General features: G+C 41.7%; 3 protein-coding genes and 1 long non-coding RNA gene across 6 annotated transcripts in view; 1 reads left to right on the forward strand and 3 right to left on the reverse strand.

Annotated features, from left to right (window-relative positions):
* FYB2 (FYN binding protein 2) overlaps positions 1–41,620 on the reverse strand; it is a gene marked incomplete at its 5' end in the record, with an annotated part of 73,427 nt that extends 31,807 nt beyond the window's left edge. Inside the window, 8 exon segments of the mRNA XM_025402278.1 lie at positions 1,443–1,602; positions 4,235–4,331; positions 6,261–6,292; positions 9,224–9,258; positions 16,462–16,571; positions 35,982–36,017; positions 37,785–37,944; positions 40,870–41,620. Coding sequence (XP_025258063.1) covers positions 1,443–1,602; positions 4,235–4,331; positions 6,261–6,292; positions 9,224–9,258; positions 16,462–16,571; positions 35,982–36,017; positions 37,785–37,944; positions 40,870–41,620 — 1,381 coding nt within the window.
* A 29,084-nt stretch (positions 41,621–70,704) lies between these two features.
* On the reverse strand, positions 70,705–73,941 carry LOC112613759. Its single transcript, XR_003117008.1, has 2 exons — positions 73,586–73,941; positions 70,705–72,168 (listed from the first exon to the last, which is right to left on the reverse strand). It is a non-coding gene; the product is annotated as an uncharacterized LOC112613759 (long non-coding RNA).
* Positions 73,942–101,235: 27,294 nt separating this feature from the next.
* C8A (complement C8 alpha chain) lies at positions 101,236–164,281 on the forward strand. Its single transcript, XM_025401433.1, has 11 exons — positions 101,236–101,444; positions 113,971–114,064; positions 121,298–121,442; positions 122,415–122,562; positions 127,820–128,009; positions 129,849–130,049; positions 132,078–132,318; positions 152,812–152,937; positions 154,095–154,252; positions 158,583–158,805; positions 163,746–164,281. The coding sequence occupies exons 1-11, from the start codon at positions 101,368–101,370 to the stop codon at positions 163,895–163,897; spliced, it is 1,755 nt and encodes a 584-aa protein (XP_025257218.1). The 5' UTR covers positions 101,236–101,367; the 3' UTR covers positions 163,898–164,281.
* Positions 164,282–175,327: 11,046 nt separating this feature from the next.
* On the reverse strand, positions 175,328–212,410 carry C8B (complement C8 beta chain). 3 transcript variants are annotated; one of them, XM_025396705.1, is made up of 13 exons: positions 212,126–212,410; positions 206,059–206,215; positions 205,568–205,696; positions 202,801–202,942; positions 200,724–200,865; positions 198,077–198,209; positions 195,574–195,771; positions 191,859–192,099; positions 189,729–189,857; positions 186,948–187,111; positions 179,458–179,611; positions 177,933–178,001; positions 175,328–175,676 (listed from the first exon to the last, which is right to left on the reverse strand). In XM_025396705.1, exons 3-13 carry the CDS (start codon positions 205,616–205,618, stop codon positions 175,522–175,524), a joined length of 1,578 nt encoding a protein of 525 aa, XP_025252490.1. In that variant the 5' UTR covers positions 205,619–205,696; positions 206,059–206,215; positions 212,126–212,410; the 3' UTR covers positions 175,328–175,521. The 3 variants fall into 3 exon arrangements, with proteins under 3 accessions (XP_025252490.1, XP_025252479.1, XP_025252468.1); XM_025396694.1 differs by lacking the exon at positions 205,568–205,696 and adding an exon at positions 210,054–210,280; XM_025396683.1 differs by lacking the exon at positions 205,568–205,696 and having other exon boundaries at positions 212,126–212,404.
* Positions 212,411–230,382: the final 17,972 nt, after the last annotated feature.

The following is a 230,382-nucleotide window of genomic DNA, read 5'->3' on the forward strand; positions in this document are numbered from 1 at the left end:
TATACCTGATGTAAATGACGAGTTGATGGGTGCAGCAGACCAACATGGCACAAGTATACATATGTAACAAACCTGCACGTTATGCACATGTACCCTACAACTTAAAGTATAATAATAATAAATAAATTTAAAAAAAAAAAGAATATTTTGAGGGAATTATTTGAAATCTGGGATAAAACTAAATAGGGATTTGGATCTCAGTAAAAATCATCAAGGCAAAAGTTAGCTTTGGCACGCACCTCCCAGGTTTCCTGGTTACTGCAGGCCTGTGGGTGATTTTCTTCATAAATCATTTCTGTGATACTTTTATGAATGTTTTAAAAAATTGATTCTTCACTTTGTTTTAGTCAAGAGAGTCATTCATATTGCCTAGTCCACCATATTTTTAGACACTGAAGTTTGATTTATCCTTTCATTCTACAAAATTAATTTGGGTTTCTCCTGTGTGCCCGATACTGTGTCAGGTTACAGAGATACAGAAAAAAATAGCAAATGGTCTGTGATTTCAAGGTGCCCACAGTGTGCCATGGGAGATAACACATAAATCATGAATTGTAATGTAAGGCATGGTATGATATTTTTCAAAATACAAATAAATGAAAAAGACTAATAGTTACTTAACATATGATCCAGAAACTTCATATGCATTGACAAATAGCCCTAGGAAATTAGTAGTAGTATCACCACTTGCACATGAAAGTAAGTAAATTTCCCAAAATCACAGGGTTAGTATAGAAATGCTTTATTCCAGGTCCTATTACTGTGGTCGTTCTGTTGTTATTAAAGTGTCAACTGAAAGGGTAGTAAAACCAGGAGTGCAAAAAGTGATATTGTTTGTGTCCCTGGATCCAACCATGACTAGACTTTGTGCTAGGTGAATCTCCTTTTCTTTTTGGTTTAACATAGTATGGTTTGATTACTGTTGCTTGCAATCAAAAGTCCTGACTAACATTCAGGTAAAATACAACCTGAATAAAGTCCACAAATGACTCCATAGTGTTATCATCAGTACATGTCAATGATGATGTGAGCCTAGACAACAGGAGCTAGTATATATAAAAAGAAAAGAATAAACATTTGCTGAGTACCTATCATATGACATACTGTCAGATTTGGTCCTCATAAAAGCCCTGTGAGGTCCATATTATGATGATCTCTTTTTGTAAATGAAGAAATTGAGTTGCAGGAATATATAATCCTTGCCACACAGCTTACTAAGTATTAGAGCTTAGGTTTGAACTCAAGACTTCTGCTTTTGAATTCATTGTTTTTGTTTTTGTTTTTTTTTTCCCCAGTACTGCACAGCTTCCTCACTAGGGCAAGTTGCTTGGCACATAATAGATGTTCAATAAATATTGGTAAAATAAATTAAAATTTTGGCCATGCTCAGCTATAAAACAAATTGGTAATGATGAAGAGGATCAGGAAGAAATGCAACTTACAGTGGCCTTGGGAGTGCCTGGCCAGCTTCGGGCCCTCAGGGCAGGAATTTGTCTGGATGACGTCAATCATGGCCTCTTGCTTTCCAGCCAACATGTTCCTTCTACCTGTGTGGACGTTGGTCATCTGAATTTTTTCAGGTGTCCCTTCATAGGCATCTACCTAAACATACGCAAAAGGGAGAGTACCATAGGTCTCTGACTTACCTAATCAGTTCTTTGCTTACTTGTACAATTTTTCATTCATTCCTCTTAGATAACAATTGTTTATCATTTATTTAACATTGAATAATATCTTACCAGATTCTAAGTTTCCTGAAGGTGCATACTATATCCTTCATGACCTCTGAATGTTCAGTGAATGCCTGGCACAGAGGCAGCTCACAGGAAGCAGTCAGGATATAGAGTGTACTGACTATAGGGTAGGCTTTTTATATTCCATATAACTTAATCATCATGATACCTCATGAGAAAAGTATCATCAATTCTCTTAATAAAGAGTTTAGAGAGGTTAAGTAACTGGTCACTGGTTCCACAGTTAGTAATCTACCTAGGCACGACTTGACCCTTGTTCTAAGGGATGCTATGTATTCCTTTTCACTTCCTTCTTTTTGCCTACATTTTGTCTTCCCACGCACCATTCTTCTGTTCCTTCTCACTTCTTTCTTTACTCCCTTTCTCTAACATTTGTCAAGCACTTACTGAAGGCAAGACAACATGCTAAGCTCTAGAAGTAGAGACAGAGTTTCCTAAGACATTGGTCTTGAAGATAATGCATGCAAATGATTAATTAGGGCATAATGTGATGAACGTTATTTACAGCAGTATTGCTCACTATCATGGAAACAGAGAGGATGAGGAGGCTGGTTCTCTTGGCTGGGAGAGGGGTTAGAGAAGACCTCGAAAAGCAGATTTTATTAAACTGTATTTTCCAAACGTCAGTAGGAGATTGATAGAGCAGATAAAGGAGTATCTGGCAGATAAAGCACCAAAAAAAGGCACAGGGGATTTGGGGAAGTATTCATGTCCTTATAAGGGTAGGAAGGAGGCTGCTGCTAAGGTAAGAGTTTAAGGAAAAAGATAAGGAAAAACAGCCTAGAGATGCAGTTGAAAAGGTAAATGAGCATGGGACTGACTTACAAAGGGTCCTGCGTGCAAAGCAGAGTTTGGGCTTTATTTCTTAGCCATTAGGATTCAGGCAGGGGAAAACCCTGATCACATTTACATTTCAGAACGTTCTGCATAGACTGACAGGAAGAGATCATGGAGAGAGAGAAAATTAGAGTATTTTTGGCCATCTAAGCGTTTTATAATTGTCCAATGAAAATGAGAGAAAGGTTATTGTCCTTCTGACTACAACAGAATAGACATGAGGATTGACTATAATACATTTGAAAGTACTTGGGAAAGGCTAATGTAATTAGTAGATATAAGGAGCGGATTATCCTGAGTTTTGGGTGGGATCTCGGGGAAACTCACAGAAGAATAAGAGGAGGGGCATTCTTTTAAGTCATGGTACCAAGAGTTAAATGTATAAATGGAGAAAAGTGACAAGAAAGTAATGAAGTCAATATTTTGCACAAATATAGTGACCACCGTCCTTCAGTGTACTGTCATAATGAAGGCAGTCCCCTCATTCACCTAACATATTCTAAATAACATTTAACAATTTCTGAAACCCAAACACACTCTATGAAAGAAGGAAGTGACCCTTTGTTAGTAGTTTGAGCCCATATCTGGCTTACGCCACATAGCCAGCATTGAAAAAGAGCAGAGCCTAAGATTTTTCATGGTTAATATCCTTAGTCATGTATCTCTCCTGCCCTCTCATATGCTCCTGATCAAACAATTCTTGATCTCTAACTTGACAGCCATTGATGGCTTGGCCTTTACACCCAGTGCTGCTCCCCTGGCTCTGGACCTTGTCGTTCCCAATTAGCAACTTACACCATCCTTTGAATTATGCTGCTTTCTGATGCTCTGTGAACACCCAACATGGTCCAGCCCAGCCTCTGGACCTACACGCCAGTTCAGGCTCATACAGCCAACATGCTGTTTGATTTACCCTAGCTCTGCAGATGGCACTGGGACAACTGCGTATTAAAAGATAGGCACATCTCAAACAGGTATCTAATGTGAGCACTGGCAATTGCCCTGGTGGTATCTATTGTTTAAGCCTCCTGCCACCCAACTGCTTTGAAGGGGATGGGGTCAATTAGATATGGATATACACACATTCATCATATTTAGTATTAATGAAAGCAACAAGAATACATTTCATTTTTATGGTAGCTTATGGTGTATGGAACACTTTCTTGCACATTATTTTATCACCACAAACAAGGTAGAATTGGCATGGGAATGGGGATGGTAGTTGGGTAGAAATCATTTATTTTCATTTTACAGATGAGGTAACCAAGCTCAGAGACAAGTCACTCTTCTAAGCAGAGTCTTAGGGCACAGCATTTAAGGAAACTCTCACTCCAGGGTAGTACAAGGGCAGGGACGGCACCGGAGAGTGGATACTGCCTTGTAGTTTGCACCCTGGGTTTCTTGTTGGACTTATCTAGTCCCAGCCCCTGCCTCTGAGGCCTGCTTCATGGCTAAAAAGTAGAAAATTAAGGGCTAGAGCTTAGTGTCATTGTTACATTTATTTCCTTGATACAATATCAAATGCCCATTGCATTTTCTAACTCTGTCTTTCTGAAGAGCTCTGTCTCTCAGGCCCTATAAAGTCACCCCCATGAACTGATCTGTTATATGTCTACATTGCAGGAACCGTAGAACATAGGTACCTTGAAAACATGGTTTGAATGTGGTTCCTTTTCTGTGTTCTTAGGTTCCAATTCACATGGCTCTTTTTCCTTCATTTTTTTATCTTCATGTTTAGCACTGAAATGTGAAGAGACACCAGGAAAAAAAAATGAAGCTTAGAGCGTTTAAATGATAGTGTACTGTCCAATCCTAAATGAAATGAATGGGAAAAATTGATTTAAGCAAATATGAATCATTTCTCTTAGATGAGGAGTCTAGGATCAGATCAATTATATACGTAGTTTCCTTGAGTTTCTGCCTGTTCCAATTAATGCCAGAGTGTTAATTCCTGCTTAAAATCTTCTAACTCCCTATTGCCTATAAGATAAAACTTAAGTTTCATCGTGATCTGGCTCCTACCTTTCTTTCCAAACTCATCTCGTGCTGCCTTTTACCTCCACTTTTGCTTGAGTCTAGACTCTCATAATTCCTCAAACCCACCACCCTATTTGAGCAACTCTTCCTTTTTATTATTTTTCTTTAGACATGCCTTCCACATCTTATACTGGTAAATACAATGCCCTTCATGATATAGCTAAATCATCTTATCTCTGAGAATGCTTCCCTGATTCTCCCAAGCAGTCATACCTTCTCTACTCTTCTAACACTTTGTTCTTCTATATTGTCTTACAGTACATCTATCTATAGATCTATCTCCAGTCCCTCCACTTTGCCTTGTCAACCACTAAAAATCAAGGCAGAACTATCTTATTCACATGTGTAACTCCAGTGTTAATGCTGTGTAGGAATAGCTGGTTTTCGTGCCTCACTTCTGTGTTGTTAAACTTCCAAAGGAGTGAGAATATTTTATTGTGATTTCCTATTTATTTGGTCATTTTACCCTCCAAGTAACCCCTCACTCCCAACTACTCTGGCTTCCCCTCCCACCTTGGATCAAGGGTAGAAAATATATTCTATTCAGTTTTGTACCTCAGAATCTAGCAGTGTCTGAAGAGTAAAAGCTCAATAAATATTGAACTAAATAATTAATCATTTGACCTGTGCCTACCATGTGCCCAGCACTGTGTTAGTGTCGTAAGTTTAGGGACAGGTAGGAACTCAGGGAGAGAGAGGAAGGTAGCCCATCCAGCTAAAGCAGGTTTTCTCCATGATTCAGCAAACGTTTTTAGACTCAACCAGGAAATTTTGATATTTGCTTCTCCAGAGCTCATCAACCATGCTTTTTAAAATATATTAGAATAACTCCAGGGAGAAGGGCTAGAAACAGACTCTGAAGAGGCAGGTAAGAGCGCTACTATGTGCCAGGGCATTCCTGTGGACCCAAGGAGTGTGAGAGGTATCAGGAACACCAAGAACATGAAGACATTGGCCCTGAATACAAGGAGCTCCCAAACAAGAAGGGGAGTAGGGAGGGGAGGATGAATTGGCATGTTAGCAAACTACATACAGTGCCATTTGTGCAAACATACTGTGCAAACAGAACTTACAGTGGTACCACAGGCAAGGGACTGGTTACTTCTCTCTGAGGGAGTGGAATGAAGAAAGGGTTCATACACAAGGGGTGCTTGATGGATTAGTAGAAGCTTGCCAGATTGTTAAATTGGGGTGAATCGATGGCTTAAAAGAGCAAAGGCAAAGAGACTTCAAACAGCGTGGTGCACTTCAGAAACTGTCAGTTCTTTGGAATTCATGTTATTGTTATTTGCCTGTTTGATTGTGTGACTCTCCCACTAATTCAGGAGATCCTGAAAGCAATAGCGAGGTCTCCATCACTGCTACAGCCCCAGTGGTGAGCACATATCTGGCACAGGCTGGATACTCAGTAAATGTTTGCTGAGTACAGCATGGGCTAGAACAAGATGAGAGCGGGAGGCGAGGCAGGATCACTGATCACTTCCTCTGTACTAGGTACCTTGCAAGGTGCTGGGGAAACTGAACCAGGCTAGTTCAGTTTAGAAACATAGCTGGCCCATAGAGGAAAACTAGTTCAGTCATCAGAAAGTCAGTAGTTGGACAGATGCTTTTCTGTTTGAAGATAAAACTCACCTAGGTTCTGGATAGGGAAAATTCTTCCAAGACTGAAAGTAAAGAGGAAAGTGGTTATTTTCATAAATCAACCCGAATCAGGCTCTGTTATTTGGTTACAGATCATTAGAGACTACACCAAAAGGTGAGGGGGATGAAGCCTCAGTAGAGAGCAAAGGCAGACACTGACCACAGAAAGTCCCAGGAACTGTTGCAGTGGGGCTGAAGATCAATCAGAAATGAAAACAAGCATTTCTGACGTTACAGGGCATGCCCAAAGGAATGTATGATGTGACTCAGAAAAATTGTTGTCTGCACGCCTTTCCAGAAATGCATCTGAAACATAAATAACTTCTAAATCCCATGATAAAATATGAATTTGTGGGATTTAAGCAATATTTTGGTGGGTAGATTGGCATTCACAAGTGCACAAGTAATGCTGGAATTTCTCCCTTACTCACTGATCACGTGCCCTGTGATCACCGCTCAAATCTTGCAGGATCTATGTTTGGCTCCATTAAAATTATGCCCCAATGATCACAATGTAGCCCCTCATTTATTCAGTGGTTATAGATCTGGTCCCATTCATTATTTGGAATCTGTCTAAGAACGCTGAAAAGAATAGAAAATATCTAAGCGTCTAAAATGCCATCACAAAATCCAGGTATCCTAGCTCATTATGCTCTCCTTTGAGGGCAGCCCTGCAGACCATTATTCAGAGACTATTGGTCCTTATTTTACACATAATTCCAACAAATTAGATGCAGCACTGGCAGAATGACAAGTCAGACAGGCCTTGTTTTTATATCTTTGTTACATGATTTACAGCTTACTAAACTTCTCTGAGCCTTAATGTTGTCATCTGTAATATGGGAGCAGTGATATCAGCTCACAGGGTAACTATGAGGGTTAAGCGCTACTGTCTATGCACAAGTGCTATCACACTAGAGGGACTTGGTACATGTTTGACCAGATGAAAAACTCATTGCTAGACACAAAAATATTGACAGTAGAAAAAAAAGGGAAAAGAATTCAGAAAACTGACTTGTGGTAGTTTGGTGTGAAGGGAACTAGTTCTGCAAAGGCTCAAGAGCATCTCAAAAGAAGAGCATAAACTATGTCGACTCAGTCCCTTATAGTCAAGAATACTCCAAGTCATTAAGAAAGGAAGAGATCAGATTCCACTCACTGAGCTTAAAAATACAGATATAAACACAAAACATATATGAGAGTTAAAAGATTGAAAAATTAAACATAATTTTATATTTTATTTAAAACATAAAATTGTGATAAAATGGGATAAAATTAATTTACTTGGCGAGTTCACTTGTGTAGAATAGTTTATTATTTGTTGGTGTTGCCAGGCACATGAAGCATTTTAATAGGCTATTTCTACTCCCATTGATAGAAATAATAATCATTCATATTTTTCTAGTGACGAAGTGTATCCACAAATTAATAATCCTTACCAGCAAGCACAAGAAAACTGAAACAGAGAGATGAAGGATCTAGACTAAATGTACCCAGTAAGAAAAGATTAGAAACTTAACTGATCCTATTAAAACACTAGGTAAGGGCCTTCTATGGGCTTACACAGTGCTTACATACTGTGTTTGCCTTACTTCTCCCAGACATTCAGTGAAACAAGTACTGGTCCCTTTATTTACTGAGCATCTACTACTGCAGATACAGTAACCACAAGACATACGCTTCCTGTCCTCACGGAAAATACACCTTTTCTTTCCTTCTTCCCTTTCCTTCCTTTCCTTCCTTTCCTCCCTTCCCTCCCTTCCCTTCCTTTCCTTCCTTCCTTTCTTCCTTCCTTCCTTCCTTCCTTCCTTCCTTCCTTTTCTTTCTTTCTTTCTTTCTTTCTTTCTCTTTCTTTCTTTCTCTCTCTCTCTCTCTCTCTCTCTCTCTCTCTCTCCCCTTCCTTCCTTCCTTCTTTCCTTCCTTCCTTCCTTCCTTTCTCTCTCTCTCTCTCTCCCCCTTCCTTCCTTTCTCTTTCTTTCTTTCTTTCTCTCTCTGTCTCTCTTCCTTTCTTTCTTTCTTTTTCTTATTTTTGATACAAGGTCTCAGTCTGTCTACTGCCCAGGTTAAAGTATAGTGGTACAGTATCGGCTCGCTGCAACCTCCACCTCCTGGGCTCAAACGGTCCTCCTGCCTCAGTCTCCCGAGTAGCTGGGACTACAGGCATATACCACCACGCCTGGCTAATTTTTGTATTTTTTTTTGTAGGGACAGTGTTTCACCATGTTGCCCAGGCTGGTCTTGAACTCCTGGGCTCAAGTGATCTGTCTGTCTTGGCCTCCCAAAGTGCTAGGCTTATAGGCATGAGCCACTATGCCTGGCCAAGAATTCACCATTTTATAGAGGACACATCTGAGTCTCAGAGAGGTGAAATGCTCTGTTTCAAGCACTTACTCATAAGCTGTTTACCTTCATTTATCTTATTTTCATTCTCACAAGGACCTCAGATGTGAGTGCTTTATTATTCCCATTTTGCAGGTGAGGAAATGGACATTCAACATCACATAGCCAGGAGCTGGGATTGCGGCCAGCAGTGATTCTGCTTGGGCCCTACTCAGGTTGCTATGCTGCCTCCAGGTGGCACCTGGCACCAAGTGTAGCAGGAGCCCAGAAAGCATATCTGAAAGCCAGGATATACAAACCTGGATTGTGCCATAGAACTCAGAACTCTTCTCGCTGGAAGTCACAGTTATTAAAAGCTAGTTGTCACTGCCCACCACAGAAAAGGGCTATGGATGAATTGGGACCATGTCCTCCCATCCTATCACACATTTTTGTCTCTGACAGTAACAGGGCTCAAAGTGCAGACTCTTAGAGGCTGAAGTCTGGAAAAACCTCAGAAATAGGAGTAAAAGTGAAAACAAAGACATTCCTTCCCTCTAAAAGATACTACTTTAGAATCAACGTTGCATGCTTATTTTACTTTTAGTTATAATGTTGGTAAGGAGAAACAATACCTTTTGGAGTTCTTCAATTCCAACTTCGTATGTTGCTAAAATAAACATAAAAAAATTATTTCAAGGCAGTTCATCCACCCATTTCTGATAGTATCCAGGATTAAAGTAGTTACGAAAGATTCCAGAGTTCAGTTTTCTCGCCTTTAAGAACATCAGACTGTGTAAAGCTCTATCTACAAAGTTTGGGAAATTATGGGATCAGTGATCATGGTTTTAATTTCTGTGGGGATTTCCAGAATGGAATTTACAGTCAATGAAGCATGTGAAACCATTTCAGTTTCCTGTTTTGGCAAACAGACACATACTCCATGCTTAGAAGAAAGCACTAAAATCTAGTGGCAGCTCAGAAGGCAAACGTGAAAGGAAAGGGAAAGGAAAAAGCCTAAATCCCACTTCAACAAAATTAATTCTCTATCTTGCCCCAAAGTGCTCTGTTCCACAGCCTTTTTCATTTCCTTAAATACAGTTTGAAAACACATCAACTAAGGCTGACCCACCTTTTGATTTTTCCAATAGTTATGTGGATTTTATTTAATGACATGATGCCAATCTTAATTACAGTCATGCATCACTTAACAGTGGGGATCTGTTCTGAGAAATGCATCCTTAGGTGATTTCATCATCATGTGAATATCATAGAACATACTTACACAAACCTAGATGATATAGCCTGCTATCTTCCTAAGATATAGGGTATGGCCTATTGCTCCCAGGCAACAAACCTGCATAGCATGTTACTGTACTGAATACTGTAGGCAATTGTAACACAATTATAAATAGTTGTGTATCTAAATATAGAAAAGGTACAGTAAAAATACAGTATTATCATCTTATGGGACCACTTCTGGATACGCAATTCATTGTTAACTGAAACGTTGTATAGCACATGACTGTATTAATATATATAAGTAGTGATAAGAATTTCAGTTCAAACACAGTTCTGCCACTCCTACATAGGGTATTTCAAACAAATTACTTCATTTCTTTGAGCCTCAGCTTGCTCATCTATAAAAATGGACCAATTGGTACCTGCCTTACAGAGTTAATGGGGAGATTCAAGGAAATAATGTAAGAAATTTGGCCAGGTGCGGTGGCTCATGCCTGTAATCCCAGCACTTTCGGAGGCTGAGGCAGGTGGATTACAAGGTCAGGAGTTCAACACCAGCCTGGTCAAGATAGTGAAACACCATCTCTACTGAAAATACAAAAATTAGTCAGGCACAGTGGCAGGCCTGTAATCCCAGCTACTCGGGAGGCTGAGGCAGGAGAATCGCTTTAACCCGGGAGGCAGAGGTTGCAGTGAACCGAGATCATGCCACTGTATTCCAGCCTGGGCAACAGAGTGAGACTCCATCACAAAAAAAAAAAAAAAAGAAAGAAAGAAAAAGAAAAGAAATTTAATATACCTAGCGGAACACTGGATATTGTATAGAAAATGGCAAATTTTTTGATAAAATTGCTTGTTTGGTTTTTCTTTGCTTAAAAGTTATTTATAAAAGTTTTCTCCCTACTGTTAGTAAACATATGTGCATAAAAGTAGGACTTCTCCCTCTGCTTTTCTCTTTCTTGCTGCTAAAGTCTTGAAGCTTTAGAAAACTGACCAAACAACATGTTGCATTTCCAAGCTTTTATTATTCTAAACATATAATCTACTGATAAAATCAATGAAATGCTAGGTTTTCTTTAGGGACTATCAGCATACAATTGTTGACACAGACCTAAAATTCTACATGATTAATTAATAATATGTATTTCAACTTGAGTAATTGTACACATAATACTTGTACACATAATTGTACACATAAAATTAGGTAATTTTACACTTAATACTTTAAAAATACCTGTTTGTGATACAGTTTGCCCAATATCCATTCCTGATATGAATTTGCTTTCCAATTTTAAGAATAATAATCTCCTTCTTTCTACTCCAATTTATTTACTTGTCTATGCTTTTCAAAAACAAATCGTGAGCTCTTTGCTTCTCCTAACCACCTTGGGATGGATATTATTACTTCTTCTGTCTTAGAAATGATGAAACCAAAGCCTGGAGAAGCCTTATTTGCCATGGCTAGTAAACAAAGATAATACACATTCAATTAATAATGTGTTCAAAATGTCGTTACTGCTGTTTAACAAAGTGGAGGTTCTTTCATGGTAAGCTAAGCTATCCAAACTTAGGTAGGAATTCCAACATATATTCCAAGTTAGGAGTATAGAGGATAAAGGACTACATCCCAAAGAGTCAGGAACGGACTAAGAATTATGACAAGAGCATGTGATCTACAGCATGGGAGTCCTCGCTTACTTTCGGCACAGAAATACATAACCCTCTCTCCACTGACTAGTTTTATTGTGGGGGCAGAGAAAGGACTAATATCTGAAGATGGTTCTCAGCAGCCCTCCAACTGCTAGTGTCATAATACATGGTCATGTCTTGGAGGCCTTTTGTTCCTTCTCCTCATCCTATCTGTATGACCTTGGAAAAGTCCCAATAGCAATGGTAACAGCAGACATTCTTGCCTTGTTACTGGTAGTAGGGGTAAAGCAATCAGTGTTTCACCATTAAGAATCATGATTAGCTATAGGCTTCCTGTAAATGTTCTTTATCAAGTTGAGTAAGACAATAGAGTCCCCATCTATTCCTATTTTTATGACAGTTTTTAAAAATCATAAATGGGGGTTGAATTTTGTTAAATTATTTTCTGCACAGATTGTCTGATTTTTCTTCTTTATCCTGCCAACATGGTGATTTTGTTGATTTTTGAATATTGAACCAGCTTTGCATCTCTGCACTCTTATATACCATTAACAAATGAAGAATAAACCACATTGATCATGAAGAATAATTAATTTTCTATGTTGCTGAATTCTATTTGCTAATATTTTGTCGAGGATTTTCATGACCATACTAATTAAGGATATTGATCTGAAGTTTTCTTCTTTTGTACTGACTTTGTCTGGTTTTGAGATCATGGTAATACTAACTTTAAAAAAACAAAATGTATTTTCTCCTCCATTTTTGGGAAAGATTGTATAAAATTGGTATTAATTCATCTTTAAATGCCTAATAGAATTTTTCAGTGAAATCACCTGACTTAGAGTTCATTTTGCGGGAGTTTTTAAACTATGCATTCAGTTTTCTTAAGAGTTACAGGGATATTCAAATTATTTTGGGTGAGTTGTGATAATTTGTGCTTTTTGAGGAATTGTTCCTTTTTTTTTAAATCTAAGTTGTTAAGTTTATATGTGGAGAGTTGTTCATAATATTACCTTATTATTGCTTTGATATCTACAGGGTCTATAATGATATCCCTGTTTCAGTCTTAATATTATATCTTCTTTCTGTTTCTTTTTCAGCCTTGCTAGAAGTTTATCAATTTTTTCAACCTTGCTAGAAGTTTGTCAATTTTACTGATTGTTTTTTCAAAGAACACATTTTTGGTTCCATTGATTTTCTCTATTGTTTTTTGTTTTCATTTCATTTCATTTACTTCTAATCTTATCCTTATTGTTTCCTTCCTGCTACTTGCTTTCAAGAATTTTTCTGTCTTTAAGAAGTTTGATTATGATTCTTCGTGAGATTGCATTTGTTTTAGATTTGCTCGGCTTCTTGAATCTGTTGTCATATTATTATTATTATTATTATGGTTTTTTTTTTTTAGATGGAGTTTTGCTCTTATTGCCCAGGATGGAGTGCAATGGCACGATCTCGGCTCACTGCCACCTCCACCTCCTGGGTTCAAGAGGTTCTCCTGCCTCAGCCTCCCGAATAGCTGAAATTACAGATGTCCACTGCCACACCCAGCTAATTTTTTGTATTTTTAGTAGAGATGAGGTTTCACCATGTTGGCCAGGTTGGTCTTGAACTCCTGACCTTAGGTGATCCACTTGCCTCAGCCTTCCAGAGTGTTGGGATGACAGGTGTGAGCCACCGCTCCTGACCCACATTATGTCTTTTGCCAAATTGGGGGAGTTTTCAGTCACTATTTCTCCAAGTACTTCTTCAGTCATGCACTCCTTCTCTTCTCTTTCCAGAAGTCTAATGACATGAATGTTAAATCTTTTGTTATAGTCTCACAAGTTTTTTGAAGCTCTTTTCATTTTTTTTTCAGTCTATTTTCTCCTTGTTCAGATTCGGTAGTTACTATTGTTTATTTTTAAGTCATTGACTCTTTTGTCCCTCCATTCTGCTGTTGAGCACATCCACTGACCTTTTTATTTTTCAGTTCTAACATTGTCATTTTTTTTACATTTCTATTTCTCTATAAAAACATTTTATTTCTTTGATAAGACTTTGCTTCATTTATTTCAAGCATGTCCATAACTATGCATTGGAAAATTTTATAAAAGCTGTTTTAAAGTCTTAGTCAGAAAATTCTAGTATTTCAGCCATCTCAATTTTGGCAGGCATTTTTTTTTTTTTTTTTTCAGATTCAGCTGCCATAACAAAATACCATAAATTGCATGGCTAATAAATAACAGAAATTTATTCCTCATAGTTCTGGAGTGGGAAGTTCTGAGATCAAAGTGACAACAGATTCAATTCTGGTGAAGGCCTGCTGCCTGGTTCATAGAGAGCCGTCTTCTTGCTGTGCCCTCATAAGGAGAAGAAAAAAGCAATTTCTTTTGGAATGCTTGTAAAGACACTAATCCCATTCGTGAGGGCTCCACCCTCATGACCTCATGTAATACTAACTACCTCCGAAAGAGCTCACCTCCTAAATACCATTGCATTAGGGGGTAGGTTTCCAACATTTTAGAGAGTAACAAGCAATCAGTTTGTAATAATACCCAAGTGAGAAAAGAGCACCTCATCACTGCTGGGCAGGAGTAGGAAGGAGTTTGGCTCTCCAGCAGGCTTCTGCTGATAACATCTTAGCTGGAAAGAGTAGAGTGCCCTGTTATTGCTTCCCATATGACCTTCGTCGACAGTAATAAGGAGAGGGTGGCCTTTTTACTGCTGGGTGGTTATGAAGATCCTTTCTACTAGCTCTCCCCTGACACCATCCTTTGAGGTAGAGAGAAGGACATCTTGTTACTTCTGGAAGGAGAGTGAAAGTCAAAGTTCCCCACATAATCTTTATGGACACTAAGTGGAATTTTATTACCACCTGGCAGGGGTGGAAATCCCAGCTCCCTACCTGGCCTTCTCTGACATCACTCCAGTGGAGGAGTTGGGTGCATCATTGCAGCCTGCTGAGGGTAGATGTCCAGGCCCCACATTCAGCATTGCTGTTGGTGGTGGGCCCCATTTTTTTCTATGATGTTTGGCTGGAGTAGACCAGCTATTGTCTAGAGGTTTTCTGTCTTTCTAAGTTGCCCTTTTCCTGGTCATTTGGCTAGAAAGAGAAGGCTTCAGCTGAAGCTGTTGTGCCCACTGGTGTTTCTGGGTTGCTAACTTTTTTACCTCCAAAACTGACACATACGAGGCAAGAAGAAAATCAGGGAACTCACCACCTTATCCTTCCTTGCGGCCTGATGTCCCTAACTGGTCTACCTTCTTCTCTCTACCTTTCAGAGTCATCTAGTCTTCTTATGTTTGTTTTACATACATAACGCCTGGGGCTTTTAGCTGTACTTTGCAGGAGCATTAGCAAAAAAGTACATCTCTTCCATCTTCCCAGAAACAGAGGTCCACTTCACTTGAAATGAGCTACTTGCAGGGGGGTGGATTCTAGGGGTGTCACATGGTCCAGAGAGAGAAGGAGCAGGTTCTGATTGGAGCATCCCGTTGGCTCTGTGAATTCTTAGCCTTGTAGAAGGGCATATAGTTGGAATGTGGCCCAAATGGTGCCCACAGATTTTGTTTTCAAAGTGTGGTCTATAGACCAGCAGCATTGGTATCACCAAGGAACTTGTTAGAAATACAGAATCTCAGATCCCACACTGGAGGAGCTGCTGAACCAGAATCTACATTTTAACAAGATCCCTGTGCGACTTGTATGAACGCTAGAATCTGAGAAGCCCTGCTCTAAAGAAGGGGCCCATATACTCTGAGTATGGGGCAGCACTGCCTTTTGGGAGTGCTGGGCGGGGTCAAGACTTGCTCTTCCTATGGCTAGTATTTTACAAGCCATTTAGGAGAACCTAGACTGCCCAGTCTAAAAGAGAGGCAGTTTTTCTAATAGTTCTCCAACCCCTTATTTCTTGAGGGAGAAGAGGAGAATTTCAATAGGTCCTGATCCTTACCACATGAACTTCCTAAGTATGTATTCCCAGGAAAATGACTTCCTTTCCCAGAACCTTGGGGTTCTGGTCCATACAATGAAGAAGTTGTACCGGATGATCTCTTTTTAACCCTGCTTCCAGGGAAGCCAAACTTCCTTGAATAAGAAGTAGCATAAACTTGTGGAAAAGCATAGACTTTAGAGGTAGCCTGAGCCTGTTTCACATTATAACCCTATTCCATGGTATATTTATGACCTCGTGCAACTCAATCTTTCCGATGTTCAGTTTCCTGTATCAAACATTAGGGTTGATCAAACCACTCTATCAGCAGGGCTGTACACAGGGAGCCTAACATGGAACTACAGTATCCTATAGTACAAGCTCACTAAATACTAGTGTTTATTCCAGCGCTAAAATGTATGCTTCTATAGAGAACTGGCTGATACTATAGGCAAACAAAGATGTTGCAACTTGTAGAAATGCTATGAATCTCTGCTCCCTCATCTTTTTACCTGAGAAGGTCTCTTAACGCACAAGAAAAGTCCCGAGCATTGTCAGCAATGCCAAAGGCAGTAAGACTTAGCTCTGAGCCAGTGGTCAGATCCATTAAATAAATCCCCTGATCCTATTCAGACTGAACACAGGGGCCTAACTCTTATGGTCTGTTATCTCGTTCTCCACACACCAAGTAACCAGGGAACTTCAAGAAAGACACCAGCAGAAAAGAGATGAAGTTTCTATAGGAAGAGAAAGAAGAAAAATGAATCGTCATATCTTGATTTTCCCTCCCTCATATCTACAAAAGGCAAAGCAGCTGAGTCGATTGGTAAAGGGGAGAAAAGAAGAGGCTGGGAAGGCAGCAATAGCTTTCGTGAAATAGCATTGATGCCCAGCTGAATTTATTTATATTTTTAAGAGACCAGACACAGAAAAAAAAGAAAAAGAAATAAGATGGTAGTGCAGGATGGCTGTGCATTTTTAAACTTACAGTTAGCTAAAGGGAAAATATCATTTTTGACACATTTTCATTCCACACGGGGTTACACTATTAATTGGCTTAGCAGACTTACGATCAGCAATTTCTTTTGCAGTGCACAGGTTAATGGAGTTGCCAGAGTGTCTCAGATATGAAATTGTTGCCTCATAATTATGTGGTTCTTCAAATTCTGCATTGAAAAGCCTGGAGAAAAAAAGGTTACTTAAAATGTAACATTTTTTAAAACACATTTTGAAAGTTTTTTGTATTTTTTCCTCATTACAGAAATAATATAAGTATGTCTGGCCAATATAGTGACCTAAGCATATATGGGAGGCACACCACCCCTACTCCAAATGCATAAGAATTCTAGATGAAATATAGCAATGTAAAGACTTGTATAAAGATTATACAGTCCACATAGAAATCAATAAAGCAAAATCCCCAGGTGCCATACATACAGAGGAAACTCACAATTAAAGATGCAAGTGAGAACTGCAGTCAAGGGACACAAAGGGAAATTGAGACCAGATAAAGAGAAATCTTAATGACTGGGCAGCTGGGGATTTAATGTCTGAGTCAGAAGGTAAGTCTGAACCATAAGCCTCATCTGAATGGGAAGCTGAAATGGAGCTATCAGCATCAAGTCCAGAGTTACAATATGCTGTTCTGTCTGTAAAACAAGTACTAAACATATCTGTCCAGTCTCCCAGAGAATGAGCTTGGAAGTTTGCTATCTGACTATGGCCACAGGAACTGAAAGAGTCACCAGTGAGAAATCAGAAACTTGAAAACCCAGCACCAAATACAGAGGTGCAGTTTAATAAACCATCTGTCCATTTCAGAGACGCAAAGCCAAAACTGATGCTTGAAATTCAAATCCCTCTTGTAAAGGCAAATCTGAAATTATTCTGTAAAGATGCTTCCACAATCCATGGCACCTGTAGTTTCCAAAGAAAACAAATTCCCACTCAGAACAAGCTGATAGTGAAAACTGAAAATCATACAAGGAGATGAGCTACAGTAAGATAGTCAGAAGGTATAACTAATGAGGGACCTAAATAATAGAATAACATGAACGTTAATTTAAAAGACATGTGTTTTTAGTATTCAAAGAAATAAAGTGAAGAATAAAAGCCATTAGGTAAAAACAAGAGACTGAGGGAAATGAATGTCCTATAGATTTGGAGAAAGGAGTTATAGAGATCATAAAATATAGTTCTTAAGATAAAAAATTTAGTGTAGAAGCTGAAAAGTAGACTAGATGCCACAGCAGGAGGAATTGGTGAACTATTATTATTACTATTATTATTATACGTTTGTTGAGACAGGGTCTCACCCTGTCACCCAGGGTGGAGTGCAGTGGCGCAATATCAGCTCACTCTGGCCTCAATCTCCCAGGCTCAAGCAATCTGCACCCTCAGCCTCCTGAGTAGCTGGGACTACAGGTGTGTGCCACCACACCCAGATAATTTTTTTGTGTTTTTGTAGAAAGGAAGCCTAACCATATTGCCCAGGCTGGTTTCGAACTCCTGGGCTCAAGTGATCCACCTGCCTTGGCCTCCCAAAAGTACTAGGATTACAGTCATGAGCACTGGCCTAGAATTGGTGAATTATTTAGATATGACGACATTATCCAGAATGTAGCATAGAGAGATAAAGAGACAGAAAAGATTTAATAAGAAGAGATAGGGAGGATAGAATGAGAAAGTACAACATACATATATTAAGGATTATAAGAAGAAAGAAGAAAGAGAATGATGAAAAGGAGTCAATATTCAAATTATAATAGCTAAGACTATTATTTTCCATAATAATATGGAAAGCAGTGGAAGAGGGCTATGAAAATTATTCTCAAGTCTTTGCATTATTTACGAGGATAGACATGTTGATTAACATTAGACTTTGTAAATTATAGATGTCAAAATTTAATTGTAACTACTAAAAATAATAGAAATAGAATATTTAACTTCTAAACTGGTAGAAGGGAAATATGCAATGAGAAAGCTTAAATTTTTAAAAAAGAGAAGGAAAGAAAAAATGCAATTATAGAAATTGCATAGTAAATCTTAATTGGGAAAAGTCCAAATAGGTCAAGGATTGCAATAAATGCACGTGAATTAAGCTATCCCACTAAAATAAAGAGTATCTGAATTGATATATATCTGAGTACACGTATCTGAATTGATATATATCTGAGTACATGTATCTGAATTGATATATTGGCCTGGTGTGGTGGCTCACGCCTGTAATCCCAACACTTTGGGAGGCCGAGGCGGGCGGATCATGAGATCAGGAGATGGAGACCATCCTGCCTAACACCATGAAACCCCGTCTCTACTAAAAAATACAAAGAAAAAATTAGTCGGGCGTGGTGGTGGGTGCCTGTAGTCCCAGCCACTCAAGAGGCTGAGGGAGGAGAATGGCGTCAACCCGGGAGGCAGAGCTTGCAGTGAGCCAAGCTCGCGCCACTGCACTCCAGCCTGGGGGACAGAGCGAGACTTTGTCTCAAAAAAAAAAAAAAAAAAGCAGCAGACAAGTCAAAAATCAAAAAGACATACAAACCAAATAGTACCAAAGAAAACTGAAGCAGGTATATTAATATTAGACCAACTTTAGTGTGACTGATGAAGAAAACGAGAAAGGATTCACACGAGTGAATGTATACACTGACACAAATTAGAGATAAGAAAAGAAACAAAACTAGAGATAGTTTTAGGCTTTCAGAAATCTAAGACAGTGTTATGATCAGTTCTCTACCAGTAACTTTAAAAATTTAGAGAAAATTAGCAAATTTATAGGGAAGTAGAAAATTGCCATACCAACTGAGAAAGAAACACAAAAACGAATAGGCCAATAAATCATTAAAGAACTTTTATCAGTAGTACACCGATAAAAGGTACACTCTTCCCTGTACCTACCTCCACCCTAACTCACCTCTCTTCTTGTTCTCTACCAAAGTTTTATAGACAAGTTTTAATGAACTGTTTTAGAGGATAGAAAAAGAGGAAAAGCTACGCTACTCATTTTAAGAAGATAATACAATTTTGGTATGAAGACCACAAAATGATCAAAGAATAAGAGAAAATATAGCCCAATCTCACTTCAGAGATTTTAACCCAAATTCACTAAATACTGAAAAATGAATTAATCAGTATTAAAAATAACTCAAGAATAACTAAAATTTATTCCAAGACTTCAAAGATTGCTTAATATCAGAAAATATATCATTGTAATTAATCACATTGTTTCAATAAAAGTGAAAAAAGTTATTTTAATACCCCAAAAAGCATTCCAGGGAGATAAATTTTCTTTACTAGGTTACCCTCCACAAATAACATACTTAATAGTAAAGTGTAACAAACAATATTTAGACTCTATCAGGAACTTCGGCAATAAGAAAAAGACAAACCCATAGAAAACTGGACAAAAGTATATGCCAGTCATCACAGAAGAGTTAAACTGAATAGCTTATAAACGTAAACTCCTAACCTCATAGTGAACAGGGAAATGGAAATCGAGATAATGAAAATTTGGTTCACATTCATCAGATTAGCTAGAATCCCAGTTTGAAAATAATACCTTATTTGGTAAGAACGTGGAGAAACAGGAACTCTTTAAACTGCTTTGAATTGTCACAACCCATTTTGGAGAATAATTTTTCAATATCTAGTAACAATGAAGTTGATTATTTAGTATTGTTTAGCAATTCTACTTCTAAGTAAATAGCTTTGAGAAACTTGCTTATATTTATCTACAAATATAGGAGAATGATTACTGACACATTATTTGAAATGGTAAAAATTTACAACAATCTGCATGTCCCTTAGTGACAAAATGCATAAACAAATTGGGATGTGTTCATATGATGAAATACAATACAGTAATTATGATGAACAAATGACGTATACATCAACATAGATAGAATATGAAAACACAGCTTTGTAAAAAAAAGTTGCAGAAGGATAACATAAGGTGTCATTTATACAAAAATTTAAAAACTATATCCTTAACAGATATATGAGTTTATAGCTCAAACCTAAGAATATACTAAATGGATACACTCACAAATTCATGATTGGAGTTGCCTCTGCAAAGAGAGAAAGGGAAATGGAATTATGGAGTGAATTCATAATTCTTTCTCCTCTGTACTGTCCACATTTGGTATGAGGTAGTTCCATTTGCTATAGATGCAGTTGAAGGGGACTAGAGTTAGGGTTAGGTTAGAGTTGAAGGGACTTCAGCTGCATCTAGAGCAAATGGAAAATAACAACTACATCGCAGCAAAAGTGGATAGTATCAAAGAGAAAAAATTACACATAATCTCTGCACCTTAATACAAATGAAGTCTTAGCCTTTGATAGTCTTCCTGATTTTTCATTTATATGTGTATTCACTTCGTTATCATAGACAGTGAAAAAGTTGGAGTTCTCTCTTTTTTCCCCTCATTTATTATAATCAAAAGCACATTCCACCCAATTGTCTTCTCTCCTTTGTTTGACTATTTTGCATATTTTCTAGTTTTCTTTTGTGCATATTATCTGTAATAATTCTAAAAATGTAATAGTTCATTTTGCTGAAAAAGAAAAATTATAAACTCCAATGCATAAGTGACTTCTCCTCTCATATTTTTCCCCTCCCTCTTCATAAAGTAATAAAGAGAAACTTTCTTAAATTATCGGCTATGCCATATACCTCATGCTTCAATAGCCTAACAATCTAATTTGGTCTATGGTAAATTAATTTTATTAATAAGAAACAATTTGGGGAAAAATTGAAAGATGTCCAATCAATTTCTTAGACTACTTTGGTCAAAAATGCATAAATATTGCATTTCAGATAATTATAAAGAAAATTTTACCAAAGTTTCCAAAAAGGCATCTTTAGGATCAATTGTCTTTAGAGAGAATCAGTGCTGGGATTATTGTTAAGAGGAAAAAAGAAGGCTGCAGATGTATTTTAACCTCCTTTTTTTGCTACCTGAGAATGTCTTTTACCTTTATCCATGGTCCGTTAAAACTAGATCTGAGATCCACCTTGACTTTATACAATGTGGATCAATATAAAGAACTTGGATTGGAGAGAAGAAATAACTCTATGATTCAAATCTATGCTTCAACTTTATTTCCACATTTATGAAAAATGTGTCTACAGGACTGTAGAAACTACTGGGAGGCAGCACAGAATATGAGACAGATCTGGAACGTGGGGTTAAACAGATCTGAATTGGAATCCTAGCTCTCCCCTACATTCTAGTTATAAAGTACTGGGTAAATACCTTAAGCCTCCATTTCCTGCTTTATAAAACAGTTATAATAAAATCTACTTCAAAGGTGTATTATAGATATTGAATGAAATATTTGCCCTCTGCACATAAGCATTCCACAAAAGTGTGCTAGTAATATTAGTGTACTAGAGGACAGAAATATTGTATTTTTAAAATGGTAAGTTTTGAGGTTTACATCTTGTAAAATTTTTTATTAGTGGCATAGCATCAGGTTTCTAACTTTTCTTACTTTCTTACAGAAAACCTCCAGTTATTTGTATACTACATTATAAAACATTAATATTTCTTAGTGATATCTTCAACATTATCTGTGTCAAGAAGCAAAAACAGCTCCTTAAATGCAATACAAGTGTTAAAGATGATTACAAAACCAGAAAATTTCTAGTTTTGTTTGAACTCTTGGAAATCCTGTCTTCAAAATAAATTGTTTAAACAAATGAGATCTCTCTAGCTAAAGCATGGACAAGTGACCTCTCACAGTTGTTTCCACTTGCCATATCTGCCTCTGGTCCACAGCCCTGAAAGGCCCCCGCAGAATGCCTCATTGTCCTTTGGAGAATAATTAGTTAACCTCTGTATTAGGCTGTATGCTCTAGAGAAGCGGCTCATGCACCTCATTCAAACATCTGTCCACTTGGTCAAACAGTGAGATTATTAATCACACTAATAGCTACTATTTCTTGAGGGTTTACCATGTGTTAGACACTGTACATAGATTCATTATATGCACGTCTCATTGTGTGGTCTTGAGCAGTCATTTGGGTTCTCAGAGCCTTCATTTCCTCATAGAGTCACTGTGAGGGTTTAGTGTGGGAATAACTGAATCACAATGTGGAAAATGCCTGACAGGCGAATTTCCTTTCTTGTCTTCTCCTGTGCCACACTGCATGATGATGACTCAAAAAGTTTCATTGCAAGAAAGTTCTAGAATATCTAAAGAAGAGCTTATATTAAGTAGAAAGATTGAGACTTGAACAGCAAAACCTGTTAGCCATACTTCTATAATTATTTTGTTAGGTTGAAAACACAGTTTCTTCCACTTATTATTTAAATGGGACATGCATTTTGGAGACAGGATGAACAGGAGTAGCTTAGTCAGCATTTGCTCTGTGTAACATTCTACAGGTTTCTGGTGACAAGGGAGTGTGACACAATCTGATTTCTCAATTGTCCAAAGTCCCAAACTGGTCAATTTCTATTTCCAATAAATACGTTAAGTAAGAATACTCTACTCATAGCCCTTCACCCTAAGAAATCCTTCCCTTGAATGAAATGATTGGTGATTAAACTTTTAAAAGTGACATCCATGCTAAATAAAATGGATCTCAAAATTCATTTGTGCCAGGTTCACAAAAATATATGATGAATTTGAAGGGATTTTCTTCATAAGCTACTAAAACTTGTTTCGTATACATATTAGATAATGTTTAGAGATGAACAATCAATGAATCAGTAGAGCAGAATGATTCAGAGAAACATAGGTTTAAAAAAGACAGAGGTGGCAGTGAACCCCAGCTCTACCAGGCTATGACCTTGGGTGGGTGGTTTGACCTAAGTCTCTTCACCCTTTAATCCTCTTTATATGAGAATGAAATTATACAATTTATGCCATGCTTAGTGTAGTGCTTGGCATAAAGTGTTTGCTACTTCTGCTTCCGCTACTACTACTTCCACTTTCACTTTTATACTATTTTCCCTTTTACTTTTCCACTACTTGTGCTTCAAATTCTACCACCACCTCCACCACTAGTTCTCCTGCTTCTACCATTTTACAGCACACATATGTGTGCATACATATACATCTTTTTATGTAATATATATTTTCATTTACATGTGTATGTGTTGACATATATATACATACATGTATACATACATACACACAATCCTACCACCACATTTACCATAACCTTACTGTGATGGTTAATATCGAGTGTCGACTTGATTGGATTGAAGGATGCAAAGTATTGTTCCAGGGTGTATCTGTGAGGGTATTGCCAAAGGGGATTAACATTTGAATCAATGCACTGGGAGAGGCAGACCCACCCTCAATCTGGGTGGGCACAATCTAATCTAGTTGCTAGTGCAACTAGAATAAAAGCAGGCAGAAAAACATGGAAAGACTAGACTGCCTGAGTCTTCTGGCCTCTGTCTTTCTCCTGTGCTGGATGCTTCCTGTCCTCAAACATTGGACTCCAAGTTCTTCAGCTTTTGGACTCTGGACTTAAACCAGTGGTTTGCCAGGGCTCTCAGACCTTCAACCACAGACTGAAGGCTGCACTGTCAGCCTTCAAAGAGTAGGGATTCTTTCGAGGTTTTAGAATTCGGACTGATTTCCTAGCTCCTTAGCTTGCGATGGCCCACTGTGGGACTTCACCTTGTGATCATGTGAGTCAATACTCCTTAATAAACTCTCCTTTATATATACATCTATCCTATTAGTCCTGTCCTTCTAGAGAACCCTAACTAATCCACTGATCAATTCTACTATGACTTCTACTACAACAACATAAAACAAATAGAGCTTCTCTCAGCCCTGGGCACTAGGTATTTCTTTTTCCTATTCATGTATATATAACCCAGTTATTTCTACAAAGGACCACAAAACCATGATCACCAAGTAACTGTTACTAAAGTGCTGATTACCTTACAAAATATGCCATCCCCTCTGGCCTTAACTCTGAAGCTACATTGTCAAACCATTGATCTCATTCATAAGGCAGGCATGGGAAGGCATGTAAATAATAATAACAGCTGATAATTATTACCTGCCAAGCACTGCTTCAATTACATGTATCAATCTTTTACTTTATGAAATACATACTATTATTCTTTCCACAATCAGATGAAGAAACAGAAGTATGATCCGAGCTCACAGAGTAGTTAGCAGCAGAGATAAGAAGCCAGATATTTGAATCCAGAATCTGAAGTCTTAACCATTACGCTGTATACCATCCTACACAGGGAATGTACTGGTTAAAGTCATGGCATGAATAGATCGCACTGTAATGGAAGTCATCAAAGAAAGAGGTCATCAGAGTATACAGCAAGGAGGACTCCAAAGGACTGACCAGGTTATTAGCTAGAGACATAATGGGAGAAAAGTATGTCTGCTAGTGATATAAACGAGAAGCTCTCAGATTTCTCATTCATTAAGTTACATGCTATTATTCACTCTTTGGACAAACTATATTCATGTTAATTTTATATTTGTTATCTCATATAATCCTCTCAGTAGCAGTATGAGGCATTTTACAGATAAGGAAACTGAGGCTTGGAGATATTCAGTAACCTGTCCAAGATAGCACTGCTAAGAAGCAGAGGTGGGTCTGGAAACCAGACCTTCTGATTCCTAGTCCGTTGGTTCTCTCCTCTGTACTGCAAGTCACTCTAGAACCAAGGGAAAACTGACAATGAAAATAATGAAGCACCAGACGATGGTGAAGGTCAAGGAGCTTGTGAGTGGGTTTTGGACAATATTTTTCCAACCTTTGTTAGGCTGACCCAAGAGTTCACAGATCAATTCTTTTATGGATTAGTTATTTATATGGGGAAAATGTTATGGTGAAGTACTTTTTCTTATCTGTGCCTGACATTATCACCTATAAAATGAAAAATATTACCATTTAACCTGTAATTTGAGGTTAAGGTGGAACGAGTGGATCAGGGTGAATTTGGGAATGACTTTCTAAAAGCACTTTGTCTTCTAAGAGTTTTTAGGAAGTCACACAACTACTAAAGCAGACTTTTTTTTTCCCATTCATCTAGGAACAAGATCTGATAAAGCAGATTCTTAATAAACCAGTGGCAACTTCAGCAGCATGAAACAAAATGACCACAAGCCCTCATTTTGATCACTAAAGTCAAATTTTTACAATATCTTTGTTTCAAATTTCAGAGTGCCTTCTTTGAGGTGCACTATAATATCTAACCCCATTTGTTTTACAGAGAGGGAAGTGAGGTCACCCTCTGAACTAGTGGCAGGTTTTTAACTAGGAGTCTGGTCTCCCGACTGCCTGTTCTGCCACCTACAGTATTCGACTTTGATACAGACAAACCCTGCTATTACAAACAAACAACAAATCTCTGCCATTTATTAAGAGCTTACAACATTGAAATTCCACTTTGCTAAATTAGAGATATTTATCTCAATCCTCATAACATCCCTAGGGGGAAGGATTTGATGTCACCACTTCCCATATTAGAAAATAGAAGGCCCAGAGATATCAAATAACTTTCCCAGGATCACACAGCTAGTGTGTGGAGCTCAAAATGTGAATCCAAGGTTATCTGACTCCCAAATCAATGCCCTTAACTTCATGTAACATACTCCATGAATCTTCTAATTTTTAATTCATTCAATTTAAACACACTTTAATTATGCAGCTGGTAAGAAAGAAATATTAGACCATCTCTCTGCTTTTGAATAATTTATAATTTAGACAGGGAAATGAGATATGCCCAGGCAAACAGAAAATCAAAAAAATAGACTGGATATGATTGAGTCTTAAGCCGAGTGCCGTCTAAGTCCATTCTGTTCTTCAGCCAACATTTATTGAACAACTATTAAATGCTGTATGCCCTCTTCCCCATATACACCTTAACACTACACACTCTAATCATGTCAAATTACCCATAGTTCTTGAACACATGAGGCTGTTTCCTGCCTCTTCGCTTTTGTCCACATGATTCGTCTGCTTATAATGACCTTATCACCAACATCCTCTGTGCAAATTCATATTTTTTCTCCTAAAATTCTGATTGTCATTATCCATGGCCCTTCTATAGTCTATTCTCCACACAGCAGCCAAGATGATCTTCTCAAAATATAATTCAGACCTTGTCACAATCCTGCTTAAGACTTTCCAGAGGTGTCCTATGGTTTTTAATAATTTTTTAAAAAAGAACCACTACGCTCCCCACCTTTATGATCTCATCCCTCTGCATGTCTCCAAGGTCCTGTACTACCATTCTCTTCCTCACTCATCACTCTCCAACCACACTGGTCTCCTGTCTATTTTACAAGGATGCAATGCTCTCTACTACCTCGAAGACTTGGCAAAGGCTGCTCCTGCTACATGGAATGCTTTCTGTATGACCAACTTTTTCTCAACCACCAGGTCTAACCTCTGTACCCTTTGGCAAGGCCCTCCTTCAGCCAGCTTTCCCAAACAGCCCTCCTCCCCACCTATTTCTGTACACCACAATACTTGTTGTATACCCTTCTCAGTCACTGTCATAGTCTTGAAATTACTTTATTACTCTTTGAAACTAGTTTAATTTTTTCTCTCTTGCTCTGGGATATTGAATATCACTTGCTGCTCAGTACCCATTGCCTCATCTAGTATCTGGTACATTGTAGGCTTCCAGTTAGCAACTGGTTTTTTGTTTATATCCTTCTCTGATGCTCATACAGAAACACTGGGAACTCAGACAGGTAGATGATGTCACATCATTAATTTTTCTCATTGAGCTCCCCCTCTCTGTCAGGTACTGTTCTAGAATATAAAAATAAATAACAATCAAGGTCCTTAAACTCAGGGTTCTCATGGTCTAAAAAAAAACATAAAAAATAAATAAGTCAAATGAATATTATCATCCAAAGCATTCATAAAAAATAATAGGAAAATAAAGCAGAATCATATATGAAATAGGTAGCATCTTGGGTGAGGGAACATGTGCTATAGCCAGGAAAGCTGACATTTCAGCATACATCATTGCCTTATATCATATTTGTTATTTGTTTTTCTTCCCAACTAAAATACATACTTAATGAGGACAGACACTTTGTGTTCATTTCCTGCTGCGTTTCCAGCATCTAGAAAAATGACTGGCACATAGTTGCAACTCAATAATTATTGAATGAATAAATAAATAATGAATTCTGCATAAGAAAGAGCCATCAGGTGATGATCTGGGAGATGATGACACACACAGGAAAATATAAGTACTTCTGATTGGTCAGGGAAGCTTGTTGTGTTTGAGGATTAGCCAAAGGTCAGTCCATGGGTGGAAGAGAGGAAACAAAGGTGAGAGGGCTTAGGAGAGGAGTTTGGAGAATAATCAGTGACCAAAACCTATAAGGAACCTGTAAGAATATATATAGGTATAAAGAAGTATAAGGAAGGATATTCTTGGCCCTGGGAAAAGTACATTTTTGAATTTTATTCCAAATATAAAGTGGATGCTAAGACTCAATGCTAAGAGCTCAATGATTAGTTTAATTAAACAAATATTTAATTCAAAAACTAATGGGTCCAAAGAATAGGAGAGAAGAAAAGAGAGTGCCTCTCATGTGGGCTAAAATAATTAGGACAAGTTTCTTGTTAGGGTGTCACTTGGAGTTGAACACTAGACCAAGAAGGAGCTGAGAAAACAGGATCTCACATGAGTCCCCACTCTCACATGGCAGTAGCCCTTACCTAATATGCAAGGGCAAAGGAAGTGCTCAGATTGTCCTAATTATTTAGCTTCAGTATTAGATGGATATAATATTGGACACGCAAACCAAGGTGAAATGTATAGAGAACAGAATCTTGAAATGTTTTCTTCATTTACATAAAAGTTAATGGAAGATGATATCATTCTGTCCATTCCTCCTTCTCCCCAGCATTTTGTTTATCTGTTATTCTACTGGCCCATCACTCAGTTAGTCATTCAATAATTACTGCTTTCATGCCCACTATTTGCTGGGATCCTGTACATATAAAGTTGAAAAATATGTATGATCCTTCTCTCATGGAATTTGCAGTCTAATAGGTATCTCCAAAAACACTTCATGGTGGAAAAATTCTGACTGAGTCAGGATAACGTAGCTGAAAATCTTTAATTTGGTCCTGAGTTCACATTCCAGATAAACTCTGAAACAGGGCAAGCCACGGTTTCTCACCTATAAAATGACAATACTAATATTGTGTATATTCGATGTCTTAATACTAATATTCAATGTTCAATATAAAAATACTACTAATAATATTGCCATTTTATAGGTGGCAACTAGTATTGTCTCCTAAGATAGTCATTGGTCTAGAATGAGTCTAACAGATATAAAAGGGCTAAGCAGTGCTCATTATGTGGTTATACTCAAACAGTAGTTTCTATTCAACCTTACTAAATATACCTATGTACAAAACTAGGCCGCAAGTCTGCAACTTGTGATTGTCTGGTTTCTTTCTCAATCATGACTTTTCTGGCTTATCATCTGAATGCCACTGAAGAGAAAAAGCAAGGCTTGGTTCCAAAACCTTTCATATTTTAGCTCCACCCTAGGCTAGCCTCCCTCACACAGATCCCTCTGCATAGAAAATGAAATCCTAAGGCAGGCGTTCAAGAACTCCTGCCCAAAGCATATCCAGGCTCAATGTGTAGAGCAGGCCATGAGTCTATTAAGCCTTGCCCTCTTTCGTTGTAGGTAAAGTGTTCTTTGAATCCTCAGTAAGGCAGCCTGGGGTGGTAATTGAAAGACGGTGTTCTGGAGCCAGGCTGACTAGGTAAGCCCTGGTGCTGCTGATCCAGTTGCATCACCCTAAGACTTCATCTGACTCTCTGTGGTCAGCGAGTGCACAAAGCACTTACTGTACCTCATGGGTGGTTGTAGCTGGGAGTTTTAAAATGAGAGCGTGGACATAAGGTGCAAGTCTTTATCTATGGAAAGTGCTCAATAAATAGAAGTTATAGGTGAGTTTTTTTTTTTTAAGGGGGAATATTTGAAAACAAGAAAGAAGAGAAAAACTCAGTAAATTCACTGCTCCTCATGAAAAGCAGGCAATCAGTGGCCCTATTGTGTCCCCTGAAGTCCAATTAAAAAGAGATAATAAGAAATTATTGAAGTGGCTTAAATTGAAACTACCTGAATGTTCTGGGTCTGAAACTCCACAGGCAGGACACAGGCTTCAAAAAAATTCCTTCTCTTCATTCTTTCCTGTAGCGATTCAATTTATCCCAGCATGCTGGAATTTCCTGGCCTGCTTTCACCTCTTGAATATCACTACAAGGAGGCTGTTTTGTTGTTGGTCAATCAGGTCAGGTCTGCACCAGTCTTAATTACCTGAAGTGCAGACATTCAGGAAAGAGCACTGTAGTTGCAAACAATTTTACGGCTAGCCTTAAGTGATTCTGTCGTACATGTACAAAGGCACAATGATATGCTTTTTGTGGTTGCTGTTATTAAGTAGAAAACAAGCTCAAAGACCTTTCAGGAAGGATCCTTCTTGTCTTGCACTGATTGTGTGCCAAGCACTTCACCTATTTTAATATCAACAATGATGGGAACAGCAAATAACCTCCATGTTGTCCTAGATTCTTCTCTTTCCCTCACATCTCACTCCCCACAGCTGATCCAGTGATTGCTGTTTTCCTCTGAAACAAGTCTTGAATCCATCAACTTCTTTTATTTCATTTTGACTACCCTGTCCATGTCAAGTTACTTAACTTCTCTGTGACTCAGTGTCCTTATCTATAAAATGGGACAGTACTATCTGCTTCTTAAAATTGTCATAAATGAAATCATGTGTAAAGTACTTAGAATAAACACTGAGTGTGGGTTGCTAGTTTTACTGTGGTTGTTGCAATGGCTTTCTAGGCCACTTTCTGTTTCCACCTATTTTCTCATGAAATTTATTATTTATACAGCAGCTAGAATTATCTTTACAAAAGAAGTGTCAGCTCATGTCACTTCCTGGCTTAAAACTCTCCAATGTCTTCCCAATGCATTTAGAGCAAAATCCAAATTACTTCCACTGCTCACAAGATACTCCACCCCCATTTCCTGAGCTCACTGTGCTTTAGCTGAGATTCCAACCCCTTTCTCCTTCTTTAAAACGTGCTAAGGGTGGTTCTCCCTTTAGTCTCTGTGCCAGCTATTTTCTTTCCTGGGATGTTCATCTCCTAAATCTTCCTTTAACTGGCCTGGGTCCTTATTCAGTTCTCAATCCAGTGCTACTACCTCAGAGAGGTCTTTCTTTGATGGATTCATAGTAGATGTACATATTTTCAGGGTAATGTGATATTTTAATACATTCATATGATGTGTAAAGTTCAAATCAGGGTGATTGGGATATCTATCATAATTTTCTTTATGTTAAGAACATTTGAATTACTCTATTCTAGCTATTTTGAAATGTACAATAGATTATTGTTAATTATTGTCACCCCACTGATCTATCAAACACTAGTTCTTATTTCTTCTATTTAACTGTATAATTGTACCCATTAATCAATCAGAGAGGCCTTTCTTGACCATCCTAAGCTTTATTTCACTCTCAGTCCCTCATGATTACCCTAATACTCTTAAAAGTTTTGTTTATAGTACTTATTACTATGCAAATCAGTACTGTAAATGCATTTTTTTTTGGTTACAGTGTTGTTGTAATTATCATTATTTTACTTGAAGGCCTTTGGTAAGGCATCTATTCCTCACTTCCACAGGATCAGCCACTCCCCACTGCATAACACAGGTCCTAGAGACAGTGACATGATCTGCCAGCCCTAGAAGACCCCATGTTTCCCACTCTGCTTGGGGTAGAAACTGCAAAAACACAAATACACATATGTATTTCCAAGTACTGGGCATAAAAGAAGTCATCGGGAAGATTCAAAATAAGCTTATCAACTTTTAATAAAAGCTGATAGATTTATTTTAAAAGCTTATGAACATTTAAAGACTATCTCGAAGTAAAAACACAAAATTAAAAACTTCAAGAGAGAAAATGGTAAACTCTTGAGAATTCACCCACAGACCCTCCCCTGAGAAACACTGCTGTCATCTTCCTACTCCCAAAATAAACAGTACCTCCTTTATGTGTCTGAGTCAGATTCCCTGAGTCAGGACTATCTCTGACACTTCTTAATAGGAGAAAAGCCATATTTATAGCTAATGAATAAAATATTAGCCAACTCCGCTAAGTACTGACAGAGACCAGTGCTGATTGCTGCCCTGGGACTAACCTGCTTTGCTCACACAAATAGGGGCTGCTTATTCAAAAGAGATGCCAGCCAGCTTGGTTTGCATAAAAGAGTGATGACAAAGAATAATCTCCAAAGAGCCATCTCACTGTTGGGAACTAATGAGACATAAATATTTCAGAGGTAACAAGGGATGGAGAGGCCAAGGTTTAGAGAAACTGAGACTCATTGAGTTTCTTTTGTGTGTTCCATGCTTGATATAATTTATCTCACTTGGCCTTGATGGCAATAAAGTAAATAATAATATTGTGCCCACTTTACAGATATGTATATCAAAGATCTGAGCTGTTAAATGGCTTGTCTAAGGTATGGAAGAGGGGTTTAAATCTGTGCCAATATGACTTCAGAACCTGCACTTGTTCCTTTATACAACGTCACCTCTCATATTTTAGACACAAAGAGGTCCAGAAATGAAAGATGGCTGTTGTAAGTGTGTTGGGTTAAGATGATAAAAATATGTATACATAGAAATACAGCTAGAACACAAAGACTCCTATTTTATACATTATGGTTGAAAATAATGAGAGTTTTAATTTAGAGAAGAAAGTAGTCCTTAGATGTTTAAAGAATTGTCACATAAAGAGGGGGTAAATATGATGCCTGTTGTACCAAAGAGTATATATTAGACATATGGTTGAGAGTTTGGGTAGGGAGGTCAATTCTTTTTCCAGATCAGCTTGAAGGACTTTGAAATAAATAAATAAATAAAGCAGTGTGTGTGTGTGCGTGCACACGTGTTATTTTATTTTGTACACTGCTATATTTTCAATGTATGTAAGTATTTGGGCCATAGAGGATGCTCAATAAATACATGTTGAATGAATAGAATTGGCTCTGATGAAGAAAAATATAAGACTCTCCAGGTGTTGAGCTCCTCGTGAATGAATTTCTCAGCATAGAAATTCTCAGCATATGCTAAAGTTCTCAGCATAGATTCTTGCCCTGCTGGGAGGTTATATAATAGCTAAGCAAGGTTTATTGAACACTCTCTAGATGCTAGGCACTGCCCTAAACACTTTAAGATCATTATTTTATTTACCCTCACCACACTAGTATGAGTTAGGTAATAACAACATCATCATTTCACAAAAGTAGAAACTGAGCAGATCTTAAGATATAGACCTTTAAGATGATCAAAATACATATCCAAAGAAATACAGCTAGAACACAAAGACTCCTGTTTTATACATTATGGTTGAAAATAATGAGAGTTTTAATTTGGAGACGAATGTAGTCCTTAGAGGTTTTGAGAATTTTGCAGAAGCTTTTTTTTTGTTGTTTTAAGGTTTGCAGAAGTTACGGCATTTTCCCAAAGTTACACAGGTGTTAAGTTCTAGGGATTGGAGCAAAACCCAGGCTTTCATTAACTTTGTGCTATGTGGCCTGGCTACATCAGATAGTCAGCACATCCCCTTCCAGTAATGAGAGCCTACACATACTATTTCTAATCTAATCTCTGAATTGAAGATTAATACCAAAAACATGGATGATGCTCTTCCTAAACAAGCACCAGTTTCCATGGAAGTTACAGCTAAAGCTATCACACAATATGGCATTTACTTGTTCAGACTAACTTATCATTGGAGAGATAAAGTCCAAACCATGGCACTTAATGTATTTTAGGATCCATCCTCATCTCTTATTTTTGTACATTAGAGTATTTTTTGTCTGTGTATTTCTTTCTCTTTAGAGTCTCCTTTCGTCTGCTTACTTCCTTCCCAAACTCCTTGCTTTCAAACATGTTGTATCTCTATATTATAAATCGATTGGTCTGTCTATCTGTTTGTCCATCTGCCCATTCATCCATCCACCCATCAACTACATCTCAAATCAACTACATGTCAGAACAGTGTTTATATCAGGGAACAATACCATGCCTCACCACTTTATGGTCTCACAAAAGAGAACACATAAGTAAACCTATCTAATTCCTACTTATTATGCAGGATACAGCTCCAGTTCTTTCATCTTCCATGAAGTTGCCCTAAGTTTTCTGGCCCCTCTTTATCTCTTTTGTCTTTCACTCTTTCAGCGCTATGGCCCACATCATAATCACTGTTTAGTGAAACCTCATTTCAGAGGGAGGTTAGGTTCCAAAATCAGCATGAAAGGACAGAACAGTCAAAATGGTGCCTGTAAATCCCTCAGGAAGATGGTACCATGTGGAGATTGACCAATGGGCCATCACAGCAAGTTTATCCTCCATGTTGAAACAGATTACTGTTTCTTTGATTTAAATGCCAGAGAAGAGGTCAGCTTAGATTAGAACCAATCTGTAGGAAAAACGTGTATCTAGTTAAACACAACAGTCACCTTACACTCAATCCTACTGAGATGTTCACAATATGAAAGAACCAAGAGCAACTGAGGGCACAGCAGAGGTACACTGTCCCTTCAAACTGTCATTTAACTTTTTCAAAGGGACGACAAACCCAGGAGTTCACAGAGCACATGGTGTCTAACACCACACTACCAGTTCCTTGTTGAATAAGATTGTCTTATCAATTCCCTGTTGTACGAGATCCTCTGTGATGTGGTTCCTGTTTACCTCTACAATCCATTTCTATACTTTCTACACTCTAACTGTACTTATTTCTAGTTTCCACAAATTAAACATGTTGCTTCACACCTCCTGCCTCTACCTACAGCGTCCTTTCCCATGCTATGCTGCAAATATGCGTCTTCAATACTCATTTCAAATGTTTCCTCTTCAGGGATAGGTTGACTGGTTCAATACCCCATTCTTCACTCCTTCCTGCATCCCTGCTTTTTGCCATGAAACTTTCAGCACCCTCCCACTCTGATTCTGGGCTTGGCCACATTACTTGCTTGGACCAATAAGATGTTAGCAATCGCAACACAGCAAGGGCTTGAAAAGTGCTGGTGTGATTGGGCTTGTCTTGCTTGTTAGCAGTGACTGTAGAAGGGTGTCCCTGGGCTACCTTGCTGGATGAGGAGAGACAGATGGTGCCAAGTCAAGGTGCCCAGCCACCCCAGCTAACACAATCCTAGATCAGCCAACTGTAAGCTTCCCCCCAACATGTGAGCCACCACAGCCAATATCACAGTTGCCTAGACAGCCTGCAGTCTACTGCAAACATATGAGCAAACCCAGCTGACCCCAGTCCAAATCAACTGTACCCCACAGACTCATGTATGCTATGAAAGTTTTATTGTTATTATGTAGCATTACTCTAGCAATGGAGAACTGATACTTCTTTAAAGACTTCTCTGACCCTCCCAAGGAGATGTAACAACTTCCTCCTTAGTGCAGCCTCTGAATCTTGTCCTTTCCTCTATTACAAAACTTAACACACTTTACCATTGTAAACATTTGATAAAGGAATAAGTAATATGATTATTTGTTGTTAAGTTTGGATCTTCTTCTAAGACTAACCTTTTTGAGAACAGGGAACACATTTGTGAGGGAGGTGAGGTATATAAACAATGTGGTTATGGCACATTTGGGTTGGAATCATGGCTCAGCAAGTGGCAAACTTTCTGAGCACAAGTGTCTTGAGCTATAAAATGTGAGCGGCGGCTGGGTGCAGTGGCTCACGCCTGTAATCCCAGCACTTTGGGAGGTCGAGGCGGGCGGATCACAAGGTCAGGAGATCGAGACCATCCTGGCGAACACGGTAAAACCTCGTTTCTACTAAAAATACAAAAAATTAGCTGGGCGTGGTGGCGGGCGCCTGTAGTCCCAGCTACTCGAGAGGCTGAGGCAGGAGAATGGTGTGAACCTGGGAGGCGGAGGTTGCCGTGAGCCGAGATCACACCACTGCACTCCAGCCTGGGTGACAGAGCCAGACTTTGTCTCAAAAAAAAAAAAGTGAGCGGCAGCAGAAATTATGCAGCCCTCTTGAGACAACAGAATGAAAAATGTGTATAAAGTAGCCAGCTGAGTGCCTGACACATCAAAGGTCTCAATAGATATTATTTGGTTAAGTGAGTTAATGAACTGACACTTCTATGGCAAAATTCTTAGAAGGAGTGCACCAAAAATAGAACATCCTTTATCCCATTACTGATTCCTGATATCACACCAGCTGCCCAGAGCATTCTTTAGCCTCTAATTCAATTTATGACTATGAAGGGTGATGTTTCAATTTACTGAACCCAACTATATAATTTAAAAAGTACCTGTGAGGACTATCTTTGCAACTTAACGTCAGCACATGTTAAGTATAATTTATTTAATCTTTTGTTTACAACAAAAGTTGCAGTTTGCTGCTTATAAATCACTCCTTCTGAAACCCTTCTGAGAAATACAGATTCTTGGTTTGTGCTAATTGCCTGCTCTGGAGCAGGCTAAGTAGCCCCTGTGATGGGCTACGTTCCTACACAACTAAGGAGCATGTACTTACCTCTCTGGAGGCAGGGAGCCCTCTTCCACAGTCACTGCAAGAGAAAGAGGCAGAGTGAAAAAGAGGTGTTTGCAGCAGCCTGGTTAAAGTGAATGATGCTTGTGCTATGACGTGACCCCACAGGTAATGTGGAGAATGGAAGCTTGCCTATGCCTGAAACATCCCTTACCTCCACCCCAGCACCCAGGGGATACCTGTTCCTGCATTGCAGTACTCACCCACACTTTACAGTACAATTTCTTATTTATGGATACAATCTCTTGCGTTAGACTTTGACCTCCTTAAAGACCAGAACCCCTGTGGAGTTTATCTCTTAATCTCTCATTTCCATCACAGGAGATGGTACAGGGATTATTGCTGCTCAATGTTCCTTTGAAATAACCTTGCACATTTACAGAGCACTCCCTGGTGTTCCAAGCACTATTTAAGCTCTTTCCTGGCATCATGTCTCATTATCCTCACACTAATCCTAAGAGATCAGTGGTACCCCACTTTACAGATAAGGAAAATTATCCCCATTTTATAGACAAGGAAAATGAGGCTCAGTGATTAGCAAACCCAAACTTAAATAGCTAGTGAGTACAGAAGCCCATTTTATTACAAAAGACTTAGTACTTTTTTCTATGTTGTCTGATAAACCTTCTTCTCATTCAGAGAGATTATTTGAGGCCTGAATGATTTAATGTTTGTAAAAATCACATTTATCCTTCTTTGATTTGGAGCTGGCCGTATCAGTAAAATATACTTATAAGAGCCTATCTCCCCATATAGAATTTCCTTTTAGGATAAGACTTAAGATGACTTGTAGCAGTGGTTCGCAAAGTGTGGTCCCTGGACCAGCAGCATTAGCACCCTCTGGGAACTTGTTAAAAGGCTAATTGTCAGGCTCCAACTCAGACCAACTGAACCAGAAACTGAGAACGGGGCCCAGCAATCTGTGTTTTAACAAGTCCTCTAGGTGATTCTGATGTACACTCAAGTTTGAGAATCATGAAGTTAGAGGCATTTAACCATGAAGTTGCCCAAAGCAGTTAAAACGAACAAAGACTGTGCTAGCTCTCTCAGTGATTCTGCCATCTGCTGGTGCTGACGGTCACAGTAAAATAAATGTAAACACAGCAGTACATTTTGTCCCAAAGTGTATGTTCATCTTGTGTTTCATTAGAGCAAACATAAGCTAAGGCATTTAAAATGTCAGCAGGATCAGATTGTGGTGGGAGTGATGAGGGATGAGAGGTGTTCCTTTAAATAGTAAAAGAAGACACAAAATAGCACAGAAAAAATGGCTTCCAAAGATGTTTCGGTTTCTGGAAGGGATCAGAGGGTTGGGGGTTGTAGGCTTTCAATTAATTACCAAAAGCAGATCACAGAGGCCTGAGGCCACCCCCACCCCCAACCCCAGCTAAGGATTTCAGGTCAAGTTCACACTGACTTTCTCCGTTTTCACTCCCTCCCCACTTCTCCCGCACCAATGGATTGTGTTGACAACACAGGTTTGCAGGAAACACAAAGGTTCCGTGACTCCCTGCTCAGCAACTTTTTGTTTTCTTCCTCTTGGACAGATTCCCAGTGATCAAATGCAGTGCTCTCAGGGGAAGTGGGCTGGTCTAGGAGCGATAAGGGGCCAATTCCCACAGAGACGTCATTTCATGGGCAAGCTGCTACAGCCCCTAGATGAGAATAACCAGTGATGGATGTCCAGCCTCATGGAAAACAGCAGCTGCATGGTCACCTGGGAGAAGATGTAGAGATGGAGGTGACTCCTGGTTGGCCATGTGTAGGGTCCTGTGCATTTCCTTATCTTCCCCTTGAGTCTTGGGAACAGCAGCTCGCTGCCTCTGAAAGGCCTGGAGGTTCACGATGGTAGGTCTTGAAGGCTTTTGGGGAGGAGGACCCAGGGAGTTGATGGAGGGCAGTGGCTTCATTTTGGGAAGGTGGCGATGTCTGACATCTGACTGCTTCTCTGAACACAGACAGTAAAAAAAGTAGGTTATGATTATTTTCATGTCATAGCTTGTTGGGTAAAACTGGTTCTTTGCCTCCATCTCAGTCCTGTCCAATCTATTCTCCACCCAACAGCTAGAGTGCCACGATCAATATATAAACCTGATCAGTTGCCATGCTGCTGCTTTAAGGATTTCCTCAGCATGAAATCGGTCACTCCATCTCTGCCATTTCTACACCACAAGGCACCCATCTGTGTTTCTAGATTCTTTGTTTGGCATATTATATGTCTTGCTTCCCACCACTTAAAGCCCAAATATTTTTCACACGTATCACTGGCTTCTCCATTCTCCAGATTTGATTTAGATAGCCTTAAAAAGCTCTCATATATCCAAAATTCTGTTCATGTTTTTCTTGGTTCTGGAACACTATTCCCTTTTTTGACAAACTTCAATTCATTCTTTTTAGGCTCTGCTCCAATGACACCTCCTCTAGAAAGCTTTTCTTGATTTCTCACAGGAATGAAGGCCGGAATCAACCTCTGATTTGTATCCCCGTAGCACATTGTTAATACCACTGCATCAATATCATGGCACATTGGAGGTACTGATCTATGTTCCCATTAAATGTGGGCTTCTGTGGGTGGAGATGGTGTTGTATTGATCCCCCAGCACCAAGCACAGGGCCTACCTCATAGGAGAGAGGCTGTGACTACTGAAAGGATTCTTCAAGCACTTATGACATGCAAATAATACTGGCTCTACAAAGAGGAATAAGAGTTGATCTGGGATTTCCAGGGCTCACAGCCTAGGACTGGCTTCAAAACTGACTTTATGATATCTGGGCACCTGTGTCTTGGAATTTTCCAGGAAAGTTCCAATTTTATATATATTTGTCCTCTGCAGTCTTAATCCAACTCCAACAGAAAGTCCAATATTATATATGAAAATCGTATCTGCCCTTTACACTGAAAATAGCACAAAATCTTATGTAATCCAACTGCCTTGATTTTTGACTTATGTAAGACAGTAGTTGACTACATGGGCCATCCATGCGAAAACTTAAGAAGTGGCCTAGCATTTTGCATATACCCCTGGGAGACTTGCTATGCTCTCCTCCACAAGCTGGAAGGGAGGGAAATCTTCCTTATTGCTTCACCCACAGCGGGTTACATCCCCAGAAACTCAGGCCCAAAGTTCCTTTCTTCCTAGGCTTTAATTACAAGTAGCGTTGTCAAAAACTTCAGTCATTATCAAATCAGGAAGAAGACATAGTGAATATTAATTATCACTTACTAATTGGGCTTGGAGTTTTTACCAGGCACTGTGCTAAGTAGTTTACATCCGTTATCTCATTTAACTATCTCAATAGCTCCATCTGGTAGATAATACATTCTTCTTTCCTTTCTCTTGTCCGTCCTTCTTCCCATACATCTTTCTTCCCATCTGTCTTTTCTTCTTCCTCATCCCTTCATCAATAACTATTTATTTACTATATTCCAGGTAGTGTTCTAGGAAGTAGGGATAGAGTTGAGAAAAAGAACTTGTATAATCCTACCTTCAAGAATTTTTATTCTAATAACAAGAGACTGATGATAAACAAGTAAACAAATAAACAAGATCACTACAGAGATCCATTAGTTCTATGAAGGAAATAAGGTAGGATGACAAGTGTGAACTGTTGATCATGAGGCAGTGTACTTTACATAGAGAGGTTAGAGAAAGCTAACCTTGGAAAGTTTTTTTTTGGAACTTAGGCCTAAATGCAGCTACAAAATCTTAAAGAAAAGAGTTTTTGAGGAAGAGGGAACGGCAAGTGCAAAGGGCCTGAGGCTTGACAAAGCCTATTTAAGGAACAGCAAGAAATCTAGTGTGTTGACTATGGGCAGAGAGCTAGGGGAGGAGAGGTAGGAGATAAGTCAGACACAAAACAGGGACCAGCATGCAGAGCCATGAAGACCACAAAGCAAGTAGTTTAGATTCTATTCCAAGTACAAACAGAAACCATACAAGGTTGTAAGGAGATTCATCCATCCACCCTTCCATCCACTTAATCATTCAACACATTTTTTTTTTAGGACTCATTCAATCTGGCCTTTTTCTTCTAGGTGCTAGGGATTTGGTAGTAAAAAAAGACAGTCCTTATCTTTTTTTTTTTGACAGAATCTTGCTCTGTTACCCAGGCTGAAGTGAAGTGGTACAATTTTGGCTCACTACAACCTCTGCCTCCCAGGTTCAAGCAATTCTGGTGTCTCAGCTTCCCGAGTAGCTGGGATTACAGGCACAGGCCACTATGCCCAGCTAATTTTTGTATTTTTAATAGAGACGGAATTTTGCCATGTTAGCCAGGCTAATCTTGAACTCCTGACCTCAAATAATCTGCCCACCTTGGCCTCCCAAAATGTTCAGATTACAGGCGTAAACCACTGTGCCCAGCCAGTCTTTATCCTTTTATAACTTACATAATACTGAGGTGAACCAAGTGCTTGGTGGCAAAACCAAGAGTTTGCTGATAGATTCAGTGTGTAGAATGAGGGAGGAGAAGGGAAATAGAGTATGGGTCTTAAGTTTTGGCCTGAGAAATTAGGAGGATAGTTGTGTTGTTTACCAAGACAGACGACTGGTGACAGATTTGAGTTATAAGAGAGCACTCAGGCTCTAAGAATCAATATAGATTGCCTAAATTCATGCAACTTGTAAGAAGTCGAGCTAGGATTCAAATCCAAGTTTTTCCAAAAGCTATCTCACAAAGCAATTCCAGGAGATTAAGCACTTTACTCAAACCCAAGATTACAGTTTAGCAAATGGGCCTAGAATATCATGCTGAAAGTCTGGAGCAACATTGCCCAGGTCATATACATAACCACTCTGAGTCAACAGGTTTTAAAATAGAAAAACATGATGACCCCTCCTAGCCCCTGTCCCATGGGGATCACATTTGTTACCTGGGGCCTGGCTGGCAAGCTCACACTCATAGATGGGCTGGTAGGTGCTGCTTGCTGGGCTCTTCTCAGGACGTGGGTTTTCCCAGCTCTTCCTGATATGATGAGAAATTACAAAAGAGGGATCTTCAGAGACATTAAGTAATATTTTGGGGGCCACCAAGTGCTTCTGGGAAGGAAGAGTCTGGGCTCCTTTTGTTTCCAGCTTTTTCCTGGGTTCCTCTGGAGTAAGCCCCATGCCTTTTTGCCCTTCCAGATGGAAGGCCTTACTTCCACAGTTGGCAAGGAGAAGGACTGATGACATTTCACTTTTCTGAGATGAAACCTTCTCCCAGTTCCAGAGTTTGTTTCTGAAGCTATTGGCCACCATTACTTTCTCCTTAGTGATTATCTCAACATTTGACTGAGTCACCTCTAACAGCAGAGAAGTGTTCTGTGAACTTGCTGCAGAACATACAGTGGACTTTCCCAGAGGCCCTGGGGAGCTAGAACATTTTGGAATTTCAGTCTTTTGAGCCAACTTTATTTTCTGAGGTTGAAGAGGCCGGGACTCACTACTGGAACAGTGTGGTGGGTGCTGCTTGTGGTTGGATGAGAGGGGTTTCCCATTGGCCAAAATTTGAGTTGACTGTTTGCCTCCAATGTCACTGTTTGGAGAAACTCCTGCTGGGAGTTTAATAGGTCCTGGAAGAGGTGGAGCATCAAGATTTTGAAATTTGGCTCGAAGTTCCTTGAAGCTTCTTACCCCTTCCTAAAGCAAAGAATAATCAAACAAACAACAAAAATAAACAACAACAACAAAAACAAGTGTCTCATTATTCCAAGAAAAAAAGCCAGTGTGATTAGATCTCACTGATCTCACCATGTTAAGGGACTCTAACTGCTGATACAATGCAACTGCTGATACAATGCAACTGCTTCTGGGCAATGTTAGCCAGCAGTGCTATTGTCTATATGAGATAGAATGAAAACACTATCTCTTTTTTAAACACTCAAGGGATGTTCAATTTTATCACAGCATATAAAGAACACCTATAGATATTACTAAAAACAGTGGAGAAACCCCTTGATACAAACTTTTGATGGCTCCCCACTGCCTATAAAAATAAATTCCAAACTGCTTTATACAGAATTGAAGGTTCTTCACAATGCAGTCCCAACTAGCTCAAAAGATGGTGGAATTATGATCTCCAACCACAGCCAAACACAACTACCCTTAAACCAAACAGAACTGTTTACAATTTTCTTAGACCCTCCTACTCTCTATCACCTGGAGTTTACTTTGTGTTCTTGCTTCACAAAATGTATCCCCATCAGCTTGTCAACACCTTTCTTGCACTTCACTGCCTACTAATCCATCAATATTTCACCTGGGGAACTTAGTTCAATATGCAAAAAAACTCCATTAAAAAATGGACAAAGGACATGAACAGAAGGTCAACTACTGCATGTTCTCACTTACAAGTAGGAGCTAAACACTGAGTACACATGGACATAAAGATGAAACAAAAGGCCCTGGAGATTATGAGAGGGGTGAAGGGACGAAGGCGGAGAAAGGTTGAAAACTTACTTATTGGGTACTGTGATCACTACCTAGGTGATGGAATCATTCATACACTAAACCTCAGTGACACACAATTTACCCATGTAGCAAACATGTGCCTTTACTTCCTGAACCTAAAATGAAAGTTGAAAAAAAAATAAAATAAAATAAAGCTTTCACCTGTGGATGACAGACACAGCTAACTTCTTTCCTGTCTCCTTGGTACTTCCTTAGCTTTTTATATCTTGGCTGTTGAACTTAACACTATGGTATGGAGAAAAGAACAAACTTTGGAAATAGACCTATGTTCATATGAAGACTCCACTCTTTATCCTCTATGGAAATACTCTGGGGAACTTGATCTTCTTCCCTCTAAGTGCCTCATAAAAATAAGTTATCAAACAGTAGCAGGATTAGGGCCATTATAAGTGAAATGTCCATTACAGTGCCTGACACATAGTAGGCCCATGATAAATAAAAGTTCTTTATAAGAGGCTAGATGACCCTCTTGCATTTTTAACTCCCCTTGGAAAATGATCATGCTCTTCCCTCTAAATTCAGCTCCAATGTGGTATATGAAAATAACGGTAGTAATGGGAGCCCAACCTTTGTGGCAGAGGAAGGAGCATGACTGGGTTTATACAGTGAATTGATTGGCTGTCTGGCCAGGTAGGTGTAGGCTTAACTCCTGCTCCATGCTCTTCCTGCTGGTTCTTCTTCCTCCCACTAGACCGCATTAGATTTTGTAAATGTGTTCTGTCATCTTTTGCTTTCATAGGAAGTAGGATAATGTCTAATGGAGCCATTGCAAAAAGTAAGAGCCACTGTCCTCTCCTGATCTTCTTAAAGGTTTTTAATTTCATGTACACAGACCATGTCCATGGCAGGGACTTCTGATTTTGCTAGCTTAGGAAATGTTGGGCAACCTTTTCTCTCTATATTTACAGTTGACTCACACCTGCCTTCTGAAGATTTTGGAAGGGAGGGAAATTGAACAAGAAGCATGAAGCAAGTGTCTCGGAGCTTAAGTACATGCACTCTCCCTCCTTTTTCATATCTCTGTTCTCTATCTCTGTAACACACACATACATGCACATGCATACACACACACACAGCCAGCAGGCAAGTTAATTCAACCATACTTTCTCTCCCCTGACGTGGCAAAAGCCAGCACTGGGCGTGAAATCAGGAGATCTGAGTGTGAAACTCTGCTTATCCATTTTCCACTTATGTGCCTTGGGCAATTCACTTCACTTTGTTGAGCCTTATTTTCCTCACTATAAAATGAAACTTATATTTCTGACAGCAGTTCGGGGTTAATGTAAGACTCAAATGAGATAACAGACATACACACCTCAGTGATAAATATTTTTATATTGTGGTAAAATACACACAAAACGTGTCATCTTAACCATCTCTAAGTGTACAGTTTGGCAGTGTTATGTAGATTCACACTGTTGTGCAACCAATCTCCAGAACTCTTTTCATCTTGCAAAAATAAAACTCCATATCCATTAAACAAGTCCATATTCTGTCCTCTCATTCTACACTCTGTCTCTGAATTTGACTATTCTAGGTACTGTTTAAGAGGAATCATAGAGTATTTGTCTTTTTATAACTGTCTTATTTCACTTATTACAATGGCCTCAAGGTTTAGCCATGTTGAAGCATGTGTTAGAATTTCCTTCCTTTTTAAGGCTAAATAATGTATCATAGTGTATATATAACACATCCTGTTTATCCATTCATCCATCAATGGAGAGTTGGGTGGCTTCCATATCGTAGCTATTATGAATGATGCTTCTATAAACATAGGTGTACAGATACCTCATTGAGACCCTATGTTCAGTCCTTTTGGGTATGTTCCCAGAAGTGAAATTGCTGGATTATATGATAATTCTATTTTTAATTTTTGAGGAACCTCCCTTCTGTTTTCCATAGCAACTGCACCATTTTACATTCTCACCAACAGTGTACAGGGGTTCCAATGTCTCCACATCTTCACCAACACTTTTTTCTTTTACAATAGCCATCCTAATGGTTATGAGTTTGTCAGTGGTTAATATTTTTTAAGTAATATAATGATTATTTTCAGTTCTTCACTATTTGAAGCCACACGGAGAACTACTGTACAATGTTATTGCTTAGATTTTAGTCTCTGTAGGATTAATTAAGCAAAGCCCTAGTATGGAATAGAATTACGGATTTGATAACCTCCAAACCAAGGTCCTGTGCAAAGATCACTGGTTCAGCGGGGAGCAAACCTGATTATACCTGGCTCTCTACTCTTTCAACACATGTTCATTAAGTATCTACATGCAGACCAAACATTGTTTTAGACAGTCAAGGGCTCTGTTCTAATGTCAAGGAGAGACAGAAAATAAGCAATTACACAAGAAAATATGAGAGACAGAGTGCTATGTGGAGAATTAAGCAGATGATGCAATGGTGACTCAGTGCCTACCACTGATTTTCAGAGCTACAGTAGAAAAGTAATTTCTTTTCTCTAGCTCAGCCATACATCAAATTAGAGGTTGGACTGGGTGATCTCCCAAGCCTCTTCCGGCACTAATATTTAGATTTTATTTTCCTTACAATCGATGGGAAATAGATGTGATGCATTTTGTTTTGTATTATCCATCACCAATAGGTGGAAGTTCAGTTTTGAGGACATGAGGAAAACTGCATGAAGATGGTTTGGGAAGTGGCCATAGGGTCCTTCTGGTTAAAACCATGCTCCATTTTTCAGCTGCCACAGCTAGTCAGTCCCCAAATCCCACTGATCTGAACTCTTAAGCAGCCCATGAGCGCCTCCCTTCAATTCTTTCTCACTTACTGTTGGAATGACTTCTTCATGGTCTCTCTGCTTCAATTCTGAGCCCCTCTAATCCACCATTTACTCAGTTGTTAGACAAACCTCTTTAAAAACAAATCTGGTCATGTAAGTCCCTTACATGTTTTAAAACCTTCAATTTAGCATCCCCAAAGCTTTCAAATAAGCTCAAATTCTTTTGCTTAGCACATAAGAGCCATCCTAATCCTGACCCTCTTAATGCTCCAGCATCACATTGGGCCTCCCCCCAACATGTTTTCTTCCTTCTAGCCTCACCAAATTGCTGACATTCTCCCAAACCTGTTTTGCCCTTTCCCGTAGCTGTAACTTTGAATGTGCTGCCTGCAATGCTCATCTTTCTCTCTAATTTCTTGAACTAGCAAATTCCTGCTCCTTCAAAATTTAACTCGTGTCATCTCAAAATATTTATTGGTTGCCTACTATGCACTAGGCACTAGGGTTACAAAGATGAATGAGGCAACCCTGACCTTTCAGAACTCAGAAAGTGAAGGAGACAGACACAAATTGGTTGTTTTAACATAATACAGAGAATTGTGAGATGTATGGCAGAAAGTCTGTGGAGGGAACATAGAAAAGGGGCTTGTGATGCAAACCCGGTTGCCAAGCAGATTTCCTAGAGGGGATTCCCCAGCTTAAACAGCCAAGCAAAGAATAGAGGAAGGCAGTCCGGAGAATGAACACAGAAGGCACAACCTTGGAAACAGCATGATGTACATGGGAAGCAGCAGCAATTTCACATAAATGAAGCACCAGTGCGCAGTATATGAGACTGGAGAAGAAAGGAGAGGCCAAGTCGTAATGTCATCGGGCTTAATCTTCATAGTGGGCGAGGAACTACTGATAGGTTTCCTGGTGAGCAGCTAAAGGCAATTTTTAACTGATTCCTCTTTCATGACCACTCTAGGTAAGGCAGCATCTCTCCTTCACTCTTTACCTACCTTACCCTGGGTATACACTGGCCCATCCAACCCTTTCTAGTGAGCCTTCCCCTAGCACAGAGCCTGGGAAGCTTGGAACTACCACGCCCAGGCACTGTTTCATCTGGAAATTTGCCCAACAGAGGTGTCCATAGCTTGGTAAATGAGCCCCTGAGGGTGTGGCCGCTCAGGGGATAGCATGTGCTTTGGGGAGCAGCTGTGGCAGAGGTTCCTGTGCTATGCGGTGGGTAGCAGCACTGATGGGTTCACATAGGAACTGCCCCATTCCCTTAGCTCTAGCATATAAGCTTCTTGCCAGTTCTGGAAATTCCTAAAATAACTTATTGTAAATCCTTTTCCATTCACATTCACAATAACAAGTTTGGTTATCTGCAAGAACAACAACAAAACACACTGGCTAACGCAGCCTGGTTTGTTTTCTTTATAGCACCCATCAAAACCCAGCACATGGTCTGTCTCCCTCCATCAGAATGTAAACTCCTTACAGGTAGATACTTTGTTTGTATTTCAGTATTTGCCCACTGCTGTAGTGCCAGTGCCTCGATAAAAATGTGGTGAAGGAATGAATCCTTAATTCACAAGTCTTTCAGAACCCCTTTAAGACAGGGCCAGTATCCTATTTATCTTGGTATCCCCAGCAGTGGCAGAAGTGACCCAGAAAATCCTTGGTGAATGAATGAATCAGTGCATAGATATTTAGAAAAGTTCGCTGGTTCACATAATACATGAACCGTAACTCAGCAGATTCTTAATTTTTTTCCTGTGTCATCTTTGTGAAAGCAGATTAGAATGCCCTCAGAAACAAATGACCTAATTGCTATCATGTCAACAGACAGCCCTAAAAATAGCCCGGAACATAGCCTGGTGCTTCTGGTTTATACTGGGCAAGCCTCAAATACTTCATCTGGGAAATACAGGCCAAAACAATGCCAGAGATATTGTGGGAACAACCTGAGATAAAAGACAGTGATGTCCTCTAAACAGAAGGGGTATATCTTTTTGATATGGAAATTAACCAAGGAGGTAGCAGCCAAGAAAAACAAAGACATTGCTATTTCAGAAGAATGAAGAGACCAGAGTAAAACAGTTAGAAGTCTGAATCTCAGCTCTTTAAGTGTGGCATTGTTATATTTAGATGAATGTATTTAGTCACTAGGAAAAAAGACTCCATCAAACAGTTGCCTTTTGTTCAATGTTTATGTTACAGGAATCTAAGGAATAATGATGATAATAATAACAACAAAAATGGGCAAACACATGATATTACCATATACCAGGCACTGTTCTAAGCACTTCATATACATTAACTAACTTAAACCCATGTATTCTCAGAATACAGACAAGGATAGTGAGGCAGGGCCTATGTGGCTTGTCCAAGGTCATGCAGCAAGTGTCAAAGCTGGGAATCAAACTCATACAAACTGGCTTTGGGGCCCATATGATCTATTCTGGACTCCTCTAACCCAAGAATTTGCTTGGTGGGTCTAGAAACTATTTTGGCTAATAATTTTCTAGAAACAAGCTAATACCTAATCACATGAGTATAAATGCTGTAACCTCCTCTTCTTGGGAAGATATTTTCCGCTTTGCTAGTTTCAGAGAATTGATAACTATATTTTTTTTCTATCCTCATCATCCTTTTTAACAACCCTTATACGTGATGCCTTAATTAATTTCCACAATAACCCCACCAATTAGGCAATTGTTACTGACCCTGTTTTATAGATAGACTAACAGAGAGGTTAAGTAATTTTCCCCAGTTTATATAGAGAGTGATACAGGAATTTAAATCCAAGTCTGTATAACTCCATGACTGCTTTTATTTATTCCGCAATAAATATACAAATATATTGACAAATATGCCTTTCTTATAAATTTAGTTCTAATTTAAAATTCTTCTGTTAATTCATAAAAATATCATAATCAATTTTGTATATGTCACATTTACTTTAGAGATTATGTTAAAAATGTAGCTCTAATCACACCATTGAAACAAACAAAAATCCCAGGAAGCCAATTTACATTGGCTTTTAAGACACTTTCTCAGACTTTTTATTATTTACACTGACATGAGCAAAACATTTTACTTAATATAATTGGCATAGTTTAAAACATTTTAATAAATTACATGGCCATTGTGACCATGTATCTTGGATTTTTCAAGGTACTTTTGATTTAATGTAATTTAAGAGATGATGGGAAAATGCAGAACCAAATAACAAAACTCAGTATTATATCCTTTCAAAGTAAATTTGCAAATGATAATAAATTCTGTGTCAAATCACATGTTTTGATCTCTGCTTTATAAAGCATGGCACAGACAGCTGTTCCGTCCTCTCCTGAGTTTACCCTGCTGCCATGGGCTGCTAGGTAACCCTCTCTATGTCACCACTCTCTGCCTTTTATGTACAATGGCATTCATTGCACCGCACAGCAAGCTGCCTTGGACAAGGACTGCAGGTGCTTGATAAGTTAACAGTGACTTGGTAAGTGAATGTAGTCATAAAAATATACATAAAATAAGTTCCAAAAGGAGAAGATACTATTTCTATGCACATTTCTTAATTGGAAAATAAAGGTTATCTCATTTCTGAATGTCTGCACATTGCTAACTGTTGCCTTCCACAGGGAGAAACAATGGCAATGTCAACGGCAACGGTTTATCACAAGTCTGAACATTCTTCTGTGGTAAGCAAATCCAAGAGCCTTAAGGAATATGTAAACTCAAAATCCAAGGCAAAGAGAAGGCTGCAGAAGCCAAGAAATTATGAGCCCAGGAAGAGAGGCAGTAGTAGCTGTCAAATCCTATCTAAGATGGAAAGAAGTAGAAGTCGATTAAATATAGCATCTGAGTCACTCTTCATGAATAAAAGGGCTTCAATTCAACCTTCCCTACTATAAGAACTATAATAATGGTGAAACCATCTGTATTTTTGGTACCAATGATTAATTCCTATGAAGGGGTAGGAACAACAGAACTGAACTGACACCGCAGTTGTCAGTTAAGGTTAAAGCTTAAGGTTAGAAAGATTAAAATCTTCCTAAGTAAAGGAAAAAAAAAAAAATCATTGCACCTCCATTATCTGTCAGGTCAAATGAGTACTTTTCATCTCCAGGTTGGGTGTGAGCAAGAATACCAGCTTTATTAAATGTGTGACCTTGAACAAGCTACTAAATCTCTCTGCATCTGTAAAATGGGGCCAGTAATACCACATGGGGCGTAAGGTTTCAGTTAAGTGTTACAAAGTCCCGAAGTGCCCAGCCCCTGTCCTGTGCTCTTGGTGAGACTGTGACTCCTCTAGTTGCAACCACATATGCCACCTGCTGTCCCTTAGCCATGATGCTGCCCACTGCAGACTGCAAAGGCAGCCCAGAGTCTTAATGGTCCTCATACACCACATGCTTTCCTCACCTCAATACTCCATGCATTACCACTAATGCTGCCTAAGCCTCCATCCCAAGTGGTAGGCAATAGTTAGCCAATGACTCGTCTTCCCCTAAAACATCAGGACAGTGAGACTTACATCCCCATTTACCTTGGTCACCATGAGAAAATGAAACTGGTCTGTAACAAAGGGCCTTATTCCCCACAGACCTCTATAGTATCACTAATTGAATCCCATTTCTCACCCTTCCCTGACCATCCTAACCCTCAGTCTGCAAAATTCCTCATGTCCTCAATCTCTTCTATGAACTTGCCCTCTACCTTTTTGCTCTAACTCAAACTCATCTCTCTCCTGAAGACATGGCTCTTCTCGTGCTCTCGCAAGCATAGCTTTCTCCTTCCACACTCCTCTCTATTCCTGGGTCAGAAAGTGGAGTAAAGTGTTTTCTTAGCTCATCACTACTGATTTCAAATTATTTTTTCTTCATCAATAACGCCAACTCCTGCAAATGGCATATTAAACTAAACCTACTGCTTTCCATTGATGCCTTCCACAATATTCCTGATCACTCCCTTTTATTTATTAAAGATTTTAGCACCCAGCTCACTCCTCTCTCTCTATTACTACTCTCATGACAATAAGCAAATTCCAAATCCATGCAGATAATCTTTCCAACACTTTGGCCTCATTTCTAATGGTCTCATCTTTCACCCTACTTTAGCCACTAATTTCCATAGATACACCTTAGACCTTGCTATGAGTAATAAATGAACCATCTCCAACACATCAATTTCAAGTACCCTACACCTGGACACCCCTTTTCATCTTACCCACTTGCCTTTTCTGGTGCCCCAACTCCAGCAATGCTTTAGCCTCATGGGTCTTAACACTGTTTCTCTACTATTCCCTCCCATCTTCATTTCCCTGTGTACCCAGATTGCATTCCATAGACTGTCATGAGAATCACTCTCTGGAATACATCTTAATTCTTGCCTCTCTCCCACTCACAGTGACTTGGGTATGGATAGAAGGCATGAAATGTGCCTAGAACTCTAACCTTGGTTAAACATTCTTCTTACTCTTTATTTGTATCTGAGGCAGAATTAAACCCAGGGTACCTCCTATCTACTTTGCAGTTTTTAGGGGCTGGAATTGTCTATTAGAGTGGGAGCATGCAGAAATTAGGAGCCCAAGTGAAGGAGTTAGGACTTCATTCCACAGGCAATGGAGAGCCTCTAAAAGTTGTGAGCAGGAGAACAACACAGTGGACAACTCCTACTCATTCAAGTCTCATGCAAAGCACTGCTTTCCCAATCCTCCTGGCTTCTTCCCCATCTGGAACAAGGACCTCTCTCTGCTTACTTTTGTCTTGGTGCTTATCACATTCTATCTTATCATAACTATTTACTGGTCTGCCTCTCCCACTAAACTTCACCTTTTTCAATACAAGGACTATGTCTTTCCATCATTGTATCTTCAGCTGATAGCTGGACTGGAGCAATTCAAAACATTTAATCCCCATTTAGTGAAGGTAGTTATGCAAGCAATTACCTAAATATAAGTACTATGCATGGAATCAATGAAAATATAGTGAAGAATTAGTTTAACTTGGCCCATTCAGGAAATCCTTCCCAAAGGAAGTAAGATTGAAGGATGAGTGAGTTTCCATTGGGGAGAAAAGGGCTATGAAGACATTTTAGGCTAAAGGAACAGCATAGACAAAGGCATGGAGGTGTGCAGGTCCATCGTATTTTCAGATTGGAGCAGCTAGAGTATAAAATGAGTGGAGCAGGAGGAAGAAAGCCATTATTCTTCCCAGGAGCCTTCAAAAGTTTAGGGCCTTCAAAGCCTTCATTCAACTAAGTAGTGAAGAATCTCAGTTGCCTTTTCAAGGCAATAAGAAAGGAGGAAATATTTTGGTTCAGGGAACCCTTCAGTGGATTTGAGATCATATCACTTTGCCACTTTCTTGTCTGCAACTGCCTACACTCCTTGTCATAAGGGCCTTTCTGTCCATCCATCACCAATTACAGGGCCATTAGAACTTTCATACAAGAATTCCAATAGTACGTTGACATCAACACAATCATCTTCCTAGCATCAACATGAAAATGTGTGTGTTTGTACCCTCTCTATAAAACCCCTTCTATCCGTTTCTTTCCCTGCACAAGAGCTCAGTCTTCATGTCTTCCTCTTTCTTTGAAACATTGCTTGGATTCTTTCAGATTTAGTTTTCATCACTAATTTAAGTCTATAATCTTTATACAAAATCCTCTGACCAGATATACTTTGGAATTCGAATTTTTTCCAATTTTAGAAAGGTAATATATTCCAAATTCTGTATATGTAACCCCTAGTGTGGTCTGAGAGAGCATGCTGTGATCAAACATGTTACCATTTCTGTAGTAAAACATATTAATGTTCATATAATGCAAGATAAATAAAGATCATAAATTGTCTCATGTTGGTTCAGGCAGGCTTTTGAAACCAAAAAAGTTATGAAAAATTAGTGGGTTTCAGAGCTTATTGGATTTTGGAATTGTGGGTAATGAGATCATGAACTTTTCCCTATCCTCTTCCTCACTTTTTTTTTAAGAAAGAAAAAGCAAAAGCAAAATAATTATTCAGCTCCAGGCATAATAAATGGAAGCTGGACTGATAGTTATTCCCTGGTTCAGCTGGCTATCTTCTGCTACTAAAGATTTTTGCAATCATTTTCTAACTGGTAACCCAGCCTCACACAAAAATGTTGCAGGGATCTGATGGCTCTAAAATATAATTCCATTCTAAAATGTCACTCCATTAAAAACAAAAATAATAGTGTTTCACAAGTACCTATCAGTTAAAGTGCTAATTCCTTCACCTCCTTGATCTGCTGCCAAACCGCCACTACACGGCTTCACGTTGCAGTCACGTAGAACTCCTGGGCTCCCTCTAGTGTAGGTCTTGTTTTCCTGCATCCCATCACAGCCCATGCTTCACCTGCCGTCTGGCATGTCCAGAATGTCTTTGCACGAAATCTACTGTCCAAATTTTACTCATTCTTCTAGGCACAGCTTTTATGCTTCTGCCATCAATGGCCCCTTCAAAACTTAACCTCTCTCTCCTCAGACCTCTTCTGGCAATGGTTCTTAATCCTGGCTGTGCATGGGAATATCCTGGGGACTCCTGAGCCTGCCCCACTGAAACAGAAGTTCCGGGGTGTCCATATTTTATGAAGCACCTTGAGTGCTTACTGTGTGGCCAGCTCAGCACCTGGTTCAAGGAATAGGTTTGAAAACATGTCGTCTAGCACTTCATCTGCAAATCTCTTTTAGTCTTATGCCCCTTGCCACTTTCCATATCCTACTACAATTATTCAAGTAGATGCTTCATCTGCCCTATATTCCATGAACTCCTTGAGGTCAGGTAGAAACACATACTCACCTTTGTAGAGCCCACAGGTTCAAGCATGAAAATTTACTCCTAGTAACACTCAGTAAGTATTGACCAAACTAACAGCGAATGAAATGAATGAATATGTTTCTGAAGCAATAACCTCCAGAGGGGATGATCTTTTTTTTGTTTTTTTTTTTTGTTTCTTTTTTTTTGTTGTTGTTGTTTTTTTTTCATACGGAGTCTCGCTCTGTCGCCCAGGCTGGAGTGCAGTGGTGCGATGTCCACTCACTGCAAGCTCCGTCTTCTCCCGGGTTCACGCCATTTTCCTGCCTCAGCCTCTGGAGAAGCTGGGACTACAGGCGCCCGCCACCATGCCCGGCTAATTTTTTTTTTTTTTTGTATTTTCAGTAGAGACGGGGTTTTACCGTGTTCGCCAGGATGGTCTCGATCTCCTGTCCTCGTGATCCGCCCGCCTCGGCCTTCCAAAGTGCTGGGATTACAGGCGTGAGCCACTGCGCCCGGCCGGGATGATGTTTTAAAAGGCTTTCTTTGAGAACTACAAATTAATTTCATGCCAATGATGCATCTCAAGGCAGGTTCAGGCCGGGTGCGGTGGCTCATGCCTGTAATTCCAGCACATTGGGAAACCAAGGTGGGCAGATCACTGGAGGTCAGGAGTTCAAGACCAGCCTGGCCAACATGGTAAAACCCCGTCTCTACTAAAAATACCAAAAAAAAAAAGAAAAGAAAAGAAAAAAAAGAAAAAAAGCCAGGCATTGTGGTGCATGCATGTAGTCCCAGCTACATGGGAGGCTGAGGTGGGAGGATGGCTTTCACCTGGGAGGCAGAGGTTGCAGTGGGCCGACATGTCACCACTACACTCCAACCTGGGTGACAGAGTGAGACTCCATCTCAATCAATCAATCAATCAATCAATAAAGTGCAGGTTCAATCATGCCACTCCTCTGTTTAAAACCTTTCAATGGCTCCCTGTTACCTTGTTGGTAAATTATACATTCCTTAGTCAAACACATAGGGTCTTCTCTGATCTTTTCCTGTCTACATCTCAGCTTCATTTCCCACCACTTCTGCCTCTAACTCACCCCTCCAGTAAAACTGAACTTGCCTCTGTGCATCTGTTGTTCCCCTGCCCCGAATGCCCTTCCTACCTTTATTTGCCTGGCTAAACATATTCATCTTTTGAGATTTAGGAGTTGCCAATCCCTCCCAGCAGCCTTTTCCAGTTCTTAGGTTGGGCCAAGTGTGTGTACTTGCTCCATTTTAGTACCTTCTGCTTCCCTCTGTCTTTCCACTTATCTAATTTTATTGATTAAAGTGATCTACATGTGTCCGCTTTACCACACCCCACTCGCACATGTGGATCAGACTGTGTTTTTTCACTTGTGCTTCTGTCTCTGTGCCTAGGCACACAGAGAGTAGATGGACAATATGTGTTCTTTTGAATTAAACTGAGCAGATTAGAAAGCATTTGTTTTATATTTGTGGGTGAGGTAACTGGGGAAAAATCAGGAATAATTCTAGGTAAAGGAAACTGAAAGGTGCGTTGGCTTATTATGTCAATGCATTTCCAGGCACTGCCTATAGCAGCATGTGTATGTTACCTCAATTACCATAATCCTTACAATTGGCTTCTGAGCTGTGCCCCCGCCCCGTGAAGATGATGACAAAAGTCAGGATCAGAGCTTTCTGAAGCTTGCCAGGACACATAGTAAATGAGTGCTGAGCCAAGATCTGAACCCAGCCCTGACACCAAAGCCTGTTGATACGGTTTGGCTGTGTCCTCACCAAAATCTCACCTTGAATTCCCACATGTTGTGGGAGGGATGTGGTGGGAGGTAATTGAATCATGGGGGCAAGTCTTTCCTGTGCTGCTCTCATGATAGTGAGTAAGTCTCACGAGATCTGATGGTTTTATAAAGAGGCGCTCCCCTGCATAAGTTCTCTCTTTGCCTGCTGCCATCCATGTAAGATGTGACTTGCTCCTCCTTGCCTTCTGCCATGATTGTGAGGCCTCCCCAGACATGTGGAACTGTAAGTCCATTAAACACCTTTTCCTGTATAAATTGCCCAGTCTTGGGTATGCCTTCATCAGCAGCATTAAAAAGGACTAATACACCTGTGATGTTTTAAAATCAACTCTTTGCTATACAACACGCCTTTTCCTTAATAACAGTGTTTTCCCTCATCTTTTCCAGACTCATCCAACAATTATTTGTTGTATGCTTACTACAGGTAACATAAATGCATGAGGCAGACACAGGCCTTGCCGTCCTGGGGTTCACAGTCTCATGGAAAGGATGGACACATAAACAGACGATGACAACACCTTGAGGTCCCTGATGTGATGGAGCAGCACCAGAGGCAGGACAGGGAACACCTAACCAGACTGAGGACAGAGGGACTTCCCAGAGAAAGTGAGACAGACATAAAGAACAAACAGGAACTTGGCTGTCAAAAGGGGGAATGAGATTATATTAGGTTGGTGCAAAGTAATTGTGTTTTTTGCCATTGAAAGTAATGGTAGAAATGGCATTTCAAAGACCCGAACCTGAGAGAGTCTGGCATGTGTGGGTTTCTGGGGAGTGTGGCTGAAATGTGAGATGAGAAGGAGAAATAGGGCTGGGGTGGCCCCTTGAAAGATCTCACAGGCCACTAGAAATAAACTTAACAACACAAATTTACATATTTATGGTTCCAAATTCCTTCCCAGAATATACTGGGAGATCATGAATATCAAAATGACATTTTGCAACCTTCAAATTCTGTCACTCAAGGCACAGGCCTATAGAAAACTCCCAAAGTGAAGTGAAAAACAAAGGGAGATAACTATTCATTGCAAACAAATGGGGTTTATGATGTCTTTTAGGAAATCAGCCAAAAAAAAAAAAAATGCTATGGGCTTGATACTGCTTCAAGAACTAAAACTTAAGCAACATTTAACTGCATTTTGTGGTGAGGGTAAGGGTTTCAGAAGAAAACATGGGCCATATATACCCTCAGGTGCCAAGTTCAAAATGTAGCTTTCAGCAAAAGGCTCAAGTTTAACTTGGTTGGCAGTCTGGGGATCAGGGCCTGAAGTCAGAATTTATGATCTCTGCAAACATGCCAAGTCCTCCAATAACCCAATTACAGCCCATCCCTGATTACATGCCCCACACTCACTCAGCATTGCAACTTAGGGCAAGAACAGGAGGCTTCACTAGAAACTGCCTGCCAGGGAGCTGGAAAAACCAACCACAGAGCGTCCTTATTTGAAAGGGGTTCCTGCTCTCCCTGCTGCCCTCTCCTGCTGCAGACAGAACAGTCACTCAGTGTCTTTTAGGTTTATGACAGTTTTATTTAAAGTGCAATTTAATGAACACTGAAAAAAGAAGGGTTGAATAACCTCTTTGAGCCACTTTATTGCTTTTACTCCACAGCTATGATGTAAACTCCTCAGTCGATGTGGCCATTTTAATTTCTTAGATTTGTTTTCTATATTACAGTCCCAGCTGCATGAAGAAACAGTAAAAGAAATCAGAGACACCATTCTAAATGCACTTGGGGCAGGTTTTACAGGTGTTAGATGTTTTTGCTTTTTAAAGAAGATAAAGGAGCCCCTGTCTGGTTTTCTGTCTATTCAGGAACCTATTTCTCCAAATAATAGCAATGGAAGTCATTTTTAAGATCTGGAGTGCCAATCATTATCATCATGCTCATCATTCTCGCCTCTGCTACTTCCATGTCACCCATTACCACACCTCACTAATTACTGAGCTTGCGCCACTGAAGTAGATGCAGTGGCATCTACAATTCTGAGACAGAACCTTGGATTCTTCTAACAACCCACCAAGATTGGTAAGCATTGGTATTACCATTTGATAGATAAAGAAACTGAGGCTTGGAGAGAAAGTAAGTTTAGCTTAGGGATTGAAAACCATGCTCTGGACTTTGGAATCAGATCTTCTGTGTTGGGATCCCTGCCCTTTCACTTTCAGCTAGATGATTTTAACTTTTATTCCCATCAATAAAATGGCAACAATAATAGTATTCACTGTATTGCCAATTAATTCAGACAATCCAAGCTAAGTGTGAATCACAGTACTTGGTACATAGTATATTTTCCAGAAATGTTAGCTACTTATGATTATTATTGTCATCATTATTATTACTGGTGTTGTCAAAGTTTGCATTGTTGTCGAGAGGTAAGTTTGGATTTAACAACGAGGTCGGATTCCAATACTCAAGATTGTTTTACTATACCACACTGGGTTAGGCCCTTTTCATACATTATTTTGTTTACTCTGCCACTATACAACATTAAAGAAGTGATGAACTCCATTTTACAGATGAAGAAATTAAAACTGGAGGGGTCAAGTCAACTTACTTGCCTAAGATCAAAGAGCTAGTAAATAGCAGAACTAGACCTACTGACCTCGATCCCCTAGCTCTTTCTAGCATACTCCTACAGCCTCAATTCTTGGCTGTAAGCAGTCAAGAAATGCAACTAAAGGGTGTTTGAAAGACCCTTTATCTGGGACAAAATGTTTTCTGCCAAAATTGATGCTTGACAGTCTTTCTGCTTTCCAAATATGTATTCTTCTAATCCACTCAGTAAACCTCAGGATCTTCTTTACTCCAAGAACTTGCAAAGCCAGACCTTCTTGTGAGAAACGTTTACAGCAGCAATTAGTTACACACCAATACCTGACAAAGACTCCTGGCACCAGCTCCCAATTTCCTTCACCTTGGGAGGTTGCCAGCTGTGAGGGGCCAGCAACACATTCTGCAGCCCAGCTGGTTTCTTAGGAAAGAAGCATCCTTGGCCCTTTGGAGAAAACCATGCACTGATGGCTTTAAAGAGGAACTGTGTACTGTATGCTGCAATAGAAAAGCATTAACTAGGAGAGCCCTGAGTAGATCTGTATTCTAAGGCAGTCACATTATATCTCATCTCCATCTGTGAAATGGATATGCTGGTTTACAGCAGAGATTTCACTAACGATCCTTGCATGGAGAAGAAGCTGAATGATGGCAATCTCTGTCTAGACTTCCTGCTTTCCTTCTCATTAATTAGCTTAATCAATAAATATTAATCCTCTATATAAGATATGAACCCAAGCTACCAAGTTGTACATCGATTATGTTGTTACACACACACATACTCATATATAGATATAAATATAGCATATAATAGTTCTACATCACTATTCACATTGTGATCACAGAGACCATTCTCATTGGCCACCATGTAAACAGCACCTATTGGAGTTGTGCAACTCAGTGGCCCCACTGCAGATTTCAGTGGTGATAGTGGTGAACAAATGTTCTCTGTTCTCACAGAACTTCTAGGCAAATGGGTAACTTTAAAGGTCTACAGAGATCATTCATTCGATTACTAGTTCAGTGCCAACTATGTACAAGGTAGTGTTCTAGACATGTGAAAATGCACTGTAAATTGCAAAACATAATAGAAGTATACTATTAACAGCTATTTTCCTCTTATCTCTCCCTCTGAATATTTTTTTTTCTCTACCTCCAGTCTTACCTTTTCTAGTTCATCCACTTCACCAGATTCGCTCTTCTTTTATTCCCCCTTGGGTTTCCTAACATAGTGACCAGAGCAGAGAAGACACTGTGAATATTTGCTGGAGGAACGAATGCCTCCATGCTTTTGCACACATGTCACTCTCTTTCCAGAATGCTCTTACCCATGTTTATTGTCTGAAAAATGTTTGTTTTACTTGACTCAACCCAACTGCAAGTCCCCGAGGAAACTTTCTATCAGGGACGCAATGAGGGGTGGCCACTCCTCTGTGCTCCTAGAGCTCCTATACCTCCTCTACTGCGGTGTTTATTACACTCTAATTGTTTTTTACATTCTTCCCCTTCCTCCCTAGACTAGAAGCAACTTCAAGTACAGCAATAGGGTTAAGAACATGGGTTTTGGATTTAAAAGCCTTAAGGTGAAATCCTACCTCTACGAATTCTGTCTCTGTCACCTTTACAAAGCTATTTCAGTTCTCTATTTTCCTACTTCCTGATGAGTGAAATGGGGATACAGCTTTTCACATCCTAGGACTGCCATAGACATTAACCTTGGCCTGGTGCCTGACACAAAGCAAACCCACAATAATGATATTCTGATGAAGCTAGTTGTGATGTGGATAAAGAGAGAAGAGAGAAAGGAGGAGGAGGAAGGGGAGAAGAAAGAGAAAGAGGAGGGGGAAGAGGGAAAGAAGGAGGAAGAGGAAGACAATGATTATCATGATGATCATGGTGATTTTTAGTGATGAAATGACTGTGACAGAGTACATGTTCAGTAAATATGTTCAGAATTAATCAACCTGATGGTTTCAGATGGAAAAATTGAATCAGTTCTGTTAGGTGGCATTTCAGTTTCCAGTAATAGAAATGCTCCAATTTTGCCTCCTTCTGCACTCACGGACATGAACTCATTCCATGAAGTTTTCTTGGAGTTTTCACTCCAGTCTGCACCCCTTGACTCTAGTCATTCTGTGAAACTACCCTACGAAGTTACCCTCTTCTCACTCCCCTCTGTTTCCGAACCCAGGCTAGCTAACAAGGGGCACAGGACCCACTCTGTAAACATTTAGTTCTGCTCTGTTTAGACTTAGACTCAATTCACACACCCAGTTTCCACTCCCTCCCAGAGGCTACATTTTTCTCTCAGCAAAATCTGAAAAATATCAAAGAGGGCTGTAGCAAGACTTTTCTTTAAATAAAGGGCTAAGAAAACCAAATGGAGATGGCCTTGAGTTGGTCATACGGGCACTGGGTCAGATTTTGTTACTTAGCTCAGAGATGCCAGTTTCACGTAAAGAGCCAGAATAATTGAAGGGCAAAATGCATCAGGCAGTGCTGCCTGGAACGCACAGCTTAATGGAACATTAACAGAGATTTTTCTTTGGGTTAATTAACAAGAGGAAATAGTAAGACTCTGATGTCAGGTGATGCTGTACTTTTCCAATTTTTTGGAAGGGAGTTGTATTTTGAATATATTCCCCCTTTCCATGATCCTTCATATCCTGTGTGTTTCTCTATCACTGTATTTACTATCTTTTATTATCAATATCTATTTACTTTTCTGTTTCTCAGTAGATGGTGAATCCTTCAGTGGATATCATCATCATCAACAGCAGCAGCAGCAGTAACAGCTAACACTCACTGAGCACACGTATGCACTGGGCATGATTCTAAGTGTTCTCTATATATTAAATCATAGAAGCTCTACGGGAGGGAGTGTCATCAGGCAGGTAGGCACTTCCATGGAGAATCAGAGAGGTCAAATAACTTGCCAAAGTTCACACAGCCAAAAAGTGGTAGCACTGGGATTCAAACCCAGAAGCTGAAGCTTTAAAGCACACATTCTATAAGAGTTCCTCTCTCTCAGAAACTCTAGAATAGTGGTAGTGTAACCAAGAAGTTTAGCTTCAAAATGCATTTTAAAAACTTTTTCCTTTCTTGCTTTCAGCCTTGAAACACACTTTAAAACTTTCTTTCCCTCCCTTCCCACCTGACACTCCCTTGCACTGCCAGCTTATCTAATTATGTACTTAGAAATTCCAGGGGCTAATCTTGAAACAAACCAGCCCATGGCGACCCAGCTGTGAAATTCCAGAGATTACCTCCACGCAGTTAGTCAACAACCCAGCCATTGTTGAGATGATGCCAGCCCTCGCTCCAGGTGGGCCATGACTCAAGACAGTCACTGGGACAAGACAGATGAGCCTCTCACCAGCACCACCCTCACATGCCTCCCGTTCCGAGTTCCCCTTTTCAAACCTCATTCCATAGCCTAAAGTTTCCAATGGTCTCTTTTTGGTTTTTTTTGAGATGGAAACTGAGACCCACCAAGGTGAAATAATTTGCCTAAGGGCACACAGGCATGAGTGGCAAAGACCAAAGTCACCCAGAGGTCTTGAGACTCCCGATCCAATGTTATTTCATTCATACCACAACTTGGAGAAAAGGTTGTTGTAATGGACAAAAAACAAACAAACAAACAAACAAAACCAGCAGCAACACACACTTTTGTATGATATTTTTTAAAGGGTGTGGAAAGTGGTTCTTCCCTGTTAATCTTTTAAAAGTTTAAGTGATAATGCTGCTTTGTTTTTCTGTATCGACTTTTCAGTTGTTAAAAACCTTTCTCAACCTTTTTTTTTTCTTCTTCTTCTTTTTCTCTTTCCTGTCTAAGATCACACTCTGGGCTTTGAGGTGAGCCATTGGTTAATTCATCAAAAGTGGAGGGTAGAGGGCTCAGAAAGTGGTTTGAATTCTAATGTCAGCTCTGCTACAATTTTGGATTGGAGAGTTTTGATTATATCAACAACTACAAATATTAGTCTAGGATTTTATTCTTTTCATAGTACTTTCAAATACATTATTCTATATAATTTTATAGATAAATAGTTATTATTAGTCACACTTAGAGATGGGAAATCTGAAACTCAAAGAAGATAAGTTATTTGCTCAAGGTCACATTCCAAGTAGATGGCAGACCTAGACTCAATTTCAGGTTTCCAGTTCAAAGATTTTTTTTTAAAACCTCTGTCCTATATGCCATTCACCATCACTATGGTAAAAAGAACCAAACTAATGGTTAGGGATGGGGACTCTGGAGTTAGACACATTTGAATTTGAATACTGATTCTTCTCTATCTGTAAAATGGGAAAGATGGTTAACAGTAATAATACAGTGAAAAGTAATAAATAAAACTTCCACTTTTTCCAGTATTGTGATACAAAATTGCTTAATTATTATTCTGAAGCACATTATTTGTCACTTCTCTGTATTTAATAGGTCCTAACAAAATGTTTCATTATTTTGATTAATCTTTAAAAATCTCCCAGGGGCTTGTTATTTCAGATTTTACAGATGTGAAAAGTTAAAACCCAGAAGTCAGTGATCAGGGAGGAATACTGACGATGGTCGCAGGATCATTTCTGTCCATTTTCCACGCAGAGGGGAATAAACACTTCTCAGATTTCTTCGCTGAAGAGATAAGCACAGCTGTCGTTTTGGGAAAGGTCAAAATAGCAACACGATATAAAACACCTCCCAGGTTGATGGGGGAAGAGAGTGCACACAGTTATTTACATAAATTCTTTTATTTTATTTGCTGATATGGTTCATTTATTAGTTGCTAGGGTTATCACAGCAAGCACAACAGACTATGTGGCTTAAACAAGAGAAATGTATTGCCTTACAGTTCTAGAGGCAAAAGTCCAAGATGAAGATGTTAGCAGGGTTGGTTATTTTCTGAGGGTTGTGGGGGAACGATCTGTACCAGACCTCTCTCCTTGGCTTATAGATGGCTGCCTTCATGTTCACATGGTGTCTTCCCTGTATCTTCACATTGTCTCATTCCTGTGCATCTCTCCAGGTTCAAATTCCCCCATTTTATAAGGACACCAGTCATACTGGATTAGTGCCTACTCACGAACTCACTTTAACTAGATGTATTAGTCCGTTCTTACACTGCTAATAAAGACATACCTGAGACTGGGTAATTTATAAAGAAAAAGAAGCTTAATGGACTCCCAGTTCCACATGGCTGGGGAAGCCTCACAATCATGGTAGAAGGCAAAGGAGGAAGGGCAAAGGTATGTCTTACATGGCAGCAGGCAAGAGAGTGTGTGCAGGGGAACTGCCTTTTATAAAACCATCAGCTCTCATGAGACTTGTTCACTATCATGAGAACAGCACAGGAAAAACCCACTCCCATGATTCAATTACCTCCTGCCTGCTCCCTCCCATGACACATGAGGATTATGGGAGCTACAATTCAAGATGAGATTTGGGTGGGAACATAGCCAAAACATATCACTTGATCACCTCTATAAAGAACCTATCTTCAAATAAGGTCACATTCTGAGGTGCTGGGGGTTACGACTTCAACATGAGTTTGGGAGGGATGGGTGTCACTATTTGACCCATAACAGCCCACCTGTTATTACCATAAGTTATTGTTTGTAGAATTAACTGCCTTTGAGTTCATTGAGCTGTGCTAAGCTCTTTAAATGTATTAATTTATTCAAACCTCGGTTGAATGTTAAATCTTATGTTTATGGGCAGAGAATGACTTTTTAAATAACTACACAGAACAAAGGATATATCTAATTGTCCTGATATCTGTTAATGAAAACAAATCACCCCAAAACTGAGTGGCCTAAAACAAAAAACATTTTTCTGTATTTCACAATTTTGTGGGATAGGAATTTGGATGAAGCTCAGCTGAGTTCTCCTGTTCCACAGGGTGTTGATAAAAGTCATTTGGCTGCATCTCACCAGTGGCTGGTCTAGTCTGGAGGGTACTGATTTTAGTCTTGCAGGAATGGCTAGAAGGTTAGGCTTAGCTGGAACTGTCAACCAGAGTGTCTATATCACGTGTCTCCAGCCAGAAAATACTGGAGTATAGACTACTCACATGGCGGCTCAGGGCTGCAAGAGTAAGTGTTCTCATAAATGAGGTGGATGGGGTATGACCTTTTATGACACAGTCTCTGAAAGCACAGAGTGTTACATGTACCACACTGTATTGGTCAAAGTAGTCATGATTTCAACCAAGGGATGGGAACATGGGCACCATCTCTTCATGGGAAGATATCAGAGAACGTGAGGCCAAGTTTTAAAATCCCCCGTATAACACATACTAAACATCTACTACACACCCAGTGCTATTCTAGATAATGTAGATGTATCGTCAAGATGATACCTCCTGCCTGGGCCTCTTCCTTGAACTCTAAACCTGGCTGTGTAGCCCCCCTAAACATATTGCGTCTAAAACCAACACCTAATCTCCTTTGAAACCTGCTCTGTGTTAAGTCATCTCGGTAAACCTTGATTCCACTCTTCCAGATGTTCTAGCTTTACAACTTGGAGTCATCAACAATTTTCTTTTTTTTTTTTTTGGTCCAATACATTAGTAAATCTTACTGACCCTACCTTTAATCTATTTCCAGCATCTGACCACTTCTAGCCACTTCATTGCTAAGACTGGTCTGAGCCACCATCCTCTCTTGCTTGGATTACTGCAATAATCTCCTACCTGGTCAGCTGGCTTCTGCTCTTCCTGTCCCTAGCATCTATTTTCAAAACAGTAGTCAGATGATCCTTTTAAAATGTCAGTTGGATTGCATCATTGCCCTGTCCATAATGCCCAGGGGGCTGTCCATTTTGCTTAGAGGAAATGCTCACGTTTCAACAATGGCGTCCAGGGCCCTATATCATCTGACCCCACTCTCTCTGACCACTCTCTCCCTCACTTCCTCCAGCTCCAGTCATTCCTTGAGCACACCAACGAGCTTCTGCCTCAGGGCCTTTACATCTGCTATTACTTCTCCGTAGAATGTTCTTCCCTAAGATATCCACACAGTCCATTAATTCCCATACCTTTTTCAAGTTTCTGCTCAAATGCCACCTTCCATTGACACCTTTCTTGAAACGATCTCATTGAAAATAGCAGTCCGTCTTCCTGCCTGACCATCCTTATTCCCTTCCCTGCTTTGTGTATCTACATTGCACTTACTGCCATTTGACCCATACATAGATTTGTTTGTCTTCTCTCACTAGAATATGAGGTTTAGGAAGGCAGGTATCGTCAACCGTTTGGTTCACTGCTGCATCTGCAGCACCAAAGCAGGACCAGACCGCACAAAACATGTCCTCAACAAATATATGTTGAATAAGTGAGTATTTTGTTAACTTTAGAAAACAAAAAAAATCTTTCTTTCAAGATGAGAAACCACTCTTATTTCTCTTTTGATTTTTTTCTGTCTCTGAGCAGTGAAAGTTATGTAATCATATTAGCTTATCCCATAAAAATGTGATTAGCTAACAAACATACTCTTGTACATTTTTATCTAATTTGCCTAACATTCTTCCTGCTGTCCTATTGTAATCCTTGCTAGCAATGCTTGGCTTGTAGTTGGCACTCAACAGTTGTTATTGACACAGGTAAGCTCATGTCCCAGCTCTGCTACCAGCTGTGTGATACTGAGTAAGTGATAACATTGTCAGTTACCTCATCTATAATAAATGGGGCAATGGCATAGATCTCACTGTGTTGTCATCAGATAAACTGAAATGATGGATGCCAGTGCAGATCCTGGCCCATCAGAGATGGCAAAAATGTAAGTCAGTTTCCTTTTCTTACAGGCACGCTAAATATATTCAGCCTGGCACATTCCCATCAAGGAGGAGTTTCTCAAAACTTACTAAGTGGTACAGGAGAGGTGGGGGTGGCGGGGAGAACTCAGAGGAGGGAGATGAGGTCATGCCAACATGCCCCTGCTCACCCCTTTCCAAAACTCAGCTATTTGGACTGGAGTGATCTGTCACCGAGATAAAGATGCCCTGTGCCCTGAGACAAAGGAAAGCTTTTCCTGACCAGTAAAAGCTGAAACGTATCCTGTGTCCTGATTTAAAACCAAACATGTGGGTGAGAAGCCACATGATTCATGGGAGAAAATTACTTCACTCCAAATGTATAATAAAAATGTATGGAAGCAACACACACACATGCACATCAAAAGAAACTGACTTATTGAAGACGGAAATAGAGGAGAGTAGAGAATTGCAGAAGGAAAAAGGAAGATGTGGTCAGTCAGGCGAGACGTCTCCAACTATGCCAACAGCACTCAGCCATCCAAGGGGCAGGGAATGCTGGCGTGGGGCAGGGTACTTTTCCATACATCTCTATACAGGCACCTCTGATAATCTCACAAACTAGTTATTGTACTAGTAATTCACTTTCATGAGCAAAGGACCCAGGGCTCAGGATAACAGGCACACTTGCCCCAGGCCACACAGTTAACAAGAAGCAGAGCGCAATCTAGAGCCACAAGCCACAAAAGAGCACTGCACAGCCGGTTGCCCAGCACCAAGCACTGCCCTCTGACCAGGAGGCCCGCTAATCACTGTAGAGGCCGGATACAGTCCACAAGGGCAAGTAAACACAGTGAGAAGCCAGCGGGTGCTTCAGCAGAGGATCTGGGAATAGGTCAGGAGTCCAGCTGGCTGGGTAGAGCTGGGTCACATGCTGTCATTCCTCAGCACCTCCTGTCCCCTCATACTCCAAGTGGCACAGGACATGGCACACTCCTCTTCCCTCCCACCTGCCCTGAGCAAAGCCAGTGTGAGCAGAAACGCGCTGGCTGACACCCGACATGTTTATTCCTGCCCAGGAGGCAGGACGCACAGGCAGTTTTTCCACAGGGCTCTCAAATGGGAAGAACTTGACCTTCAAGAAAAGACAGGCAGAAAGCCAGCAGCAAAACTGAGATAGGCTTACCCCTTCCATTGCTTTCCTCCAAGTCAGAGTCGGGGAGATAAGCCCAGCCTCCCAGAGCTGGGTCCTGGGGCCAACAATCCGCTTTCCTCTGTCTCTGCCAGCCAGGGAGCAATCACTTCGCACAGGACACACCTGAGCCCAGGCTCCCCACCTGCCCCATCTGAGCCGAGGCTCCTCCCTTGCCTGGGGCTGGGCCAGGGCCGGCCGCCATCCTCCCAGCTTGGTTTAGACCGGCACCTGCCGGGGGCTAGGGAGAGTCCTCTGTCTGCAGTCCTGCCAAGACCACCTTTTCTCAGCAAGCAGCTCTTCCCATTGCTCCCCTCTGGCTGCTCTAACAGTCACTCACTCTCCAGGGCATTTCCCTTTGTGCCCAGGCAGCGGGAGCTGCGGAGGAATGGGGAAGGCAGGCTCCTGTTAGTACAGACCGTGCAGGCTGGATAGTGTGATCCCGGTTAGTAACAGCCTCCGCCAGCTCCGCCCTTGCAGAGGACTACTTAATTTCACAAACCCTTTCTCACGGTCAGGGAAAGCAAAGCCCAACAGGACAGCGTGCCTAAGCCCACAGGGGGATTTAGTGGAGGCCAGAAAAGGAGCTAATATAAAGGAACACCCTGTTTTTGGCCTGATATTTACCGAGGCATTTGGATTCCCATTTTAAAAGGTGAAGAAGAATGGCTGGGTGTGGTGGCTCACACCTGTAATCCCAGCACTTTGGGAGACCGAGGTGTGTGGATCACTTGAGATCAGGAGTTTGAGACCAGCCTGGCCAACATGGTGAAACCCCATCTCTACCAAAAATATTAAAAAAAAAAAAAAAAAATTAGCCAGGTGTGGTGGTGGGTGCCTGTAATCCCAGCTATTTGGGAGGCTGAGGCAGGAGAATTGCTTGTACCCAGGAGGCAGAGGTTGCAGTAAGCCGAGATCATACCACTGCACTCCAGCCTGGGGGAAAGAGTGAGACACCATCTCACAAAAAAAAAAAAAAAAGCGAGGAAACTGAGGCTCAGAGAGGTGGTAACACCTGCCCATGGTCACATAGGTAGTGAGTAGAAGAGCCAGAGTTGGAACCCAGATCTGGCCGACTCTAAAGTGATTTTATTTTGCTGGGGTTATTTTTGTTTGTTTGTCTGACAGAGTTGGAGATGGAAACCCAAGCCTCAGTTGCCAGTTTGGGGGCTTGTAGCTCTCCCGGGGTTGGGGAGGGGCAGAGTGGGTGGCCTGTGCCCTGCTTTATGTGTAACCGGTGTGACTTTTCTTGCTTTGTCAAGTTCTTAGAAATCTTCTCCTGTCCTGACCAGGGAGAGGAGGGGTGGAGCACAGGTGAGGAGACCCCACCTGAGGGCCATTTCGTATAACAGGTGATTCCCAAACCTGGCTGATCACCAGAGCGGCCTGGGAATCTATCAAAAAACACAGCATTTAAGGCCCAGACAAGACACTGCATCAGCGCTTCTGGCCCAGGGACTGGCAGTTTGGATTTTATAAAAGCCTTTGAGGTCTGTGTATTTTAAACTTTATTAATGAATGACTCAGTAAGATGTGCCTTTTACATCCTTCCTCAACACACATACACATCGGCTAAAAGAAAAACTCCCCAAAGCAGTACTCACTCTTACTGTGTGTAATCATGCCGATATTTTCCATTCTGCTCTGAGCCATGACATGCCATTGAATTAAATAACTGGTAGCACTTTCTTGACTTCATGACTCTCAGTTTGGCCAATGCTGCTGTGTAGACTCTGCTGCCAGTCAGTTAGAGGGCCCATTTCTGAAGCTAAAGGGGACCCAGGCCAAAAGTCATCTGTAGCTTTCCCTTAGCACTCTGGTTCACGCTCCTATGTGTATAAGTTTGTAAATAAAACCATGGAGGAAGCTCCCTGGAGAACTTGGAGCCCTCCCCACAGTCCCCGCTGACAATTGGGCTGTCAAATTCCCTTTGCTCCTAGTGCAAGAGCTCCCCCTAGTGGCTTCAGGCCAGCCTACACTGGCAGAGGGGGTGGAGCAGAGCAGCAGGACTCTCATCTCCCCCTTCCTGGGAGGGCTGGGAGGTCTCTGCATTTTGCTTTGGTTCAGGGCTAGTTACAGTGCTAGGTCCTAGGCACTAATCATTGGTAGCTGTTAGGGGTGGGTACTGTTTTGTCAGTCAGCTTAAGAGCTATGACTCTTGGAATGGCAGAGAATCCCTGGCTGTATGTCTTATGATCCTCTAGGTGTTAAACTCAGTTTCCCCACTAGCTGTTGGTCTTGGGAAAGTCAACTCTGAGATGCATGTTTCTCATCTGTAAAAGTAAATAAGAGTCTGGCAGTGTTGGCTTAAGGACTAATGGCCATGGGAAAATCTCCTGATAGGGTGGCTTAGCAATAAGTAAACACCAATAATGTCAGTTCCTCTCTTTCCCCTCTCCTCCTCAGTGGTTGGTGGCTGTGTCATTGTCAAAGTGCCCATGTAGCACTTGCATATACAAATGAAGTAGCATCATTTTATTTCCCTGTAATCATCCCAGTTTTCTCACGGGCCTCTATCCCATAAGTGGCAGATCCTTGTATTCAGTTGCTATAAGGAGAACTCATACATGACTACATGGGAGGGTAAAGGCAGAAGAGGTAGGTACAAAGTGCAGACATTGTGGGGAGAATTTCGGATGAGAAATTTGAGGGTTGACCTAAGTGGCAATAGATATCACTACACCTTATGAATAAATATTTCAATTCAGTAAAGATGTATGAAATCCTGCTATATCCAAGGTGCTTTGGTGACCTCCTGCTAGCTTTAGGCCAGGGTGAATCTTACTGGCCTAGAGCCAGGAAGGTTCACTTAATCATGGATAAAGAAATGACTAACTGAGCACCTGCTGCCTGCTGGGATCAGTGCCCCAGACCTTGCAAGCATCACTTTATTTACTCCTCATTATGATCCTAATTTTCCAGCAGAGGAAACTGAGGCCCATACAAGTTATGTTGCCTCTTCAGGTAACACAACCAGTGGAAGATCAGAGACTTCAGTCCAGGAAGGCTGACTTCAGAACCCATGCCCACAGGTGCTCTGTTTGCTTCTATTTAAATCTTAGAGAAATACAGAATCGTAAACTCACAGAATCAGAGAGCTTGAGGGGTTCTTTGAAGCAGTTTTTTCCAAACTCAGTTTTGAAAGTAGCCTATGAGAAAGCTTAGCAGATACTTAGGCTGAAGTTTGGCTCAACAGCTTCTAGATATTTCTAGTCATTCAAGGCTCTAGCTCCAGTTTGCTCCTCTGCGTAACAGGGATGACGTGCCATACTCTCCAAAAAGGGCCCATCCATTCTTCAGGGAACTGAGCAGCAGGAATCAGTATTTCCAGCACATTCTTAATGTTTCCAAACCTTGCTTTCAGTCTCAGATTCTGCTTGGAGCTCTGCAGTGTCTCCTATTATGTCTCAGTCTTTCATTTCTTAGCAAACATATTACTTACACTTTGTATCATAAGCAATGATGTGAAATAGAATACCCCGATGTAAAAAAAGGAGCATTTAAAACAGATCTGAAAATGGGAAATCATGTACCCTCACCTCCTTCTAGGGTAAACTTTGAGCACTGTATGTTATATGATGACAAAGCCAGACTGTGTCGATTGATTGTCAGAGTTAGGCTGGTGCTGCTAGAGTAACCTATTATTAATATTAAAATTCTTATTGGTTAGATTAATCATTTCTGAGGATTTCCAGCACAATATGTAATTTATTTATGTATAATTTATATCCTGACTGCTTTCAAAAGGGAGAGAAGGAAAGATGAAAGAAGTTAAATTTATTGAGAGTCTATTGTGTAGCAGGCTACACAGTTGCATATATTTTCTTCTATTCCTCATGACAATGTTGTGAGATAAAAGATGCTACCTCTGGTTGATGAATGAAGAAAGTGAGGCTGAGAAAGGTTAGGCAGATGTCCTGGCCATGCGGAGAGTACAGGTCTGTTTCTCTATCTGAACTCTGCCCTGCCCTAATCCATTGCTCTTTCCTCCATTCCATGGTGGCTGCAAAAGGGGTTGAGGGAGCATACCATTTAAAAAACAGGTAAAAAGGATGATTTGAAATGAAGATAATAGCCATGTAGAAGACAGGGCAGGTGGGAAGCTAGGAAGGGATGGATAATCAGGACATAAACATGGGACAATTCATATAAGGTATACAAGTATTTAAAGATAAAATATTTAAGGATAAAATGCCTAGAATTATCTTGGAGGTGCGTGGGTTCAAGAAAGGTCTTGCTTCCATTTTACCAGTTTTTGAAAAACATTTAGTCCAGCTGGTTTCTCCTTTGCCTTGAAGGAAGCTCGCATCTCAATTTTGTGCTCATCTAAGTAAACATCTTAATAAGTGCGTAATAATTTAGTAAGAGCTTTTTTGAAGAATGCTAAGCAAACATGACCGAGACAAGTTGCTTCTCTTTTAATAGTCTTTTAATAAGAATCTCACCACCTGCTTTGAGCCAGGTGCTGTGCTTGGAGCTAGGGATGTAGTAACCCTTTTGGTTCTTGTAAAGAAACGGTCTTCCCCCACTAATGCCAGTTACATTATATATGCATCACTCAGATGAATTATTAAGATGTTTTCTAATATGCTTGTCTTGTTGAGATCAAAGGAACACCATTCCTCTGTGGGAACAAGATGAAGCTTGCCTGGAAATAAGAAATATTTTCCAATGTCAATCACTCCCATGTTCCATCACGCAGAAAAGTGAGTCTTTAGACAGAAAACTCCAGCAGGGAACCCCCATCTCTCTTTGGGTTTGTTTTTCTTGGGTCTGGACTTCAAGGCATAGTCATACTACATGAATGCAATGTTCAGAGACTCAGAGTACTAGGATATAGGAGTGGTAGGTCTCTCCACAAAATCCACATGTCAATTGGTATCTTAGTCTGTTTGTGCTGCTGCAGCAAAATACCTTAACTGGGTAATTTGTAAACAGCATAAATTTATTGCTCACAGCCGAGGAGACTGGATCAAGATGACTGCAGTTTTTGTGTCTAGTGAGGGCCCCATGTCTGGTGAGGGCCCGGTCTCTGCTTCTAAGATGGCGCCTTGAACACTGCATCCTCCAGAGAACAGAAGGGCTAAAAAGGGCCCAGCTAGTTCTCTCTGGCTCTTTTATAAGGCATGAATCTCTGAAGCTTCAACATAAATTTTGGAGGAGACACAAACATTCAAACCATAGAAATTGGTATGTGACTTGAGACTCATAATTTAGGTAGCTGATTTCATATATGTTGAAAAGCTCTATCAAAGTCTAAGAGTTTGAATAGTTTCTCCTTATGAGGACTTGGGGAGGCAAAGCTTCTCTCTCACACTCTTGCACTCTCCCATGCATGGACTTAAGGCATGTGTGTGCACATCCCAGGGTCTGCAAAGGCATGGTTCCTGCTCTCAGGAGTTGCTGTTTCTGACCCTTTGTCATCCTGAAAGCAGCCCTAAGGACTGCACCTCCTTTTCTGCTTTAATGTCTATTTTTCTTCCTCATGTAGCTACATTACAGAGTTGCCAGCAGCCCAGGCTCACACTGCCAAGAGCTGGTACAACAGCTTATAGGGAGGTGGGATGTGGCAGGCCACACTACCATGGCCCCACGTGTTGGATCTCAGTCAGCTAGTTCTGAATGAGGATGCTGGATGAGACAGGCCATTTGGCCCTTGTTCATATTGCAAGGTAAGAGTCCTTTGTCATCAAAATGAAGGGCTCCTGGGAAAGGAGGTGGCCTGTGTCAATGAGATCCTGTTTCCCACTGTCTCCCAGAGCAGAAGATGCTACTCAAGCCACAGGAGAACAATCTGCGTACACATCAGCCAGGCGGAACTGAGCATGGAGGTCAGTGTATTCATTCAAAGGCATCTATCGCTGTGGCAGTTAATCACCTATATAAACATTTGTAGAATTGAATGACCTCATTTGATGCTCACAGCCAGCTAATAAAGAAGGCAGAGCACATAATGAGTCCCCATTTTACAGATGACAGAACAGCAGCTCAGAGAAAGGATTTGATCAGGGCAGGATTTGGGGAGTGTGGCATGTGGAAGAGGAGGAGGGAGTTGGGAGGTCTAGAGAAGAGTGCTACAAACAAGCAACAGAACCTGGAAGCTCCACGCTTGATCTGGTCACCCTGCTCACCTGTTCCCTTCCTTTCTCTTGGCTCCCACATGCCTCCTGCCCATGCCCACATCCGTGTCTCTTCATCCATTCAGGAAATGCTTACCTAATTTCCACTATGGTCTAGGTTAGACCAAGACACACAGTGGGGAACAAAATTCACACTATTCTCACCCTACGGAACCTGTAGTCTAGTTAGGATGTAAGGCACTAAACAAACAGCTGAATCATACGAGTACTCATACCCTCAAGTGCTGTGAAAAACATAGGGAATAAAATAACAAGGGCCCCCACTATGTCAAAGACCGTCATGAAGTCCAGTCATTCCTGAACATACTTACTCATTCATCCAACACATATTTATTGAACACCTACTCAGTGTGTTGAGCTAGGCTCTGTTCTATGGATTGAGGACTCACAGTGACCCACAAAACCAACTACTTGCTGCATTTCTCCCTTGGATGTTTCATAGATACCTCAAACTAAACAAGACCATGATTTAACCAATGATCTGACCCCTAAGCCTGCTCCGAGCAGCATCAAGCTCATCCTCTTTCCTGAGCAGAAAACCTGGACTTTCCTGACTCCCACTGATCCTTCACTTCTCAAGTGCAGTGGACTATGCCTCACTCAACAACATTCAGTGAGTATGCCTGCTTGACACACATTCCCACAGTGGGTGCCCGATGGTCACTGGCACAAAGTAGGCATAATCTTTGCATTAAGGGAACGAGAGTCTAGCTTCACCTCATGAAATGACTAGATCTCAGAAACATCTCTTCAATCAATGTGGTTCTCTCATTCCCCTCTATGGGAGGTTGTAAGTTTAGTCTTGGGAGAGGTACCCCTGCCTTCAATCCCCCACCTCACACCAAATGAGTCTTCTTAGTGTTATCTGATTGATCTTCCCAAGACAAATCTGACCATGACACTCCACCATGGGAAACATCCTCTAACTCTCTAATGCCTACAAGGGCAAGTCCAAATCCTTCCCAGGACATACAAGACTCTTTAGAATCAGCCCCTTGGTGCTTCTCCAGCCTTGGCTCCCATCATTGGGCTCCCTACACCTGCTAGACTGAATTTCTTCCCTTTTGAGCTCTCCATGCTGCATCTGGCCTCTCGATGTTGGCCTATCCCATTTTATCTACCTGGAATGCTGTCCCTTGCATAGCTGTTACCCACCTGTGCCATGTCCCTTAACCTTCCAGAGCTAGTGCCAGTGATGCCCCTGCATTGAGCCTTCTCTGATGACAGCAGAAGGTGATTTACTCAGTTCTGTATTTCCACAGTTCCTTCATCATTCATCCCATAATTGATCTTGCAACAACAAAACTGGTTTTATTCCTATCCATATGATAGCCTCTGTGAGTCCTTCATAAACTCCCCATCCTCCCGAGTATTTCTGAGGATCTTCAAAGGCAGCTTCCCAAAGGCCCCCAAGACCGACTGTCAGCTAGACCCATCATGAGTGGCATTCACCACAGTCTTTCTTTCCAGCTCCAATCCAGGGCCCACAAAGCTGTTGGTGGAATTTCACTACTGTCACCAGAGGCCATCCATCATGACACCACCAGTGTTCTTGCGTGGGCTTGCATCAGACTAGGCATGAAGAACTTCTGGTGCATAAACTCATTTTATTTTCACAGTAACTGTGAGTAGGCACTTACCCTCTGTTTTACAGATGAGAAAGCTGAGACCCAGGGAAATGAGGGTCACATAGATCAGGCTACAAGGCTGGTCAGTGGGAGGGCTGGGATTTGCTTTTGATTGGCCCTATCCAGAACATGTATTCTTACCTGCTGTGCATGGGCCATATACAAAGCCTCTGGACTGCAGCTCAGCTCACCACCCTGCCTTTGTCCCTCCACCCCTACACCTGTCTCTGCCAAGTAGGCAGTGGGGCCTTCAAGAGCAGAAATTGGTTCTTACTCATTCTCTACCCAGCTCAGTGCTAAACCTACAATAAATGTTTTTTAGTAAACATGTTACCTTTCTGGTGAGAGTTCATTCGGTGGGATTATTTTCCTTTTCTCATTTTAGGTCTAAGCTTCTTCTCAATAGCTGCTCAGCCTCATTTGACAGCCAAGCCTCCTTTAGAAGGACCAAAGTGATTTGAGAGATGTATGGGTCAGGAAAGGGTAGAACCATCCTCCACTGTAGCAGGAGTGTTAACTTCTGGCTGTTCCCAGATGCCTTTTAAATGCCTTGTTTCTATTCATTTGGCCTCCAGACCAATATGGAAATATAATAATGCTCTGGGCAGCATTGAGGAGACCATGCGGCCGTGTGCTGGTCTCACACACAGGGAAGCATTTCCATAGCCAGCCTGATATTCAGATCTTCCATTTTGGCCATGAATGTGCATCTTCTCGTCATGGGCAAATTGTACTGGGCTCTAGGAATAACTGTAAATTGGCCTCACTCTGGCTAAAGTCACATATTAGACCTGAAGAGCAGAAGGATAATGGATCCTTTGCCATTGTCCTAAGGGCCCCTGCCAACACTCTCAGATGTTCTGGATTCTCTAACTGTTCTGATTGTGATGATCTCACTCCACACCCAGTATCTCAACATCTGTCAGTGACACAGATGCTATGTAGGACTTGAGTGTGTGTTAACTTGAACAAGAGGATTGGGGTTGGAGAACCCAGTTAGAAAAAGTGGATAAGCTTTCCCAGAGCCATGAAAGTGTCTTGGAAAGTTTAAATATAAACATGATTTATGATAAGTAAACATATTTCTCCATTCACCCATTCACTGGTTTTATTATTAAACTGACCATTCTCAGGAACTGCTGGATGGGGAGATGAGCTGATGTACCTGCCAGGGTCCAGTTAGGAAAACAGAAATTGTTCTACCTATTGGAAGCAGGAAATTTAATATGGACAATTTGTTACACCAGGAGAGCTGTGAGGATACCCAGAGATTAGCAACAGCTGGGAGCCATTAAGCTACAGGGACAAATTGGAGGTGGTGTCATCAGGGTCTAGGAGCTAGAATCACTCAGAGGAAGTGTGAGAATCAGTATGGGAAAGTAATGGTCACTTCTACATTCTGAAGCTTCAAGAGAAGAAGTACCGTGGCTTCTTCCTTCCTCCCATCCTTCAGTAGTCTCCTGTGAGTGCCTTCCATTGACCAAGCCCAGGCAGAAGCCAGCTGATGCGGGAGCCTGAGACCTACAGCCTGTAGGGGTCAGAGGTCCTGCCATTTGGAGCAGAACAGGACAGGGCTGAAGAATGCATCTGTGGGCAACCTCTCTCATGGCAGGCACAAGGGACACAAATAATACAAGAGAAAACAATAAGTACCGTAATTGACTTTTTAAAAGCCACTAGATCAAAATAGAAAGAGCAATGACGTCCTTTTTTTGTGGAAGGAAAGGGTTCAGAAAACTTTTTGGAGGAGAAAGCATAAGCTGGGTCTTGATGAAGCATGAGATTTTGACATGAAAGCAGGGAGAGGCTGTTCCAGAAGGGTCAGCAGTATGATGGGGGCACAGTTTCTGGAATGGGTCTGGCATCCTCAGGGAGCAGAGAGAACTCTGGCAGAAGTACAGGGTGTGTCAGGAAAGCCATCCCAGGGGGGAAAGACCAGGTTGTGTAGCAGCAGTGTGGGCTTTGAATTGTGTACTGAGGACTTCAGATTTAGCCTGTAGGCTGGGAGAATTCTGATGCAGGGTGGCTGAAAGAGGGTGGTCCAGATCATCTTGGATGTAGAGGAAGAGTGCGACACCCTGCCACCTTCCTGTGTCTCCTTCTCCTCCCCGCTCTTCCTTCTCCTCTTCTATTAAGCAAATGGAAAACTCATGCACCCTCCTGAGTGTTTGCTCTTCAACATTTATTCTAATGCCGGGATCCAAAATATTTTTGTAATTCTCCATGGACAGTTGCCTTCAGATCCTAAGATATGTTATTTAAGAAGACAAATCTTTGCTTTGGATTTGCAAACATAGATTCAGTTTTGGTTTTCTTTTCTTCTTTTTAATTTTTTTGAAACATTACAGGGGATTGGGAATTAAATCAGATGCATAATGCAGTTGATCAAGCCATTATGCTTTTTGTTAAAATTGAGGTATAATTAATATAGCTGTGGCTCAAATATTCATTGGAATATGAAGTTCACCTCTCCAGGTGACTGCTCAGAAGAGATTCATTCGAATATCTAAGTAGTCTGTTTAAAAATCAGTCTCATGATTTTATGATTAAGTATCGTATGATTTACCTTAGGCATGAAGAGCAGAGGAGAAGAACAATCCCTCCCATTTGTACAGCACCTTATGCTTTCTAAAACACTTGCACAAAATCAAAGGAAAGTACAAAGAAATAAAGAGGGGGGAAAAGCATAAGGGCAAGGAAGTAAATTATTCTTACAAGACTTTTTTTTAAAAAAAAAAAAAACACTGCACTGTCAAGAGAGACAGGAAGTCAATATGTGAGCATATTTCAAGAAGTCAATATCTGAGGATATTTTAGGAAACTCATGGTCAGAGGTTAAGAAGTTGAAACCCACAATGTCCAGTTCACTTACAGATTTCTGAAAGGTTAAATGATCATTTTGAGTGATCACAAAATAATATTCACCATCTACCCGTACAACTTCTTTCTTACATCAAGGGAAAAAACATACCAATTGTAGCACACATTTTTGGTAGAATCGTTAGCATACACTTATCCCTGCTCCCCTTTCCCTCAGCTTTAAAACATTATTTAAAAAAAAAAAAAAAAAGTGTGCTCTCATACTTCTCCTACTCACACTTAAATCCCTCTGTGAGTTAAGGAAAAGCTGGTTCCTCCCTCTTCACCCCACCCCTCGCCTCCACCAATCAGATCCCACCAGCTCCAGATGTGGGACCCGATTGTCAGTTCATCAGCACATGTTCTCCATCTCAACGAAGGGATGGATTCAGTTGTAAGCATGTGATCTAAGCCAGCCCAATCAAGGGATTTTTTTTTTTCTCGAAATATTGGGATAGGGTTTCCTCTTGCCCTTAAAGCTCACTAGGAACATGTAGTAGCAGGAGCTGCTGACAGCCATCTTTGACCATCAGGGGAGTCAGGTTAAGAATGAAGTTTTACCAAGCAGAATAAAGAGTGGTCCTTGAGTTGCTAGATGGATTAAACCAGCTCTAAGACTTAATCTAGGCTTGAAGTTTCCAGCTCTGGAAGCCAATAAAATCCTATTTCAGTTAGCCCATTGGAGTTGGATCTTCTTTTTCTTACAAGTAAAAACCTGGGTGATAACCACAAAAATACTCATCCAGTATAAAAATATTGCTTATGTGAAGCACAATAGCTTTTAAACCAGGATTTATTCAGTCCTGATAGATGCCAAATGTTTTCACATACATTGTTTTGTTGATTCTTTATATATTTACCCTATCTTTAAATGAGGAAATGGTAGCCCAGGGGGACTAAATGACTTCCTTTAATAGTCAGGGTTGTTGATCCTGGCTGCTGTAACAAACAGTCTTCATATCTCAGCACTTTACTATATATATGAGTATTTCCTGCTCACATCACAATCTAATGAGAATTAGGTGGCTTTCCTGGGTGGGTGTCCTTTAGGCGATGACTCATGGATTTGGTTCACCTCCCTTGTGTGATCCTGACATTTTGGAATATTTTGTTTCCGTTGGTGTGGATTTAGAGACAGAGTGTGTGAAAAATCTCCAGGGAAGCTTCAGAGGTAAGGCCTGGAAGTGTGGCATCCCTTTTGCCCACGTCCTACTGTCCAGAATCTAGTTGCATGGCCAACAGCAAGGAAGGCTGGGAAATAGTCTTCCTCGTGCCTAGAGGAAGAGGGCGAGCATCTCTCTGTCACCCCTGTGGAGGGCCATCCCAGGATCCCGCCTGGCGCAGCTCGTAAATAGGGCCAGGATTCCAAGCTAAGCTTCTCATTCTACGGACTCCTTCCCCGTCTGTTTCTCTTGCTCCTGCTTCTTTTTCTCCTCCGCCTCCATCCCCCATACAGTCGTATTTAGCTAATCCCCTCCATACGTAGTTACACTGCTTATGCAAAGGCCAGCTGATATTTCTTCCCTCAGTATCTTCTTAAGGGAAGAAGAAACCCCCAGCCCCCCTGACATTTGATAGAACCACAGAAGCTGTTGTTACTTGAGAAAAATGTTCACCACATAATAATGTATACGAGGAATTGATCATTTACTTACCCTCAAAGCAGATGGACTTTATAAGCAGAAGTGCTCTGTAATGCAGGCATGACTGGGAAGAATAAATCAAATTTCTCTGTGTACTTAGGGGAGAAAGAATTAATTCAAATGCAGGGTCTGCCGCTTCAGGTCCGTTTACGGAAGCCACAATCCTGCACTATGACCACCAGGGGGAGCGCTAGGCCCATCCCTGCACAGGTAGCTATTTTTAGAGGCTGCTTCTAGCCTGGAGGAAGAAACCAAAGAAATAAAGGACTACGATACTTTTTTTTTTTTTTTAACCGGACCAACTTATAAATTATTTGTAAGTCCAATAAAAGGCAATTATCAACATTTCCTACTATTTCAAGAGTAATATATTCTATGTTAGAAAAAGATTCAATTTATTCCATGGCTACGATTCAGACAATGGGAAATTGGAGACAACCACAATCAAACAAAAAACAAAAAACAAAAAACAAAAAAAAAAAAAACAAGATTGTTACCCTGTGTAAATCTTTGTCTTTAAAACCCAAATCAGAGGATGTGAATTCTTGCCCTAGTGGGCATGAGATATTTGCCCTGAAGGCAGTGGAATTTGATGGGCTGGGGAAGGCGACTGGAAGGTATGTGTGTCCAGTGACACTGTGTAAAACTGTCATTCTTCCCACAGCACAAGGGAAGTGAGTCAGAGTACTCTTGTCCAAACAACTGGATAGTGTTTTATTATTTCTAACTCTGTAGGCATGCAATATAATAATGAAGCTCAGAAGATATTCTCATATATGTGTGTGTATATATACATACACACACAGACATATATATATACACAGAGAGAGAGAGCGTGTGTGTGTGTGTGTGTGTGTGTGTGTGTGTGTGTGTGTTGCCCAGGCTGGCCTCAAACTCCTGGGCTCAAGCAAATGTATCCTCTTGCCTCAACCTCCCGAAGTGCTGGGATTACAGGCGTGAACCACTACTTCTGGCCAAAAGAGATCTTCTTTTAATAAACAAAATTGTTGTTTTCAAAGAGCCCTCCTGTTCTCTCCAATCAGTTGTATAAGCATCACTTTCTTGCCAAGCAGCAGTGTCATGTAATGGGACAAGCCTGGTTCCTTGACTCCAGAAAAACAGAGCCCGAATCTTGCCTCTATGAATCAGTAAAACTGAGACTTTGGGCAAATAATTGAACCTCTTCCATCTTCAGTTTCTCTAATACAGTATCTATCTCCCAGAATGAACATATAGCTGGAATGAGGCAGTATACAGGAGTACCTAGCTCAACAAATATTAGCTTTCTACTTTGATAAGGTCTCTTGTTTCCCTACAGATGGCAACAAATACATTTGAACGGAGTGGCTGGATCCTACGTTGTCACATATTCTGAGTCTGTGGGTCTGGATGAATGAGGTTTTGTGTTGAAGCCATGGCAGGGATGAGGAGTAGGTGAGGGTGGACCCACTCGGGTGTGGAGGCGGGCTTACTGAATCCCTGAGCTCTAAAGAGGAAGCATGTTTCTAGGGCTATGTGTTCTCCAGAGAACTGAGGCCCTTCACTGAGCTGAGAAGGCCTTTTTCTCAAGCACAGGGAACAAAGCAGCAGGCAGTGGGAATGTGAACATGTAAACCAAGGCTCTCATCAGCTGCTGTGACTACTTGGAGACCTTTTCCTGACTGTGTGACAAGCAGAACAATAGGAGTTGATAAAGCTCAGAGCCTCTGCTGGGGCAAATGAGTGAATGTTTGTGTGCCCCCGAAATTCATAAGTTGAATCCTAACCCCCGATGTGATAATTGGAGGCGGGGCCTTTGGGTGGTGCTAAGGTTATGAGAGTGGAGGCCTTACAAATAGGATTAGTGCTCTTATAAAAGGGGCCGTGGAGAGCTACCTCACGGCTTCTGCCATGGGAGGTTACGATGAGAAGCTGGTGTCTATGAACAAGGAAGTGGGTTTTCACTAGACACTGAATCTGCTGGGGCCTTGATCTTGGACTTCCCAGCCTCTAGCAATGTGAGAAATAAAATGCTTGTTGTTTAAGTCACCAAATCTATGAGTATTCTGGGGTTATCATAGCCCGAATGGACTAAGATAGCTACTCTCTGGGGAACTTGGAGGTGTCTGGGGAATGTGTAGATCTTGGAAGAAAGTGAGTTGCAAGCATTCTGAAGATTACCAGGACTCTGGGGTTCAGCTCAGTCCTCCAGAAACAAGAGAAAGCTGACACCCCTAGAGAAAAAGGCCACGTGCCACAAGGTTTGCCATCAGGCGGCACAGTGAGCCCACCGCCTGCTCCCCATTCACAGAACTGGTCTTAAACCACTCAGTTCTACCTCCAGGCCTGATCCCTGTTTGTGAGCATTAGCCTAAGACTTCATGCTTATCTCTGCTGTTTATTCTTAATACCCCTCCACCCCTGTCCTCCACCTTTCTCAGCCGTTGTCTGTGCCCTGGGAGATTGCACCACCTGGACTTCTTTGCTGCCTGTTCAGGTTAGAAAACTCCAGCAGGAGGTGCCGAAGTGAGATAAGAAGGAAGTTGAGGTATTTCTTCCCTGCCCGTCTTCCTACTTGGGCGTGAAACTCTGCCACTCCTGGTACGCTGCCAGCAACTGCAGCTCCCACCAAGCCTCCTCATGGCCCCCATCCCTGTGGGGCTCTAGTGATCATCTTTCCGCCCACCTTGTTCCTTCTACCATCTGTGTGGTAATGGCTTCCTGCTCTTGCTCCGTGCTGGGTGCTCCACTCTTCCTTGTCAGTTCCCTCCACCCTATTCACAACTCCCTGAGATGTCTTGTCATTAAAATCTCTGCTTTTTAACCACCTGGGGTAAATTCTGTTTTCCACAAGGGCCCTGATTCAGACATATCGCCTCTTTGTAATATTTATTTACATATTATCTTGTTTTAGAAAGGAGCCAAAAACAATATACAAAATGTAAAATCACAAAAGTTAAAGTAAAATTTAAAAACATGGGGACAAAGACATAAATTGGAACCAAAGACAAAACTAAGAAAACTGCACAGCACCATCACTCCCCCATTTGCTTATTGGCAGGCCACAGATGTAGCCCCTTGTTTTCTAGATGCCCAGAGATAAAGTACAGCCTCTATTGAGTGCACAGTCTATAAAACACTAATAAACCATGTACGTCACACAAATACATGGTGTGGGACTATAGTTTTAGCAGCATTCTCTTAGTTGTAATGAAAAGACTTTTATACGGAACAGCACCAGAAAGGGGAGGACTAGGTGAAGGTGTTGCCATAAAGATGCCCTTGGCCATGAAGGAAAAGGGCATGTCCCAGGCATCTGAGAACAGGTACCACAGTGTGGCCAGACCTTCCAGTCATGGCACGTGGTCGAGGGCACCTGCAGAAATCTCAGCAGCGGGGCCTGCTGGCTCTGCGACCCAGTGGTCTGCCATTAGCACCGCTGAGCTTTTTCTAACCATTGGCTTCACTCTGCTTCTCTTTCTGCCAACAATTTGCTCCTTCAAATGTCCTTGGTCTATTATCAGACTTCTGGTTACTCAGATTTCCACACTGCCATCATTTTGTTTGCACATAACATCAGTTTATTCAGGGTCTCTATTCTACCTCATGGCCTCTCTCTGGGCATTCAACCAGTCTCACTTTCTGCTACTGATTCTCCTTATATCTTTCAATTCAGATTTTCCAGAGTGAAAATACGATTGGCCATATTTCTCCTTGGGCAGAACTTTCCATATTCGGTCACATCATAACTGGCATTTGGTCAGGTGTCCAGCCTAGTACATTCCAGGGGCTGACAGGGTAGGTAGAGTCACATGCTAAACATGACAGCTCAGGGTTGTGGTGTGGGCAGGGCAGTTTCCTTTGGAAGAGGAAGATCAACCCATATAGACTGCATCATCTGGGCTCCACCAGTTGACAAGGAAAACCCTGTCAGTCATTTTTCACTCTTCATGAAGAGACTATAGATGGTTTGTGAACATCTGCTGATTCTGGTCTCCTGGACTTCCCTAGGAATCTCCATCATGGCTCAGTCCTCTGTAAAAAAAAAAAAAAAAAAAAAAAATTCTACTGATCTACTCCATCACTGAAAGCAGAACCCAGACAGCAGGGGGAATATGACCTGGGCAAAAACAGTAGATATTTGATTTTGGTGAGGTCATTGGTTCCTGAGCACACCAGTGTGAGTTAGGGGCTAAAAGACAAATGCTAACCACTGTCTGTTGGTGAGAACAGAGAAGGACTCTAGCTTGCAATGAACTGACTTGGGACATGAAAAAGATGAGCTATGGATGATGTCTCTGAAGGCCTCCAGCTGAGCGTGGCCGGGAAAGGCAAGCAGTGTCACATAGCCAGTCTGGAGAGTGTATCCTTCTGTAGTGTGGACAGCCACCAGAGGAGAACTTTCCCCAAGGAATTTAGCATTGGTGAGTGAGTGCTGGTGGAGCTGGAGTTCTAACCTTGCCACATATCGGCTGTGTGACCTTGGGCAAATTACTTGATTCTTGAACCTGTGTCTGCATATATAAAATGCAGGCAGTAATATCTACTTTGAGGAGCTGAAGCAAGAAATACATGATAGAGTGGTTATGAAGCACTTGGAGACTACATATTCAAAAACTGATAGTAATTTTTATGATTATGATTCTTGCTGAAGCTGCTGACCTGTTTTCTAATATATTTGTAATAGGACTTGGGTTCCCAATAACTTGAGAATAAAGGAACCTTTCTAACCAAATGAGGAATTGTGCCACTTATGATGAGGCAGTCATAGCATTTTGGATAGACAGGGCGGTGGTTTTAAGCAGAGGCTGGGGCTACGTACTTCATGCAGCTCAGTCGGCTGTGGGTTGAATAGTCTATTGCAAGATCCAGATTTTGAGCTGAATTTTTAAAAAAGGCAGCAGTACAAGAAAAGATAACAGGTCTCCCAAGAGGCATATCAGGCTAGAAAGCATTTTCTTGCATGGAGACACAAGGATGGCTCAGTCCATTATAACATAGCCCTGCCCCCGAAATCCTGGAGGTGGTGAGGGAAAGCGCAGGCAAGTTGACCTCATATTGGAGTTGCCATCTCTCATAACAGCCCTCTCCACCAATATCTGAAATCCTTAGTTCCAGTAAGGGTGTGAACTCTGAATCACTGAACTCTACCTACCTACACCCTCTGGGGAGGGCTGCAGGAGGCCAGTGGCTGAGGACTTCTTTTTTTCTGCCTCCTGGGGGAAAAACTGTTCCCCTTCAGCCAAAGGGGCCATTTCTGCAGTCAGAAGGGAAGGAGCCCTGCTCAGTCTTGCTGCCAGGTGCAGGCTGAATTATTTTGCAAGAGGGACTGGAGCTTACCTTGGCTGAAGTCAGTGAGGTTGTAAAATCACTTCCCTGAGGCACTCCAGCACCCAATTTGGAGATGAGTGGGGATTTACATGATTCAACGGAATGTTTCTTTCCAGTGTCAGGGCTCAGTCAGTCGTGAAGGAGGAATTTGTGAGCAACGCTTACTGGCTGTGTTTGAGATTCATTCTTGTCCTTGTCCGGAGGGGCTGGAGGAGCAGTGGCAAAAAAGGGCTAAAATTTTTGGGACAAGTAAAAATAAATGATGCTCAGGGATGGGATGTATCTGCTCCATTGGGACCTTGTGAGACTCTCTTTGTTGGGGTTGGGGGATGAAACAAGAAAACTTTTCTAAGTCTAAATCCACAATAAAAGGGACACTCAATTGCTGAATATTTATTATGGGTTAGGTGCTATGTTAAGTCATTTACATAACATTTTCTCATTAGATTCTTACAAAAGCTCTGTGAAGTAGCTATTTTTGTCCTCACTGAGGCTGATAGAAATTAAGTAATGAGCCCATCGTGATGCAGCCAGAAAGTTGCTCGGCTGACTCAGTACTGCCCTACCCCAGGGGGACACTCCCTGGAGTTGTGGCTGAAATTCACACCTGAACGTGTTTATTTCCAAATACATATCACGCAATCTAAGAACAAAATGAGCCGGTATGCTTGCTTTGCACTTGGAGGCTCTGTGCGATCCCCGTAAAAACAGGTTAACAGGTAGCTGGAAGTTGGGGAGAAGTAGTGTCTGTATCATTGCCCTGTGGTTTAGTGGATAAAGCTGGAGATTGAACTCCTTCACTAGGCAGAATTCAGATCCATGCTGATCCACTTACCGGGTATCGGATTTCAAGAGAGTCACTTATCCTTTCTGAGCCTCAGTTTCTGCATCTGTTTACATGGATTGCTAAAGGAAGTCAGAGTGGTTGTCAATGTAATGGCCTTGCTGTATGGTATAGGCTCCACAAATGTTAGGTTTTCCTCTCTTGTGGTTATCTATTGTGGTATAACTAACCATTTCAAAACATAGTGGCTTAAAATAAAACAATCCCTCATTTTGCTCATTTAAGGTTAAGGCTCGGTGGGGACATCTTGTCCCTTCTCTATGCAACATTGTCTGGGGTGGCTCATCTGGGAACCCTCTTTCAAGATGGCTCATTTGCATGGCTAGCAAAGTTGCTTGTCAGTTCCTTTTGAGATGGGATATTTCCCTTGACCCCTTTGTAAGACTTGTGAAGGGGTGACTCATTTACTCAGCCCGCAGCTCTGAACCCCTCACAGAGTGGGGCACACAGGTGAGTGGGTGCAGGAGCCCAAGCAAATGAATACTGGAACAGGCCAGTTGCTCCTCTCTGGTGGGAGCAGACTCTGTGCAGCCCTGCAGCAGGGTTCAAGCACATTACAATGTTCTTTTAGCTCTGCTATCTAGGAAGGGGTGTCTGCATCCCCTGGAGCCTCAGAGGGCGTGTGTTACAATCAATGCTCTTTTAACATTTGCTGTCCATGGATAGCTAAGTGTTTACCAGCTCAGTGGAGAGTCAAGGTGCCAGCCTTTTACACCCTGCCCCCTTGGTACCTGAGTTCTTATCTGGCGTTCAGGAAGATCAGGTCACACGAACAAATTGAAGCGTGGTGAATGCGGAGGATTTTATTGAGTGGTGGAAGTGGCTCTCAGCGGGAAAGGGAGCTGGAAGTGGGACAGAGTGGGAATATAATCTTCTCCTGGAGTTCAGTTGTCCCCAGCCGAACTCTTTTCTGAAGTCCCCCTGTCAAGCTGTCCCTCTGAAATCAAGCTGCTTTTCTTCTACATCTGGCTGCTGCTTCTCTTCTCTCCTTCTCTGCCGCTCCACTCTGCTCTTCTGCCAGCGGAGCTTGGGATTTTTATGGGTACAGGGTGGGAGGCTGGGGGGACCAGTGTGGTTTTGGAAAAGGCAACATTCAGGCAGGAAAACAAGCATGTGAAGTTCACATTTGGGGCCATGGGTCCAGGCTTGAGGGTGGAACCCCAGCCAGGGACCCACCCTCTTCTACCCAGTATTTCTCTGCCTCCTGTTCATATCACTTTCCACACTGGTCTGTTCACAGAGCAACTCGTGCTTCCTCACAGTATGGTTGCTGGGTTAGAAGAGTAAGTGTCACAAGAGGTAGGAAGTAGAAGCTGTCCATTTATTAAAGCCTGAAACTGGAAACTGGCACAGCACTACTTCTGCCACATTTTTTTGGCCAAGAAGTCCCAGAACCCAGATTCAAGGGCAGGGGACATTAATGGGAGGAATATCAATTAGTTTTGGGATCATGTTTTAAAACAACCATGCCACAGTCTGCCCTCTGGCCTCAAATTAATTACAATTATTCTACACGCCAACTATATCCACTGCTTCCCAATACCTCCAAAAAAGCCTCATCCCATTATGGTGTTAGATTCAGGATCAAGGTCCAGAATCCTGTCATTTCCTCAAGTTGAGATGCCAAAGAGGCTCCTGGGGTGCAGTTCCTCGGATAAAGCTCGTTTTGATCAGAAAGCCCTGTGCACTAAAGAGACAAGTCTTCTGCTTCCACTTACAATGGTGGGACAGACAAACTCAAACCATCAGAGCAGTGGTGTTTAGCAGCTGAGCTGCTGAGTCAGTCTGGTGGGCTGGGGCGTGTCTGGTAGCAGCCTTGTGCCATGGACTGAGCACAGGCTTTGCCACTAGATGTTCTGGCTTCCAATGTAGACTCTGCCACTGATTTTGTGGGTGGCAATGAGTATGTCTTTCCACTACTCAGAACCTTAATTCCCTTTTCCTTAAAATGGGAATAATAATCTCCGCTTCACAGGTCTTTGTGGGATTTAAATAATGTGTTGTACTTGAAATTGCCTGGCAGAATGCATGGTCTCTACTAGGTCATCAATATGAGAATAAATTGGGCATAATGATATTTATTTCACAGCATGAATGCAAGACTCAAAGTAAATGAAAGAGATTTGTAAACTGTACAAGTTTTATGAAAGAATAATGTGTGTTTGTTTCTTTTGTTAACATCCGTTGGCTGCTTCCCAGTTGAGGCCCCAGCATCAGCAGTGAGGGCTACCCTCTGCCCTGGGCCCAGTGACAGCTTGGACTCTGAGGCAAAAGTTGGGAAAGGGAGCTGCTAGCTGCACATAAACCAAAAGTCATGAGACTTTCCCTTTCCTTTTGTGCTTGCTTTTGCTCTGAAGCCACCAGATTTCACCCACATGGGATTACACCAAAATGTATCAATCCAGCCTTTGGTGCTAGAGAAAATTTCTGGAGGGGATAATTAGATGAATCTACATTGTAGCCAAAAGGTCTGGGCAGCAGTGAGTGCCTGGGTGGCCATATGGTTTCTGTTTCTAAGAGTCAAAGATGAAGTAGAAGTAATATGGGCTTAGAAGTAGGCAAGCCAGGCCAGGCGTGGTGGCTCTCGCCTGTAATCCCAGAACTTTGGGAGGCTGAGGCGGGTGGATCATAAGTCCAAGAGATCGAGACCATCCGGGCCAACATAGTGAAACCCTGTCTCTACTAAAAATACAAAAATTAGCTGAGTGTGGGGGCGCGCACCTGTAGTCCCAGCTACTCAGGAGGCTGAGGCAGGAGAATTGCTGCAACCTGGGAGGCAGAGGTTGTAGTGAATTGAGATCATGCCACTGCACTTCAGCCTGGTGACAGACTGATACTCTGTCAAAAAAAAAGTAGGCAGATCAGGGTTCAGATCCAGATACTGCCTCTTCTTGACTATGTGTTGTGGGAAAGTCCTCTCACCCACAGGATCCTCAGCTTTCTCACCTGATACACAGGAAACTAATCATCCCAGCTGACGCAGTTGTTGTAGAAAGCACCGAGGCAATGCATGTGAAGAACTCGCTTCATTGCCTGATGTAGAGGCAGTGCCAAGCAGATACTACTTTATTATTATTAGGAGAGCATGGGATAATAGTATTCACCTCATGGGCTGGTATAAGGATTGGATAAATTGCATTCAGAGCATTTCCCCAGAACTAGACATGTAGAAAGTGCTCAGGAAATAGTAGCTGCTGCCATTAATAATTTTAATTTTAGCAACCACAGTGTTAATCACACTCAACTAACAGTCTTTCGGAGTTTCTATAAGCTTGGAGACAAGTAGGTTTGAATTATGTATACAAATGCCATGTGAAAGATTTCTTCTGCAAGAGACTGGTGTATAAACAATTTACTTGCACAAAACAAGGAAATAAAAAATATTAACAGAAAAGGAGCCATACTGAGACCAGCACCCACAATTTTGTTGATGTTTCACATGAGAAAGTGCATAATAAAATCTCCATTTTGAAGACGTTGCTCAATTTTTTAGACAGAGAGAAATACTAAGTGGAACGGGCTTACTGAACAGTTCAAACTGGGGCCACAAACCAGATACGGTTTTATTTCTTTTCCAGTCACTGCCTTCAGCTAAGCTCTGTCTAAATCCACTTTCCCATATCTTATTGGTAAATCCATAGCTTTTTGGTCACTTTCAGCAACATGGATAAAATCACTCTAGTATTTTAGCCTCCTTGTCCTAACCATGGTACTCCGTGGTCCCTACCTGACCCCCCTTGTGTGGGCTACTCCAGCAAGTCTCCTGCCTTCAGAAACCAGAAAAGTAGGCACCGGTTTCTATGTTTCTATAAGTTCCCAAACTCCAAGAGACCACTTTTAAGAACTTTCTTACAATCTTCCCCTCCATGTCAAGGTGGTCCTGGACTGAAACCGCACATTCTGCAGCTCAGTGGACAGCAGACTGGGGAATATAATGATGCATGGGTGAGCTATTGATACAATAAGGCTGTCTAACACTTAATCCAACACCTAGCACTTTAGACCACACTCTTTCTCAGATCTGTGGCTGGCTGAGCAGCCTGACTTCAGGCTATGGCAGGTGGAAGTCAGCTGATTGAGTCTGGATTTGAATGAGCAACTCTAATTCAAGCTGAAGGTATGCAGGTTTGCTGGGCCCTTCTGTTCCATGTACCTCTTTTCCTCCAGGAGAGAGGGATACCTGAGGCATGTTCTTTTTATGATGATAACTGAGACGTAAAAGGTCTCCTCCAAGTATCATGACCTCACATTACTATATTCAAAAACATGAAGGGAAATGAGGATTCTCCCTGCACTTCTCTTAGTTTCCATCAGGCTGGTAGCTTTCCTTAGAAGTTATCCAACAGATTTTCCTCTGTATCTCATCCACTAGGACAGAGTCTCATGTCTATCTTCAAATGAGTCTCCGGAAAAGGGAAAGTGCTCACCATGGTGGGCTCAGAAAAATGCTTGTTGAGTGAATTGATTTTTATGGAAATAAGCAGTCTTCGTTTAGGTTGCTAAACCAAGTGTCATTTCTGAGAACAAGCAAAACACATGACCAGGTTAGGGTAATTAAGTAAAAGGAAATGAGGAGGGAAGAGTAGGAAGAAGGACCCAACTTTATGTTTGTTGCCAACTCATCTACTGAAACACAATTGTAGTTTCAGTAACACAGAGTGATAATATGCTCAGAGTTCGAGGGCTATGCCAGAGCTTCCCAAGCCTGGGGGTCCTTATTTCATATTCAATAAAATAAAAGCAGTGGCGGTAAAGAAGTTAATAATAACTAATAACAATGTGTTATAATTAGCTATTAATAATAATTAGCTGTTTTTAATACTTAGGTAGTATCAATTAAGTGCAGGCACTTTCTTAAGAGCTTCATAAATATGAGTTCATTATTATGTACTGCTCATGAAGACTACAGTGGCCAATTGGCCTCAATGAACCACGCTTTCTGATATTCACACCCTTGGATGGTCCCCTCCCACACTGATCCTAGGGTTGACCTCAATTTGCTTTCACCAGTGGGACACTGACAAGTGTAATATAAGCATAATAATTCTCTTTTGGGAGTCAGCTGCTATGCTGTAATGAAGCTTAAGCTAGACTCCTGAATGATGAGAGGCCATGTGCAGAGAAACCCTATGCAATGATAGACTGTCTTTCATGTCCCAGCCCCAGTTGAGCTCTCAGCTGAACAACCTTCCACAGAATCCTGAGAAATAATAAGCCAATGTTGTTTCCAGCCACTGAGTTTTTAGGTGGTTTGTTATACCACAGTAGAAATTTAAATAATTGGTACAACGAATGTGTGCAAATTCCTTGGACAATTTATGTGAACGACTTTCTTTTCCTTTCTTACTATTTGTGATCAGCCAGAAAAAGCTAAAGGGATGATTATGAGCCTCACAGGGCTCATTTATTCATTTATTCAACACATATTGATTGCGTGCCTGCTCTGTGCCAGGCAGTGTGCTTGGTGCTGGGGTACCGCTGTGAGTAAACAGCCCCTGCCTTCGTGACGCATATAATTTATGACACAAATCCTTCCTCCCTGATGCCACTCTGAAAAGATGAGTAGCGGCCTCCTCAAATAAATCATTTGTTTTCTTAATAACCGATTATGCATCTGTCACTCATCTAAATCTGGCATTAATCTGCTTGTTATGTCAAAGACAGGGGCGTAGTCAGACTCTGAGGTCAGGTTAACTTCGCCTCAAATCCTCTCTCCCTCCTGCCTCCTTTTGGCCTCAGTTTCCTCCTTTTTGGATCGAGTATAAGAATTCCCACTTAAAGCTACTGTAAGGAAGGCAGGAAAAGCACAAGTGCTCAATAAATGTTCACTGTTTTCTCTCTTCTTTCATGGAGTGAATAACTATATTCAATTTCAGGGCAGTTTTCATCAGAGGACAGTTCATGGGCATCTGGTCTGGACCTCTCCTGTTTTCTAGGATGCTGATGCTGACAAGAATTTTGCACCAAGCTCTCCTAATGCTCTCTACCTGCCCTGACTCCCTGATCCTCTGCAGTGGGCGGCTGAGTCTGTGATCCTGGATGCAGGGCCCCTCGTCGACAGAGCATTACCAAAGACTCTCATGTACATTATCTCAATTACTCTTTCCAGCAGGCCCGCGAGGCAGGTGTGCTTAGCCTCATTTTATAGTTGAGATGCCCAAGGCTCAGAGAGCTAAAGTGACTTTTGCAAGGTTACAAAGACAATTAGTGGCTGAGCTTGTCTTGAAACCCAGGTGCCCTACCTCCTGCCTTAAGGTCTTTCTAGTCTCTTTGCACTGCTTCCCTGCCATGCCATCCCCCACTGCCTAGTGCTATATCACAAAGACCTTTGAAAAGTGAAACCCAGAGCGTTCTCAAGAAATGGAGGCACAAATGCACAGTTATTGTTTTTCTTGCAACTGTGTACGTGGGGGGCATTAACATTCACCCAGGAGCTGCTGAAATCCACTCAACCAGAACGAGGCTGGTGAGGAGAGAACTGACCAAATTTGTTTACAGGGGCTAATCCGGCTCTGTCTCTCACTCCACACTGTCTGGGAGAAAGTCTAATTACAGCCTGACAGCCCAGAGTGTCTCATGGGAAGACAAATCTTGAATAAAAGTATGAAAACAGACTTGAATGGGGTGTGTGTGTGTGTGTGTGTGTGTGTGTGTGTGTGTGTGTGTGTTTCCTGGTCCTGCAGTTCTAAGAGGGATTTCTGAGATAAGGATTATATAAGCCTAAGGTTGCATACTGGAGGAGGCAGTGGAGATAAGCTAGCCCTCGAGTGTGGACACTGAAGTCCAGAGAAGTCAAATGACTGTCCCAAGTTCATGCAATGTGGTCTTGATACAGGTTAGCGTAAGAATCCAGGTGCCTGACTCTGGAGATTCTGAATTCCCTCTGGGGAGCCCCCAAGGGCTTCCCTTTGTGTGGCAGGTGCATGGTGTTCCAGATCCTGGAAGTTGGTCTCTAACCTGATTTCTCTGCTTCCAATCCTAACTCCCTGATCCCCGCCCCTCACTGCATCCTCCAAGAGTATCCCAGAGTGCAAAGTACAAATCTGATCAGGAGGCTCCACAGCTTCAATTCATTCAATTGTACCTCCCTGTCCTTAGGGATGAAATACATACCTGAGTCTTACCAAAACCCAACAACAAAAACCAAAACCACAAAACCCAAAGTTGTTGGATGTGGCTTTGCCTGTCCTGCCAATCCTTCTCAAGGTATACTTGGTTCTAGCCCTCCAGATAGCTGGTTGAGCCCCAAGATGGCCATGCTCTTTGGTGCCTTCCTGATTTGCTTATTCTGTTCTCAGTGTCTGGGATGCTTGCTCTTTCTTCCTCTCTCTGTTTAAAGTAAACTTCTGCATCAACCAAGCTCCTATCCTCTTCTTCCTGCTTCCTTCAAAGCCTAAGTCTCACATCAGCAGCTGTTGGTGGCTGCTCCCAGCTTAGCCCTCTGCAGCTCTCCATGACACACTCACCCGTATGCATAGCATGGTGATGGACAGAGGCTGTGTTCTCTTCATCTCTGAGTGTTCAATGCCCACCACAGTGTCTAACCCTAAGCCTCAATGGAACCAATGCAATAACAGATTGCCATGTGCATTATATCACTGGCTATAACATAATAGTGAAAAGCTTGTCATCACTCCCACAGCTCAGGTTCTGACTGATCAGTCCATTGGGTCACTATTGCTCTGAGACTTAAAGGCTACAATTTCTTTAAGGGTCTCATTTAAAATGTAAATACTCATGGGCTAACAATATAAAGATGCCTAAAATACATAGAAAAATGGTGCACACACACAGTGGTCTCTATCAGTTTCTCAGTGATCCTTGTGGCATTACTGATTCTTCAGATGGCATCATGGGCATCGCTGAGAGTAAGTCCAACCTGAATAGCCACAGGTTGGTATTTCTGGAACAGAGAATCATGACAGAAGGGATGATGTATTAGTTCATTTCATGCTGTTGACAAACATACGCAAGACTGGGAAGAAAAAGAGGTTTAATTGGACTTACAGTTCCACATGGCTGAGGAGGCCTCAGAATCATGGCAGGAGGCAAAAGGAACTTCTTACATGGCAGTGGCAAGAGAAAATGAGGAAGATGCAAAAGCAGAAACCCCTGACAAAACCATTAGATCTTGTGAGACCTATTCATTGCCACAAGAACAGTATGGGAGAAAGTGCTCTCATGATTCAAATTATTTCCCACCATGTCCTTCCCACAACACATGGGAATTATGGGAGTACAATTCAAGATGAGATTTGAGTGGGGACATGGAGCCAAACCAAATCATTCCACCCCTGGCCCCTCAAAATCTCATGTTCTCACATTTCAATATCAATCATGCCTTCCCAACAGTCCCCCAAAGTCTTAACTCATTTCAGCATTAACCCAAAAGTCCACAGTCCAAAGTCTCATCTGAGACAAGTCAAGTCCCTTCCACCTATGAGCCTGTAAAATCAAAAGCAAGCTAGTTACTTCCTAGATATAGTGGGGGTACAGGTATTGGGTAAATACAGCCATTCCAAATGGGAGAAATTGGCCAAAACTAAGTGGTTGTAGGGCCCATGCAAGTCCAAAATCCAGCAGGTCAGTCAAATCTTAAAGCTCTAAAAGATCTCCTTTGACTCCAGGTCTCACATCCAGGTCATGCTGATGCAAGAGGTCGGTTCCCATGGTCTTGGGCAGCTCTGCCCCTGTGACTTTGCAGGGTACAGCCTCCCTCCCAGCTGCTTTCACAGGCTAGCATTGAGTGTCTGTGGCTTTCCCAGTCAATGGTGCAAGCTGTCAGTGTATCTACCATTCTAGGGTCTGGAGGATGGTGGCCCTCTTCTCACAGCTTCACTAGGTGGTGCCCCAGTAGGAACTCTGTGTTGGGGCTCTGACCACACATTTCCCTTCTGCACTGCCCTAGCAGAGGTTTCCCATGAGCACCCCACCCCTGTAGCAAACTTCTGCCTGGGCATCCAGGTGTTTCCATACATCTTCTGAAATCTAGATGGAGGTTCCCAAACCCCAGTTCTTGACTTCTGTGAACTCTGAGCCTTAATACCATGTGGAAGCTGCCAAGGTTTGGGGCTTACACTCTCTGAAGCCATGGACCGAGCTGTACATTGGCCCCTTTCAGCCACGGCTGGAGAGGCTGGCATGCAGGGCACCAAGTTCCTAGGCTGTACCCAGCATGGAGACCCTGGGCCCAGCTCACAAAACCATTTTCTCCTAGGCCTTCAGGCCTGTGGTGGGAGGGGCTGCCATGAAGACCTCCGACATGCCCCAGAGACATTTTCCCAGTTGTCTTAGGGATTAACATTCAGGTCCTCGTTACTTATGCAAATTTCTGCAGCCATCTTGAATTTCTCCCTAGAAAATGGGTTTTTCTTTTCTATCACATCATCAGGCGGCAAATTTTCTGAACTTTTATGCTCTGCTTCCTTTATAAAGGTGAATATCTTTAACTGCTCCCAAGTCACATCTTCAATGCTTTGCTGCTTAGACATTTCTTCCACCAGATACCCTAAATCATCTTTCTCAAGTTCAAAGTTCCACAAATCCCTAGGGCAGGGGCCAATGCTGACAGTCTCTTTGCTAAAATATGACAAAAGTCACCTTTACTCCAGTTCTCAACAAGTTCTTCATCTTCACCTTACTGTCCACATCACTGTCAGGCTTTTTGTCAAAGCCATTCAACAAATATCTAGGAAGTTCCAAACTTTCTCACATTTTCCTGTCTTCTTCTGAGTCCTCCAAACTGTTCCAGCCTCTGCCTGTTGCCCAGTTCCAAAGTCATTTCCACATTTTTGGGTATCTTTTCAGCAACACCCCACTCTGCTGGTACCAATTTACTGCATTAGTCTGTTTTCACATTACTGATAAAGACATACCTGAGACTGGGAAGAAAAAGAGGTTTAATTGGACTTACAGTTCCACATGGCTGGGGAGGCCTCCAAATCATGGTGGGAGGTGAAAGGCATTTCTTACATGGAGGCAGCAAGAGAAAATGAGGAAGATGCAAAAGCAAAAACTCCTGATGAAACCATCAGATCTCGTGAGACTTGTTCACTACCACAAGAACAGTATGGGAGAGACCGCCTCTATGATTCAAATTATCTTCCACCACGTCCCTCCCACCACATGTGGGAATTATGGGAGTACAATTCAAGATGAGATTTGGGTGGGGACACGGAGTCAAACCGTATCAGGAGAGAAGTGAAAAGATTACAAAGAAAAACAGCATTCATTATGATTTTGCCTGGAAATGCTTGCTCATTCAGGTCAATTCAGTAAACATTAATTAGGTACTGTGTGTATATATGATATATATCTGTATGCATATACACACTTACATATATTTATAAACCCAATAATCATCAGACCCACTATATAGGAGGGGTGATGAAGGCACAGTGGTGAAACAATTTGCCCAAAGTTGCAAGACTGGTTCATGGCTGTGCTGGGATTTCAATCCAGTTATGTTTGGACCTAAAAGCTGAAATCTTCTGTAATTACATAAAACATGTACCTACTATCTGTCAGCAGTGGAAATACAAAGATGATTTAAATCATAGTCTTCACTCTCAAAAAGCTCACAGGGTATCTGGAGAACAGAAAGTAACAGGCATCTCAGTGTGGTCCTGGGAGGGAATGGAAGGTTGAAAACTGTGGGAGAAGGCAATGTGACCAGGGACATTGTTTAGAATAGCCTGCTCATGGTGACCACACAAAGCTAACTGACTTCTAGAGGGCTTTAGGATTGTTTTTAACATCTCTGCATGCCGCGTGCTCCCTTATTGCTTGCACCAGGGGCAGATGAAGCCAGCCTGGCTATGGAGAGCTAGTTTCACTCACTGACTCTCACGTATCTGATTCACAAAGACTCTGGGCCAAGCATAGTCTTGCCTTCCAGAAGTTCACAGAAATCACAAGCAGGATGAAGGACGATCCATCAAGTTAGTGGTCTTTTAAAACGAATGGTATGAACTGGCACTGTGGGAACAGAGAGGGCTATGCTGCACCAAGCTGTGAGTGAAGGCACTGCAGAGAAGGAGACAACTGACCAGTGGATGAGGCCTGGAGAATTTGCTCAGGTCAAAATTTGCTCAGGTTCAAAATTAACTCTGTTTTTATTGCAGCCAAATTCCAACACAGATTTTTCGAAGGAACACCCAGATTTGGCCAGAGCTGCTTACAATGCTGAATGCCTCTTTGAGAAAAGGTCGTTAATTTCTACTTTAATGAGCCAGACAGTGACTCCCTCTCATCTACCCCCGAAATGCAAATACAAAGCTTCAGTATGAAGTAGGGAGCAGCAGGCATGCATTAGCCCATTCGTTGTTAAGCCTCTGATTGAGACCAATTACTAAACCAGCCCTACTTCATTTCCAGTCAAAAACCCACTGCTAATGTCTGTTGGCTGCTACCAGGGACTGATGAGGTAATCAGGAGGAAAAACAGATATAAAAGACATGTAATCTTACAAAGGGTGAAGAACGGAGGATGGGGAAGGCAGTGGACAGGAGATGCTCATTTGCTAATTGCAGATTTTGTACCAGATACTGTGCTGAATATTTTGCAGGCTTCTCCAGTGAGGGTGCAGGATATCATCCCCCAGTATACCCACACACCCACCCACACATATACACATACATATACAGCCCCCACAAAGATACCTTAGGCAAACCCACAAAACTGTATGTTCAGCCATTCATGTTGACCAATCAGTTAGCTGCACAGCGAAACTTTATGTCTTCTATGACCATGGTGAGATTGGCCACGTCCATGTTGAAGTTGCTACTCTGAGTTGCTCTCAAAGTTTTCGATGCTTTAGATGCCATAATGATACTGGAACTTGGGTAGAAGGGGCCTTTCTACCATGTTGCCACCTGGATCTACAGTTGGAGTCATTCTGTCAGCTTCTGCTGGTTGCATTGTCCTGCCAGAGGGACTCACAATCAGTCCAAGGAACCAGCACACAGATTTCTCACATCCTCCCTCCAATAGTCTCTTAGCCAGATCCCTCCTTTCTTCCACTTTCTCCTTTCTTGGTACTTAAATGAAAGCTCTCATGCATATGAATGGGGAAAAATAGATTGTGAGAAGGGGGAGCATTGTTTGAATAAAGCAGCAACAGCTGCTCAAAATGCCCAGTTGTGAGTAGATTTCTTCATTTAGTGTTTAAATACCTTCATTTTAGATATTTAAATATCTTTAGATTAAATATCCTAATTTGGTGCTTGATCCTATCCTGTTAGATAGGTATTGTTTTATCCATTTTACAGATGAAGAAACTAAGGCTAGGAGGCAATAACTGGTTAGTGGCACTTTCTGATCTAAGGCTGTGTTTTTTTCCACTCCAGCACATTGCCTCCATTTGCACTAGCTTTGCAGAATTTAGATCTCCTATTTGGATTGGGCAAACGCAGGGCCAGCACGGGGGAATGTGGCACAGAGCTTCTAAAAGCTTTGCAGAGAGCACAGATCTGGATGTCACCCTGTGGGAGCCGTCTGAGCCAACACAGGACATGTTCCTTTCTGAGGTCATAACTCACAGGCTGACTTAGATGGTGAAAAGACAGGCAATGTGTTTTCAAAATGAATTGCCATCTCCATGTCTGTTCTGCTTGGTATTTTATAACTATCTATCTTTGATAACAAAATGCTACAATTAAGGTGGAATCCACATATGCAAACCTAACAATTTTTTGGCATTTCCCATTCATCTTAGAACATTTGGGCTGAAAGCAGATAGATGCCCCTCCCCCGTCCCAGTGCATGCGTGCACACATGCGCGCGCGCACACACACACACTCACTCACAGAGACACTGAATACTCCCATTTCTTATTAGCTTTTCTCCTTTGATTTCATCCTGTGATGATTTTGCTTTCTTTGTCCTCTAGAAATTATATTCATTCTCTGCTAAAGCATACTAGATCATTAGACTTGGAGCTAGAAGATCCAGGCCTTAGTCCTGATATACCACTTAGTTGTTGCACCAGACCAAAAAGAGCTGAAGTTTTGCAGTTGGACAGATTATAAATCCATGACTCTAAGACTCACCTGCTGTGTGATTGCAGGCAAATTGCTTAACCACCCTGAATTTCAATATACTCATTTTCAAAACTGCATTAGTATTACTGGCCTTGCATGATTGCTGTGAAGATTAAATAGACGTATAAGGTGGTAGGCACTGGGCCTGGGATTTCAAACACCTTAGTTTCATTTTCCCCCTCAATCACTATCTCTCTGACTCTCAAGATTCTCTTCAGGATAATGATATCTATATATTTATATATTTATTTATTTTTGAGATATGGTCTGGCTCTGTCACACAGGCAGGAGTGCAGTGGCGTGATCTTGGCTCACAAGATCTGATGATCCTGCCACTTCTGCCTCCCAAGTATCTGGAACTACAAATGCACTTCACCATGCCTGGTTAACTTTTGTAATTTTTGTGGAGATGGGGTTTCACCATGTTGCCCAGGATAGGATAATGATTTTTATCTCACAAGATTATTTTGAGAATTAAATGAGAAAATATACCTGAAAATATTCTGAAATAGTAATCTATTTTTAATTGCTTATTTGCTTATTCACTCAACAACTATTTCCGATTAAAGATTTTATTGTTAAGTGATATGGATGATTATAAAGAAGAATCAGACACAAAACGGACACTAAAGAAATGTACGTTCTCCGGTTACGCCCTGCTCCCCTAGAAGAATATGAAACAAAAATTAGAAGTGCTGCTAGCACATTTATGAGGTTGAGCTTCCAAGGAGATACCTTTTAAATGGAGCCACCAGCAAAAGATCCATGATGGATCTGACATTTGAGAAGATGCTTGGCAGAAAGGGAGGAGATGATGGACGAAGGTAGTTCAGGTGGAAGGCCCAGTGTGAGCAAAGCCACAGCAGCAGCAAAGCATGAGGAAGGTGAGGGGAACCTAGACTATGCTGTAGGGGACCATTGCAGAGTTGTGGTTGATAAGGCTGCAAAAATGGGCTGGGACTCATTTATGAAGGAATTTGGACTTTTACTCTTATACACAATGGGGGAGCCACTGCAGCTTTCTGAGCAGGACAGCGATGTTGTCAGGGACTGTTTTCTTGTTGATGAATCTAGCAGTGCTAGAGAGGGAGGGTTGAAGTGAGAGAGAACTGGAGGCCCACTAGGAGAGGGTTATGAGAATTACAGAGGGATGAGGCCCTGATATGGATCAAAGACAGTGAGGATGAAGGAGAGAAGGTTGGCGGGAAAATATTACAGAGGAATATGGTGGGATGTAAGGGACCGTGTTGGGGATGGGGTGGGAGAGGTGATAAAGGTTAAGAAGGAGTCCCAAAGCCATTGAGGGCTTAGGTAGGGAGAAAAGGCATCAGAGACATTTCAAGAAGGAGCCGCTTTAGGAAGGAAGACCCGATGGCTTGTATTTCAGGAATCAGAGGAAGGCAGAGAAGCTTTTCCATGGGGCAGTGTTTCCCAGCCTAGGTACTATTGATATATTGGGCCAGACAATTTTTTGTTGTGGGGGCCTGTCCTGGGCATTGTAGGACGTGTGGCAGCATCCCTGGCCTTTATCCACTAGGTGCCAGTAGCACAACCCCCCAGGTTGTGATAACATAAATATCTTTGAACATTGTCAAATATCCCCTAATGGAGAACATTGTTGTAGGGGAAGTCTTCTCCTCATGAGAAAAGCTGTAGGAGGAGTCGGGGAACCTGAGCTACACTTCCCAGGGGACTCTGTGGATCTGCGTCAGGAATTTTGACTATGGATGAGAAAGGACAGGAACTTGGTAGAAAGAGGTGGCTGCCAGATGTGTCATCATGAGCTGGCCCCAGGGTGCCCAGATAGAACACCCCCCATTGTCTTTCATATCTTCAGTGAAAGCATAATGAAATGCTAGTCACGCTGGAATATTGTGGAGCAAAAAGAAAGTGTGATTTTCAAAGTAGGGTAGAACTGAGGCCAAGAGGACCCAGGAGTCCAAATGAAAAGAGGTAGGAGAAAGAGAGACACAGAAATCATAGGCTCCAGGGACTTGCCAGTACCCAGAATCCACATTTACTTCTGTCAAGTTTACCAAAATCTCTGAGAAAAGGGAGATGATAACAATTTGGTGCCTTTAAAAAAATCTCCGCGTTTAAATCAGAAACACATTTTCTTAAGCATACTAGTCATTCATTAAAATTTCTCCTAACTTTGAGATTAGTAATGATACTACTGGACAGTACTGCTAATGAGAGAATCTAAATATTCCCAAGGATATTGAGATAGCTGTACAACTTTCGGCAAGTTAGTTACTTTCTCTGGGCCTCCATTTCTTCGTCTTCATTAATTCCATCTAAATGGAATTAATAATTTCTATCTCATATCCCTGCTATGAAAATTAAATAAGACATATGAAATGCCTGCCACATAGTAGGCCTTCAATTATTGTCTGTGTATCTATCCATCATCTATTTACCTACCTATCTATCCATCCATCTTTATTAATTTTTTTATTGTTTGTTTGTTTTTTGTTTTCAAAATGTCAGACTTGGCGGTTTTATTTTTTTATTTTTTTATTATTATTATATTTTAAGTTCTAGGGTACATGTGCACAACGTGCAGGTTTGTTACATATGTATACATGTGCCATGTTGCTGTGCTGCACCAATTAACTCGTCATTTACATTAAGTATATCTCCTAATGCTATCCCTCTCCACCCTCCCCACAATAGGACCCGGTGTGTGATATTCCCCTTCCTGTGTCCAGGTGATCTCATTGTTCAATTCCCACCTATGAGTGAGAACATGTGGTGTTTGATTTTCTGTTCTTGCGATAGTTTGCTGAGAATGATGGTTTCCAGCTGCATCCATGTCCCTACAAAGGACACCCCAACTCTTAATTTAATTTAATTTATGTCTTGGAGAGTAAGAAATTATATGCAGGTATGGTACCATTAGCCCAGTTGTGTGGTTCTATTGACATTTGACATTATAATTCTAGAGAGTGCTTCTGGAGATGTCTATTTAAGACATCTGGCCCCCTCAAGAAACAGATATGCTGGATCTTGATGATAGCCAGTGTCTGTATGAAAAGTGGAAAGTCCATTGAATTACACATATATTTCAGGATTTAGATGTTTGGCAATATATAGTAGAACTTTCATGTAACTGTTGGCATTTCCTACATTTTTCTGAGTGCTTTATGTCTGAGTTGATATGACAATATTAGCCTTGTTTCAGTCTTGTGAAATAGATTGATCTGCCCTCAGAAGTTCCAAGAGATACCGGAAAAGACCAGGAATTCTAGAACTGCATCGTGGTTTGGTTTTTGTCTCTGTTTGAAAATAAGACCTCTTTGCTAAGCTGTTGTTGGTTAAATATCTTCTTTTCCTTAACCACATGGATATTGTTTTTCAAAAGGTCTAAAGGGCAGTGACCTTTGGTGTCTGGAACATTTTTAGAGTATTTAGGTAATCAATACTCTGGTTACTATTTAACCACATTTGAAAGAGAATCAATTGAGTTCCGTGCGAATTTGTGTGTATTGGGTGAGTTTCTAACATCAGATAGATCTTACAGGTCCCAGCCTGTAGACATCTTTTACTCCAATTTCCTGAATAGATAGTTTTATTCCTTCAAGGTAATATAGCGCGGTGGCTTCTGGCTGAGATGTTTGCTGTTGTTTTCTTCATCTTGTCTTTGATGACTTGTCAGCCTGGGGTAACTGCACAGGAGAAGGTGAACCAGTAAGTGGGCCATATGTCTCTGCAAAACTTGCACATAGGAATCGCCTGCTGGGGAACTAAGACACTTTTATGTTTGCAGCAGAGGCTGTGTTGGAATGGAAAATAACCTCTTTTCATGTTATTGCTACTCCCGTGGAGGAGGATGGGACAGTGAAAAGACCGTGCTAAATTGGCCTACGTGTAAATCACAGCTCTAATGCTTAGAAGCTGAGTAATTCAGGGTAAATCATTTAATCTGTTTGATCCTTAGTTTCCCTAGCTGTAAAATGAGAATAATAATACCTCTTCTATAAGAGTTAATGTAGATAAAATAAGATCCTGAATATAAAATGTACTCAGCTTATAGTAGACACTTAATAAATGATAGTTCTCCTGAGTGGTGCTGAACAGTTAACTTAACCCCTACTTTCTTATCTGTAAAAGAGCATCATAAGAGTACCTGTCTCATAGTTTTGGGGGAGGATAAAATTAGATAATGTGTTCAAAATCACTTTGGGGGAGGCAAAGGACTATAGAGATGCTGGGTCATTTGATTCTAAAACTGACTTTATCTTTTGCTATGGGATAATAGAGGGAGGTGATATAGTTTCATATGTACATTGCATTTTACCCATTCTATTTTCTTGAGATTTCCAACCTAGCTTCATGAGTTTTTTTTTTTTTTTTTTTTTTTGTATCTTAATATTAAGTATTTTGTGGAGCCTAAGCAGTCCTTTATTTCACCTTTGGGATAGCTTTAAAGCAATCCCTTTCTCCCAAACATTAAAGATGTTAAATGGAATTATTTAATTATAATTCTTGATAGATGATGCAATTTTAAATCATTAGTGCTTTTAAATGCTAGAGCAAGTGAGAGTTCCTTTAAGTAACAGTTCAGAAGGGAGGAAAGCATTTTTAAAAGCAGTTAATCTGTAACTTGTATTTAAAGGAAATACAATTTTGAAATCAGAAAATTCATCTCTAATAATTAGAAGATAAAGCAAGAGAACTGTGGTAAAGGAAATCTCCACCGAGATATTCTTAATTATAAAAGCTTATCATTGTAATCCTTTTTGAAAATGAACAAAGAGTCTTGATGTTTGATGAACTTATCAAACAAGACAGACCAGTGAAGAGGCAAATTTCAAGTCAAGGCAAAATAGAACCAATTAAATACTTTACAAAGTGCTGAAGAAGGAAATCATGAGGTCTTTGTATCTAATACCAGTGTGTCTGACACTGACTTTGAAAGTGAAAAGCTACATGGTGAAAAGATTTTATTAGGTTCAAATTCTGGCACTGACATTTACTAGCTGTCTGATCTCAGGCAAGTTATTTAATTTTTCCAAGCTTCATTTTCCTTACCTGTAAAATGGGAGGAAAGAAAGAACAAAAATTAAATGCATGAAAGTACTTAGATCAATACCTATTACCTATTACCTAGCAAGTGTTCAGTGAAAGCTGTCACCAGTGCTTTGTGTGATTGTTATTGTTATTTTTTGGTATTTTCATTCCCTTGATGGTTGACAATAATCAGACAGAACAAATTTATAATATACCAGTTGGCATGGATCTTTCTGATTAGTCAGAGATTTTAAACTTTATTTTTAAGTAATAGCACTCTTTTCCCCTGCAAAATAAAATTTCACATGAACTCTAACATTGAAAACAGATAATATATAGATTTACATTTTAATGGCACACATTTATTTTATAAGTCCATGTTTAACGTTTGCTCATTATAAAATCTTAATTAAAAGTATGTTATTTGAAAAAAAAATTTTAAAACAATGGTGATGGAAGGAAGTTATAATCTTCAGCCTCAAAATCAGTGGATCTCTATTACATGTTTTATACAAATAACACCTTTCAGTATGTATGTTGCTTAGAAGTTTTCAAGTTTTTTATTTGCCTAGAAGTTTTAATTGCAATTCTTTTAATGTATTGGGATTTGGTTTTTACTAAGAGTGTGGCCAACCTTAGTGAATATTCCATACGCTCAAAAAAGTGCATTATTCTGTTGTTCAGTGTAGTTCCAAGTCAATTAAGTCAAGCTGGTTGTTAATGTCACCCAAGTTTTCATCTTGTTCTATTGATTACTGAGAAAAGAATGTTGCAATCTCCAACTGTATTTGTGGATTTGCCTACTTACAGTTCTATCAGTTTTAGCTCCATGTATTTTAAAGCTATGTTATTAAATACACACACACACACATCTAGAATTATTCTGACTGCTTGATAATTTACCCCCTTATTATCATGAAAGGCTTCCATTATCCCAAGGACAATGGTCCTTGTTCTACAACCTATTTCATTTATCATTAATACATATAGTTATCCTTGCTTTCTTATGATCTGTATGTGCATGGCAAATCTTTTTCTATTATTTTATTTTAACTTATATGACTATATTTAAAAATATAATTCATGTGAACATACATAGATGAGGCTTGCTTTAGCTAGTCTCACAACCTCTGTCTTTTAATTATAGTAATTAGACCATTTACCTCAAATATAATTATTGATAAACTTGGGCTTGAGTTCGCCATTTTACTATTTGTTTTCTATTTGTCCCATGTCTTCTTTGTTCCTATTTTCTTCTTTTTTGGGGGCCATCTTTTAGATTTCTATTTTTCTAATTCCAAGGTGATATGGTTTTGTGGGTTTATAGTTTTCATCAAATTTGAAAATTTTTGCAATGATTCATTCATATATGTTTTCTGCCCCATACATTCTCATCTCTCTTTCTGATAGTCCAATTACAGAGATGCTAGCCTGCTGGATAAAGTCCCTCAGGTCACTGATAGTCTTTCTTTTTTTTGTTGTTGGCGGTTTATTTTCTGTTTCATTTTGGTTTCTATAACTACATATTTATTAATTTTTTGTTCTGCAATGTTTAATCTGCTGTTAAGCCTATCCAGTGAATTTTAAATTTGAGTTAATATAATTTTCAGTTTTAAATGTCTCATTTGGTATCTTTTAATATCTTCTACTACCCTTCTCATTAGCTTCTTAATTCTCCTCAAATAATAGAGCATATTTACAATAACTCTTTCAAAGTTCTTGTATGCTAGTTCCATTATTTCTATTTTGTTGGTCTTTAGAATTAGGAAGGATTTAGTATCTAACTTAATCCACTCATGTTACAGAGCAAGAAACTGAACCCTAGAGAAAGAAGAGGAGTATTCAATAACAAGATAACTCTGGTAGGCATTTACGAATACTGGCCAATTTAACCCTTATTACATTCTTCTAAGAGTGTTGTTTTTATTATCCATCAGTGGAAGGCCAACATTTTCAACCCAACTTTTCCATTGATGAAAAGCAGAATTCCTTAGGGGAATTTTAAAAACGTGACTGAGGATCCCAAACACAAAGGACAACTATCTAAGCATCTAAAGCTGTTTCTTTTTGTTAAGTGGGCCTATAGGCAGTTGACCCTAAAGAAGTTTCAATCATGATGTCCCTTTTTATTTTATTGCTTTTGTGGACATCAGAGTATATTTACCAAAGCATCTTTGGCCAAGGCCATGTGAATATTTTTAATAGTAGTCCAGACGACTGAAAATTGATGTGTATTCAGGAAACATGAATTTTTAATTAATAAAAACAACTGGAGTAGTGGATGTGACTCAAAAGTGAATCATGTAATATGGAGACTTTTATTTAGGGTAACTAATCTTTAGCAATACTTCAGGTGGCATTGGGTCTGGTCTATAAAGTATAATCAATCTGGGATTAAGTCCTGGCATCACCACGTAGTGGCTATTGGAACTTGGGCCAGTTGCTTAAACTTCCTAGGCTTCATTTTTTTTTTTTTTTTCATCTATGAAATGGAGCTAATACATATTTCATAGAGTTTTTGTCAGGACTTGAGTAAGTTTATGTAAAGTACCTATAACAGAACCTGGTACATGGTAAGCCTTTAGAAAATTATTTTTATTACCCTGTTTCTCTTTTGTCAGAAATCCTTCAGAATACATCTTGGAATGCTTAAAAAATACATAGGCTTTGGAGTCTTTGTTGGTTTGAATTCTGGCCTTGCCACTTTCTACCTACAGAACCTTAAGCCAGTTATTTCAACTTCTTATGAATCGTTTTACTCATCTATAAAACGGAAATAGTACTTCCTACCCCCACAGGGTTCTTGTGAAATGTTAATGAATAACTTAAGATTATATGAGATAATATATTCGAGATACTGTGCTCAGCACTAGGGTACAATGGTGAGCAATACAGTCATGATCTCAGTCTTCTAGAGCTTGCAGTCTAGGAGTAGGAATAAAGTGTTAGAAGCTCTACGTATATGGCACTATGTTAGCATAGGACAGGCAGGCTAAGGAAAGCTATCTGGAGAGAATGAACTGAAGTGGAAAGGTTCGGCCAGATGAATGAGATATGATTAGCATTCTGTGGAGGAAATAGCGTTCTGCAAATACTGCAGGAGAGCCCAGTACATGCTTGGAACTTAAAGTTCTGTATGGAATTCTATGTGCATCTAGCACACAGTGAATACTTTTTTGGATTTATTTATTCATTCATTCAATAAATAAATATTACAGATATGCTAGGTGTTAGGTAATAAACTGAACAGATAATGTTTCAACACTCATGGAATTTATAGCGTAGCGATGGACTCAATAAATATGTAACCAAAAATATTATCTTAAAAATTGTGGGCGTGGTGGCTCACACCTGTAATCCTAGCACTTTGGGAGGACAAGGCAGGCGGATCACTTGAGCTCAGGGGTTCGAGACCATCCTGACCAATACGGTGAAACCCGGTCTCTACTAAAAATACATAAAATTAGCTGGGCATGGTGGTACATGCCTGTAGTCTCAGCTACTTGAGACACTGAGGCATGAGAATCGCTTGAAACTGGGAGCCGGAGGCTGCAGTGAGCCAAGATTGTGCCACTGCACTCTGATGTAAGCAACAGAGCAAGACTCTGTCTCAAAAGAAAAAAAAAAATTTTCTTTTACATTGTGATAAATACTGCGAAGGAAATAAATGGGCCCTTTGTTAGAGGATATCAGAGCAATCTAAAGACAGGCTGATTGAGGAAATTTTCTGTGGAGGTGGCATTTAAACTGAGATGTGAAGGGCGGTAGGGAGAAGCTAGGTAAAGAGCAGGGTAAAGCGGTGGGATCACCTGTGCTAAGACTCTGTGATTGGAAGTGGCTTGTCATGTTTGAGGACTGAAGAATGAGAGTAGCATGAAAGCAGAGAAATGCCTTAAGAAGAAGTCAAAAAACTGGACAGAGGCCAGATCCCAGAGGACCTTAGGCACCACAATGAGAAATTTGGATTTGAGTCTATGTGTAGTAAAACACACACACAAAACAAAAATCACTGAGAGTCTTATAAAGGAAGGATATTATCTTATTTCTCATTTGAAAAAATTATCTTCATTGCTGTGCAGAGAATGGATTGGAGAAAGGTAAAGTAGAAGAAGGTCTTGGCCCACAGGAGGGCATAACAAGGAACTGCTTAAAAGAGAAAATGAATAGTTTAGATGTGGAACCATTAAGTTTGCCGTGTCTAAGAGGCATTTGATAGACATATCAAATGGAGAAGTTGGATAAACAAAACAGGATTACAGAGGACTAGTCTAAGTTGAAGGCCTAAATGTAGAAACATTTGCACAGATCGTGTATGAAGCCAAGGACATGGATCTTACCTTCTTAAGGGTGAGAAAAGCAGAAAGAGAAAAAGAAGAAAGACCAGACTGCACCTTGAAGAATTCCAGTTTTTGGAGGAGAACTGGCCAGAGGTAGGAAGAGAGTGAGGAGGAATTATGCTGAAGATGTCCAAGAGATGAAAGTTCTCATGAAGAAAAAAGTGGTTAACAGACTGTGTGTTAGTCAGTTTTGTGTTGTTATAAAGGAATACCTGAAGCTGTGTAGTTTATAAAGGAAAGAGATCTATTTGGCTCATGGTTGTGCAAGCTGTACAAGAAGCATGGTGCCAGCATCTGCTTGGCTTCTGGTGAGAGCTTTTCCTTTTTTAATTGACATATACATGCTTATTTTGTTTTATTGAGCACCCAATATATGCCAGGCACTGTTCTGGGCCCTGGGGATATAAATGAGAAAGACAAAGTCCTTGCTTTCAGCTCTCATGAAGCTTCTGTTCTAGAAAAGTGTATGCAAATATTTTATATACTTTAAGTTCTATAAAGAAAATAGGAACATCCTGGTGAGGACTTTTGTGCTGCGTCAAAACATGGCAGAGAAGGTAAAAAAGGAAGTGGGCACATTTGAAGGGGACCAAACAGGAGGAGGAACCTTGCTTTATAACAACTAATATCCATGGGAACCAGCGAGAATGAGTCTGTCTAGCCAGGAGAACCCACTCACTACTGCAAAAGCAGCACTAAGCCTTTCCTGAGGGATCTGTCTCAGGACCCAAACACCTCCCACCAGGCCCAACACTGCCACATCGGGAATCAAGTTTCAATATGAGTTTTGTTTTTTCCCCCCTACTTATTACACTCATGCAATCAACATGAGTGGGGACAAATAAACCATAGCAGAGGGCAAGTAAAACAAAACCAGACAACTTTCTACTGGACTTAGCAACATGGAGGTTGCTGAAGACTGAGCGCTTTCAAAGTTAAATCTAAAATACCTCTATTGTATGATGGAACCTCCATGTAACTGGATGGGACTGGCTCAAGATTATATGATTAGTGATAATCAGATTTTAATACAAGCTGAGCCAATTTATTAGGACAACCCCCTGGTAATCATCAGGGTTGGGCTTTCTGACCTTCTAGCCTAGGATTGGTAGCTAATTAATTATTTTCTTTTCTAAGTTGCTGAAGTGGCCACATTCTGGGTCAAGTATTTAACTTGCACGTTGCTTATTCAACTCTAGGTTTTAGACCCTTTGCGCAATAAGCTGCTCTATTTTAAAAGGCAGATGGGAAGCATGTCACTTGTCCACAGCCCTATCCGAGTACATTCAATACATTTTTGATGAAGACGGAGAGGTTTGATGAGCATGTGTGAGGTTGACAAGGTTACGGTGACGCTAACATGTATGCCAGGCTTGTGCTTGAGATTTTACATACATGATCTCATCCCATATTCAAAATAGTCTTGCAAACAATCTTTCCTGTTTCATAGCTATAAGAAAATTGAAATTCAGTAAGTAGCAGAAATCAGATTCAAATGCCTATTTGCTGAACTCTAAACCTCTTTCTTTTACATCAGTGTTTCAACTGTGTTACATAGTCTTACAGATGATGCATAAAAAAAGAAATGGCCTGTGTTTCTTCACAAAATTTGGGAAATGCCAGGGTAAGCAAATTAAATTGCAGAAACTCTCTGAGCCTTTAATATGTTATTGGGCATTTTAAATCTCCAAGAATGATATGGTGTATGCAGTTAATCCAAATGTATTTGACCATGGAACTTTTCTCCTCTTCCTCCCCGACCCCTGTGCATATCTCAGGAACTGTACTCTGCAGGGTACTCTTTGAGAAACGCTGCAATAGCACCATATAGAATTGTGCTCATTCCACAGATTAAAAAACTTAAAGTCAATTAAAGCAGCTTGCTCATGGTAGCCCAGCAGGTGAGAGGCAAACTGAAGATGAGAAGCAAAGACTCCTAAGTCCCTGTGCTCCATATTAAATGTCTTACTGATTGAATAGACTTTTGCCAGCTGAGAGATGCCTTTAAAATATTTTCCAAGATTTATTAGGCCACAGAATTATGAATGGCTCCTTAAGTAATTAAACAATTTATACAGTTCTTTTGGAAAGCCATTTGGCAATATGTGCCATAAGTTCTAAAATCCCTTCCATGCAGTCATCCCACTCTACAGGATATATCTTCAACAAATAACTTGAATACTGAAAAACTGGGGACTCAATAATCCAATTGTTTAATGTAAGGGGAGTGGAACAATGTGTATTACCATAAATAGTTTAGGTTTCTGCTCTATTATTAAGTGGAAGAATCAGGATATAAAATGTAATACTCAGTATGACCTCAATGTGTTATGAAAATAAACAGAAGAAAATATAACTAAATATTCATGATAGTAAAATTTGGGACAATTCTTTTCATTTATAATCTTTCCCATGTTCTCTGTAATGAGAATGTATTACTTTTATAATGATCAAAAAAGGAACTACATTGAAAAAATTATTGGAATAATAAAATGTTGGTCACATTGGTATTGGCTAAAAGGTTGGAGCCCTGTAACAACTTTAATGAATGGTCCTGGTGTGCTTTCTGTACTCTGGCCTCCGTGATAGCATTAGCATGCATGCCTCTGTCTAGACATCATGTCACAAGGCTTTTGAAACTACAGCAATACACCACTGCTCTGTCTAGGCTTTTGCTTCCATCCATTAGTACTGTTTCCCTCCGGTTTGACACATAATGCAGTCTCTATGGGCTTACAGTGACATTATCTTGACAATTCTGTAGTGAGATGCAGAAATAATGCTGGAGTCCTTTCCTGTTCCCAAACCTTCTCCCTATACCTTCTCTCTCTCCTTCCGATTATCCATGTTCCCACACTTCAAACTTTTATTATTAGAACAGTCTATTAGAAAAATGACGTGTGTAACAAACCCTGAGCCATTTGAATGTCGAGATACCAGGATCTAATTTAATTTAGATTATAAGAATCAGGTTCAAATAAATATCTCAACAATGTCACTGTCTATATCCCAGAAATTGGTTTTATTCTTTCTCTTCCCTCCCTATCTCAGTCCCTTCTCTCCCTCCTTCCCTTCCTTCCTTCTTTCCTTCCTTCCTTCCTTCCTTCCTTCCTTCCTTCCTTCCTTCCTTCCTTCCTTCCTTCCTTCCTTCCTTCCTTCCTTTTTTCCCTCCCTCTTTCCCTTCCTTCTTTTTTTCCTTTTGTAAATATTTACTGAGCACTTTCCGTGGCCCTGGCCCATGACAGGTGCTGGGAACTCTGTAGCAAATATAGACAGTTTCTGCATTCATAGAGCCTAGAATCTGGTAGAGAAAAAATAAATTTTACAAATATTACAAGTTTGATAATTAAATATTGAGAAAATGTGCAGAGATTGACCAAATCATATGAAGGAGGTTTTCAACCAGTCTGGATATCAGGAAATATTTCCCTAAGGAATTGATGTTTATGATGAGAATGAAAGATACATAGGAATTAACCAAAGTAAAGAGGTAGATAATCGGATTCATTCAGGGTTGGGATTTACAGTTAGGTGTGATCGAGGGAACAGTGGGGTCTAGGTGTTTAGAATATAGGTAAGATTTTAAAGTGATGAATCATGGAATCAAAACTGGTTATAAAGGTAAATAAAGATAAGAGGAGTTCTTATTGAAAGGGAGGAAGCTTAGATGTCGAGATAATGGAGATCCCAATGAGGTTCAAGAAGAAGCGCAGTGGGAATCCCCTTAAGCCTGTAAGATAGAAAGACAAGAGGCTGTGGAGCCCCCAAGTAGCTATTCACAGGTGATTCATGAATGAATGACTTGGAGGAGAAGTTGTTTTAGAGAGTGAGAAGGTTCAGAAGAGAAGATTATTACAGATGAGGAAGAGGAGCAACCGAGCAACCAGAGAGTTGGATGACTCATTTGTAGGGATGATGAGTCTCCCAGCATGAGGACAGGAATTGATGTAGGGGGAAGATTGTGAGCTGGGCAATGACGTTTTCTTTGAAGGGATGGGAGGGCTTCTGCCTGCTAGCACCGTGTTACAGATTAGAGCTTCTCAAAGTGTGTTCTGCAGACCCCAGGAAGTCCCCAATATCTTCTCAGGGGACCTGTAAGTTCAAAACAGTTCTCATAATAATGGTAAGACATTATTTTACCCTTTTACTGTGTTTACAGTTGCACCGATGGTACAGAGGCACCAATGGATAAAACTGCTAGGGCCTTGGTCAAAATCAAGGCAGTGGCACTAAACTCACAGGAAAGAACACACACACAAACAAACAAAACTCCTAAGTTTTAAGTTTTACTTAAGAAAGTCCTTCTAGAAGCAGTAAGAATTGTTAATTTAATTAAACCTCAATCCTTGAATAGATGTGACTTAAGTATTCTATGTAACAAAATGGGAAGAATGCATAGAGAAATCACTGAGTATGCACTGAGTATGATGATTGTCTTGAGGAAAAGCAATTATTTGAGCTGTAAGTGAAGGTAACCACTTGTCTTACTACTTGGACTACTGTAACAAATTACCATAGACTGGATGTTTAAGCAGCAAGCATTTATTCTTCACAGTTCTAGAGACTGGGAAGTCCAAGATCAAGGCGCTGGCAGATTCAGTGTCTGGTGAGGGCCTACTTTTTTGGTTAACGGGTAGTCATCTTCTAGCTGTGTCCTCACGTGGTGGAAGGGATGTCCCTGTGATCTCTTTAATGAGGGCACTAATTCCATTCATGAGGGCTTCACCCTCATGACCTAGTCACCTCCCAAAAGTCCCACCTCCTAATACCATCGGATTGGGGATTAGGTTTCAACATATAAATTTTTGGGGGACATAAACATCAGTCAATAAGACCACTTTTTTTCCTGGAACACCATTTTTTCTTGATGAAAAAACTGCCAAACTATGGTTATTTGGGCTTAGATATTTGCCATGCATTGTATAAAAAATGCAGAGACCCTATCATTTCAAGGAAAACAAATAACATTACCTGTTACTAATAACAAGATTGGAGTTTCTATGAGAAAATTAAAATTTTGGAAACATATCCACTACCATGAACTTGATGAGATCACTGGTGATATTAACAAGTTTGATGTTTAGATATTATACAGTGAAATGTATTAATATTTGTAAGGCACATACTCAGTGAACCATGATTTTCCAAATTTCGAATGCCTGATGTTATAAAAATTGTATGTGGGCACAAGATCCATTCAAAGTGTAGAGACCAATGGATTTTAATGTGACAGAGAACAAAAAATTCACTGATATGCTTTCAGGTTCCACATGCCACTAACATGTAAGAAATTGCCTCTTGTCAAGTTTTCATTTAATACCAAAAGAGAGCATCCACAGTTATTGGAAAAGGCTGTTAAAACACTCCTCCCCTTTTCAACTACATAACCATGTGAGGCTGAGTTTTCTTCATAGATTTCAACCAAATCAATATATAGCAACAGATTGGATGAAGAAGCAGAAATAAGATTCTAGCTACTTTCTTCTAAACCAGACATTAAAGGGATTTGAAAAAATGTACATTTATGGTAACATGTGATAGGTTTGTTATTGTAATTTTAAATAAGTTAATAAACAAGTATTTTTTAAATTTCTCAGTTTTAATTTTGAATTCTGTGAATATTGGTAGATCTAGCCCACTTACCAGCTCTTTGAGGTCTTTAGTAATTTACAGAAATGTAAAGGTATCCTGAGACCAAAAGTTGGAGAACCAGAGTTAAAGATAGACAAAATTTTCTGAACTATTCCATGGCTCCTTGTGCAGAGTTTCAACTTAGGTGTCATTATTCATCAAATTCATTACATAATTAGCATGAGATTTGAAACACTTTCTGTTCCTACACGAGGGTTATAATCATGCCATTCTTCACAGCGGTGGCTGCCTGGCTCTCAGAGGCTGTGGTAATTCTAGTGTTAACAGAAGATGTTCCCACTTTCCCCGTGGGCCAACCTGGCCTTGAAGTTGTAGCAGTGATGCTATGGGAAGAGGCTAATGTGGAAGCCAGGCAAGCTTGTGGCTTGTCCCCCTTTCCCTGAGTAGGCTTTTTAATTGGTGAGGGGGAAGCATGGGGTAAGAGAAGGATCGTGGGCTTGGAGATACACTCTCTCACGTCTGTTGGCTGATTCATAAAATGAGGCAGTAGCATGATGAGGAGCAGGTAACGGGCTTTGCCATCAAACCAACCAGTTCCATTTTTGCCTCTGTCGTTCCTGGGCTATGACTTCAGGGCTATTTAGCTTTTAGGAATCCCAGCTTTCTTACACTGTACATAAAATAGATCTAATAATATTTATCTCCAAGGATTGTTATAGGGATTAAATGAGATAATCCACATAATGTCCCAGCATGTAATAATGAAAGTCATCTTGTAGTAAACCTTTCATAAGCATTTCAATACACTTTCAATAACCCTTTTAGGTAATGTTATTTTTAGCGTAGTTTTACAGAAGGGAAAGCTGTAGTTCAGAGATATTAAGTAATTTACTCAAGTTTTCAAAGTCAGCAAGTGGTGGTTAAGATTCAAACCCAATCCTCTTACCCCAGACTCCACATTCTTAACCACTGAGCTTTCTGCTACTTTGGCTCTTCAAAAATTATTAGCCCTCTTTAATATTCTTCTCTCTAAAATTATAATAATTTGATGCATGGGGGACTGATATGGTATTAAAGGGATAATTTATATAAACCCTCTGGCACCATACACTCTCTCATTTCTGTTGGCATTTCTACATAAAGTAGGAGTACAATAAATGTTCGTTCCTCATTTCTTTCAAACCGTGTTTTACTGGAAGGAAAATGTGCACAGCTTTCTCATTTGCTTAAATTTTGCATCTCAAAATTGATGCAGGGATCTTTCCTTTCTTTAGGAGAGTAAGACGGGCAGCCACACCCGCAGCAGTTACCTGCCAGCTGAGCAACTGGTCAGAGTGGACGGATTGCTTTCCATGCCAGGACAAAAGGGTAAGACACTTATAACCGGTTTTGGGGCATTTCATATTTGATGTGTGTATTAGGCATTCAAATGGAGATTAAGCAGATCACTATGTCTAGGGGCCTGGGGAGAAACTGGGTCTAGAAATTGTTGTTTGAAAGCCATTGTACATGGACGGTGACATTTGTTTCTGCGTCTCCCGATTTTGTTTGTAGGGTAGTGTTGAGTGAGGCTGCAAAATATGTGTGTTATGGCTCATAGGTAAAAAAGTCGCTATCTGTACATAGGCACGTTTATTTCTGTCTGAGTCGTGGCAAATCTCTTGCCCACTAATGAGAGTCTTCTGGAGAAACTAATCGCTTAGAAACAAAATACCAAACTGCCCATGAGGAGATGAGATAACCCAGGGGATGTCCCAGGTGTGTTCTTGAGAATTCCATTTTCATCTAGGGAAAAGACCAACACACCCAATGAACAGAGGTGTGTCCACTTTGCCCATCTAAATGGTTTTGAATAGTTCAAAATGATCCCTAGTACCATTGACATATGAAGGGAAGAGGGATGTTGGGAGCCCTCCACTCAGGCAGAGGGGAGCATTAAAATTCTGACTTTGTTAAGAATCCCTGGCTCACAGTGATAATAAAACATAGTCAGCTGGGTGTGGTGGCTCACATCTATAATCCCAGCACTTTGGGAGGCTGAGGCAGGAGGATTACTTGAACCCAGGAGTTCAAGACCAGCCTCGGCAACATAGCAAGACTTGCTCTCTACAAAAAATACACACGCACACACACAAAATTAGCTGGGCATAGCGGTGCACACCCAGACTCCCAGCTACTCAGGAGGCTGAGACAGGAGGATCACTTGAGTCCAGGCGTTCGAGGCTGCCGTGAGCTTGGATTGTGCCACTGCACTCCAGTTTAGGTGACAGAGCCAGACCCTGTCTTGTAAATAAATAAATACATAATAAAACACAGTGTAACTTCTAGTCTGTTTTATTATTGTTTTAAAATTCCCTTCAGACACACATGCCTGTATTAGATGCTCCCTTCCCCACTCGGCATACCACTCACTGCCTGAACCTTGTCTATTAGCACACTACTGCCAAGTTTCAGTGTTAAGATTCAGTTCCGCAGTTTAGATCCGGCTTTGCCTCTTATCTGCATTGTCACTTTGGGAATATTTTTAATCATCTCTGTGTTCAGTTTCCTTATGTATAAATTGGAGTAGTAGGAGTACCTACTTTCTAGAATTGTTATGAGCAATACATGAGTAATGCACACAGAACCCTTCTCATGCATCTGGCTCAGAATGCATGTTTAAGGAATTCCAGATGGTTTCCTTCTTTCATTTTTTCATTTTTATTTCAGTAGCTTTTGGGGAACGTGGGTTTTGGTTACATGGTTAAGTTCTTTCATGGTGATTTCTGAGATTTTAGTGCACCAGTCACCCGAGCAGTATACACTGTACCCAGTGTGTGGTCTTTTATCCCTCACCCTCCCCACATTTTCCCCCAAGTCCCCAAAGCCCATTATATTATTCCTGTGCCTTTGCATCCTCGTAGCTTAGCTCCCACTTATAAGTGAGAAGATATCATATTTGATTTTCAATTCCTGAGTTACTTCACTTACAATAATGGCCTCCAAGTCCATCCAAGTTGCTACAAATGCCATTCATTTCATTCCATTTTATGGTTGACTAGTATTCCATGGTGTATATGTACCACATTTTCTTTATCCACTCGTTGGTTGATGGGCATTTAGGTTGTTTCCATATTTTCCAATTGTGAATTGTGCTACTATAAACATGCATCGCAGTCTCTTTTGTATATAATGACTTTTTTTTTTCCCCTTTAGGTAGATACCCAGTAGTGAGACTGCTAGATTGAATGGTAGTTCTACTTTTAGTTCTTTAGGAAATCTCCACAATGTCTTCCATAATGGTTGTACTAGTTGACATTGCCACCAGCAGTGTAAAAGAGTTCACTTTTCACCACATCCATGTCAACATCTATTATTTTTTGATTTTTTAATTATGGCCATTCTTTCAGGAGTAGGGTAGTATCTCATTAGAGTTTTAATTTGTGCAGTGCCAGCTGTTTTTCTAATAATGATCTCTGCCTTCCTCTTCATCCCCAGTCCCACTGCCCTGAATTAATCCCTGCTTTTTCCTCACCTGAGATCTTGCAAAGTTTGCAAATGGTCATCCTGCCTCCAGACCCACCATTCAGAGAGAGAGGTGCTCTGTGAATGTTTCTGATGAGTTATTCAAAATTGCATAGCAGTAAGTGGTGGAACACACACAATTTTGACCTAGTTCATTCAACATCAAAGTCTGAAATTTGTTATTCTACCTCACTCATCTCTGAGAAGTGCTGAAGAATTTTAGACTGTTCCTGTTTAAATGTGTTTGATCCCTACATGCTCATTTTGCTCTGACATCCTGTATTAGTTTATTGAGTCCACTGGAACAAATTCCCACAAACTCGGTGGCTTAAAACAACAGAAATGTATTCTCTTACAGTTCTGAAAGCCAGAAGTCTGAAATCAAGGTATCAGTAGAGCCATGCTCCCTCTTAAAGGCGCTAGAAGGGACTCTGTTATTAGGTTGGTGCAAAAGTAATTGCAGTTTTGGCAGTAAGTAATAGCAAAAACCACAATTACTTTTGTAGCAACCTAATATTTGCCTCTTCCAGCTTCTGGTGGCATTGACAGTCCTTACCTTGTGTCTGAATCCCTGTGATCTCTGCCTCCCTGGTCACATTGTTGCCTCATCTGTGAGTCTTCTCCTCTGTGTATCTGCCTGTAATCTCTCTCTGCCTTCTTACAAAGATACTGTGATGACACTTAATGCTATCCAGACAATCCAGGGTAATATCTTCATCTCAAAAACTTTAACGATGTCTGCAATGGCCAGCTTTCCGAATAAGGTAAAATTTACAGGTTCCATAAATTAGGACTCGATATCTTTGTGTGGCCATTATTCAACCTGTTATACATCCTAAATTAAATTTTTCTTATTTGTTTCAGTTTAGACAGCAAGTAGCACAAGACAATGATTTGCAGTTTAAATCAGAATAGAATTATTTACTTAGCGACTCAAAAACACATGTGTTTTTAAAGTAATCCTTAAAATAATTAATTCTGTTAATTAAGTGAAAGACCACCCTAGTTTTTTTATTAGTGCGTTCCTTCTTCTCAAAATCATCCAAACAAAGATGTACATTTCTGGAAGGAAATATTATCTACCAGTTAGAAAAGAAAATTGTGTCTTAATGATCCCAACCACAGGCAATAGCGTGGAGAAATCCCTAAGGGAATATTGGCACCAACCTTCCTGCCACATAAATATCTTCATTATTTGATAGCAACCTAGAAAATAGGGAATCAATGGGAATGAACCTTATGGCTTACACCATCATTCCCAGTATAGATACTATAGGAAGGATAACAGTGGCAATAGTCACCATTTATTAAATAATTTCTATGTACCAGACAATTGTGCAAATGCCTTAAATAAATTATCTTGTTTGACTTTCACAGCCAACTGTAAATGACAGACATCATCATCCACTTTGTTTAGGTCACCCATTAAGAACATGACAGAGCCTTGATTTAAAACTTGGTCAGTCTGACTCCAAAAAGCTTCTGCAGCTGACCCCTCCACACTACTGCCTCCCGCTGAACCATCCTGGAGCGTAATGAGTGACATAGTGGTCACTTCAATTCCTTTTGAAGTAGCCCAACAGCTGGATACAAGAATGATGATGACATTGATAACTACTTTTACTGAGTGTATATCAGAAACCAGGCGAAGTGATGATTTCTTTGCATGTATTATTATGAATCTTTGCAATGTTCTCAGATATATTTCATTTAAAAATGAGAAAACAGGATCAGAGATGTTAAGTAGTTGACCCAGTGATGCATATACAGTAGGTGGCAGAGCTGGAATTCTAACTCAGCTCAAAATGGGATTCCCATAGTATACTTAACTTCATAAACTTGTGAAGATTAAATAACATAAGGAATGTAAAGTGTTTGGCCAATAGTAGGGGCTCAATACATGGTAGCCACCATCACCATTATCAAATTGGTAGCTACAGGTTTTAAAAATCTAATATAATTTTTAGAGTAATAGAGAAAATTGGCTGCTAATTCAAAGAAGGAGTACTCAAAGGCAAGTACCTACTGTGTCTGATTTCAAATAACATTGTGTGTTATTTGTTTGGAGAAGCTCAAGCCCTTACTAAAGCATATTAAATCTGTTCCTATAAGTCACCATGAAAGCACTGCAGAACAGTGACATGTACCAGATCCCTGTTGCTCATTTAACTGTGAACTCCTCACCCTATAACATGTACAACAGATATGCTAAGGTATCCTTGCACCAGTTTTCAGGCTCAAATTTGCTCTTTTGTCAAAGAAGCAAAAATGGAGTTTAGAATGACCTAACTGCAATATTCCAAGCAGCAATGTTTTCTTTCTTTGGACCTTGGATAAATACCTTTACAATTCACTCCCAACCTCATTCTCAATGAAGTGGAATTATAAGCACAACATATTCATAATAAAAAGCTGTAATCAAAATAGATGTCACGTAATGGCAAATAGTCATCTGAGTTGGACAGCAGTATTCCATGCATAATGTCCTTGTTAGATATTCCATTCTCCTTATGACATTGACTGGATATCTACTCAGTGCTGGCCATGTTAAAAAGTCTGAGACGCTTTCCTTCAAATAACGTGTAACATTAGTTGATGATAAAAGAAAAATACAGAAAATATATTTAAGATAATATATCTTAAGTTTCAAGCAGAAAATGGAGACAATAAGATCTATATGAGTTCACAAGAAAGTCAAACCTTTGGGGTTTGAATTGTGGGAAAGAGGCTGAACAGTTCTAAAAGACCTCATGGTGGAAAACAGGCTTTAAGCTGTATTTTAAAGGAAGGAAAGATTTGAAAGTGAGATGAGAAGTCATCCTAAGAAGAAAAACCATGAACAAGAGTCTGTAGCCAGAAATAAACACAGTAAGTTTAGGAACAATGAACAAGATATATTTGGCTGAAGTCATAGTGTCATGTAAGGAAATTATAGAAATGTATTTAACGTGGATAGCAGTTACACTTCAAAGAATGTGAATGACTAAACACTTCGGAACAGAGGAAGTAACAGATAAACCCGTGTTCTTGGAAGGCACGTCTAGAAATAAACTGACATAAAGAGAGGAAAAGAAAGAAAGAAAGAAAGAAAATTAGCTCTACGTTTCCATGCTGATCACTCCTTTATTTGCTGTGCTGAGGGGCAAGAGTATGGGTGGAAAATTAAAATATACTGATATTCTCCAACTGGTCATTAATTACAGTCTCTTCCCACAGAGTTTACAAATCTGTTACTGCTGTTATTAACTGAAAGGCCTATGGACAGGTTTGATCTTCACCTCTCCTTGCTAACTTTGCCACTTTGCTAATGAGCAGCTAAGGAGACAGAGGTGGGCAAGAAGAGAGGCGAGCTGCACTGCTCCACAAATCACCCGTGGAATCACCTGGAAAGACTACATGGATTACAATAACAATGTGAAAACCACCTCTGCTTATTGAGCACCGATAATATATCAGAAACAGGGCTAGGGGCTTCTTCACACATTCTCTTACTCAGAGATCACACAGTCCTTTCCAGGGAAAGTGCCATTACACCCATTTCACACAGTGGAAGACAGAAGCTCAGAAAAGGGAAGTGGCTTGCCCATGGGCAGTTGGTCAGAAAATCTGGGACCTGAACCCAAGTCCATCTAATCCCCATGTCCATGCTCTGTCAACTTCAGGACACAGGTGAAAGGATATTAGTCATTATAATTAGGTGAGTCATTTAGCTCACCCACCTCATTGCACAGATTTAGAAACTGAGCAACAAAGTACCAGACACTGATACCTCACACAGCAAGTAAGAAATTGATTGAGGTAGGAAACCCACTTCTTTTGCTGCTCAAATCATTGCTTTCTTACCTACACGCTAACATTCTTAAAGGAAGGGGCCTGTGGGCTGAGCCAGGGAGAGAGACAGCAGGAAATACAGGGCTGCACATTTCCTTTTCAGCCACTGTGTGGTTGCTATCCTTGCTGCATGTTTTGTATTATTACACATTTTATGTCCTTAACTAGACTCTAAGCTTCTTGAAGGCAGGAATAGAACTTCATGTTTCTCTGAATATCCTAGTGTTCAGCTTCCTCCTTCTACACTAGTGCCTGACACTACGCTATACAGAAAACATGATTATGAAACTCTAAAGTCCCAAGATTGGCGTGCATTTTAATTCTTCCTTCTGTCAAGTATCTATTTATCTGCAGTCAAAGGTGGACCCAGGGACTCAGATGATGTCTTCAGAGCTCTCTTTGTCTCTCTTTGTCTCTCTATCTCTTGGATGGGTGCTTTCTGCATAATAGGCAAGGCATCTACAATTGTTTTCAACAATTCCAGGAAAAAGAAGCTGTCTCTTTGTAAAAGAAAATCCCCAGAGAGAACTTGATTGGATGGGATTGAGTTATGTGCCAATCCCTGAAGCAATGATTACAACTAGGCAGATGTGATGATTTGATGGACCAGGCCTGGTTCATACCCACACACCCCTGTGACTGAGGAGGCGAGGTCATTCCCACCTGAACCATACGAGATATATTCCAAAGAAAGAGGGGAATTCCAGGACCAGAAGAAATGTTGCAAATAAAAAGCAACAGATGTCTTCTAAACGTGCCTCTTGAGTACCTGACCCTAGATCAAGTGCCAAGCGTACGAAGACATGGTCCTCTCTTCCCCACCCCCAATATGCAAATTGCTCATAGTCTGGTGGGAGAGATGGAGAACTACATGGATACTCAATTGCAACTTCATATGCCAAGTGCTAGTAGAGAGGGAGTGAGCAACCTGCAGAATGTTACTGAAAGATGAATAGGAATTTAACTTCTTCAAGAAGAGGGAACAAAGGTTCTCCCTAGTAAGTAGGAAGACCCTAGAAATATCTTGTCCAAGCCTTTCATTTGATGCTTGGAGGCCCTATTCAACATTCCAGTAGGTGATTGTGCCACTTCTGGTGACACACCCCTGTTTATGCACACTCATCCCTCAAAAGACAGCTTTGCAGGAGGCTCTCAATCATTAGGTAATTATTTCTTATGTTGAGCTGAGACCTGGCTGCACAAATCTTGGTTAATTGATTGATTGATTAATTGACAAGAATGTTTCTGGTTCAAAATCTGTTTTAGTACCGATACCGGAGCCTCTTGCAGCCAAACAAGTTTGGGGGAACCATCTGCAGTGGTGATGTCTGGGATCAAGCCAGCTGCTCCAGTTCTACACCTTGTATAAGGCAAGCACGGTGTGGACAGGATTTCCAGTGTAAGGAGACAGGTGAGTAGCATTCCAGCAGGATAACAGCTGTACCTGTCAAAAGTGACATGTGAAACACTTCCCCAGGGAGCTTATTAAAATGCGTACTCCTGAGCCCTTCCTCTCGAGGTTGCCATTCTGTAGGTTTGGGATGGGTCCCAGGAATCTGCATTTTAAGCCAAGCCAGCAGCCCAAGTAATTTTGATTCAACTTTGTAGGAACATCTGTTGATTCATTTAGAAAAAGATACAATTCATTCATTCATCCACTCATTGAACAAATATTATTGGCCACATATTATGTGCCAGGGAGTAAGCTACCTGCTGTTAATATAGACATGAAAAAAATAATGCACCTTACCGTGATGTACTCCTAGTCTGGAGACGTAGAAAGAGCTAATTAAGATACTGTGTGATAGCCATGGGCACATACATGTGCATGGTCTAGTGGGACTTTCTAGCAGAAGGTTCCCAAATCTGCTTTGGGCAGTCTGGGTGGGCTTCAAAATGGTAGTTGAGTAGAGACTTGTGAAACAAAATGGAACTTTCTAGGAGAAAGAACGTACAAAAGCATGGGAATCAGAGACTCCCAATCAGCCCAGAATGTTTGCAGCCTCAGGGCTTTGGGAAGAGACGTAGGTGATGGGCAGGTAGGTGATGGGCAAGTAGGGTCTAGACTGTGGCATTTGGAAGAAGCGGAATGGAGAGCCACTGGAGGATACTGAGCAAGGGATTACATGGACTGGCATTTTAGAAAGATTACTAGGGCTGCAATGTGGAGAATTAGAGAGAGACAGAAACTTAGGCAATGCCCAAGCTGGGGGGCTGCAGGCGGGAGCTCATGAGGCTGGAAGGAAGGCAGAGGCGGTGAGAACAGAAAGAGGATGGGACAGATGGGAGGTTTATTTCTGAGGCAGAAAGGACTTACTGATTGTGTGTGTGGGTCTGGAGGGATACGGGAACCCCGGGAGCAGCCACAGTCTCTCCTCTCCAGGTCGCTGCCTGAAACGCCACCTCGTGTGCAATGGAGACCAGGACTGCCTTGATGGCTCTGATGAGGATGACTGTGAAGATGTCAGGGCCATTGACGAAGACTGCAGCCAGTACGAACCAATTCCAGGATCACAGAAGGCAGCCTTGGGGTGAGGGCCTGCCTACTAGCTATTTAGGAGCAGGGAATGATTTGTCTTTAATTGTGAGCATTAGTTTTGAGGACAGCAGGGGGCCATTTTGTAGGGTTCCTCTGGAGTGCATGCTGTGAGCTACTCTCATTGTCCCCAGAGATGACTTGCCCAGTCCTGCCTATGTGACACTGCCCATGCTATCTCCCCATGTATCTGCCTGACAGTCCTCCTCTCTTTTAGTACACCTACCCTACTGCTCATCTCCCTTCACCCCAGTGCTGTTTCTAAGGCCCATTTAGGAAGCCACAGCCTCCATGAAGCCTTCCTGATGTTTCAGAAAGATAGCTCTTCTCTGGTCTCAGCCCTTTCCTTTCCAATAGCCCTGTTCACAATCTGCTTTGCACTGTAGAGGCTTGCAATAACCAGGACTAATGGTGTGACACAGTATAAAGACAATGGGCTCAGGATGAGACAGGGAGGGGCTTTAATCCCCACTTTCCCATTGCTTACTTAAACCTCTCAGGGCACAGTGTCTTTATCTGTTGAGATGAAATCAGCCTCGATTCTAACTTCTCTTCATTCACCTTATGTTCAGGTTCAGTTCCTTGAATGCATCACACTCTTTCCTTCTGAGCCTTAAGCAATTTGGTTCCTTCTTCCTGGAATATTCTTTCCCAAATTCCTACCTGGGTAACTCCTTATCTAATGTTCTGCACTGAATTGTGTCTCCCCTTACCCCCACATTTATATATTGAAGCTCTAACTCCTAATGTGACTGAATTAGGAAATAGGGATTTTAGAGAGGTAATTAAGATTAAATGAGGTCATAGGGTAGGACCCTGATTCAAGAGGACTGGTGGCTTTATAAGAAGAGAAAGATATACCAGCGATCTCTCTCTTTCCACACATGCATAGCGAATGAGACATGTAAGGACACAGCAAAAAGGCGGCTGTCTTTGAGACAGGAAGAGAACCTCCAGCAGAAAGCAACCCTGACAGCACCTTGATCTTGGACTCTTAGCCTCCAGAACCATGAGAAAATAAATTTCTGTTGTGTAGGGCACCTAGTCCATGGTATTTTGTTGTGGCAGCCCCTGCAGACTAGTACACTGAGGTACCATCTCCCCTAGGTAGTCTTTGTAACAGCCCCCTCCCCTGCTCTTGACTTTGCCTGGGTTGGCTTAGTCCCCTCCCATTGCTCCCAGAGCCTCCTGCAAGTCTTATTCTCACAGCTCTTACCCAACAGGGCTGGGGACGTCTGTTGGGGTGTCTATGTACCCAGGCTAGGGGCTCCTTGTCATCTCTGCTTCTCCAGTACCAGAACAGGGCTTAGCTCAGAGTGACATTCTAGTACTGCCACTCTGTTTTTGCCTAGGATCTTGTCTCCTAACTTGAAAATAAACTCTTTGAGGGCAGAGGTTGCTTCTGACTCAGCTTTTTCATCTCCTTAGCCCCCGTGTCAGAGCTTGTCCTATAGCCTCTCACTGAATATTGGTTGAATTGAAACAAATCAATATGATCAGCTGGATCTTTACAGATAAGGAAATGAGGAGATGTAGTAACTGTCACAGAGTGACTCAGCCCTGTTGCAGCCCACTCAAGGACAAGTGGGGGTTCCATGGAATGCAGCCCTCATTCATTATGGTTAATTGCTCTGAGATCACAGCCCACCTACTTGATGGAATTGACCTCTGTAAGTGCATGTAGATATACACACATAAAAAGATGAGAAAATTCTGTGTTCTTTCATACCAGCAGTATTAGTTTGCTGGGATTGCCATAACAAAACACCACATCTTGAGTGGCTTAAACAGCAGAAATTTACTTTCTCACAATTCTGGAGACGAGAAGTCTGAAGTCAGGGTGTCAGCAGAGTGGTTTCTTCTGAGGCCTCTCTCCTTGGCTTGCCGATGGCTGCCCTATTCCTGTGTCTGCACGTGTTCTTCCCTCTGTACATATCTGTGTCCTAATTTCCCCTTCCTATAAGAGCACCACTCACATTGGATAACAGCCCACCATAATGACCTCACTGTAACTTAATTACCCCTTTAAGGACTCTGCCTCCAAATATACTCACACTCTGAGGCTTTGGGAGTTAGAACTTCAACACATGAATGTTGGGGAGACGTAATCCAACCCATAACATCAATAAAAGGGGATTCTTGTTGATTTCAAAAGTGACTGTAGAATAAACAATAGAAGTGTGAAATATTGACATGTTGAAATGAAAAATAATACCTTCCTTATTGGCAGACCATGGATCTTCTCCCATGTGATTTAACTAGAAACATTTCAAATACACTTTCTGAACAGTGTGCTTCACCCACGCTGAATACTGAAACTAGTAAAATGGTCCTGCTCTACTTCAACCACTGATGTTTGATGGTTCTTCTATTTATCTCAGATCTCAGAGGCCCTTCATACTCTTATTTTTTTCTAATTCATTTCCCAGATTAAAATGTTTACTTATTGTTAGAGAAGTAATACCTGTTTGAAATAAAAACTGAGAGTTTTCTTCCATCCTCTCTTGCCTGCACTCCATCCAACAGCCCTCTCTCCGCTCCCTCCCTAGAGCTGACCCATGTTAATGGCTTGGTGAAGATACTTCCAGATTACATAAAAAATGCATTGACAATGTGCATTACATAGAAAATATACCTATGTGTACTGGGCATTCTAGACACAGGTGTATTTTACATAAGTATGATCGTGCTATACATATTGCCTGTAACTTGCATGTTTTTACTTAATAGTATGGTTTTAAGATTTCCCCCAAAATTTCTATCTCTTTTTAATAAGCATCATATTCTTCTATAACATAGTCAGCAAACTATGGCCTGAAAGCCAAATTCAGCCTACTGTTCTTACAAATAAAATTTTATTGGAACACAGATTTCACCCTTCGATGACAGAGTTGAGTAGTTGCAACACAGCCCTGTGACCTGCAAAGCTTAAAACATTTACTATCTGGTCCTTTATTAAAAAAAGAATTTCCAACTCCTCATCTATAGTATAATTATATAATAATTTATTTGACTACTTCCTATTAAAAGATAATTAGATTATTTCCCATATTTTTCTAGTACAAACAATGCGCTGTGGACATTCTTGTACACGTAGTTTTGTACACATGTGTGATTATTTCTGCATAGTAGATTTCCAAAAGGTAGAACTTCTTTGACTACACCTTTCCCTTTTAACTGGGGCTTTCACAACCAGCTTTTCCAAATATATATATATATATATATATATATATATAGGCTTCCTGCTTAGAGGTTATAGTATACTCTTAGGGAATACTGTTTCTTTGAGTTTTTTCCGGTCTGTTAAGAGGCTATATTTATAAGCTACAGGCAGAAACATGTTCAATGGTCAGGAAGATAGAAACTTCAGGGGAAATAGAAGGAAAGGAACCCAGATTTTACTATCAATAAAATCTAGGAAAAAAATCCAGCTATGACTAGAGGCAAGTTATTTAATTTTTCTGATCTTCAATTTCTGCATTTGCAAAGTTGTCATGAGGTTGAAAGCTAATATATGCTAAATGTCTACTAGAGTATGTATTCAATTTATTGTAGCTATTATTACATCACTTACACTAATATGAAGAAAGAGAAGGAGAAAAACGAGAAAAAGGAAGTTAACATACATTGAATTTCTACAATCTGCCAGGTGCTCTATAATTATCCACTTATTCCTTTGAGGTGGATTTTATTCGCAATTTATCCCCTGCTCCTTTCCTGCCTTGTGCCTTTTCACAGAGGCCGTAAACAATCATGATGATCGCTATGCTACAGGTAGTCACTGCATGCCTTGGGAACACAGAGGAGGAAGCAGCAGACTGTCCAGAGCATTCAAAGAAGGCTGTTGACAGAAGGCAACATTTGAGTTAGCTCCTTAAGGTTAAATAGGAATTTGAGAGACAAAAAACAAACAATAACTATATTGTCTGTAACATAAGAGGCTTTGATTGTCAGGTCTTAGAACTCTTAGCCAACTCTACTGTTTTTGTTCTGTTAACTTTCCCTTTTTAGAAAATTAAAGTTGTATTTCATCTGCTTGACATTATTTTACCTGAATATGGTAAAACCATCCATATCATAAAACATGGAACCTGGGCTGATGATTTTTAAATACTCTAGAAAGGGAAGTATGGAGAAATATTTCTGGAAGAGTATTGGGCTAGGGAAAAGTAAGTATAACTTGTTGAATGCCTAATATGTACTTTACTGCTGTTTTAGTTTCATACTTTCAGCTTCACAAAAACCATGAGAGGTAGATATTATTATGTCTATTCTTTAAATGAGGAAAATGAAATGCAGAGAGCTTCTAGACTGTGTTCAAAGTCACACAGCTAGTAAGTGGCAAAGCTGGAAATTAAACAGGAGTCTCCCTGACTTTTAAACTGTGCACCTTCCAACATCCCATGCTGCCTCAAAGATAATGGCCTTTCTGAGGATTAGATTCTCGCCCTTAGCACTATGAATTGCATCCCGTATTTCAAAGTTATTTTTTTTTATCAGCAGAGCTCTTATACTAACAATTATACTTAATACTAACAATTACCACAACAGCAACCTTTATTCAGTCCTTGATGTATATGCTAAGCACAATTATGATTTCTCTACATGTTTCAACTCATTTAACTCTAATGAGGGCAGTAGTATTTAAGAACTGCTTTTTACAAATGACTAAACTGAGGCACAGAGAGGCTAAATGATATGCCTGAGGTCACACAGCTAGATGTGGCAGAGATGGGAAATGAGCCCAGACTGTCTGGCTGCTGCCCTTGGATTCATGATAATTGCACATATTCTTCTCTAACTTATTCAGCAAATATTTAGGGCTGCTTATGTGGCAATATGATTCTAGATGCTACATAGGACTGTCTAGATGATCTAGATAAAGGAAAACTGAAGGCTCAGGCCAGCCCATTTAGTCTCCAAGTGTTACCTGAAGTGGCCCATAAGCTACTTGGAGGAACCCCAGGACTCCACAGAACATAGATTGAGAAACTATTACTTGAACCAGCTACAACATCTTTCAGAAGATGACATTATATGCCGCCTTGCCTTTCTAATTCTCTCTCCTAAAAGCTGCTTTTGCTTTTTAATTTCCAACTTTTATTTTAAGTTCAGGGGTACATATGCGGGATGTGCAGGTTTGTTACATAGGAAAACGTGTGCCATGGTGGTTTAATACACAGATCATCCCATCACCCAGGTATAAAACCCAGCATCTGCTAGCTATTTAGAAGTTGCTTTGTTCAATGTAGGTACAATATCCTGACCCAGGAAGATGCTCAGAGTGTGTACGATGCCACTTACTATGGGGGCCAGTGTGAGACGGTATACAATGGGGAATGGAGGGAGCTTCGATATGACCCCACATGTGAACGTCTTTACTATGGAGATGATGAGAAATACTTTCGGAAACCCTACAACTTCCTGAAGTACCACTTTGAAGTAAGTCTGAACACGGAGGCTCTCAGGCCACTGTGGTGTAGGAGGCAGAGAGGCAGAGGCTTATTGGTGGAGATGGCTTGCTCTGGAAGCTTTTGTTTTCTATAGTTTGCTGGTGGCTGGAGTCTCCTTCATAACCATCCCCACACATACTTAGTGTTGAAGGGTGCTGAGAGGCAGATCATAAATGTGGCTACCCACCTGTTAAATCTTGGCTCCATTCCCAAATCAGTAAAATAGATCTGAGGCCCTATTCTCTGGGCTGCCAATCAGAAGACCTATTTCCAAGTTGTGGTTCTGTTAGACTATATACAAGACTGTTAGCAGCTAACCCACTGCCCTCCTTGGGCCCAGTTTTCTAATCTGTAGAGTGTAGGGCAGGACAAGGCGTAGATGAGCAGGATTCTGAGACCTATACTTTCGTTTCACCAAAGGCATCTCACGCTGATCATTTTCATGTCTTGGCTCTTTGTATGTGATTTTGTGTGAAACAAAGGTTCTTCTGTATAAAAACGCTTGCAAATTGCTGACAATCACTAAGACCCTCTCCATCTCTACGATTTGGTGGTCTCTTGGTCACTTGGAGCTCATGATCAGTCAAGAGCCTACTCGTGGCCATTAATTTTCTTACCCCTCATCCTTTGGGTGAAACATCCACACGGCAAACATCATTGAATGCTTAACATATGTCAGATCTTCTACTTTCACACAAATTGTCCCATTTAACCCTCACAACACAATGGGATAGATATTATCATTGCCTCATTTTAGATATTAAGAAAAAGAAACACAAAGGGAGAAAGTGTCAGGATCAAACTCCACTGCAGTTGGTGGCAGAGACAAGACCCAAACCTAGATCTGTCTGAACTACGTCCAGGCTGCACAACATTTAGAGGAGGAGATAGATTATTCCCTTCTAGAGGGAGATAGTAGGATCCTAGGATTCTGAACAAAATACTGACAGAAAATAAGGCCAAGCTTATAGGGTCTGTTTTTAAGAAGTTTTCTCCCCCAACCCTACTCCAACCTCTACTCTCTATCAGACCAATGGTAAACCAATGTGGAAGACATAAACAACGCCATGTTCCTAATCTCGAGGAAGGTCTTGGGCCTATGTATCAGCAAGATGAACTAAGTGCTTTGGGAACAAAGAATTCTCAAATCTCAGCAGCTGAAGCAACAACGCCTTGCTTATGCTACTTGTCCACCCTAAGGTAGAAAGGAAACTGACCATCACAGTCACTCAGGGACTCAAGATAATGGAGGCTCCATTTCAACACATGCTCTCATGATTGCAGAACAAACTACTCACAGGCTCCTAGGGCTTACTTCATTGACTGAAACAAGGCCAAGCCCAGGCCTCAGTTCAAGTCAGCAGAGAAATGAAATCCTGTATACCACTGCCTAAGACAATCATAATCTGCAGGTTTCCTTTGCTTCTTTCCTCCCAGGCTCCTGCCCATATGTGGCTTTCTGTATCTCACTATTGCAAAGACAAGCAGCCAGCCTTCTCTCCTGAAAGGATAAGCCAGCCAGAAGGAAATCCATGCTCAGAGCAATATAGCATTTGATCAGAATCATCTGTGTGTGTGCATGTGCGTGTGTGTGTGTGCAAGCACATGTGGTGTATAAATGTTTTATCAGTACCACTAAACACTAACAATGCTATGATTTCTATATTTTAATAAGTATCGGTCTAATGACTGGATTGCCTTATAAAAGAATTGCCTACCATAATCTAAAATTTTAGATATTTTACCAAGCAAAGATTTAAGTATTAAATATGAATTGAGAAATGGCTCTATGTGCACAAAGCTAACATCTATTCATTTTTTTTTTCAGGCCCTGGCAGATACTGGAATCTCCTCAGAGTTGTATGATAATGCAAATGACCTTCTTTCTAAAGTTAGAAAAGACAAGTCTGACTCATTTGGAGTGACCATCGGCATAGGCCCAGCTGACAGCCCTTTAATGGTGGGTGTAGGTGTATCCAAGTCAGAAGATGCTTCATTCTTGAAAGAATTAAACAAGTATAATGAGAAGGTATTCAAACATAATGTCTGTGTCTCACAGTATTCCATAACATACACTGAACACATATTACCTTAATTGCATTAAAAAGTACAGTAGTAATTGAACCTTAATTTGCTTGTGTAATTGGAAATGTCTGATCAGTGGTAATCAGGTTTGTTTTTCTTATTACGCTTTTGCACACAGAATCATCACAAAGGGAATAAAATTGAATGATAAGACTAGGATTCTTATCACTTTGCCCCCCCACTTCCTGTTTCATGGTTACCTGGAGCATATAGGGAAATGTGTAGAATGGTAATGTTTTAAGAGAAACAGCTGGACCCTCTAAATTTCGCTTGGAAGAATTGTAAAGCAAGCCTTGCTTTTCCAAAAAGATAGAAGGGCTGGTATGCCAGAAAAAAAAATTTCATTTTTCCAGCAACCCTTCACCATTAAGTGCCTATCATCCTGAGGGGTCAAGAAACGCTTCCTTGAGGAAAGAACATTCATCTAAGCTTAGATCTAAAGATTAGTACAAATTGTCCAGACAAAGGGAGACAGAAGTTGGCAGAAGGATGCTGTAGACATGGAAATCAGCATGTGCAAGGTACTGGAGATGAGGAAGCCACACAAAAACTTGGGATTGAAAGTACTTCAGCCAGCTGAAACACAGGGTGGGAAAGGAAAACAGGGAGTGGTGAGGTTGGAGAGGTAATCAGGTGGCCAGGGGAATATTTATTGAATTAATTAGAAGCTTACTAAAAATTCTCAATAGCATTAATACCAAGACTATGGATCCAGTTGGGGTTCAAAAATTATCTTGAACGATGAAAATATAGTTATAAAAATTAACTTACTCAACACACATAAATTGAGTCCTAGAGCTTTGCCAAAGAATTAACTATTGAACTGAAGGTAAAGTCCTATATTGTTCTAAGGGTTATCTGTAGCATGTTAATATGGACTTTTCTAAAAGCATGTGGACTCCTCAAACTTCCATCATCACTTTGAATCAAGGTTTCTATTGCCTGAAAGTAAAGCCCATAGGTGGCCATCTTTCTGTAAAACCAATCCAAAATTCTTCCAGTGCTATCTCTTTTTTTTTAATATAAGGACCCCGCTTTTCTTTATTACTTAGTTCAAGATTACTATTGGAATATGAACTCCAGGGGGGCAGGAGCCTATCTCATGCAAGATTATGTCCTCTGCACCTAGTGTAATGCATGCTGCTATAGGCATTGTAGATTTTTGCTCAATAACTCCAATTGAATGACGTTTCAGCATGTCATTAAAGATATCTTAAACACAATTTTTAATGGATACTTAATATTAGCATAGAAAGTTTCCCAATGCAATGCTTTGATTAGCACTGGGAAAAGTGTGGGGGTGGGAATGGATTGGGCAAAGAACAGAAGGGTGAAGCACAATGAAGAAACCATTGTAGTAGCTCACTCAGGTGAGAGTTGATGAGAACTTGACCTAGGCAGGGGCAGTGGGAACAGAGATGGAGGTGTGGGGCAAGTCTGGCATACATTGGTACCTAATGTGAAATATGGTAGTACTCTGTTACATGTATTTGTGTTCATATGTGTGTTTATATATATGTATTTCTTACAGCTACTAAAAGCTGACTTTTTGCATTATTTCGATTTATTTATTTATTAATTTATTTTATTTTGTTTTATTTTATTTTATTTTATTTTTTTTTTTTTGAGATGGAGTTTTGCTCTGTCGCCGGGCTGGAGCGATCTCGGCTCACCACAACCTCTGACTCCCTGATTCAAGCGATTCTCCTGCCTCAGCCTCCCGAGTAGCTGGGATTACAGGCATGCACCACCACGCCCAGCTAATTTTTGTGTTTTTAGTGGAGACGGGGTTTCACCATGTTGGCCAGGATGGTCTCAATCTCCTGACCTCGTGATCCGCCAGCTTCAGCCTCCCGAAGTGCTGGGATTACAGGCATGAGCCATCACGCCCAGCAACCTTTTGCATTATTTCTAATGGTAACATATATGCTCTCTTTTTTCCTTTGCTTTATTCAATGGCGGTTGTTGGCAGAAATTCATTTTCATGAGAATCTTCACAAAGGTGCAGACTGCCCATTTTAAGATGAGGAGGGACAACATTATGCTGGATGAAGGAATGCTGCAGTCATTAATGGAGCTTCCAGATCAGTACAATTATGGCATGTATGCCAAGTTCATCAATGACTATGGCACCCATTACATCACATCTGGATCCATGGGTGGCACTTATGAATATATCCTGGTGATTGACAAAGCAAAAATGGAATCTCTTGGTAAGTAAAGCAGCTCTATGTACACGGTAGTCAACACAGACACCAAGTCATGGTTTGAAGTTTTCTAAGCACTGACTATGAGCCATGGGTGATCTCATTTAGTTTTAGGACAACTCTATAGGATAGAATAAGTATTATTATTCCCAGGGAACTGAGATCCAGAAGAGTGAGACTTGCTAATAAGCACCACAAACAGGATTTGAGCTCAGACTTGTCTAGCCCCCTAAAACTATATGCTTCCTATTGTATCATAGTTACTTTTATTTAAAAAAAATTGGGGGCATTTTTGTTAACTAAAATGTGAAAACTTGTTTTAAATGTAGTATTATTGGTTAATGGAACTACCACACAGTCAGTCAGTGAAGCTAGAAACTTAGATTCATCTCAGACTCCTCCTTCTCCTTCACTCCGGTAGATCTCTAAGGCGCTTCAGTTCTCTCTGATTCTTCTACTGTCCTCCATCTCCACTCCTGCTGAGGTAAGCTGGGGTCTCATCTTTCACTTGTTACTGCATCAGCTCCCAAATGGTCTCTGGCGGCGGGCTCACCCCTTCCAACCTATTCTTGATAATTGCCACCAGATGAATCTTTCTACTTCTCAGATCTGATTATATCACTTCCTTGCTTAACATCTTGAATGGCTAAGAATAAAGACTATTAGCATCGACCACATTAATGATATTACTCCAACCTAGGAGAACAGTGGTTCTCAAAGTGTGGGCCCCAACTGTCAGAGTAGCATCACCTGGGAACTTGTTAGAAATGTAAATTCTCAGGTCGCCATCCCAAATCTAACTAAATAAAAAACTGGGAATGAACCCAGCTGTCGGTGTTTTAACAAGTTCACCAGGTGATTCTGATGCTACTACAGTTTGAGAACCACTGACCTCTTCAATGAGTGACAGGAAGGATGAGAGATCTATCCATATTGCAAAGCCAAGTTCAAATTCCCAGCTTTAAGAAGTTTCCTAGACTGCACCCACCCAGGCTGGCTACTCCTCTTCTTCAACACTTACATAAAATTCCACACTGGGTAGTCTTTAAAAAATAATTTTCCAGTAATGGGATTGCTGGGTCAAATGGTATTTCTGGTTCTAGATCCTTGAGGAATTGCCACACTATTTTCCACAATGGTTGAACTAATTTACACTCCCACCAACAGTATAAAAGCATTCTTGTTTCTCCACATCCTCTCCAGCATTGGTTGTTTCTTGAGTTTTTAATGATTACCATCCTAACTGGCATGAGATGGTATCTCATTGTGGTTTTGATTTGCATTTCTCTAATGACCAGTGATGATGAGTTTTTTTTCATATGATTGTTGGCCACATAAATGTCTTCTTTTGAGAAGTGTCTGCTCATTTCCTTTGCTCACTTTCTAATGGGATTGTCTTTTTCTTGCAAATTTGTTTAAGTTCCTTGCAGATTCTGGATATTAGCCCTTTGTCAGATGGATAGATTGCAAAATTTTTCTCCCATCCAAAGGATTATAAATCATTGTACTATAAAGACAGATGCACAAGTATGTTTACTGCAACATTATTCACAATAACAAAGACTTGTAACCAAACCAAATGCCCATCAATAATAGACTGGATAAAGAAAATGTGGCACATATACCCCATGGAATACTATGCCGCAATAAAAAAGGATGAGTTCATGTCCTTTGCAGGGACATGGATGAAACTGGAAACCATCATTCTCAGCAAACTAACACAGGAACAGAAAACCAAACACCACATGTTCTCACTCATAAGTGGGAGTTGAACAATGAGAACACATGAATACAGGGAGGGGAACATCACACACCAGGGCCTGTCGGGGGTGGGAGGCTAGGGGAGGAATAGCATTAGGAGAAATACCTAATGTAGATGACAGGTTGATAGGTGCAGCAAACCACCATGGCACGTGTATGCCTGTGTAACAAACCTGCACATTCTGCCCATGTATTCCAGAACTTAAAGTATAAAAAAAAATTTCCAAATGTTACTATTATCTTCCTTATCCAGATAGCAAGATATTTGAAACCAAGTATCATGCCTGCCACTTTTCTATCTCTTTAACACTCAACATAGGGTTTAATACATAGTGTTCAAAACAAGACAGGAAGTTTGAGATGAAGCATTAATTTAGATTCCTGGCTAGAATCATTCATTAATTCATCCATCTACATGTTCATTTAAAAAAATAATGCAACTGCTCTGTTGAGTATCCATTCTGTGTTTGTGCTAGGGATATGATGATGAACAAATCTAAATACGGTTCCTACCCTGTTGCATTACAGTATTTTTCGAACTACATGTTGCAAGCCAATTGTAGTTCTCAAAATCAATGTATATGGATCACAAGAAAAGTTGTGAACTACAACAAAGGACAGAATAGAAAATATCATAGTGGATTATAGGCACTAAAGATAAATTATTACTTCAAGAAATCTTTTCCAGTTAAATAAAAACATGCATATTTGTATTGTATCATGATGCAAAATAAGTAGCCTACAATGGATGTAAAATATGTAAAATGTAAAATAAGCATTTAAAAACTTTACTCAAGTGGGTCTTTTAAGAATCATTCAAAAACATGAGGAAGGAAAAAAGAGTTAACATTTGTTGAGCACCTACTAGGCTTCAGGAGCTATTTTACATATTCTCATTTAATTTTCTTGACACCACTTAGAGATTGGTGTTATCCAAGTTTTAGCTACATAAATGCTGTGGCTCATCAGAGAGGCTAATTACTTAGTCCAGGCCTGCCAGAATCTAGGGTCAGAGCCCTGGGCCTCTGGTCTTCCACCATGTGGTTGTGGTATAGCCTTTCATTTGGGCTCCTGTCTTTGGGGCTGGATTGCTAATTAATTGCCTGGGGTATCTGGTGGCCCCTCCTCTTTAAAATCTGTGAGGCTGAAATGGGCTTCCAATGTGGTTAATATTCAAAAGGAGCCCACCGACAAATTGTCCCAGGGATAATTACCTCAGCTCTGTTTATAGAAAACCATATGTCGATAATAGCACAATTTGCTATTTGTGAAGAGCTGATTTTCTATAAATCCGGAAAGTTAGTGTTGCTTTTCTATAAATATGGAAATGTGCTAATCATCACCTCATCTGCTGGAGACCGCTAATAAATCAGAATGTCATTTACATATTAACCTACAAAGAACAAAAATATCTACCTTCTTTCCCTTTGACAAACAGAATCACACACACCCTTTCTCCACTTTGATGTTTGCTATATTGGGTTGGTGCAAAAGTAATTGAGGTTTTTGCCATTAGAAACTACAACTTTTGCCTCAATCTAATAGCTTTCTCTCTGTCTTATTCTCTTTCCCTCCGTCTCATTCCCTTTCTTTCTAGGTACTTTTCTCTCTCCCTTTTCTCTTTCCTCTTTGTCACTGTCTTTTTCTCTCTCTATGTATCTTTGATCTACATGCTGTTAATATATATTCTATTAAGTGGTTGTTTCTAAGAGACATCCTGTGTGGTGAACATTCATGTCTGCAAAGGGCTGAGCTTGGCATGGAATGATTTAAGTGAACATCCTCACTGGTTTGCTCTGGGGGAATCTTTTGTCCTTGGGTTTGCTCAGATCCTCTCTGGGTTCATCCCAGAGGATGCACGAGGCTGTTTTCTTCTAATGTGCCCTTTAGATCAAATGCTTCTCCCCCAAAGACAGCATGAAACCATGCATCAAAAATCAAGGGAAGTCTTGGATGTTAGGGAGGTGACGTTAGACTTCAATGAGATCCTAACATTTCCTCAAGGGCTGTGACTGACAGCTTTCTACCTTCTGCAGGTATCAGTACAGTTTGGGGCTTAAATTTCTGGATTTAGATTTTGTTTCCCTCCTTCATTCCTTCTTTGGAGCTCTCATTATTTGTCTTTGTATCAAGGTATACAGAAGAGAAATAGTGTATTCCGCATTCTGACTTCTCTGGTTACAGAGCTGCCAATATATGTTGGACAGGTCAAGTACTTCAATGCCATTGTTCTGTTCAGTTGGATGTTCCCGGCCTCCTTTGCACATGCTGTTCTCTCATCCCCCAATGCTCTCTTCCCTGTCTTGCCAACCTGACAAACTTCAACTCATCCTTCTGAACCTTGTAGGGGCATCCCCACCTCTGTGAAACCTGCTCTGATATTACTCCACCCCTTCTCCCATAGTTTCATTTGTTTATACATTCATTCACTCAGCCATGTCCATTGAGTTTGTATCATGTGTGAAAAGAACAAAATCAGTATGGTCCCTGTTCTTGCAAAGCTTACGATCCAGTGGAGGAAACAAAATAAACAGCCAAAGTCCAAATATCATCGTTGGTCCTCTTTTACTTCCTCGCCCCATCAGCAACATATGTTGACTTTACTTCTAAAGCATATGCATCACCTGTTGTCCCTCTATTACTGTCTCACTTGTCCAAGCCACTGTTGTCTCTCACCTGGATACTGCAAGAGTATGGTGGTCTCTTATTCTCTTTCTTTGTTGTTGTTGTTGTTGCAGGTGTTGTCGTCATTGTTGTTCCTGTAACTCTCTGGCACTCCAAGCTTACTTCAGTCTAGAGTCTTTGTATTAGCTGTCTTCTTTGCCGGAACCACCCTTTCCTCTGATGTTTGTATAGCAGTATTCTTATCATTTGGATCTCCTTAAGTGTCACCTTTTCAGAGAGACCTTTCCTGACCATGTAGTTAAGTTTCTCTTTGTTATATCACCCTATTTTAATTATCATCAAATCAGTAGCCCCCATACTCATGGACTTATTTGTTTATTGTCAATCTCCTCTTTCTAGAATGTTCATTCCAAACATTTTTGTTTATTGCTGCATATGCATTTCCTAGACTATAGTAGGGACTTAATAACTTGTGAATTAATTGATCAATATGTAATTGCAAATTGTGATAAAAACCATGTAGAAAATGAACAGGTTGTAAAAATAGAGACTAACTTCAGGGGGTGAGGGAGGATATTCACTTAGTTTGGGATGATCTGGGAAAGTCTCTTTGAAGAAGTGAAATCCAAACTGAGATGAGATCCAAAGGATAAGGAAATGCGAAAGGCAAGGGTGGAGGCGTCCTGGGTGAGTGGACAGCTTGTACAAAGGCCCTGCCTGAGGAAAGAGCATAGTGTGTTTGTGAAGGGAAAGACGACATGTGTGACAGAAGCCTTGGAATAGGGGAATAATAGCAGAAACGGAGGTTGGAAGAAGCCAAGAGATGTCAGAGAGTCTTTCTGGCCATAGTAAGAAGTATGGACTATATTTGCAGTGGCAGAGAAACTACTGCAGGGTCATCAACAGGGCAGTGCTTGGTCTAATCAATGGGTAGCAGATCATTCTACTGCCATGTAGAACACAGATTAGAGGAGCAGGAGTGGACTCAGGAAGAACAGTTAGGGGCATTGCTGATGTCCAGGCAAGGAATAAAGAATGGATGTGAAAGAATATGATAGATTTGGGATGTATTTTTAAAGTAGAATTTAAGGAATTTAGAGATAGACTGGGGTGGGTTGTGAGGTATCAATTACTCCTTTCTCTAAATTGAATTTTTATCATAGACACACGAGTGTGTGTGTGTGCACACATACACACATTAAGGTGAGAAGGACAGGATGTGCTTACCTGAAGGTGCCATCTTCGTGGTAAAGACAGCCCACAGGCATTTGGAAATATGGTAGGGATTCTGGGGGCAAAGAAAGGACTCTAAATATACATACATACTTAAATGCATATTATAATAATTGCAATTATATATTTGTCTCTTCTACAGACTATGAACTTTGACGTACAAGTCCTAGGCCTGTTGTCCTTGGGGTATTTTTTGAATCTAGCACAAGCCTGAGACCACAGTAGTGCACCATGAATACTCATTGAGCTGCATTCCCCTTGCTTCTTCTACTCCTCCAACTCTTACCATCATGTGAATGACCTCCACATTTCCATCTAGAGTCCTCTTTATTCTCCAGAATCCCTACCCATATTTTCATAAGCCTGTGAGTATCTCCACCAGTAAGCTGGCACCTCCAGGCAATAACATTCATTTCCTTCTCACCCCAAACCCTTCAAGCATTTCTTCCTGAATTATTTCTCTATAGAGACACCACCATCCTCCCAGTTTACTTGACATAGAGAGGTGGAAAAATAATTGACTATTTATTATGTGCTAAGCTCCATACCAAGCCTCCTCACCTAAGATTGACAATGATCCTGTGAGGATGGCATGGTTTTCTCATTTTTACAGATGGAGGAAACAAGGCAAAAAAGTCATATCACTAATAAGTGAAAAACATACAAAGTGAGTTAAAATCCAGGGTTCTTTCTTTTTCATCTCAGTTGCCTTTATTAGGACTCACAACCTGGGAAAAATTCTGTCTCTTCCCTCTCTCCCCCTACATATCTCATTAGTCACCTCCTCCGTATCCACAATCCATCCCTTTCTCTCCATTCCCAATACCACTGATGACCATGCTATGCCATTTTTTCTGTAGTTTCCCTCCAGCTAAGCAGACATGCAGAATGAGAAATGTATCAGAGGTTAGATGGGTATTTCATAAATGCCTTGGAACAAAGTTGGTGGTGGTCTGCTCCAGACCCCTTCGGTGGCTCAAGTAGATAGGACCTGACACATTTGTCTCAGCTTTTGTGCCCTGGGTCCCTCAAAATGCAACATGAAGTAGAATGCTTCCTACCAGTTAAAGAATCTCAGGGAGTCTGATCGGACACCTCTATCAGGGATGCTGTAATAGAAATCCTGCATAGAATAGAAAGTTAAACTGCTATGATTCTTGGCCTTATTGAAAGGACTTTGCAAAGACCTCACAGAAAATGACTTATGTTGATGATTTGCTCACAAAAACAACAGTAGCCATTCTGCCACCCTATCAAAGACAGCAGTCCCCATCAAAGATGGCAGGCAGTGTCGTAGTGGAAAAAATTATTTTCCCTGAGATATCTTTTTTTTTTAATCTAGGCTCTACCATTCAGAAGCTGTTACATCACATTTCTGAGTCTCAGTTTTTCCATCACTAAGGTAGAGATTGTCATAACTACTTTAAAAGTCTATTGTGAGAATTAACCAAGATAGTCATGAAAAGCACTGTGATACCTTAAATACTGTCCAAGCAACACTTACTATTATGGATTATAATTTCAGGTGGAGTCAGTAAGTACTAAAGCCATTTTGATCAAGCTCTGTGAAATTAAGAAACATGCCAGTGACATGGTAGCAAGGAGTCCACTCTTTGAAGTCAGATACATCTGGGTAGGGATCTTGGTTCTATCATTTAGTAGCTGTATGATTTTGATTGAGGAACAACACTTAATTTCTCTGAGCCTCAGCTTCTTCAAGATCCAAATAAGAATGATAACAAGGGTTTGTTTGGTTGAGAATAATTCTATGTACATGTTGCATGATAAGTGTTTAATAGATATTTATTCCCTTTAATGAACGATATGAATATAGCACAGTGGTTGGAAACATGGACTCTGCCACTTACTATGTAGTCATGGGCAGATCATTTAATCATCTTAAGTTTCAATTTCCTTGCCTGCAAGCTGGAAATACTGTCATCTACCTCATAGAGTGGTTGGTTGTGAGGAATAAGTGAACTTATTTTGTACCCACATTCCAATAAGCACTCAATAAATTTCAACTGCTGAAGTAGGTTCTGAGTCAGATTGCCTGATTCAAGTCCTATCTCCGCCCTTTATTAGTCGTGTGACCCACAGACAAAGTAGTTAACCTCGCTGTGCCTCAGTTTCCTCTTCTAAATGAGTCAATGACAGTACATACTTCATAGGATTGTTGTAAACTTGAGGTGAAACAATCTATGTGAGCATGTGGCTTACTGCCTGACACAGAGTAAGAGTTCAAAAATGTTACCTATTATTGCTGTACGATGTTGGTGTTATTATTACCACATTTTTATTATTCCCAAATTTATAGTTATCAACTCTGGAATGTTAACGGTTCTCTCATCTGTAAAGTGGGGATAAGAGGAAGATCTGTCTTCCAGGGTTCTGCAATCACTCAGCTCTGAAGCATTGCTCAACCGGGAGGAAAATCATTATCATGATGTCCAGCCTGCAGTGGCTGGTACATTTGCTGTGGACTTGGAGCCTCAGCAATCATGCCTCCTCCTCCACCTGCCCATTTCTTTGATCAAGGTCATTCATTTCTGTCTCCAGAGCTTCATCCAGTGTTGGAGGGACCACTCTTCCCATTTATCAAGGTCACTTTGAATTCTCATCACTATCTTTCAAAGTGTTAACAACTCTGCTCAAATCAGTGCCTGCTTTCCATCATCCCTGACCCTGATTGATGCCAGATAACAATGACCCTGGGAAAGACCCTTCCAGCAAGAGTGCAGTACATCCAACCCACTATTGATCATCTTCTTCCAGTCAGGGCTTGTGGACCAGCCAGTCTACCACCTAACACACAATGTCTAAATAGCTACAGGGACAGAATTTAAAACCTCACTAAAGTTAATGCCAATTATAGCTCTACATCCTCTTCCTCCTCCCTCCCTGCCTTCCTGTATTTCATTTATTCCTTTAGCCTTTCCCGCGGCAAACATTTATAAAGTACACATAACATGAGAAACACTGTCTAGATAGCAAGATGCTTAATACATGGTCTCTCTCATCAGGGATCTCATAGAAAATAAAGGGGTTTCTCTTCGTCATAATCATCTGATTATGATCCGGGATAATTTACTCTGTGGACAGCCAAATTGGTTACCACCCAAAGTGAACAAGCAATTTATTTTCTTATTCACTATTTCGTTTTAATAAAATGTATTTACATAAAATAACATCTACTACTTGTAGAGCATAACACATTTACATCTGGCATTCAAATTCATCCTCATAATAACTTTATGAGGAATTATATTATTATTTTCCCCAGTTTTGTAGAAAGAAAGTTGAAATCCAAAGAGCTTAAGTAAATGGTTCAGTGTGACTCACTTAGTATTGAACCTGGGTCTTCTGATTTAGATTCTGTATGTCTTCCAAGTACTCATCCCCTTTTCCATACATTCTGTCATTCATTCTGATACTATATGCGAGAGGCTTAGGCTCTAGCAGTGGTGGTAAGACAGCCAAGATTTACTGAGTATTTACTGTGTGGTAGACACTGGGGTAAACACTTTAAATGCACCATCTCATTTAATTATCAGGAGAGACCTCTGAAGAGGACACTATTGTATAATCTCCAATCCACAAAAGAAGAACTGAGACTCAGTTATTCTCTGTTAAATAGCTTGATCAAGGCCACATAGCTATTAACTGGTGAAGTCAAACTCAAGAAACTGTAATGTTAAGCAACGTGCGATAATGTCTCAAGGAGGTCTTAACCTAGGATATTTCAAACTGCAGACCATGACCCATTATTAGTAGATTGTAAAAGAAATTTAGTGGGTCATGATCAGCATTTAAAAAATAAAATATAATAGAATGCAAAATATCAGAGTATATCATATGAAGAGTAGTTAAGCATTGAAACTTCTTTTAAGCCAAGCACAGTGGCTACTTCTTGTAATCCTAGCATTTTTGGAGACCAAGGCTGGAGGATAATTTGAGCCCAAGAGTTTGAGACCAGCCTGGGCAATAGAGGGAGACTACATCTCTATAAAAATTAAACAAACAAACAAAAAACTAGTCAGGCATGGTACATGCACCTGTAGTCCTGGCTACTTAGAAGGCTGTGGGAGGATCACTTGAGCCTGGGAGGTCAAGGTTGCAGTGAGCCAAGATCACACCACTGCACTCCAGCCTGGATGACAGAGAGAGGCCGTGTCTCCAAAAGAAAAGAAAAGATACTTCTTTTAAATGACTGTGTAGACTGGATCATGATGTGAAATGTATTTCTTACTTTGAGAGTGGTCAAGAAAGTGTTAAAAACACAGTCTTAACTCAGTGTGCTCCACTAACTATAAAAGCATATTTAATTACTTTAAATAAAGGAAAAATCATCAATAGCCCTAAGGGAGGCATTGGAACGTGTATTAACCAGGTTCTCCAGACAAACAGAACTACTAGAATACCTGTATCTCTATTATTAATCTTTATGTAACATGTATATATAATATAAAGAGATTGATTACAATAAATTGGTTCATGTGATATAGAGTCCGACAAGTCCCAATATCTGTAGTCGGCAAGCTGGACACCCAGGAGGGCTGCTGGTTTCATTTCAGTCCAAGTCTAAAGGCCCAAGAACCTGGACAGCCAGTGATGTATTTCCAGCCTGAAGGCCAGCAGGCTTGAGACCTTGGAAGAGCTGACATTTCCATTCAAGTCCAAGGGCAGGAAATAAAAGCCAATGTTCCAGGTTAAAGAAAGGAATAATCTTCTCTTATTCAGAGGAGGGTCAGTCTTTTTGTTCTAGTCAGGCCTTCAATTGATTGCATGAGGCCCATGCGCATTAGAAAGGGCAGTTTACTTTATTAAGTCTAGCACTTTAAATGTTAATCTCATCCAGAAACACCCAGAATAATGTTTGATCGAATACCTGGGCATTCCATGGCCCAGTCAACTTGACACAGGAAATTAACCATCACAGGAAGATAGACAGGTGAGAAAGCTGGAAGCAGATGTCAATAACAACTGTGGAGCTAGGTCTGGAAAGTCTCATGGAATCAAATGGTTCCAAGAGTGTATCTCAGTGGAAATAGAGGAATAAGCATCATTGGGTTCTAACTCTGTGGCAGGCGGCACGCTGAGCCCTCTGATGCACATCATCTCATCCAAGCCTTGTGGCAACCCTTTGAGCTCTATTTTATGGCTGTCCGCATTTTACAGATGAGGACCACCAGGCATTGAAAGGCAAGATGACCTGTCCAAGGTGACACAGCTGGTCAGAGGCAGGGTGAGGTTTGAAACCAGGTTTCTAATTCCAAGTGCAATGTTTCTTGCAGTAAACCTAGGTATTTTCTTTCATTTATTTTCCTTTCTAAGAGCATCAAACTGTTGTGATAGCTTTGAAAGCGACTAAATTGGGTTTTAAAAATAATTAAGGGAATACTATTTTCTATATCCATTTCTAAATGTAATGTTGGGTCAGTTTGACCCATTGATGGGGAATTGTAACTGGGAGAATTGTTAATGTTTAAACTGACAAGCACGTGATTGTTCTGAAACTTAAGTACAGACTCAGAGCCAGGAACAAGCAGTGCGCTGGCTGGTGACACTCAAAGAGGTGAACCTCAGAGACTTGCAGGTCAGAAGAAGTGTCTAAGCCAGGGATGTCAAGTGGTCTTAATAGCAAATGCTACCTAGACTGCTGAGTTGAAGATTGAAACACAAGATATGGGCTCAGCCAGAAAGTGCTATGATCAATTAGTGATGTCTGCCAGAGGCTGGGAACTGAGGGCAACAGGGCTCTTGGGCTGTGTATTTACTATACAGTTATTAAAATAAGACAAAGGCAGCCCAGATGTTTAAGCCACATGTGGGAGTGATTGGGGTGGGATAGACATTTAATCAAACTCCCTTAAATTACTATCACATTTATATATCACGGCTGATTATTTGATTGTAACTCCCTTTCAGGACGATTCTGAGTAGAGCATTTACCCTTGTTGCACAAAGTTGGAAACAGGAAACAATCTCAGTGGAAAACCATACTCATAATCTAACCTCCATTCATCCATTCATCCACTCATTCAGTAAATGCTTACTGAGCACCCATGATTTCTGGGAACACAGGGGTGAAACGCACAGATCCCTTCCCTGGAGAAATGTGCAGTCATTGGGGGCCAAGAAGAACATAATATGATAAATGTTTAAATAGAAACAAATACAGCAGAAGTACAAAGGAGGGAACAACAACCTTTTCTGCCCCTCCCACTTGCTAGACCCTAAAGACATTCAAACCTCGTCTTCCAAAATTACTAGGAGTAGAAGTTTGCCTGGAAGAGAAGGGAGTTGCATGGGAATGGCTGGGGCAGCAAGTAGGTAAGGATGAGTAAAAGGAGATGAATGTCCAGATTCACCCAAAGGCTGGACTCGGTTTTGGAAGGGCTTGCTACTGAGGCCAGGGCATAAATGAGAACAATCTTGGCTGGATTATGCCAGGAATAGTGATGAACACAGTGGCCAGAGTCAGCGTTGGCCTCTCGGAAACCACAGAGGATGGCAAGCTGCAGGAATCATGCAAGGTGAACACTGAAAGCAAGAGGATCTCTGCATTTGGAAAAGAAGGCCAGCATTTCAGTGAGCAGGTGCAGACCTCCAGCTCATTGTTCACCATTGGGGTGCACTATACTGAGCAATGTACTGGTCCCTGGACTTACCATACTGTTTCTCCTTGATTTGCATATGCTGTTTCTTCTACCTGGAATTTTGCACCTCTCCCTCTGCCCTTCCTTATTCACTTAGTTTATGCTTATTCGTCCTCAGTTCTCTGCTTAGCTCAAATAGGACTCTTCCAGGTAGTCTTTCTGTCTCCCCAGCACCTGTTTTAGGTGCTTCAGTGTACTCAGCACTTAACTCTGAGTGTCACACTATTGCTGCCGCTTGTGTCCAGCGTGCATCCTGTTAATGTTGCATCCCAGAGTCTTGCCCATTGACTGAGCATGGCCCACAGCAGAGACTCAGCATCTTTCTAGCTGGGGTGGTTCCAAATCCAAGCCCATGTATGCTGGGCAGTCTCCAGAGCTTTCCTAACACTCTGCAGAGTTGGGGGTGGTGTCCTAAAAGTTCTGAGCTGAATTGAACAGTGAGGAGGGTGAGGTGGGCAGGAACCTTATTGTGAAAGGTCTTATGTTTGTGGCTAAGGACTCTGGGACAGCCCAGCAGGTCTTTTAATTAATTTATTTATTTATTTTTGTGCCTGCTAACTAACCAGTCACCCGAACAGACAGTCACTGGATTCTAACAAGCTCCAGGCTTTATCCCCAGTTACCATGACAACCAGGCTTCATGGTGATGGATGGTATTGATTGACTGACAGACTCCTAGTTTCTTGGCTCTGTCCCTACCCCCCTTAAGTCATCTGCACACACATAGAACTGAGACTCTCAGCACCATCTTTCTGATTTTTTCTTGATTTTGAATTTCCACCTCTAATATCACTGAAAACAGCTTATTACTTAAAGGAGAAAAGCTGAGATGGTGTCAACCTTCTTCCCAGAGCCATCCTTAGCTCTCTTTCCCATAGGCAGTGTAATATGGCATATAGAACAGGGCTTTAGACACAGGCCTTGGTTCAATCCCAATTCTGTTATTTACTTAGTGTATAACCTGGGCAAGTGACAAACTAAATTAAGTTTAAACTATTTCAACTTACTCCTTTCTAAAATGGGACTGATTATCCTATTGTGGCATGATGTGTGAACACTGAGTGAGCTAACCCATGAAATATCTCCACCCAGCACATAATAGTGCTTATGAAGTCACCGGGTGCCCTTGTCCTCCCCACTTGCTCCTGGCCTAACCACTTATACTGCAGAAATGCCCATTAAGAAAACCTCATTTTACAAACTCCTCAGCCTCCCTCTTTTTCTAACTTTGCAGATTCCAAATCAGGAGCCAAAAGCCTCAGTGTAGGCTGCAGCATTTCTGGCAACAGTAGTAATAGCAACACTTAACTGCGATTGCTAGCTCTGAACCAGGCACTGTCCTGAGCACATTACATGGCATGGATTAACTCATTCGACACTCACAACAACCCTAGGAGGTAGACAGTATTAAAATCCCCATCGTACAGATGGGAAAACTGAGGCAAGAGAGGTTAAACAATTTGCCCACATGGTCACTGGGCAGGGATGGAATTCCAGCTCAGGCAGTCTCTGTTTCAGAATCTGGCCTTCAGCTATGCTGTCTCTTGTGATGGCTGAAATCATGTAGAAGAATCACAGCCTCTGAAGAGCCCTTATCAAGTAGGACGAAGACGTGGGACTGCAGTCTCAACACTGCCTCCTTCTTCTGCCTAGCTTCCTTTCTCTGAGCTTCTTTGCAGAATGAGGTAGTCAGGGAATGAGGGGTTTAGAAGGCTCCTTTCAGGACTACCATGGGCTACTCACCACGCATGATGAATGTTCCTCTGCAGAATAACAGTAGCATGATGAAATGGAGCATCCATTGTGTTTGAGTCTGGCATATCTTGCTTCAAGACCTGATTCTTGGGCCTGTTAGTCTTGAGTGACTTTGGCAAGTTACCTAACACTAAAAGCTAGTATTTATTGAACACCTAATTGTGCCAGACACTTTTTAGGAATTCACTTATAGAAACTATTATCATTCCGGTTTTAAAGATTGGGAGTATGAGGCAGAAAGTCATTAAATGAGTTACTCAAGTCACTAACAGAGAAGGTGAATGGTAGAACTCTGACCCCAGAGGTTACACTCTTAATCACCACAACTCCTGCTTTTTCCAATCCTAGTGAGCCTGTAAGATGGGTAAATCCCCCTTGTCCCAGAATACTGTTGAGAGTTTCCAGTGAGATAATGCAGCTGAGTGTGCTTTATAAAATATAGCATGAGATATTAATCTAGCATGAGATATTACAAAACTGTGATTTGCATCTTCAATTAAAGAAAGATCTGTGGCTCCTAAAACGTTTTAGAGGCATTGTCTATGTAGGCTAAAGTCAGCAAATCCCCAAGCACTCCTGGGGGGGTTGGCACATGCCAGGCTCTGTGCAGAGATTTGCAAACCTAAGAGATGACTTAGAAGTTATAGTCTTATAGGAAGAACAGACCAAGAAATTGACAATCACTAGAGTGAGCTAAATACTATGCTGGAGAGAAGCACAGGGATACACTGAGGGCTTAGATATAGGGCCCTTGGGGATTAAGAAAAGGCTGTCTAGAGCTGAGTGGGAGAAGCTCAGTGAAAGAGATAAAGGGATTTTCTAGCACCTGCAAAGGCACCGAGGTACTCATTTTATTCCAGGTGTTTGGGAAGAAGTGTGACTTTTAATGAATAAACAGAAACACAAAGGGGACAGGTGAGTTAGCTGACACCTCCCAACTAGCCCAGCCACAGACTCCAATCATCTTTCCAATGTGATGATAGAAAATAGACTATTAGATTCTCTTTCCCCTTCTGAGGCTGTCTTTGGGGGCAACTGATATAGCAAAGCAATGTAGCAGATAAATCATAGCAACATGAATGGTATTTGTTTTTTGCAAAGAGATAAATAATGCACTACACCTGCTGTTTTCCACCTAATGCTTTTAATCTGAGGAATGACAGACTTGCGGTGTTCTGGCACCTTGGAAATCAAGCTGCCTGGTTCTGCCTGAGAGCTGTAGACATGCAGCAGCTCCATGGAGGTGTAAGCTCTCCCACCTGCACCACAGCCAAGACCATGTGGGAAACAAGTAGAAGACATGGTGGAAAGACACATATCCTTTGGGCTCCTAGCCTGTCAAGTAGCCACAGAAACAGCTCACCTTGAGACCAGACTAGACTGAGAAGCAACCCAGCCTCCCGCTACCTCTGTACTTCCTTAGGGATCTCACCTGATTGGCATCTCTCTCTTTTCCACTCTGGAGTTCAAGTCACTTTGGCTTTTCTGAGTAGAATCTTGCTACTGAGGAAACAAGTCCTCTGCAGGGTCTCCCTCATCTCCCATTATACTCCTAGCTTTGTCTGGCTAATCCCTACTTGTTCTACTGGTCTCTGGCTCCTTCTTCTGACCCCCACAGACACCTTCCCTGACCCTGCTGCCCTGTATCAGAGTCCTCCCCCCACACTACAATAATTGTGTGTTTCCTTGTCCATTTCCCCACACCTGACTCTCAACTCACAGAGGTCAAGCACTCTCCTGAGTCCTCCTTATTTCTCAGCTAGCTCTAACACAGTAAAACGTCATTAGGTACTTATCAAAGTTTTCTCAAATGTTCTTAAAGTGTTCCGCTGTGTTCTTAAAGTCTCAGGATCATGACATTAGAGGTCACCTTAAAAGATCACTGGTCTTTTCTACCCTTCAAACCCTACTGTACCCTCACAGGCAAACAGCCAGCCTCAGCTTTGTCCCCTACAATGGTGAGAGCTCACTGCCTGCTGAAACACCTCATCTCTGCTTGACTTCTGACTGTGATAATGATCGACCTTATGCTAAGCCTAAACTTGCCTTCCTGTAGCTTCTGGCCTTTGGGTCCTAGTTCTTGTCCTTGCAACCACACAAATAAACCTAATTCTTCTTCCTCAAGACAACTCTCTGGAGAGTTTAATCCAGTTCTACTGGTCTCTCTTAAAGAGAAATCTTTTTTCCTTTCTTCAGGTAAACATCCTTAGTCACCTCTAATATTTTCAAAAGGATGTGGCTCTGAACATCTTCACCCTCATGCTTGTTCTTCTCTGATAATTCCCTATTTTTAAATTTTATTATGGTAAAAATACTTATCATGAAATCTGCCCTCTTATTCAATTTTAACAGTACAATACAGTGTTGTTAACTATAGGGACATGTTGCTCTTATATCTTATCTTGTATAATTGAGATTATACAAGATAGTTGTATTAGTAATTCTACCTTTCCTCTTGCCCTCAGCCCCTGGAAACCACCATGATACCCTTTGATTCTATATATCTGACTATTGGTATATCTAATATAAGTGGAATCAGGCAGTCTTTATCCTTCTGTGACTGGCTTATTTCACATAGCAATATGTCCTCAAGGTTCAGTTGTATTGTCACATATGGCAGGGTTTCCTTCTTTTTAAAGGCTGGATAATGTTCAATGAAAAAAATCATATTTTCTTATTTCATTTTTTAAAGTGTTTTTGCACACAGCTCTGAGTTTCTCTAACCTATGGAGAGGAGAGTGAGATTATTTTCTCCTTCGTTTTACTAATTATAATTTGTACCCTGGTTTCATTACCCTACTGAGCAGGGAGTAATCTAAAACTCTAAGTCCTTTTCTTTTGTTCTCCTGCTAAGCTGTGTCTATTTGCTACTGTGCTTATTCATTTGGTGTTTTGTCTGTAGGGTAGAATGTTAAAGTTTTCCCAATTCAGTCTCATTTTGCTATGCTTGGTGATATAGTTTGACTGTGTCTCCATCCAAATCTCATCTTGCATTGCAGTTCCCATAATCCCCACGTGTCATGGGAGGAACCTGGCGGGAGATAATTTAATCATGGGGGTGGTTACCCTCTTGTGGTTCTCATGATAATGGATGGGTTCTCATGAGTTCTGATGTTTTTATGAGGGGGTTTCCCCCTTTTCTTGGCACTCTTCTTGGTGCCATGTGAAGAAGGACGTGTTTGCTTCCCCTTCTGCCATGATTGTGAGTTTCCTGAGGCTTCCCCAGTCATGCTGCACTGTGAGTCAATTAAACTTCTTTCTTTTATAAAATCACCCAGTCTTGGGTATGTCTTTATTAGCAGCACGAGAACGGACTAATACACTTGGTCATTGTATCCACCCAGCCTTTTGAGGGCTTTTTGGATCCTGTTTCTTTACCTGAATTATCCTTGGCTTCTTGTAGTTCTTATTCTGAGTAGATATGATGAAACTGGCTACTAAGTCCATATCCAAGGCATTGACAAAGGCATCAATTGAGACAGGATGCCAGAGTCCTGTGGCAAGCCACCAGAGATACTCTGTAGGACCACTGTACTCAACATCTAATCCAAGATCCAATGAAGAGGAAACATCTGGGATACTTGTCCAAAAAACACATTCCTGATTTCATAGAAATATACAATTAGAATTGATAGAGGTTGGGCCTAGTTACCTATATTTTTCAAAAGCACTCCAGATGATCTCATGTATAGCCTGGGTTGGGACTGATCAACTCCAGAGCTCACTGAGTTCAAAAGCCCCAAACAAACTGCAGTTTGATCTGGTCCAAAATTAAGCCTAAGGAGTGCAGCCTGATGGGATGGGATGGAGCAATGGCAGAGGATTGCCTGGTTCCATGAATATAGTCGGTCTATCCACACTACACACCTATCTGGGCAAGTTCTCTACAATGGCTTCAGACCTTTCTCTGTTCCTTTCACCTCAGACCCCCACCTCCAACTCTTTCTGTTTGTCTCTCTGGTTCTGAGTCCTGGCTTCCAATGCCAGTTTCAACTCCTGGATTTTGGTACCAGGTTTGACTTCCTCTGCCCTGACCCCAACTTGTTAGTGTCATTTTCCCACAGGCTCTCTGTAGACAGCTCTGATTTTGGCATCTCTTACAGCCTCTGAGAGACTCCTTTCTAGCCCTGGCATATTGAAACAAAAAACTCTTGGGATATAGATTGGTCTTCATTTAAGACATGGCCCCTAGCCTGCTGACTTCTCAAGGGCAGGACCTTAGCTTTGCAGATTTACATCATATTCACATTAGTTATATTCTGAAGGTGTCTACATTGCCCAATATGCAATATGCTGGAGATGGTACACAGTAGGTGCTTAATACATTTTCCTCTCAGATGGCAGAATTCTTTTGTCTGAGGGAATAACTGAGATTAGTGAAAATACCGCAGGCTTCTAAACATGACAGACTTGAGCATGAATCTCAGCTTCACCATTTCTTAACTGTATGGCCTTAGGCAATATAATTAACCTTCATGAACCTCAGGCATCTCAACTATAAATGAAAAGTATGAGCTAAGTGTCTCAGAGTGCTTGGGCTCTCAGGTTCTACGATTCTTTGTAAGTCACAGACTCCCCTTGCTGGCTGGGACCCACTTTGGGGTCCTTAGATGGCAAATCTCTGCAGTCAAGTCGTGCTTTTCAAGTCAGACTGGAATTTTCTTCTCCCAGCAGCACGTGGCAGGCTGTCGCCACATCTTTTATGAGCATAATCACACCACAGGCATCCTCCAGCCACCATTAATCAGCCCGTCCTGTTGCTTTAATTCAGCAGCACTCCACCATCCACCTAAATAATCACTCTGGCTTCTACCTGTGAATTCTTTTCATCCACTTTTGTTTATCACCATTGAAGCATTTTTTAATCAAAACAATTAAATATGCTAAATCTTCCACCAATTAGTAATGCATTAAAAATTAAAAGTGTTTGAATGGAAATGGCAGAAGAATCCCTTTGCTCAGTGTTGAGTGCCGGTGCTCAGAGCATCACTTTCAACAAGCACTTTCAGCTCAGGAGTGACTCAGAAACTGATATCCAAAGAGTCACAAAGGGCTGCAGCTGAAAGGGGTCTTGGAGATGACAACCTCTTCTTTCCATAAATGGGAAACAGAGGCCCACTGGGATCATGGGCCTTTCCTAGGATCATACAGGGTGTTAGTGACTGGAATTTGAATTTAGGACTTATGACTTCTAAGTTTCCTTCCATCAGAAACCCTTACCAAAGGACTCAGGACATTCATTTATTTACTCATTTTTTAAAAATTCATCAATCATTTATTCTGAAAGTACTTACTGAACACGGCACACACCACATTGCTATGCTAGCAAGACAATGGTGAATTAGATGCAAGTTCTTGACCTCATAGAGTTTGCTGTTTAATGGGGACACAGGCACATAAACTTTGATGCTCAATACTCCCTTGAAAATAGTGAATCTAATCTTTAGCTCAATTGAATGACAGGTCTAAATTATTTTTCCTTTATGGTTGATAGAATAACAGTATGACTGGAAATAATTACTTTGTATAGTTGTAGTTTAAAGGAATGATGTCTCAAAATACAAACTCCTTTAGCTACCGAAAAGGTTGGACTATTTAGCATGGTCAATATCCCTCCAGTCTATTTATCTAGTTTTATCTTGCCAGCAGACCTAGGATTGGAAACCCAGCTCTATTTATTTACATAGCAATGTGGCTTTACTGCTTTAAGAATTATTTTCCTCATCTGCAAAAGTCAGGTTCCTCAGTGGGTCCTCAGATGTAGACAAATACAGATATGGCTAATGTGGGCCTGATAGTCTTTATGGGGTCTGAAGGGCAGGTAAACTTTCCATGGTGATCCATTCATCTTCTAGCAAGACTTTGGCCTCTCTGGGGTGCAAAGAGGACCTGGACTAAAAGAATTGTGAGGAAGACGATCACTCAGGCACAGAGAACATTGGTAGCTCTGAAAAAAGAGGGAATTACTCAGATCCAAAAATGGTTCATGGAGTAAATGACATTTGAATGGAAGCTTTTGGAATGATGATGGGTGGAAGAGTAGTCTTTGGAAAGATGATGGAAAGGGAGGAGGAGAGGCATTTATAGTAGGGGCAAATATGTTCCAAAGTTCAGAGTAATGGTGCCCATCATGGGCCGGGCGCTGAGGTAGGCATGGGGGCAAATGCAGATGGATGAGATAGAATTATTGCCTCAAGGTGGCTCAATAAAGAATGGTCAAAAGAAAGAGTGCTAGCATTTTTTACCAACTAGTATGTGCAACACATATCTCTTCTCATTTCAAGAATTATTTTGGTTGGAACCATGCAGAAGAGAAAACTGAAACTGGATTAAAGAACCAGGCTTTCAACCCAGGCCTTTTGGACTCCAAACATGAAGCTAGCTTTTACTACTGTGACATAGTTGTACCGTGTCAAGTGTCTTTTAATAACTCAGCATTTTGTGTTTCTCTGTGTCCCTGTTGCAGGTATTACCAGCAGAGATATCATGACATGTTTTGGAGGCTCCTTGGGCATTCAGTATGAAGGTGGAATAAATGTTGATGGAGGTTTATCAGGAGACCATTGTAAAAAATTTGGAGATGGCAAAACTGGCAAGTGTTTAGCAATAGATCTCCCAAAAAGAGAAGCCAGGCTTTCCTTTGGACACACACTGGGACTTGGAAGCTATGTTTTTTCCCAGTTGATTTCATTTTATTCAATGATCAGACTGCATAGGTGCTAAATACCCCAAACCAATGACCCGCAGTGGCTCTATTTTGAATCTACCATGGGTTTAAAATCACCTTTGAAGTACTTACCTTTATATGGGGCACCCTCCTAGATTTCAAGTGTTAGACAAAGATCCAAGTAAGAACTAGAATGAAAGGCATCTGGAAAATGGGCTGTTTAAATGAAGGCCCATCATATTACAGTTCAGAGTAAGGAAATAAGGCTGTTGAGAGAGAATATGGTTACCGAGTCCAAGCACAAAGAATAATTATTAGAGAGGGATTGTACAGGAATATTTTATGGCATTTCCTGAACAAGTCAGTTTGGGTGTTCATGTATTCATTTACTCATCCATTCATCAAACAGGTATTGAGATTTTCTTCCCCAAGTGGGAGACACAGAGGATAGAGGGATGATGAAGAAGTTTATAATGTAGTGGGTGGAATAGATATTAAACAGGTTCAAGCTATTCCCATTGTGTTAGGTTACCTGTAACTCCAGGCCTTAAGTCAAATTGTTTCCTCTCTCTTTCTATCCTCTCTTCATTTACCTGGCAAATACTCACTTACCTTTGTAGAAAACTCACCTTTCTTTCTGACTGCCTCCCACACCTCCTACTGTATAGCTGACTAGTTTCTTTCGCTGTGCCCCCATTGAGTCCTATAGTAACATCTATAGCACCTATAATATTTGATTGAACCCATTTCGCATATAGCAGGTACTGAGTAAATATTTGACATATGAATGAATTAGCAAATGAATGAATAAATGAATGACCACCCATTTCCTGTCCCCCTTTTCCCCCATGTGGGCCAGGCTGTCCTCATGGTATTTCTCCACTCCAGAGGATGGGACTATTTCTTGAGTCTTGGTCTTTCCCTTCTGCCTTGTCCTGCTAGCTAACCAAGAAGAGTAGAAGAACGGTAAACATCTAAAGAAAACATGTAACCTTTCTTCCAAATCTCATTAGTGGGATTTGTCAACCAGTCCTTGGGCTTTCTGGGAAATGAGCTAATGCAGTTTATCCTCTTGATGGCAGAAAGGGCCAGGAAGGCCATGGCTGTGGAAGACATCATTTCTCGGGTACGAGGTGGCAGTTCTGGCTGGAGTGGTGGCTTGGCACAGAACAGGAGCACCATTACATACCGTTCCTGGGGGAGGTCATTAAAGTATAATCCTGTTGTTATCGATTTTGAGGTAAGTCTTTTCGCAGCTGAAGAAACTCTACGTCCATGAGGAATGAAAGTGAAGCAGACCAGATCATTTCATATTTCTTATTATGAGCCCATCAAAGAACAAGATTAAATGTAACGGCACACTGAACTAGTGGCCTTGCTTGTGCCTGACTCCAGGGAGTGCATGACTTCAGACCCGGGCCACGGGAGAGCAGGGATCAGAAACTGACGATCTGGTCAGTGCCCAGTTTTACACTGCTCATCCCAGAAGTTCCTCAGCATGCGTTCACATTAGGCAAATCGTGATTTTTATTTATACATAAAAGACTTTAAAAATCACATGGGCTACATTAGGGGGTGGCAAACTTTTTCTGTAAAATGTCAGAAAGTAAATATTTTAGGCTTCGTGGGACCCATGCAGTCTATGATACACAAATTAGTAGTAGTAGTTCTTCTTCTTTCTCTTCTTCATCAAATCTCTTAAAAAAAGATAAAGGTCATTCTTACCTCAAAGGCCATATAAAAATAAGCTGTCGGTTAGACTTGGACCCAGGCTGTAATTTGCTACCACGCTCCAAAGTTATCTCATCTCCCCATTGCAGGAACTTCAGGCATAGATACTATTCCCTCCCATTAAAAAGTTTAGGAAACAGGCTCTGAAAAATCAAGTGAAAATGTTTGAGGTCATAGAGCTCAGAGGTGGCAATGCTTGGATTTCAGACATTTGGACTTCATACCCAGTTCTCACTTCTCTCTGTCCTAGCACCTCCCTTAAAGCAGTGTCTCTCAACTACTAAGGGCAGTTTTGCTCCACAGAGGAAATTTAGCAATGTCTGGAGATGTTTTTGATATTTTTGTCACCACCCACAGTGGGGCAAAGGAGGTGTTACTGGCATCCAGGAGGCAGAGGCCTGGGATGCTGCTAAACATCCTTCCATGCACAGAACAGACCCCACAGCAAAGAAATATCTGGCCTCAAGTGTCAATAATGCCAAAGTTGAGAAACTCTGCCTTAAATGCTTAACTTCACAAAGTATGGAAAACTCTATTCTAATCACAAAGGAAGTAATTGTTCTAGCAGTTGCCAAACTACTTCTGTGAATATGCGGTGTAGTCCGTTCAAAATAAGACTGCATTTTAGACTTTGAAGCAAAAGATCATCATTTTCTCCCTACCCTTTTCTATTTTTCTACATATATTTAAAATCCCAGATATGGATATAGTCTTCCTCTTACAACATATACCTATAGTTACCTATAGTTAAACCTGGAAGTCTATTCTAACACCCTGGTTTCTGTGAAGAAAGAGGTCAGATGGATTAACCTTGATTTCATTTCTTCTTCAATAAGTAAGAGACCATTTTCACGCAACTGTAATTCACATAGAGTTTGAAAATTGATATCATCAAGCTATTAGTGATTTGAGCAAAAACTGTAAAATTGATATCAGGAGTAATATACAAACTTTCACAGGCAAGAGGGGAACTTGGTGTTTGCCTTGAGAAAAACTTCCCTGGGAAGACTGAGGGTCATCATTTGGAGAAGACCACTACAGTCTTTTGGAAAAAAGAGCCCAGGCTTTGGCAGGGTTGGGTGGGAGGGAGGGGAAAGACATAATTTAGGTCAGAGCTCAGCCGCTTTTTCAACGTGTGACCTTTGACAAGTTACTTCCCTCAGTGAGCCTCAGTTTCCTGCTCTATCACATAGAGATATTTCACAAGACTCAGGAGATCAGAAGTTACTTAGTAAATGTCAGTTGAAGAAACAGGTTCAGCACAATATCTCAAAGTTGGCAAATGATAGAGTCCAGCTCGAGTCATGTTTGACTGACACTAACATCCTCAGTCTCTTCACAACTCATGTTGCCCCCTGAGAAGTTTGGACTCGATGCATTAAGCCTCGGGCAGGCTTTATAGCAGGGAAGTAACACAGCTAGCACTGTGCTTTAAAAAGAGAATGCTCACAGGGAAATAAAGGATGATTTGAAGAAGAGAGAGATTACAGACAAGGGGACCAGGTAAGGGTTATTTGGAGCCTGATGTTCAGAGTGGAAACAGCATCTTATTCACTTGCATATCCCCCAGAGTTCAGCAGTGCTTATTTATAGCACGAACCTAAAGTTCATGAATGTAGGAGTCCTGTTATGTTACGTTTGTGTTATGTTATTTTGCTGTGTTGTGTTGTGTGATATATTACTATGTGTTGTTTTGTGTTGCTATATTGTATCATTTGACCTCTGAGTCTTTTTTCTCATCTGCAAAACAGAAACAAGATCACTGCCAATACATTTTCAAGCTCTAACATCCTAAGACCCCTTTTCTCCACCTCTCTCCCCTCCTTTAAGTCCACCAGTCCACCCTGTGGAATGGTTTCTCTCTTCCTGTGGTTCCTGAGAGGGAGAGATCTGAGGTAGGGAATGGGGTGCTGAGCCCCACTAGAAGGTCAAAGAGACCTCCGCGTGCTTAATGGTCCTGGCCTTCCCTGGAACTAAGAGTCATCTTTGACCAGGCCAAAAGGGCAGACTATTCTACGCTGACTTCCTAACAATGGGACTGAATTCCCTGAACTTCCAGTAAGTGGTTTACTCCCCTTGGCTGGGGGCCCTACCAATCCTGATATTACCTGCCTGCTGACCTCAACCGCAGCCCCTGACCACAGACCAAAGTCTGTTTGCCACAGGTCTTTCTGTACACACTTCCAGGAACTCAGTCAAAGCTATTGCCAGTGCCCTTAGTTGATTTCTGTTTCCAGGGAATTGAGACTACCGTAATGTGGCTCAGTACTACTGCTGACTTGCTCTGTGACCTTGGCAAATCACTTCCCCTTGGGGGACCTCAGGTTCCTCTCCTTAAAATGAGAGATCTGGAGAAGTTCCTTCCTTTTATGAGTGTATTAAAATGTGTAACATTATAAGCATTCTGCGGATAACCATATGTACATGCAATTTGAAAAACACAGAGTTTGGGGTTTTGTTTGTTTGTTTTGTTTTTTTTTTTGTGTTTTTTTTTGTTAGTTTGTTTGTTTTACTATTATCACATTCAACTAACAAAAATGGTGCTTTATTTTTTTGTCATTCGTCCCTTGTACAGTCGTATCTCACATTCAGTACTTCTTTACATCCTCATAAAAAATCTGGAAATTAAGTATTATTCCTATTTTCTAGATAATGAAGATTAGACTTAGACAAGGACAGTTAGGCCACATAACTGGAAAGTGAACCACATTTACTTAGCTTTTACCATGTGACAGGCCTTTCCCCTATATCATCTCCCTTAATCCTCACAATAATCCTGGAAGGTGCGATGACTGTTCTCCCTTTACAGATGATGAAGGAGGCTCCGTGTGTCATGTGCCAAAGATCACACAATTGGAAGCAGCGTAGCTGGGGTTTGAAGTCAGGTTTTCTGGCTCCAGATTCAATGCTCCTTGTGCTTCATCTACTGCTTCTCAGTTGAGGCAATTGTTTCCCTCAAGGAATATTTGGCAATGTCAGGAGACAGTTTTGGTTTTCACAACTGGAAGGGGGCTGCTGGCAGGTAGGGGGTAGAGACCAGGGACTCTGCTAAACAGCCTACAATGCATAGGACAACCCACTCCTGCCAATAAAGAATTATCCAACTTGATACGCAGTAGTGGCAAGATTGAGAAACCCTGAACTATGGTCATGCCTGGAATGGGTTGCATCAGTTGTAAATAATCCCTACCCAGCCACATGTAGCTGCCACAGTTACACCATTAGGGGAATTGCTCAGCAATGACAACAACACTACCTGTCAAGGACTTTATTAATTCCTTCATTGAAGACTGATGATCAAAACACACTTTTCCTGCTTCCTAAACATGGTAGAGGGGACAGATGAGCTGGCACAAATAACTTCTAAGCTCACTTGGGATTGGGAGTGCACAGGTTTCAGAGTTAAGTGGGTGATTCTCGTGAGGAATGTACACATTGCTCCAGAATTATTGTGAGGATTAAGGGAGATGATATAGGGGAAAGGCCTGTCACATGGTAAAAGCTAAGTAAATGTGTCTCACGTCCTAGCTGTGTGGCCTCGGACTTTTAACTGCCCCTCTCTAAACCTGATCTACGTTATTATTTCTTAATAATTGTGTGTTTCTGAGCCAGTCACTTAAACACTTTGAGCCTCCCTTTCTTCTGTTGGGAGCTGAGGAGTTTGTTTAGTGCCTATGTCACAGAGTGGCTGTGAGGATCCAAGGTGGTGGGATAAGTTGAGTGTCTGCGTCTGTGCCTGGCATGTATCAGGCCTTCCAGAAGCTTGATGTTCGGTTCTTGCGCTCTGGGAAAGTAGACAGAGCCCAGGGAGGGGCGCTGTGTTCTTTCTGTGCCCACAGATGCAGCCTATTCATGAGGTGCTGCGGCACACAAGCCTGGGGCCTCTGGAGGCCAAGCGCCAGAACCTGCGCCATGCCTTGGACCAGTATCTGATGGAATTCAACGCCTGCCGATGTGGGCCCTGCTTCAACAATGGGGTGCCCATCCTCGAGGGCACCAGCTGCAGGTGCCAGTGCCGCCTGGGTCGCCTGGGCCCTGCCTGTGAGCAAATACAGACAGAAGGTAAGGTCTGTGCATCCCCACCCAGTTCCAGCCCGGCCCAGCTCAAAGGGGCCAGTGCAGAAAGGACTTTTGGGGTTCCCAGCCCCTCCTTTCTGAGCCCTCCTAGCCACTACCCAGGAGCCACCCTTGAGAGTTCTATTAATCATCCATCACACTTAATAGTTCTTGTACTTTGTCCTTGCCATCAAGACCTTTTCTCAGATGAGAACTGTTTTTCACCAAGATGTTTATGGACACCAGGATTCATTTATAGAGGCATAAACTAGTTTCCTAGTTTATTCATCACAAATTAGGTGGCTTACAACAACAGAAGTATATTGTTTCAGACTTCTGGAAGCTAGAAGTCCAAAGTCAGGTGTGTTGGCTAGGTTGGTTCCTGCCAGAGACTGAGGGAGTGTGTGGTCCATGCCCCTCTCCTACCTTTTGGTGGTGGTCAGCAATCCTTGGCATTTCTTGGCTTGTAGATGCATCACTCCAGTCTCTGCCTCTGTCCTCATGTGGCATTCTTCCCTCTATAACTCTGTTTCTCTTCTTATAAGAACCACCAGTCATTGGGTTGGAGCCCACCCTAATCCAGCATGACCTCATTTTAATGTGATTTCATCTGCAAAGATCCTATTTCCAAATAATATCATGTTCACAGGTAACAAGGGTTTGCCTTCAACATATCTTTTGGGGAAGCACGATTCAACTCACTAAAAGAGATAGGTAGTTGTCATTTCAGTGTAAGGAGTTATGACTAAAAACAAAGTTTGGGCAAGGAAAGTTAAACGCAGATAGCTGCGATATGAACCAACTTGTACCAGGGAAGAAAGTCATCAAACAAGCATTAAAAGTCCATCACTTAAAAATGAAGAAGTCTGAGGACGTGGATGTGCGTCTCAGACACTTTACGAATTCACTGTGAGACACTGATTATTCACGTCTTTCTGGGGCTTAGCTTTCTCATCTATGTTCCCTTTTAGCCCCAAGAGTCTCTATGCATGTTCCAATTCCTAAGCTCCCAATTTTTCAGGCATATGAAACTGTTTATATGAAAATGATGGCAAAATGTATCAGCTACCTAATCAATGTATATGTTAACCTAAATTGGCTGTTGCAATGAAGAAAACACAAAGGGAAAAACAAAGAAGTCTGGATGGGCAAACCCAATGTATTACAATTGACTCCAGAAAACAAACAGTTGAAGCACAGGGTGGAGGGCGCTGAAGCCATGTAGCCCAATGGCCATGTGAAAGAAACAGGCCAACCATTAGTCCCAGTTCAGTCAGTGGGAGCCTGATACAGATGGCCCCAGAGTGATAGATGGGTTAACAGAAGTCAAGAGCCCAGGATAAGATTCTTCTCTGGCATACCAAGATCTTTGTTCTTGGTGTCACATTTCACCAGATACTGGCAAAGCAAAGCAGGCAACCCAGGGAAGTGGGAAGGCTCAAACCTATGTACTAAGAAGATCTGGAAAGATTGGGAACTTTTGGCGTGAAGAAGAAAGACTCAGGAAGGACAAGTCCCATATAAACCACTATATGGGAGGACATGTTTTCTATGGCCACTGAGATTAGGTTGTAGGACTAAAGGAGAGAAGCTATAGCAAAGGGATTAGGGCTTAATGAGGGAGGACTTTCTTCTGCATGTACTGTGGCAGGAGTGATGGAAGGGGATAGATGACCACTTTTCAGGAAATTGTAATGAAAGAGATTCATTCTTCCACGGGATGGTTGGGCAAGACAGCCTCAAGGTCCTTCCTACCCCCAGAATCTCTGAGTCTCTGACCTAAACAAGGGAGAGCAACATGGTGAGCAGTCGGTAGTTTGAAGCTTAAAATCTTTGAATGCAAAATTGAATTTAAATATTTTAAGCTTCAAACTACAAATACCAATTTCTTTAGGATACAAGGGGATCTTTATGCAGTAGACCTGGTTTTAAAATGAGATGATGGTGAGTTATTATTTCCTCTTTGAGAGAGTAGTTCTAAGTAGGAGGCAGGATAGCATAGCTCAGGTATCAAACAGATCTTTAGTTTTTTGTTTTTGTTTTTGTTTTTGTTTTTGTTTTGAGATGGAGTCTCACTCTGTCACCCAGGCTGGAGTGCAATGGCATGATCTCGGCTCACTGCAACCTCCACCCCCCAGGTTCAAGCAATTCTCCCACCTCAGCCCACACTCCCCCACCCCCACCCTGAGTAGCTGGGACTACAGGCATGCACCACCATGCCTGGCTAATTTTTGTATTTTTACTAGAGATGGGGTTTTGCCATGTTGGCCAGGCTGGTGTCGAACTCCTGGCCTCAAGTGATCTGCCCGCCTCAGCCTCCCAAGGTGCTGGGATTATAGGCGTGAGCCACCGCATTCAGCCCAGATCTTTAATTGCTAAGCTGCCAATTTCCATCTGGGCATACCCTCTAAAATGAGATTGTATTGGAACCTTCTCAAAGGTTGTGTTGAGGATTAAACTAGTTAACACTCGTGGTAGGCTCTGTTATAATAAGAAAAAGATGAGACAGCTTCATGTGGGATGTTTCATTGGTAGAGGATTGTTCTGGGTTGTTACTTGTTACTTCTTCAAATTCCTCCTTTGGTGGCAAAAGGGAATAGAATCTGAGCTGCCTGTGTCCTGTGGGAGATACGCTGAAAGAGATAAGCCAAGAGGGTGAGTGAAAGCCAAAGACCTTAAAAAGGAGCCTGCAGAGAATACAAACCAAGGAGACCAACTCCCAGGGCCAGTTCCATCTTCCATGGAATTGCAGATTCCAGTTTCCTTGTGAGAATTGGAAAAAAGGCACTGCCTGGTAGGTGGGTGAATTGGGAGAGAAAAAGAAAACCACTCTGGATTGATACAGCACAGCTCAAGGGTCCAGGGCTTTCCTGACTTCCCAAGCAGGGTATGGACTGGGTTGCAGCCGCCATTTTCCCATTGGCTAGGCAGCATTCCCAAGGGGACCAAAGATCAATAAACAGAAAAAATAACTAAGCCTTATTAGTAACAGCCATTATAGCAGCATGTATATGAACTCATTTATTTTCCCAACAACCTTATGACATAAATGCTATTATGAGTACCAATTTACAGATGAGGAAACCAGGGCAGAAGGAAGGTTGGATAATTTGCTCAAGGTCACCTAGCTGGGGAATGAAAGAGCCAGGATTTGGACCCGGGACCCAATCTCTTAACCATTACACCCTACTGAGTCACATCCTAAGAGTGAGGAAATTTGGGGAATAAGAGTAGAGGGTCTGAGACAACTTCTGTAAGCATCATCTCGGGGAGTGGAAAGTGGAGTATGTACCAGTTCATGGTTATCAACCTGGCCTGGCTTAAAGGAACAGATGTGAGCCTTGCCAGAGTAATTTAATTATAGCACTCCAAGGGCCCTCAGAACCAGTGACTTGCTAGGATCCCTGTCCATACAGCATAGAGACAAGGAGAAGAGGGAGTGTGGGCTACCCAGACGTGCCTCTCCATGGTCCAGTGTCAGGCTCAGTGGCAGGCAGGCTGAGACACCTGCACATATGGTGGGCATCAGAGAAGGTGTGGGCATTACATAATGATCTGCAGGAAGGGATGAGACAGAGGGCTGCTCTCAAGGTCCCATTCCTCCTGCATTCAGTTGCAGGCAGTGCACTTAGTTCATTGCAGGCAGCTCATGGCACTCCATCAACCTGGTTCCAAGCAAGGTGTGGACATCAGGTGGCCTTGGGGCTATCATACTGAATTTTCAGCCTGTTGGAGACTGGGCTGGCAAGGAAGTCTGAGGCAGGGCAGTCAAATTCCATGGAGGCCTATTACAGTCTCTGGGAATTTTCCCAGCAAACCTTTGCCTATGGGGACCGAGGCACAGAGGTGGGAGGAAGAGACAGAGAGCCTTGCTGTGGCTGCCCCATCAGGGAGTATAATTACAGAGCCGGAAGGAACTTGGAGATAACCCAATCCAATGATATTCACACTGTGATCTGAGGAGGCTTGGGGTCTCAGAGCTGCCCCAGCGGAGGAGGGCGAGCCTGACAGACATCCAGCTTCAAATAGAGCAGCTCCACTTTCATCTGACTTCGAGGTTGGGGTCCACGTAAGATTTCATTTAGGAAAAATGAAATTGTGATGAAAAAAATAATGATTGAAAAAAACCCATTGGATTAGTCCATCCTTCTCATATGATAGTGTCCAAAACTCAGGCCGAGCCCCAGGCTAGGCAATTCTCTGAGCTAGATTTCCAGATAGTCCATGGTCAGTGCATGTTTTCAGATGCTCTGTGCAGAGAGCCTGCCACCCTCTGCGCCTCTCTTGCCAGAGTCTGAGGGGGTTTGATTTGCAGATCCTCATACAAAAGCTTAGCAATCCTCTCCAGGGTAGTGTCCGGCCAAATCTTTTCTCTGACTCCCCAGCGGGGTGGTGCTCCCGGTTCTCCACACCCTCCAGTGACTCTGTGTCAGTCTTCCAATGGAGCACACCTTCTGCCTCCCTCCGCTATCCATCTTCCATGGAACAGCGGATTCCAATTTCATGAGATGGGCTCCCAGTGGCCTCTTCTCACTCCATCCAGAGTTTCAAATTAAGTGCACAGCAGGGAGCACAGAGGTCTTGGTTGGCTACCTGAAGGCATTTCCCCAAGAAGGGATTGCAGACCACTTTCAGGCAACAGGATGGCCCTCCCTCCTTAGTAGTAGCTCTGCAACCCCCTGGGCAGAGCCCCCAGGGACAATTAAAAGCCTGTCTGCCATGGTCTCCACAGTGAAACTGCCCTTGCTACATCCGGACTAGCAAAGAAGCAAAGACCCTATGTGCCTTATCCGTAGGTACCTCCAACAAGCTGCAGTCAACCAAAGGAGGGGAGGCCAGTCTGTCTCCCAAGGGTCCCACCCCACCCCTCCCTGTTCATCACCAGACAGGCACTTCCTTCTTGACCATATGCTAACCTCCTCCTCCCTGGGAAACCTCCTCCGCAGGAGCCAAAGCAGATGGGAGCTGGAGTTGCTGGAGCTCCTGGTCTGTGTGCAGAACAGGCACCCAGGAAAGGAGAAGAGAGTGTGACAATCCCGCGCCTCAGAATGGAGGGGCCTCGTGTCCAGGGCGGAAAGTACAAACGCAGGCTTGCTGAGGGCCTCTGAGCACGGGCTGGACCAGATGCTGTGAATCGCCCCTGCACTGACTATTGGATAAAGACTTCTTTCGACTGAGAGACAATGAAAATCAGCACACTTTTTTCTTTGTTCTGCCAGCTTCCAGGCCTAAGACTAGGTTTTGCTATCTACAGCCAACTACTCTATTACTTACAAAACTCAATCATTTTATTCAGCAACTGGATGTTGACTGTTAACTAGAAGCTCTGTCCTGCTCACAGCACCTTGGATCATCAAAAAAATAAAGTAAAATAGAAAACTGAGAAAACTTAATCCATGACCAGGGAGAACTTACAGAATGTTAGAGACAAAGCAAGCAGACACCTGAAACAATCAACGCCCAATTAAACAAAGTAGGATGAGAATTCTCTTAGTTCTTTGATAACAGTATTTGTTCTTTCATGGAAACATTATTAATTGGTAGGGTAAGCAGACACTCTGAAATAATGAGAAAAATATTAAAAATTGAGTTATTTCAATTTTCCTTCATTTGAACTCATTTATTAATTCAATTAATCTCTCTAGTTCCCTTAAGTTCTTACCACAAATGTGACATTTCTTCTAATTATTTTCTTATGGAACACTTCTTTTCCTTCATTGCAATTTTCATAACTAGTAATTATATTATCTTAGTCTATTTGGGCTGCTATAACAAAAAGCCATAAACTAGGTGGCTTATAAACAACAGAAATTTATTTCTCACAGTTCTGGAGGCTGGGAAGTCCAAGATCAAGGCAGATTCAGTGTTTGGTAAGGGCCCACTTCTTAGTTTTTACAGGACTGTCTTACTGCTGTGTCCTTACATGGCAGAAGGGGCTAGGCAGTCTCTTAGGTCCGTTCTTTAAGGGCACTAATCCCATTCATGAGGGCTCCATTCTCATGACCTAGTCACTTTCTGAATTTCCCACCTCCTCATGCCATCACTTTGGGGTTAGAATTTCAACATTTGAATTTTGAAGGGACCATGTTCAGATCATAGCATATATATTTAACCCCACATCTCCTGTGACTATTTAAGATCTATCTCTTCCTAAGAGATAATAATCTTGAGGGCAGAAGTCAAGTTTGTTTTGTTTAGCACTGTAGCCCCTGAGGTCAGGCTTGTGTCTTACATGTAGCAGGGACTTAGTAAGTAGCTGTGATTAAATAAGTGAATGAATTGAAGAGTCAGTTCATAGATGAGGAGCACATTGGTCAGTCTCCCAGAGTGGAGAGTGGATTTGAAGAGGCCAGCTAGTGACAATCAATCCACCTTCTCCAACCCATCTCTAGGGGAGGCCAATCACACCAGCCAGCCTCAGAATCCCACAGCACTCCAGTCATGCCTCAAATAGAGAACATTTTAGGTAGCACTGAATTTTCTGTTTATCCGTCAGTTTCCTGTATTAGATTGTGAGCTCCTTGAAAGCCAAATCTACAATCCTAGTGCATAGTAGGCACTCAAGAAACGTCTGGTAACTAACATATATATTGATGCTTCAAGTCATTCCACAGTCCTCAATCTTGTTAAAGTAAGAATAAGAATTATGTATACGAAACAACTAGAGGAGACTTTAGGGAAATTAATTGTTGAGTTAAAGCTAAAATATGTAGCACACAAAATAAGTGCTGAAGGAGGCCAGGTAGGAGAGAGATTTACCTTTCCATGAGTGTGTGTATTGTGGATGGCATGGGGCTTGCCCCAGGCCCTGAAGGACTTTTCAAGTAGGCAAAGAGGGAGGAGATCTCTCAGACAGAAATTCAACATGAGACAAAGTCTGAAAGTGAGAAAGACAATTGAGGGTGTGTGCAGGTGCGTATGTGTCAGGAATGGGGAGTGGGGAAAATAATGCATGTAAATAAAATAAGGCATATAAAACACTTGGCACCATGCCTGTCATACAGGACATTATTAGCCTCACCCTTATCATCATCATTATTAAGACTATTATTAATTAAAGAATGTGATTTAGAAGTTGATTTCTGAACTCTTTAGATCTTCTGTCTGAGAAAAGAAAAAAGACTCTTATTGCCTTCCATCCTGTCATTAATTTGCTTTTTGCTTTTTAACTTATATTAATAATTAACCTACATTCATTATTTACTGAGTAGTGGCAGTTTCATGCTAGAAAGTGACCAAGGGCCAAATTGACCAGGCCACGTGAGCACTTTAAAGAGAGCATTTGATCTTGACCTAAAAACAGTGGTTCTTAAACTTGGTTGTATGTTACAATCACCTGAGGAGTTTTTAAAACCCTGATGTCTACAGGCTGCACCCCAAACCAATTAAATCTTAATCACTGGGGGTAGGGACCAGACATCCGTAGTTTTTCGGGTTTTCTTTTGTTGGTGTTTTTTGTTTGTTTTGAGACAGAGTCTCCAGGCTGGAGTACAATGGTGTAATCTTGGCTCAATGCAACCTCTGCCTTTGGGGTTCAAGCGATTCTCTTGACTCAGCCTCCTCAGTAGCTGGGACTGCAGGTGCACGCCACCATGATGCCCAGCTAATTTTTGTATTTTTAGTAGAGATGAGGTTTCGCCATATTGGTCAGGCTGGTCTCAAACTCCTGACCTCAGGTGATCCACCCACCTCGGCCTCCCAGAGTGCTGGGATTACAGACGTAAGCCACTGTGCCTGGCCTGACAGCCTTAGTTTTAAAAGTTCCCCAGGTGATTCCAAGTGCAGCCAAGCTTGAGGCTCCTGAGAGTGGAGCAATCATTATATGTGCATGGGGAACGGGGTCTGTGACAAAACAAAAAGGCAGAGACAGCAAGGTTATTTGTGCTATTTTAACTAGTCCTGTGCAAGATCTCTTAAGGTTTATTTTCTGTGCCCTATTGTGCAGCCAAGAAACTGAATCGCAGCAAGGTTGAGCCTCATGGGCCACAGAGCAGGCCAGGGTTTGAACGCGTCAAACACATGCTTCCATTTCCTCCACCCACCCTTTCCTCTTGTCTGTCGGTGGAGGGATTTGGAGAATAGTGTGTGGGGCACAGGGGAGGGAAAGAAACCAGAGGCAGGGAGGCTCATCAGGAGGTAAGCATAGTAATCTGGGCAAAAGATGAGAACTTTGAGATGAAGTAATTGCCTGAATCATCTGTGAGCCAAAACCACCGGCTGAGCAAAGCCATCTTCCTATCTTCTGAGCCAGAGAACCCAAGCCAGCATCTGTCCCACTCCTCTGAGGATGCTACATCCCCAGGAGCTTTAAAAATTAAAATACAGTGGCAGTTTCAAGCATAGCAACCCTTTACTACATCAGCAGCTTTCCCTCTTCAAGAATGGCTCTCACAAAGCAAAAAGCATAAAGCTCATCCAATGCATTTTCCCTTAGGTCTTTTCAGAAGATCTATAATCTAAGGTTTTATAGGTAGTGGGTGTAAATACATGGTTTAAAGATATAATCTTCAGCTTGACAAGGTGTCTTTTGAAAAGTAAATTAATGACAGAATAAAAAGCAATAAGGAGAGGCTTTTTTCTTTTTTTTTCTTCTTTGTGAGAAAGGAAGATCTAAAGAGTTCAGCATTCAATGAATCTCTTCTGAACTATATGCCTTTAGGGTGAAGAAAATGGACAGAGAGAAAGGGTAGGCTTCAAAAGCCACATTGCAGAAATGAGAGATGGCAAAGTGAAGCCATTGAGTGCCGTGAGAGGAAGGGGATGTGATATGGATTAGAGCAATGGCATGAAGAAAATTTATGGTGCTACTCCTTCACTTCAGAAATGGGCAAAATACTCGCTGGAGATCTCTTGTGCAGGCCCCATCTGGGTGCTGGAGGTTCAGAAAAGGATCAGACATGGTCCCATCCCTGGAAGAATGCAGTCTGGTAAAGCAGAACTGTGAACAATGGCAATAGGTCCCAGGCGGCAGGAAGTCCAGGGACCTGTCGGGGATAACCAGCTGTGGGAGCAGAGCAGGCAGCCAGGACATGGCCAGCAGAATCTCAGACACAATGAGAGCTGGAGCATCAAAGAAAGCAGAGGGAGGGGCCCGATTGTGCAGGGGAATGGTGCCAAGTGACAGAGCTGGAAAACCAGGAGATAGAGTGTGGGGCAATTTTTGCTCAGCAATTTGGGTAATGATGCTGGAGTTTGTCAGGCTGGAGATGACTGAGTTTGGAATTCCAGTTTGGTCACTGGGCCTTTCCTGAGGGCAGCCAGTGCTCGGTCCCAGGGAGATTCCTACAGACAGCCCCTTTCCTGATTACCCTGGGCTACTCTTGGGCTTTCAGCAAGCCCACAGCTATTGTTATAAAGGCCACAAATTTCAAACTGGATTCATAAAGCACATCTCTAAGGCTGTTGTACCCCTCCACCTTTATCTCTCTGTTCAGACTCTATGAGCCAATTGTGCTAGAAATCTATTGCCCCTGATGCGAGGAACAAAGATCTGTGTAACTAGCCCTTGGCTCCCTCTCTTTTCCTTCCCTTCAGTTCTTCTCTCAATGATACTGCTCCAGTCATGCAGGCCCTTTTGCCACTCCTCATGCACACCAGACCCTCCCCTCCTCAGGACCTTTGCACCTGCTGTCCTCTCTGCCTGAGATGCTCACCATCTAAATGAGCTCATCCACAGCTCACTTCCTCATTTCATTCAAGTCTTTGCTCAAGTGTCACCTCTGCAAAGACATTATCTGTCCACCCTGTGTAAAGAGGCTCACCCTTTTCATTTATTTTTCTCATACAGAATTACCATTACCTGACATTATAGATTTGTTTGTTTGTTCTTTTTTTCTTCTCATATGTTATGGACTGCATGTTTGTGTACCCCCAAATTCCTATGTGGAAATCCTAATCCCTAATGGGATAGTATTAGGAGGTGGGGCCTTTGGGAGTGCTTAAGTCATGAAGATGGAGTCCTCATGATGTGATTAGTGCCCTTATAAGGACAGACACCAGAGAGCTTGCTTCTCTCTGCAATCTGCCATGTGAGGGATACAACAAGAAGATAGTGGTCTGCAAACCAGAAAGAGTGACTCATCAGACACTGAATGGGCTGGCATTGCCAGTCTTGCTCTTGGAATTGCCAGTCTCCAGAACTGTGAGAAATAAATGTCTGTTGTTTAAGCCATCCAGTTTATTGTCTTCTTCTACAGCAGTCTGAAATGTAAGACAGTACGACTCCTCCCATTATTAAGCAAGCCTTTTCATGGTTAGATCCCCAGTACCAAATAGTATTTAGCCTTAGTAGGGATTCAGTAAACATTTATTGAATTAAAGAACTATTTCCAATTTAGTTCCCCAAATAGGTCAGGCCTTCTGTTGCCTCCAGCTTTTGCACATACTACTCCTGGAAGAACTACCCGACTCCCACTTCTCAGCTCTCATCTTCTCCTAGCCCCTCACCAGCACTTTCCTGGGCATAGGTTAAGGTGTCCATTCATCCAGAAAACCAACCTTGACCCCTTCCATTACCCCACACTTCATCAGGTCCTCTTCCCTCACACAGCTCTGTATTCCAGCACTTTCCATGCTCCATCCCTGTAGCCTAGTTGTGTGTCTACCCCACCCAGTGACTTCTTGCAGGGCAAGTGGGGAATCCTATTTACCGTTGAAGCCCTAGCACCTAGCATCATACTTGGTACATAGGAATTTTCCAGGGAAAGTTTGTTGGCTGCTGTTGTCTCTGGTTTCTCTGTGCTGGAGGCAAAGACTCTAGAATGGTTTTAGTGTCTAGCCTGCAGAAACTTGTGAGAGGAAACCTAATGAAAGACACTTTCACAGGACTCCTGAGTCCTGCAACCTTCTTGGTATGTCAGAGGACAGCCGAGCCCACACCGTTCCTGAAGGCTGCACAAATTCAAGAGAGAGCCCACCCTTTTCACCTTAGTGAAGGGAAGTCCATCAAATCGAGTTAAAAATTCCTCATTCACGGTCTTAGGATTTCCCCTGGGAGAGATAAAGGAAAATATGTTTCCCTTCTATATTAACAGCCTAAAATGTGAGATAAATCCTCCCGTCCTAACCTGTTTATAACAAATGAACTCTGCTGACCAGTGGCATGATACATGTCTGACAGATCTATTTATCCATTCTATTTCTTTAGAGATAGCAGCTAAGAAGTTTTATCTATGATTTGTCTCCCTCCCCAGTTCCCATTTTCCTAACCAAGCATGTGGAGCAAGCATTTGATGGATGGGCGGTGTTTGGGATAAAAGGGGCCAGAATCAGATAGTTTTCAGGATGTGAGCAAACTGGCTTATTAACAAGGAGTCATCTGGCAGGAGGTGGTGAGGGAAGGAGGAGTGAATATAAACAATGGCCAATGATGGATGAAGGAACACCTGGGGTTGCAAGGTGTAGACTCGAGATAACTGGTGGATGCAGCCAGTAGCGATAATGGAAGTACCCAGCCTCCGGCACGGCCTCCTACACAGAGGTGAATGTCAGACTAGCCACTTGACTCCCTTTGACAATCCTCTGAGAATTCCTCACTATAAATGCAATCACTATTTCTTTTCGTTCTTCTTTTGGTGAAATGCATCCACCTGCCCAAAGGGACAGATGCTAGGCAGGGTAAAAAGAGGCAGAAGTTAGGTAGGACTGTTTTGTTCAGCACCCAAGAATGTTAATCCTCACACTTGTGCCCTGAAGATTAACAGTCTCATTTTCTGACGAGGACACTGAGGCCAAGAAAGGAAAAGTGACCTGATTCAAGCCACACAGCTAGGAAGTAATGGCGTTGGGTGTTACACCTGTCTGTCTACTGCAAAACCTTCCAAACCTGCTCAGTTTCTCTGCTGCAGGGATGTCAGATGAAGGGCCTTTCTCTGCCCCTTCTATGTAAGCAGGCAGGTGGGCATTTGCCCTACAGATGAAGCTGGATCTACCTCTGCTGTTGTGGGAGACATGAGGACAGAGCCTGCAGCTCTTGGACTGAGCTCTGCTGCTTTCAAACTGTGTGGTCTTGGGCAAATCACTCAGGTTCTCCGAGGCTCTGTCTCATCACCTGTCAAAGGCAGATAATAAATCCTTCCTGTTGCAGGCATTGAGAGGATTAAGCTGGATTAGGTATGTGAAAGTTCTTTGTAACTGGTAATGCCCTCTGCAAATATTAGTTGTTATGCTGATACATTTTTCCTTAATAACCCAGAGCTTGGGATATAAAAATCATCCATGTCCTTTATTAAGACATTCCCTAGGAGCTAAGCTATTTTATGTCTTTTTGTTCTTGTATGATATAGTGGGTTTTACACTGAAATGTCTGTAAAGCAGTTTTAAATGACCTAAAAAATAACCAAACTGTGGTTCTTGTTGATGTTTTGAAAATCCCTGGAAATGATGATAGTAATGACATAGCTAATTATGGAATGCTTACTAGGTTCAGGGTGCTCTCCTAAATGCAGTAATTCATATAATGTTCACAACACCCTAGGAGGCTGACACTGCCACCATCCCCATCTTACAAATGAGGAAATGGAGACACAGACAGGTACATAACTTGTATAAGGCCACAAGGCATTAAGTCACAGAGCCAGGCTTCAAACGTCAGCAGTCTGGCTTCCAAGCACTATGCTGTTTGGCCTGTCTCTATGCTGTCCTTCCAGTTTTGCCTAAGAGGTTGTGACAACACCCCCAGTATCTCCATAAACAGATCCCTGAGTTTCTGAATACCTCATTATTGGAATCTGGCCTAACATTTAAGAATAACTCAAAGAAGAAAATACAACATAGAAAAATCTGATTTGTGCCAACATTCAATAAACAGAGAATCTCAAAGACCTAATATGCCCTATGCTAATGTGTTGCCATTAGGTTTTTTTGTGGCCATTCTAGGTTTAAAACTAATGTAGAGATGAGAACACTGAGGGTGAAGCAGAATGTTGCAAGATGATTTTTTTCAGTTCCTCTTTCCTACCTCTGCCACGTAGTAGGCAGGCCTTTTAAAATCTCTTGAGCCTTGGTTTTCTCATCAACCTGTCAACGTGCTTCTCAGGTTTGCTCCACTAAGAATTGCAGAGATTTTGTTCCCTTCCTTGGCAGAGCTTCCTTGGGGATTCCTGGCTGTCCCCAGGAGGTGTCAACAATAAAATCTCCAAACAGGTATTATCAGTCCCTTCATGACATCAGCTGTTTTTTCTTCCCTTTTATTTCACTTTGCTCTTGCACTGCTGCCCACAAAGCCAGTTGAAAGTGCCTATCCTTCACTACTATATGGGTTGCCCCTATCGTAGGGGTTGCTCTGCCCCTCCGCTCATGATACCACTATCATGTACCACAAATTCACTAAAGGTTCTCACCAGCATGAGAAAGTTCTTCCCTAGGCCCTACTTATTCCTTTCATTAATTCGTTAGTTACACAATTATTTATTGATGGTCTACTTGTGCCAGTCACTAAACTTAGAAGTTGGGATATATTAGCACAGTAGATACTGTCCCTGCCTTCATGGATGCCATATTTGAGAAAGAATAAGCAGCAAGTAAATTATACAATGTCTGCAAAGTCTAGAAACATTGGTGAGTAGACATGATGTCATTAAGGACATCTTCAATCTGTAAAACGAAATATTATCTCTATTTTCAGACTTTCAGACTTACTTCTATTATGATGGCAGAAGTACAGAGTGAAATGAAAACAGAGAGAGTAGACATCTCTTTCTTAACCTAATGGAAGCAAGGAAGGCTGTAGGAAAGAAGAGATAGCTGAGACCTGGAGGATGAGTGAGGAATTGGCCTCAACAGGAGGGCGAGTGGAGGGGCTGCTGTGTGCAAGATCCTATGACCAGTATGTTTTTACACCAAGGTGCAGATCATGAAGGTCACCAGGCTAATGTCCCCAAGGGCTTTCTGTGCCAGGCCCACTTTCTCCTGAGGATTTTTTTTTTATAAGTACTTGGGAGCAGGCCAGAGTCCTCTTCTTGAAGACAGAGATGACTTTTCCTTCTATCTGGATTCTCTGCCAGCAAGTGCTCTTTCTCCTGACCTCTGTATCCCATCCTAACTTCTATAGTTGACTCATTAGTCATAAGGATCGAGTTTCCATTCTAAGCTTTCTCTACTTGTCATCCAATGATCGTATTAATATCTACCTTATGAAATTCAGATGAAGATTAAATAACATAATGTAGGTTAAAAGACTTCATAAATTGGGAAGCACTCTATAATTGGCAGCTATTATTATTATTACTATTGTTAAACTAATTATAATAATTATTATTCCCACAGAAGTTATGTTATTAGTCCAAGGTCACACGAAAAGCCTACCACTTGGACATTAAGCACATGGAGCTAAAAGCATTTCAAAGATTTATGTTCTGGGATGCAAAAATCTCCCACATCCAGGCATCTTGTGCTGTGTTCAAGCTTCCAGGACCACAGCCAAACTGTCCTGCCTGGACTCTGCCCCTCGAATACTGCAGCTCCTTCACCGGTACACCAGTGAAAGCCACAGTTGCCAAGATTTTCCAAAAGCACAGTTTGCATTTATTTTGTTTAATTCTTGCATTATGTTTCAGCCTCCTCCAAAATGCATTTGTTTGCAGAAAGAGCCACGTGGGGAAGTTCAGCCTACAAATAAGAATATAATTATTACGCAGTTTAGCAATGCCTGGGCGTCACCCGGGTATTCACTGGTGCTCCGAAATTCAATTGTCGCTCCTTCAAGACCGTATTTAATAGGATAAACAATTTCTGCTAAATGCAATAAATGTGAACCTGGGCTGTCATCTCCATAATCAACTCAAATTTCCCATTAGAAACAGTGGCTGTGATTGAGATTCAGAATTTAATTTGGCAGCGCTCGCTTCAGCGTGCTAGTGTCAGCTTCATGGGAGCCTCCCATCAAGCAAAGACAGAACCGCTCTTCCCTGTCTCAGGGGAATCTTAAAAGAAGATAGATTATAACTCAAGAAAATTATACGGCTTCAGTATAATGAAAGAGATAAAACATTATTGGATTATCCTGTTGAAATAACAGCAGACGGCAAAGCAATAATATTAAACCAAACAAGGGCCCAGACCCGTCAGCTGAATTGCAGGGGCCACGGGGTTGCAGGAAGGCAGGCAGGATCACCGCACTTGCTGGAAGAACCCCTAGCAGTACAATAGAAGCTCCTTCTGATGGCTGTTCTATGGACTCAATTCCAGACAGCTGGTTGGGTGAGATTGCTGTGTGCCAGTAACCAAAGCTTGGTGTCACATGTTAAGGTCTCAGGCCCCAGCATCAAACCCCAGTGGTAAACTCCAAGCAAATGATTTGGCTGAAAATCAATGGGTTGAATCAATAGGATGAACCAATTCACCTTTAACCAACTGCTTTTTACTCCACCAACTTTATTTCAACAAATTCACCTGAAGTACTTAAATCAGACAGGAGGGGCCCAAGAGCAAAGAAAATCTTACAGGATGTTTTAATATGATGGAATGAATGAGAGAAATAAAGCTTAAATGCTCACTTGACAATCTAGAAAATCAAAATTTTATTTCTGGTAGCCCAGAGAAAAATTGTCTTATTCTCTTCTTCAAGCCTTCCGCCCTACCCCCAAAATGGTATTTGCACAAGGGCATAAGTGAGCAAAGTAGAATGTACAGACAGTTTCATGGGGGAGGTAGGGAACAGTTTATTTTGCACATTACCCCACAACCATCAACTTAAAATTCTCTTTCACGTGTTTCCTCTTCCAGCCACCATGATCTTCTCTTCTTTTTCAACTTTCTCTCCTTCAGGGATCAGTTTCCCTGGCTCTTGTCTCCAGCTCAGGATCTTCCCTGGGAACCCACCTTGCCACTCCTTTATTAAGCACAACAATTCCACTCTGCCCCAGAACTCCTGCTTCCAACATGCACAATCACACCCTTCCTATACTCAGCATCAAAGTGAGCTGGGGGACCAGGATCCTCTCTCCTCAGAAGGGAGTGGCTGGAGATTTGTCAATCACACACACACACACACACACACACACAGACACACACACAGACACAGACACAGACACAGTAATTTCTGTTGCATTTTATTTCATGAAAAACTCTTTGTTAATCAGATACTCATTTACTGAGAGGTAAGAGAGCATCATAGTTAAGAATTTAAAATTCTAGAGCCTGAATTTGCAGCCCAGGTCTGCCGCTTTCTAACTGTGTAACAATGGACAAATTGCTTAAGTGCTGTAAGCCTCAGTTCCCCCAGCTGTTCTGGCATCTACCTTATAAGACTGTCATGAGGACGGAAGGAATTAATACACAGAATCCATGGCTGACATATAGTAGTCATCCAATAAACAGGAACTACTATTATTATTGAACAAGACTTTGTACTCATCAAGGAAAGTACACAATATTCATTCATCGATTCATTATTAAGCACCTACTATATGCCAGTCGCAGCTAGAAAGTGGAAGTGAAATGTGAACAACTTCCAACACAATTCCTGGCTGGTAGTCAATATGAGGGAAATAAAGTTGTAGAGTGAGTAAGGTGAGGATTACAAAGATGCTTAAGCCTTTAACTCAGTATTTATTTAAATCAACTGGCATTTTGCAAGCTAATATCTTTATTTTAAACAGCCTGCATGGCACTGCCTTTTGCCCTCACATGAACCCCAGGTGGAAACTGGTGTAGGGGTGAGCTGGCCTGAGTACTTGAGGGCTCAGAGCTCTCACAGTATGTAGCCCACTGCTGTATTATCTGCTAGGAGCAGTCAAGTGTTTCTGAAGCAGGGCCTGAGCAGGGGCTGCCCCCATTTTGAGGAGGTGGATTGTTACACTGCCTTTGTCTTGTCTTACGTCCTCCAGAGCATGAAGACCAACTTGACCAGCAATTCCACTTCCCATCAGTGGGGATATCTATAAGAAAGAAGGTCAACAAACATCAATTAGCCCTTCTTATATTCTGGTGCCTTACTGGGGTTGGGTGAAGTATGCAAGCCAAAAGGCTTTGGGAGTCTGAATCTCTAAGCTTCCTGCTGCAGTTGACTGGCCATCTTCCTGGCCATTGTACTTGTCATGCTCCTGCCTACCACAGGGCCTTTGCATAGGCTTTCCCCCTTGCCCAGAACACTCTTCCCTCCTCTACTCACCTGGTCAATCCAATTCACCCCTCAGATCTTAGTAAAAGTGTTATTTCCTTGGGAAAAGCTTATCTGACTCCCCAACTCCCTATCAGTTCCCTGTGACTCCTAACTTTCCATCAGTTCCCATATTTTAAGTTCTCTGAGCATTTTGTAGCAGTTGTTACAATTTAAACTTTAAAGAACTTTATGGGACAATTCAAATGATATTGGCCTTCCTTTCCAAAGCAAAATATCCATTGTGACAGGGGCTATATCTGATTTGCTCACCCAGCAGCTAGGCTGGCACACAGGAGGCCCTTGCTAAACATGTGTTGAGTGGATGAATGGATGAATAAATAAATGAATGAATGGTTTCCAGTTTAGACAGATCCCAGCTATAGGATGCTGGACAGTTACCTTCTTCTCAGCCTATATAATGGAGCTGTGTTATCTACTATGAGCAATGGATGGTATAGATGAGGTGACAACAGACACCAGTGCTTTCCACATTCTGACACTTTGCTTTCACTTGAGGATTTTTGATTGTTGGTGAGATTGGCAAGTCATCAATCACTTCCATCACGATATATCGTGTGTCCAGCTATGCCACTACCTCACAGTGTAATTCTGGGTAAATTAAATAACTCTGGGCCTCTCCATTTGAAAAATAAGAGAGCTGGAGTGCATGGTTCCCAAGGGCTCCTCCAGCCAATAGGAACCCTGTGGTTGTGTGACTGCAGACTCACTGGGAAGACGACTGCTACGGGCATGGTTGAGGTGCAAGACGAGAGGGTGGACAACCTTGAGTGTTTCACTGGGAACATAAGAGTGCAGGCAGGAGTTATGATCAAAGGCTGTGGGGGCAGACCCACTGGACCTGAACCTCGGTTTCTATACTTCCTAACTGCGTGACTATTGGGCATGTTAGTGAGTGACCATTGAACCTCAGTTTCTTCATCCATAAAATGGGAATATCAATAATATCTACTTCATGGGGTTGTTGTGAGGATTAAAGAATTTAATATATATAAGATACAAAGTAACAATGTGCTCTTTAAAAAGCAACCAATGTTATCTTGCTTTTACAATGTGTAAGGTATCATTCCAAATGCTTTATATGCCTCGTTACAAACTCAAGACAACTCTATGAGGTAGTTAATATGATCATATTCATCTTACAGGCACAAAAACCGAGGCATAAAGAGGCCGAGCATCTTGCTCAAGGTCAGTTATTAAATGATGGAGATGGAATTTCAACTCAAGCTGAGTTCAAGCACTCAGCAAGGTGTCTAGTATATAGTAAAGTGTCCAGTAAATGTTCGTTGTTTGTTTTACATGTGCCATTTCCATATTGAACAGTATCACCAAAAAGTCACAGAAAGGAATAGAAGTGAGAGAGGAGTGAAAGGTTGAGAACTCTTCTGTGTTAAACTGGCCAAAGAATTTGAGAGCTGGAAGGGATCTAAATGATAGCCAAGTCTTTCATTTGTTAATTCAACTATTATCACTGAGCAGCAGCTGTGCCTGGCTACTGAGACACAGAGGTAAATGGGATATGGTCCCTACTCACAGGTGCAGGGGAGCTAGATAGACACATCAACCCAAAGTACAAGGCACAAAGAGCTATAATAGATACATGTTCAAAGTCCCGGGGGAGCCAGCAGGAGGAATTAGCTAATTCTTTGGGGATTAGAGGAATTTTTTACGGAGGAGGGGGCATCCATGCTGGAATTTGAGGGCTGAATGGGAGCATACTAAGCAGAAAAAGAGGGTAAGCATTCCAGAATGATCCAAAGAGATAGCTTACAAAAGCCACGCATTGATATTTCTCTAACATGAAGCACTCTGTGTTGTAAAAATAATGAAATGAGTAACAATCAATGCATCAGTTATTAAATGATGGAGGTAGAATTTCAACCCAAGCTGAGTTTAAGCAGGATGGATCTCGGGTTTCTTAGTATCCAGCCCCACAGTCCACACCCGCACCTTGCTCTTGTTCTGGTGAATTATTCTCTGGACCTCCCCAGAGTTCCTTTTCCAATCAACTTACTCTTCCGATAGGAGACCTCACAGGCTAGGCCTTGGGATCCAACAGGACAGATGCAGTCACAGCGTGATCCTGAGAAGACAAGGCAGAGAAAGTGTGAATCATGCCAGGTGGAGCAAAGAACTCCTGGAGCTCAGCCCTGCACATCACTGCAGTTCCATCAGGTTAAAACAGAGCACATATTTAGTTAAATAACTTGCTAAGGGCAGGTTCAGTGCCAGGAATACCTACTCCTTTCCTAAGGGCCTTTGCCATGAAGGGGTGTTTATTGCCATCCCTGGGAATATATAGAGTTGTTGAGGACAATTACTCATTAGCTGACATTTGACCCATTCTTAAATGCTTTCAGTGTCGAAAGCTACATTAGCAGTCACTGAGGCCAATTGTCATTGATGTTCAACTTCATCCCAAATAATTGCCTAGCCTAGGCTTGAATACCTCAAGGATGGGGAACTCATTACTCTTAGATGTCTCATCTGACTTTTGGCCAGTTCTGACTCCTTGGAAGTGATTCCCTATGCGAATTTGCAATCTGTCAAGGAACTTCTCATCTGAATCACAAGAAATCTCTTTACAGGATTGCCCACCATAGGTCAGGCCCTGCAAGCACCCCAGTCTCTGGCTCCATATTCTCCCTCACCTTCACTCTATAGCCTCAGGTGGGTCCAAGTTTCTGGGTCCAAATTTCACACAAGGCAAGGGAGAGTTCAGCAACCCTAGATTAAAATCTTGAGCTGATGAGCTGATTCCATTTGCTGCAGAACTAACCCTCACATAGGGGTCCTTGTGCTGATAGCAGAACCTCTAGGCCGTATGCTCTCACTTATGTCTTCTCTGCTCATGTCCATCCTGTCCAAAGAGCCAGAGACATATTCCTTAATCCCAGTCTGGCAACTGGACTCTTTCTGCCTGAGAGTATGCCTTCTTCTTTGTCCCTTCCATTGAGCTAACTTCATTCACATGGGCTCTGCCTTGACTCCAGCTGATTCCTGGGCTGGGATTTGCTGTAACCAGTTGCTCCTGATGCCCTGTTTTGTGTGCTGGGCTGGCCTCTTTTTTAGAGTCTTGCTAACCTATCACAACAGGAGCATAAGATCCCAGGCTTTCACCCCTCCCAGTCTGCCCTGCCCACTGCAGTGACCCCAGGCATGTTTCTTGAGTTTAACAATCAAGTTCTAGTGGCCCATCCTTGCTGCTACCCACAAATCTTATTACATATTAGTCAGGACATGCGCAAAGGGCTTCTCCTACTCAGCCCAGGCCATCTTCTGGGTAGAGACACTCTGACTCTATTCCCACTCCTTGCTGTGGACCACAGGGTCTCAGCCTGCTCCTGTCTTCAGCTTAATGATGCTGTCACCCACAGTAACCCTTGGGGCTAGAACCCAGGTATACTGACAGCCAGAGTAGTTTCTCCTGGTGGACTAAATTCTGACTTCTTGGTAAATAGAAGCAGGCAAATGGCTGGCCCCCAGCCTGCTTCAGATTATGGCTTGCACCAGGGACACTGGCTGCCTGAAAGTAGTACCTTTCAGGACAGGGACTCCATTCCCTTGACAGGGAGCACAGTGGCAGGAACTAACTTCCTTCTGGAACTCCTCCAGCGCCTGTTTCATATTCTGCTTCACTGTGCTGGAATAGGCAAAATCTGTGGCTGTCACTAGTTCGTACAAAGGCTCCACCTGGAAAGAGAAAAGGGCATTTATTTAAAGAGAAAAACATTTATCAAGTAGAAGTGTAAAGCAAAACTACAAAGGAATGGACCGGGATCAGTGCACAGAGACCACATGTGGGTTCCTATGAAACTAGATAGATCTCCCATCTTCTCTCTGCTTCCCCTTACCCGATATACACAAATTAGCTTACTCAAGTTCAGGTCAACAAACACCGAGAATGCTTACTAAGTGCTAGGCATTAAGCAAAGAAAAAAAAGGGTAAGATAAAATCCCTGCTGTCAAGGAACTCAGAATCGAGAGAGACAGAGACAAACATACCAACAGATGGTTACCACATGGTGGTTACAGGCAAGAGCAGAAACTTGCAGAAAGAAGCAGGTGAGAGCAGAAAGGAGTGGATGGTTCATCTATCTTTGGTGGGGCAGAGAAGGTGATTTTCCAGCAGCTCTTTGGAAGGATTATAGGAGTACCGTCCCAACATCACTATGCCCTCCAAACCTATCAAAATCATGCCCATCCTGCAAGAGTCACCATCAGGAACCTTCCAGAGCTCCAAAGCTCACAGGACACCTTCCCTCCATTAATCACTCAAGATACTGTCTGCACTACTCATCTGAAACAAATCCCAGGTTTTTTACTGCTCCTTTATAGTCAATACTGTTTTTTTTTTTTCTTTTTTTATGTGCAGAGTTCCTTTTTTTTTTTTTTTTTTTTTTCTTTTCTGATTAGATTGTAAGCTCCTGGAGATCAGGGCAATATCTCAGCTCTGTGTTTGGAGAGTCCAGCCCCCAGCTAAGTGAATATAGTGGCTGGATGGATGTAGGGGGATGGTAGGCCTCATTAAGGTGATGGCAGGAGGCATGGATGAGAGGATTTGGCTGTTAGAAGCATAGAGGAAGAATCAGCAGATGCTGTTCACTTGGTGGGCATGGCTGTGTTTGAGAGGGAGATGTCACAGATAGATGTGGTATTGTTTGTGGGTTAGAAAAACCAGAGGCACAGACAGTCCAAATAGATAGTTTAAAATGTTCTATTCCTCTTGACTCAAGTTGCAACTCCAGGGCCAGGTTCCTCTCCAGCTTTTGCTTGTGATTCTGCCCTAATCCTGCCCTGGAGAGTTTAGGGTGTGTCTAAATGCAGGCAATCATGACTAATAGAAGCCTCCCTTGGGAAGAAAATTGCTTCCATTTCTTAATGCATCTGACGCTGACCTTCGCTCCAGTGGGCAAAGCAAGGCCCCTTGGTGGTCCCATTGTCTCACCATTTTGTGGTCAATGAATTGATCCAGAGGCTGTTTGCAGAACCATCCAACCTGCTGGCCACACAAGCGATGGGGGTGGGAGTTTGGAGACAGAAAGAGAGGAGCTTGCTTTACACCAATGAAGAGCTCCTCCAATAATCTGATTTTGCTCCCGAAGCACCTTAAAAGGCTGCCATTAACCACAAAGGCATTTTCCTACCAGCACTGAGATTTGCTGCAGGAGACAGAGGAAATCAGAGGCCAAAATGGAATGAACCTTCCATATGTACTGTGTCCTGGGAGCTGTGTGGAGGTCTACAAATATGATCCTACTTCGTCCTCACAAACTAGCAATTATCAGCCCCATTTTCAGGTGAGGCTAAGTAATTTGATCAATTCACAATATGGTATTACCAGAATTCGGTTCCCAAACCTGTGTTTTTCCTCCTACTTCACTGTGATTATTGATAAAAATGGCTTGATTATTCCCATTTACAATCTCCCTCCTAGGCTTCTCCAAATTTTGCAAGCTATGGTTTGACTTGCAAACAGCAACTCCTCAAGACTCCAAATTTCCTTTTTAAACTTAATATAGCACATTCATCTGTTCTTTGATTTGCTCCTCATTTTTTTCTCTTTTTTCTTCTCTCCTTTTGCTCCTCCCTCCTTACCTTTTGTCCTCCTTTTCTTTCCCACCTCTCCCCCAAATACACAATTCTAACCACTCACATTGATCATTGAATCCTTAGCACACCCGCCCTTGTGAAAATTTTCTTTTATCATATTGCTGCAAAGAACTGGTGAGCACCGCCTAAACTCTACACAAGTTTCTATACTAAACCTTGGTGTTCTTAGCGATAACAAATAATTATTACCATAGCTAGCATTTATTAGGTGCTGAATTAAATACTTCACATACATTATCTAACTTAATCTTTACAACAATCTTATGAGGTCGTTAGTCTTTTGTTTCCTTCTTGTACAGGTGAAAAAGCTGAGGCACAGAGACATTAAGTAGATTCACAAAAGTCACAAAGCTAGTGAGTGGTGGAAAAAGGATGTGACCTGTTAACACTGTGGTCTGTTCCTTTCAGTGTATATTTTTGGGGAGATAGATGGACCTATCCAAAGGATGAATAGGTAACTATTTACACCAAATTGGTGGCAAAAGGGCAATTTTATATCTCACTTTCTTCACTTATCATCAGAATATGAGCATTTTCCCACATGATTCCATCGTCTTTGATAAAATGGCTTCTCACAGCTTCAGAGTATCCTTCTATATGGATGAGCCACAATGTATTCAACTCTTTTTCTATTCTTGAGCCTTTAGGACTCAAGAGTTTCCTTTCTTTCTTTTCCATTTTGCTACTTCAAATAACAAACGAAGACATGCCTTTACACATACATCTTTACCAACTTGTCAAATTATTTCTTTAGTACATTTTTGCATTGGGGGTTGTTGGATGAAAAGCTATAAGCATTTTTAATATATTGGATATATCCACTTAAATTCTGTTCCTAAAGAATTGTATCAGATTATATTCCCATCCTATTTGACAGAAATATCCATCTCATCACAGTCAATTCCAGTGACTATTGTAGACTTTTAATCACTGTCCATTTAATAGGTAGAATATAATATTGTAGTTACTTTAATTTTTATTTTTTATGATTACAGAAGTTAAACATTTTGTATCTTTATAAACCAACTGAGAAGTGTTCATCTCCTTTGAGATGTCTCTTTCTTCAAAACTATCTTTCCTTACATATTAAGGATCACATTTGTGGTAAAATTTTTTTTGATGTGTTATCAGCCATTTAGTTATATTCGAGGGTTTTCTTTGTTTTTTTCTTTTTCTTTTTTCTTTTTTCTTTTTTTTGGAGACAGAGCCTTGCTCTGTCACCCAGGCTGGAGTGCAATGGCACCATCTCAGGTCACTGCAACCTCAACTTCCCAGGTTCAAGAGATTCTCCTGCCTCAGCCTCCCGAGTAGCTGGATTACATGTGCCCGCCACCAAACCCAGCTAATTTTTCTATTTTTAGTAGAAATGGTTTTCACCATGTTGGCCAGGCTGGTCTTGAACTCCTGACCTCACGTCATCCACCCTCCTTGGCCTCTCACAGTGTTGGGATTACAGGTGTGAACCACCGCACCTGCCGGATTTTCCTTTTTGAAATTCAGAATTTATTCTTGCAGGTGAGCTTTGTCGGTCCAAATCCAACATTGTCTTTCCAGGCATATGCTGCCACAACATTTATATTTTAAGCACTCTCTGGACCAGAGTAATTTGCTTTGAGAAAATCTTTGAATAATTTGCTTTGAGAAAGGTATGAGGGTCATTATTACAGTTTATTAAATACTTCAGCTTCTTTTCTTTCTGGGCACATGGTAAGGCTGCCATTCTTGCTCTCTTTGAAGGCAGGTTTGCAACGTGACTTGTTTTAACCAGTGACAGGTGAGAAGAGAGTGTCACTTCAAGGTCGAGGCTTTCCAAACAGAGTGAGGTGACTTGTCCCACTCTTTTATTATCACTGCTATGGTGATCTTGGGAGCACATGGCAAGATGCAGCCCCATCATCTGGATCTGTGAGCAACTACATGGAGCAAATGCCCCTTGCCAACACACTTTGGACATATGTGATTGAGAAACAAGCTTTGTGGTACCAAGCTACTGAAATGTGGAGATTGTTTCTCTGCATCAGGACGTAGGCTATCCTGATCTCTGTGTGAGCACCATATATTACCACATTTTTTCCCTCCTGCCCTGGGCGATGCCAGTGATTCATACAATGGCTTCTCCACCAGCCTAGGACCCAGCCCACAACCTAACTATCCTGACTAGCATAGAAATGTACATGGATGACAGACTTTGTGACTAGGATTACCAGTTAAAGACAGGACATTCAGTTATATTTTAATATGAGATTAAAAAACAAATATATATATTTTTAGTTTAAGTATACCCCATGTGATATTTGGGAGATACTTACACTAAAAAATTATTCCTTATTTATCTGAAATTCAAATTTAACTGAACTTTCTGTGTTTTCATTTGCAAAATCTAGCAACCTTTTATGTGACTCCTTTACTATCTAAAATCTCTTTGGAATTCTTCACCCATTAATGACCATTTCACTAGGCCACAAGTTTTTCCTTCAAGACTCCATAGTTGTTGCTCCATTCTCTTTAAGCATTTCACACTGCAAAGAATTCTAGGGCCAGTTTGACTTTTATTCCTGTAGGATATATTTGTTCCTAAAAGTAAACACTTTCACCAGGATGTGTTTCGGTTTTGTTTTGTTTTCAGTACTTTGGCTTAGTTTTCAATGAGCTGTTCATTCTGCATTATCAGCTCAGGGAAGATTCTCTTCTTATGTTTTTGATTAATGTGTTTTCACATTTAATCTTGTCTCATTGTTAGGAAGAAGTCTCTGTGTTTTAAGCTTTCTACTCCTGTACTCTCTGTCCATCATATTTCTTTTCTGCCATTGTTTTAATCTCCCTGTCTCTTGCTTCTGCATTATAAGAACATGTTTATAACACCTTCCACATCACTGTCTCAATTTTCTGCAATGTCAGTTCTGTCCTTTATAGCTTCCAATGTGGGCTTTAATTCTGCTGTTGTATGTTTGGTTTCCTGTATTCAGTCACTTGCTTTTTCACCTGATTAGTGTCTAAACACCTCAACTTTTATTTCATAAATTCTTCTTTTCCTTGAATTTTATGATAATCACAGAAAATGTATTCTAAAATTTACTTCTATTTTTCTGTGTTTTTAGACATCATGATTTCCTATAGCATGAACATAATTTCAATCTTTTCTGTTCAAAAATATCTTTTTATGTTCATTGCTGTCTCTTAAGTCTTCTTTGAACAAAGAGCTAACTATGTGTAAAGTTTACCACTAAACATTAAGAATGGGTTCCTCTGTGGTCTCCTTCCCTGCCTACCTGCTTCTATAGAAATCATGTTTTAGGCCTTGATCTTGAAGACTGGTTTACATAATTAAGCCTTGGCTGAAACTATTGCCTCTAGAAATTGCTTGTCTACTGGGCTCTGCTGTCCTGAAATCAATTGCCAGTCCAGCTACCTGGTAAGCTGGCTTTGCGGAGATGAATTTTCTGACATAATGTGAAGCCATCTGCAGTTTTCTCTTGCCAGAAAAAAATGCATGTGAGAGTGGCATGCCCAGAGTGTGTATTTCCAACTCAGGGTGGGAAGGTACAGAGGTGTGTGAAAACCTTCAACACTCCTGCCTCTTCCACTCCTGCAACACACCCAAAACATCCCTGATTCTCCAACACATCCCGCATCACATCACATGCTTGGCATTTGACATTCCCAGTGCCCAGGTAGGCACATTCAACTGATCTGAGTAACCAGGGCATTCCTCTGGTTCTCAGTTTTTTAAAAAAGATTCAGGTAAGATATTTCAGGAAAAAGAGATAAAGGCTAGGGATCTATTTTCCCTTGAACTCTGTTCTCTCCCATGATGAGCTGTGATGCCCACCAATGTCATCATGGCATCAGCCAAGCCCAGATTTCTCAGGAGCTCCTGCAGCTCAGCTGATTTTATCCTTCTCATGTTTGCCAGCAACTGTACCCTAAGTGCCACTGCTGAATAAGTGCAAAGGAGAGGGTTTGAATGGCAGCCTTCTTGTTCTGCAGAAACTATGCATTCGACATGCAAATAAAGAAATCACCCAGACTGGGGACTGCAGAGTCTCTCATCAGAGGTCCAGCCCCTCAACCCTCTACCTTGATTGCAAGGTGGGATCTCCAGCGGGTGGGTACTGGCACATAATGACTGTACAGACACTGGCAAGAAGAGCATGGTGTTAAGTTGTGCTATGGGCACCATGCAGAAGTACCCACAGGCAAGGGCCTACCATCGCTGATGTGTATGACAGTCCTGGTCTAACAATCATCTTTTTAGTTTAACATTGTAAATCTCCTCTAGTTGGGGTGACAGGTGGTTAAGATCATTATTTTTTATTCACCAAACCCACAGGAAAGTCTAGAGGGGAGGGAAGAAGTCAGTCTTTTGTTTCAACCTAATAGACTCTTGAGCAGCCAAAAATGGATACAACCTCCCTAGCCCTTGATTTTTCTCAATCACAACATGGAGATAATAATAATTAATTTGCAGACCAGTGTGGGGATTAAATAAAATAACATTTCTATATGTTAGATGAAAAAACATTTATAAAGAGGGTCATGAATATATTAGGTGCTCAAGACATGTTAGTTGTTGTGATGTCTTATCCTGTCCTGTAAAATAGTTATGTGTGTGTGTATCTTACTGTCCCTCATAGATTGTATGTTTTATCCTTGCATCTTCCTCTATTTTTCCCTAGTACCTTACTTCCTGTAGCATAGCAGGAATTTAGCAACTATTTGTTGGTTGAATGCATAATGTTTAACGAATAAATAACTAAATGAGTGATTCTCTGGTGAAATAAAAGGAACATTAATTTAATTGATTAAATTTTAATGAAATTAATATTTCTTTTATTTCACTAGAGAGGCCAGAGGCCAGGAACAGTGGCTCACACCTGTAATCCCAGCACTTTGGGAGGCAAAAGTGGGAGGATCACTTGAGGTCAGGAGTTCAAGACCAACCTGGGCAACATAGCAAGACCCCATCTCTAAAAAAAAAAAAAATTTAAATTAGCCAGGTGTGGTGACAAGCACCTGTAACCCCGGCTACTTGGGAGGTTGAGGCAGGAGGATCACTTGAGCCCAGGAGTTGGAGGCTGCAGTCAGCCAAGATCATGCCACTGAACCCCAGCCTGGGCAACAGAGCAAGACCCTGTCTCTGAAAAAGAAGAAGAAGGAGCAAGCTAGAATTAGAAGCTGATTGTTAGTTTCTTTTAGTAACTTGGGGCCCAAGTGAGAGGGAGTCAAGGGTCTCTAAGTAGTACTGAGCAATGTATTATAATTTATTTATTTCAAATATATTTTTTACTATTGTATATGTGTCTCAAAATTAAGGCCTGGGTCTTAGTGATCTCTGCATTTTATACCTTGGCTTATGGTAGGTCCTCAGAAGCTATTTTCCGGGTGGAGGAAAGGATGGTAGAGCAGCATTGTGTACCTTAATTTTGATGATGGCTGGGTTGTACTGCACAGCGTCTCCCCACTCCTGCATCAGGTCTGCCGTCGGCAGCTCCTGGTACGCCAGGGTGGTGATGTGCTCACTTGCCCCTCCTCGTACCAGGACCACCAAGTCCTCTACCATGGTGTCCCTCTTGTTTCTGTCTGGAATGGACACAGAGAGCTAGCAGGTCACAGAGGCTACCCTTCCGCCCCCTATAATTTACTGCAACTCTACCAACAATTTGGGTACATCATATTCACTGAGCTTGTCTGAGAGATGTGGGTAGACCAGATACCTCCTTGCCCACAGGGCAGTCATGGTGCATGGGGCAAAGGGAAACTCACCTATCCATAGGCAACACAAATTGAGGGCAGGACAAGAAAAAGACATTTATCTTGAGCAACTGTAAGTGCTAGTTACTGAGTAAGTTTATGGAAGATAGATGATAGCTAGATTAGATAGATAGATAAAGAGCTAATAGGTAGGTAGATAGGTAGATAATAGACTGGCAAATAGGTAGGTAGATAGGAGAGTAGATAGGAAGATAGATGATAGTTAAGTAGGTAGATAGGTCATAGGAGATAGATAATAGATTGGTAGAAAGATAGAAAGATAGATAGATAGATAATAGATAGTAGATAGATAGATAGATAATAGAGAGACACACAGAGAAGTAGATGGATAGATAGAGAGATAGGGTATGATATTTTCTTTTACCAGACAGCAATTTTAGGAGCCCAGCATTATTAGCTCTACTTCACAAATTATGAAACTCATACCTGGAATTGTTAAGTGACTCGCCAAGGCCCACACAGCTAGTAGCTGATAAAGATAAATTTTAAACAAGGTCTGTCTGGTTTTATAGCCACTGTTCCTTGGTCAAATAACTTTCCTCTCCCCAAACTGGCTCCTGTAGGTAGAGTGTAGTGGAGCTCACCTGGGGGAAACTGGGTTCATCCTCTCCTCCACTCACCCTGCACACCTTGACCAGGCATGAGTCCAGCTATGACTTTGTCTAGCCTTGTGGTTTTGAACACATTATTTATACAATATGAGATTTCTTTTTTGTTCTCATCTGCAAAGTGGATACTCTGCATCCATGTAAAGAATAAATGGTATATTAACAGCTAATAATTCTTGATTATTTATGTGTCAGTCACTAATCTAAGTGCTGTACATGTATGAATGCATTTAATCTTCACTACAAAATAGTAGCTATATAATCCTCACTGTGCAGATAAGAAATCGGGGGGAGATGAAGGTACTTACCAGACAGTCCTGTCCAGGCCTTACGTTGTCTCACTTCTTTGTGTGAGATGACAATTGTGGGAAAATGTATAAAGGCTGTGCTAAGCATGTAGTAGACACTTACTAAACAGTGGCCACGATAAAGCAATTATTATTTTGACTTATAGAGTTGCCCAGAAAGCCCTCAATCATATCAGTGAGTTATTTCCATTCTAATGTATCTATGTCCCCAGTGCCAAAAGAACTGGTGTAAAACAGCCCAGTGTGGTGGCTCACGCCTGTAATCCCAGAAGTTTGGGAGGCCAAGGTGGGCAGATCACTTGAGGTCAGGAGTTTGAGACCAGCCTGGCCAACATGGTGAAACCCTGTCTCTACTAGAAATACAAATATTAGCCAGGCGTGGTGGTGGGCGCCTGTAGTCCCAGCTTTTGGGAGGCTGAGGCAGAAGAATCCTTTGAACCCGGGAGGCGGAGGTTGCAGTGAGCTGAAATCATGCCACTGTACTCCAGCCTGGGTGACAGAGTGAGACTCCATCTCAAAAAAACAAAAACCAAAAAAGAACTGGTGTAAAACAGCTCCTCAAGTCTGAGCCTGCAACACCTGAGCAGCATTAAAAAGTAGGGGGCGTCTCCACCAGGCATGGTGGTTCATGCCTGTAATTTCAGCACTTTGGGGTGCCAAGGCTTGTAGACGGCTTAAGCCCAAGAGTTTGAGACCAGCCTGGGCAACATGGCAAAACCTGTCTGTATAAAAAATAAAATAATAATAATAATTAGCCGAGCACGGTGGCATGCACCTGTAGTCCCAGCTACTCAGGAGGCTGAGGTGAGAGGATTGCCTGAGCCCAGAAGGTGGAGACTGCAGTGAGCTGAGATCACGCCATTGCACTCCAGCCTGGGCAACAGAGTAAGACTCTGTCTCAAAAAAAAAAAAAAAAAAAAATGCTGGGGAAGGGGAAGGGGAGGAGTCTTCATCTATGGCCAACAGGAGTATAAACTGGTGCAGCCATTTTAGAAAACAGCTTAGCATCATCTAGTCAAATAGAAAAAGCGCACCCTCTAAAACCCAGCAGTTCCAGTCCTATGTGTACTCCCTGGAAAGAGCCTTGTACATGTGTGCCAGATAACTGTGTAAGATGTTCAGAGCAGCATTGATTATAATTGCTTGAAAGAGGAGATAAAACAAGTGTTCATCAATAGTAGAATGGACAAAGAAAAAGTAGTATATTCAACAAAATAGTATGCAGTGATAGAAGTAAACTAACTATAGTTATACACAAAAACATTATGTTGAATGGAAAACACAGGACTGGAAGGATTATAGTCCATCTATATAAAGCTCAAAAATAAGCAACATTAAGTCATGTTAGTTGGCGATATGTTAGGTGGTAAAACTATAAAAAACAGAAGGCCATACTTGGCATAGAAGTTGGGATAGTATTTGTCTCAAAAAGGGAGGGAGATGTAATCACCGGAAGCACTAGGAGGATAAACATTGTAAGTGTGGAAGTCACAAGCCCCTGTCACTCACCTTTTATTTCATTCAGAATACCTCTGCATTTGCCTATGGACACACCCAGCTTGACATAGACCTCTTCAATGGCACCACCAATTTTAAAATCATTTTTGGCACAGGCGTGGACGTTGTTAAGAGTATAATCTGAAGAAAGCAAGGAAAAAAGTCCATGACATAAAACATAATTCATTCTGTCCCTTTTCGTATGATCGAGTCCAGAGGCCTAGCCCTTGTTGGATGTCACAAGGACTCGGGTTCAAATAAATAGGTCACCAGTCTGATAACAAGAAATGCAGGCAGCAACTGGCACCAGGGCAGAGACCTCGTAGAGCTCAGACCCAACTTCCCCTCTCAGCCTCCCCGCAATGCTCTCTGAGGACTTTTGCTGACTTTGAAAGAGGGGAAGTGCTCAGAGCCATTTTCTAAAAATTTGATCTTATTGATTCTCTAGGGATAGATCCAGTGAGTACAGAGACTGTTACAATCTGCCTGCCCTCCCTGACCCACTCTTCTCCAATCTTTGATAAAGTAGAAAAAGTGTGTTAGTTAATTAGTTGAGAAAATGTATATAAAAAGTAAGGCATAGTATCTGGCAAAGAGGAGAGGCAAATTTCCCTGATTTCTTCTTCATTTTTGGACTATTTCCTACTTCTTCCTCCCTAATTCTTCTTGAGGTATCCTCCTCCCCTGGTCTTGCTGAAATTCCAGACGTGACTTATAAGCACCTCTCTGAGCACTTTGAGACCAGTTCAGGGAGAAAAGAGCAACTTTGACCACCAGGGCTGTCTAGCAATGTTGGTGTAGATCAGTTTTTCCCAAAGTGCATTTCTTGAAACATGAATCCCATGAGATGGTAGCAGATGTTATGAGGAAAGGAACTTCTGTGGTCAAGAAAGTATGACAGATGTTGCATCAAAATACGTAGAGAGGTCATTTTATTGGAGTACATTTGTGAAACTTTGAGAGTGGAATCAATTATGTGTTTTCCCAACTTATTTAATTATTAAGCCCTTTTATGGGAAGCAGTTTGAGGAACAGTGGAAAGCACTTTTGAGATCATTTTTATGCAGGAAGGTACCTCTGATTTTGACAAGACTGAGGCCACACTGTATAAATTTACATTGTGTACCATGAGTCGTCTTGCAAGTACATGGACTGGTAATCAAGCTCTGCTCTGCCACTGCAATCTGTGTGACCTACAGCAGTTCACTTAACCCAACAAGTGCCATGTCATAGGAAAGGATATTGGGTTGGAAAGCAGCAGACTTGTAGTTGACTGGAGTTGGAAAGAGCTGGGATATCTGTATGAAGATGAATTATAGGGGAGGGGTGGGGATGGAATATTAGTTTGGAGGCCACAGTAATAATCTGAGACCTTGCTATATAAACTATGGTCTATCAGCCAGCAGCATCAGGATCACTCCAAAGCTTGTTAGAAATGCACTCTCAGGTCTCACTCCAAACCCACTGAATCAGAATCTACCTCCTCCAAGATTCATACTTGATTCATATTCACATTAAACTTTGAATGTGAAGGTCTGGTTGTGGGATGAGGCTACGGTGGTAATAGGAAAAATAGGAAATATAATTTGGAGGTAGGGCTGATGGATTTTAAGAAAAGAAAAAACAATAGATTTGAAGACAAGAAAAATAATCAAGGTTGACTGCTAGTTTTATGGCTTGAGCCACTGGTTGGATGGTGGAACCATTTCTGAAATGTGGATGACTAAAGAAGAAACGTATTGGAGAAAGAAAGTCAAAAGTTCTCTTTGGGCACATGTTCAGCTGGTGAGGGTTGTTACACATTCACATGGAGACATCAAAGAAACATTTCAACATAAACTCTTGGGTGCAGGAAGAGATCCAGGATGGATCCAGGAAGAGATCCAGGAGTTATCTGCATGCTGAAGGTATTTAGAACCATGGGATTGGATACAACTTCATAGAGAGAAGAGCTGTAGAAAAGAGAATGGCCTAAGGAGTTAGGCAGAAGAGGACTGACATTGTCAATCAAAAAGAGGAGGAAGAGAAATCTGCAAATGACACTGTGAAGGTGTAGCCAGGAAGGTAGAAAGAAAACTACAAGTTCCACTTAGGACGCTTTTCCCAGCTTTTAGGAAAGCCATGGTCCCTTGGGCAGTGTACCTCCTCTCTCCATGGCCTCTTTGTTCATAACGAGGGTGTATTCATAAATGCCCCCAAGCACGGCCTCTGTGATGTAGTGGGTCCCAAAATCACGGAAGAGATCTCTGTATTCCCCGTAGCTGTACTCCAGGGGCAGCCGCTTAACTCTCTGAAGGAACTCATAATGGAGCATGAGGCTTCTGGGTTTCAGCTTGTAGTGTGCTACTTCAAGGTCAGAGCGTGCATGCAGAAATACGCTTTTCTAAATGAAATACCAACATGGGAAAACCAGACCTTTAAAGTTAGGAATCTGGAACGAGAAGATGAACTTTACAAATACCATCCGATGTTCTTGGCCCGGGGTCATCACTCTTATGATTCCTTTAGGATACTTGAGAGAAGACAGCCTCTTTGACAAGCTTTCAATGCTCATAAATATTCTGACATCCTGTTCAGCTTGGAAGAGCTTGCTCTTAACTCACCTCTTTACTGTAGAGAATAAGGACTGGGAAGGGTAACAGAAGCAGGCATGGCAGGGAGCAGCTGGAGGGCATGGGACCTCTCTGATGGGACCTCTCTGATGGGACATAGGATTTGCTAACCTGCAAAAGTGCCCGCTTTGCTGATACCTTGTAAACTCTGAAAAAAAGCCACACAAGAAAGAGTAAAAGTGGTGCTTTAGGAAAACCAGCAATGACAGCGTATGGCAGGAGTCAGCAAAATACAAGCCTCATACCAAACCCAGTGCCTGTACTTGTAAATAAAGTTTTATTGGAACACAACTGCATCCATTTATTTACATATAGTTTACAACCGGCGTTACACTCCAATGGCAGCGTTGAATAGTTGCAACAGAGACCTTGCAGTCTCACAAAGCCTAAAATAATTTATTATCTGGCCCTTTACAGAAAAAGTTTGGTGACTCTCCATGTATGGAATAGACTGAAAGTTGGTGATGCCTGATGAAGTATAAACATCTAGAAAGTGTTAGTACAACCCTAGGTGAGCATTCCCTATACTACTGTGCAGGAAGAGAAAAAGAGGAAGGTGGCAAACGCCTGTGAGATATGTTCTGCCTAATCCTAAATCCTTCAGCTCAACAAAGCCATGCCAACTCTGCTGGTGCCTATTGCCCTGAGGCCTCATTTTGTCTCCTAGCTTGCTCTCACCCCATTCTAGTCCTGCCTCAGTGACCTATGACCCTCTTCCTTCTCCCTTACCCTTCCTAAATAAGCAGTCACTAGGTACTCTGTTCATTATTTTTCTGAATATTTTAGGTTGCATCTCCTTTTGCTTGCATCATTATAAAAGCCTCCTCCCTAATCTCCTTCCTTTCTCTAGCCTCCTTCAATGCCCCAATCAGAGTTGACACCCTAAAATTCAGATCGTATTATGACAATGCTTCTCTTAGCTTAAAGCAAAACCTTGCATGGCTTGCTGTTGCCTTCAGAATAAAATCAGCTCCCTTACTCTGAGTGTAAGACCATCACAATTTGTCCTCCAGTAGCCTCTCTGGCTTCAGCTTCTACACCCCTGAAGTTTTCCTCTCCATACTTTGCTACTTTCTACCAACCACGTATGTCAGCATTCATCCAATTTTCACTGTTCCCCAGGCCTGCCATTCTCTTTCATATTATTTTGCACATGCTGTTCCTTCTCCCTGAAATGTTATTTTCTCTCTTTTCTGCCTGACACATAACTACGTATCTTTTAAATCTCTGCTTTGCCATTGCCTCCAATTTGATACCAACCTGAAGGTCCCAGACACACCCTGGCACTCCCTTTTCTAAGATTGCATTGTACTTGCTTGCATTTCCTTTATAGCATATGCCATGTTGTATTATAACTGATATAATTAAGAATAATACGGCCGGGAGCGGTGGCTGACGCCTGTAATCCCAGCACTTTGGGAGGCCAAGGCAGGCAGATCACAAGGTCAGGAGATCAAGACCATCCTGACTAACATGGTGAAACCCTGTCTCTACTAAAAATACAACAAAATTAGCCAAGTAGGTGGCACATGCCTGTAGTCCCAGCTGCTCGGGAGGCTGAGGCAGGAGAATCACTTGAACCTGGGAGGTGGAGGTTGAAGTGAGCCGAGATCATGCCACTGCACTCCAGCCTGGGTGACAGAGCAAGACTCTGTCTCCACACACACACAAAAATAATAATAATAATAATACACTGGCTTTCATGTTTGCTGCTCCTACTATACTGTGAACATGAAGGCAAGAATATTATCCTAGAGACTACAGATCCCTAGTCTGTCTTTAGGATAGAGCCTGGCCCAATGTTAGCATCCTGTAACTGGCAATTTGAATCAGGGAGCTGGAAGGCAGAGAAGGAGAGAAGGAAAAGGGGAGGGAGTAAGCAATAGGAAGCAGATGATATAATCAGATTAGCATCATAGAAACATTTCTTCATGCATGTGAAGGGGCAAGCTAGGAGACAGAGAAACTATTTAGTTGGGCACAGTAAGAGATGAAAGAACCTGGATTAATTAAGAGGTAACAGAAGTTAGTGTAAACAAATGTTGAAGAGTAATACTGAAGGATTTGGTAATCAACAGATGTGGACATGAAGCAGAAGTGAGAGCCAGATATGATTCTGGCTCAGTTCTTAGCCTGGAAAAGTAGAGAGAAATATGCCATTAACATCCATTGAAAATTTAGGAAGAAGACATTGCCTTGGAGTGTCAGCATGATGCCCAGGTGAGATGCTCAGAAGAGTGGATAGGGAAGGTCTGAAGTTTAACCAAGAGGTTAGAAGCAGTGATGAAGGCTCATAGCTTATCCCTGTAAAAGAGGAAGTGAATTGAAGATGGTACCCAGGGGATATTGGAGAGTACCTAGAGAAGAGGGCCATGAATTAAATAAAGGACAGATGGAAATATTAGACCCAGGAAGGAAGCTGATAAGGAGCAGAAAGAAAGCAGGAGAAACAGGAGGGCAATGGTTTGGTCATCCCCACCAAGCACCCTAAGAAGTCAGAGAAGAGGTCTTGGGTGACATTCCAGAGAGGAATTTCAGCCAAATGTCTGGGATAAAAGTCAAATTCCTGTGGGTTGAAAAGTCTCCAGAGAAATTCTAGTCTTCAAAGGTACATCTTAAGCTTATTGAAAACCTAAGGGAAAAGTGTATTAGAAAATGAAAGAAAATAATTATAGAAGGTTATCTCTGCTTGGTCTCTTCAAAAAGTAAGTTAGCTATTTTTTTTGAGAAGATTTCAAGACAACAGAAAGATAATCGGTTGTTAGAACTAGTAGTAATGTGGAATATAGACACATCTGAGGGCATGTCATTTCAAAAGGATCCATAGGCTATAGCTGGAATGTCCCCTCCAAAACTCATGTTGAAATTTAATTGCCATTGTAACAGTTTTGAAAGGAGGCACATTTATGAGGTTATTATGTCATGAGGGTTCTGCCCTCATGAATAGTTTAATGCTGTTGTTTCAGGAGAGAGCTAGTCATCATGGGAGTGGGCTCCTGATAAAAGAACGAAGTTCAGCCCCCTTATGTACTTCCTCACCACGTGATGCCTTCTACCATGTTACGATGCAGCAAGAAGGCCCTCACCAGATGTGGCCCCTTGATCTTGGACTTCCCAGCCTCCAGAAATGTGAGCCAAGTAAATGTCTTTTCTTTATAAATTATTCATTCTGTGGTGTTCTGTTACAACAGCAGAAAATGGAGTAAGACAACATATACGTTTAAAAGCAACAAAGACATACTTACAGTATGAGAGAATCGTTTGGTTCTCCTAATATAATGTTTGCCTCGATCACTTTGTCTGCTGATACCAAGTTCAAATATTCCAGGTATTTTAAAACCAAAACTGAAACCAGAACTGCTTGCTGCTTTCTCTATGACATTGTGTTCAAAATCAGAGTACGATTCATATTCTTTCAATGTAAATTCGTATTTGCCTTGGGTCTAAAGAAGGAAAAAAAAGTGTTTTTTATTTCATTTGACTCAAATCAGTTCAATACCAGTGAGCAGACAGCCACTCTACTCCTACCATGTGCTGGATACTCAATTGGATGCTCTAGATACAGAAAAACCAGGGCCAATTTGTGTCCCCACCTCAGGACTTTTGGTTCAGTAGTAAAGACAGACCTGATCGATACCTTGGGTGGAAACTTAGAGGTTGGTTTTGATTTGGATTACAACTGGCAAAAATGCAGGGGAACATTCTGGGCTGTGGGCTCAGCTTAATTAAAAGCATGGAGGTGGGAAAGGGCAGGGTGTGCCCCAGGAACTGCAAGGATAGCAGTACAGTTCAATGAGAAGTTGAAACAGTGAGGAGAAAAGGGAGATATTGCGAGAAGATGTTCTGGTGTCAAAATAGGCTTTTGAATTACTTGTCCTGAAATCTGGGCTTAATTCAAATACGACCCAGCAGAGGAAGTAGATCAAGCCTCAGGAAGATGATTTGGGACAGCCTGGTGGTTGGATTGGAAGGGAAAAATTTGGAGTCAGAGGGACAAATCGATGAGGAGGCTGTATGAGCAGTGCAGGTGATGGTTGATGAGGGTCTGGTCTAAGGCAGTGGCTGGAGGATCAAGTGACAAAGGCAGGAAAGTGCCTTAGAGAGAACTTAAGAGAGCCCTTTGCTCGAAAACCAGTGTTCATGGCTTTGTGTGTAGGGAAACTGCCAAGGGTACTGCCTCGGGGGCCCTGGAGTGACCAGTCTCAAGTCACCTCCCTGCCCACAGCTCCCATCGGCTTCTGGATGCCTGCAATTCCCAGAGGAGGGTGCAACCACTCAGCTGCTACAAGGGGAAGGAGGAGCAGTTCAGACATAGTCTGCAGAGTGGCCGCTGAGATGCGCTGCATATCTGCTCTTTCCTAGTCGGATGACTTTGGACAATTGCCTTGACCTCTCCATGCCTCAGTTTCTTCATGTGTAAAATGGAGGCGATAATGGTCCCTTTCATCAGGCTTGTTCTGAGGATTGGGCTTATACTTGTAAATCACAGCACGGCACCTGGCACAGCGCTCAAAGAATGTTGGTATGGAGAGCGGAGAGTTTACCACGTATGTCCTGCCTGAGTTAGGATCCACTTTCACCTGGATGGTAATGGCTGCTCTGAAATCCTCCCTTGAAAGTAGAGGTTTTGTGGATGGCACTGGACACCCTGATGGAGAGTGTGTTTGGCGCTAAACTAAATTTGTTCTTTCTTGGCTAAAAAGTGTGTTGGGGAGGAAGGGAAGGAGGAGTAAGAAGGAGCTAGCCTTCAAAATGGTGCAATATATACATTTTAAAGACAGGATCTTGCTTTGTCACCAAGCTGGAGTGCAGTGGTACGACCTTGACTCGCTGTAGCCTCAACCTCCTGGGCTCAAGCGATCCTCCTGCCTCAGCCTCCCAAGTAGCTGGGACTATAGACATGCACCACCACACCCGGCTAGAAAAAAGGGTGCAATTTTGGAAGTGGAAATTACTGTCAAGATCTTCTAGTTTCGTCCACCAGTTTCACAGATGAGAAAACTGAGGCCCAGAGTGGAAAAGGAACTTAACCTAAGGTAAAATTGGGACCTGTGGCAGAGCCAGTCCTGGCACCCAGTGTGTTCCCATCAGATCTCAAGTGTGTGTGTCCTACGGGCTATTTTAAACCCCACTGTCTGTGAGATGTGTTTCTAAGTTTGTACATTAATCATAATAAAGACTTATATTGGTAGAGCACTTCATAAAATGCTTAGAACAATGCCTGCTTTTAATAGGCAGGGATTTGATAAGAATGCAATAAGAGCAGCAACAAGAGTTAACATTTTCTGTGGACTCACCATTAAGCCAGGCGCTGTGCTAAATACTTACACACATTACTCACTAATCCTCTCCCTGCAGGGTAGAACCTCCATAACTCCCAATTTAAAGATAGGAAAACAGAGGCTCTTAGTTTTTAGGATTGTATGGATGGTAAGTGGCAGAGCCACCAAGTCAGTGTGACTCCAGATCCTAAGCTTTATTTCTACCTTCAAGGTAGCTTTTGATGTTATGGTTTCTATTACTACTGCTCTACAATGGCCCTCGTGTTACTATATATAGCATGTCATCTTCCACACAATGTCTAAAGGAAGGAACTGCCCATTTTTACATATGAAGAAACTGAGGCTCTAAGAGAAAAGGGGATGTGTCCAATGTCACACAGCTAGCAGGCTGTCTGGCCGGGCCATGGACCCTGCTAACTGGGTGCTCTGCTGGGGCTCCCTACATTGATACCTGGCTGTCCCTTACCTGTGGCGTGTAGCTTTCCACATTGTAGGGCTTCCTAAACCTCGTGTTCAGGATGTAATGCGGGGAGCATCCACCCGCATAATACCTGTGGTCAAGAACTGAGCCTTCCAAACTATTTGTGAACAAATTTATCCTGTGAGGAAGAGACAGAGAAGACGAAGAGGTTAGGGTTTGGGGTTGCTTAATCTTGATTGTCAGACCCTACTGAACGAAAACAAAAATTCCTTGGCACAGCCTTCAAGGCCCTTGATAGCTGGTCCAAACCAGCTTTCCAGCTTCATCTCTGGCCACTCTTAACCACAGCCACGTGCCCTAGTCCCCAGCCATGTGAAGAGACTTGCTCTTGTTCCAGTCTACTCAGCTCCTTCCATGGTAAGAACTGTTCCCTGCGCCCAGAATGCCCTTCCACCCCGTCACTGTTTTATCTCTGACTTGTCTGTCAAGATTGAGCTCTGTTGCCACTGTGGTGAGAGGTTTCACTAACACTTGTGGCGCTTGAAGCCCACAGCCCAGCTGGGTTAGGGGCCCTCATAACACCCTGTGCTCGCACCGTTGTGCGTTTATTGTCCTGTATTACTACAGTTGCCTTGCGAGAGCTGGGTAGCATAGTAGGCAAGTGTGTGGACTTTGGAGCTAGAGGTCTGAGATCTAATCTCTGTTCTGCCCCTTACTGCCCAGGTGACCTTGGGCAAGCCAATTAAACCTTGGGTGGCCACTTACTACCTCTGTGCCTCAGTCTGTTCTTTTGCAAATGGGGACCATGAAAATACTGCCTCATGGGGATGTTGTGAGGATCACATGTGTCAAGTTTATGAAGTCCTTAAAACACTGCTTGGTCCATGATAAATGTGCTATGTATGTATTTGTCATCCTCACTATACTGTGTGCTGTTTGAAGTGGCAGTTTTCTTAATTTCTGTACCACCCTCATCACAACCCATTTACAATATTATTCACAATGATTACTGTTTACTGAGGGTGTAACTGGTGACAAACACAGCAGTGGGTAGCTACATGCATCATCTCATTAGTGTCCCTGCAACTCTGTGCAACAGATGTTGTCTCCATTTTAGAGAGGAAAAGAATCCAGCCCCTCTTTAGACATTATTTGTCACTGCCTCCTAGAGCAAGCCTCCATTCTTGACCATCTCTAACTACTGAAATTTCTGTTTTTATTAAGAGTCTCTGTCTCCTATCAGCTTCCACTTATTGGCCTTGGTTCTGTTCCTTACCAGAATTATCTGGGGTCTCTTTCCCATGACATATTCCATGTATCAAAATAATGTATACATATTTATTTTCTTTAACAACTATAATGTGGTGCTGACTTTGTGGAGGCATCATCCTAATCAATTTACACACAAGGGCTCATTTAATCCTTATGAGGATTAGTCATTAGGAGGTAAGTATTATTATTATCCCCATTTTGCAGATGAGAAACATGAGGGTAACTGACTAACCCAGAGTCTCCCTGCCAGGAGAAGTTGGTGGGCTGGACTTTGAAATCTGACAGTGGAGCAAGAACAGAGTCTGTATTCTTCCCACCACACGAGCTGCCCAGCACCTCTTATATTAGTCACATTTGCTTATTCAATCTTCACAGCACTTTGAAAGAAACATGTTATTAACTTCCTCCTGCAGATGATAAAATTAAAGTTCCACGTAGACAAGTGCCTTGCCCGAGGTGTCCTGGCCAGTGAACCACTCTTTCTGTTCCCTCCTACAGGGTCCTGTCAGACCCTACTGCTGGCTCTGAATGTCTGCTATCCCACACTCTAGCTGGGTGACCCTGGAACTCACTCAACTTTCCTGGGCCTCAGTTTCCTTATCTGTAGTTTCCTTATCTTATATTTCCTTATAATAACTAGCTTATAAGGTAGTCCTGAGAGAAGTCTCCCACGTGAAGAGTCTCTAGTGACAACTTTAAAAATTGAGATTTGATGGGTTTTTTTAAAAAGAAGGTAAATCCCATTCAGGGTCACTGTTCCCCTCCCCAAGCTGTGTCTCATATGATGATTCCTAAAGCATATGAGGGGAAGGTCTCCCTTTTCCACCTGCAGGCTGAGAAGCTGCAAAATATGGCAGGAAAGTAAGGTGCATGCCAGGCCAGTGTGGCCCTTTCTGACCTTGCTCCTCTGTCCTTGCCAGAGGACTGGACCAACTCAGAGATCCCCAGAAGCCCTGGAAATCCATCCCTTCACTGTCTAACTGGAGACCTCTCTTCTCAGAGGGACTAATGCTGGGAGATAGGGAGACACCTGGAAAAAACCTACCTGCCAAGTTGTCAATGGGATCCAAGACCTAAGGCATACAAAGCACCTAACATGGTCACACTGCAGATGTTAAAAAAAAAAAAAGCTCCCTCTGCACCCCAGCCCTCGCGGAGCAGCCTGCATGGTTTCCACACATGCACAGCTCTGTCCCAGTGTTCCAAACCAGCCCTCCTGATGCCTAGGTCTGTCTGTGGGACGTGTTCCTGGAGCAACTTGGAACTGCCCTCAGAGAGCAACCAGAAGCGTCACTTACAATACAGGCTTTTCTCAGAAAGGTGAGCGGGGAACTCTGTTTACATATGTATATCTCTATCCTCCAGAATTCCATTTAATGCTGTGCCTTCCCATCACCACCACAGAAAAATGGTCACTTACCCACTGGCCAGACTGCCAATTCCCCAGTATTGGTCCATTTCATGCTGACATTTTTTATAAATCCTTCTACAGTTTGCCTCATCTGACTGGTCTCCACAGTCGTTGTCCCCATTGCAAAGAAGTCTGCGGTTTACACACCTTCCTAGGATGGAGAAAGAGTATTACCCACAGCCACATGGTTGGCAAGAAAGGAACGAACAGAGTATAAGCACCTACTAGGTGCCAGACCTTTTGTCAGGTCTTGCATGCTGCCCTGTTTTAATTAATCATCCCGTAACCAGATAGATTGGTTATGGCACTAACAGTTTATTCCTCTGTTGCCACCTCCCTCAGCAGAAGAAGTCAGGGTTGTATTCCCGAAAGCAGCAGGACAGTTTGGACTCTCTCTCCCTGGGGCTGGAAAGAGGGGGTGAGATGGGTGGGTCCTGTAAGTTGTGTGAGCTGCGCCACCTTGATGTTACTTAACCTCTCTGCCTCAATGTACTCACCTGTAAAATAGAAAAGTCATCATACCTATCTCATAAGGTTGTTCAAAATCTAAATGAGTAAATAAAACAGTACTGACTCCCAGGAAGTGCTGTGTAAGTGTTATCAGTACCATTCGTGTTTTTGAGGGCCAAGTGCACGTTAACTAGTAAATATTTGCAGCGGGATTGAAACATTTAACTGTCTAATCACAATTCTTCCCTCTAAACCACACTGCCTTCAACAACGTAGTCATTTGGATTATGAAAAATTATTTGCACCCCTTTTGCTTCCTTTAAACTTCTTTTTTCCTGATTGATTTCCTTTCTTATTAGTATATTGTTGGGAGATAAAGTCCATAAGACAGGTAGTCCTATTTCCTCAGATATGTCTGGTCATTTTAAACCAATGTTCTTGGAGTGTTAAAAGCAGAAAAATAACAATCTGGCCTTCAAATGTTTCTTACCAGGCATTTAAACTAAAGCCTGCCCGAGTAACCATTATGACTTTGGTCAGAATCATGGAACACTGGCCATAATGAGTCCATGGATACACTGTAAAAAAGTCTTTCAGATTTATTGGATAGAATTTTGCATTTGCAATAACCCCTGGAAATTGCTCTAAGAATCTCTAACTCTTTCTTGAAAAATCCCCATGCACAGTCCACATGGGTACAGTAAATGTGGAGAATTGCAACTCCCGTCTAGAAAATGTGGGTCAAAATACTCTCATTTTTGCTGGAGACGGAGAAATAGAGAAGCATCTGTTTGCTTGGATTCTCTGAATGAACTGAAAAGTTGTGTTTATTTAGTTTTGCAGCAGGTGATTATTCATTTGTGTACTCCTTCCTTCCTACCTTCCTTCCTTCTGTCAATCTATCCATCTGTCCTTTTTTCTTTTCTTCCTTTTTATAAACAATAATTTTTACTGGGTATATCATGGATTAGGGATCATCTTGGACTTAGTGATGCAGAAATGCAAATGACAGGAAATATCTTTCTAAAGATTTATCAGAGATAAATGACGCTAACGGCCCTCTGTAACCGTTCTAGATTTTGTCACATTCTACTTAACCCCAGACCTCTGAGAGAGCTAGGGGAGCCAACAGTCTACAAAGAGCTCTCATAGCTATGATGTCACTTGATGCTTATAACAGACTTGTAAGGTATTCACATCATCCCTAATTTTCATTTGAGAGAGCCAAAATGCAGAAAGGTTAAGGGACTTCTCCTAGTCACAAAGTCAAAATACGACTCAACCCAAGATTTCTGACTCCAGCACACATAATTTTTATGTCTTTAATGTCAATGAATGTAATCTGAATTCTCAAATTGCCAATAGAAGCTTTTCCACTTACCTGCTATATGAAGAAGTAACCTCTTCAAGTCTCGATTTTTAAGGTGTATAATGAGGATAATCATAGCACCTACATTATAAGGTGATTTTAATAACATAATACATGTGAAAGGAGGTCAGAGATTGTAGGACAAGGAGGCCTCCTGAGCTGCCCCATGACCCTGATCTTGATCACTAGACATGGCCTGTCCCTTGGTCATCAAGAACCATTATCTCATTTCAGGTTTTCCCCTCTTACTCCTACGTTGATTTATACCTGTCTGTGCACATACAAAGCCTTCACATCGCACTTGACTTCTGCATGGTCTGTTGGTAACACAGTCTTCAACTTCCTTGTCAGAGAAGTTGCACGGTTCCCCATGGAACTGAGAGGGCCGGAGCAAGTAGGCATACCTGTACTGTAGTAGAGAGGAGCCAGGTGAACCAAGAGCAGAGCCTCAGATCTCAGGAGCTGAGGGATACTCTGTGTAAATGGGTCTTGAGCCAGGATTTGGGCTCCACAAGAGCATTGAAATGTCTGATTATCATTCCCCCAGCCCCTTGTGCTCCCCCCATTATATACACTTAAGGAGCTATGTTGTGATTGGCTGTTTGCCAGATGGTTTCTTCAATTAGTCTGTGAGCTCTCTGAGGGCAGAGACCTTGGCCTTGATCTCTGCTTCTGCAGTGATCAGTCAAGATTTGCTGAATGTGGGAAAGTCAGCCCATGCTGACTCCATGGACTCTGGAGTCAAAGATTAGTAAATGGACTCATGTAGCCAGTTCAATAACACAAAATAAATTATCTCTCAGCTTAATTACTCTACTGGGTTGATTCAGGTATTCCCCTTTATTCCTGAAGACATCAGTATATTATAAATGCAAAAACATGGGCTTTGGAGCTACAACTGACTCTGATACTTTATAGTCATGTGATATCGGGCAGATTACTTAATCTTTATGAATCTCAATTTACCCATCTGTAAAATAGGGATCATGAATCATCTAAATGTTCAGTTGTGAAGTTTAAATTATATAATTTCATTATGTTGTTGGATATATAGTAGGCATTCGATTTCTTGGACTTGTTTTTCTTTATTATTGCTTTTTAGCAGCCAATATTGCTATATCTCTACCATCTTATTCATTTATTCCAAAATGATTAAGCCACCCAGTGTTGAAAAAGGTAGGTGTTATTGTTGCTTGCTTGTTTGGTCAATTTTACTGGTAATTGTATCCCCTAGCCTGTTCTCAAGGAGGTCACAGATGCTGGAGTTGGGCCCCAGGCAGTTGCAGCACAGTGCAATGAGTGCCATGACAGGGGAGGCAGAGTGCTCTGTACGCTCATCGGGAGTCCCCCATGCAAACTTAGGAGAAGCCCAAGTGGAAGGCTTTGGAAGAACTAAGTGACACCTCAGCTGAAACTTGATGGTTGAGTAGGAATGTCTGGCAGGTGTGAAGAACTGGTGAGAGTGGGGCACAGAAGAGTGATATGGGTGGAGGAAATTCCTAGATCAAAGCTGAGAGGACTAGAGAAGGCATCCCGTGTTCCACAAAACATTAAAAAGATTCATCGTGGCTGGATAGAAGAGCACAAGTAGGAGAGTGGCCAGAGTGACAGGGAGACATAGACAAGAGCAGATAACACAGGGCCCTCCAGGCCTTGGGAAAGTGATTACAGGATTTTATCCTGGGGCAATGAGAAACTTCTTCAGAGGAAGAAAGTGATCAGATTTGGGTGAATTCCAAATGTTAGGTGCAGTCAAGATTTTAGTAAACAAAAGAGCACAGGAGGCAAGCCAGGATAGCAGCCCCTGCTTTGCAGGATGACATTAATGAGGCATAGTTATTACTTGTATGACATCTATACTTGGCCCTTGGAAATCCAAAAAAAGAAATGTAGATAACCATTCACCCATGCCCTTTGTACTTGCAGAGGGTCATTCTTTCTGGAAGGCAGAGCCTGTCAGGACAGGGACAAGGCTTGCAGAGAACACTACGGGAGGAAAAAAAAAAAAAAAAAGACTAAAAAGCTCCAGGCTCCAAAGGCAAAGCGGGCTCGAGGAGTGTGGAAGTGATGGAGGAAATACATCACCCAATCTGACTTGAGGGGCTTTGCTGAGCCCCCAGCCAGTGACCCTGCAGACAGGGATGATGACCAGCTGAGGGAATGTCTGCAGCAGTTTCTGAGAGAGGAGCTCTGGCTGCCAGGCTGAGTCATGCTGAGTCTTCCTAGTTTATGGTGCAGATGAAGCAATTATCCAGATAATTGGATCAATGCTGATAACTTCAGCAATAAAACCTACTTTGGGAACTGAATATCCTGCTTGGCTCTCTCCATTGATCCAATTAACTGTGTGATTGTCCTGGGCCTACTTCCACAGCCTCTTTAGAGTCTAAGCCCATGGCTGATTTGGTTTCTCAAGGATCTGGGGAAATAGCAACCATTCTCTTTTCTCTGGCATATCTATTGTTCTCAGAACTAGGATCCTGGGTCAGCCCTTCTATGACAAAGGAGGTTGAATGACAGATATTGCAGAAACTGAGTGTGTTCACTGGTAGAACCCTAGACAAGGAACACTGGACAGTGGCCTGAGTTCGAGGCCTGCATTTACTACTAGGTGAACTCAAGAAGCCACTTACCTGCTCTGATTTCCTGTTTATCTACCTGTTTAACAGAAAGTGTAACAACAACCTTCCCTTCCCTATAGAGATATCAGAAAACAGAACAAGATCAAACACCACACATTTATGAAAAACCTATTCTGTGCCAGATATTGGTCTACACATTGAAGATGCAGAATTGAATCAGCCTTCACAAGTTCACTGTCTAGTGAAGGTGAAAAATAAGCAGCATGATGTGATAAATGCTAGGATACAAGATTAATAAGGAGCTATTGAAGCTCATAAAAGATTGCTTTATCCAACTGGAGGTAGGGCTGAGGAGGAGTCAAAAAGCTTTCTCAAAAGAGGCAGCTCCTGAGTAGAGTTTCAAATTGTGAATAGGTGTTAGCCAGTGAAGGAAGTGGGAAAAGTCACCCCACCTGAGAAAGCAGCATGAAGAAATGCCCAGAGAGAGTGAAGGCCAGAGTCATACAAGGGTCCAGTGTGCTGAAGATATAAGCTAGATTAGGTCATAGGGATCCTTGAAAACCATGATCCTGGACGTGATCCTAAGTGTCATTGGTAGACTGTGAATAGTTTCCAAGTGGGCAAAGACAACTCAGACATACACTGTGATTGCTTCCCCTGTTTCATGGTGAAAGATTTATTGAAAGAATAGGTTCAAGGCAGAGAGTCTAATTAGGAAGCTGGTAGAGTGAGAAAGGATGGGTGTGCTTGGAAAACACTGGAGAACCAAAGGAAAGAACTTATTGCTGCTTGGAAGCATGGAAGGAAAGGATGTGTTAATTAAGTTAGCTGACATTTATTGAGGGCCAACTATGTGCCAGGCACTGTTAACAATGGCTCAGCCAATCTTGCTGGGGACAAAGGCTCCTGGAGGCTTAGAGCTGTCCCAGGCCTGGTTGCTTACCCTTTTCTTCTGACAGGGGTCACATGTGGTCCAAGAGGACCAACTAGACAGCTCACAATCAATGGGCATCAGGGTAACATCCACATTCCGCGTCTGTCGGCTCTTAGCAAAGCTCTTGTTGACTGCATTTGACTCAAAGGAATGTAGCCTTTCACCTCTAAAAGTCACCATGAGAGAAGAGAGTCACATATCAGAAGGGAATTAAGTATACATCCAACCATCTATTTGTACATTCAATAAATATATATTTGCTCACTTGTGCAAGGCTATTAGTTTATCATTCCAAGATAATTAATCCAACAAATATTTATTGAACATGTAGTAAGCACCTAACATTATGGCTAGCTCTCATCAAAAGAGTATTGAACTTGGATCAGAAGACAGTCCATTAGCAGCTGAGTGGTTGTGGTCTGGTTTTTTAACCTGTATGAGCTTCACTTTTCTCATCTATATAACGAGGATAATCAGACCTGCCACAAAGGCTATTTTTAGGATTAAAAATGATAGCACATGGGAAAACACTATAAACTCTAAAATGCTACAGCTATGCAAGGAACACAACCACAGCTAGATATATGATCTTAAGCAATTTACTCCCCATCTCTGGGCCTCTGTTTCATCCTCTGGAAAATCAGAGGTTTGGACTAGATTGTCTTTAAGGTATCTGTGCATGTTAAGAGTCTATGAAATATTTGCTGAGGACTAATTCAGGGTATTGTGCTACAGGGAATACCTAGAGGTATAAGACCAAGGTTCTGACTTCTGGAAGTCACAGTTTATCTCAGAATAGGAAAAGGGAAACATGTCTCACGTCCTAGCTCTATGGGACTTTATCCAGAGGGCAAGGATTTCCAGCATGCAGGCCCCATGGTTGAAGCTGTGCAGGTCCAGTGGGAGTCAGGAGAGCCTGGTGGTAGGGAAACAAGGAGGAGACTGGCAGCAGCAGTCCCATCGAGTGGTATAAGCCTGAATCATGGCAATGGTTGGGGAGAGAGGATGGGGAGAACCAATGTATGAGATATTTCTTATGTGGAATGGATGGCAAATGATGGATAAATGGGGAAGACGTGAGTTTCGGGTGGGGCATACTGAGTTCCAGGTGTCCTGAAACACCTACAGAGACTCATTTAGTAAATAGTTCCTATATGGGCTTGGATCTCAGGATAAGAGATTTGTGCTAGGTACAGATCTGACCATGAAAAGCTGTGGAAGAGGAAGAGATGGTTCTTGAGAGGAGAAGTGAGTGAAGGACAGTTATTCTTGGAAACCTCAGCACCACCAGCAGAGATAAGGCAATTCTTTTTGTTCATTTCCTGGAGCACATTGGGTTATGAGTGAATGAATGAGGATGCTAATTAACTTGCCTGGGCCTTCAGTTTCTTCCTCTATAATATGAAGAGTGTATGATGATTCTTATTTTTTCTTATAAATGAAAGAGTGCATTACACTGTAAGATTCTTTGTAATTTGTGTTCCTTTCCAAGGCACAAAAGGAGATGGGAAGACAAAAGAAATAGAGGTTTTGCTGAGCACCTATGACAGACATGTCAAGGCTGTGCTCAGTGGCCCAGCATCACCCATGCTACCTCCTCCTATTTTCACAGCAATGCTGGAAGGCAGCTGTGGAGCACTGCCGCCTGGGCAGATGAGTGAAGTGGCCCAGAGAGACAGTGACGCGTCCACCATCATGCAGCTGGTGTGCAGTGGTGTTAGGATCTGAGCCAAGGTCTGTTAATCTCTGGAGTATATATGGGCTTTTTCCGTTGCCCCATGCTGCCTGGAAGGAAACAGGGCCAGCAGTGACTCCACCAATCTCTTCCAACCTCTATGTAAGGCCTCTTTCATTCCTATATCCAGGATTGAGTCATTAGGGAGAAGAGCATCACGTAGTTTTCACCATCTCATATACACAGGATGTCACTCCCGACAAGGTCATTAACAATATGTTCTCACTTGGCAAAAGTCCTAAAAAGAGGATAATATTAACTACAGTGAAATCCGTGTCCATGACCGCCCCAGAGACCAGCAAAAATCAATTGCCTAGTAAAGTTGGATCTTTAATGAAAGGTCAAAGACTACTGGAAACCACAGGTGGATACTTTAAAATGGTTACTTGAGGCAGGATGCTGCACACCAGTGGGGGGCTGCAGAATGTGTTCTTATCTACTAATTTGACCAAGTTTGACAAAACAATACTGTCTGTGATTTAGCTTCTCCTAAGTATGTATTTGACAGCTCTGCAGGGTACCCTCTTCCTATTTCAACTACAAAACAGTTACATTGTGTTTTTAGCAACCAAGACAACTCCAGCGCCACAGTTGAGACTGAGCGGATAAGTAATGTACACACTAGCTATTAAGAGTCACAATTATTTTCCTCTCTGAGATTTGAAAGCCTATTAATGGGCAAGATGATCACTTACAGAAAGAACTTGGTAAAAAGTAGTTATATCTACCACATCTCTCATTTTTGCACCCAACTTTCATTATGCAAGGTGGCAATATAATGAAGTAATCAGCTGAATAAATAGTATGTTTGTAAATTACATCGGATGAAATGTGTGCGGTTTATTAGTACTACAAAATGCAAATCTGAAAGAAAGGCTAGCATTAAATTGCATTTAATTCCTGGGACTAATGAGGAGCCACATAAATTCTAGGCTCCACCAGGGCCTCTGTGTGTGGGAACAACACAAGACTTTCACCCCTATGAATTTCTATAGGAACAAACCTGATGGACATTTTGACCTACTGACTAAACTTCTGTCATTAAAAATCCTCTGTATGCTTTTAACATTGAAAAATTAAACAGGCTGAGAGAAGTACAAGAAATAATATAATAAACACCCATGTACTCACATCCAGATTGGCAACTGTTCATACTTTGGTACACTTGCTTCAAGTCTTTTTTTTTAATTTTTAATTTTGACATCTGCATGTTACAGCAGTCTCAATTTTGCTCCCCCCACCTTACCCCCAGAGGAGCTATTGCCATGAATTTGGTGTGTTTCCTTCCAGTCTCTTTTAAATAATTTGACATCTATAGACTATCTATAGTATTGCTTGTGTGTGCTTTATTCATACTTACACATACGATTCTACAACTTGCTTTTGTTAATCGACATTGCATTTCTGAAGCCTATCCATGTTGATTCATAAAGAGATCTAGTTCATTTCTTTTTTCTGGATGTTCTATTATATGACATGCATTGCATTTATTTTATTCCTTTTCCTTTTGAGGGACATTTATATTTTCCCAGTGTTTTGCGATTGCAAATAGAGCTACAGTAAACACCCTTGCTCAGGTCCTTGAACATGTGCCCCCTCTACTTAAAGGACTGGCAAGGAGGTGTCTTTCCTGGGGATGCAGAAAATGCTGTAGCCAGCATTAGGACACATTTCACCGGGCCCAGGTCTCCCACTCTCTTCCTAACAGGCGTCTCTGATCAAAATAAAGATGGATCCATCCAGTACAGCAGGATTGGGTCAGCAGTAAATTGCAAGCCATCAGCTTATATAGATGGGGTGCGTCAATATATTTTGGCTTTCGGTAGAAATGCCCTGACACAACAACTTTCTTGTCACACACAATTTGTTAAGCAGCTGCATCCCCTTTGCAAACAGCATCCTTTTTCTTTGCTAGAAGGGGCAGCTTCTGGGTGGCAGGTTTTCAATTTCTCTTCTCTCTGTTGTTTGCTGTGGTAGACATGAAATTTAAAGCAACATCTCAAGGCAACAAATGTGTGGCCCAGAGATGGAGAAATGGCACGGGAGGCCAGCAAGTCAGATACACAATGTGGGGGTTGGAGGGTGGGTTGGGGCAGGGAGGGGACAACGCATTAGTGAGAAGCAGAAGGATGCAGAGAGAGTGCAGGGATTCTGAGACCTGAACAAAACTGGATTTGAATCCATAGTTAGCTATTTGTTAAGTGGGTAGCCTTGGGACACTTATGTTTTCTGTTTCCCTCTCTGTGAAATGGTAAACAGTAGCACTTACATGGAATAGCTGTGAGGATTATAGCTAATGTTTCCAAGTGGCTGGTACGGAGTGGCAATATATAAATGATAGATCTTATGACACAGTGATTATGATTTCATTGTCTGACTTGATTACAAGAGTAAGTAAAAGCAAAAAACTCTCTTGGCCAATACGAAGGTGGTCTCAGCATTTTCTGTCCCAGAACTAAAGGCTATTCTTTTACTTCATGGATGGAATTCCAATACCTGATGTGTTCGAGACTGCCTCATGGGAATTACGAGTGGATGTCAGAACTATACCTGGATTCAGGTAAGGGTTTGAGACTCACCACACATGCATGAATCTTTTCTTGTCACTGAGGATCAGTTTGTTCTCCTACATAGTAAGAAGGAGAGATTACAGTCACCTCATGACATTGTGGTGACGATTAAATACAATTTTTCAGGCTGCACCCTAATCAACCATTTGCCCCTCCACTCCCTACCTCAGAGTGAACTTCCTAATATATAAATTTGATCATGTCACTCCTTTGCTTCAACCCTTCAATGTCCTCCCATTGCATTGCGGCGAGGATACGGTTCACGCTCCTTAGCTGGTACTCCTGCATCCCCTAACTCTGCCCATGACCTGATGCCTGCTCACTCCTACTCTATCTCATCCTTCTCAACTCCCTGCCAGGACCTGTGCTCAAGGCCCACTGTAGTGTCTGGAAGCTTCAGGAGCAAGCCAGCTCTCTCACACTCATGCATAGTTGCCTGTGCTGCTCCCTCTACCTGGCACACCTTTCAATCCCTTAGCCATTCGGCAAACACCCACTCACCTGTAGAGATTCAGTCCTAGCACTCTCTCTTCTCGAAGCCTTTCCAGGCCCCATGACCCACGGAGCTGATCATTCCCTCCTTGTTTGCTGGCTGCCCCTGTGGCATCTCTTGCAATGGTACACACAGCATGTGCTCACATGTCGGCATTCTTTGTGAGAACATAGGCTCATCTCTGTATCCTCAGAGCCCAACAGAAATCTCCACCCAGGGGCACAGTGCTATAGATAGGTTTGCTACAGTTCCCTTAAGTCCTCCATTCTGGAGACATTTTCTTGGGTCTTGAATGCTTCTCTGTGTACACACAGTACACACAAGGAAGGTTTTGGCAGCTTAGTTATTCTCTGGGCTAAATGGAGATTCTTGATCATCCTAATAGCTGTTACTTATTGAGTGGCCAATGGATAGGGACTGAATGCTCATCATGCTGTGGTTCCTACTGGCAACTCAACAGAACTGAGACCAGAGGCTGTGTCCCATGGGTAGGAGGTACTCCTCACACCAAGTGAAAGGTTTGTTCAGATCTCATTTTTGGACTAAGTAAAAGGAATGGAATTACAGTCCCTCTTCCCACAGGAGTGTTTACATGGAGGCCGGGGACACATGCACACTTCAGCATCTCATGGTAGGGGTTTCTCATGCATACAGAGCGTCCCCAGATTGCTACGTCACTGGCTCTTCTATCACTGGAGCCCCAGTTTGAGCTCCCACTAAGACATTCTCTTTAGCTTGTTTTGCACCCTATTAATGGAGACTAACAATAATGAAACAAATCAGTTAGCATTTAACTGCTGGGAACATTGTAGGAGGGGGAGAGAGAGAGAGAGAAAGTGTTTGTGTAAGAGGGGGATGGGAAAGAACCTGAGAATCTGAAGATTTGAGGTTGATGAGTAGGTAGAGTGGGTCAATCTCATTTATTAAAATCATCTCATGAATTGGCTCTTTTTTCCTCTGTACGTAACAAACTTTCTTTTTCATAAAGAATCACATGGAGGCTTTGTTCAGAATACAGAACAAATATCCTATTGTTCTCAGCATGACAAAATACATTTAAACATGTCAGTTTCTTACAGGAACTTTTGTTGAAATCAGCCGCTTGGTTCCACAATAATTTGAAGAGGGTTGATGATAGTATGTTAACAGATGCATGCAAATTGCCTCAAGAGACATTCCTCATTCAATAGACATGCGACAAAGAGATGGTCAGCATCATGTGGCTGCACCTTCCCTGTCATATTATTGATCAGCGAATTATTGGTAACTGTCACTTACCTGGAGCCAGGCAAACTGAGACAGCCCAGGGCAGCACAGAGAAGAAATAGCTCCACCAGCGCCCTCCACGCCGATGTCCTGGAATTCTTCATTTTCCCAATGTGACAGGAGATGCCACAGAGGCTGCTAGGCCCATGACAAGTCTGTGCTGTGAGTGCACTGTCAGCTTCTGTCCCCAAGAGCAAATAGCTCTGCAAAGTAAACAGAAAGCCACTAGTGACTGGAAACTCAGACTTTGCACAGACCAAAAACTTACCTGTCACTCTGGAAACCAACCACAATGATGAAAAATCTGTAGCATGATGGTGTTTATTCCTCTATAACTTTGGGGTAAGCTGCTAAGTGGACAGGCTATTAGTGAGGCTGCAAGGACTGTGGGCTCTAGGTCCAGACAGCCTGGGTTCAAGTACATTCTCTGTCACTGAGCAGATTGGTGCAAAAGTAATTGCGGTTTTTGTCATTGCTTTAAATGGCAAAAGCCACAATTACTTTTGCACCAACCTAATAGCTTTGGACTGTGGGCAAGTTGCTTTACTTCTGTGCCTCATTTTCCTTACTTGCAAAGTGGTGAGAATTAAACAAATTAATATAAGGAAATGATTAGAACAGGCCTATGTTGGGTGCTCAGATATGTAAGCTATTGTTACTTAGTAGAATTCAGGCTTTGGAGTCAGACAGGCCAAGGTTTGAATTCCATGTTTGCCTCTTTCCAGTTACGTGATTTTGAGCAAGTCAGTAAGAGGTTGTAGGGCTCCAGAGCCCATCTGCCTGAGTTCAAATTGCTTCTGTGTGATTCACCAGCTGTGTGGCCAGAGAAAATTACTAACCCTCTCTGGGCCTAAGTTCCTTCATCTATAAAACAGGGATAATAATAGTTCCAACCTCACCGGGTTGTTGTGAAGATTAAATAAATCTAAGTATTCAAAACATGTTGAGCATTGCCTGGCACATTCTATGTGCTCTCTCTACAAGTGAGCTGATATTTTCATTGACTGTCTCTGATTCTGTTTCCTCATATGTAAAATTAGGACTATGCCGACTTACCACTCACAGTTGGGAGAGTCAGACCAAATACCCAATGTGTAAATGTTGAACAAATAGGCATTATAGAAATAACTACATGACATTTTGGGAGGCCGCGGCGGGTGGACCACGACGTCAGGAGATCGAGACCATACTGGCTAACATGGTGAAAACCCGTCTCTACTAAAAATACAAAAGAAATTAGCTGGGTGTGGTGGTAGGCGCCTGTGGTCCCAGCTACTCGGGAGGCTGAGGCAGGAGAATGGCGTGAACCTGGGAGGCGGAGCTTGCAGTGAGCCGAGATCGCGTCACTTCACTCCAGCAGTGAGACTGCATCTCAAAAAAAAAAAAAAAAAAAAAAAAAAAGAAAAAGCAAAAAGAAATCACTACATGAGAATAATTATCTAAATATATATGTGTTGTTGTTATTGCTTGTATCCCAAAAGATGCAAATGACTGAGATTCTCCAACCTACCTTCCTGAAAACCAACCCTGACTCCCCAGAATCAACATATTAAAGTCCAAACTGCACCAACCTGGCATTTACAAAACCAACCTGCAACACATAAAGGGCTGATTCCATGTGTTGGATGGCGGTCCTGTTGCTTTTGCTATTGCGATGTGGGTGAGGAACCTCACATGGGAGAGGCAGCTTGCAAGGTATGAGGGTGGGCTAGTGGAAAGAACACAGACTGGATTTGCTTTCCTTAAACACAGTTACAGAGTTTCTCTAAGACTCTGTTTTCTCATCTGTGAAATGGGGATAATAATTCATTACTGCCTACTTGATAAGTTTGTTTTGGGTTTGAACGTACGAAATGGTAAGCCTCCCCCTCCTGCCTCCCTGCAGAGTAGCTGGGTTGGGGTTGGAGAATCAAATAAGGAAGTATAGTGAGGGGAAGGATGGGAAAGCCACAGAAGATGGTAGTCTTCTCACATTGTGTCCAAAACACAGAACACAAGTTCTCTGCCAGACCACCCAGGGTGCATCCCAGTTGTCGTAAGCCTAAGTACAAGGCAACATGTCACCGTTGTCCCAAAGGATGCAACTGACCTGAACTTTGACACAATTGATTGTGGTGGTTAATCATTTGTAAACAAGCAGAAAATTGTGTTTCAAGAAAGATCCATGTCTTGTCTCCTATCTGCCTGCCTTTAAGAGAAATCAAACCCTTAGCAGACAGGGCTCCCCTTCGACTTTCGCCCTCCTCAACCTGATGTTCAAACGGAGGAGCCTGCAGGCTTAGAGAGGACAGTTACACGAGTGAATCCTGTGCTCTCTCACCTCCAGGATTTTTGCATGCCGTTCCCTCTGTCCAGAGTATGTGCCACTTAGCTAAATACGACTCATTATTCAAATTTTATATTAATGTCATTTGCTCAAGAAAGCCTTCCCGATAGATTCTCCTGGGCTTCTTCCGCTCCAGGTGCCCCTGTCTCCTTGAGTTCCAACCTCATTGCGCCCCCTGGTGGTTTCTCAGTGCAGCTCACCTGAGATCCGGCCTGGAGGACGGCCGCCTCAGGCTGTAGGGAAAATAATACACATATTTTTCAGGGACGGTTCTTAGCAATTTAACAGTTTCCCCATACATCATCTTATTTGATTTTGACAATAAGCCAAGAAACTTAATATAATCTTCCAAGCCTCTGAGACGGGGTTTCACAGCTGTCTCCACAGCTGGTTAGTAGGAAATCTATGGCTAGACACACTTTTTTTTTTCTGACTCCTAAACGCTCCTTTTTCTAATTCTGAAGCTTCCCCTTGCCTTTAGGATGTGTTAGCACTGCTTTAAGTCTATTACAGTTATCACACCATACCACTCTTCTGGTCTAGCTGCTCTTACTCAGGGCTATAGATCTCATCTCTGACCATGCGAGAGCTTTGAAACTGATCATATGTCTCTAGGCCTTTAAACTATATGTAGGAATTTGTAACTCTAAGTCTACGGATCCACTAACAGTTTGTTGTTTTTCCAACTTTTGTTAACTGATTTTCCAGCCTCCACCCAGTTCCACAGTCAATGCCACTTTTCACTTTTCTGCTATGGCAGCGCTCCACTCCTGATACCTATTTTTGTATTAGCTTTTGCTGCATAGCAAATAATCCCAAAATTGTAGATTAAAATAATCATCATTTATCAGCTCACAATTCCTTGGGTCATCAAATAGGCCTAGACTAAGACGGGTGCCGGCCTTGCCTTGGTTCAGCCAACTGGTAGGTCAGCAGGAGCCTGCTTGGTCCAGGATGGCCTTACTCACCTGCCTGACGATTCATTCTGCGTGTCAGTTAGTGTTGGCCATTGGCTGAAGTGATGAAGTAAATGGGCCACATGACTCCAAATAGACTAACTCAGGTTTGATCTCAGGGTGATCTAACGGTTTCAAAAAGCAGCAAGAAAAGACAAGTCCCAGTGCACAAGTGCTTTCCAAACCTCTGCTTGCCTGGGGTTTCTTACTGTCTTCTTGGCTGAAGCAATGGCCAAGCCCATATTCAAGAGCTGGAGACAGAGCTTATACTGGTTGATGGGAGGAACAGCAGAGTCACTTTGCAAAGGGGCATGCCTACAATTTTGGAAGGAATTCGTGGATATTTGGCAATTTATCACAGACATGTGACACTTTCAGGCTGAACCACTTAAGAGCCAGTGTGCCCTCTTCATTTCTGTCTTCTGTCCTGTGGATTTGGAAGCATGTGTTGACAGAACACTGTCTTACAGTGAAGGAAGCCTAAACCCCTGAGTCACTGGATGGAGGAGAGCCGTTGCTGACCCATAAAGGACTTCATGTGAGTTAGAATTCAATTTTTGTTGTGCTGTGTCATTGGCATTTGGTGGTTTATATGTTGCTGCAACAATACCTACCCCATTCTGACCAATATACTTTTAACACACTCTTACATTGCATTAAAAATTTGATGTGTGTATACATTTTTCTGGGGGAAAAAATCCATAACTTTCCTGAGATTCTTAAAAGGACTTAAGATTTAAAAGAAGTAAAACAAAACAAAGCATTTCTTTGAGAGATATCTTTTTCAGCCAACATAATTATGTGTCTCCCTTTGAAGATCATGTGACATAGTGTGAAGTATTTGAGGCTTCAGAAAGACTGAGGTATCTCATTTCTCCCGTGACTTAGTTTACAACCTGGACAAACCCCTTAAGCCCTCTAAGCAGTAGTTTACTGAGTTTAAAATGCAGGTTTGTTGATAAAACACTTCAACAGTCATTTGTAGAGCACCTGCTAGATGCCAGGTGCAATGCTAGGTGACTGGGTATCAAGATGAGTATGTAATGGACTTTCCCTATGAAAGCTCACAGCTTAGTGAGACAGGCAGGCACAGCAATACATCACAGCAGTACAGTGTGACGATGAGAGAGTTTGCACAGCATAGCTCGGGCATCAGCCAAGTATGTGTATGGCCATTGGAAAAGCATTCTCAGGAATGAGGTGATACTTAAGGGTTAAAGAGAAGTTAGCGAATGAAAGGGAGGACATGCGGCATTATGGAGAGAGGGGTCATCAAAGTTATGATCCAAAGGTGAGGAAGCTCACTGGGTTTGCGGAAACCATATGCCATTCAGTGTTGCTGTAGCTACAGAGTTCAGCATGAGCAATGGAAAGAAATGAAACAGGAGAGGCAGGCAGGAGCCATATCAGGTAGGACCTGATGAGCATGCTAATGACATGGATTTTATCCAAACTGCGAGAGAAGCTATTGAAGGGTGTTAGGAGGGGAAGAAAGGGGACTGCTTTCTTTGAGAGATTACTCTTGCTACAGTATAGAGAATGGATTAGAGGGAGGCAAATTGGAGCCGAGAGACCTGTTAGGAGGCTGTCCTAAGAGTCCACTGAGAAATGATGCAGGCCTGAAGTAAGGCAGTGGTAGCAGAAGAGAGAGTAGAGATGCAGAGGAAGGCATAAACTTAATACCTGTCTTATGATATTGAGGGAAGAAAATAACACACTCTCAGTGAACAGCGAAGGGCTTTGTACACTGCACAGCTCTGTGCAAAGCTGGAATTATGATGACCGAGGTTATGGTTCTCTACTAAGGAAGGTATATTAAGTCCCCGGGGCTGAGCCTGGCAGCTGTTCCAGGTGACACCACCCTATACAGCACACATTTCTCCCTTCATCACCCACAGCCCCATGGATTACAGCATGGGCTTGTCCACCTTCAGGTGAGCTCTTTGTCTTCCAGGCTTACCTTCCCTGGATCCTGGAGGACAGAATCTATCTCCCTCCTATTGTTCTAGAACCTTAATCAGTGTCTGGGAAATGCTGACGTCTACTGTTTCCACTGTAGATTTTTCCTTGTGGCCTGGGGAACCTGATTTTCAAAAGTCCTTAGCTGACTGCTGTGATAACTACATCACCGAAGGTGGTTATGGGTATTGGAATGCATTATCCATTGCATGGGTATTATCACCACTGTGGTTCAAAATTTTCCCAGAAAGAAGTGTGGGTTGGCTGAGTGGGCAACAAGGTTATTGGAGGGCTATCTGGGGAAAATAAAACCTGAATGAGAAAAATAAGTGACTCTATTCCCAATTGGAAAAATAAGAAGGAAAAAAATTAACAGATAGATAATGACAGCCAGCAAAATGATCGTCCTGTGGCAAAGAGAATTGCCAGGTACAGAGCCCAGATCCCCTTCCTCTTAAGCTACACTACATGCCCCAGCTTACCTTGCAATTATACTTAGCCCTGTGACTGCAGTCTGGTTAATGGAATATAGGGAGAAGTGGCATGTACTGTTTTATGTCTGACCCATGATAAACCTCCAGTGTGTAATCCTACACTCTGTTTTTTCCTCATATGCCAGCTATATGTGGAGACCCCTGGTGATCTTGAAAGTTAGTGTTGAAGAGGGTAGAACCTCTGGCAGCCTGGGTTCCTGCATGACTGCCTGGAGCAGAATCTTCCCCACTCTCTGCTGATTAGACTATGCAAGAATAAGGAAGAAATTTCTATTGTATTAGGCCACTGAGATGTCACTGTTTTTCTGTTATAGTGGCTAGCATTACCTAAACAAATACACTCTCCTTCCCCAAATCCTCATTCTCCACCTCACAAAACTGGGAAGCATTCACTAGAAAGGAGTCACAGGTTGAAAATCGCTTTCTAAGTGTTCGATGTCTATGACATGGATGTGGTGGTGGCAGGAGGGCAGTGTCTATTTAGCAGAGGAGGCTAACTATCTATTCTAGGGTTTTGTTTGTTCTCTGTGTTGATAGATATGGAAATTCTGTGTCCTTTATTATGTGTATTTCTGTATATAAAGAAAGGATATCTATTTATCTGTAGACATGCACAGGTGCCCTGTTTCTTCTATTGTGCATGGTCTTATAAATTATAGGTAAGTATTTCTCTCTGGCTGCAAAAGAGGCTTAGATGTAGAATACTGTGTAAGCCATGTAGCTCAGGAACAGATAGTGGTATGGTTTGGCTGTGTCCCCATCCAAATCTCATCTTGAATTCCCATGTGTTATGGGAGAGACCCGGTGGGAGGTAATTGGCTGATGGAGGCAGGTCTTTTCCATGCTGTACTCGTGATAGTAAATAAGTCTCGCAAGATCTGATGATTTTAGCTCTCTTCTCTTGTCTGCCACCATGTGAGTTATGCCTTTCACGTTTCACCATGACTGTGAGGCCTCCCCAGCCACACAGAACTGTAAGTTCATTAAACCTCTTTATTTTGTAAATTGCCCAGTCTCAGGTATGTCCTTATCAGCAGCATGAAAATGGACTGATACAGTTAGGATGTGTACCAAGAACTGTTGGTCAGCACTGACGGTGACCATGAGCACTGTATAACCAGGTGAAAGTGGACTGATACAGATAGGATGTGTACTAAGAACTGTTGGTCAGCACTGACGGTGACAATGAGCAATGTATAACCAGGTGAGAACGGACTGATACAGATAGGATGTGTACTAAGAACTGTTAGTCAGCACTGACGGTGACCATGAGCACTGTATAACCAGGTGAAAATGGACTGATACAGATAGGATGTGTACTAAGAACTGCTGGTCAGCACTGATGGTGACAATGAGCAATGTATAACCGGGTGGATGCAAAAGGTCAACAGTGTGCTCCAAGGCGAGGCGTTCACCAGAGTGCTGAGAGGAGAGCTGACCTCGCAGATGTTGTCTCCATCATTTGGGATGTGCTCACCAAATACAAGGGGGCAGACTGAAGAGAGCTCTTTAGGTACAATTTGACTTGGTGCTAGTTATTTAGGGCCAGGTGTGGGCATGATATGTTTAATACTGGAGGTACAGTATATCATATGTTCTATTAAGTCCTTTTTTTGGTTCCCAAAAATCTTTGAATATTTTACTGACCTCATGAGCCATAAGGCATTGACATCATTGGGATATGCAATGAAGCATCTCCAGCTCAACTCAGAGCAACTCATTTTCACAAGCGTTTTTAAATGTAAGTACAGATAATTGAAAGGGTACTCACTTTCTACTCCAGATAGTTCCAGGAATGCTAGAAATGTGTGCGGAGGAAAAATGGAATTCTACCTGGCAATGTGCCTTGAAACTAATTCCCTGGGAGACTTGAAACAACTAGATGGATTATGTAGTTGCATTGATTTTGTGGATTAAGGGTGGCAAATGGTGGAATTTAGGCCACCCTGTACATCTGTTCATTTGCTCACTACAAGATCAAGTTCAAACTGTTTAGCCTAGCAAATTAACAATTTTTCAATCTCTATGCTCCAGCTACTCCAAACTTCTTCTCTTTTTTTTGATATGGAGTCTCGCTCTGCCACCCAAGCTGGAGTGCAGTGGTGCAATCTCGGTTCACTGCAACCTCTGCCTCCCAGGTTCCAGCAATTCTCCTGCCTCAGCCTCCCAAGCAGCTGGGATTACAGGCACCTGCCACCTCGCCCAGCTAATTTACATATATATATGTAATTATATATATATATGTAATTATATATATATATTTTAGTAGAGACAAGGTCTTACTGTGTTAGTCAGGCTGGTCTCAAACTCCTGACCTCAGGTGATCCATCCATTTCAGCCTTCCAAAGTGCTAGGATTACAGGCGTGAGCCACCGCGCCCAGCCCAAACGTCATACCAATTTGAACACTGCATAAGTTCATTTATTCATTCAAAAAATATATGTTCAGTGTCCACTGTGTTCTGGACCCTGTGCTAAGTGGAGGATTCAGCAGTAAATATCACTCTTGGCTCCCTACCTTCATGGAGTTTCCAGTTTCATGGAGGAAATAAACCCAAGTAATTGAACACATCTATAATTATGACTCGGGTAACTTTAAGTAGAGAACCATGTACTTTCTTGACGACACGAGTGGGGTGACTGTAGAAGAGGAGTCTGGGAAACTTCCCCTGTGCTTGTGAAGCCCCAAGCCGAAGAGCAAAGTGATTGACTAGTCAGGCTTTTGAACTATGATGCAATTACTGATGTTACATAGTGTCAGGGTTTCTGTTATCTGATACAGTCATAAGAAACTACCTGAATGCTTAGTGTCTGAAAACATTAATTATGTTACCATTACTCACAATTCTGTAGCTAAAGAATTCAGGCTGGCCAAGCAGGAAGGGTCATCTCTGTTCCATGTGATGTCTGCTGGGGCTGGAAGATTCCCAGTGGTTTCTCCACTCACAGGTTTGTTGACTCGGCTCAGAAGCTTGATGGCCGAGGGTTAGATGGGACAGCCTGACTGGGGCTGTGTTTCTCCTCAGGCCTCCTCCTCTTCAGGTGGCCACCTAGCAGGCTTCTCCACAGGATCTCTCCAATAGTGGAACTAGAGTTCTCACATGACATCTCAGGGCTCCCAAGAGTAGAAATGCAGAAGTTGCCAGATCTTAAGGCTGTAGACTGGAACTAACATAGACTTGCTTCTATCATATTCTGCTGATTAAAATGAGTCACAGGGCCAGCCCAGACTCAATTTGGGAGACAGCAACACAATACAGGTGGGGTAGTGCATTGGGAACAGTCTCTGAAGACCAGTTACCACATTCAGGAAGTGGCATTGCTTAATGAAGGACTTTTTAAAAAATACAAGTTTTAGTCAAAGAGCCCCTTTCTCCCCAAGAATGTGCAAGTACCTTCCTTTAGCCAATGCTGACAGAGAATATGGCTTACAGAGGTAGGTGGAACTTTTTGATGAGAGATATGTATGCCACTGTACCGACAAACCACAGGGAAACATCCTGTCCAGACTCACAAGTGCAGTAATTCTTTGATCAGGACTTAAGACTTACAGTGAAAGGCTGGGCACAGTGGTGCACACCTGTAATCCCAGCACTTTGGGAGGCTAAAGCAGGAGAATTGCTTGAGACTAAGAGTTTGAGAGCAGCCTGGACAAGACCCCTGTGCAAGACCCCATCTGGTATGGTGGCACACACTTGTAGTCCTAGCTACTTGGGAGGCTGAGGTAGAAGGATTGCTCCAGCCCTGGAGTTTGAGGCTGCAGTGAGCTAGGATTGTGCCACTGTGCTCTACCCTGGGAGAGAGAGTGAGACCCTTTCTCTAAAACACAGTAAAGACATAAAAAAGACTTAGAATGAACTTCAAGAATTGGCAGGTACAATAAGAAAGATCTTTCTTCAAAGGATTTTAAGACCCTCGATGAAGGGAAATGATGTAATCCAAAGATGGGGCATGAGAGAGAAGAGCAGGGACCCTCTAAAGATGATCACCAGATCTCACAAGCAAACCACAGCAAGTAGAACTCAGTCCTGCCTGACCAGAGGCCATTCCCTTTGCCAAGGAAGACACCAAATCTGAAATCTAGCATTTCTACAGTTTGTTGTACATTTCTGCTTAACTGATTTAACTGTGGTAAATCAAACACATGAAATTAGGCTAGGATTGCACATACATTAAGAGGGCGACTCTTCAGGCAGAACATCTGTTGGTAGAGCCTATCTCTACAACTTACTGAATGTGTGGCCATGGGCTATGTTACTTAGCATTTCTGTTCAGGACTGTGAAAGTGCTTAGCACAGTGCCACACATGACAGGAAATGGTAACTATTAATATCATCATTGGTTATGTTCTGGATGTTAATTTCATAATTTCCAACTTAAACAGCCTTCCAGCCAGACAATTGACTCGATGGGCTCCTGTATCTATCCATTGATGTGAAAAGTTTAGCAACCAGAGTCCTTTTTTCAGAAGGGAAGATTTATTTCTGTCTAGATGGAGTCAGCATCCAACTTTGCAGAATTCGCTAGAGAGGAAAAGCCTGACTTCATAAACCTGGCTACCTACACATGGTTCACAAACAGCAGGTCAAAGTCAAGGATGAATACAGGACACCTAAATTATACTGACTGATATGGTTTGGCTGTGTTCCCACCCAAGTCCCATCTTGAATTGTAGCTCGCATAATTCCCACATGTCTTGGGAGGGATCCAGTGGGAGGTAATTGAATCATGGGTGCAGGTCTTTCCCATGCTCTTCTCGTGATAGTGAGTAAATCTCATGAGATCTGATGGATTTATAAAGGGGAATTCCCCCACATAAGCTCTCTTGCCTGCTGCCATGGAAGACGTGTCTTTGCTTCTCCTTTGCCTTCTGCCATGATTGTGAGGCCTCCCCAGCCATGCTGAACTGTGAGTCCATTAAACCTCTTCCCTTTATAAATTACCTAGTCTCGGGTATGTCTTTATTAGCAGCACGAGAACAGACTAACACACTGACTGACCAACCCAATTACCCTTTTGTTGTTGTTTGATATAGAAACAAGACATTTAAGGAGTCTTGTAAGTATACATGCGGTGTTGATTTTGTTTCAAAATATTGTTATACTTTATAAGTTTCTGTTTCTCCTGAATGCACTAGTCTATTAACTCTAATACATGTTTGGATAGCTGCACTTGTCAAAATGTGCAACTGTTATTCCTCAGAGGCCCCTGACACCAGAATCTCTATATGTGAGCCAGGTATAGAGGAGTTCCCTGTCTTCTTAAGGGATGACATGAGAGAAAGGCTACATGCACAAGCTCTACAGCCCTGACACATGGTGCAAAAGTGGGCTGCCACCCTTACTAGCTGTGCTTCTTAACTTCGTTTTTCCTGTCTGGAAAATAGGGTGAATTGTGCCCACCTTATGGGGCTCCTGTGAAGATCAAATGGGTTACCATACATAAAATGTTTAGAACAATTCTGGGCACATGATGAGTACCTTATATAAGCATTAGCTATGATAATTATTCAGCTTCTACATCTATGTGGAAGTTTTTAATTTTATTTCATTAGTTTTGGGGGAAGAGTTGGCTTTTGGTTACATGGATAATTTCTTTACTGGTGATATCTGAGATTTTGGTGCACCTGTCACCCAAGCAGTGTACACTATATCCAATGTGTAGTCTTTTATCCCTCACCACTCTCACCCTTCCCTGCGAATCCATTATATCATTCTATGCCTTTGCATCCTGGTAGCTTAGCTCCCACTTATAAGTGAGAACATAAGGATATTTGGTTTTCCATTCCTGAGTTACTTCACTTAGAATAATGGCCTCCAACTTCATCCAGGTTGTTGCCAATGCCATTATGTGGAAGTTTATCCCAGTTCTCAGGCCACCCCTGTCTGGACCCTGACTCTGAACCTCAAGGACTTCCTTAAACAAGTGTGGGAAGAGGGCAGAGAGGTGGCCTTTTCCAATGTAGAGATCTGCCTGATGCCTAAAACCTAGCCCCAGATTTGAGATTCTTCTATGAGACTGAATGGAGTAGGAGGAAACATTCTGTGATTCATGCTACAGAATGAGGTTTGGCCCATTCTTGACACTTGCATACCATCTGTGTGTGTTCTGGGGCAGGTGGAGTCTCCCTTCTGAGTCTCTGGTTCTCACCTACACAATATGGTAGCAATCCCTGTGGGAAGGAGCCCACAGGCACTTCAGACCCAGGCAGACTTGCTGCTGAGGCAGGGCAAGCCTAAGTGCCCACACATCCAGAGTCACCTGGATTCCCTTAAGGTCTGGAAAGTAGACGATGCCCAGAGCCCAGCTACTAGAAATGGGGCACAAGGACCCTAAAAGCCTGGCAGGCAAGCTGATTTGTGTTCAGATGCTTGAAGAGTAAGTGGCTGGGGACTCTTACACTCTCCAAATCTTATGACTTGTGTCCTCAGAGGCTGGGAGTAGGACAGCCTGTGAGTGTGTTCTGCAAGCACTACATGTCTCTGAGGCTGGCTTGTCCTTCCCATGCAGGCTACTTTCCAAGCCCTCTAGAATGAGCCAGGCCTCTCCAGTCTGCTCCAGCATCTGCTCTGACCCTCTGCTCCTGTTAGCACCTTCTCCTGTTACTCCTACCATCCATGAGTTCTGTTAGTTGGCTATCCTTTGGTGGGAGGCCGTTCCACCTAATGGTCATGACCCAGTTGTAGTACTTGCGTATGGTTTGGGGGTTTGTAATTTTGAGAGGCAGTGCCACCAATACTCTGTCCCTCGCCCCATGAGGATAGCCTGCCTCCACAGGAGGAAGGTTGTTAGCAATCTTATCCTCCCTAACAGGTGGGGTTTGGGGATAGCTTTGTCTTCTCAACTCAGAACAGGCCTCTTCATGGAACCATGGCCTTCCTTTTGGATGCAGTATAGGCACTGCAAGTGGATGCAGTATAGGCACCGGTGGGGTAATGGGCTGAATTTGAATCTCAATTCTGTCATTTGTTAGCTATCTGACTTTGGGCAAGTTACTTTACCTTTCTGATTCTCAGTTCCTTCACTATAGAGAAAATTGTTCTTGTATGGGGATCATAAGGATTAGGAACAATAAACGTAAATTTCCTGCACAGTGCTTGACACACGGTAGGTGTTCAATACGTGCAAGGTGCTACTTCTATCATAACTATCATTATTATCATCTGTGACTCTACATCCATGTCCAGGACTGCCAGAGGAGGGTAACACAGGTAGATAATCATGCAACCATGAAGGTTAATCAAAAGGTCATTTTATCTTAGAGTACTTGAGGGACAGACTTCAGTCTCACATTTAGCCATATCTCAGAGTTTTGACCTAAAACCCTCACCAGAATATTCACCAGAATTCTTCCATCCTCTGAGATCTGCAAGAAACCCTTTCCAGATAAGTGGGAAAATGAAACCCTCTGAGCAGAACTCCACAGCTTTGAGACTGCAGCCTTGGCCCTCCAGTCCCACAGGGATCCACAAAGATAGTTGGCATCTTCAAAATGCTTAATAATTTTCAGCCACAGTGATAATGACCATCACAGCATAAGGATAACAATAGCAGGTTTTAAAAGGACCGTATATTGACCACAAATAGGTGTAATCACACACTCTCCATGGTGCTGCTTAGGCTATCATTTTTCCCACGCAGCCCTGACCCAATTGCAGAAAGAGAAATTCTGCAGAATTTTGAGAGAGTGAAAAGTGCCCGTCTCCCGGGCTCCCTTACCATTCCTGAGCTCTCAGAATGAGTCACCAGGAGGGCGCTAGTGTGCAGGAGACAGTGGCCAAGGCTACATGGCAGCTGCCTTGCCAGGTTCCTTGTCAATACCTGTTGACATTTCCCTGAGTAATCATTCTGGGCACCTCGGTCTATTTTTTCATATCGCTGGATAGATTACCGGGGCTCTATTGATTTTGTGGTTTCATGTGTGAAAGATCTAATCTTAATCCTCCGTTGTTCATTTTCCTTAACCTTTTAATAACATGATACGGAGGGAACCTGTCAGAATGGAAATTGTTTCTGAGGCATGCTGTCATAAATATATGCCACACACTGTTTTATTTTATAGGTGCAGCCATATTTTTTGAAATAATAATGATGATAACATTTGGATAGTGTATTGTGGTTTACAAAGCACTTTTCCTTATCAACTCGTTTGATCCTGATGGCAATCCTGACAGGTAAGAGTTATTTTATTTCCTTTGATCTATTTATTCTCGGAGTCTTTCCACAACATGAATTTTTATTATTATTCGCTGTGTCACAGATGAGAAACCTGCATTGCCCAAGGTCACACAGCTTTTAAAAATAAGGTTCAGAGTTAGAGAGATCTGCACTCAAATTCTGACACTGTTAGGTTGTTGCTGTATCACCTTGAACATAAGACTTAGGCTCTCTGTGGCTCATTTATTTATTTATTTATTTTATTTTATTTTTTTTTTTGAGACGGAGTCTTGCTCTGTCACCCAGGCTGGAGTGCAGTGGCCGGATCTCAGCTCACTGCAAGCTCCTCCTCTCGGGTTCACGCCATTCTCCTGCCTCAGCCTCCCGAGTAGCTGGGACTACAGGCACCCGCCACCTCGCCCGGCTAGTTTTTTGTATTTTTTAGTAGAGACGGGGTTTCACCGTATTAGCCAGGATGGTCTCGATCTCCTGACCTCATGATCCGCCCGTCTCGGCCTCCCAAAGTGCTGGGATTACAGGCTTGAGCCACCGCGCCCGGCCGGCTCATTTATTTATTTACAAAACAGGGATGATGCTATCTTTCTGGGATTTTGCAGGGATTAAAGATGATGTGGGCAAACCATCTGCACAGTACCCGGCACTTAGGAGAGGATCAACAAAAGCTATTATAATCAAAATAATAATAATATCAAGTATTTGAGAAAGGCAGGGTTTGAGTCAGGACTTCATGTCAAACCTCAGTTCTCTGTTCACTTTGTTGGAGAGCAATTAGAATCTGCTCTCTCACATGCATGCATGCTTGCTCTCTCTCATTTCTTTCCTTAATTTGTAAAGCCCCAGTGAATGACAATAAACTAAGGGCTCTTGAGATGAACACTTGGAAGTCTCTGTTGATGCTTGGGGTGAAGTACAAGAGCCATCTGGGCAGCAATGCCCTTGAGTCTTTCTGCCTGGAACAAGATTCCAGCCAGTGATCTGGAAATCGGCATGCAAAAGTGCAGTTCCCAGCCCTGGAGGCAGGCTGGCTACACCTGTGTCCTGAGTTAAGAAAGGCTGATGGAGGCATGCAGATGTTCTCACCATAGTTTAGAGAACTTACATATGGAGAAGTTATTAGAGATTGTGGACTTGAGCCAGAAAACCAGAAGGACTGGGGCTTTATTCCCAGCTTGAGGCTTTGAGAAAGTCATTTCCTTTACCCACACCCCAGCTTTCTCATCCTTAAAATGACAGTGTTCACTGTAATTTGTGTTTCCCAGCCCAAATTTAGCTGAAAACCAAAAACTACTTAAATCCTGCCCCCTCCCACATCCCATTTCCAGTCCTAGAATGATGAATGGGGTGGGGGAGGAGAAAAAGGCAGCAGGGCAGGGGTGTATAAAAGGAAAAAGAAATGTTCATATTAGGAAATTTGAGCTCAGATGACTTCTAAGTTTCTTCTGAGGACTCACATTCCATGGCTTCAGCTTTCTGGAATTGAAGCTCATTGCCATACCAGCTGTTTCACAGCTTCTTTGTTAGCACTTGCGTATTGCTCATCAATGCAGGTAAGATGGAAACAAATAGATCCCTAGCGCAAAATGACATATTTTTCTCTCTCTTCCCCTCCCCTCCTCTCCTCTTCCATCCTTTCCCGTGAGTAAATGCATACTCTTCTAGATTAAATCCTGGATCTCCACTGATAAATCCTTAAATTTCCTGACTTGTGCAACTTTGGTACATGTTGTTCCCTGGGTCACATGGACTTTCTACTGGGGTCCTCATTCTCCATCGGGTAAACTCATGTTCATCTTTTCAAGATCCATCTCAAATGTCACTCCTCCTTTGAGAAGCTTTTATCAGTCTGCTTTTGTGTTGCTATAAAGAAATACCTGAGGTTGGGTAATTTATAAAGAAAAGAGATGTAATAGGCTCATAGTTCTGTAGGCTGTACAGGAAGCATGGGGCTGGCATCTGTTTCTTATGAGGGCCTCAGGAAGCTTCCATTCATGGTGGAAGGTGAAGGGAAGCAGGAATATCACATGCGGAGAGCACGAGCAACAGACTGATCGGGGGAGGCCCCAGACTTTTCAACAACCAGATCTTGTGTGAACTAACTGAGGAAGAACTCACTCATCACCAAGGAGGTTAGTGCAAAACCATTCATGAGGGATCCGCCCCCATGATCCAATCACCTTCCAGTAGGCCCTACCTCCAATATTGGGAATCACATTTCAACACGAGACTTGGAAGGGACAACCATCCAAACTGTATCAGAAACTTTGCCTGACTATCCTAAGAAAAGAAGCCATGTCTTACTTTGGCCCCATAGCACTATCTGTAGAATAGTATTTGCTGGTATTTGTGACACTGTGTTGTAATTCCTTGGCCGTCTGTCCTTCCTTCTCCCTCCACCTGAGCATTCCTTCAAGGAGAGGACCATGTCCTCATTCATTTTGATATCTCTAGCACGTGTAGGGATGTCCTTCTATTATGATATTAGCTTGCTGATTGGAATGTTAATAACCCTGTCAACACAGCTTTTATTCATTTATTCACTGATTCATTTATTATTCCTAGACTCAGAATATTTTACAACATTGAAAAGGGCATTACATGTATCACCCAGCCTCTTCATTTGTTCAGGATCCAAAAGGAAGGCCGTGGTTCCATGAAGAGGCCTGTTCTGAGTCGAGAAGACAAAGCTATCTCCACATCCCACCTGTTAGGGAGGATAAGATTGCTAACAACCAGCTCTGTGGTCAGAACTGGCTCAGCTGCACAGGGTAGTGTTATTGGCAGCTGAACATAGGGCGGGGGAAGAAGAGACCTACGAGGTGTTCCCAAACCCCTCTCCAACTCACTGTTTGGACATGAAAGCCCATCAAGGCTTCTGAGACATCTAAGGAGGAGAGCCAGTAACTGCTCAGAGTACAATTTAATGATGGAATTCCAGAAAATTCACCACTTACTGTAGTTCAATTCCTCCTTGTCTATTTGAACACCTGGGTGGAAATATCAGACTCACCCAGGCTCAGTTCTACAGGTAACATGGAGCCAAGGAAGGTCTTAGAAGAGCAGAGTAGATGAGCAAAGCTGTGTCTCTCAGACACTGCTTAAGATGCATTTCAAAGGGGAAAGACAAGGCGACCTCTTAGGAGGCTTGTTCTGCAGTGCTAGTGGGGATGAAGAAGAGAGGCTAAGGGATAAGCATGGCTAAGGTGGGATTATCAGAATCCACCTGTAAAAGTGGCGAGGAGGCATGGATGGCAGGGACCCGGCAGACATCAGGCAATACTCTGTCCCTCGCCCCATGAGGATAGCCTGTCTCCACAGGAAGAAGGCTGTGATGCTTCACCCACCGGAGACACCCAGAGAGTTTGGGGTAGTAAGAAAGGGTAAGGTTGAGAACCCAGCCATGTGTATTGGCCCAGACAGAGCCTTGGAAGGGAGAAAAGGAGAGGGTCACAGCAACTTGTTCCATAACCAAATTTCCAGTCACTTCTCCTCTACTGGGCCCCTGCTTCTGCATATGCAGGTGGGATCGGTGGTCATTGCCACTTCTTAGAGAGGGTCACAAGGGAGTGTAAGGAGTGCCAGCAATCAGGTGGGTGGGCATGAGAGCAGATCTCCCTCTGCTCCTCACCAGCACTGGATCTCACCACTTCATTGATATTTAACAAACACAAAGGTGGAATTTACCATGTGCCAGGCACTTTACAATTGCTAGCTCATTTATACTTCATTACAGTGCTAACCTCATCTCAATTTTACTGATGAGGCTATGGCAGTTCAGAGAAGTTAACTCACCCAATGTCTCAGAGCTACTAAGTGATAGAACTGGAATCCTTGTACTTTCCTGTAGGAACATTGTACCTAAATTTCATGTACACACATGTTGATCTATCTTGATCTATGTGTGCATGAAAGATGATCTTTCAAATCTATGGTTCAGTGAAGGAAAACAAGTTATATGTATTGCACAATACTACTTATATTTCTCTAAAAAGCGAACACCTATAAAACAAAAACTATGTATGTCTATAGTAAACGTTTGTGAATGTAAATACCTAGGAAAATATGGAAGGGCACACTGAATGGATAATTGTTTGTCTCTGGGAAAGAAACTAGGATAAAACGGCAGGGTCAACAGTTAGTTTTCTCTGTAATGTTAATATTATTATATTAAGAATGTGTTTATGGTCATGGTGTAATTAAAAATACATTTTTTGAAACTAATGGAAAAATAAAGTTAGCAAAGTAAGGTTAGAAGCATAGAAGCAGACATGAAAGTTTTATATCTGTATTTTATATCAATGTATTTTATATTTTCTCTTTCTTCTTTCTTTCTTTCTCTCTTTCTCTCCTTCCTTCCTTC

This window comes from Theropithecus gelada, chromosome 1 (assembly GCF_003255815.1).
Source record: "Theropithecus gelada isolate Dixy chromosome 1, Tgel_1.0, whole genome shotgun sequence".
NCBI classification, from domain to species: Eukaryota; Metazoa; Chordata; class Mammalia; order Primates; family Cercopithecidae; genus Theropithecus; species Theropithecus gelada.

What these genes read in the sequence shown, in the direction of transcription:
- C8A (XM_025401433.1), top strand. Translation starts at nt 101,368, where the DNA reads ATGTTTGCTGTTGTTTTCTTCATCTTGTCTTTGATGACTTGTCAGCCT. An exon ending in TTCCATGCCAGGACAAAAGG is followed by an intron (nt 114,065 to 121,297) that starts GTAAGACACTTA and finishes AATCTGTTTTAG; the next exon opens with TACCGATACCGGAGCCTCTT. An exon ending in ATTTGGAGATGGCAAAACTG is followed by an intron (nt 152,938 to 154,094) that starts GCAAGTGTTTAG and finishes TCTTGATGGCAG; the next exon opens with AAAGGGCCAGGAAGGCCATG.
- C8B (XM_025396683.1), bottom strand. Translation starts at nt 212,217, where the DNA reads ATGAAGAATTCCAGGACATCGGCGTGGAGGGCGCTGGTGGAGCTATTT. An exon ending in ATTGGCAGTCTGGCCAGTGG is followed by an intron (nt 198,210 to 200,723) that starts GTAAGTGACCAT and finishes TCTTCCTCACAG; the next exon opens with GATAAATTTGTTCACAAATA. An exon ending in AGAGGCCATGGAGAGAGGAG is followed by an intron (nt 189,858 to 191,858) that starts GTACACTGCCCA and finishes TGCTTTCTTCAG; the next exon opens with ATTATACTCTTAACAACGTC.